Raw genomic sequence first — 286,289 nt, 5'->3', positions numbered from 1 at the left:
CCTGCTGGGCTGCAGAGTCATGCAACTTGCAGAATTCTTTTGTTTCCTGTATCTTTTTTTTTTTTTTTTTTTTTTTGAGACAGAGTCTCACTCTGTCGCCCAGGCTGGAGTGCAGTGGCACAATCTCAGCTCACTGCAAGCGCCAGTCCTGGGTTCACACCATTCTCCTGCCTCAGCCTCCTGAGTAGCTGGTACTACAGGTGCCCGCCACCACGCCCAGCGAATTTTTTGTATTTTTAGTAGAGACAGGGTTTCACCATGTTAGCCAGAATGGTCTCGATCTCCTGACCTCATGATCCTCCTGCCTCGGCCTCCCAAAGTGTTGGGATTACAGGCATGAGCCACCGTGCCTGGCCTGTTTCCTGTATCTTTTTTCCTCTCCTGCCAGGGTTACAAAACAGGCAGTGCAGTAATCATTATCTCCATTTGACAAGTGAAGTGAGCACATGGAGTAAGCATTCCCTTGCCCAAAAGATTTAGCTGAGGTGTGCTTGTTTCTGATTACCATCAAGTGTGAGGACCAGGATTTTCCATCTCCCTAGTTTCTAAGGCCACAGCTTTTCTCTAGGGTCTTGCTGTGGAATGCCATATTAGAATGAGGTTTTCATGTCTTCAAGGAAAGGAAACCTATGATTCTGTATTAGTCCGTTTTCACACTGCTATAAAGAACTACCTGAAACTGAGTAATTAAGAAGAAAAGAGGTTTAATTGGCCCACAATTTCACAGGCTTAACAGGAAGCATGACTGGGAGGTCTCAGGAAACTTACAATCATGGCAGAAGGCAAAGAGGAAGCAAGGACCTTCTTCACATTGTGGCAGAAGAGAATGCAGGGGGAAGTGACACATACTTTTAAATGATCAGATCTTATGAGAACCCACAAGAACAGCAAGGGGAAATCCACCCCATGATCCAGTCATCTCCCACCAGGCCCCTCCTCCAATTCGTTGTGAGATTTGGGTGGGAACACAAATCTAAACCACTATTATTCTGCCCCTGGCCCCTCCCAAATCTCATGTTCTTCTCACATTGCAAAACACAATTATCCCTTCTCAACAGTCCCCTGGACTTAACTCATTTCAGCATTAACTCAAAAGTTCACAGTCCAAAGTCTCATCTGAGACAAGGTAAGTCCCTTCCACCTATGAGCCTGTAAAATCAAAAACTAGTTAGTTACTTCCAAGATACAATGGGGATATAGGCATTGGGTAAATACTCCCATTCCAAATGGGAGAAATTGGCCAAAACAAAGGGGCTACATGTCCCATGCAAGTCCAAAACCAAGCAGGGCAGTCATTAAGTCTTAAAGCTCCAAAATAATCTCCTTTGACTCCATGTCTCACATCCAGGGCATGCTGATGCAAGAGATCAGTTCCCAAGGCCTTGGGCATCCTGGCCCCTGTGGCTCTGCAGGGTATAGCCCCCATGGCTGCATTTACCAACTGACATTGAGTGCTTGTGCCTTTTCCAGGCACGTGGTGCAAGCTGTTTGTGGATTTACCATTCTGGGGTCTGGAGGATGGTGGCCCTCTTCTCACAGCTCCACTAGGGAATGCCTCAGCAGGACTGTGTGGGGGCTCCAACCTTGCATTTCCCCTTCACACTGCCTTAGTAGAGGTTTTTCCATGACAGTTCCACCCCTGCAGCAGACTTCTGCCTGGACATCCAGGTGTTTCCATACCTCCTCTGAAATCTAGGAGGAGGTTCCCAAACCTCAACTCTTGCCTTCTGCACACCCGCAGGCCCAATAGCATGTGAAAGCTGCCAAGGCTTGAGGCTTGCACCCTCTGAAGCCACAGCCTGAGCTATACCTTGGCCTCTTTTAGCCACAGCTGGAGCTGGAGTGGCTGGGACACAGGGGACCATGTCCTGAGGCTGCACAGAGCAGCTAGACTCTGGGCCTGGCCCATGAAACCATTGTTTTCTCCTAGGCCTCCAGGCCTGTGATGGGAGGGGCTGCCATGAATGTCTTTAAAATGCCCTGGAGACATTTTCCCCATTGTGTTGGCCATTAAAATTTGGCTCCTCTTTATTTATTCAAATTTCTGCAGCAGGCTTGAATTTCTCCCCAGAAAACGGGTTTTTCTTTTCTACCACATGGCCGGGCTGCAAATTTTCCAAATTTTTATGCTCTGCTTCCCTTTTAAATATAAGTTCCAGTTTCAGATCTCTTTGTTCACAAATATGAGTGGACACTTTTAGAAACAGCCAGGTCACTTCTTGAATGCTTTGCTGCTTAGAAATTTCTTCTGCTGGAGGGCTGGGTGCAGTGGCTCACGCCTGTAATCTCAGCACTTTGGGAGGCCAAGGCAGGTGGATCATGAGGTCAGGAGATCGAGACCATGGTGAAACCCCATCTCTACTAAAAATACAAAAAATTAGCCGGATGTGGCGGCGGGTGCCTGTAGTCCCAGCTACTCAGGAGGCTGAGGCAGGAGAATGGCATGAACCCGGGAGGCGGAGCTTGCAGTGAGCTGAGATTGTGCCACTGCACTCCAGCCTGGGCGACAGAGTGAGACTCTGTCTCAAAAAAAAAAAAAATTTCTTCTGCTAGATACCCTGAATCATCTCACTCAAGTTCAAAGTTCCACAGATCTCTAGAGCAGGGGCAAAATGCTGCCGGTCTCTTTGCTAAAGCATAGCAAAAATGACCTTTGCTCCAGTTCCCAATATGTTTCTCATCTCCATCTGAGACCACCTCAGCCTGGACTTCATCATCCATATCACTATCAGCATTTTAGTCAAAACCATTCAACAAGTGTCTAGGAAGTGTCAAACTTTCCCACATCTTCCTGTCTTCAGCCCTCCAAACTGTTTCAACCTCTGCCTGTTACCCAGTTCCAAAGTTGCTTCCACATTTTCAGGTATCTTTATAGCAGTGCCCCACTTTCTGGTACCAATTTTCTGTATTAGTCCATTTTCACACTGCTGTAAAGAACTACCTGAGATTAGGTAGTTTATGAAGAAAAGAGGTTTAATCGACTCACAGTTCTGCAGGCTTTACAGAAAGCATGACTGGGAGGCCTCAGGAAACTTAAAATCATAGTGGAAGGTGAAGGGGAAGCAAGGACCCTCTTCACATTGTGGCAGGAAAGAGAGAGCACACAGAGGAAAGTGCCACACACTTTTAAACAATCAGATCTCATGAGAACTCACTATTACAAGAAGAGCAAGGGGGAATTCGCCCCCCCCACCCCCTGCCATGATCCAGTCACCTCCCACTGGGCCCCTCCTCCAATTCAACATGAGATTTGGGCGGGGACACAAATCCAAACCATATCAAAGTCCTAGATAATGAACAGGAACTTTACCAGGATTAAATTATTAGTGAATTACAAAGTTGAATTATCACAGTGCAGTAAGTTCTATCTTCTGCCAGTACCCAAAGCTCCTGTATTGAAGAGCTGTGACTTCCATTTTAGAGAGTCTTTCAGTTTCAAAGAACCTTTCAGTAGGAGAGCTTGGGAACTACAGAATCCAGGGACCCTGCTGGTCCTACCACTACACTGGTGAAATATATATTAAAGGAGAGAGTCCCTTAACATCTCAGCAGATGTAGCCTAATAGGGCGAATCCTGTGTGGTTTATTGAAGGAGAAGTTATTTTTACCTCATGCTGTGCTATGTACATACCAGAGCAAGTGAACTTTAAAATGTGCCTTATTTAGATAATATTTTAGGTTTTCTGCCCTACATGCTGGTAAAAGGAGCAACCACGAGATTGTGAGGAGCTGGTTTGATGACAATAAGCAAGGGTTAGAAATAAAATGTCTATGTTCTGAGGTATTCTCAAGGTCTCTACAGGTTAGTGTGTCTGATCTTATTTGGCTTTTAAAATATAAATTATTGGGGAGAAGTAGTACATATTGAAAACTGAGTTTGCAGATAACCTTAAAGTCTTTTAGCAAAATATCAACAGGAAGTCTGTCAGCAGATATTAATTGAACACCATTGTAGGGCTATATGTTGTTTTGGAACTAGTGATCAAGGCAAAAGTTCTTACCCTCAAAAAACTCACAATCTGTTGGGGAAACATAGACAATAAAGATGTCAGTAAGATTACTTAAAGATTAATACATGCAATCTAGAAATTATAATTGGTTAATTGAGTCTGACTATCCCTGCTTTGTCAGTGTGCTCAGAGAAAGCTTCTCTGAAGAGGAGACACTTTTGCTCAGAGAAATTGGAAAAGCTCTCCTGGTGTGCCAGCCACTGTTCTGGGTATTGCTTCAGCTGTTAATGTCAGTAGCATTATTTGTGCACATGCACATACCCACACTTATCTTTTTTTACATGCTTTATACTTCTTTTTTTGTTTGGTTGGTTTTTGTTTTTGTTTTCTTGTTGAGACGGAGTCTCGCTCCCAGGCTAGAGTGCAGAGGCGTGATCTCGGCTCACTGCAAACTCTGCCTCCCAGGTTCAAGTGATTCTCCTGCCTCAGCCTCCCAAGTAGCTGGGACTACAGCTGTGTGCCACCACGCGTGGCTAATTTTTTTGTACTTTTAATAGAGACAGGATTTCACCATGTTGGCTAGGCTGGTCTCCAACTCCTGACCTCAGGTGATCCACCCACCTCGGCCTCCAAAATTGCTGGGATTACAGATGTGAGCCACTGCACCCGGCCTATCCTTTGTACTTCTGATTGTTCGTTTCTGTCAGCTAATGGTTCTTCATAAGAAAATATGTGTCTGAAGACCTGACACCGAGTAGAAATGGTTATAGAATCTGGTCCTCAAGCCCCTACCAAGAGGGTCAACAGAGGGATAGCAGGTAGAATTGCAAGCTTTAGATTCTGCTTTCACAGTTGTTTTCCCCCAGTAGGCTGTAGTGGTGGGGCTGGAAGGACACTCTGGCTCTTCTTTTCCCTGGCTTTCTTTCTGGAGGGGGCTGCTTAGAGGTTTTGGGTTCAGTACCTTCAAGGATGCTCTTTTGAACCCAATTGTATTTCCCTATCTCTAGGTTTCAGCCCCAGCACAGAAACAGGAAATGCATTTGGAGGAGACAACAGCTCTGGGTGCAACAAAGGAATCTCCTCCTACATCGCCCCTCAGTGGGGGCTCAGCCCCTGGAGCTGACCTGGAGCCTCCTTATGACCCAGGGACGCACCACCTCCCCAATGGGGACTTCGGTACTTACCTCCCCAGCTTTGGCCTTAAGTCATGCCTCCCTTCTCTCCTCTGGAGTCTCCTTTCCTTTATCTGCCCATCTCCTACTCCATGGAATCCCTCATTGCTCTGCTGTCTGTCCTCCTTCCCTGGTGACCCTGTTTGTTCCTTTTGCTTATTCTCTAATCATTCATGTAGTTAGTAAGTTTTCATCAAGGACATGTCATAGGAAAGGCACTGCCAGAGACCAGAGAGATGTAGTACATCTATTGTCACTGATTTCAAAGAGCTTGTTTTCTAGGTGGTAGGATGAGTTAGTCATGTGTAAGAAGAGGCAACCTCATAAAATGCACATAAATGATATCTGTCCTCACGCATTTGATCCTGTCACAAATGAGCAATGTGGGCATTGGAAAAAGTGATCATTGGGTAAAAAGCAAGATCATTGTGGGCTGGAACTGGTAAGGGATGCTTCATGAAGGAGGTAGCAGAGTATTGGGCGTAAAAATGTGGAAGAATTTTGAAGGGGAGAAAAAAGTAGTAGGCATGCCATTAGAAGATACAACAAAGACCCTAAGCTGGAGATTCTTTGAGCCCTGATTGAGGTGGAGTCAGGGAAGACTTTGGGAGCCTGGGCCTTGTTTTTACAGGACCTTGAGATTGAGGAGGAAGATTTTGGGAGTCAGAGGATAATGTGTTAGAAATAGTATTTCAGGAGGATTACTCTGGCACAGGTGAGCATTATGGATTGAAGGGGAAGGAGCCTTAGTTAAAGGCTGGTGCAGTAGAATAGATGTGATTAATGCCTGAAGTACAAACAGAGGAACAGGCAAGGATAAAATTGAAAAATGTTATCATGGAAACATCCATGGGACTTCAGTTTGAAAGGAGAGGCAGGGGAATTAGAATGTTTTGGCCAATGATGGAATCATTGAGGGAAATTGAGAAATCTGAAAGAAAGGTGATAAGAACATTTTATTTATTTATTTAATGTTATTTATTTATTTTTTTTTTAAGAGAGATAGGGTCTCACTCTGTCACCCAGGCTGGAGTGCAATGGCACAATTATAATAGCTCACTGTAGCCTTGAATTCCTGGGCTCAAGAAATCCTCCCACCATGGCCTCTTAGAACTACAGGCATGCCACCATGATCAGCTTTTTTTTTTTTTTTTAACTTTTTATAGAAATGGGGTCTCCTACTAGGAGCAGTGGCACACACACCTGAAATCCCAGCACTTTGGGAGGCTAAAGCAGGTGGATCACTTGAGGTCAGGAGTTTGAGACCAGCCTGGCCAACATGATGAATCCCTTCCTACTAAAATACAAAAATTAGCCAGGCGTGGTGGCAGGTACTTGTAATCTCAGCTACTCCAGAGGCTGAGGCATGAGAATTGCTTGAGCCTGGGAGGCAGAGGTTTCAGTGAGCCATGATCATGCCACTGCACTCCATCAGAGTGAGACTGTGTCTCAAAAAAAAAAAAAGAGAGAGAGAAAGAAACAGAAAGAAAAAGAAAGAAAGAAAGAAAGAAAAAGGAAAGGAGGGAGGGAGTGAAAGAAAGGAAAGGAAAAGAGGAGGGAAAGGGAAGGGAGAGGGAAGGGAAAAGTGAAGGAAGGGAAGGGAGAAAAAGAAGTCTCCTTATGTTGTCCATGCTGGTCTTGAACTCCTAGCCTCAAGCCAGCCTCCCACCTTAGCCTAGAATATCCATCCATTCTAGAGACTGAACTTAAGGTGTTGCAGGACACCCAAGTGAAATGTCCCATAGGCAACAGGATGCATGTGGTAGCGGTCTAGGAGAGAAGTAAGAACTGTGAGAGCAGTATTAAAGCAATGAGAGTTGGTCAGATTGCTGACGGAAAAAACAAGGAAGCACTAGGGCCTGAGTTTTAAGGGGTCCATAATGAGAGGGCAGGAGCAGGAAGAGGAACCAAGGCATGAGGAACCACAACTGTGAGGGGAAAATCAGGGCTGCCTGGTGCTAGGGAAGCCATGGGAGAGAGAGTGTGGCCAGAATAGTTTCCTTGAAAAAGGTTGAAGAGAGTGAGGGCTCGGAGGAACACCCAGTTCTCAGCTTGATCCGGGACCTTGTACTGTGCCCTCCAGGGAAAATTCACAGCACTCTTGGGATAATGCTTTATAGAAGAGGTTAAGAGTCAGTGTGTGTGTAGGTGCCTGGGCTCTCTTGAATCCACTTATTGGGAATATAGGGCTTATGGGAGCCGGAAGCAGGGCTTGTCCCACTCATAGCTTTCTTTCCTCCCTCAGCTCAATGTGCTTCTCCAGTTCCTACCCTTCCTCAAGTGGGGAACTCAGGAGAGCAAGCAGGGGCAACTGTACTTCGGATGGTCAGGCCCCAGGTGAGCTTGGTTCTTTGTGTTTTTACCATGTCCCCATGAGTCTGGTCCAGGAATGGCTAGAGGTCTCACCCCCAGGACTCTGCCCCATCTAAGACTATTCCTGTGGCTCTCCTGCCTCATTGCTTCCCCTGGAGGTAATGGACTCTATCTTGTCCTGGACTTGTCCTCTCTATGAGCTCCTCTCTCCCATACTTTTGCCCACGAAGAGCCCATACCCTGTGCCCTTTTTACCCCTGATGACTCTGCCCTTCAGGCTGTGAATGTTCCTGAGCGATCGGAGCTTGTCATTCCAGGATGCTGTGGCGTATGAGGACCTATCTGTAGACTATACTCAGAAGAAATGGAAAGGTCTCCCACCCAGTCAGAGAGCCCTGCAGTGGAACATGATGCCGGAAAATGACTGTAGCATGGCCTCCTTGGGTAATGATTCTGTTTCCTAGTCACTTAGAGTCTGCATGCTGCACATTCTCTTCTTTTCCATATTCCTTGTCTCTTTAAACTTTTTACCCTGAAAATTTCCAAACATAGTTAAACTAGAGTGAATAATATAGGGACCCTTTCTGCATTCATCACTGAGATTCAACAGTGATCAGCATACTCTGCACCTCATTATGAATTGATATAGTGTGGTTTAGATAGGGCTTCTTAGTTGTAAGGAATAGAGAGCCACTCAAGTTATTGTAAGTAAGGAGCTGTGTGTCATAGGCTTAAAGGAATGAGAACCTGGAAGAAACTGATGAGCTAGACCAGACTGTGGGAAGCAGGGCCTTGACCCGGGAGCCTGAGCAGCAAAAGCAAATGCATGTTGATGCCTGTGTTCCGGTGTGAATGTAATGCAGCTGCTCGCAGTGTATTTGTTTTCTCTCTGCTTGTCCTCCTCCTGCTGCCCATTTTCTTCACTGTGAATCTTTTGTGCTTTTCATAGCTCTTTCCTAATTGTACTTTCTGTTCTTTTATACTTGTTGCTTGCTGTGTCTCCTAATGGCTTGCCTTCTCTCCTTGCGCCACTTCAGCTTCCACTGCTACTCATAAGTGCCTTAATTTTGCCCTACCACCAGTTCCAAATTTCCGCAGAGATGGACTTCTATTGCTATAGCCATTACCCATCATCTCATTTGGGCACAGGGCTTTGGCCCAGGCCACAGCAGAGGCTGAAGCCTAACCTACAGATAAGCTGCCCTTGAGTCTAGTACCTGGTGCCGGTCCAATCACCTTTGGCCCATCATGGGATGCTCAGGGTCACTTGGCACCAAGCATGGTTGCCTAAGCATCCCTCTCTGCAAACACTGGGGCAGAGCAGTTTCCTGAAAGGGCTTCTTGGAAGGGCAGATCCTGTGGTTGACGAGTTTAGGGCAGTCTTTTTACTGTCCTATCATGTAAGATCTGTTCTTTTTGTACACTTTCCTTATCATACCTCTATAATACAAATTTCCAGTCAATTCACTCTCATTTTTTTCCCTGTCTCTTTCTTATGTTTGGCTTGAGGTATTTGCCAGCCTTCTCTCTCCCAACATGTTTTCTGAGAACAATGGAACCATGCAATGTTATGGTTGGAAGGGATTTTAGAGTTCATCACTTTATTAAGGAGACATAGCACGAGAGTAACTTCTGTAAGATCGCAGCATGCTTTGCAATCCAGTTTTTTGTTTTCCAGTGGCCCTTCTGACTTGGTTGTGCTGGCTTAGTATCTTTTTTCCACCTGTCTTCACTGACCACCCTCCCCTTCCTTGTTTTTCTGTCCCTAGGGAAAAAAATTGAGCTATTAATATTTCCCATTTTGCTCTTGTTCTCAATGTGTCATCTCATTTCTTAACCATAATGTGACTTTTTTTTCAGGTGTGTTAGCTCTTAATGATCCTCTTTCTTAAACAGAATAAGAAATGGGTAAAAGTTGTTGTCTTCTTTCTTTGGGCAGCAGGTGAGAACATGATGAAGGGTTCAGAGTTGACTCCAAAGCAGGAAATTTTTAAAGGATCAGAGTCATCTAACAGGACATCAGGGGGACTCTTTGGGGTGGTTCCTGGGGCAGCAGAGACTGGAGATGTTTGTGAAGATACTTTCAAGGAGTTAGAAGGACAAACCTCAGATGAAGAAGGGAGCAGACTAGAAAATGATTTCTTGGAAATAACAGATGAAGATAAGAAAAAATCCACAAAAGACAGATACGACAAATATAAGGAAGTTGGGGAACATCCACATCTGTCTTCCAGTCCTGTTGAACATGAAGGAGTTTTAAAGGGACAGAAATCCTATCGATGTGATGAATGTGGCAAAGCTTTCAATCGGAGTTCTCACCTTATTGGCCATCAGAGAATCCACACTGGAGAGAAACCCTATGAGTGTAATGAGTGTGGGAAGACCTTCAGGCAAACCTCCCAGCTCATTGTTCATCTCAGAACCCACACAGGGGAAAAGCCCTATGAATGCAGTGAGTTTGGAAAGGCCTATAGGCACAGCTCCCATCTCATTCAACACCAGAGACTCCATAATGGGGAGAAACCCTATAAATGTAATGAATGTGCAAAAGCCTTTACTCAGAGTTCCCGACTCATTGACCACCAGAGAACCCATACTGGGGAGAAACCTTATGAATGCAATGAGTGTGGAGAGGCATTCATTCGAAGCAAAAGTCTTGCTCGACATCAGGTCCTGCACACTGGTAAGAAACCTTACAAATGTAACGAGTGTGGGAGAGCATTCTGTTCCAATAGAAATCTCATTGACCATCAGCGAATCCACACTGGGGAGAAGCCTTATGAGTGTAGTGAATGTGGCAAAGCCTTCAGTCGGAGTAAATGTCTTATTCGACATCAGAGCCTCCACACTGGGGAAAAGCCATACAAATGTAGTGAATGTGGGAAAGCCTTCAATCAGAATTCTCAACTCATTGAGCATGAGCGAATTCATACTGGAGAAAAGCCTTTTGAATGTAGCGAGTGTGGTAAGGCATTTGGTCTGAGTAAATGTCTTATTCGGCACCAGAGACTTCACACAGGTGAAAAGCCCTATAAATGCAATGAGTGTGGAAAATCCTTCAATCAAAACTCACACCTTATTATACACCAGAGAATTCACACTGGTGAGAAACCCTATGAATGTAATGAGTGTGGGAAGGTATTCAGTTATAGCTCCAGCCTTATGGTACATCAGAGAACCCATACTGGGGAAAAACCCTATAAATGCAATGATTGTGGGAAAGCTTTTAGTGACAGCTCACAGCTTATTGTACACCAGAGAGTCCACACCGGAGAGAAACCTTATGAATGTAGTGAATGTGGGAAAGCCTTTAGTCAGCGTTCCACTTTTAATCACCACCAGCGAACTCACACTGGAGAGAAGTCCTCAGGTCTGGCTTGGTCAGTTTCTTAAGGTATGGTTCTCTGAGACAGAGAGCAAGGACCTTTGAGTTAAACTGTCTTTATAAGCAGGATGCTCGTAGTGATTTCCCAGAGCCAGTAGTCACAGTGGACCATTCCCTACTTGCTTTTCCTTGGATCACTAAGAGGGGACAGTAGGAGTAACTTATTCCAGTTCTTACCCATTATTAGGAAGGTAAGGACTGCACATGTCATTTAATTGTAGGTTTCCTTTTTTTTCGTTACTTTTAAATTTTAACTTTTAAAATCTATTTCATTTCTTAGTTATGCATCTCATAATCAGACTCCATGCTTTTCAAAGACAGAGATAATATCTTCTCTATTCTATTCTACTTCCTCCATTTCACCATTTATACAAAGTCATTCAACAAGGCTGATTCATGCCTTCCTGCCTCTTGGCTATGGCCCTCCCTATCTACTCTTTAAACTTTACTCTATAGCCTTTCATCAGTTTTGTTCCCTATCTAGAAAACATTTTCTTCTGTTTGCTAATCTTTGTCCCTCACAATTTTTGAAATCCATCTCATCACTGAAATACTTTCTTCTTTAAGTACTTTTTTATTTTTCTTCAGCTTCTCTTGATTTGACCTCATTGCTTTGAATTCACTGGTGCTACAATATGTAACTGTTGTTAAATTGCCTTGTAAATTTTGCGTGTCTATATACTTTTATACCAACTTATTGTAGGCTCTTTGAGGTCAGGTATGTATTTCTTTCCCATATACATAGTATTTTGTGCATACCAGTTGTTAAATAAATAATTTTTAAAATCTCAACTCTCACATTGAATTATCCTTAAAGTATGCACAATCTTTCTCTCCTCCCCAGCTGGACCAGCTGCTTCTAAAGATGGAAGTCCATCTCATCATAGAATATCACATACAGAGATCTTACTGATATCTTTTACATATACTCCTGGAAGTCTTACTACTGTTACTTCAGCCTCAAAATGCGAATGGATTCTTTTTTTGTGTATGTGTGTATGTATGCAAAAGAGAGAAAGAGAGAGAGTGTGTGTGAATGTGTGTGTATCTAGGTATTGGGTTGGGCAGTCATATCCCACTGATACGGACTTTCCCCTACATGCTGATTCTAGTTCTGAATTTGCTAACTGTACCCTGCTTCCTAAATCAACAGATTAAGAACTGTGTCAGCTGGGTGCAGTGGCTCACGCCTGTAATCCCAGCACTTTGGGAGGCTGAGGCAGGCAGATCACGAGGTCAGGAGGTTGAGACCATCCTTGCTAACACGGTGAAACTCCATCTCTACTAAAAAATACAAAAAATTAGCCAGGTGTGGTGCAGGGCACCTGCAGTCCCAGCTATTCGGGAGGCTGAGGCAGGAGAATGGCATGATCCTGGGAGGCAGAGCTTGCAGTGAGCCGAGATCACGCCACTCTACTCCAGCCTGGGCAACAGAGCGAGACTCTGTCTCAAAAAAAAAAAAAAAAAAAGAACCGTATCAAAATTTGCTGCACAGAAGACTTTCATAGCAGTGGTACAGATTATTGAAAATCCAGCTAGCAGCATCCCCTGATGCTTGGAATTCACTATGACAAGGCTTGTGGCAAGATAATAGATTCACAGTAATCTGTTTTCCTTATCAACTAGTCCTATCTACCTACAACTGCCATCTTAATTTAAAGAGCTGTACCCTTAATTATAGTAATTGTGTTCTGGACCATCTTTCATTCCCCGAAGACGTAAGAAAAGAAATCTCAGAAGATTTTCTCTCCTTCTGCCATCACATTTCAGTCCATGAGCTTGAACAAGTTTTCCCTTCCACCCTTGCAATATGGCCCAGATCTGGGGGACCTTTGCCTCTGTTGTCCACCCCTTTCTCTTTCCATCCCCTAAACTTAACAGGTTTAGAGGATCTGCAGTATGACAGAGTAGAGGAGGAGGCCGGAGGAGGCTAGAGGAGCCATGTGAGTTACATAATCTGGAGGGGAGATTTTTTGAGGTGTGGTGTATGTTTTAACATAGAAGAAAGGGTGGAGTTGAGGCATAAGAAAATAAGATTAGATGTGATTCTAGGGACATATCTCAGGCAAGTTTAGAAAGAATAATAGGAATCCTGAAAACATTGAACCCAGGACAGAACTGAAAATTTGCCACTTATGAATATATATTTTAAATTTGTTTTCAACTTTATATTTAGTATGTGTTTCCATTTTCCTTTAGAAGATATGCAGATAGGACTTTTTCATTGTTTTAGTTTGGAAGCTCCCAGATCCCAGAGACAAGCCCAACCCTATATGAGCACATGGGTCCAGCCCTCTACCCTGAGCTGGACATTTCTGGTTAAGTCTTCAGTAGAACGATCCTGCTAATTGGATGTTGCAGTTTTACCTTCTGGTTCTTGTCTGCTCATCGCCTACCACACTTAACCCTCTAGAGGTTGGGAACCTGCACTATTCATAACTAAGGTGGGAATAGTAGGGAAAAAAAGAGTAGATGTAGGGAATTCTACACCAGTGTGTGCCTTGACATCCTTAAAAGCCTCAGGCTTTTGAATGGAGGAAAATTGGCTGCATTTGAAAGCCATACCTCAAATTCTATTGGTTATTGCTAGTATAAACCTTTAAAAAATTTAAATCTGGATTGTTATGTTGCTGAATTATTTTTAGTTTTAACGGTTTTTTAGTTTCATTTTCTAGGTATATAATTAATTAATGGCTCCTTTAGCTTTAAATTTTCTTTTTTTTCTTGGAGACAGGGTCTCACTTTCTTGCCCAGGCTGGAGTACAGTGATGTGATCATGGCTCACTGCAGCCTCAACTTTCCAGGCTCAGGTGATTCTCCCACTTCAGCCTCCCAAGTAGCCGGGACTACAAGCATATGCCACCATGCCCAGCTAATTTTTTGGTATTTCTTATAGAGATGGGTTTTCACCATGTTGCCCAGGCTGGCCTTGAACTCCTGGGCTCAAGCGATCCGCCTGTCTTGGCCTACCAAAGTGCTGAGATTACAGGTGTGAGCTGGTCTTATTTTCAATCTTATGCCACTTATGTTGTGCATTAGCAAGAACTTCCAAAAATGTTGAGTAGTAGATAACAGGTCTTCTGTGTCTTGTTCTTAAATCTCAGGAGGGATGTTTTTAGTATTTCACATTTTCATTTGCATTCGTTGTTGGATATTGATAAATATTCTGTTGCATTTAGGAAGTTTCCTTCTAATCTTTTTTTAAAATTATTATTATACTTTAGGTTTTAGGGTACATGTGCACAATGTGCAGGTTTGTTACATATGTATCGATGTGCCATGTTGATTTCCTGCACCCATTAACTCGTCATTTAGCGTCTAATCTTATTTCTAGAGGAAGCAGGGTAATATAGTGGGTAACAACACAGGTTTGGGCTGGGCACGGTGGCATGTGCCTGTAATCCCAGCACTTTGGGAGGCTGTGGCGGGTGGATCACTTGAGGTCAGGAGTTCAAGACCAGCCTGGCCAACATGGCAAAACCCCGTCTCTATTAAACATATAAAAATTAGTTGGGTGTGGTGGCAGGTACCTGTAATCCCAGCTACTTGGGAGGCTGAGGCAGGAGAATTGCTTGAGCCTGGGAGGTGGAGACTGCAGTGAGCCAAGATCGCACCATTATACTCCAGCCTGGGTGACAGGAGCAAGACTTCATCTCAAAAGAAAAACAACAAAACAAAACAAACAAACAAAAAAACACATGTTTGTGCCTAGCAACCTAGGTTCAAATTCTGGGTCCAGTCAGGTGTGGTGGCTCATACCTGTAATCCCAGTGCTTTGGGAGGTGAAGGCAGGAGGATCACTTGAGGTCAGGAGTTCGAGACCAGCCTGGGCAACACGTCAAGACCCTGTCCCTAAATAAATAAATAAAAAAAATAGTTGAGTGTATTGGTGCATGCCTTTAGACTTAGGTACTCAGGAGACTGAGGCAGGAGGATTGCCCGAGCCTGGGAGGTCGTGGCTCCAGTGAGCTATCATTGCACCACTGCAATCCAGCCTAGGCAATAGAGTGAGACCCTGTCTTAAAAAAATAATCTGCATGTCCACCACTTCGTTAGGTGTGTAACTGTGGGAAAATCACCTAGCTTTCCTGTGTCTCAGCTCTTCCGTCTCTAAAGTGGAGCTACTTCATAGGGTTGCGAGGATTGAATTAGTCAGTATGTGTAAGGTACTTAAAACAGTGATCGACACACAGTATACACTATAATAAATGTTAAAGTTTTATTAGGAATAGTTGCAAAGTTCTATCAAGTTATAAAAAATCTAAAAGTTCCCAAATAATTGAAATTTTCTTGTATTCCTGGGATAAATCTATTTTATTTATTTATTTAGAGACAGAGTTTCACTCTTGTTGCCCAGGCTGGAGTGCAATGGTGTGATTTCAGCTCACTGCAACCTCCGCCTCCCAGGTTCAAGTGATTCTCCTGCCTCAGCCTCCTGAGTAGCTGGAATTACAGGCATGTGCCACCATACCAGGCTAATTTTGTATTTTTAGTAGAGACAGGGTTTCTCCATGTTGGTCGGGCTAGTCTCGAATTCCCGACCTCAGGTGATCCGCCTGCCTCGGCCTCCCAAAGTGCTGGGATTACAGGCATGAGCCACTGCGCCTGGCCTTATTATTATTATTATTTTTTAAAGTTCAGAAGTAGATTCAATTTGCCAATATTTTGCTGGCTGTGCAAAATGAATTTGGAAGATTTTTTTTCTTTTATTACTCTGGAACAGTGTGCATAATATAGCAGTTATTCCTTGAAGGCTAGCTAGAAATGATGCATTCTGATATATATATATAAATTTTTTTTCCTGGTGTTTGGATGTGGCAGGGTAAAGGGACTTATTTTAGCATCCTTGCAGTTTTTTTCAATGGTTTTGTTCTTCAGGTTTTCTACTTCTGTGTAAATTTTTCAAATATGTATCTGGAAATAATATTTACTATTCTGTCAAACATTGGCATAAAGTTACACCTAATATTCTGTAAGATTCTTTTCCTCTGTTTTGTATATGTAATTGAGCTCCTTTTCCATATATAGTCATATCCACAGGGAATTGGTCCCAGGATGCCCCTACCTCGGATATTGAAGCCCTCAGATGCTCCCTTACAGTCAGTCAGCCCTCCATATCCTCGGAATATGTGAATGCAGAACCCAAGAATACAGGGGGCCAACTGTATGATGTTTTACATTTTGGTTTCCTTTCAGTTTTTTTTACTTTCAGGATTACCAAAGGCAGTGTATTTTTGTTTCTCTTTTTAAATTTCATTTTTCTTGAATATTCTTTTTCATATGTTCTTTTACTGTCCCATGTTGGGAGACAGTGCTGTCAAGGTGTTGACCTTTTTCTGGAGTACTACAGAGCATGCATTCCTGAAAACCTCTAGGGGTTAGGGACAGATTGTGAATTTGTCAATTGTGAATATGCACATGGTGGCACTATAAAAAAAATTGGAAGTAAATCCCCTATCCCTAACATCAGGTCATGTTCTGCCCTGATGGGGACCAGTAGAATTTGCCACAGCTGGATACAGGGAAGGTGTTATCATTACAGCTGGCTCCACAAGCACCTAGTGGTGCTAGTACTTGATCCAGGATAGGACATTTTAGATTTATTATTCACCAAACCATAACAGTCCTCCACTAATATATGCACAGGGTCACTTTACCCAGGTGGATGCCAAGTAGGGAGAGATGCAGACTCCCTTTTAAGGCATGTGAGTGCTTTACATGAAAACACAATAGGAGAGCAATGTATGACGGCCCACCTTTCTGGCCTATGGGTATTCCTGAAATGATACCTGGTTAAGAATTGTCAACTGACTAAAATTACAATATTTTTTCCCCTTAGATGGCCTAGTCCACAAACTTATAAAGACCTGACCAACTAGATGTTGATTTCATTTACCCAAATGAGTTAGAATTTCTTTGGCAGATAGATGTCATAATAAAGATTGGAATTGCTGAGTATTTAGGCAATTATGACACACAAAAAACACCCTGATTTCTGAGCAGTGACATTATACTTGACTGAATCAATAGATTTTTGTAGGAAAAAGTATGCTTGTGGATAAGGGCAATAGAAGCTGGATACAGGCAGGCTGGAATCTATTTTTAACATACATTGTAGTGACCCTTACGTTCTCTAAAATTTGAGAATTACTGGACTAGAATATTAAGGAGTAATCATTCCTCCCTGGGACCAGATGTGGGGTTAGCAGCTTGAATCAGAATGAATGGCCCCACCCACCCAAATGAAAGAGTAGGTGAAAGGGAAGACTAAGTAAGTTGAAGATCACAGCCCCCCTAATGTACATGAATATTCGTGTGTGTGTGTGTGTGTGTGTGTGTGTGTGTGTGTGTGACTGAGTTTCACTCTTGTCTTCCAGGCTGGAGTACAATGGCGTGATCTTGGCTTACTTCAATCTCCGGCTCCCGAGTTCAAGCGATTCTCCTGCCTCAGGCTCCCAAGTAGCTGGGATTACAGGTGCCTGCCACCACACCCAGCTAATTTTTGTATTTTTTAGTAGAGACGGGGTTTCACCATGTTGGCCAGGCTTATCTCGAACTCCTGACCTCAGGTGATCCACCCGCCTCAGCCTCCCAAAGCAGTGGGATTACAGGCGTGAGCCACCACACCCAGCCTATTCTTTTTAAGTTTCTTGATGTAGTGGCAATAGTCTTGTGCTCTTCAGCAGTGTCCCGAGTTCTATGTCCCACATCAACTGAGGGTGTAAACTTGTGGGGGACTTATGTCCGAATCTCTTTTTCAGTCTCTATACAATGTGGCGGAGTTGTGCCACCTACATGAGCCAATGGAGAAGAAAGCTCCTGGTATACTTTAAGTATTCAACAATATTAAATATTGAATATTTGTCAATTGATGAAGTACTTCAAAAGCTTGATTCTCAGACTCCTTCTTAGATAAATCATTCCCTAGATTGTCTCATCCTGTCCTGACAACTTCCAAATTTACATCTTTAGCTGTGATCTCTTCACGGAACTCCAGACTCCTATTCCAACTGCCTGTTTGGCATTTCCTCTTGAATGTTTAATTTAACTTAACACATCCAAAACAAAACTATTAATCCCTCTCCCTAAACCTGTTCCTTTCAAGCTACTCCATTTCTAAAAGACCATCCCATGCTAGTTGCTCAGATCAATAACCATGGAGTCGTCAGTAACCAACATTCAATTCATTAGCAAATCATGCAGGCCATGCCTTCAAAATATATGCAGAACCATTTCTCACTACCTCCATCACTTCTAAGCCTGTCCAAGCCACTGTCATTCCTCATCTGGAATATTGTAATGGCCTCTTAATCTCCCTGATTCTACTCTTACCCACCTTCAGACCATTCTCAACAGGACAGCCCATGCAAACTAAAAATAGAAGTCAAAGAGCAAAACTCATGCAAGGTTTATGTTAGAATGGCTAAGGACAGGCAGCAAAGAATTCACAGAATTTATAGTCACAGGCTTCTTGGCTTCTTTCATGTCTCATAGCTAACAAGTCTTTGAATATGTGGTAAGGGAAAAAAGTGAGATCATGTCGTTCTTCTGTCCCCAAGCCCTCCAACTGTTACGCAGAGCAAATCCAAAGCCCTTATCGTAGCCTACAAGGTCCTAAATGTGCACCTCTCCACCCCACTCCTGATTAAAGAATTTTGCTCCTAATGGCCCACTATGGGAATACTCTTTCCCCAGATAGCCACATGCTTCAATTGCCCACTTCCTGTCTCTGCCCTCCCTGTCATCTATAAAATAGTCCCACCGCTATCTCCCTCTCCCCTTACTCCCTCTCTCCCCTTACTACTACGTTCTGCATATTTATTTATCGTCTCCCTTGACTTGAATGTAAACCCAATGGGGCAGAGAGTTCATTTTCTTCACTACTGTATCCGCAGCGCCTGGAACAGTGAGTGACACAGTAGGCACCCGAAACGTCTTTTCATATGCTGCCAATAAACCATAGCTGATCCTGGCTTTGAGGCTGAATGACCCAGATCTGTAGAAGGAAAGATGACCTCTGCTCAGCAACCGGAGCTGGGGGTGTAACTTCAGGGAGTCTCAGCCTGAGGCTGGCAGCCTGGCCACCCAGTTGCTCGGTTTCTTTCCGCCCTAACCAAGCCCCCTGCCCAGCTTCCACCACTTCCGGGGCCCTACTCACATTGGCTGAAGTCGCCAAGCCCTTCCCTCCAATGATAGGGCAAAGCCCGGAAGGGAGGCAGGGCCAGAGCGTCTGCGGACCGCGCGGGGCTTCTGAGGGGCGGAGGGACTCCAGCCCGAGGGCACAGAGATGTGGAAACCTCACGAAGCCTAGAAGGGCCGGAGGGACAGGCTGGGAGTTAGGTGGGAGTTGCTGACGCAGTTCCTTCTGCGCTTTGTTCAAGATGTGGGCCTGGCGCTTTCGGTGAGAGGTGCTCTACAGTCTGGCGTGGGGGTTCGGGCCGGGTTCTGGGAGCGTGTGGGAGACGCAGGTCGGGAGGCCAGGGCTCCTCTGCGGCTGCCCGCTGCTGAGATGGGCGCGGCAGCCAAGGGGTCGTTGTGGGCCTCCCCTTTCTCTCGTTCAGTGTTGCCCCTTTGTCCTGGGTCTAGTCTCCGACTCCTCGTAGCTGCTCGCTTGGACCAGGCTGGCCGTGGTGACAGCACTGTGTCGTCCCCGCTCCTAGGCAGTGGGCCGTCCGGGTAATAGCAGTCGAGTCCGGCCCAGGCTGTCAGAGGACTCCACAGCCCCTGAGTATTTGACTCAGATCACCAGTCCAATATCCCTCCCGTTACCAGTGAGGAACCTGGGGCCCAGAGAGGAGGGCGGAGTCTTGCCCAAGTTTACCCATTCATTCATTCATTCATTCATTCATTCATTCAACAAATATTATTGAGCACTAACCCAGTAGTGTGCTAGGTCCTGGGGTTTTGGTTGTGTACAGGGCAGAACTAAATTCTAGTAGGGGAGAAATGAAACAAACTTGAAGGGTTAGAGGCAGAGCCTGGGGATCTGGAGGGGGAAACACAAAACATATTTGAGGCTTAGTAATCCTAAGAAATGGGTAAACGGAAAAAAGGAACATTCTTTTTCTAGTGCTCTTTTAAAGCCTTGTTTCTTTCTGTCTTCCTAAAGACACTTGACTCAGCAAAGTTCCTCTCATCCCCCTTGTGCAGACTTTCTGTGGAAAGCTGGATTGCAAAGAAGTTCTCCACTGCATTGTATTTTGCAGTTAGATGAGAATATGGAAGCTTTTAAATATCAATGGATCGGGTGAAAAGGGGAGGCTGTGGTGTGATGGAATTAGGATTTCCTGAAGACACAGAAGGCTTTTTAATCACTTACTAGCTATAGGGCCTTGGGCAAGTCACTCAATCCCTGGGAGCTTCATTCCCTCATCTTTACACTGGAAATGATCCTTCTTACTGCCCACAGTTCTATAGGAAGGGAAGTTACCCAAAGATGGGACACTGCCCTGAGTGTCCACTTGGAGTTCCGGGCACAGCGAACTCAGTCATTTATATCTGTTTACAGTGACTCAAGACCCTCTTAGGAACTTCTTCACTGAACTCAAGGAGGAGATCAGGCAAGATCTGTGCTGGGCAGATCCTTTGGATTGAGGCTGCTGTGCATAGGAATATGGGTGAGTCATTCCATTCTCTCCTGGGCAGATGAGGCCTAGATTGTGAAGTTGGTCTGGGCACAGGAATCCTGCTTGTGGGCACCAGGGTTGAAAAGGAGCTTTTCTCAGTGGTATTTATCAAACAGGAGAAAAGCACTGAAGTGGGCAGGGGGCCTCTGGACCTGGAGGAATAGAGTTTTGTTTCAGATGGGAATAAGGGTGATGTAGTAGAACTCAAAATTGGGTATCATAGGACTTGGATTTGAGTCCCAGCCCTCCTCTGAGTTCCAGGTTTTCCTTCTGTATATTTGGATATAAGACTGGATAGACTGGGAGGTTCCTTCCAGCTCTGACATACTGAGAGTCTCTGAATAGTGGGACCAGGTCAATCTCTTAGGGAATTTAGTCCCTGAGAGACAGAATTGCCAAGAATGCAAATACACCATTATGGTGTTTCCCAGATAATATGAAGCACAAAAAGGACAAACATGTAGAGGAGGGATGGTAGTAGTGATGTGTGGATTTGGCTCTCAGCATCCCTATGTGCACTCCAGGTGTTAGAATCTTAAACTTGTTTAATTTACCATTTCAAATCAAACAACACTGACTGAGCCCTCTCTGTGTCAGACAGTGTGGTATCTACAGGCAAATTTATGGGATCTGCTCTCTGAGGGCACAGAGCTTAATGTATACATGTGAGGAGGGACACAGACGTACAAGCAATTCCAGTATAAGGCAAACTCTATTTTATAGATTTGTTATGGCATTTTTTGGAATACAGAAATTTTTATGTGTCAGATATATCAGCTTTTTTACATGGTGTTAGCCTTTGTTTTATGCTTGAGGCTTAGGCCTTTCCCTGAGATCAAGTAGTCCCTTGATATTTTCTTCTAATTCTTCCTTTTCTTTCGATGTTTACATTTCACTTGTGCATCCCTTGAATTTATTTTCAGGTATTTCCTCTTATTCCTTACTCCATTGCACCTAATCAATAACCAAGAACCATGTAACCATTGCTTAGAGGGACTTGAACAGGCAGATGATGCTGGTGAATTAAAGGAAGACAGCCTCCAAGTAAAGCCTCTCTCTCTCTCTTTCAATAGGATTCTACCCTTTATGTATTTTTCACAGCCTGAAATGGATAGTGGTCCTAGGATTAGAACACTTACCTACCAGTCTCAGAGATTTGTGGGTTAGAGATCTGCAGGGCCTTATCAGTCCTCATACATTCACTGGCTGCCTGAGATTTTGCTTTTCTGTACAGTTGCCTAGATACCCCTAGTGTCCTACTGGCCCATGGCCTCATGTTTCCCTCCAAACTTCTCCAGCCAAGACCCTACTTCCTTAGTACCTAGGAATTCTTCCAGGATTTCTGAGGGAATTTCCTATCCAATCAGGCAGAAGGGAGCAAATAGGTTTCTTTTTGATCAAACTCTCCTCATTTGGCTCTCTTTGATCTCCTGTCTGGTCCTGCTTCCTCCTCAGCTCCTCCATCACCACCCTGGGCTTTCTTACAGTGCATCGCTGTGCATTTCTCTTTCTCTCTACCTGCCCCTTTGTGTTAGGCTGTTCTTGTGTTGCTATAAAGAAATACCAGCTGGGCGCAGTAGCTCACACCTGCAATCCCAGCACTTTGGGATGCTGAGGTGGGTGGATCACCTGAGGTTGGGAGTTTGAGACCAGCCTGACCAACATGGAGAAACGCCGTCTCTACTAAAAATACAAAAAATTAGCTGGGCGTGGTGGCGCATGCCTATAATCCCAGCTACTCGGGAGGCTGAGGCAGGAGAATCACTTGAACCTGGGAGGTGGAGGTTGTGGTGAGCTGAGATCACGCCATTGCACTCCAGCCTAGGCAACAAGAGCGAAACCTTGTCTCAGAAAAAAAAAAAAAAAAAAAAAAAAAAAGAAAGAAATACCTGCAACTGGGTAAATTGTAAAGAAAAGAGTTTAAATTGACTCACTGTTCTGCAGGCTGTACAGGAAGCATGGTGCCAGCATCTGTTCAGTTTCTGGGGAGGCCTCAGGAAGCTTTTACTCATGGTGGAAAGTGAAGTAGGAGGAGGCAGAGCATGGTGAGAGTAGGAGCAAGAGCAAGGCGGAGGGATATCACACACTTTTAAACAACATGATCTCACGAGAACTCAACTATCACAAGGAAAGAACCAAGAGGATGGCGATAAGCCATTCATGAGAAATCTACCCCCATGATCCAGTCACCTCCCAACAGGCCCACCTCCAACATAGAAGATTACATTTCAATGTGAAATTTGGAAGGAACATCTAAATGATATCACTCTTCTAACCCAAATCCCTTTCTCAGTAAGCTTATCTGTTTTTTATTTTTAAAATGTGTTTATTTATTTTGAGACAAGTTCTCACTGTCTCCTAGGCTGGAGTGTGGTGGCGTGATCATAGCTCACTGCAGCCTCGACCTCCCTCAGCCTCCCAAGTAGCTGGGACCACAGGCATGTGCCACCACACCTGGCTCACTTTTTAAAATTTTTTTTTACCCAGGCTGATCAAACACCTGGGCTCAGGCAGTCCTCCCACCTCACCCTACCAAAATGCTGGGATTATAGGAGTGAGCCACCGTGCCCAACCCTCAGTAAGTTTATACATTTTCATGACTCCCTCTGTCTTTTCATTCTCAAATTTGCCTTCATGATATATTCCTCTTCCCCTTGTCTAAAATGTTTCTGCATGTCCCCATCTTGCTTAGTGACGCTACCATTCTTGGTATTCAGACATGGATCTGATGACCTTGGATTGTTTCCTTCAGTCCATCCTCTGTATTCAAAGGAACATGGATGTGTGCGTTATACATCTGGATGCGTTCCTGAAAATAGCTAGACTTCATTGTTCTCTGTTCTCTCATCTTGGATTAGGGTCTTGCTATCTTATTCATTTGTTCATTCATTCAACAGACATTTAATGGGTACCTACGATGTGCCAGACCCTCCAGTATTCACCCGTACTGCATTACTAGTGTTGTCTCCTAATTCATTTCCCTTCCTCTTTTCTTTTTAACCCCCTCTAATCCATCTGGGCTAATCTTCCTAAAGAGTTCTTATCCTAATTTCACTATTGGGTAGGGTAATGCAAAATTTATTGTCCAAACAGGGATACTGTTGTGAGTTAAGGGGGCCACTATTAAATATGATGCTGGGATAGTAGGCTTAAACTAGCACTATTCTGGGAAAACCAGGATATATGATTGCCCTACTTGACATCTCTTGGATTCTTTACTTTCTGTTTCCCTCAATTTACTCCCCATGGGTTATCCCAGCTGCCTCTCTCCTCTGTTTTCCATTTCATTAAGCTGAGAAAAACGTGAATGTTCTGGGAGGTGGTAGAGGAGAAACTATGGGAACTAGGGGAAGTGCATGGTAATGCTTGAAAAACTGTATTGTTAAGTGAGAAAAAAAGGAAAATAACAAGAGTGGAAAATAGCAAGGTACAAAAAAGAATATAGAATGTAGAAAGAAAATTAAGGATAGATTTCACTCTTCTGTTTAGAACTGGTTTCCCTTTGACCATCAGTTTATATCCATATTTTTCATCTTGTAATTTCAGTATTCTGGTTGGAATCACTTCAGGCAGCTTCTTTCTTCATTTGTTCATTCCAACAACAAAAAATGTTGAGCGCTTACCATGTGCCTGGGACTGTGGTAGTGCTAGGAATACAGGGTAAGCAGGATGGACAAAATCTCTGCCTACATGAAGTTTATATAATATTATGATCTCCCATTTATTTTCATGTATACCAACCCTGTGCCTTTTTTTTTTTTTTTTTTTTTTTGAGAAAACACTGCTTATTCTCCAGGGCTCAGCCTAAATTCTGCCTTTTTAAAATGCTTTTCTCCATCATTCCACGCCTTAGTAATTGCTCCCTCCCTTCCCTAGTCCCCTTCATCTTCTTCTTGGGTAAATTGTAAATTTGAATTTGCTCTCTTATTGTTTTGCCATACTACTCCATCATAAGCTCTTTAAGGGAAGTATGATATTTCATGCTTGTATTAATCTGCTTGGGTTACCGTAACAAAATGCCATAAACTGAGTGGCTTAAATAACAGAAACTTATTTTCTCACAGTTCTGGAGCCTAGAAGTGTGAGATCCATGTGCCTTGCCATTTTGGTTTCTGGTAGGGGGCTCTCATCCTGTCTTGTAGCTGGCCATCTTCTTGCTATGTATTCTCATGGCCTTTGTGTGTATGTGTGTGGAGAGAGGGAGAGCATGTAAGAGAACTTTCTTGTGTTTCTTTTTATAAGGACACTAATTCTGTTGAATCAGGGCCCACCTTTATGACCTCGTTTAACCTTAATTATCTCCTTAGAGGCCCCATCTCCAAATACAGTCACATTGGGGGTTAGAGCTTTAACACACAAATGTTAGGGGGACACAAACATTCAGTCCATAACAATGCTTCTTTAAATTTTCCCTGTGTTAGACCCAGAACAGGGATATATACAGAGTAGGGTGCTCATTAGTTAAGAGTTTAAGAAATGTATGAAGAAAAGAGAAGTTCCAGAGAAGATTAGAAATTGAAAAGAAATTCAGAAAAAACTATCAACTTTCTCACAGAACTTTGAAGGTGAGTTCACTTGCTCTACTGCTCTACATTGCAGTCCCCTGGCTTTGCACTGTTTTCTCCACCTGCTTCATCCTTTATGATTAGGAGAGGTAGCAGCAGCTGGATGTGAGTGAGGCCAGGATCCTGGCAAGAATCCACCCTCCCTCACCATTCTCTCTTCCTACCCTTCATATCTTGGGCATGAGTTTGTATGTGCCTGTGTATGGAATCAGTGGTCACCCGCACTTCTGAGATGTGAACTCGAATATGTGCAGTTATCTTTTTGCCAGTCTCGAGTACCACCATTTGCTATCTCCCGTCTCCAGAAAGTGTGGCTCCATTTATCAGAAAGCTATGGGACATGGAAATTGGTCAAACTTTTTTTTTTTTTTGAGACAAAGTCTTGCTTTGTTGCCCAGGCTGAAGTGCAGTGGCATAATCAGGGCTCACTGCAGCCTGGACCTCCTGGGCTCAAGCAATCCTCTCACCTCAGCCTCCTGAGTAATTGGGACTACAGGTGCACACCACCATGCCTAGCTAATTTTTAAATTTTTTGTAGAGATGTAGTCTCCCTGTCTTACCCTGGCTGGTCTCAAACTTTTGGGCCCAAGTGATCCTCCCGCCTCAGCGCAAAGTGCTGAGATTACAGACATGTGCCACCGTGCTCAGCCCATCAAACTTTTTTGAATAGCAACAAGCAGTACTGCACAACAGTTGCACTCCTTCTGACCCAATTAACTCATTTGTGGAACTTTTGTCCTGGGAATATATTTTAATAGGAAGAAAATTTTATGTGTATAAGGAGATTATTATAGCATTATTGATAGTAGTTAACTTCAAGGAACAACAGAAATGTCCAACGCTGGCAAAATGGTACGTAAATTACAAAGAATTCAATGATCATATGAAGATTAAATAGCAATGTGGAAAAACATGCATTAAAAAATTAAGTGGAGTCTGGGTGCAGTGGTTCACCCCTGTAATCCCGCAGTTTGGGAGGCCAAGGCAGGCGGATCACCTGAAGTCAGGAGTTCAAGGCCAGCCTGGCCAACATGGCAAAATCCCATTTCTACTTAAAAAATACAAAAACTAGCTGGGTGTGGTGGCAGATGCCTGTAATCCCAGCTACTCAGGAGGCTGAGGCAGGGAGAATTGCTTGAACCCAGGAGGCGGAGGTTGTAGTGAGCAGAGATTGTGCCACTGCACTCTAGCCTGGGTGACAGAGCGAGCCTCTGTCTCAAAAAAAAAAAAAAAAAAGTGAGGCAGGGATTAGGGAGATGTTGGTCAAAGGATACAAAAATTCTGATAGGAGGAATAATTTCAGGAAATCTATTGTATAACATGGTAATTATAGTTAATATCAACATATTTAGACTTGAAAAGTGCTAAGAGAGATTTTAAATGTTCTTACCGTGAAAAAATAATAAGTATGTGAAGTAATGGATATGTTAATTAGCTTGATTTACCTGTTCCATGTGTAAACATTTATCAAAACGTGTTGTATGCCATAAATATATATACTTTTTTATCAACTAAAAAATAAATGAAATGAACTGCAAGAAGTAGGATGCAAAATAATATCTACCATATATTTAATTGTCTAACAATATACATATGGGCAAGTCTATAAAGGAGGATAGTCATGTGTTAGTATCATGTAGTTATCTTTTTGCTTTCTTTTACATCCCAACTCCCTTGAAGGTTTGCCATGGTTACCTGTATGAACAGAGTTTCACGTCAAACCAGTTGGGAAATTCCTGCTTATTCTGATGTTTGGTTTTGTGTATTGGCACCCTTGGTTATGCTGCCCCTACTCTGACACTTTTGCCATCGTTAGATACTTTACTATTATGCCATGCAAGGTGAGAGTTTCGTCTGCCATGATTTAACTAACCTTATTTCCCAATTTAGCCTCTCAGACTCACCCCTTAAGTAGTCTCAGTCTGTCAGAGTGACAGCATGGTGAAAAGCAGACAGACTAAACTTGCATATAAAACTGGATCCAACTGGCCGGGTGCGGTGGCTCACGCCTGTAATCCCAGCACTTTGGGAGGCCGAGGCGGGTGGATCATGAGGTCAGGAGATCGAGACCATCCTGGCTAACACAGTGAAACCCCATCTCTACTAAAAATATGAAAAATTAGCCGGGTGTGGTGGCGGGTGCCTGTAGTCCCAGCTACTCGGGAGGCTGAAGCAGGAGAATGGCATGAACCCGGGAGGCAGAGCTTGCAGTGAGCCGAGATCGCACCAATGCACTCCAGCCTGGGCGACAGAGCAAGACTCTGTCTCAAAAAAAAAAAAAGAAAAAAAACTGGATCCAACTACAGGCCAGCCCCTATGAAGTAGGCTATGATGTGACTAGGCTCAATAGTGGAAGAATTGTGTCACCACTTAACAAGATAGGGTTTACATGCAAGGATGTAGACTGGGGTCTAGTACCTGGACCTTGAGCAAAAGATGAAATCCTACTCACAACCTAAGACAGAATCCTAGTTGCTATTCTATAATACCATTTTGAGCACCTTTTACATACTGGCCACAATATCACTAGTACTAGGGGAATAGGTTAGCAAGAACTAAAAGCCAAACTGAACTAAAGTTTAGTCATCTTTCAGTTCACTTTTTCTAGGACCAGATTATAGTTGAGCCTGCCATTAGGAGTTAGATGGCTCTGAGCTGGGTGCGGTGGCTCATGCCTGTAATCCCAGCACTTTGGGAGGCTGAGGCGGGTGGATCACCTGAGGTCAGGAGTTCAAGACCACCCTGGCCAACATAGTGAAACCCCATCTCTGCTAAAAATACACAAAAATTAGCTGGGCGTGGTGGCAGGCACTTGTAATCCCAGCTACTAGGGAGGCTGAGGCAGGAGAATCACTTGAACCTGGGAAGCGGAGGTTGCAGTGAGCCGAGATCGTGCCATTGCACTCCAGCTGGGGCAACAAGAGTGAAACTCCATCTCAAAAAAAAAAAAAAAAAAAAAAAAGGAGTTAGATGGCTCCAATTCAGGGAGTAGAGGGTGAGGCAGGAAGGAACTAGGGTAGATTTTATATGATTCATTGCTTATTCTGATGCTGGACCTGCTGGGCTCCCCTCAGCCCCTGGCTTTCCATAAGCCTTTACATTGGCCTCTATATTTAACTACATTTTTGTCATCTTTTTGATCTGTTCCCCTGCCCTTGAACACTTACCACATCTTGTCCGTGGATAGTTCTCCTTCCTCTGGTACAGAGAATAGGTGACATGTGCAATTTCTGTTTCTCCTGTCAGATGGTGAAACTGGGACTGAGGAGGAGTTAATTCCAAAGCATCATTCCTGAAAAATCAGAATCATACATACTTTCAAGAGAATTCCACAGAGACGTTGCCCAGGAAGTCAAAATTTAGAAGGCTCCTCTGAAGGGAAAGAGAAGACTAGAGAGGACACTGGTATGTTCCAAGCAGGAGAAAATGAGGAGAAAGACAAGAAATTTCAAATATAAGACAGTTAATAAAGTACTCACAGAAGGGAGTGACCAAGAATCTGAAAAAGACAATAGTCAGTGCTATGACCTTGCAACAAATGAGAGAGTTCAGGCTGAAAAGAGACAGTATGTATGTACTGAGTGTGGGAAAGCCTTTAGTCAGAGTGCAAACCTCACAGTACATGAGCGAATCCACACGGGAGAGAAACCCTATAAGTGTAAGGAGTGTGGAAAAGCTTTCAGTCATAGTTCTAACCTTGTTGTTCATCGGAGAATCCACACTGGACTGAAGCCCTATACATGCAGTGAATGTGGGAAATCTTTCAGTGGAAAGTCACATCTTATTCGGCACCAGGGAATCCACAGTGGGGAGAAAACTTATGAATGTAAAGAGTGTGGGAAAGCCTTTAGTCGGAGTTCGGGCCTTATATCACATCACAGAGTTCACACTGGAGAGAAGCCCTATACTTGTATTGAATGTGGGAAAGCCTTTAGCCGTAGTTCAAACCTTACTCAACATCAGCGAATGCACAGAGGAAAAAAAGTTTACAAATGTAAGGAGTGTGGGAAAACATGTGGTTCAAATACAAAGATTATGGACCATCAGAGAATTCACACTGGAGAGAAGCCTTATGAATGTGATGAGTGTGGAAAAGCTTTCATCTTAAGGAAAACCCTTAATGAACACCAGAGACTTCATCGTAGAGAGAAACCTTACAAATGTAATGAGTGTGGGAAGGCTTTTACTTCTAATCGAAACCTTGCTGATCATCAGAGAGTTCATACTGGGGAGAAACCCTATAAATGTAACGAATGTGGGAAAACCTTCAGGCAGACTTCTCAAGTTATTCTACACTTGAGAACCCACACTAAGGAGAAACCCTATAAATGTAGTGAGTGTGGGAGAGCCTATCGGTATAGCTCACAGCTTATTCAACACCAGAGGAAACATAATGAGGAGAAAGAAACCTCATAAATAACAAATATTGTGGGTAGTAGGGCTGACTGCTGCTTTTCTAAAAAGTAGTTCTTTAGTATCAACCAACTCTACTTCTAAGAAAATAATTAGAAGTAGACAGAGATTAATGAAAGGGATGTTCATGGCAGCATCATATATGACTGAAAGAAGGAAACTAGATTTTCAACATTACAGGGTTGAAATGAATGATGAGCTATCCATGTGATGGTTCTGCAGCCATTGTAAACATTTTTAAAGACAATTTAATGCCATGGGGAAATGAATTGGATAAGACGGAAGATAATGACATACAATCCAAAATTAAAAAAAATATTTATGCATAGGAAAAATTGAGAAGGAAGTAAACCAAAATGTTAACAGTGATCATCTCTGGGCGATAGGATTATAGGTGATTTCTATTTTCTTCTGTATACTTTTCTATGCTTTCTAGATTTTCTACATGAGAATATACTAATTTTATATGCAAGAAAAAAACCACAGTATTTTTTAAATGCAATGAAGACATGCTCATTTTCACTCAGCAGTGTTATGAAAGGCACATAGTATATAGAGCCCAAAGCCCTGGGATTGCACCCTGACACTGGCATTTAGCAGCAGTGGAACCGCGAGCAAGTCCCTTCCTTTTAGAGCATATTCCCTCTTTAGTAAAATCATAAACACTGATCCATTGTCTTTTTTAGTTTTAAGACAAGCTGACTTTAGAGTTGTCAACAAAATATATAATAACACTGTTAGGTTAAAAGAACACAGCAAAAATTCACTGAACCCTCCTTTCCCACAGTTCTGGAAGGATCTGCAGATGATGGAGAACTACCTAGGCTTCGTCTTTTCAATATATGTCTACACAACCAGAAAAAAATGAAATTGAAACAATTGTAGACTCAAAAACTTCAGATACAGTCACCAATTAATATAAAACTAGTGGGAGACTCTGCCTTCACATGGTATATAGAGCTTAAAGGCTAAAAGTACAAACTTTGGGGTTGGAGAGATCCATGTTCTAACCCCAGTTCTACCATGAACTAGCTTGTCAGTTTTGGACAAGTCACTTAACTGCTCTGAGCCTCAGACCTGTGTGTAAAAAAGGAATAATTACCTACCTTACAAGGTTGTTGTGAGGATTAAGTGAGTAATGCATGAAATATATGATAAGCCAGACACATGGTAAATGATAAAATCTTAAGTATAGGACATTGGAGCAGTGTTTCTAAACACTTTAGGGAGAGTGATTAAAGAGAATTTTTGTGTAAGGTAGTACTTAGGATATATTCAGATATATTGAACAGAATACCAAGTACTAGCAGCCTAGACCTTAAGAACATTGATGGATTGCTTAAGGGGAAATCTAGAGGTAAGCAGTGCTATGTTTGGTTTGGCAACTCAGCACTTCATCAAACTTCTCTCAACTCCATAATTTTCAGCATATTGACTTTCATTTTTCATAACCTCATGGTGGCAAGACAGTGGCCACAGCTGCATCTTGCCTTCACACAACTCCTTCAAATTGGGAAGTGGAAAAGGAGCTGAGGCTTTCTCATCTGGTTTTTTCCTTTTGTCACTGAGAAAAATCTTTCCCTGAAGAAGGGAGGGAGGGGTGTTGAGCAATCAATACAACAGATGTTTTCTATCTTCCTCTGCCTTTCTTTACGACCAGCCCTCCTTGAGGGTCTTAGCCCATCTTCCACCAATATTTAAAACATTTTAAGTGCTTAGCTCAGAGTCAATCTGGAACACTTAGAATCTCCCTATTTTTAACTCAGCCATTCCTCTGTGTATACAGTGAATCCCTAAGCCCACTGCTATCTGTCTTATGCACATAGTGAATTAGTGTTTGGGGAATTTTTGATAATATGTTATTTAGTCCTCCCACTATTATACAAGGAAATTGAGTGTCATTGAGGTTAGGTGACTGGCTAGTAAGTTGTCGGAGCCAGGATTTGAGCTCAGATCTGACTTTGAAATTCATGCTTTCTTCATTATACCAAAGTGTCTCTGCCCACCATGGTGGTTCTGTATGTGAGTGGGAGACCAGCTGGCGTTTTCCCGGGTAGCTGCCTGTATGAAAGGTGATTGTATCACAATTATTTGATATTTGACCATGGTTTTATAGGGAAGATGCTGTCAGTGTTCTGTGAATGAGGTTTATGGCCTATCTCTGTACCTCGTAATTTAGTTTTAAGGCATATATATTTCTTTCTTGCTGTTACTGGAAAGAAAGAAGTGAAGGGTGAAGGTTGTATATTTGTGTGAAAAAAATTTACTGATTTTGTCCTATTTTGATAGGATAGTGGTTTGCACATAATTTGTGATATAACAGTCCTTTGCGTGGTCATTCCAAGCAGGGTTTGGAGGGCCTGGAACAGATTTGCAGCATTCATGGGACAAGCCTGGTATATCATTCCTGAGTGGAATTGTTGATGCTTTATATATTGCTGAGCAGATATTCTCTGACCAAAACATTTTTTCATCACCATGTCATAGTGCCTAAAACTCTTTCTTTAGATAGGCTTTCTTTTTTGTCTTAGAAGACTATGATCTTCAAGAGTATATATCTTCAAGGAAGGATATGATGCCATCTCATACCCAGAGATCTGAATATAGGAGAGCTTCATATTTCTTGCCCCAGGCAAGTGAGGATTATAGTCCCTTGAGGAGGCCATCACCCATCTTTTAGGCTAATACCTGCCTTGAGCTGTAGGAATAAACATTTCACAACAGGTCCCTGCATCCTTTCAGATAAACATTCAGCTATAATTTGAACTGATCACCCACCTTTCTCCAGGAGTCTCCCAGGGTTACCAACTTTTACCTCAGTCAGAGTTTAGGCATGCAGCTCTTACCATCCTTTCAAGCCCTTTAATAATACCCTCTGGAAACCAGGAACTGTCTCTTTGAATGTGTTTTCTTTTTCTTTCTTTCTTTCTTTTTTTTTTTTTTTTTTTTTGAGACGGAATCTCGCACTGTTGCCCATGCTGGAGTGCAGTGGCGTGATCTCAGCTCTCAGCTCACCGCAACGTCCAGCTCCCAGGTTCAAGCAATTCTCCTGCCTCAGCCTCCTGAGTAGCTGAGATTACAGGCACCTGCCACCACGCCCGGCTAATTTTTGTATTTTTAATAGAGATAGGGTTTCACCGTGTTAGCCAGGCTGATCTCAAACTCCTGACCTCAGGAGATCCAGCTGCCTCGGCCTCCCAAAGTGCTGGGATTATAGGCATGAGCCACCGCGCCTGGCTTTATTTATGTATTTATTTATTTATTTATGAGATGGAGTTTTGCTGTTGCCGCCCAGGCTGGAGTGCAATGGCACGATATTGGCTCACTGCAACCTCTGCCTCCTGGGTTCAAGCTATTCTCCTGCCTCGGCCTCCCAAGTAGCTGGGATTACAGGTACCTGCCACCACACCCAGCTAATTTTTTGTATTTTTAGTAGAGACGGGGTTTTGGTCAGGCTGGTCTTGAATGAATGTGTTTTCTTCACATTCTTGTCCCAATGGAAACTTGGCTGTTCCCCAAGGGCAGTGCTTACTCTGCATTCCTAAATTGCTAGTTTATGTGTCTCTCAACTCATGTACCTCTCTGTACTGCCATTTCTTCTCTCTTCTCCATCAGAAACTCAGCTCTATCAGTCATGGTTGCATACACATGTAGTCCTAGGTACTCAGGAGGCTGAGGTGGGAGGATCACTTGAGCCCAGGAGTTCACTGTTACAGTGAGCTATGATCACAACTTTGCACTGCAGCCTAGGCCACGGAGCAAGACCCTGTCTCAAAAACAAAACAGAACAAAACCAAAAACCCACAAAAACCCAACCCAGTGCTTTTGCAATATACATCACTAAACTACTGTGTATTGCTCATTCTTGTTATTTGGTTTCTTGTCTACTCACATTTATTCACTTACAGTTTTAGTACCCTGAATATTCCTGAGGAATATAAAGAGGCAATAATTTTAGCCACAGACATCCTGGTTATATAGAATTGCTCCTGTGTAGAATAAAAATATATATGCTCTTTTTAGTTGAGAGGAAAATACGAAAATCTCATTTTATATAGCCTTGAGAAGAGGGCAATATGTAAGACAAAAAATTCTGCTTAGAGAGGAAAGTGTCGCCCTGGACTTAGAAATCTTTTTTCGTAGATGGTGTGTCCTGTGTTAGGTCTTACCTGGAAGAAAATTGAAGTAAAAAACAGCTGTAAGTAACTGAGTAATTAGGATTAATTAGTAGCTGTTGAATCTAAATCCCTTAAGACTAAATTTCATTGCAGCTCTGTACCCTCAGCAAGACTTCCTTTCTTGTTTTTTCCATTTAATATAAAATTTAAAAGATCCCCATATCGTCAGGTTGTTTTTAGTCGCCAGACTGTCTTTAATAGCCTCTGATGTTATAAAACTGGAGTCATGAAATTGTTTCGCAGGAAATAGTGATAATTCCTTCAATAAACATCTGCTATTCTTATAAATATCACTTTTTTTCTTTTTGCTTACTTTCTTTGTTCAGAGTGGGAAAAAAATAGTTCAATCTGCTTTGCTTTAAGTAGCTATATTAGGGTTCTTTCTCCAGAGGGATGGAATAGGATGTATGTATATATAAAAGGGATTTTACTAGGGAGAATTGGCTTAAGGCAAAGTCCCACCATAGGCCATCTGCAAGCTGGCAAAAAAGAAGCTGGTAGAGTGTGGCTCAGTCCAAGTTGAAAGCCTCAAAACCAAAGAAACTAAAGTGTAGCCTCAGGCTGAGGCCAGAGGCCCTAGAACTCCAGGAGGCTGCTGGTGCAAGTCCCAGAGTCCAAAGACTGAAGAACCTAGAATGTTTAAGGGTAGGAAGAGAGGAAGCAAAGCACCTGGCATGGGAAGAGACAGGAGACCCAGCAAGCTTCTTATCCCCCTTCTTGTGGCTGCTTTCTTCTAGCTATGCTGGCAGCTGATTAGGTATGCCCACTGACATTTAGGGTGAGTCTTCCTCTCCCAGTCCACTGACTCAAATGTCATCCTCTTCTGTCATCACCCGCACAGACACAGAAACAGTGCTTCCCCAGCCATCTAGACATCTCTGAATCCAGTCAAGTTGACACCTAGTATTAACCATAATAGTGGCTGTTTTTAGAATAAAGAAGTGATTCTGGCTGGTTTCTCATTCAAACACTAAAAGAAGTTTGTAATTTTCACACTAGTAATACATAAGTAAGCACTCTCTAGCCATTAGAAATTTTCTTTCTGTTATTTCTTGAGAGGGCTATGTGCCATACCCTCTCTCTGGCCACACACGTGCTTCATACCCCTACTACTATGCAGACCTCAGATGGCTGTATAAAAACCAGCCATGTTCTCTGAAGTCCCTCTCTGCTCCAGAAGGTAGGTTTGAGAGGGTAAAAAAGAGATGGCAGACTCCTTTCTGTGCAGCATAGTTACAGGACCTGACTAGTTCCCATTCCTCTCTCTGATTATTTCAAATCCAGATGGCACAATTTGACTATATGGATTACAGACATACAGAAGCTGTAACCAGTCTCTGAAACCAAGGCTAGTGGACTCCAAGTTTGGGATTCACAAGAGGTAATTTTATACCTACAGATAAATTTCCCAGGCGCACCAAATCAGCATATCTATAGTGGAGCCTTGGAATAAAACAAAACTTTGCAATGGGGATCAGAGAAAATTTTCCATTAGGAGCCTTAAGGTTTTTTTTCTTTTTTCCTTTTTCTTTTTTTTTTTGTTGAGAAGGAATCTCACTATGTTGCCTTGCCCAGGCTGATCTTGAGCTCCTGGCCTCAAGCAATCCTCCCACCTTGGTCTCCCAAAGTACTGAGATTACAGGTATGAGCCACTGTGTCCAGCCCAGGAGCCTTGACTCTTTACATGACTGTTGACTGTTTTTATACTGATTATCCATTTTCCTTTGGAAGAACAGAAGACTCTTCCCACAGAAGATTTATGACAAATTACAAAATTATTGAGACTTATACCAAAGCTTGTACAATCATATGACAAATTAGCAGTTAACTGAGTCAGAAAGAAAGTGCTGTCACATTTGCAGTTAGTTTAACCACAGAATTTAGCATGTTTTTAAAAAGTAGAATAGGCCAGACGTGGTGGCTCATGCCTGTAATCCCTGCACTTTGGGAGGCCAAGGCGGGCGGATCACTTGAGATCAGGAGTTTGAGACCAGCCTGGCTAACATGGTGAAACCCCATGTACTAAAAAAAATAAAAAAATTAGCCGGGCATGGTGGTGCATGCCTGTAATCCCAGCTACTTGGGAGCCTGAGGCAGGAGAATCGCTTGGACCCAAGAGGCAGAGGTTGCAGTGAGCAGAGATTGCGCCACTGCACTCCAGCCTGGGTGATAGTGTGAGACTCCATCTCAAAAAAAAAAAAAAAAAAAAAGAATAAAACAACATGGCAAGCTGGGTATTCATAGAGCCCTTTGGCTACAAACACACAGAAATGCTGAATAAAATTTAAATATCCTTTTAAAGTATTTTCAAGAAAGTGAAATAAATCCTTAGAGCCAAAAATGAAGATGAAATGGAAGTTAGAAAGGTAAGTGTGTGGATAGTGTCTTTGGTTACCAAGAGGCAGTTTGGTGATTTGGTATCCAATGGACTTGAATTTTATCAGCCATGCAAGAAGAGGATTTGAGTCCTTGGGCTTGCAAGAGGTGGAAAGTTGGAACTGAGGTCTCCACAAGAAGCCCAGATGCTTACAGGGCTACACCCTCAGTGAAAGTATGCATTAGAAAAAAGTCAGCCAGCAGCAATGGAAGACAGCAAGGAAGATTGTGGGATTTGTCCTGTGCTTTAAGTGGGTGAGGTAGATTAAAGCTGAGGATAGTTCCTGGAGAAGGCTGACATTTGAGGGCTTTTGGCCTGCCCCTCTAGTGAGGTGGTTGCCGGGAGAAAATCTGAAGAGGAATCCAGACAGTGCAGCACAATGCCCTCTGCACAGAACATGACGTAATTAAGATAGAAGTCAAATTAAAATACATTTGGAAATTAATGCATTTCTAAAGAATTCCTAGGTTAAGAAGAAAACTTAATTTAAAAAAGGAAAAATACTTAGACATGAAGAAAACTGGAGGACAGTCTTCTATTTCTGGTCATAGAAGAGTTACAGGAACCAGAACTACACTCCTGCTTGAAATAATCTCAAATAAAATAGATGAAATAATGGCTTTTAAGACATTGGGCATCAACAACAAAATATGATGATCTCTGATAGATGGGAAACAAATGAGATGAGCCCTACAAATGTCCTAACTTATTGTCCTGAGAGAGTTACCAGACAGCTGCACAGGGATGGGAGACCCAGGTGTAGCTGTCTGAGTTGAAGAGACAACTGAGAATCTAAGGAGACCAAGGCAGATAGAGTTCACAAGACAGAATTCTGGAGGAGAGGGACCTGCACAGAGAATTCTGGGGATCTTTGAAGGGTCCCTTAGGATACTCCACAGAGTACTGGTTGGCATATGAGGAAAACTTATCTGAGGCCAAAGAACCATCCCAAAGGATTAGAGGGAATGGTGCCAGGCATAGAAATACGGCCAGGAATAGTGACTGTTCTCACAAGCTGGACTGAAAACACTGCATTGCTTTGTGCATTAGGTAGAGTACTCAGAAGGGACTGTCTCAGTAGGGAAGAACACTAAGCCACAAAATAAATCTGAAGAAAACTACTCTATAATTAAATTGCTCAAAACATTCAAAAATAAAATGACCAGAGGACAAAGACATTATGTATGGAGAAGAAGACAGGGATCACAACAGATTTCTCACTGGATACAATGCAACCATGAAGAGAGTGGAGCAGCATGTTTAAAGTACTGAAAGAAAAAAAAAACTAGTAATCTCAGCTACTCCGGTGGCTGAGGTGGGATGATCACTTGAATGGGGGAACTCAAGGCTGCAGTGAGCCATGATCACACCACTGCACTCCAGCCTGGACAACAGAGTAAGCCAAACTAGAATTCCAGACCAGTGAAAATATTGTTCAAGAACAAAGGCAAAACATATTTGCAGACATTAAAAAGCTAAAATAATGGATCACTCACAGACCTGCACTACAAGAAATGTTAAAGTAAGTCTTTTAGGCAAAAGAAAAATGACACCTGATAGAAATATGGATTTTTCCCAACCTTGGCCTTATTGACATTTTGGACCATATAATTTTTGTGGCGGGGGCTGTCCTAGCATTCTAGGATGTTTAGCAGCATCAATGGCTTTTACCCCTAGTCATGACAATTAAAAATATCTCTCAATATTGCCCCCAAATGAGAACCATTGCTATATGCCACTGCTGTACAGGAAGTAGTATAATACCACTTGAAGGTAGACGAATAACCTAAAGACATACACTGTAAATCCTAAAGCGATCATTAAAAAATAATAATTATAGCTGATCAAAAAAGTTATTGGCCAGGCACAGTGTCTCACGCCTGTAATCCCAGCACTTTGGGAGGCTGAGGCAGGCAAATCACTTGAGCTCAGGAGTTCGAGACCAGCCTGGGCAACATGGCAAAACCCCGTCTCTACAAAAAAATACTATACATATATATGTATATATCTGGGCATGGTGACACATGCCTGTAGTCCCAGCTACTCCGGAGGCTGAGGTGGGATGATCACCTGAGCCCGGGAAGTTGAGGCTGTAGTGAGCCATAATCACACCACTGCACTCCAGCCTGGGCAACAGAACAAAATTCTGTCTCAGTATAATACAAAGAAGAAAGAAAGAAAAGAAAAAAATGTTATGGTCAGGTATAGTGGCTAACACCTATAATTCCAGCACTTTGGGAGGCCAAGGTAAGAAGATTGCTTGAGGCCAGGAGTTCAAGATTCACCTGGGTAACATAGTGAGACCCTGTTTCTACAAAAAAAAAAAAAAAAAAAGATAATTTAGCTAGACATGGGGGGCATGCCTGTAGTCCTAGCTACTTGGGAGGCTGGCATGAAAAGATCACTGAGCCCAGGAGTTCAAGGCTATAGTGAGCTATAATCACACCACTGCACTCCAACCTGGGTGACAGAGCAAGTCTCCATCTCAAAAAAAATTATGGAATGTTGTTAAAACATTAGTTGAGGGAAATTATAGCACTAACTATCTACATTAGAAAATTGTATCATAGACTGTATCTACACACACACACACACACACACACACACACAAACAAAAGTAGCCAGGTGTGGTGGTGCATGCCTACAATCCCAGCTACTTGGGAGGCTGAGGTGGGAGAATTACTTGAGCCCAGGAGTTCAAATGCAGCCCGAGCAAAATAGTGAAACCCTATCTCAGTGTTAAAAAAAAATAATAAAGGAAAAGAGTAAAGTTTAAGAAACTAGAATAAAAACAGCAAAGTAATGCCAAAGTAAACAGAACAAAAGAAATAATAAAGATCAAAATGGGAACCTATAAAATGGAAAACAAGAAAACAATAGAGAAAATCAAGCCAAAAGTGGTTTTTAAAAAATAAATAAAATGCATAAACTTCTAGTAGGACTGATCAGGAAAAAAAGGAAAAGAGACACAAAGTATCAACATTGGGATTAAAAGAGGTGACATCACTATGGATTCTACACCAATTAAAGGATAATGGGGGAATGCTATAAACAACTTTATGCCAATAACTTTGATAATTTAGATCAAATGGCCAGTTCCCTGACAGACAAACTACCAATACTCACTTCAGAAAAAAAATAGTGCTGAATAGTGCTATAACCATAAAAAATAATTAAACACTTCCCCACGGACACAGAAATCTAGGGCCAAGATCACATCAAGTTAAAAAGCTTCTGCATAGCAAAGAAAACCAGCAACAAAGTGAAGAAACAACCCACAGATTGGGAGAAAATATTTGCAAATTACCCATCTGACAAGGGATTAATCACCAGAATATATAACGAGCTCAAACAACTCTATAGAAAACAAATCTGATAATTCGATTTTAAAATAAGCAAAAGATTTGAGTAGACATTTCTCAAAAAAAGTAATACAAACGGCAAAAAGGCATATGAAAAGGTGCCCAACATAATTGATCATCAGAGAAATGCAGATCAAAACTACAATGAGATATCATCTCAGCCCAGTTAAAATGGCCTTTTTCCAAAAGATAGGTGATAACAAATGTTGGTGAGGATGTGGAGAAAAGGGAACCCTTATACAGTGTTGGTGGGAATGTGAATTAGTACAACCACTATGGAGAACAGTTTAGAGGTTCTGACAAAAACTAAAAATAAAGCTACCATATGATCTAGCAATCCCACTGTTGGGCATATACCCAAAACAAGGGAAATCGGTACATTGAAGAGATATCTATACTACTGTGTTTGTTGCAGCACTGTTCACAAAGCCAAGATTTGGAAGCAACCTGAGTGTCCATCAGCAGATGAATGGATAAAGAATATGTGGTACTTATACCCAATGGAATATTATTCAGCTATAAAAAACAATGAGATCCTGTTATTTGCAACAACATGGATGGAACCAGAGGTCATTGTGTTAAGTGAAATAAGCGAGGCAAAGAAAGACAAACATCGTATGTTCTTATTTGTGGGATCCAAAAATCAAAGCAATTGAACTCATGGGGATAGAGAGTAAAAGAATGGTTACCAGAAGCTGGGGAGGGTAGTGGGGGGTGGGGGTAGTGGGGATGGTTAATGGGTATTTAAAAAATAGAAAGAATGAATAACACCTAGTATTTGATAACAGGGTGACTACAGTCAATAATAATTTAATTGCTTTTTTTTTTTTGACGGAGTCTCACTCTGTCGCCAAGGCTGGAGTACAGTGGCGTCATCTCAGCTCACTGCAAGCTCCGCCTCCCGGGTTCATGCCATTCTCCTGCCTCAGCCTCCCGAGTAGCTGGGACTACAGGCGCCCGCCACCATGCCCGGCTGATTTTTTGTATTTTTTTTTAGTAGAGACGGGGTTTCACCTGCCAGGATGGTCTCGATCTCCTGACCTCGTGATCTGCCCGCCTCAGCCTCCCAAAGTGCTGAGATTACAGGCGTGAGCCACTGCGCCCAGCCTGCATATTTTAAAATGACTAGAAGAGTGTAATTGGATTGTTTATAACACAAAGAATAAATACTTGAGGGGATGGATACCCCATTTTCCACAATGTGATTATTACACATTGCATGCTTGTATCAAAGTATCTCCTGTACCTCATAAATATACACACTTACTATGTACCCACAAAAATTAAAAATTCAAAAAAATCTAGACCTAGGTGGCTTCACTGGTAAATTTTATCAGATGTTTAAGGAAGAAATAGTACTAACTTTATACAAGCTCCTGCAGAAAATTGAATATGAGGAAATATTTTCCAACTTAGTCTGTGAGGCCATTAACCAGATCCAATACAATAAAAGTGTTACAATAAAAGTACAGAGCAATAGCCTTCACAGACTTAAATGCAAAAATCCTAAATGAAATTTTAGCAAATTAAAGCCAACAATATGAAATTTTAGTAAATCACTATCCAATAATTGGTTAATACATCAGGACTAAAGGAATTTTTTCAAAAAATGCAAGGTTGGCTTTATATTTGAAAATTGATCAGTGTAATTCACCATATTAACAAGCTAAAAATGAAAAATCATGGTCACTATAATGGTATAGAATAAGCTTTTGACAAAATCCAACATCCATCCTTGATTTTGAAATTTTAAACCCCTCAGCCAATTAGGGGTAAACGAGATCCTAAATCTGATTTAAAAGTATCTACAAAAATTTTATAGTTGATATCACACTTAATGGTGAAAGACTGAGCTTTCCTCCTGAGATCAGGAACAAGATAAAGTGCTTTCACCACTTCGTCTACTCAACAGTGTACTGCAGGTTCTAGCCAGGGCAGTTAAACAAAATAAGTAAATAAATAAATAAATGGCATACAGGTTGGAAAGAACAAAGTAAAATTGTCCTTCTTTGTAGACAACACAATTCGCTATGTATAAAATCCAATTAAATCTCTTTTAAAAGCTACTAGAACTAGTAAGTGCGTTTAGGAAGGTTGCAGGACACATAACTTTATAAAAATCAATTTGATTTTAATATACTAACAATGAACAATTTGAAATCAAAATTTAAATAATGATATCATTTATAATAGCATTAAAATATGAAATACAGTAATTAATGTGACAAAAATGCAAAATATCTGTATATTAAGTACTGTAAAACTTTGGTGAGAGAAATTAAAGAAGACCTAACTAAATGGAAATCTACTTTGTTCATGGATCAGAGTATGCAGTATGGTTAATATATCAATTGTCCACAAACTGAACTATAGACTCAAATCCATCTCAATCAAAATCCTAGTAGTTGTGTGTGTGTTTTGTAAAAATTAAAAAGTTGTCTCTAAATTCTATATGAAAATGCAAAGAGCTTAGAGTAGCCAAAACAAATCAGAAAAATATTTTAAAAATTTGGAGGGCTAACCTGATTTTAAAACGTATGTAGAACTACAGCAGTCAAGACAGTGTAGTTTTGGCATAGTGATAGAAAAATAGATAAATAGAAGAGAATAAAAATTCAGAAATAGATCCACACATATATGAGCAACTGATTTTCAACAAATGTTCAAAGGCAATCAGTGGATAAATGGTATCTTTCCAACAAATCATATCGGAATAATTGGATATCCCTATGTAAAAATATTAACTTTGATCAATATCTCCCAATATATTAAAAATTACTAATGAATAGTATACCTCAGTAGGAAACCTAAAACAATGAAAATTCTACAATAAATCAGGAGAAATTGTGTCATCTTGCATTAGACAAACATTTCTTACATATGATGCCAAAGGTATGATTCACAAAAGAACAATTTGATAAATGGATGTCATCAAAAGTAAAAGATCTGTTTTTTGAAAAGTACTGTTAGGAAAATTACAAAACAAGCCATGATCTGGGAAAAATATGAATACAGCATATATCTGATAAAGGATTTGTATCCAAAAGTATCAAAATCCAACAATAAGGAAACAACCCAGTAAAATAATGTGCAAAGATCTGAACGGATACATCACTGACGAAGACATTCAGATGGCAAATAGGTACTGGAAAAGATGTTCAATATCACTGGTTTTTAGGGTAATGCAAATTACAACCACAGGGAGATACCACTACACCCCAATTAGAATGATGAAAATTAATAAGATAGTTCACATCACATGTTGGCAAGTATGTGGAGGAACTGGAACTTTCAAACATTGTAGGCAGAAATGTAAAGTAGTGTAACAGCTGTGGAAAACAGGTTGGCTGTTGTTTAGAAAGTTAAATATGGATTTGACAATGAATTATTGGCTATGACGCCAAAAGCACAGGCAATAAAAGTAAAGCCAGGTGCGGTGGCTCACACCTGTAATCCCAGCACTTTGGGAGGCCTAGGAGGTTGGATCACTTGAGGTCAGGAGTTTGAGACCACCTGGCCAATGTGGCAAAACCTCATCTCCACTAAAAACACAAAAATTAGCTGGGCATGGTGGCGTGTGCCTGTACTCCCAGCTACTCAGGAGGCTGAGGGAGGACAATCCCTTGAACCTGGGAGGCGGAGGTTGCAGTGAACTGAGATTGTGCGACTGCACTCCAGCCTGGGCAACAGAGCGAGCCTCCATCTTGAAAAAAAAAAAAAGTAAAAATAGATAAAGTATACTCATCAACATTTAAAACTTCTGTGCACTAAAGGGCATAATCAGACTGAAAAGACAACCTATGGAATGGGAGAAAATATTTGCAATTAAACATTTGATGAGTAGTTGATATCCAGAATATATAAATAACTCCTACAATTCAATAACAAAAAAGTTAAAAAATGAGCAAAAGACTTAAATAGACATTTCTCCAATGATATGCAAATGGCCAACAAGCATATGAAAAAATGCTCAATATCATTAATCATTAGAGAAGTAAAAATCAAAACCACAATGAGAGGTCATCTCACAGCATTATGATAGCAATTATCAAAACCATATTAACAACAACAGAAAAGAAAATAATAAGCGTTGATGAGAATGTGCAGAATTGGTACCTTTGTGCACTGTTGGTGCGGATGTAAAATGGCACAGCTGCTACATAAAACAGAATAGCAATTTCTCAAAAAATTAAAAACAGGTTGGGTACGGAGGCTCATGCCTGTAATCTCAGGACTTTGGGAGGCCGAGGCAGTTGGACTGCTTGAGCCCAGGAGTTCAAGACCAGCCTGGGCAACATGGCAAGACCCTGTCTCTATAAAAAACACAAAAATTAGCTGGGCATGGTAGCGCATATGTGTAGTCCCAGCTAGTCAGGAGGCTGAGGGAGATGTATTGATTGAGCCTGGAAGGTCGAGGCTGCAGTGAGCCGGGATCACACCACTATACTTCAGCCTGGGTGACAGAGTGGGACCCTGCCTCAATAAAAAATTAATTAATTAATCAAAAATTAAAATAGAATTACCATACAATCCAGCAACCCCACTTCTAGGTATATATTCATAAGAATTGAAAATAGGATCTCTAAGAGATATTTGCACATTCACTTTTATAGTAGCATTATTAACAATAGCAAGAGGTGGAAGAAATCCAAATGTCCATCAATAGATGCATGGATAAACAAAATGTCATATATACATGCAATGCAATATTATTCAGCCTTAAAAAAGAAGGCAATTCGGCCGGGCACAGTGGCTCACGCCTGTAACCCCAGCACTTTGGGATGCCAAGGCGGGCGGATCATGAGGTCAAGAGATTGAGACCATCCTGGCGAACATGGTGAAACCCCGTCTCTACTAAAAATACAAAAATTAGCTGGGCATGGTGGCACACACCCAGCTACTCAGGAGGCTGAGGCAGGAGAATCGCTTGAACCCAGGAGGTGGAGGCTGCAGTGAGCTGATATCCTGCCACTGCGCTCCAGCTTGGCGATAGAGCGAGACTCCGTCTCAAAAAAACAACAAAAAAAGAAGGCAATTCTATCATACACTACAACATGGATGAATCTTAAGACGTTATGCTAAGTGAAATAAACCAGTCACACAGAAACAAAGACTGTGATTCCACTTCTAAGACATATCTAAAGTAGTGAAACTCATGAAAACAGAAAGTAGAATGGTGATTGCCAGGGGCTTGGGGAATGGGGAAATAGTGAGTTGTTTAATGGGTATAGAGTTTCAGTTTCGCAAGATGAAAACGTTCTGGAGATTGAATAGCACTGTGAATGTACTTAATACCACTTAACTGTAGGTTTAAAAATAATTAATATGGTAAATTTTATGTTTTGCATTTTTTACCACAATTAAAATTTAAAGTCTTTAAAAAAAACTATTCTTGCAAAGGAACCCCAAATTAATTAGATCAGTCTGTGGAGCAATTTTAGCCTCAGGATATTGTAGAAAACAACCGAACAATCATCTGGCAATTGGTGGTGCTTAATAGCTGGGTTTGATAAGGGAAAGAGACAATGTGAATTTTGATAAATCCACTCTCTTTTTGGGGTGACAATGTGTATGCCCAAGGCTGAGCCCTCTAAGGAGCAATGTTGAGGCTTCACATTTGGTAGTGTTGGGGATAGACTTCACTAAATTAATCTAGCCAGTCACTAAATAAATAAACAAGCAAATGAAAATACAAAGCCCAGGAAAGAGGGGAGCAGTACCTAGAGTTGCTATAATGTTATCTAAAATGTTCTATTTCCAATAAAAAATGATGAGACATGCAAAGACACAGGAAAAAGTCTGACCCTGTGCAGTTAAAATAGTGAAGTTAGTATGCCTGCGACTGTTATCCTTAGAAAGGTCTACTCTCAAGGTTGGTCAGCATCTGGGAACCTGGATGTTGAGAGATTTTCCACCATTCCCTGATAAGAATGGATCACTATACCTAAATTGTTTGTGCAAACAATATGGTTTATGCTGAATACCTACTTTTTTCTGGGAGTTTAGAATTTTAGTACATGCCAGGCAGAGTGTGCATGTGTGCCCAGCCCACACTAAAAATTCTCACATTGAATCTCTAGTCCGTTTCCTAGTACACAACATTTTACACTTGTAGCAATTTGTTCCTGGAGGAATTAAGCATGTCTTTCGTAATTCCACTGGGAAAGGAATCTTGGAACTTACACCTGGTACTCTCTGGAATTCACCCTATAAGCCTTTTCTCTGTGCTGATTTTACTTTGAATTCTTTTGATGTAGCAAATCATGGCTATGAGTATGAATCTATGCTGAATCTTGTGAATCATTGAACCAAAAGGTGATCTGGATATCGTTAGCTAGACTAAACAAAGAAATGAGAGAAGACTCAAATAAAATAAAAAATGAAAAAGAAGCCATTAGTCTTCATTCAGACTAAGAAATGGGTGTTCACAAAATTGGGCGTTGTCAAATCCCCCAACCTTGTTTAAATTTAAAAGATTGATTATAAGTTTAGGTTTTTCCAACAGCAGAGCCTGAGACAAGGATGTAGGTGGAGTAGATTATTTTGAAGGTGATCTTAAGGAGCAAGAGGGAGTGAGCAGGAAGGGTAAGACACGGAAAGTCAAAAGCCAACAAAGAATGAGTTATTGAGCTGGATCCACTGTGGGCAACTGAGGCTCATTTTCACTAGGGGCCCTCTAAGGGCCCATGTAGAACATAGCTCAGACTTTTCTTGTCAAAGGACAGGACATTGGGGCATTTGTGTACCAATTCTTATTTATCATTCTTTCAGGTTCGCCTGAGGGGATGTTATTCTCATCCACTTCTTCCAGTTTGTGCCTAAGACCTGGCTGAACAGGCTTCTGAACTTCCAGAGGAAGCCTTCAACAAAATAGCCTAAGATGTTATGGTGTGTGCTTGAGACAGGACTCTGTCAGGATGGCTACATCCATTCTCCCACAGCTGCACGAAAATCAGAGGTGGGCAGAGGTGACTGTGGTAGAGAATACAAAGAACATCTGTTTTAGGTAATAAGCAGATGCTTCTTTTACTATGCTTTTAGCATCAAAGAATTTTAGTGTTTTAAAATATGCCCTTTACCTGTGTAGTAACTACTTCCCTTGTTTTCCAATACCCAAAAGTAAAGTATCTGCAGAATACCTTGGACTGGGAAGGGCCTCAGTTACATTTGTTCTACTCCCCAGACACCCAGACACCTCTAAGGCTAGGAGATACTAGACTGACTTTAGAATTACCACTTTTGGGCCTCTCTAGAGCAGAATGTATTCAAGAGTCATGACTTCCTATAAAAAAGTCCACGTGGGTATAAGCCAAGATAGCAGGCCTCCCTGCCTCCCACCCCTAACGATTATCAAAGCCTTAGATGCATTCCCAGTGAACACAACATATTAATGCTTCTTTGCATTCAAATTAGCGTGAGATGTCCAAGGCCCGACCACAGCTAAAGTATTCAGGAGGCTGAAGACACTCTTCATGCTAGCTGTCCTGACTTTTCTCCCCCTTTTCCCTACCTGTGTCTTGCCTCAGTCTCCTGAATGATTTTCTTGCTTCTGGGTGTACAAAAGCCTAAATATAGTGGTGGAAACAGCATTTGCCTTGGATTTCAAAGCCTCACTGGTTATTAGGAAGGTATTTTAACAAATTACTTAAACTTACTCACCCTTAGTTTCAGTATCATCAAAACTGTCACAATATTATCTGTCTCAAAGGGTTCGTGTAAGGGAGTAAATGAAATTAACCATGTGAAAGAGGCTGACACATAGCAAGTAATTTTTATATGCTTTATTTTGTTTTCTAATATTTTAGCTTTGCCTCACTGTCTGGTTTGAACTCTAGCTTAATTCAACTGAAATGTTCTGTGATTGCCAATTATATACTGTTGAAAATTGAGTCTGTGTGTGTGTGTGCATGTATGTGTGTGTGTGTGTGTGTTGGCGGTGGGATGCAGAAAGTGCAGCTGGGTGGATTTTGGCACTAGTAAAGACCTCTATCAGGGGTCAATGATCTTTTGATTCATTGTAGCATCATCAGCCTAGTAATACAGGGCTGGCCTAGAAACCAATTCAGAACAACCTGAGATTTTCATTTTCATCTAGCCCTTGAGAAAGGCTACAGAAAGACCAAAGCAGATCCCCCAGTATCCCACTTCCTTTCCTTTCCTGCTAGGGCCATAACAGCCCCTTTAGCCTTTCAGATTCTAAAGCTCCCATCAAAGCCATAGGCACTCCAAGCTCAGGTCCTCTGATTTTGTGATCCCTCTACTCCTACCAATGACTATGTGCCTTTTACAGCCTCTCCAGGTAGGCCTCTGATGAGGGTAAAAGGATAGGCAATGGGATTTCTACCTCCCTCCAAATCGCAAAGGATATGGCTGTTCTGTCTTCCCTCAAGCTTTCCAGTCTGGACTGGATTTACCGCTCTCTGCTCCCAGCATGGTTGGCCTTTCACAGGTGGCCTGTCCCCTTCTCCAACTTTCTGTTCGCTGTTACTCCCTCATTTCTACAAGATCCCTCTCTGAGGATGTAAAGATAAGGGGGTGAGGTTGTCCAAGACAGACATTCGGATCTGAAATGGATCCTTTTAAGTGACACTGGCCTAATCTAACCACTGTGGATGCCCTTCAGCACCTAGAAAATCTTTAAGTAACAAATGCCCTGAACTGTATTTGGAAGAATCCATATGTGATTGTTCATTTTACATGTTAACTTGAATGGGCCATAGTGTGCCCAGACATTTGGCTAAACATTATTCTGAGTGTCTGTGGGGGTATTTCTGGATGAGATTAACATCTGAATCTGTAGACTTATTGCCCTCCTTAACATGAGTGAGCCTCATCCAAGCCATTGGAGATGTGAGTAGAAGGAAAAGACTGAGAAAGAGAGAATTTGCTCTTTCTGCCTGTCTTCTGGCTGGGACATTGGTCTTCTCCCACCTTTGGTGATATGGTTTAGATCTCTGTCCCCGCCCAAATCTCATGTCAAACTGTAATTCCCAATGTTGGAGGTGGGGCCTGATGGGAGGTGATTGGATCATAGGGATGGCTTTACCCCTTGGCTCTGTGTTGAGATAGTGAGACCTGGTTGTTTAAAAGTGTGTAGCACCTCCCTCCTCCCCAGACCCTTGGTCCTTCTGCTGCCACATAAGACATCTGCTCCCACTTTGCCTTCCCCCAGGAGCTCCCTGAGGCCTCCCCAGGGGCAGATGCTACCATGATTCCCGTACAGCCTGCAGAACTGTGAGCCAATTAAACCTCTTTTCTTTATAAAGTGCCCAATCTCAGGCATTTCTTTACAGCAGTGTGAGAACAGACTAACGCATTTGGATTGAGACTAGGACTCAGACTGGAAGTTACACCAGCAGCTTTTCTGCTTCTCAGGCCTATAGTTCTTGGACTACAACTATACCTTCTGCTCTCCTGGGTCTTCAGATTGCATGTCTTGAGATTTCTTAGCCATATATATTATATACATATAATCCTTGGTCATAGGTCAATCGCATTCCAATTTGCATTAAAAACAACTCTGGCAAAGTAGGGTTTTATAGAAAGATGAGAAATACAAACTTTCCATTCAGACTGGGATTTCCATTTTAGTTGATCAATGGTCTAAGATCTTAGCCCATCTTGAAATGTCAGTCCTCTGCTTCCAGCCTCTTCTCATATGCCTAGCTCAAACCCATTTATTTCTTGTTTGCTTAGTTTTTTTCACCTGTACATTTGGGAATTTTAAATACCAGGAATGTGTGTGTATGTAAAACAAAGGCTGTGTGTTGTATTATACCACTGTCCCAGAGCTCTGGCCCACTTTAAACAGGTTTTGTATAGTTACACCTTGGTCAAAGATACAGTGTTCCTTTCCTACCACCATCATTCCACAAGGTTACCAAGTCTTTCATCTTGGGGCAGTGGGGAAGGTGCTTCAAGTTCTTTGTCAGATGGGCAGAATCTCAGGGCACAAACTGAGTGACAAAACTGAGGTTCTGGGCTGGCCACTGGCAACTGGTGGTCCTTACCAGCTGACAACTCTTTGGTTACATGCTTCCAGGCCATTGCTTAGTAGGAGTGTGAATGATTACAGGCTCACTGGTCAGTGGTCCATAGTCTAGTTGGTCATTTTGGCTCCTCCCATTCCTTTCTTCTTTCCCAGCAAGGCAAGAATGTTTTTCACCTTACTAAAGGCTTCTATTGGCCTAACTCACTATACTTTTTGTCCCTTTTGTTTCCAGTCCCATAGTGTCTAACTCCTGTCTACCTAGGTAGGGCAGGGAAGGAGAAAGGAGCCTTGGTTTACAAGTAAAATTATAATTTAGTGTAGGGGGAACAGCAATCACGTTGATCAATATTTCAAAATCTACTCATTCATGCTTTGAGACCCATAAAGTACTATTTCCTTCTTCTCTTCCTACTTGATTGGCTGCTGCTTCTTAGTCTCCTTTGTTGGGTCCTCCTTACCCTTTTTTATGTCATCCAAAGGACCACCAGGATGGCTAGATAGTAGAAAAGAAAGTTGGCCGGCGCAGTGGCTCACACCTGTAATCCTAGCACTTTGGAAGGCCGAGGAGGGTGGATTGTCTGAGCTCAGGAGTTTGAGACCAGCCTGAGCAACACAGTGAAACCCCATCTCTACTAAAATACAAAAAATCAGCCAGGCGTGGCGGCGTGCGCCTGTAATCCCAGCTACTCAGGAATCTGAGACAGGAGAATCACTTGAACCCGGGAGGCGGAGGTTGCAGTGAGCTGAGATCGTGCCACTGCACTCCAGCTTGGGCAACAGAGTGAGACTCCATCTCAAAAAATAAAAGAAAGAAAGAAAAGAAAGTTTTATTCACAACATCAGTTTACAAACTCGGAGAGATAGTCTCTGGCTTGAACTGAAAATGGTGCTCTCTCTGAAGAACAAAGAGAAGGTTAGAGGTTTTACAAAAAGGAGGAATGTTACATATTGCTCTTTGAGAAAGTTCATTGGCACTAGTAAGGGTGTGGGGAGCTGGCAAGCTCCAGTTGGTGAGCAACTGCAGTGGGCAAAGTTAGTCCTAGAGTTGCAGCAGCTTATCTCAGAAGCTATAGATAAAACTGGTTTTGGCTTATAATAAGCAGTTTCAGCAGTCAAGCTTACAGAGAATAACATTCCTGGAGCAATGTTTTGTACCCTGAGTGCTTCCCCCAGCTAATTTCTCAACTTCATTTTATTAGATATGACAAGAATGACCCAATTCTTATGATCAGCTTTCACATTTCTTAGCATTTACCACCACCTGACACATTTTTATATTTGTTTTCTGTTTATCCCACTAGAAATGTAAGCTCCATGAGAACAGAGACTTTACCTCTTTATTTATGTCCCTAGTGCCCAGAACAGTATTTGGCATATGGTAAGTACTCAGTAGTTGAATGAATGAATGAATCAAGGCTGAAGTTTAAGTATGTTGTTTAATGAATGCCAGGAGAGAACATAAAGAAATAAACAGAATAAGCCTGGCACGGTGGCTCACGCCTGTAATTCCAACACTTTAGAAGGCCGAGGTGGGTGGATCATCTGAGGTCAGGAGTTCGAGACCAGCCTGGCCAACATGGTGAAACCCCGTCTCTACTAAAAATACAAAAAAACATAGCCAGGCATGGTGGCACGTGCCTGTAATCCCAGCTACTCGGGAGGCTGAGGCAGGAGAATCGCTTGAACCCGGGAGGTGGAGGTTGCAGTGAGCCAAGATTGCGCCACTACACTCCAGCCTGGGCAACAAGAGTGAAACTCCATCTCAAAAAAAAAAAAAAAAAAAAAGACAAACAGAATAACATGAACCTTGCTCATTGAATAAACATTCATCTACAACATATATGGCTTCGGCTTTGTACTAGGTGCTAAATACATGGGATCCATGCAGACATGGCCTTTGCCCTTTCGGAGACTTGTTCCAGCCATAGTCCCATATAAGGGTGTCAATTCCAGAAGTCCAAACTTACGAGACTGAAGACCAAAGAGAGGATCAGAGTTACAGTTTCCTTTATATACACCTGACTTTACCCAGGGTGATGGACAGCTAGAATAACCTCTTCTTTGAGGGGAGAGATGTCCCTACCATTTGCACATTACCTTGCACCTTCAACTTGATTACTATTTAATATCATAGCACCAATATGTCATCATGTGGGCAAGAGATACACCACAGTAAGCGAATTCACAAGAGGGTGATTTATAAGCCATGTTATTATTTATAGTGAGAATTGCATAAGTTCAAGAAGAGACCAGAAAAGTCACCTACCAGGTCATTCAGACGTGAAGGTTACTCCCTATCAACCTCGGTTGAAATGCAAATCAAAACAGAAATGTCCAACTCTCTTAGGAGGCAACAAGCATCCTGAGACCCTGGGTCCTGTCTTTCATCTCTGCACCCTTCCGGTCTGAAACAGCGGCCAGTTCTTGTTTGATGTAAGGAACACTAGTACCCAAGGGCTCAGGAGTTCCTCCTCTCTTCCCCAGCTCTGGGAAAAGAAACGAACCATAGAGATGTGGCTTCCTAGAGATCCGGGATGAGGGGCAGGGTGCAACCGGAAGTGGCAATATCCTCGGCTCGGCCATTATTGTGTGCCTCGGCTGCCGCAAGGGCTCGTTCCTGTGTCATCTCCTAGCGGCCTGGCGCCGAGGCGGCGGTACCCAAGGCTGGAGCCGCAGCGGGAGCCCCCGGTGAGCGGGGTGGGCTCGGAGGCGGGTGGGCGTGCAGGGAAGGCGGCCCGGGACGCGGGCCTGAGCTTGCTGGGACTGCACAGCCCTCGGCAGCCCCTCCCGGGCCCTGACCCCCGGCATGGTCCGTCCCCAACTCCGTGTTGGGGTTGGACGTCGTGGTCTCGGCTGGGCACGCAGCCGGCCCGGGGGGGGTACTGAGGACAGCAGCTCCGAGTCTGTGTATGTTTGTGGACCGGTGCTCCCGTCTAACGGACTCCGCTGGCGCTTTGAGGAAGAGCTGCCTCAGTAGCCTGCTCCCCCAGCTCAGGCCTTTCTGCTTTTCCTCAGTCTTCTCTGAGGCTAATCCACAGAAACATTCTGAGGTTTCCTTATACCGGTGGCGCCCAGACTCTTGAGGACGGATTTTTTTGTTTGTTTTAAGGAGTGGGACGATTTTAGCTTTTTTAGTCTTTTAGTTTTGTAATATAATGGTATTTAAAAATCAAACTTGAAAAACTCAAACTTGAAACCACCCATACCAACATTACTTCAGGCAATACATTTTAACACAAAGTACTAAGACCGTAAACTCAGAATAAATGCTGGCCTTTGCACACACACACGCACACACACTCATTGCCAACCTGTCAGGGACGATTGTTACTGGTTTTCTCTTTTTGCAGCTTACCAGATTAAAGCTTTGTCGTGGACTGGTGTTTGGAAACTGTTGTTTTAGAACAGTTTGGGTTGTTTGGGTTTCATAAGTTTCTTCGTAGATGGAATTGTTTTGGACTTCTGGAATTAGAATCCCTGAATTCAGAATTTGCTCCCATGTCTCAGTTAGCTAAGTGGCCTTGAGTGGATTCGCTCCTCTGATCCTTTTGTTCTTTTTAACTTTTGCTTTGAAAACCTTTTGTGAGAAGCAAATAAAATGTATGTTTAAGAATTTGTTATTTTTATGTTATTTGAAAATTATTCAAAATTCTTTTTAAAAATTCCTTTCCATCACCCCCAGATCAGTTACCAAGGACTGCCAAGTTTTTCTCAATTGCCTTATCCCTACTGGGGGATAAGTAAGTTCCTACTTCGTTTAGAACTTAAGTCATGTGTTTAGACTATTACAAAAACCTAACTGACCTTTCTTGATACCCAGCCCTCCCACCCCCACCATTTCTCACTAATAGAGTCCTGACACCACTTAAGACTCTCTTCATGCTCAGAGTGAAAAAGGTCTTTCTAATTGTGGTACAGTACACAGAAGTCGTAAAAGATTGACTGCATGGCAAAAAACACTTTAAGCAAAGTCACATGGCATATATAGTCACAAAGACACTTGACAAACTGAGAAAAATTTGCAGCTGCCATTGTAAACAAAGGACTAGTTTTCCTGTGATAAAAGTGTGTACAAATTAACAAGACCCAGTACCTCAATAGGAACATGGGCAAAATATATTAATAGTTACTTTAAAAAATATACAAATGACTCTATATTAATTCATTCAAAATGCAAGTTAAAAATTTGGCAAAGAGCACCAACTTTGAGAACCATATTGGTGAAAGTGAGGAAAGGCACTCCCATACAGCTGTTTCTGATGGGAGTATAAATTTTAAATTGGTTCAATCCTAATGAGGTCAAATTGGCAATATCAAAATTATACATGCATATACCTTTTAACTCAGCAATTCTGTTTCAAGGAATTTTTCTTATATATGCCTACACACATCCAAACTGATGTATGCCCAAGATTATTCATGATTATATTGTTGGTAATAAGAAATGATTGAAAAACTACCCAAACATTCCGTCAGTGCTGGCATGAATAAATTATGATATATCTATGCATCCATAAAAATGCAGAGAGGGGCTGTGTATTGACAGGAAAGATCTCTAAGACATATTATTATTGAGAAGAGGAAAATGCAGCACGTCATTCATGGTGTCCTACCGTTTGTGAAAAAAAGGGAACTAGAAAACAATATGTGTACACACACATATGCGGAAATAACTGGAAAGATAGAAAAGAAGCTAACGGAGAAGGAAACTTTACACAGTATGCATTTTATAATTTTAAATTTTGAACCAAGTGAATATATTACTATTTTTAAAAATAAGGAAAAATGTAAAGTAAAACCTCTTTAATGCTGAAATGTAAGTAAAATCACTTCACTTACAGGACAGGATCATCTCCTCAGAATACTGCCTCAAGAGCAGTAGTTAGAATTTAACTTCTGTTCGCCTCTCTGCTCTACTCCTCCACTCTTGCCTCTGAAGTTTATTTTACTTTCCTTCTCTGGTCTTCCTTCACAGAGTTATGTGCCCTTCCTTGCTTTTGAAAATAGTTTCTTTCTTCCTGGAATGGCTTTCTTCATAGTCCAATGATCCTTTTATTTTTCCTTAAAAGCCCAATCCAAAAGTACCTTTCATGGCTGGGTACGGTGGCTCACGCCTGTAATCCCAGCACTTTGGGAGGCCGAGGCAGGCAGATCACGAGGTCAAGAGATTGAGACCATCCTGGCCAACATTGCGAAACCCCGTCTCTACCAAAAATACAAAAATTACCTGGGCATGGTGGCACAAGCCTGTAGTACCAGCTGCCTGGGAGGCTGAGACCGGAAAATTGCTTGAACCCATCAAGCAGAGGTTGCGTTGAGCCGAGATCACGCCACTGCACTCCAGCCTGGGTGACAGAGCGAGACTCCATCTTAAAAAAAAAAAAAAAAAAAAATTTTCCCTTCATGAATCCTTTCTGTAGTTTTATGTTCTCTATTACTTGTACTTAAACATTATATTGAAATTATGTTTATATTTCTGGCTCCCCTGTTTGTTATAAGCAAGCTCTCTTTAAGGGTCTATGTGTTCAAATAAAGAGGATGTTTTCATATGTCACTGATGGTGATATAACTGTTATACCCTTAAAAGCTTAAAAATGTTTTTATCCTTCAGCCCAACAATTTTTTCCTAGGAGTTTATCCTGAAGAAATAAGCAGAGATGTAACTAAACATTTGTTATCAAGGACAGCCGTTGTGACCTTATTAATAATAGCGGAAAGTTAGAATTGATCTATGGTAATTAAACTATGGTAAGGACATAGTTCACAATAATAGCAGTGATTGTTTTCTGGTTTTGCGTGTTTTCTGGTTTTATAAATTTTTGGTTTTATAATTAGAAAAACGTTATTTCTAAAGAACAGATGATTTCTAGAGAGCAAGTCTAAGTTCTGTATAATAAAACCCTATTCATATTTATCCACTGGTGGGACTAGATATGAAAGGAAAAGAAGAAAAGGCAAATTTATCCAAATATTTTGATTAACAGAAAGAACAATTTTCAGAGAATTAAAGGCATGTAGAGCAAAACTACACAGAACTTAATTCATCCTTTCTTTGTTAATTGAGGAGGTGGTTAGGATTTTCTCTCATATGTATCATGATTAATGATCACTTGTTAACTCTGGAGAACATAGGAAAGAGTGCTAGTTACAGAAGGGTAATAAGTAACATTTAAACCCATATACCAGGCACTGTTCAAAAACTTGAAATGTATTATACATCAAATTCTCATGACAACCCCATAAGGTAGGAACTGTTACTATCCCTATTTTACAGGTTAAGAAACTAAGGCTCAGAAGTGAGGTATGTGTTCCAGGTTACACAGGAGTAGTCAGGATGCTCATTGTTAGAGTGGTAAAGAGTCTATTGTAATTAGCTGAAGGGATCCTGTGAACAAAGACCAAAGGAAGTTCATGTGTTTGGTTTCAGCAGTCTCGTGGGTAACGTGAGTGTTTGTGTCCCAGAGCCTTAGGCAGAGGGTTTCTGTCAGAGGAGGCACTCTAGAGCCTGGAACCTTGCACTCACAAAGGTTCTCTTTATTACTGGGAGCTGACTGGGGCCTGGAAAGCTCAGTTGTTTCTCTGGGCTAACTTTAACAATGATTTCTTGAGGTCTTGTAGATGATACTCTCCAAGCTGTAAGGAAGAAGTCAAGGATTAAGGAGACCTGGACTGGAGAGGAGCCTTTTTCAAAAAACAACAATGACAAGAGAAAATTGGGCCCACAATGCTCTGAGACAGGAGGGCCTTGTGAAGGGGAAGGATGATACCTGGAAGTGGGGAACCAGCTTCCAAGGAAGTAGCTCCTCTGTTTGGGAGACCTCCCACCTACACTTTAGACAATTACGTTACCATGAGACATCTGGACCCCGGGAAGCCCTGGGCCGGCTCAGGGAACTCTGTCGCCGATGGCTGAGACCAGAAGCACGCACCAAGGCACAGATCCTGGAGCTGCTGGTGCTGGAGCAGTTTCTGAGCATCCTGCCTGGGGAGATTCGGACCTGGGTACAGCTCCATCGCCCTGGAAGTGGCGAGGAGGCTGTGGCCCTGGTAGAGGAGCTGCAGAAAGACCTTGATGGACCAGCAATACAAGTGAGAAAGACGGGGGGGGGGGGGCGGTGGGTGTTGGGATGAAAGGAAGGAAAGAATTGAGGCTACGCTAGAGGGTGATCTTGTGATTCTCATTAAAAATTAATAGCACACTAGCAACTTTAATGATAATTAAAGCAGGTCCATGAGTATTCAGACCATAGAATATGTCTGTAGAGAAATGGATTTATGTTGAGGTCTTCGGGTCCAACTCAGAAGCAGCATAAAAACATTGACTCTGTTTTGTCCCTTGGGTAATGTTTGCTAATGCTGAGTTTGGACCAAGAACCTGAAGAAGAAATGTTGATAAGTTTTTCCCTAAACAGAAGCGTATGTATTGTTTCTATAATTCTGTTTGGAATGGTGATGTAAGCCTAGAGTATAAAAGGCAATAGCAGGCCAGGCACAGTGGCTCATGCCTGTAATCCCAGCATTTTGGGAGGCTGAGGTGGGAGGATCACTTGAGGCCAGGAGTTCAAGACCAACCTGGACAACATGGGAAGACCCCATCTCTACAAAAAATTTAAAAATTAGCCAGATGTAGTGGCGAGTGCCTATAGTCCCAGCTACTTAGAAGGCTGAGGTGGGAGGATCACTTGAACCCAGGAGGTTGAGGCAGCAGTGAGCTATGATTACACCATTGCACTCCAGCCTGGGTGATGGAGTGAGATCCTGTCTTTAAATAAATAAATAAAATGGCAGTAGCATAACAAGAATGAAGCTTTCCAAATCTTGGTAAGATCTCCTCTTGTGTGCCCTACTAGGGATCTGCAAGCCAAGGGACTGGGTTAAGATATTTGCTTCTGATAAGATTTGTATCCTTGACCATTAGATTGGGACCTTAATGTAGCCTCTCATGTGTGTGAGATTTCTTTTTGTACATCTGTAGCTCACTAGAAACATTTCTGTATAAGACGTCTGAATCATAACTCAAACTTGGGTGTGGCATTAAGGATGGGCTTGTTTGTTTTAATCATAACGTGAACAATCTTAGAGCTATATATTTCATTACAAATTACTAATACATCCTCATTTGAGAGACAAGGAAACTGAGGCAGACGTCTAGCTGGCCGCAAAACCAAGTATCTTGGTGCCAATTTTAGTGTTAGTTGTATTTGAGCACAAAGGGCTAGGTAAAGGGATCAATAAGTAGATGGTAAATAAGTAGAAGAGATGTGACTGAAGTCCAATCTAAAACTAAGTCTGAAGCTAAAATCCATGCTCTTAATTACTGCTTATTCCCATTCCCTCCTTAACCCACACCCAGGTCTGGCTTCTGTTCCCACCGTTGTGTACAGTCTCCTCTGGGAGAGGTCACCAGTGCCATGAGTGGGGCTCGAGGGCAGCTCCATTGTTCTCAATGCAAAGCTTTACTGCTGTTTTGATGCTCCATACTTGAGGTGGGTCTCTCTGATCTCACAGTTCTAAATTGTGGGCAGAAAGAGGTCCACAGTGCTTAGGTGAGTCCATTTTCTTAAGGAACAAGAAGAGCTAGCTTATTTTACTTGTTTCCAGGTTCCAGTCCTTGTCCAGGATCAGGACACTCTCCAGAAGGCGGTGAGTGCCCCAGGAACAACACTTCCTCCTGTACTTCCTGGCAGCCACATAGCAGCTGAAATTTGCCTGCATCCTCCTACTGACCTAGTGGCATTCAACCTCCAGGATCCTCAGCATGGTATTTACTCAGTGCTCTGGGTTTTGGGCTGTTCCAGGACCCTTTCTGTGGCTCATCCCCCTACTTCCAGGGAGTTGCTTCCTCTGCTACCCTGTCTAGGAGTCTCTTACAGTGCCAGTTTCTTTCCGCTGTTCTGTTGTTCTCTCCTTCTTTCTTGGGCCCGTCTGACCTTGTATACATTCTTTTTTTTTTTTTTTTTTTTTTTGAGACGGAGTCTTGCACTGTCGCCCAGGCTGGAGTGCAGTGGCACGATCTCAGCTCACTGCAACCTCCGCCTCCCGGGTTTACGCCATTCTCCTGCCTCAGCCTCCTGAGTAGCAGGGACTACAGGCACCCGCCACCATGCCCAGCTAGTTTTTTAATATTTTTTTTAGTAGAAACAGGGTTTCACCATGTTGGCAAAGATGGTCTCGATCTGACCTCGTGATCCGCCCGCCTTGGTCTCCCAAAGTGCTGGGATTACAGGCGTAAGCCACTGCACCTGGCCTTTTTTTTTTGAGACAGAGTCTTGCTCTGTTGCCAGGCTGGAGTGCAATGGCGCAATCTCGGCTCACTGCAACCTCCACCTCCCGGGTTCAAGCCACTCTCCTGCCTCAGCCTCCTGAGTAGCTGGGACTACAGGCATGTGCCACCACGCCCGGCTAATTTTTTTGTATTTTTAGTAGAAACAGGGTTTCACCATGTTGGCCAGGGTGGTCTTAATCTCTTGACCTTGCGATCCACCCGCCTCAGCTTCCCAAAGCGCTAGGATTACAGGTGTGAGCCACCGTGCCCTGCCTTGTATCATTCTTATTGCTACTCTTTGTCTTATTCCAGCTCTGCAAGTGGGGTCACTCAGAAAAGGTTTGTAGGTCCCATATGCAGCTTTTTCTCCTTCCTCAGATTCTCCTGCTCCTGAAGCTTCTGCCCTTTCCCAGGAAGAGAACCCAAGAAATCAATTAATGGCACTTATGCTCCTAACAGCCCAGCCCCAGGTAAGGTTTGCATCCTCTTTCCTTCCCATCTGCACAGCGTAACTGTGGCTGAAGTGCCCTCTCTCATCCTTGTGCTTCGATGTCCAGTCAGTTCCCATTTCTAAATCAAGGTCTATGCTATTGGAAGACAGACTTTACATGTGATCTCCTTATGTCTCCCTGATCTCTGTTATGCACTCATGGCCTCACAGCGTATCCCTTCCCCAGAAGTGAAGGGAACCTGTTGACAGGCAAGTTCCTGGGCATTGGTAATCTCACACACACTTGTTATTTCAGGAGTTGGTGATGTTCGAGGAGGTGTCAGTATGCTTCACTTCAGAGGAATGGGCATGTCTGGGCCCAATCCAGAGGGCCTTGTACTGGGATGTGATGCTGGAGAATTATGGAAATGTGACCTCCCTAGGTAAGGATTCTTCTTTCTATGATGCTTACCTTTATTTCACCAGCCTTTATTTGTTTTCTGATTATAAAAGTAGCGTATACATATTTTGGAAAACACCGAATATTACAAAGAAGAAAAAAAGCTTTCCTTAACATCGCTATTTCCAGATAACTATTATCATTTTGATATATTACCATTCTGTTTGTTCTGTATGTTTGAGGGGTTTTTTACATTGTTCAAATGTGTGTATGTGTGTGTCTGCACAGTTTTATAGCTTGCTTTCCTTGTGTGTGTTCTCACATGTTACAAACTATTTGCAGTTATTATCCATATTGGCTATGTGATTTGTACCATAATTCAGTCAGCCATTTCTTATTTTGGATAATTGCTGTAATAATCATCTGTCTCTGTGCCTAAGGCCTTCTAAAATGTTTTATTATTTTTAGAGGTACAATTACTGGGCATAAGTGTTTGAATGGCTTTAAGGCTCTTGCTTCATATTGCCAAATTACTTTCTGTAGCAATCCCTGTCCTCTCAGTTCTTAGAAGTGGTGTATAAGAACACTCCTTTTGCTCTGCCTTCATTTGTACTGAGTAATCCCACAATTCTAAATTGTTGCTAATATATTTTTAAAGTTATAATATATATTCTAAAATAGATTTCTTTGATAAATAATGAAAGAATATTTCAAAAAAATTTTTAGCCATTTTTGCTTCCAGCAAACATTAAATACCTATCATGGTACAGCTGTGAAAATGATGTGATTCTGCCCTTAAATAGCTTACGATGGTTTAGGAGATGATTACAGAAATATTAAATATACAAGGCAGAGTAAAATAATTGGTACAAGAGTGGCATAAACCTCGTGTGACGAAAATGCAGAAAACGGGGCAATCAGTTTCATTCCTAGGGATTAGCAAAGGCCATAAAGGAGGTAGCATTTATACTGGAACTTGAAGAGAAGAGTAGAATTCTCTTTGGAGAAATCAACGTTCAGAACTGGATAATCAGCCACAGGAACTAACTTTGACTGAAATACAGATTTACAGTATCAGTTTAAATGGCCGCAGAGTATTGCATGGTCTGTGTATCATGCTTTACATTGACAGCTTTATGATTCTGAATGTTTCTATTCAAGAACATTACATAACATTCCATTTTTTCTGTACTGCCTTTGTATGCATCAGGCATGTTTTAAAATTGCCTAGATCTTGCATATTTCTGGTAATAATTATTCTTCGGAATTGGAGTCTTTTCTTTATTTTCTAATTGACTGTCATCTGCATGTATGAAAGTACTTTTTGTGTGTGTTAATTTTGTACCTAGCAACTTTATTTTATTGTCTTTAATAATTTAAACTGTACATTTTCACACTTTTGAGACTGTATCCTTTAGTATCTCAGTAGTGGCAGTGGTGGGTGAAACAGTCTGTAGATTTTATACTTTGATACATATTAGCAAATTATTTTCTACCAATGATACTTGAATTAAACTCCCACAGAAAGAGCACACAGGAGAGCCAATTTCCCCTGGATATGCTCATGATTTGGTCAGTCTTTTAATTAAATCTTTGCTAGGTAGATGAAGAATACCATCTTTTGTTTGTTTGTTTTTCATGTTTTCATTATTAGTGTAATTGAAATCTCTTCATATGTTTATTGGTCATTTTACTCCTATTCGTATACTTCCTATATATAGAACTACTGCTAATGCTTTGTCAGTTGTTGCATATGTTTTTCCCATTTGTTTGCCTTTCAGTATTATTTATTAATTTTTTTTAAGCCTTAGAAAATCTTTTATGTTGTCAAACTTAGCAGTATTTTCCTTTATGGTCTTAGTGGTCTTTTTCCTCATAAAATTATTTTGTAAATCCACCTGTATTTTCCTTTTTTTTTTTTTTTTTTTGAGACGGCGTTTCCACTTGTCGGCCAGGCTGTAGTGCAGTGGCGCAATCTCAGCTCACTGCAACCTCTGCCTCCTGGGTTCAAGCAATTCTTCTGCTGCAGCCTCCTGAGTAGCTGGGACTACAGGCATGCACCACCACGCCCAGCTAATTTTTGTATTTTTAGTAGAGACGGGGTTTCGCCATGTTGGCCAGGCTGGTCTTGAACTCCTGACCTTAGGTGATCCACCCGCCTCGGCCTCCCAAAGTGCTGGGATTATAGGCGTGAGCCACCATACCCAGCTGTATTTTCTTATTTATCATTTTATTTTGACATTTAAGCTTTAATCCATCTTGATATTTATCAATTTATCTTGATACATAGAATGACATAGACGTCTTGTGGAGGGGTTTTATTGTTTTTTGAGATGGCAGTCTCACTATGCTGCCCAGGCTGGCCTCAAACTCCTGGCCTCAAGCAAACCTTCCACCCCAGCCTCCCAAGTAGCTGGGACTCTAGGCATGCACCACCCTCCAAGCTTGTTTTTTAACCCAAGTAGCTTTCAGTAGTTCCAAAGCTATTTACTCAATAATCAATCTTTCCTAAAAATTTTAAAATAGACTATATGGATTAATTGGCGAATTTTATGAAGAACACTCACCATGGACCCATACCTCACGCTGTACACTAAAATAAATTCCAGATAGGTCTAAGAGTTAAACTAAAAAAAAAAAAAAACAATAAAATAATGTAATTGCTTGATTATTCTAGCTCTTTGAAGAAAAAGAAACTTGAACCTACTTTAATAAATTTAAAAAAAAAATGTGCACTCCAATGTTGTTGGGGCTTTGGGCAAGCAGATGCCCAATGTTTATTCCCATTGACTTAGTAACTCTGATTTGAGATACATTAAAGAAATGGTTCAGAAAGAGAAAATAAAAGTTATATGTCTAACAATAGTCCCAGGTAACTATGATGGTTAAAAGTTGGGCAAAACAAATTCTCCAAGATAAAGTACTAAGCAGAGCATGGTGTTTTGACCTAACAGTATATTATGACACTATCAAATATTATGACAACTCTGTGTACTCAATTGTCATGCATCGATAAACTGTGGTAGAAAAGCAGACTCCCAGATAACTTGTACATACTACTTCAGTATGTAAAATATTTATATATGTTTATTTAGGAGATTGGACTAAAACTTGAAGGAAAGTATTAAAAAATATTCAGTACCTCCCATGTCAGGCTTAGCCCCTGCCTTAAAGTACATTCAAATTGGAGAGATAGACATTTCCACTTATAATTAGAATACAATTTGGCACATTCTGTATAATAAAAGGGTGCGTAAGTTTGTGTGAGCCCATAGGAGCCTGGGAATGATGGAAGGATTGGGACAGTGGGAGGAGGAGGTGGATGGTTCCCAGTTCCTCCACCAGGAGGGAAAGATTTATAACAGTTTTATTGAGGTATATTTAACATACCATAAAATTCACCATTTAAAGTGTACAGTTCAGTGGTTATTGTGTATTCACAGAGTTGTGCAACCATCACCACAATAATTTTAAAACATTTGCGGCCGGCGTGGTGGCTCATGCCTGTAATCCCAGCACTTTGGGAGGCCAAGGCGGGTGGACATGAGGTCAGGAGATCAAGACCATCCTGGCTAACACGGGGAAACCCTGTCTCTACTAAAAATACAAAAAAATTAGCCAGGTGTGGTGGCGGTTGCCTGTAGTCCCAGCTAGTTGGGAGGCTGAGGCAGGAGAATGGCTTGAACCTGGGAGGCGGGGCTTGAACCTGGGAGGCGGGGCTTGAACCTGGGAGGCGGAGCTTGCAGTGAGCCAAGATCATGCCATTGCACTCCAGCCTGGGCGACAGAGCAAGACTCTGTCTCAAAGTAAAAAAAAAAAGAATTTCATCAACCCCAAAAGGAACCTTGAACCCTTCAGCAGTCCACCTTCATTTCACCTAACTCATTCCTCCAATGCAGCCCTAGCAGGCACCAATCTACTTTCTAGCTCTGTAGATTTGTGTATTTGAAACATTTCGTATAAATGGAATCATGCAATATGTGGTCATTTATGATTGGCTTCTTTTACTTAGCGTAGTGTTTTTAAGGCTCATCCATGTTGTATCAGCTATCAGTTCTTTATTCCTTTTTATTGCCAAATATTCCATTGAATGGATATATCTCCCATTTATCAGTTGATAAACACTTAGGTACTTCCACTTTTGGTCCATTATGAATAATGCTGCTATGAACATTTGTGTACAATTTTTTGTGTGGATATATGTTTTCATTTCTACCTAGGAGTAGAATTGCTAGGTCTTATGATAACTCTGTATTTAATCATTTGAGGAACTTCCAGACTGTTTTCCAAAGCAACTGCACCATTTTACACTCCTACCAGCAGTGTATAAGGGTTCCTGTTTCTCTACATCATCCGTAACACTTGTTATTATCTTTTTTATTTTAACTATCCTAGTGGGTCTGAAATGATATCTCACTGTGGTTTTGATGTACATTTCCCTGATGGTTAATGATGTCGAGCAACTGTTTATGTTCTTATTGACTATATGTATGTCTTCGGAGAAAACTGTCTATTCAGATTCTTTGTCTATATTTTAACTAAGTTATTTGTCTTTTTATTACTAAGTTGTAAGAGTTCTTTATATATTCTATATATAAGTCCCGTAACAGATATATGACTTACAAATATTTTCTCCCATTCTGTGGGGTCTTGCCCTGTTGCCCAGGCTGGAGTGTAGTGGTGTGATCATAGCTTACTGCAGCCTTGAACTCCTGGGCTCAAGCGATCCTCTCACCTCAGCCTCCCAAGTGGCTGAGATTACAAATGCACCCCACCAGCCTGGCTAATTTTAAAATTTTTTGTAGAGATAGAGTCTTACTGTGTTGCCCAAGCTGGTCTTGAACTCCTGGCCTCAAGCGATCTTCCTGCCTCAGCCTCCGCAAGTGCTGGCATTACAGGCATGAGCCACTGGGCCTGGTGACTTTTTCTTTACTTGATGGTATCCTTTGAAGGACAAAAGTCATTAATTTTGATGAGTTCCAGTTATTTTTTTCTTTTGTTGCTTCTGCTTTTGGTGTCATGTCTAAGAAACTATCACTAATCTAGGGCTGGGAAGATTTATGTCTATGTTTTCTTTTAAGTTTTAGCTCTTACATTTCGGTCTTTTATCCATTTTGAGTTAATTTTTGTATATAGTATAGATAAGGATCCATCTTCATTCTTTTGCATATGGCAGCATTTATCCCAGGCACCATTTGTCGAAAAGACCGTGCTTTCCCCCATTGCATTGTTTTGGCACCCTTTTAAAAAAGCAGTTGATTATAAATATCAGGGTTTATTTCTAAAGTCTCAATTCTAGTCCTTTGATCTATATGTCTATCTACCCTTATGTCAGTATCACCCTCTCTTACTATTTTGGCTTCATAGTACATTTTGAAATAAAAAGGTGTGAGTCCTCCAACTGTTCTTTTTCAAGATTGTTTTAGCTACTCTAGGTCTCTTCACTTTCCATCTAATTTTAGTATCAGCTGGTCAATATCTTTGAAGAAGCAAGCTGAGATTTTAGTAGGGATTGCAATGAATCTGTAGATCAGTCTGAGGAGTACTGCCATTTATCAATGTTAAATCTTTTAATCTTTGAACATGAGGTTTCTTTCCATTTATTTAGGCCTTCAGCTTCTTTCAATAATGTTTTGTAGTTTTCAGAATATAAGTTTTTCACTTCTTTTGTTAAATTTATCCTAATCTTATTGTTTCCGAGACTATTATAAATGTTTTATTAATTTTCTTTGTGGATTATTTCATACTAATGCATAGAAATACCACTTTTTTTTTTTTTTTTTTTGAGACGGAGTCTTGCTCTGTCGCCCAGGCTGGAGTGCAGTGGCGCAGTCTCGGCTCACTGCAAGCTCCGCCTCCCGGGTTCACGCCATTCTCCTGCCTCAGCCTCTCCGAGTAGCTGGGACTACAGGCGCCCGCCACTACGCCCGGCTAATTTTTTTGTATTTTTAGTAGAGACGGGGTTTCACCGTGGTCTCGATCTCCTGACCTCGTGATCCGCCCGCCTCGGCCTCCCAAAGTGCTGGGATTACAAGCGTGAGCCACCGCGCCCGGCCCCACTTTTTTTTTTTTTTAATGAGATGGGGTTTTATATGTTTCTCAGGCTGACCTTGAGCTCCTGGGCTCAAGCAGTCCTCAGCCTAAACCTACTGAATAGCTGGGACTACAGGTGTGTGCCACTATGTCAGGCTGATTTTTATATGTTGAGCTTGTATCCTGCAATCTTGCTCTACTTATTTATTAGTTTTAATAGTTTTTTAGTGATTTCTAAGGATTATCTGTATGCAAGATTTTGTCATCTGCAAAGAGAGATAATTTTACTTCTTCCTTTACAATCTGGATGCCTTTTATTTCTTTCTCTTGCCTAATTGCTCTAGCTAGAACCTCCAGTACATGTTGACTAGAAGTGGCAAGAGCAGACAGCCTTTTCTTGTTCTTGTCCTTAGAGAGAACACATTCAGTCTTTCACCACGAAATATAATTTATTTTAATTTTTTTGAACACTGTCTTACTCTGTTGCCCAGGCTAGAGTGCAGTGGCGCGATCACGGCTCACTATATCCTCAACTTCCTAGGCTGAAGTAATCCTCCTAATCCTCTTATCTCAGCCTCCCACATATCTAGGACCACAGGCACACACCAAGCTAATTATTTGTTTGTTTGTTTTTCTGTAGAGACAGTGTCTCACCATGTTCCCCAAGCTGGTCTCAAACTCTCAGCCTCAAGCAGTCCACCTACCTTGGCTTGCCAAAGCACTGGGATTACAGGCATGAGCCACTGTGCTTGGCCAGAAATTCTATTTCTACTTTGTTGAGTGTTTTTATCACCATGGAGTGTTTTATCTATTGTCATGATGATGTGGTTTTTGTTTTTCATTTTGTTGATATGGTGTATTACATTAATTGGTTTCCTAGTGTTATACCAACATTATTTTCCTGTGATAAATCTCACCTGGTCATGGTGTATAATTCTTTTTACGTCCTGCTAGATTTGGTTAGTTAGCATTTTGTTGAGGATTTTTATGTTTGTATTCATAAGCTATATTTATCTATAGTTTTCTTTTTTGTGATGGTTATGTCTGGTTTTGCTATCAGGGCAACACTGGCTTCATAGAATTAGTTGGGAAATGTTTCTGTTTATTGGAAGAATTTGTGAAGAAATGGTATTCTTTTAAGGTTTGGTAGAATTTGCCAGTGAAGCAACCTGGGCCTGGGCTTTTTGTGTGCAGGCAGGTGGTGGGGGTAATTTTTTTTTTTAATTACTGATTCAATTTCTTTCCCTGTTGTAGACCTACTCAGATTTTCCATTTTTTTCTTGAGTCAGTTTTAGTAATTTGTGGCTTTCTAGGAATTTGCCTATTTCTTCCAAGTTGTCTTAATTTATTGGCACAGTATCATTGATAGTATCATTTATACTCCTTTTTATTTTTTTAAGATCAATGTTAATGTCCAGAGAGTGACTTTAGAGCTTAGTTTTAAAGGGTGTAGGTACGGGCTTGGGTAGTGAGTTGGAAAGAGGAAGAGCAATTCAGGAAGAGGAAAGGACGCGGGCAGTGATAGAGAGGCAAGAAATGACACGTTTGGGCAGCTGCATGTAGTTCACTGTGGCTAGAGTCTAGGGGCATAAGAGATACTGACAATAGTTGATACCAGAAAAACAGGCAGTGGGTGAAGATATCTCTTTGACTCCAGTGGTTATTTCTGCTTTGTCCTGTAGGCAATGAAGAGTTAGGTATTTTGTGCAGGTAAGTGACAGGATCAAATTTACCTATTGGAAAGGTCATTGACAGAAGGTACGCATAGATTAGGGCAGATGAAAGGCGGGGGGTGTTAGTGGTAGGAAAGCCTGTGTCTCTTTCTTGCAGGCTTCATTCACCAAAAGTTGTAGAAAGTAACCAGCTCCCTCTATCATTCTGACATTTTTCAGACTATATATGGGCCTCTTGAGCTTTTTAAGACTTTGTAGACTACAAAGTCTTAAAAAGCTCAAGAGGCCCATATATAGTCTGATTCCTAAGCTAAAAATATTAAATAGTTTAACCAGCTAATTAGCTACTGATACAAGAGTTGCTAATTTCTTAACTATTTTCCATCTCAGTTTAACTACTTGTAACACTTCATTTCCTTAAAGTTTGTTTCATTATATAGAAGCAGACCCCCTCCATCAGCATTCTCTTTGTCTTTGTTTTTTGTTTGTTTTGTTCTTGTTTTGTTTTGTTTTGTTTTGAGATGGAGTCTTGCTCTGTCACCCAGGCTGGAATGCAGTGGTGTGATCTCGGCTCACTGCAACCTCTACCTCCCCGGTTCAAGTGATTCTCCTGCCTCAGCCTCCTGAGTAGCTGGGATTGCAGGTGTGCACCACCATGCCCAGCTAAGTTTTGTATTTTTGGTAGAGACAGGGTTTCACCATGTTGGCCAGGCTGATCTCAAACTCCTGACCTCAAGTGATCCGCCCTCCTCAGCCTCCCAGAGTGCTGGAATTACAGGTGTGAGCCACCGTGCCCGGCCTCTCCTTATGTTTGAAACCTCACTGTGAATAGGGAAACTGAAGTACCAGCATTAGATAGGCTTAAGACACATACCCATCCCTGCAGCCAGGTGGTTGGGTAGTGTGATTGGCAGTCCTGCCTGAGTCCTAGAGAGAAGGGCAGTTGAGATGAGATATGAGGGCCTGACCTAAGAATGTCTGTAGTTCAAGTTAATATTTGTTGGATCTTTGCCATCCTCATCCTCTCATAATCTTAAAGAAATGTGTAATGAAATAAAATGGCTGCACTCTTCTCTTCTCTCTCTGTTTAGATAGAAGAAAAGTATTGTTATATTCAAAGAGAAGATGATGTTACTGTTATTCACATGACTTTACTTATTAGACAGTTTGCGGGAACTGGCTCATAATTTCTCTCACACTTGGGTAGTTTGAAAGTAAACTTCCAAAACATTTTCATACTGTTCATATTTTTAAATAGTTGAGAATATTGGAGTAGATAGGAACCTTGGAGATTAGTTCAGCCTCATCATTTTACAGATGTTTTCATACTTTTATTCTATTTTCCCTTTTCTTTCTGTGTTTCTTCTCTTACCTTTTATGTGTAATTAAGGGAGTTCATAACAGACCTGGCTTTTTAAAATGAATTTTAAAATTTCCATTTCTTAATTTTAAACAGAGTAGGAGTTATATATGAATTCTAAGAATTAAGTTGCTTTTCAAGGGATTTCTTTTCTGTTGGTTAATTGCTTTCAACCAGTTAAAAAGTATTCATGCCTTTGACTTTTCAAAAATTAAAAATTGCCTTTGAGAGCCCTTACATATATTTTCCTTCCCTTAAAGTTTCCATCTTTCTAACATGAAGAAAATAATAAAGAAAGTTACTTCTAATCCAATGGTTCTTGCTCTTCTATCCAAGTTCCTTAGATATGAACCACCTCCATAAGATCCTATGTTTTCTCTCTGGTTTTCCCTGCTTCTGTTTTCTCAGCATTATTTGTATTTTTCTATCTGCTTCCTGAAGACAAAGCACTTAAAAATGTCTCAACCTGAGTTGTATGTTAATCCATTTACAGCATCTTGTCAGTGTAGCATTATTCTTTGTACCTTCATTTAATGAAAAGTTTCTCCTTTTTGTATGCATATCAAAGTGTGCCTTCCTAGAATGTTTTAAAGTCATTTGAAGATCCTGTTCTTCCAAACACAGGGACGTGGTAACATTTGCATTTTTAATTCCTTTTACCAGAATGGGAGACCATGACCGAGAATGAGGAGGTGACATCAAAGCCAAGTAGTTCTCAAAGAGCAGACTCTCATAAAGGAACATCAAAAAGACTTCAAGGAAGTGTTCCCCAGGTCCTTGATTTTGAAGAAGAGTGTGAATGGCAAGTTTTGGCAAGTCAGTGGGGAAATGAAACAGATGAAAGGGCAGATACAGTGAAGAAAGGTTCCCTTTGTGAACGAGACAAGAAGAAAAGGACTCCACCAGAGAAACAAGGCCAAAAGTGGAAGGAATTAGGAGACAACTTGACTTTCAGTTCAGCTATTTCTGAAAGTTTAATAGGTACTGAAGGAAAGAAGTTTTATAAATGTGATATATGTTGTAAACATTTTAATAAAATCTCCCATCTTATAAACCATCGGAGAATCCACACTGGTGAGAAACCTCATAAATGTAAGGAATGTGGAAAAGGCTTTATTCAGCGTTCGAGCCTTCTAATGCATTTACGGAACCATTCAGGGGAGAAACCTTATAAATGTAATGAATGTGGGAAAGCATTTTCTCAAAGTGCTTACCTTCTAAACCATCAGAGGATCCACACTGGGGAGAAACCTTATAAGTGTAAGGAGTGTGGAAAGGGCTTCTATAGGCACTCAGGCCTAATTATACATCTAAGGCGCCATTCAGGGGAGAGACCTTATAAGTGTAATGAATGTGGGAAAGTTTTCTCTCAGAATGCTTACCTCATTGACCATCAGAGGCTCCACAAAGGGGAAGAACCTTATAAATGTAATAAGTGTCAGAAAGCTTTCATTCTGAAGAAGAGCCTCATTCTGCACCAGAGAATCCACTCTGGGGAAAAACCCTATAAATGTGATGAATGTGGAAAGACCTTTGCTCAGACCACTTATCTTATTGACCATCAGCGACTCCACAGTGCAGAGAACCCTTACAAGTGTAAAGAATGTGGAAAAGTTTTCATTCGAAGCAAAAGCCTCCTCTTACATCAGAGAGTCCACACAGAAAAGAAAACCTTTGGTTGTAAAAAGTGTGGGAAGATTTTCAGTTCTAAGTCAAACTTCATTGACCATAAGAGGATGCACAGCAGAGAGAAACCTTATAAATGCACTGAATGTGGGAAAGCCTTTACTCAGAGTGCTTACCTTTTTGACCACCAGAGACTCCACAATGGGGAGAAGCCCTATGAATGTAACGAATGTGGGAAAGTTTTTATTCTGAAGAAGAGCCTCATTTTACATCAAAGGTTCCACACTGGAGAGAATCTCTATGAATGTAAAGATTGTGGTAAGGTCTTCGGTTCAAACAGAAACCTCATTGACCATGAGAGACTCCACAATGGGGAGAAGCCATATGAATGTCGAGAGTGTGGGAAAACCTTTATTATGAGCAAAAGTTTTATGGTCCATCAGAAACTCCATACACAAGAGAAAGCCTACAAATGTGAGGACTGTGGGAAGGCTTTCAGTTACAATTCAAGCCTGCTTGTACATCGGAGAATCCACACCGGAGAAAAACCTTTTGAATGTAGTGAGTGTGGAAGAGCTTTCAGTTCAAACAGAAACCTCATTGAGCATAAGAGAATCCACAGTGGTGAGAAACCCTATGAGTGTGATGAGTGTGGCAAATGCTTCATTCTGAAGAAAAGCCTCATTGGACATCAGAGAATTCACACGAGGGAAAAATCTTATAAATGCAATGACTGTGGGAAAGTCTTCAGTTACCGCTCAAACCTTATAGCCCATCAGAGGATCCACACTGGCGAGAAGCCCTATGCATGTAATGAGTGTGGAAAAGGTTTTACCTACAACAGAAACCTGATTGAACATCAAAGAATTCACAGTGGAGAAAAAACCTACGAATGTCATATATGTAGGAAAGTCCTTACCTCTAGTAGAAATCTTATGGTACATCAAAGAATCCATACTGGAGAGAAACCTTATAAATGTAATGAGTGTGGAAAAGACTTTAGTCAGAATAAAAACCTTGTTGTACATCAGAGAATGCACACTGGGGAAAAACCTTATGAGTGTGAGAAGTGTAGGAAATCCTTTACTTCTAAGAGGAATTTAGTTGGCCACCAGAGAATTCACACAGGGGAGAAACCCTATGGGTGTAATGATTGTAGTAAAGTCTTTAGGCAAAGAAAAAACCTTACTGTACATCAGAAAATCCACACAGATGAAAAACCTTGTGAATGTCATGTGTCTGAAAAAGAATTCTCTCAGACTTCCAACCTTCATCTTCAACAGAAAATCCATACCATTGGGGAATTCTCTTGGCTACAAAACACCAATGAGTCCAAGATTGAGATTCAGAAAATCTAGTGTCATATGTAAAATGGAATAGAATCCCTGCCTACTTAAGTAACTGTTGGACAAATGATACATATTTCTTCTAAGGAAAAAGTTTATTATTTACTCTTTACTAGACAAATGAGTAGCATATAGAAGAAAGTTAATAGGCCGGGCTTGGTGGCTCATGCCTGTAATCCCAGCACTTTGAGAGGCTGAAGCAAGTGGATCACCTGAGGTCAGGATTTCGAGACCAGCCTGACCAACATGGTGAAACCCTGTCTCTACTAAAATACAAAAATTATCCGGGCATGGGGGCACACACCTGTAATCCCAGCTACTCAGGAGGCTGAGACAGGAGAGTCGCTTGAACCCGGCAGGGTGGAGGTTGCAGTGAACCAGGATCGTGCCAATGCACTCCAGCCTGGGCAACAAGAGCGAAACTCTGTCTGAAAAAATAAAGTTCATCTCAACTTTCAAGTCTACAAAAACATAATCCAAATCTAATAACATAGTTGTAAATGAGAGCAACAATATCTTTGTATTAAAAAGTAGACATGGGCTGGGTGCAGTGGCTCACTCCTGTAGTCCCAGGACTTTGGGAGGCCGAGGTAGGAAGATCACTTGAGCCCAGGAGTTCGAGACAAGCCTGGGTAACACAGGGAGACCCATCTTTAGTAAATAAAAATAAATTTATTAATAAAATTAAAAATTTAATAATAAAAAGTGGACATTGTTTTTTAAAATGTGTATAGTATGCATTTTAAAGATAGTGTCACTGCTATAGAAAACCTGAACAGACAATATGATCCAGAATGTCAGGTGTGGAGTTGGGTGGACAAGAGTCTGCTGATGAGGACAACCTAAGAAGAGCACTGGATCTGGAAATCAGAAGACCTACCTTTGATTCCTGGCTTTCCCTTAATGGCCATGCGATGTTATTAGGTCAGCCTCTAAAGCCTCAGTTTCCTGTCAGTCAAGTGTTGACATGATACCTACCTCACAGGGTTGTCGTGAGGGTTAAGTGAAAGGATCTTTGTGAAAGTACTTTTTGAAGTCATTCAGTTGTCAATAAATTTGGATAAAAGAGGTTATGGTAAAAGTTTAGAACATGGGATCATGTAAGTTTGTGTATTAAGTCAATATTAGAATGGGGGATTCCACGAACCTAAAAGATACTCATTTTTATAAGAGGAAGTATGGTGAATAGCTAACTGGAATTTAGTGCTGTAAGAATAATTTTTTAAATTTACCTTTAAAAATATCTAAAGGAGTTAATAGATTATATATCTAGTTTATGTGTATGGAAAAAAATGTTATGGCCAGCCATTAACAGTGATGCCAAGGAAAACAATTTATTTCCCAGCTTTTGAATTTGAAACTTAACAGACGAAGAGTGTCAAAATGGAAGGGGAGTGGTACCCTGCTTTCCCTATTCAGAGGGGAAAAAATCCTTGACCCAGCAGTTGAGCTGATGATCCCTGCCACAGTCATTGTGAATTCTAATCAATATTTCATCATTGCTGCCAAATGATAGCCTGTTACTCATGAAACAATGTTCTGTCCCAGCATTAAATTTACTGGGACATAAATTTTTCACATGGAGCCAAGCTCTTCACTGATTAAGCCAATGGAGAATCCACTTTTGGGCAATCAGTGCCCATTACCCCCTGTGAACCATTCTGTGCCCTTGAGTACATTTGTGGGTTTAACTCAGTCTATATTCTTGAGTTGGTAATTTTTATGTTGTAATTCTCAAAGTTCTGTTTATGTAGCTGGACTATGAGTTTTTTAATAATGTTAAAGTGGTGTTTTGATTATCATAAATGTTATTAATTCAACCCCACAGTTTATTGGGGGCTGGTTCCTCATTAGAGTGAAAGGTAGCCAAGAGTGCAAACTGGAAGGGGCCTAAGGCTTAAAGTCTTAAGACCTGGATGGGGGTCAGGTTTTGCCGTCTGCCTCAGAAAAAATCTCTTCAGCTCTTGGAGCCTTGAATTCCTCATCTGTTAAACAGGAGGAAGAATATCTACCTCACAAAGTTCTTATGAGATAATGAATATAAAAATGCTTCATCCATGTTGTTGAAGAATCACTCCAGCTTATATAATAATTACAAAGGACATATATACTTTAACAATGGAGAATGCTGTCATTTACCTCTTCACCGAGTAACAAAATGGCACGTTGCTTAGATTGAGACAGCCCACATAACGTGCCATCTTCTGTGATGTAATAAGCTGAAAAATGTTCAACCTGAATTTAATCAAGCTTCTTGGACCTCATTGCCAGGTTACAGGAAATACAGGAGGCAGAGGAACAAATAAAAGACACCACGAGATACAGACACATCCAGAACATGGAATATTGTATAAGAAAGCTGCCCTGGATTCTTCTTCAAAATATTATTATGATGAAAAAGAGAGGGGAGTGAAAATTGTTCAAGCTGTCTTGAGTCTGCTGTGAGTTTATTATACCATTCTCTGCTTTTGTGTATGTATGAAAATTTCGATATGAAAGGTCTAAAACATGGATGAGGAGGCTTGTTTTTAAAAGATAATACTAAAGAGCCGTTAGATACTAAGAACCAGAAATAGACTCACATAAATGGCCAATTGATTTTTGACAGGAGCAAAAGCAATTCGATGGAGGAGGGATAGCATTTTCAGTAAATACTGTTGGAGCAGTTGGATATCCATAGGCAGTAAACCAACAACTTCAGGACCTAGGACTGAGCTAAGAAGGCTCAGATGACTCAAAAGCATGCTCCTTAGAAGGAAAAAAAATTTTAAATTGGACTTCCTCAAAATTAAGATAATTTACCCTGTAAGAGACCTTTTTACAAAGATGAAAAGATATTACAGGTTGGGAAAAAATATTTGCAAATCGTATCCAACAAAGGATTTGTATGTAAACTACATACAGAACTTTCAAAATTTAACAGTAATAAGTAAATACAATTAGAAAATAAGCAAAAAACAGACATTTCACTGAAGTATAGATAGCAAATAAGCAAATGAAAAGATGTTCAACATCATTAGGCATGAGGGAAATGCAAAGTGAAATCGTGAGATATCACCTATCAGAATAGCTTGACTTTTTTTCTTTTTTTTTTTTTTAATGGTGGTAACTGCTGGCAAGGATGAAGAGAAACAGGATTTCATACATTGCTGGGACTGTAAAATGGTACAGCCACTCTGGAATATAATTTGGCAGTTTCTTGTAAAACCAAACATGTATATGTCATGCCTCAGGAATTGCACTGCTGAGCATTTATCCCAGAGAAATGAAAACGCGTTCACACAAAAACCTGTATACGAATGTTCATAGCAGCTTTATTTGTAATGGTCAAAACCTGTAGGCAACCCATATATCCTTCCTTAGGTGGTTAAAACAAATTGTGGTTTATGTATTACCATGGAATACTTGTTACTCTGCAATAAAATTGACTGACTTATTGATATCCATAACTCAAATAAATTTCAAGGGAATTAATGCTGAGTGAAAATAATCACAGAAGGCCATATTCTGTATGAAAATATTCATATAACATTCTCAAAATGATAAAACTATAGAGATGAAAAATGGATTAATGGTTGCCAAAGGTTAGGGATGGTGGGAGGAAAAATGAGGAGAGGGTTGGATGTAACTATAAAGGGGTAGCACCAGAAAGGTCTTTGTGGTGATGGAACACTTGCGTCTTTTGATTGTAGTGGTTGTTACACAAATCTATAGGTGCTATACCTATACACACATACTGTACCAATGTTGATTTCCTTTTTCATATTATGTAAGATGTAACCATGAGGGGAAAGTGGGTGAAGGGTGCTATCTTTGCAACTTCCTGTGATTCTCTCATTTCAAAATAAAAAGTAAAAACCAACAATGACAACGAAAACCCATAACTAAAGAGCCATAACCAACTAAAGTGTGTGAAACTGATTTGAAAAAAAGTTATAAAATACACGTTTTAGGACAGTTGGGAAATTTGAATATGACTGGTTATTAGATGATATTAGGGAATTTTTGTTAATTTTTTTACCTGTGACGGTGGTGGTAGTTTGAAGAATATTCTTAATCTTAAGGGATGCATGTTGAAGTATTTGGAATGAAGTGTTCTGATGTTTACAACTTTCAAAAAAATGATTTTAAGTATGTATTGAGAGATCAGGCAAACATAGCAAAATGTTCATTGTTGAGTCCAGATGGAAAATACGGGTATTCAATGTGCCATACTTTCAACTTTTCTGTACTCTGATATTTTCAAAATAAAACATTTGAGGGGAAATTATCAGGGCTTTCTACAGATTAATGCTGTGTAGCTTCAGGCTCTTGGGTGCGCGCCTCGCCTGAGTGTCCCATCCTTGCTTGGGATGCGCCCCTCCCTGAGGCTCACTTAGAGCTTCCAACCGCACAATCCTCCTAAGCGCTTCTGCCCCATACCTGGTCTGGGGCGACATTGGACACCCATCGAGAGGAAAGCACCTCCGAGATTCCTAGAGAGGCCGGCTTGGCGACTTGGGGAGCCGGAAGCCCATCCCGAGGCACTTCCTGTCCGGTCATTGTTCTCGTGCCGGTAGAAGCTGAGGTCCCGGTCAGCCAGCCTCCTGCTGCAGAGCCAGTGAACTCTGGTCGGGCTTCTCAGCTGCGCACAGTGAGTGGGGTCGGAGGGGGTGGGCACGAACGTCGAGGGAGAAAAAGGGGCTCTCCCAGGGGCCATGGCCCTAGGAGCGGCCCCTGCGTCCTTACCCCGGGGATACCAGCCTTGTCTGTCGGAGTGGGGGGGCTGTGAGTTCCCCACCGCCTCGGAATCCCGGCTGCCGCCCACCTGGGGCCTGGCCCGGGAGAGGATGGACACAGACTGGCCAAGGGGCCAGATAGGTCCCAGGGACAGGGCCGCGAGGAGCCTATACGTGGAGAGAATGGATTGCCACGTTTGGAAATAGAGAAAGGACATTGAAAGGGAGCCTTTGATAGAGGGCCCTGTGCCGTCTGGGACCGGCGGTCCGTCAGAATCTGATCAGAAGTCTGATGAGAGTACTCACAGTAGGCAGTCTTGCACATACACAAGGTGGAACTAGTCTTAAGGACCTTCATACCAGATTGAATTCGGATAGTGATGGAAAGAATAGTCCTCCAGAATTAAGGTTTGTCAGAGGAATGAAAGTATTGCATTACTTAATAAATTCAGTGTATACAGTAAGTGGCCAGTAAGTTGACATGGGGAAAAGAATATGATCACTTTAATAGCTGCAACAGGGGATTGAGTAAGATTTCGCACCCTTTTCCAGTAAAACATTCAAAGGGGGATAGAAAGAAAAATTTCAATCTCTTCATAAGCAATCAAACTAGTAAGGTTATTTTGCTCACAGGTTAAAAACAAAAACCCTGCTGGCTTAGCTGTGATAAAGGGTTACTGTTAATTAGTGGGGGTGTGAATTGGCATGATGCTTTTGGAAAGCAATTTGACAGTACATATCAACCAGCAAATCCTGGAACCAGTAATTATCTGATTATTCTAAAGGAATAATTCAGCAAAAAAAAAAAAATTATTTACAAAGAAAAACTTTTTAAATATTAATAAAATGAAATATAAACTTTTACTAAATACATGGTTCATAAATAGAATATGATTAAGTAAATGATAATATAGCCACAGTTTAGAATACTATGCCAGAATGAGGTAGTTCTATATGTATTGTATTGAAAGATTGTTAAGACTATTGTGAAGTACAGAAATTGAGTTAAAAAACAATGCAGGTTGCTGAACAGTATATAACTGTGATGATCTAAAGTATGTTTTTGAAAAATAAGCAATATGTGTGAAGGTGTACATATAAATATGTAAATGCAGAGAAAATGGGTTAGGACTCCCATCTAAACTGATAAGTACTTTGTGTATGTGTGTGTAGTGTGTGTAGGTTATATATTTAATTCTATATATTTCTGTATTGATCTTTTTCAATGAGAGTGAAGATTTATCAACACCATAAGTTATTGTGTAGCATTTAAAATAAGCATGAAGAATGGCAGCATGAAAGTAATCATTTTTTAAATCTTAGGTGCAATATTTTATCTCACAGGACATTTGGAAGCTATGGAAAATGTAAAAATCAAACAAAAAAATGAAAAGAACCTTAAAACTACCTGTAATTACACCATCCAGAGTTAACTAACCACTGCTAACACGTTGGTATGAAGACTCCCAGTCTTTTTCTTGGGATCCTTTGTTCACATTATTTTGTATCCTTGGCAATAAAAAATCTTTTGGTTGTAAAATCCCTTTTAAAACAATGTTATGATGATAATTGTGAAAATATGTATCCCCATAGTCAAAAACAAGAATTTATAAAATCATAATTATTAGTAGTATGGTTGGAGATTTTCCTTTGAAAGAAATATCTTAAATCTCAAAATGTATAGTGGTTATCTCTTTGGAGGTAGACTGAGATGATTTTTCTTAATAATTTGCTGCTTTTAAGTTTTTACAATAAAAGTATGTTAACTTTTAATCAGGAAAAAATCAATAAACATTATATAAAGCTGTTTGCAATGTGGTTATTATGGGAAGACATTACATATTTACAGTCCAACCTCTTCATCCTATGAGGGAGGAATAGAGGATTCCATGTCCTACAGTGGCCCCTGGCCAGGCTCTGGTGAAATTTGCCGGTGTGGCATCTGGCAAATTTGCTAAGTGGCATCCAGCAAATCTCTCCTTGGTGTTAACAGTGTTTTCTGATTTCTCAGTAGGCAGTACTCATCTTGGCCCTGGGAAGAAACTCAAGAAGAAGCTTTTGAAACATAAAGCTTAGATGGGGTTTGACCTCTGCTGGGCAGCTCCCGGCTATAGGAGTTCCCCTGCTGAGCAGAGAAGATGACTGCAGAATTGAGAGAAGCCATGGCCCTAGCCCCATGGGGCCCAGTGAAGGTGAAAAAGGAAGAGGAAGAAGAAGAAAACTTCCCGGGTCAGGCATTCAGCCAACAAGTGCAGTCTGAGAACATCAAAGTCTGGGCCCCAGTGCAGGGTCTTCAGACAGGCCTTGATGGATCAGAAGAGGAAGAAAAGGTAAATGGGGGCCTGAGACGAAGAGGGGAGGAGATACTTGAAGACCTCAAGTAGTTTGAGAGGGGACTCTGCCCCTCTACTTCCACACCTGGAGTCTTATTTCTTGGGTACGATTCTAGCTTCCAGTCTCTTGTAATAGGATAGAAACATTCCCTTCTGACTGATGTGACTTTCAGTACTTTCTATAAACCAGTGGTTCTCAAATTTTGCTACACAGAACCTGGAGAGCTTTTTATAAAATCTTGATGTCCATGCTGTATTCTATTAAATCAGAATCCGTGGTCCAAGCACAATGGCTCACACCTGTAATCCCAGCACTTTGGGAGGCCAAGGCAGGAGGATCACTTGAGGTCAGGAGCTCAAGACCAGCCTGGGCAACATTGCACACCTCGTGTTTTGCAATGCAGAAATACAAAAAATTAGCTTGGCATGGTGGCACGTGCCTGTAGTCTCAGCTACTTGGGAGGCTGAGGTGGGAGGATTGATTGAGCCTGGGAGGCATAGGTTGCAGTGAGCCGAATTCATGCCACTGCACTCTAGCCTGTGCAATAGAGTGAGACCCTGTCTCAAAAAAAAAAAAAAAAAAGAATCTAAGGGTGGGACCTGGGTATCCATGTTTTTTAAAACTCTTCAGGTGATTTCAGTCAGGTTTTGACAATGCTAACCAGAGCTTCTAAAGCTTTAATGTGCATAGGAATCACCTAGGGGTTCTTGTTAAAACAGTTAACGTTCAGATTCTGATTGAGGATGTCTGGGGGTGGTCTTGAGATTCTGTGTTTTTTGTTTGTTTGTTTGTTTGTTTTGCAAGCTTCCAGGTGATGCAGATACTGCTGCTGATCTTTGCACCACACTTTGATTCATGAGGCTGTACACTGTGCTGTCCTTAATGTTTCAAACACACCCCTTACCATTACTAGTCAAATGAGGGCAGAGGGTCCCCCAGAGCCTTTCTGTAATAATGTCATCAAAACCTTGCTGCTTTGATCTTTAGATCCCACAAAAGTTCACTCTGAAAATTCTTCCCATATGCTCTCTCCTCTTATCATGTACTCACTGGTAAGCTAGGTTTAGATTCTGGAGTGAGCAGTGAGGTGCAATCAAAGTAATAAGGAAGAAAGTAGCTGGCTTGTTTCTCTGCCCAACTCACCCTGGGGGTTGGAGGAGACTCTGGCTTCCTTTTCTGTTTTTAAAAATTGTTTTATGGCCTCCAGGAATAGATAATTATGTTCTCATTCTCAAAATTGTAACCACACTACCCCCTACCACCAGTTCCCTCTTAAACATGTGCCTGCTTGTCTCTAGGGTCAGAACATATCCTGGGACATGGCGGTAGTCCTGAAAACAACTCAGGAGGCACCTGCTGCTTCACCCCTTGGCAGCTACTCGTTACCAGGGACTCTGGCCAAGAGTGAGATACTGGAGACTCATGGGACCATGAACTTTCTAGGTATGGTTCGGTTCCCTGATTCTGAATCTGACCATTGGAGTTTCTCAAAATCTTTTCAGAGACTGTGGTGGGCATCCAGTCTCCTAGGTTGACCAACAGAGTACTGAGGTATTGAAAGTGTCAAGGAAAGCTGGAAAGAGGAATGCTGAAATGCCTGTGCATTTGTCATGTGAAGTGGCTTATTTTGCACACAGGCTGAAGACACTAGACAAACATAGGTGTTGTGCTGAAACCTGATCAACACCAATATGGTACCAGGTTCAAGAGCCAGCAAACGACATAGAATTTTACTAGATGTTTATGTACAGGGTAGACAGTCTAGAGGCAGTGGACTGGGCACAGGAGAACCACATGGCCCAGCGGCATAGGCTGGACAGGGGAGCTGCAACCGCTTGCAAAAGGCATGCAGTTTATGTCGCATTTTCACTTAACACCCTCCCCCTAATGACCTCCACCTGGCAGCCTTAATTTAACGCAAAACACGGGGCCTCAATCCCCTTTAGGGCCCACATTCCACTAAACGGGGTGGGGAATGGATAAGGAATGGATCTCCAGGTTGGTCACTTCTGGATTCCTTTGCTTGGAACTCCAAACTATATTCAGGTGTGTCTGCCATACAGGATCATTCTCGGGGTATGCATAAGTTGTTGCCATCAGGTGTATTTACTATACAATAGGCGAATTCCAAACTCACTTTTTAGTGATATTTATTGTTCAGTGAGTTTCATCTCTGTGCACACATGTAGGCACATGTCCTCTTTATATGCTTTGTAGTTAGCATAGGTTGGTGAGCCTGTAAGAGACGCTAGCCGAGGCAGGAACAGTCAACTTTTGTGGTGATTTTGAGCAAATGCCCTGGAGATGTTCTGTTTTCATAGATCTTTGTGCAAATTATAGAGGATTTTGAGCAGCTATGTCAACCATAATGATGTTCAAAACTAGGTCTTCATGGAGGATACTGATGGCTTATCAACTTGTTCTCTCTAAGCTAGGACTAGAGAAAGGGTAGTATGTTCTAAAGATCTCACTGGCAGTGGCAGAAGCTTGCCTGTGGAGGAGTGACATATAAGTAAGGGTCAAGAATGCAGTAGCCATGAGTCCTGTGTTTCAAAGCACTTACTGGCTGATTGCCAAGCCCTATTCTTTTTATGAGTCTGCCAGATATTGAATACTTTGAACCCACTCTCCTCCCTAACCAGTTCCTCAGGCATCTGGGGACCAAGTCACTTTCTTAAACCAGTGCTATGGGGAAGACAAGGATCTCCACCTAGATTTTCTTGTCTCATATTTAATTATTCCCAAACCCTTAGCAGCTTCTGTACCCCACTTTCTGCTTTCTGTTCCATTCTCTCTGGTGCATTCCCCTGCATGTCACTTATTTTCTGTCTCTTAGCTTTATCAGCCATTCATAGTCTTAACCCCAACAGTTGCACCTCATCAGGAATGGGCTCCCTTTTCCTACTTTGCCTCTTACCTCAAGACCATGTTCATACCCAAGACTTGCCATTTTGCGCTGCCAGCTATTTCCATGGCGATGGCAGGAACGCTGCCAACACTATTTCCATGGCGATGTCAGTAGGCGATGGTGGGAACACTGAGCTGTACTTGTGAGAGATAGTTGAGTGGGGTTGCTGCCCTGCCTGTAATAACTTTGTGACCTTGAGTAAGTCCCTTCTCTCTCTGGACCTTCATTTCCTGTTCTACAAATTGGGTGTGTTCATTCATTAAGTACAGGATTTGTTGGCGGCCTCCTTCCTGTGTGTCAGGCAGTGTGATAGGTGCTGGAGATACAGAAATGAATAAGACACAACCTTGCTCTTTTTTTAGCTGAAGGAGAACAGTTTCATCTTCATGATGAAATTGTATAATATACATGAAAGTGCTTTGGAAATTGTGATGTGTTATTAGGTTTTTAATGTCAGAGCAAGTTTTAACTGTAGTTTTCATATTTTAATTAATGTTGAATTTATTAAAGTTTATTCATTTAAAAACCAATTTTTAAGCCATTAAGCATAACTTTTTACTTCATACATCTAGACATATTTGTATAAAAGTGAGAACATTTGTATTTTTTCTTTAACTTATGTTCGGTTAAGCTTCAAATTTTACAGATTAAATTTTTTAAACATTTTGGCGGGGCGCAGTGGCTCAAGCCTGTAATCCTAGCACTTTGGGAGGCGGAGGCGGGTGAATCACCTGATATCAGGAGTTCGAAACCAGCCTGGCCAAAATGGTGAAACCCTGTCTCTACTAAAAATTCAAAAATTAGCCAGGCATGGTGGTGCGTGCCTATAGTACCAGCTACTCGGGAAGTTGAAGCAGGAGAATCGCTTGAACCCGGGGACAGAGGTTGTAGTGAGCCAAGATTGCACCACTGCACTGCAGCCTGGGCAACAGAGCAAGACTCTGTCTAAAAAAATAAATTAATTAAAATTTTTAAACATTTAATTCTACCTGCTTATCAAATTTCTTTATATAAAACATAATTGCAAATTTAATATCTTTAGTTCTTTAAAACATTCCAAACACCTAACTGGGCAGATTTACAAATCTTGTAAATAAAATCTTGATAAACACAGCTGTTATAAATCTAATGAATTGGACTTATAAATTTAGAAAATCAAATTACCCTTCTTATCTCAGAATATAGTCACCAGCTAAGACGGCAGGCTCATGTAGCATTTTAGGTATCTTTAAAAAAAAAAAAGAGTGAAAGAAGAGTATTGATTTCAAAACTATGGCTATGCCTGTGTTCTAGTTGGTCACAAGTTAGTTTTTGGTTTAGTTTTTCATTATTTCTGTACTTAATTTAATTTCTCTAGAGCTACAGTAATCCTACATGTGTTTTAAAAAAAGGAAAAATACTGTTTCAAATAAGCCAGGGTTTTACGCCCGGATTATTTGCTGATTAATCTTTTTACCCAAAGAAATTTGAACTTGACTACACCAGATGGACCCTAATTCTCTTTTCTTAGGCACTTGCCAAGACCCCAGGTCTTACTTTACTCAGTGATGAATCACTTGCATGAAAACCTTCTAGGCTACAGTTGAACCTGGTTTTGTAATGGTTTTGACATGAGACATTATTCAGATAGAAGGAATTGTTTCCGTTATTGGCTGTAATCAGTTTAGTAGTTCCCATTGATCTTCATTTTTCATGCCCAACATTCTAAATCTCCCAGTAAGGAGGGTAGGAGTGAAGGTCAGGGAGACAGTGCAGCTATTAACTAAAGTTTTCATGGGCTCTGTTTCTGTTGGAGAGATGCCCAGCTGGGGGATGGGAGGCCCAGGTGTCAGTGATGGGGAGTTAAAGTAAAAGAGGAGGTGAAAAGAACCAAGGGAGGAGACGTTGGATGGGAGAAGAATAAAGTGGGATGTAGGTGATAAAGTAACAGTAGAGAACATAACGAGAAGAAAGCAGTCAGCAAAAGAAAAACAGAAGAGGCATGAAACTGTATATGGAAAAATTCAAAATATTTCACAGAAAAAAAAAAACAGGAGAGAAGAGAGATGAAGAGTCAGTAAGGGGTCAAGATAGCAGGAAAAAATAAGCAGCAGAAGAAAAGATATAAAAGCAAGTAAACTACAGAGAGAAAAACAGTACATTTTTAAAAAGAGAGAGATAGCAGAACAGTAGGAATAGAAATAACCAGAAAAAGTTTAGCATTTCAGATTTTTTTTTTTTTTTTGAGAGGAGTTTCGCTCTGCTGCCCAGGCTGGAGTGCAGTGGCACGATTTCGGCTAACTGCAACCTCTGCCTCCTGGGTTCAATTGATTCTCATGCCTCAGCCTCCAGAGCAGCTGAGATTACAGGTGCCTGCCACAACACCCAGCTAATTTTTTTGTATAAGACGGGGTTTCACCATGTTGGCCAGGCTGATCTCAAACTCCTGACCTCAGGTGATCCACCCGCTTCGGCCTCCGAAAGTGCTGGGATTACATGAGCCACTGCACCTGGCTTTTTTTTTTTTTCTTTGAGATAGAGTCTTGCTTTGTCTGCCCCAGGCTGGAGTGCAAGTGCAGTGGTGCAGTCTCAGCTCCCTACAGCCTCCACCTCCCAAGTTCAAGCGATTCTCCTGTCTCAGCCTCCCAAGTAGCTGGGACTACAGGCATGTGCCACCACACCTGGCTAATTTTGTATTTTTAGTAGAGACAGGGTTTCACCATGTTGGCCAGGCTGTTCTCAAACTCCTGACCTGTGCTGGGATTATGGGCGTCAGCCACTGTGCCTGGCCAGCATTTCAGATATTTATTGTTTGTCATATCTGGGGCTCTACTGTATCCAGCACTTGGGCATTTCTTTCCTCTGACACTGCTCATCTTGTCTGAATGATTGTGATAGAATTTCAGATTACCATAGTCTTAACCAGGCATTCAAACCAGGCTGTTTTCCTGCCCCCAGTATTGCTTTGTACCACCCCAACATCCTTGTCCCACCCACTCATATCATTGGTTGGATGGTCATCCTGTACGATGTTTCCCTCTGATGGGTGCTAGTCTCTCCCCTGTGCAGTAGCAGCAGTTATAACCTGAAGCTCACAGCACCACTGCTTATTTCTGAGCCGACATCACCAGTGGGAATACCTCGCTCCTCTACAGGCTTGCCACCCATTCCTGATACCCTTTATTTCACTTGCCTGATTTCTTGAGCTTGGTTTAATTGACAAACACTTCTTAAGGGTTCACTGTGCCAAAACTGGGTTACATGGGTGCACATTTCAAGGTCAAGGAAAGTGAGGGTGCAGAGGAGGCAAACATAAAGAACTGTGATGTTACTGATAGCAGGACCCCTTTTTGATGCCATTAGGTTCTGAAGCAATGTAAAGCATCCAGAGACTAATCAGTGTCATAAAGCTTCAGGGTGTTTTGATGTTCTCATGATATTTTCTGGCATTGTGGAGCAGGCTATGCCATAACTCAACAAGGTCAGCTTTCCTTGACACAATGCTAAGCTGTTCCCCTGACACAAGGGTAAGAGTTTGCCATGTACAGTTTCTTTTTTAATTCTCCCAGTGTAGCTGTCTATCACCATAGCAACTCCCCTCCCCTAAGGGTTCATCTGTCCTTCTGGCCCCTCACAACATCATCAGTCAGCCTGAAAGTTGCTGCACACATTCAGAGCACTGACTGTATTCCAGGCAATATCTGAGTAGTTGACATAGAGTAACTCCATTAATCTACTCACGACCTTATGAGGTAGATACTATTAGTATCCTTGTTTTAGAGATTGGGAAACTGAGGCACACAGGAGTTAAGTAGCCCAAAGTCATGGAGCTAGTTAGTGTCAGAGCAGAGATTTGAAACCAGGCAGCCTGGCTCTAGAATCCATGTTCTTAATCTGTATGCTGCAGGACCTCGCAGTGTTTCATATGCTTTTGGCTGCTGTGGCTGTCTTGGCAGCCAGTGTTACCCTTTCTGTCCATGCTTATCCTTTGATATCCAGCATCCTCAGACACAGAAACCTCAGTTGCTAGATCTTTGTTTACAGGTAGCAAATCACCCTAATTAACTGGTGGGTTGCAAGCAAATCCACACTAAGTAGCTAAGGTAAGAAGGCAAGCCTAGGGAGAGGCTTGTGTCCTTCATAACTGGTCTTCATTGCAAGGGCAGTCATCATACAGCCAGGAGGAGCACTGTCTGGAGATTGGGCCTCCCTGGCATGAGGCAGCGGGGTTAAGTGTCTAATGGAGGCAAGTGGAAGTGCTAGAAAGACCATGAGTCAGTGGATTCTGCTGTAGGTAGAGGGGAGGGCAAAGCCCCAGCTGAAGAACCTAGAGAGGAGAGGTAACATGTCATGGGATTCTCTTCTTTGATGAAGCCATTTTGTGGAGGTGCTGAAATCACATACTTCCTTTTATGACTTGATGATCCTATTCTTTTTCTAGGCCAGAGAAAGCTAACATTTGTATTTTCTGTTTCTTGGTTCAGGTGCTGAAACCAAGAACCTACAGTTACTGGTTCCCAAAACTGAGATATGTGAGGAGGCTGAAAAACCCCTCATCATATCAGAAAGAATCCAGAAAGCTGATCCTCAAGGACCTGAGTTAGGAGAAGCTTGTGAAAAAGGAAACATGTTAAAGAGGCAGAGAATAAAGAGGGAAAAGAAAGATTTCAGACAAGTGATAGTGAATGACTGTCACTTACCTGAAAGCTTCAAAGAAGAGGAAAACCAGAAATGTAAGAAATCTGGGGGAAAATACAGCCTTAATTCTGGCACTGTTAAAAATCCAAAAACCCAGCTTGGGCAAAAGCCTTTTACATGTAGCGTGTGTGGGAAAGGATTTAGTCAGAGTGCAAACCTCGTTGTGCATCAGCGAATCCACACTGGAGAGAAACCCTTTGAATGTCATGAGTGTGGGAAGGCCTTCATTCAGAGTGCAAACCTCGTTGTGCATCAGAGAATCCACACTGGACAGAAACCTTATGTTTGCTCAAAATGTGGGAAAGCCTTCACTCAGAGTTCAAATCTGACTGTACATCAAAAAATCCACTCCTTAGAAAAAACTTTTAAGTGCAATGAATGTGAGAAAGCCTTTAGTTACAGCTCACAACTTGCTCGGCACCAGAAAGTCCACATTACAGAAAAATGCTATGAATGTAATGAATGTGGGAAAACATTTACTAGGAGCTCAAACCTCATTGTCCACCAGAGGATCCACACTGGGGAGAAGCCCTTTGCCTGTAACGACTGTGGCAAAGCCTTTACCCAGAGTGCAAATCTTATTGTACATCAGCGAAGCCATACTGGTGAGAAGCCATATGAGTGTAAAGAGTGTGGAAAAGCCTTTAGTTGTTTTTCACACCTTATTGTGCACCAGAGAATTCACACTGCAGAGAAACCTTATGACTGCAGCGAATGTGGGAAAGCCTTCAGTCAGCTCTCTTGCCTTATTGTCCACCAGAGAATTCACAGTGGAGATCTTCCTTACGTGTGTAATGAATGTGGGAAGGCCTTCACATGTAGCTCATACCTACTTATTCATCAGAGAATTCATAATGGAGAAAAACCTTACACATGTAATGAGTGCGGGAAGGCCTTCAGACAGAGGTCGAGCCTCACTGTGCACCAGAGAACCCACACTGGGGAGAAGCCCTATGAATGTGAGAAGTGTGGTGCAGCTTTCATTTCCAACTCACACCTCATGCGACACCATAGAACCCATCTTGTTGAATAACAAGGAAGAGGAAGACCTCCAGCATTGGTCATAACCTTCCACCTCCCTAATAAGACACCTCTTTGCTGTTTTCTTCCTCCTCTATAAAAGTGAGGGCTATGTCCTTAAAAGTTAGAGTTTTCAGGAATGCAGCACAAGACACAAGAAAAGCATTTCAGAGGCTAATTTAAAGAAAACAAAAAGTAAGCACCTAAAGGCAAGGACTTTGTTTTAACTGTACCTTAAGCAGTCATGTTCTCTGAAGTGGAATGTGGCTTTCCTAGGAATGGGTCATACAAAGCCAAGTGGTAATGATGCTATTTGGGGAAAGGTCTTTTTTGCTTAATTTTGTTTTTTAAAACTCTGATGATTGCATGAGCAACAGGCAGGTTATCTGCCTGGTTGAATTCCGGTTGAACCGTGTAGTCTAATATTTCTGGTTAAGTGGTGGCTAGGTAAGGAAACCACTTGGGGTAGCAGTTCAACAATTCACTTACAAACGTTTATAAGCTTTCCATTTCCTAGGTAATTTTTTAAAAGCCAGTCAAAACAAAAAAAAACTTTACTGAAAATGGACAGAAATAGGAAATGCACTTTTTCCTTACTGTCTATACCTCCTGAACCTTGGTATTGTAAAGATCTGGGGACCTCTGAGTCTGTTCTGACCATTCCCTAGTCTGCATGGCCAAGCACGCAAGGATTGATGGACACCACACACCAGCTATATTCATTTGCCAAGATCGACAGCTCCTTCTCCAAACAACTCAAGCCCCCTATTCCCATCGCATTCCACTTGGGTGAGATGCAACTAACAGCCCCTTCCTGGATAAAGGAGTCAAAGAATAAAGCTTGCCTAGAGGCATGCCCCAGTTGTCTCTGCTGTCATTCTGCTCAAGTCCAGCCAGGGGTCTCAGTTCGGGTTTCATTCTCACATTCTGGATGGTGTTTAGAAGAAATAGTGGAGCTCTTCTCATTCTGAGAAGACCAAAGAGGGAAAGTGAAGGGAGAGGGGAGGTGGAAGTAAGATTCCTGAGGTCTTAATTTGATTTTTTGAGAAATTCAGAGGTATTGGAATACGAAAACTTTTAGAAGGATGAAGAAACTGGCTAAGGTAAGATATCTTTGTTACCATTCAGCCTTTACTCCTGGAGAAATGATTTATAAAACTATGCAATAGGTAGAGTTATGTAATAATATTGCCTGTATTTATATAGAACTTTTATTCTTTGTTGTGTACCTTTATGTATTGATCATGATACCTGGCACATATATCACGCTTTCACATAGATCACCTACCTTAGTCCTTAGAACACTGAAACAGGTGGTTGCCCATTTACCTGAGAATGGTCATTTAGTGCAAGGCCAAGTAACAAGTGACAGCTTATATCCAAGTCCAGGACCTGAATCTAGATTCTCTGTTCTGCCATGCCACTTGCCAAACACCTGTAATCCCCATGCAGACCTGTGGGGGAGACAAAGAAAGGGTATGTAGTCCCATTTTTCAGGTGAGGAAGCTGATGTGACAGATTTTTGGAGTGTGCCTTAGGCACTGTGACCAGCAATCAGCAAACCTAAGACTAGAATTTGGGTCTCCTGATTTCTGGCTCTGTCCTTCCACGCTGTTCCAATGCCTCAGGGCATGTGAGAGCATTTATCATAAATGCTGAGCCTGATGCAGCTCTCATGCAGAAGTCCCATGCATTTATCATCACATTTCTGCAAGACTAAATATTAATCACGTAGTGTTTTCTAGTTTACAGAGCACTTTTGTTTTTGTTTTTGAGATGGAGTCTTGCTCTGTTGCTTAGGCTGGAGTGCAGTGGCACAATCTTGGCTCACTGCAACCTCTGCCTCCCAGGTTCAAGTAATTCTCTTACCTCAGTCTCCCGAGTAGCTGGGACTACAGGTGCGTGCCACCACGCTTGGCCAATTTTTTTTTTTTTTTTTTTTTTTTGAGACAGAGTCTTGCTCTGTCGCCCAGGCTGGAGTGCAGTGGCACGATCTTGGCTCACTGCAACCTCCGCCTCCCAGGTTCAAGCGATTCTCCTGCCTCAGCCTCCTGAGTAGCTGAGATTACAGGTGCGCACCACCACCCCCAGCTAATTTTTGTATTCTTAGTAGTGATGGGGTTGGTCAGGCTGCTCTTGCACTCCTGACCTCGTGATCCACCTGCCTTGGCCTCCCCAAAGTTCTGGGATTACAGGAGTAAGCCACTGCGCCCATCCTTTTTTGCATTTTTAGTAGAGACGAAGTTGCACTATGTTGGCCAGGCTGGTCTCAAACTTCTGACCTCAGGTGATCCACCTGCCTCGGCTTCCCAGAGTGTCAGGAATACAGGCACGAGCCACCATGCCTGGCCTACAGTGCACTTTTACATACAAAAGGCATACACAAGAAAGCTTATTAATTTCCTTTTTCCTCCCTCCTCTAGTTTTTTTTTCAAAACATATGCAACTTATTTTCCCAGTTTCACTCTAAATCATAGAGACACAAATAAAAGAAATCAAAAGTATTCAAAAGTAGGATCAAATACTCATGCCCTCACCAATCCTAACAGTGACTGTTCCAGTCTCCCTGACGGAATGGAGAGACCCAAATAAACCACTCCCTGTCTCTGCTGAGAGTAGGAACAAGTTAGTTTTTTTCCCCTGCCTTACTAGGAAGCTGAGAATATCAGGAGAGCAGGTCTGAAGATTTGAGATAACTCTGTGACCTTGACCCACCAAGAGACCGAAACTACTTTGCTTAAAGAATACCGCTGGGATTTATGACCATTAAGACAGTTATACCATTCTACTATCACATATGTTTATCCTCATAATTGAATATTCAGTTATGGATGATTGTGATTTTTCACTCATAGGTAGTTCAGAAAAGCTACGCAGGGGATTAAGATGCAAAACTAGGTTTGAGATTCACTGACCCAACCTTGCAGTAAAGCAGTGGTTTTAAACCTTGGCTTCATGTTAGAATCACCTTGGGCACTTTTTTAAAATTTCCGTTTCTAGACCTCAGTGTTTTGTAAAACTCTGGAGGGGATTACAATGACAAGCAAAGGTTATGAGCCACTGTAGCAAAAAGTAAAGGCTGCAGGCCAAGAATGTGAGTGATTAAAGGTGGAGGGGGTGGGGGTGCTCCATTATAAGGATCTGTATGTGCAAAGCATTCTATGTATTTTTAGCAGAACAGGACACTTACTTTACACTAGCTGAACTAGATGTCCATCAGTGCCTCTGCCAACCATTGGATGTTAGAGGATTCTGCCACCTAACTTATTTTATTTGTATTTAAGTGAATATACCAACCATTTATATGAGCAAGTTTTACATAACATACTTTTGGTATGTATTATGACTTTTTACATTTCTACTTGGATTTCATCTTCAGATCTCAGTTTCCACAAACCTGCATCCAGGTTCAGGGCCTCTGATTCTGCACAGATCATGTGAGCCAAGTGGATTGATTACTAGACAGATCAGATCCTTCCCCAGCTAATAACTCTGCCTGCTGATTCCAGTCCTCAAAATAAATTGCAGCCTGCCATTTTCTTTACGGTTTATAAGGGAGGAGTGACCACCTTTTGTCAGTTTGCTTAGTTTCCTATTCTTTGGGCTCATCTCCCATCTTTTTTGGGTAGTCTTGCTAGGAGTGGTTGGGAACTCTGAAGCCCCATTTTCCCAAGTTGCTGAGAGCTATCAGACTTTTAGCTGTCAGGGTAAGAGCTCTGTTGCAGGCCTAGTGATTGGCATTAAGAGTAGGGCCAGGAAATCTGTCCTCATCCTCAAATGAGACCAACAGATAGGCATTAAATGGAGCACAGTGATGCAAAACTGATGGTGAAATCATGTACAGTAATCTGGGAGCACAGGAGAAAGACTTCAATCCCTAACACGAAGTTACACACTCAAACACAGCTATAAATTCCTCCAGGCTTAGGAAGAGGTGTCTTTGGACAAAGCTAATTGTTCATCTGCTCTGTATCCCCTCCCTGTCTCAGGTAGTTAGTTGTCCCTCTCCCACATCTGTCACCTCTCCACTTGCTCATCCATTGTAGGCACTGCAACCTTGCTGGGGTTGCAGCCCCTTTGGGAATCCTGGGGAGATTGTGGATCCTCTTCCCCTAAGAAATGTACGTTACAGATTAAATCTTGTGCTTACTTGAAGGTTATGCAGGCTTCCTGAAGACAATACATAAATCTAGGGCCTAAAGTCTGATCTGGGGATGTATTACATAATCACCAGTGACTTTTTTTTTTTTAAATGAGGTTAGGTTACAGAATCACTAAGAATGTTGCCCAGACATTCTTTAAACCTTTAAAATTTGTTTTTCTCCTAGATTCCTTCCCTTATCAAATGACATTATCCCCACCACCTGGGGCACCCAGGTTGAATGTCCAGAAGCTATTTCTGCCTACCTAAGCATCATTCATTACAAAAACATTTTGTGTTCCCTTGTGGTGAACGTCGTGCTAGATTCTGTAGTGCCAAAGCAAACCTGGTCCACTATCCCTGTTGTCATGTCTGTTATGGGAAAAAAATATCAGGATCCCTAACATGATTTATTGAGCTCTTCATAATCTCTTTCCAGCCTCATCTCTTCACTCTCAGGCACCTTTTACTGCAGCCTAGAGGCACGTGCTTGCTCTCCTCTGTGCCTTTGCTCACACTTTTCTCAGTGCCTATAATACCTCATCACTACTTCCCACTCAGTCCCCTTTTACTTTTGCAAGCTTAGTTTCTTTGAATATTTGGTTCAAGTTCCATCTCTGGGAAACCCCTGAATGCGTTATGGCCAAAGGCATATTCAGAAGTATATTTATTAATACGCATATACAAGTGCATGATATGCTATGTATTCAGAGATTTACCTTTTTGCTTTAAAGTGAAAAAGTCTGGATTAAAAATTGTGTATATAATACAGTTCCCATATACTGTTGCTTTTGTATGTTCTATATACTATTTAAAAGTATATAGATAAACTACCTGAAGGAAAAAAGAAAATATTATAAGTGGTTAAATGACTTACAGCCATACGGACGGTTAATTCCAGGCTTACATTCAAACCCATATACTCTGGATAATAGGATTATGGGTTACTAAGAGGGATTTTGTTTGTTTTAGCAATTTCTGTATTTCTATAAGGAGCAAGAATTTTATAAAAATAATAAATTATATTTACATATCTAGTTTATTATATTAACCATAAACCATATCTCAATTCTCCATTTTGTGGTATGTTGGAGGGACCCTTCCCTTCCTTTCGCTTTACCTTTTCCACATCATTGTCTCTTACATTGTCAAGTCTGATAATTCTTAAATTCTATTCTGTAACCAGTTAGGATTTTATGGTTTGTTTATTGATTGATTTCAAAAGCTGAAAATAAACAGCATGAACATTATTATGGCCATGTGAATATTGTTGACTGCAGATCTTGGCTTACTGTGTTTATATTTCCTTTTGGGATCAGCTTTTTGTTTTTACTGAAGTTTCTAGTTGCCTTTCTTTTTACCTTGTACTGGTTGCTTTCCACACACTTGCAGTTATTTTCAAATTCTCCATTCAATTAAATACTCTGTTGAATGCACTTCTTTTCTCTCTGTATATTCCCCTTTCAGCCTCCTGCTCTAGTCTGTTTTTGATGCCCTTTCTGCTTATTATTCTGTTGTTACACTGGACTCAACAGTTTCTGAATTCTGTGTCTTCCTTTTTCTTTATTTACTTCATCATTTTATTATAGTACATGTCAAGTCTCCTGTCAGGAAAGAGTACGTGGGAGGCAAAGTTGTTGAGTGTTTATATGTCTTTCTCTGACCTCTCACTTGATGGTAGTGTGGCTCCCTCTGGAATTCTAGGTTGAAAAATTTCCCTAGAAGTTTGTAGCCATCGCTTCACTGACTTACTGCATCCACTGCTGCTAATGAGATGCCTGATTCCAATCTGATACTTATTTATTTGACAATCAGTAAATAGTATTTACATTACAGTGATCTGTTTTCCCACCCCTATGCCTGGAAGCTTTTAAAGTCTCTTCTTTATCTTTGATGTATTCAGTTCCCTAATGCTCAGTGGAATTTTTCAATCTACAGACTCAGGTACTCCTACTCTTGGAAATTTTCTCATTATTTATATGACTATTCCCCGTTTCCATGTTTTTTTTCCCTTCTGTTTTTACTCTTTATAGAGTTCCTGCTAATGTTGGACCTTGTGGATTGATCCTTAGCTGCATTCGTTATTTCCATTTCTTTGTATCGTGCCACTATGAGAAGAGTACCTTGATTATTTTCTAATGAATAATATTTTTAACCATAATAATTTTAACAATAACTAGTTTAGTTTCTGAGAGCCTTTTCTTAAAAGTGTCTTCTGTCACATGAATTATCTCATTCCCTTCATGCCCCTGCCACTGGGTCCTTTTTTCCCTCTGTTTACCTTGTTTACTCTCATTAGACTTTCCTCAAATGTGTTGTGATTCTTACACCCATATACGTGTGTGTGTGCGCGTGTGTCTGTGAATTAAAAGCCTAATTGAGACCTCTGTGTGTAGGAGTGAGATTTGCCCACTATTTCCCTGGAGAACCCTAAATGCCAGAATACAGAATATTTTGCCTTGGGCTCTTACATTTAATTAGCAAAAATCCTCTGATATTTTTGTCTGGGGTTTAGATGCTGTTAAGTGCTTTTGTAGAAGTGGAGGGAAGGAAGCCAAGTGTTATTACAGACTTGCAGTTAATGCCCTTATTTTTAGATCCACTTCTGCCTCCCAGCCTTCATTGTACCTGGGGTTTCAAAATTCCAAGTCTCCGGGGTTGGGCAGGGTAGATCAGCTACCTCCTTCCATTGGATAGCCCTCAGCAAGAGTTCCAAGCTGTTACTCCCTCCACCCAGCTGTCTTAGTTACCACATCATTCATTTTCCATCTTCTAGAAATTTGTTCCTTTTATCTCATTGTTTTACCTTTTTTTTTTTTTTTTTTTTTTTTTTTGAGGTGGAGTTTCGCTCTTGTTGCCCAGGCTGGAGTGCAATGGGGCAATCTTGGCTCACTGCACCCTCTGCCTCTTGGTTTCAAGCAGTTCTCCTGCCTCAGCCTCCTGAGTAGCTGGGATTACAGGTGCATGCCACCACTCCAAGCTAATTGTTTTTTGTATTTTGTAGTAGAGACGGGATTTCACCATGTTGGCCAGGCTGGTCTCCAACTCCTGACCTCAGGTAATCCGCCCACCTTGGCCTCCCAAAGCGCTGGGATTACAAGCGTGAGCCACCGCGCCCAGCCTCATCGTTACACATTTTAACCATTTTTATTCATTGTTATTTTAGGGGAAGTTAAACCATTTTTAAAAGAATGTTGATATCCTTTGATACAGCAGTACCACTTTTAGAAAGCTATCTTAAGAATGAATGTTTGTACAATGATTTATATACATGTCGATGTTACTCATTTCACAAAAAAGTGACTAACCTAAGTAACAATAGGGGAATGATTAAATAAGTTATAATACTATGGAATATTGTGCAACCACTAAAGGTCATAATTAAAAGAACAGTGATATGATAATAGCACACAGTAATATTAAATAAATGATGCAAAGTTCAAAATAAGACACTGTACAGACAGCCGAGTTTTCTAAGATGCACATGCATAGGAAAGAACTTGGGGGTTAACTGTGGTTAAATTTTCAGCATTGTCTACATTTTCTACAATGAGCCTGTATTTTATGATCAGGAGGGGAAGGTTAATAAAAGAGAAAGATCATGGCTTGTTCAGAGTGGTGAGACTTTCTTGTGAAGTGTGAAATGAGTAGTGGGGAATAATAGAATAAGGGTCTGGAGAAATAAGATCCCTATTTTTATCCATTGTTAGCATTTTATGGTTACCAAGAACCTAATACCAGGTGAAGGAGTTCAGCAGAGGAATATATATTTGTGACATTGTTCTGGCTGGACAGGGGAGGCTGAGCTGGTGAGACCATATTGGCAGTTTTTTTCAGAGCCCAAGAGAGACAGTGGGATTCTGACGCAGCCACTAGAAGGGGGCCGGAGGAGAAGGAATAGATGTGATGTTTTGAAGATAAAATGAGCAGACCTTAAGGGACACAGAAGATCAAGCAGCAAATTCCCAAGCCAGAAGTCTGGGCCTCTACATCCTGGTGAGACCTACGACATGACAAATGAGGCCAGGCCCAGGTCCGAGAGGCACTGCTTTCCTTGCAGCTCTCTGGAGCTACCCTGTCTTCACAGTGGCTAATGCCTCTCTGATGTTGGGAAGGGCTGGAGACAAGGGAGGAGACAACCCAACTCCTAGCATGCTACCTGGCTATCGTAGGCTACCTTGACACTGACTAGGTTCCCTACTTGTACCATGTGTGGTTTTCCAGGATTCCTGTGATCTCTGGTATTTTCCCTCCAAGGACTGGGGTTCCCTCAAGGCAAGTCCCCCTACTGAACCAATAGCAAGGTTGTAATCATCACTACGTAGTTGAGGGGTTCCCGTGTGCCAGGCACCATACTAAATGCCAAATGTGTTTTATCTCATTTAATCCTCACCCGAGGAGGGAAGTTCTCTTACGCCATTTGCAAAGCCAGTAGTCCCAGTCAGGATTAGAACAACTCTGATGTACAAGTCTGTGCCCCTGTCTCCCAGGTGAACTTCTCAGTGCACCCCCAAGGACTCCTCTCCACATGTAAGAGTTTTTTGTTAAATTGAAAGAGCAGTTCTTGCCTGTAGTAAAAAGGTCAGTGGTGCAAAAGCATACAAAGAGATGTGAGACTCCCTCCCAGTGTACACAACCAGTCTCCTACCCCAGCGGTAGCTATTTTTAAATTTCTTGATCTTTCCTCAAGATAGTCCCAGCATTTACAAACTTATGTATCCCCCTTAAAGAAACACAAATAAATGAAAGCTTAGGATACACAGTCTACACCTTACTTTTTTCAGTGTCTTGGAGATAGCTTTCTATTAGCCTGTAAGATCTACCTCATTTTTTTCACTGCTTTGTGATATCCATTGTATGAATGTACCATAATTCATACAGTCCCCCTGTTGATGGGCCTCTAGGTTCTTTTCTGCCTTTTGCTGTTACAAACAGTACTGTGCCAAATATTCCCGCACACCGTCCTTGGATAAATTGATGAAATTAAATGGTAGGTGCATTTGTTATTTTGATAGAAATTGGAAATGTAGTTCCCAGTGTGTGTATGAAAATGCCCATTCCCCTGAATCCTCTGAAACGATTGTGCTGTTTCTGATCTCATAAATGAAAAATGCTCTCATATTTTAATTTGCATTCAACTATTAGTGAAACTGGGTACCACAGCCCATGTTTAAAAGCCATGTGTATTTATTTTCTTTGACTTGCTTACTTGCGTTCTTTAGCAGTTTTTCTGTTCATCCTTTTAATAATCAATTTGTACAAACTATAAAGAAATTATCCTTATCTGCTATATGTGTTGCAAATATTTTCCCAGGTTTATTGTTTGTCTTACTTAATTTTGCTGTTTGGATATTTAAAATTTAATATCAAATCCAGGACTTCCCCTCTTCAAGATGGTATGTTCTCCCATGATTTCTAGTCCTTTGAGATCGGTCCCTTTGAAATTCTTTGTGGATAAGGACTGAGTCAGGTCTTGGCCCTGCCTCCCGCCCTTTTCCTCTGGCATCCAGGTGGAGGAACCAAACGGGAAAAACATATAGACAAGACATCTCCCAACTTCCTAGAGCAGCCAGGCAAGAAGCTCGCACCAGGGCCTTCTGCCCTCGCCAGACTCATTGAGCCAGTCAAAAGCTGGGTGTTCGGGGAGCCCGGCGGGGAGCCCAGCGAAGAGTGGAGCAAGCTGAGGGAGGAATGGGCAGTCCGAGAAAGGGAGAACAGAAAGGCCTGTACCCTCCCATGGGGTGGGGTTGGGGCTGGTGGAGACCTGCAGCCTGGAGACTAGGGACAGGCCCAAATCTGGGGTGGGTGGCGTGTTGGGGGAAGGAAAGAGGAGGGGCTAGAGCTTGAGATGTGGGAGGCGAAGGAGGAGGCTGCAGCTACGGGGGTGGGGGAAGAATCGGGAATGTGCAAGGAGAAGAGCAGCGACATGCAGATGGGCAGCAAGGGTGGGAGTCAGGATCAGATGTGGTGGCCTGGAGGAGGAGCCCAGTTCAGGGAAGAGCCAGGGAGGAAAAGGGCGGCGTCCTCCAGGACCCTGGGACCCTCGTGCTGCCCACTGCTTTCTCTGGCCTTAGGTGGGCAGGGCAGAAACCAGACCATACTCCTGAGGGCAGGTGGGGAAGAGGGCATTCTAGGTTGGCCCTGTTTCTTACCTCCCAACCCAGGACAGATCCCTAAGCTCTCTAACGTAAGTCCTCTCTTGCCATTGTGAGGCTGGGGTGAAATGAGGGGTAGGAAATGGCTTTGTAACGATTAAAAGGCTGCCTGGTTGCACAGGCCTGCTGTGGCCTTTTGGAGGACAGGGTAGGCATGGATAAAAGAAAACCAAGCCTTACCTGATTGGAAAACATTTTACTTTCATAGTGCAACGCGGGGCGCCTGCCCCTGACTGCCTTACACGTAGGCCTCAGCCGTGCTTCCAGAGCCTTGTTCTGTGGTGGATGCTTAGCGAATGGTAAGCAGAGGCCTTGTCTGAGGGAGGCGAGATGTGAAGTCACCACTCAGGTCCCAAGGGGGAGAATCTGTTTAGAATAGAGCCTAAGGGGCCATGGTGTTGAAGAAGGAGCCACATAGTTCTGTGACCCCTTGGGCCAGAAGAAGCAATGGGGAGTTTTCTCTGGAAATAAGAGTCTCTGGTAGGGTCTGGACCACTCCTGTTCCCCCAACACAAGCCCTGCGAGGAAGGAGCAGGATGGATGGTCTCTGGTCCCTGACAGCTGTGGAGGCCAGAGTGGCTTCCAGAGGCTGGGGTGGGCTGGAGCACCTTTCCTTCTTCCACCCTGGTGGGCAAAGCTAGGCCTTTGAAACAACAGGTGCCCACAGTCATGAACTGCATTCACAGGGGCCTGGTCCCAAGATGCCCCTGCCTCCTTAAGGAGCTGATAATCCTCCTGGGATGGGCCAGGTCTCTGGCGAACAGTATTTACTGTCCCTTTAGGTGACACCTGATGATCCTAAAGAACCAAAGGGTTTTCTCTCTTCCATCACGGGTTCAAATGAGAGTGAGGTGCACACAGATGAGGATGAGTCCTGTAAGCCTGAAGGAGGAGCAGCCCCGGGCCAGTGGCTCTTGCCTTGGGAACATCCCCACCAGGGCTAAGGGCTGGCATTTCCCATCTTAACTTGGTGGGCCACAACCAAAGGTGAGAGGTGGGAATATGGCTGGCCCTAGAAGAGTGTGGTGAAAGGACCAGGGGTTGCCAGGGTAGGGCTGCAACTCATAAGCCACTTTTCTCATAAGCCATTCTTTATTCCCAGGTAAGGCATGGCCCTTGGTTGTGAGAGATGCAGCAGGCTAATTTCATTCTCTCTTATTCACTCAGTGTCCAGCTGCCCAGCTGCTACCAAATGCCAAGCACCAGGCAGCCAAGAGGGGCCTTTCAGGACCTGTTCTGCTTCTGACTGGTTAGGTCACCTCAGAGAAGTCAATGTCCTTGCCCGTCAAATGAAGCAGCATTTCCTGCCCTGCCAGCTTCACTGGGTGGTATGCATTAAAGGAGACTGGGACAGGACAGGGCTGTAAACAGTTCAGTCATTTGACATCGCTGTGGTTATTAACCAGGGTGGGGTCATTGTCCAAGAAGAGAAGGGATGCTCTTTGGGAGGGATGCTTCTGTGGGCTGCATGGGGCCAGGGTCCCCTCCTGGAGATGACGACTCAGTCTTTTTTGCCTTTAAACACCAGACCCTCCCTGAAAGTTTACCTTTGCTTATGGGTTCTTGCCACTGCCCACCAGCAAAAGGAGCAGGAGAAGGTAGGGTCAGCACTGTGACCTTCTTTAGCTTCCCCTCCCAAGGCCATCAGTGGACTTTTCTCCAGAATTTTTTTCCAGGTCTCAGTACTAGCCTGGTGACAACAGCATGAGCTCTGGAAGAAAGGCACCCTGAAAGTAGGGCCGGAGCTTCTTCTGACTTCAGCCCTCTAAGGCTACCTGCTACCTGGGACCCATCTGTTCCTGCCTCAAGGGCCACTGTTGGAGAAGTGCTGCTAGGGCTGAATTGAGAGGCCTCAGCCAGCCTGGGTAAGGCCGCTTTCCACTGGGCCTTCACCACCACACCTCAGAAATGTGGGCCTCTGATACTCTCAGCAGAGCGCACCTCTCAGAACCCAGGCTTCAGGGCCTAGCCATCCCCAGGGCTGCCAAACAGGTTTTGTATGTCTTGGGAAAAGCCATTTCCCTCCTGGTCAGTTAGCAGACATCTCTTTGTGAATTACTCCAAGGTGCTGAGCTGTCCGTGGAGGAAAGCACCAGAGAGAATGTGTCCCCCAGCTCTGTAAGCAGACCTGGCTGCAGATGCCAGGCCAGGCTGGAAGCCACAAGGGTTCTGTCTACCAAACACCCATTGCCAGCCCATCATGGCACCACAATTTCACATTGATTAGACAAAGAACTTGCCTAGGTTGTTTTCCTGGGTCATGATCCCAAATTCTTTGTAATAACTCCCCCAAAGAGCCAAACCCCCCAAAATTCTTTCCCCTTGGTTAGCTGTGGCTGTCTGGCAAGCATAGTGGTCCTCAGGGTGACCTTCATGCCAAAACCAGTCATTCAGAGCCATCCTGAGCATTTTGCCAGATGTGCACTAGTGCTAATTCTGGGTCCCAAGGGAGGAAGGATAAACATATTTTATTTGTTGGCAGATGTGAGGGCAGGGACTGTGCCGACCAGAATGGTGCCTTCACAGATACTAGCACAAGTGCACCAGATTAAAGTGCTACAGGCCATAATAGGATTCAGATGTTGCCCTGGAGAAACACACAGCCTAGTTGTGAAGATAAGATGGATACATAGGAAAGAGAAATCTAATTCACCAAAACATGTAAGGTCATTGCCAAAGAAATGGGGAAGGATGGCAGAGGTAGTCAAGGATAGAGGAGGGAGCAGTCACTGGGAGCTGTGGGAAGGATGGGAGAAGGCTTCCTAAAGGAGAGGTGACTTGTGCCAGGCCTGATGGGTGGGTGGGTGGGTGGATGGATGGATGGATGAATGGGTGGGTGGATGGATGAGCAGTTTTAGAGGACAAGGATTGGGTATTCCAAGCCATGCAGAAGGTGAGAGGAAAGATACAGAGATAGGAAATCTTTGTTGAAGAGCATGAGTACAACCAGAAAGCTCAAGGAAGCCAAGAAGAGGGTTGGGGAATAGGAGAAAAGATCTGTGTTAGTTCATTTTCATGCTGCTGATAAAGACATACCCAAGACTGGGAAGAAAAGGAGGTTTAGGCTGGGCTCGGTGGCTCACGCCTGTAATCCCAGCACTTTGGGAGGCCGAGGTGGGTGGATCACGAGGTCAGGAGATCGACCTGGCTAACATGGTGAAACCCCATCTCTACTAAAAATACAAAAAATTAGCCAGGTGTGGTGGCAGGCGCCTGTAGTCCCCGCTACTTGGGAGGCTGAGGCAGGAGAATGGCATGAACCTGGGAGGTGGAGCTTGCAGTAAGCTGAGATTGCACCACTGCACTCCAGCCTGGGCGATGGGTGAGACTCCGTCTCAAAAAAAAAAAACAACAGAAAAGGAGGTTTAATGGACTTCCCCACATGGCTGGGGAAGCCTCACAATCATGGCGGAAGGCAAGGAGAAGCAAGTAACATCTTACATGGGTGGTGGCAGGCAAAGAGAGAGCTTGTGCAGGGAAACTCCCGTTTTTAAAACTGCCAGATCTCATGAGACTTATTCACTATTACAAGAACAGCACGGGAAAGACCTGCCCCCATGATTCAATTACCTCCCACCGGGTTCCTCTCATGTCATGTGGAAATTGTGGGAGTTACAATTCAAGATGAGATTTGGGTGGAGACACAGCCAAATCATATCAAGATCTAACTGGAGGGCTAGGGCCTAGAGTGGACCATGGCCATCTCTGCCCTTGGGACAGTGCTCTGCTATTTAGCATTTCCACACTCCTCTGCTTCTTCAGGCCTCCTGGAAGCAAAAGCCTGAGCTCCTCCTCCTGGACCTCCTAGAACAGGGTCCTTCTTTCCTGCTGTATTTCCTGTAGCTTAGCGGGAGGAAAGGGCCCTGCATGTGTCCCTCCCCACACTTCAGAGGGTTGACTTGCCCTGCTTCTTTGTGCTTTCTCTTCCTGCCTGGACTGAGCTCGTGGATTGTGAGGCTAAGGAGTCACATCTCTCTGCCTCTCCAAACCTGGCAGCCCTCAACACCCTTCCCTCTGTGCAATACCCTTTTTCTCCCTTTCCCCACTTTATCTGATAGATCCCTGAATTCTCTCGAGTCACAAGTTCTCATCCTGCCTCTCTCCAGCCAGGAAGGTGACTTGGTCAAGCTCTGTGACTCCCAGGATGCCATGTCCACAGCCCAGCCCATCTCTGACCACCACTTGCTGCCTTGGCCAGTTTCCAAGGTGCCTCTGTCTCCCCCTCTCAGCTTGGCAGTCTTCATGCGTGCAGGCATTGCCCTCACCAGACAAATGTTTGGTGACAGTGCCATCCCTGGCTCTTTCCCAGAATGCATGTTTTTTTTTGTTGTTTTGTTTTGTTTTGACTACTCTTTCTTTTCTTTTTCTCTACCCATGCTCTGAAACCATAGTATACTACAGGACAATTATGATTGTAAGTACTCTGCTTCTTACCCCTGATGTTTCAGGAAGCTTACTGGTGTAACACTTGGGGCCTTACTCTGATCCTCACGCACTCTTGCCACACTGCAAAAAGGGATTTTATTTGACTGGTGAATGTTGGAAAGCCAGTCCTCCTCCCACCTCTCCCTTGGGGTCTGGCATCTTCACAGAAACCATGCATTCCACCCTGGCCCTTTGTGCTGCAGGTGTTTTAGGAGCAAACCCATGGCAGCCAGCACTATGTTCTTGGGTGGCTAATGCTGCCTAATCCTGGGATTCATAACCCCACTTGCCTGCAGATACAGCCACATTCACCAATATCAGGCTTTCACTAACAAAAGCGATATGTTGGTCTCCCCATATTATTTCTCAGTTGGTTCGAATATTGAGTATAAAATTATAATAATAGATAATACCTAGCTAAACACTTCATGTACATTGTATTTGACTCACGTACATTGTACATGTACATTGACTTATTTAATTCTTACATCACTATGACATAGGTACTAGTATTAACCCATTTTACAGGTAGGAAACTGAGGCACAGAAAGGTCACATAACTGTTGATGGCAAAGACAGGATTTGGTCTCAGACAGTCTGGCCCCAGAGACCACACCCCTGGTCTCAATGCTATATTGCCTCTGAAGAGAAGGGTGTTACTTATTGAATTCCCTCAAATCCCACTATAGTCTCATGTTTCCCGTCTAGAATATAAAGCTGATTCTATTTTTATTTGCTTTTGTTATATCTGTTATCTTCTATGTCTTGTTTAGATATCAAGACCAAAGTTGAAAAGGAAGATTTGATTCCAGAAAAAACAAATGTGAAAGGAGAATTCTCTGGAAGACTGGAAGCTTGAAAAGTGGGGAGTAGGGGAACAGGGCATTCAGAACAGCCTGCAGACAAGCAAGTGAGGAGAGACAAGCCAGACACCAGGCAGGCCCCAACAAAAGAAAAGATGTCTCCCAGGAGAGAGGGACCGGAACTGTAAGGAACTCAAGAAAGAGGTGTGTCGCAACTCCAGCCTGGCTGCCCCTAGCAGGAATCTCTAAGCATGTACTGTGTATGGCAAGGCCTTCAGCCAGAGCTCCACTCCATCATGCATCAGATAATCCACACCAGGGAGAAGCCGTGTGGGTGTGGGTAGTGTGGCAAGGCCTTCATGCAGAGTTCCCACCTGACCTAGCACCAGAGGGTACACATGGGGAAGAAGCCCTTTGTCTGTGGCACATGTGGCAAGGCCTTGAGTCAGGGACCAAGCCTAGTCGTGCACACAGGGTGGAAGCCACACATGTGCCCAGAGGGTGGCAAGACCTTCAGCTGCAGCTCATGCTTCCTGGTTCACTGGTAGAGCAACATGGGGGAGAAGCCCTATTGCTGCACCCAGTATGGAAAGGCCTTCGGCCAGGGCCCCCACCTTTCCAGGGTGAGGAAATCAACTCAGAATTTTGCAAATTATCTGAGATGACCCAACCAGTCAGAGGCAGAGCATGTCCTGAAGGGTCCCTCATGGTTGCCTAGTGCCTGGTACCTGGGAGCATGCCTGGAAGAAACACCAGCCAACTTCCCCGGTGACAGCCCAGTGCTGATGGGTCAGGGCTTCAGGTCCAGCACTGAATCCACATGAGAGCAAGCTGAGCCCTTGTCATCAACCTAGCTCTCAGGCTAAGGTAGGCTCCTGTAAGGGCCTCCCAGTGTCTTTGGAGAGACAAGATACATACACAGTAAACACACAAATGAGTAAAGGACAGTGGGTGACAAGCTGAGATTAAAGTGCTGAAGTGTGTGCAGAGATAGCAAGATCAGCAGGGAGGGGAAATGAGTGAAGCTTTAGTGGGCCAGCTCTGGGAGAATGGGTTGGCAGTGGGTGGATGAGGGACAGCCTAGGGAGGGGACTAAGCAAACAAGGAATGCCTCCAGGTGGGCCCCAGTGAGGAGAGAGACTGGCTGTGCAGTCACTAGGAGTGGCAGGCTTGACATGCACATGGGGAGGTGAGAAGTTTCAGGACAAAAGCCCCGGTGTGTGGGTGGTACCAACAAAGGCCAAGCCCTGCCCACAGTACTGGGCTTCGTGTACCAGGTTAACCCTGGGCAAGCCACTGAGCATCATTTTCCACACCTGTGCAGGACAGGAGTTGGACATGAGGGACTTTGAGCTCTCTTCTCTGCCACTTGTGATTTCAGAGCTTTGAATCCATTGTTAGAAAGAGGACTAATAGACGGAGGAGGGAAGTGTTAAGAGAATGAAGCCGATGGGAGAAGAAGTTGGGAGAACTCAGGGTAGATGGGCAAAGAGGAAGAAAAGGAGACAAGGGAGACCACGTGGGAGGCAGGTGGGGAAATCCAGTTGGTTCTTCTCAGACTTTGGTACCTACAACAGGTGACCTTGCTCAGCTGAAGTAGGTCAAAGACGCTCTTTAGTCATTGTCCATTCATTCAGCAATTTACTGAGCACCTTTTATGTAAAAGGCACCTTGCTAGGTGAACTAAGGGGCCCACAGGGAATGAGACCTGGTCCTTCTCTTAACACAATCCAGCAGGGGAAGTAAGACCACCACAAGGCAGAACATGCTGAGCAGGAGGACAGCTGAGGATAATTGCAGGGAAGTTCAGATGAGGGTGGATGCTGCTTTGATTTGGGGTGGATCAAGAAAAAAGTGGCATTCAAGCCAACCTCAAAGAGTGAGTAGGAGTCCCAAAACCTGATGGGAGAGGAGTTGTGTCTAGGAGAAGGACTTGTCTGGAAAGCATGAAGCATGTTGGGAACAGTGTACTGTCTTGGCTTGATAGATGGAAGGCATGCCAGTGACACTCTGGGTGCTTGCCAATGTTCATGCTGTGTGAGATGTAAGGTACAGCTAGTCTGAAACCCTTACTAGCACTGGCTCCTTTTGTAGTGTGGATGTTTTGTTAATAAAGAACAGGTTTGTGCTTCCCCCATCACTAAGCAGTGCTTAGCTTAAAATGTCGTGCAGCCTGGTCTAGTAAATAAAATATACAGTGCAGCTCTCCAGATCCCCTAGTTGCCAGCAATTATCAGTCTGCTGAGACCTGGCAGGAAGGAGAGAGTTTAATGAAAGGGTGATTTACAGAGGTTTGGGGAGGGGATGGGGAGACACCAGATACCAGCAAGAACTAGAGCCTCTGCCACTCCTAGCTTGAAAGGGCACGGAAGGAAATTGTGTAGCTGGAGCCATGCAGCTGTGGTTAGAGGGACACAGCCACTGCCAGAACCATGGTAGCAGACAGAAGTACCCCATCCCATTCTCATGCCTCCCTCTGACATACCAGTGTATCCCGCTGGGAAGCCAGAAGTAAGGGACCCAGGGTGATGCCACCCACAGGGACATCTGCCCCAGGGCAAAGAGGTAGATGATGGATCTGGGGTGCAGACAAGAATAACCAGTATGCAGGCCGAGGAGTGGAGAGTCAAAGAATAACTCTGTGGGGCAGAGACCAGTCTCTACCCAGAGCTGTTTGGTCTCTGGTAGGACATGGATCTCTCTACTGTATAATTTCTACCTCTGCCACTTCCCTGAATGGCACAGCTCCTCTAAAATGAGTGGGAGAGTAAACCCTTGGCCCTTCCCACCTCCCAGCAGACATTAACTTCATCCAGTCCCTGGACTCCCCCAACACCCACCCCCAGAGAAACCTGGTAATTTCAGTTTACCTGGTTGTACAGGTTATCCCCTGCTGCCCTGCCCTAGAGATAAGGCACTGTTAGGCCATGTCTCAGAGCAGGAAAGCAAATTAATAATAGTTTTATTTTATATAGTAGTTACTAAGCACTTACTCTGTGCAGTGCTTTTCTTAATGTGTTTTACTCAATCCTCACTGCATCCCTTAGATAGATTGTTAATATCACCATTTTATAGACAGGGACAGTGAGGCACAGAGAGGTTAAGAAGTTTGCCCATAGGTATGCAGTAAGTGGAGAAGGGACTGGGCTGTAGGCATTAAGTGGCTGCTGAGTCTGGACACCACAGCCCACACCAGGGGTGGACATCGCTCCATTCAATTTAGTCTCCCTGATACTCCACCTGTAGCCCACACCGAGCCATGCACAGCTGCAGTGGTCACTTTCCTGGCCACCGTCTCCATCCAGGCAGAGGTGTTTTGGTCCTTTCACCACTTAGTTCTGCTTTGCCCTTATGTCCAAAGCAAAACGCTTTTTACTCTACTTTTGTTCTAGTAAAAAATTAACTTCCCTTCATTTTCAGGCCTGCAATCCTTAGGTGTCTGCCCAAGACAACTAGCAGTTTCACACAGATGCTAAGTCTCATGCAAACCAAAACCAAGGAGTCACACAGCTCGTTTCAGATGCTTATTGTGTAAACACACAAGATTAGCAGTTGCTTTCATGAATGTCTGGGTTTCTGTGCACACCCTACACCTTGCCTTTGTTAAAATAGGCTGTTTTAACAAGGGAAAGGGTCCTGGTGTTTGCCAAAAGAAGGGTAATTTGGCAAGAAATAAGGATTTTCTTATACTTTGGATGGACGTTTTTTATTCTTATACTTAAAAAATTATTATACTTTGAAATTTCAACTCCCTGTGACGGACGCCATGCAGCTTGAGCTGCCAGATTTGCAACTGTAATTCACCTCAGGCTTTCCTTGTTGCCAGAAGTCAAGCCAGTGACTGATTCCTAGCACCCCTTTTTTGCCTACTAGTGATTGAAAGATAAAGTATATCTCATCCTGGAATTGACCTGGAAGTAACTGGAGACATTTTGAAAGTTAACCTTCCAGTTTGTTAAAAATCTCTAAAATTGACCCTCTAGTGTTCGGGACTATAGATCCATACCCAAGAGAGGGCCAGTTCCTGACTTAACTGGAGGGCTAAACTCATAGCAGTGGGCAGCAACCAGCCTTACAATACAGTCCTGTGCTGCTTAACAATGGAGAGTTCTGAAAAAGGCATTGTTAGGTGATTTCATTGTTGCGTGAATATCATAGAGTGTACTCAAACAAACCTAGATGGCATGTCTAAGTACATCCTAGGCTCTGTGGTATAGTCCTAGGCTATATGATATACACCCTACTACACCCTAACTATGTGGTACAGCCCACTGCTCTTAGACTACAAACTTGTACAGTGTATTATTGTACTGAATACTGTAGGCAATTGTAACAAAATGGTATCTGTATATCTAAAAATAACTTAGAAAAGGTACAGTAAAAATATGGTATGAAAGATAAAAACTAGTATGCTTATATAGGGTATTTACCATGAACGGAGTTTGCAGGACTGGAAGTTGTTCTGGATGAGTCAGTGAGTGAGTGGTGAGTGAATGTGAAGGCCTAGGATACTACTGTACACTTCTGTAGACTTTACAAATACTGTACACTTAAAGTACACTAAATTTACTTAAAAATTTCTTTCTTCAATAAGTTAACCTAATGTAACTTTTTACTATATAAACTTTTAAAATTTTCTGACTTTTGTAATAACACTTAGATTAAAACACAAATGCACTGTAATGCTATACAAAAATATTTTATTTTTATAAGCATTTTTCTCTTTTTAAATTATTTACTTCAACTTTTTGTTAAAAACTAAGACACAAGCATGTTAGCCTAGGCATACACAGGGTCAGGATCATCAATATCATTATCTTCCACCTTCGTTCACATCTTGTCCCACTGGAAGGTCTTCAGGGGCAGTAACATGCACGGAGCTGTCATCTCCTATGATAGCAATGCTCTCTTCTGAAATACCCATGAAGGACCTGCCTGGGACTCTTCTTAAGGAGGTGTCCCTCTTTTCAGAAATATGTCCATGGTGGTTTGCTTGGTATTTCCTTTTTTCATCATAGATTTGCCAGTAAACAGATAATGCACCATGAACATTCCTCTCTATTAATGAAAACCTTTTGATGTTGGGGTCCATGTTTTCAATTTTTTTTTTTTTTTTGAGATGAGTCTTGCTCTGTTGCCCAGGCTGGAGTGCAGTGGCATGATTTCGGCTCACTGCAACCTCTGCCTCCCAGGTTCAAGTGATTCTCCTGCCTCAGCCTCCCTAGTAGCTGGGATTATAGGTGCGTGCCACCACACCCAGCCTTTTTTTTTTTTTTTGTATTTTTAGTAGAGATGGGGTTTCACTATGTCGGTCTGGCTGGTCTTGAACTCTTGACCTCGTGATCTTCCCACCATGGCCTCCCAAAGTGCTGGGATTACAGGCGTGAGCCACCGCGCCCGGCCCAAACTTTTAAAGGAGTTTCTTGAGGTCTGCAAAAGCTTCTGCTAAACTCCCTACTGCTAATTTTCTTGATGGTGGTTTTCTGCAGTTTCGTTTTCTCTTGCCTCTTCTTCAGCTGTGTCCCTGTTCCATTTCCAACAACTCATTAGTGAACCACCTCTAGGAGCTCATCAATGTCGTCCTCATTCACACCCAGGTTAAAGCTGTTTGCCATCTCAACCACAGCCTTGTGGATTTTTGCAACCTGGTCATCTGTGGCAAATCCTTTGAAGTCATGAACAAACCTCGAGTGTCTCCTTCCAGATGCCATTCATACACTCATTGGTGACATCACCCTAAGCCCAAGCAAGGTTCTTGATGCAGTCTTAGATGCTGTAATCCTCCCAGAATTGCATTAGTGTCTTCTCAGTGTCTCCCTCAGGTAATAGCAGAAATAGCCTGGGGAAACGTCCTCCTTAAGTACTGAGCCTTAAAAACTGCTCTAACTCCTTGATCCACTGGTTGGATCAAAGAGTTGATGTTTAGAGGAAGAAACACCAGTTTGATATTAAGATAAAGATCACCAATAAAAGGATGTACAGGAGCATTATCAACAATAAGCAAAATCTTGAAAGGTATGTTATTCTCCAAACAGTACTTCTCCATTTCACTGGCATAGCAATTCAGGAGGGCATATTGGAAGAGAAGCTGGGTCATCCATGACTTGTTATTGCTCCTGTAGTAAACTGGCAGTGTGTGCTTGATATGCTTGAAGGCCCTGGGGTTCTCACTGTGTCAAATCACAAAGGGTTTTAATTTGTGGCCAGCAACATTGCCCCCAAACATTGTTATCCAGTCCTTCAAAGCCTTGAAACCTGCCATTGACTTGGCCTCTTTATGGATGAAAGTCCCTTCAGGCATCTTTTTCCAGAATAGGGAGGCTTGATGCATATTAAAGATTTGCTCTGGCAAGTAATTTTCCTCCACAATCAGCTTATCTAGAGTTTCCAAAAATTCTTCAGCTGCCTTCACGTCAGCACTCATAGACTTAGCACTCACTTTCACAATTGTGTAATGAATAACAATTCTTGAATCGTTTAAACCACCCAGAGCTAGCAATAAATTCAACAATATAGTCAGGTCCAGTCTTTTCTATCTACGTAACAAACAAGCTTTTTGCTTTAGCTGTGATTGTCATGGTGCTGAGGGAAATGCTTGTGTGTCTGGTCTTCAATCTAGGTCAGTATCAGATATTATCCATATCTGATATTGGCCCTTCTCAAATTTTTGTTAGTCTCATTGCCTTCAATGAAGCAGATCCTTTAACAGCTTCTATCACTTTGCTCTTGTTCTTTAGGATGGAAGCTATGGTAAAATGGGACATGCCTGACTGGTGAGCAATAATCATCCCTGATTTTCCACCTTCACAGTCCTTAATCACTTTTAATTTTGTTTCCAGGTCAATTACTCAACATGGCCTCTTACTGGCAAAATTAGCCATGGATTTTGAATGCTTAGGGGACGTGATGAACAAAACATGAGATTAAATCAAGCACAAGAGGAAATGATGCAGTCGAGATGTGGTAAACATGAGATAGATGAGGCTGCTGCTGGTCAAACACAGCATTCTGTTTTACAGTAAACTTTGAAAAAATAAGTGGAAGGAGCACACTTTGAAATAACAATGAAAAGTACAGTAAAATACATAAACCAGTAGCACAGTCATTTATATTTATCAAGTATGCACCGTACAAAACTACATGTGCTATCCTTTTATATAACAGGCAACATGGTCAGCTTATTTACACCAGCATCACCACAAACATGTGAGTAATGCATTGTGCTACCACATTATGACAGCTGCAGAGTCACTAGGCCATAGGAATTTCTCAGCTCCATTACAACCTTATGAGACTACCATCAAATATGTGGTCTGTTGTTGACCAAAACATCATTATGTGGCACATGACTGCACATACTGAGACATATTGCATTCCTATTATATTTTTCCTTTAGTCTAAAGGTAATCTCTTTTTGTGGAAGTGGCAGATGATTAGGATATTACTTTTTAAGTTTATACACACACGATCTGTTTTATTTCCTTGTAAGGAAAAGTCAAGCTGTATGGTCTAGAGAGAAGAGAACAGGCCCTAAGACTAGGATCTCATCCCTGAGCAGCTAGCAACTGAAGATGAGAGAGAAGGATATTTTTAGACACCCCTCTAGCATGTCTAATGGTCAAGGATTGCAACGTTTCTGACAGAACACTTCTGTTCTGAGAGGCTCAGACTCCTTAGCCCTATGGACAGGGTTTAATACTTCATCTTGTTAACTTTGGTCTGCAGTTCTGGTCTGGTAGGGTTCCTTTGATTCATGATTCTATCATCCTATGTATCCTTTGCTGTTTTGGCCATTCCTAAAGGCAGCCTACATTTGAATGAGGATGTGACATTCTAAATTTTAGTACTGCTCACAGTGGGCCTTCTAAGCTTCCCAACTCTAGCACATTAAAGCTTTGAAATAACAATGAAAAGTACAGTAAGCTTTAATGTGCTGGAGTTACATTGGAAAAATTACAAAGCTTCAAAGCAGGCGGGATCTTGCAAGATTATCAGATTAAGAGTTTCTTGATACGAGGAATTTCTCAATGAATTAAAATTTAATCAGCTTTGTAGAAATGAAGAGCTCCTCAGTTTCCTGTCAATCACACTGGAAGACAGGACCTGGCATCTACCTCTTGGAATTCCAAATCTGACTGGAGGCACACGTACAAAAATAAAGCAAGTGAATAAAACACCATACAAGCAGAGTGAGTTTGTGGACCCAGATTTCCAGCAGTGAACAGTCCATGACCTCTCACATACTTCCTAGTATTTATGAGATGCTGGCCTGGCTGAAGGCAAGCATATAACATGACCATTCAACTCTGCCCCATTAACAGTGGGCCCTAACCCAAGTAGCCAGCTGAGGTTTCTTCTGGGCATGAGTTGCCTGATGGAGAATAAGATGGGAGCTCTGGCCAAAGGCTCCTCCACACTCATTACACTGATAGGGTTTCTCCCCTGTGTGAATTCTCTGATGCACAATAAGGTATGAACTACAACTGAAAGCTCTGCCGCATTCATTACACTCAAATGGCTTCTCCCTCATGTGGATCCTCTGATGGACGGTGAGGCCTGAACTCTGGCTGAAGGCTTTCCCACACTTACCACATTCAAAAGATTTCTCTCCAGTGTGGATGCCCTGATGAACTATGAGATTTGAGCTCTGGCTGAAGGTCTTCCCACATTCCTGGTATTCATAGGGTTTCTCACCAGTGTGGATCCTCTGATGTCGTATGAGGTGTGATCTCTGTCTGAAACCTTTTCCACATTCATTACATAGGAAAGGTTTCTCCCCTGTGTGAATTCTTTGGTGCACGATAAGGTTTGCACTCTGACTAAAGGCTTTTCCACACTCCTTACAGATAAAGCGTTTCTCTCCTGGGTAGTTTTGTTGCCCTCTTTCCTTGTCAAGAGCACTCCTGTCTCTGAAGGCAACACCTCTGGAAACTCTCTTCCTTCTCCTTGCTCTGGGTCCTGCCTGGCTTCCCTGATGCCTCTTTGCACTTCCCTTCCCCGCTAGGGCTTCTCTAAACCTGGCTGCCAGAGGGGCTACACTCTGAAGCCTTTCATAAGTTGTGACTTGTATTTTGACTTATGAAACTGGCCCCTTGTTCTTCTCCCTGTGAATTCTCGAATGTGAAATACTTTTTTTAGCCTAGATTAAAGAAGTTATCAAATTCTTTACCTTTCTGGCTTTCCTTCTCTAGGGAGATTTTTATATCCTTGATTTCTGCTGGCCTTATATTTCTAGTCCTCGTCCTCAGCATCTCCCTGGAAGGATCTCTCTGATGAATATTCAAACTGTCTTCCCAATTTTTGAATGCTCCAATCTTGCATTCTTGGGAATCATTATTCCAGAGTGCTCTGGAGGTGGCTCAGTGTATCTCTGTTTCTTCTGATACTTCCTGCTTTGGAACCAACTCCTTGATATCTGATTTGGTTTCATAATCTAACAAAAGATACAGAAAATAGAAACATCACCTGTTTCCTATGGTGGAGACAAAACATCTTTAAGTGATACTAATGTATACTCTAGACATTTGTGATGCTTACATATCAACAGCACATGTACACTCCCAGTGTGAATGCAAAAGGTCAGCAAATAGCCAGGAAGGGCAGAGGAGAGAGGCAGCAGTGTCTGGCATTCACAGATACTGCAAAGGATGAAAATGTTCCTTTTCCTCAGCGTGAGGCTCTGGTGGGTTATAAAGACCTCTCAATTTGGGACAGGGAATGGCCTGATTCCATGGACTGCTCAAACTTTTCCTTATCCATGTTCTTGTGTTTCTGAGCCAAGCTGCACCTCAAAGTGCTGCACAACCTTTGGGAGTGCTGCTTGGTTCTCAGCCAGGTGGAGCTCAGGAGGCTGTCCTGTATTATGGGGAACTCAAGATGTACAGACCTGAGGGAAAGTTTTCATATTTCTGCTGAAAGTGAGCTTGGAAAGAGCCTTCTGGGCTTTTTTTCCCATTCCTTCCCCTTTTTCCTTTTCCCATTTCTTATGCATTATTTCCTTCCCCTCACTTCTCCTGTTCCCTTCTGCTTTCCTCCTCTTTTCTCCCTTTTTCTTCCTCAACTCCTGTCATCCTTTCCACTCCTCCTCTAATCTCTATTTTTACTTTAAAACTCTTCTCTTGGCTCATGCCAGTAATCCTAGCATTTTGGGAGGCCAAGGCAGGAGGATCACTCGAAGCCAGTAATTCAAGATCTGCCTGGGCAACATAGCGAGACTCCGTCTCTACACAAAATAATAAAAATTAACCAGGCATGGTGGTGTGCACCTGTGGTCCCAGCTACTTGGGAAGCTGAGGTGGGAGGATCACTTGAGCCTAGGAGTTCAAGGCTGCAATGAGCTATGATTGTACCACTGCATTCCAGCCTGAGCAATAGAGCAAGATTTGTCTCTACAAGAAAAATAAAAAATAAATTAAAATAAACTCTTTTCTCATTCCTGTTTGGAATAAACTCTCATAACCTCTAATTCTCTGTGCCATCATCACTGAGGTCAGCCTTACACTTGTTGAAGAGAGCCACTCACCCACTCAACAATTTGTTCAGGCTTGGTAAGCCTCAGAATTTGGGGAGACTCCCAAATATAGTATATCCTCCTGAGTTCTCAGGGCTGTGAAGATGTACTTTGCAACTGTGTCCAGAGCTGACTGAAAAGTATCTTATACCGAAGTGTAAAGACCCTCAGGGCTCTCCATGCTGTAAAATCCCTGAAGCTGCAGACCCTCCCCAGCACTGAGAGCCAGCAGAGACCCCACTGCCTCTGCAGAGAAGGCAACCCTGAGTGGCAAGGGTGACAGGGGCTGTACTCAGGTCATCCCCACCAAATTCTAGCTTCCAGTTCCAGTTTCAGAGCAGGTGCCAAATGGGGCCTCGGTAAGGAGCTGCTGCCACCAGATAGAGACAGAAATTCCAGGCTCAATTCTGAGGCTGTTGCCTCTGACTTCTCTCCAGCAGCCCTGACCCAGGTTCTCTTTTTTTCTTGAGACGGAGTCTCGCTCTGTCACCCACGCTGGAGTGCAGTGGTGCAATCTCGGCTCACTGCAAGCTCTGCCTCCTGGGTTCACGCCATTCTCCTGCCTCAGCCTCCTGAGTAGCTGGGACTACGGGCGCCTGCCACCACGCCGGCTAATTTTTTGTATTTTTTAGTAGAGATGGGGTTTCACCGTGTTAGCCAGGATGGTCTTGATCTCTTGACCTCATGGTCTGCCCGCCTCGGCTCCCAGAGTGCTGGGATTACAGGCATGAGCCACCGCGCCCAGCTGCCCTGACCCAGGTTCTCTAAGGGTGTCCTATGGGAACTAAGCGAACCCCCAGAGGAGAGATGCTACTTCCTCTGGGTCAGAAGACAAGAAGTGGGTACCAAATCACCTTCAACTCCCATGTTTAAGAGCCTGGGACAAAGAGGAGGGTTGATGTTCTCCCTTCATTTCAGATTAGCCACTGGATGTGGTGCAGTGAAGCAACCTGCCCACATTCCATGGCAGGCAGGCAGGGAGCAGAGCTGGGCCCAGATTCCAAGTCTCCTCCTTCCTGGGGATCTTCATAATAACACCCTCAAATCTCCATCATGTGACTGTCCCACTTAGCAAGACCCTAAGGCATCCTGGCACCCCACCCCTTTGCCCATGTCTGCTCCTTGCCTCAATGTTAGTAGGGGCCATATCAGCCAACAAGCCTCAAAAAAATCCTCAGGGAGAATGAGGTTTGAGGAAAAAAATTCCAAGAGCAGCCCTATCTCAAGCTGTGGAGGACTGTGAAATAAAGGAAGAGGAAGAGAAAAACTGGAGACTAAACTTCATTACAGGGAAAGGAGTCCCTGTCCTCTTTCCCCAGGGAATGGTGAGGATGGGAAGGAGGTCAAGACATCTCTCTCAAGTTTTCATCCAGGTTAACAAAAAGTATTAGCTAGCCAAGACTTGCCTGTCTCCCAGGAACTAAAAGTCCAGTGGGGTGACAGTTATGTAAAGAGATAATTAAAGTACAAGTCGAATTGAGTTAAGAGAAGGCTGGTGAGGAAAAGACAACTTATAGCTCAAGAGGGCATGACAGCAATTGACTAAGACTTCCTGGGAGGTGGCAATTGAGCTGGGTCTTGAAAGGAGCTAGGATTTGAAAGGGTATAAAGCTTGGAGGTTGGGCATGGAGGTTTTCTTTCAGGTAAAGAAAACAAGATGGGCAAAGGCAGAATAATGGAAAAGCAGAAGTCTGTCAGTGTCATTTGGAGTGTAGTGGGAAACAAAGCTGGAAAGGGAAACCAAAGTCAAATCAGGTAGGGCCTGGAATGCCACACTAAAACCTTCACACTTTATTTAAAAGGTCTAGAATTTGCACAGGGATGTTCTCTCTGGTGTCTCAACATTCTATTGTTCACCTCCTGCAAGTCAAGTGTTCCCTAGCCTATTGACAACAGGCCTGTCTGGAGGTAACTCCCACCCCCTGTTACCCTGGCCTGGGTCTTCACCTAGCTCCAGGCATCCCTGTAGTCCTTCTTCTCCTTTACTGTCCCTGGTCCTGCCACTAGGAAAAAGGTTTCCGTTATTGTGATGATTGTAAATATTACCCTCACTCTGGTGAGGGCCTGCCCTGGGACACCTCCTGAACTTCTGTGGCTCCTGGACAGGGAAAGGGTGGTCAACTAAGGAGGAAGACATCAGAAACCACTGTTGACAAAGAGAAATGGCCAGCTGGGGGCCCCCAGCATAATTGGCCCAGCTATCCAAGACCAGGCCTTGACTCTCAAGTTCTAAGAAGAGAGTCTGAGGCCAAAACTGCTGGGATGTCTGCCAAAACCTTGCTTAGCAGAAGACCTCTTTTCTTTTTAATGAATCTGGTAATCTTTTATAAATTCTAGGATATAAAATCCAGAGCTGCTCTGGTGAACACATAAGCAGGCCCCAGATCTACCTGCTTAGCTGCCTGACAGTCCTGCCAGTGGGTCCCAAAAGCATCATTGCTGGACAAGATGATGGCTCACGTCTCTTCTAGCCCTACTTACTACTAAAAATTCTAAAAACAAAAAAACCTGACTCTAGGAAGACAGAACCCTTTGCATATCTTCTTTAATGATATGCACTGGGCCTGACAGGCAGGAAGTCCCAGAGTACAGCAGACAGGGAGTTTCTTTTCTTCATCTCCACTGATGGAGCTTGTTTTGGTTCCTACTCCCATTGGGTATAAGGAGCCAAGGGACAGGTGACTGTGGGAAGCTGGCACTGTCACTACCACCAGAGATGAGGAGAATGGGGAGGGCTGAGGGAAAAACCCAGAACATTTAGGGGAGGAAATCATACTGGCTCTAAAATTTCTGAATATTTAGGCAAATTTTAGAAAAAACAAGAAAAAAATAGGATCAGTTCTCCCACTTTTGCTTTTCAAGTTCCTACCAGCAGTGGCTTTTTCTATGTCCAGTGTCTATTTGGTTAGAAATGTTATTGTTCGCCAGGTGCGGTGGCTCATGCCTGTAATCTCAGCACTTTGGGAGGTCAAGGCGGGTGGATCACGAGGTCAGGAGATCGAGACCATCCTGGCTAACACAGTGAAACTCTGTCTCTACTAAAAATACAAAAAATTAGCTGGGCGCGGTGGCGGGCGTCTGTAGTCCCAGCTACTCGGGAAGCTAAGGCAGGAGAATGGCGTGAACCCGGGAGGCGGAGCTTGCAGTGAGCCGAGATCGCGCCACTGCACTCCAGCCTGGGTGACAGAGAGAGACTCAGTCTCAGAAAAAAAAAAAGAATTAACTGCACTGAAATTCTATAAATTATATTTAAGCAATTCAGCTATGAGAGTTTACAAAAAAAGATAAATACTGCCATCCAAATTATTAATTACAGTTCAACAATAACCTCAACATCAGCAACCATTGTAGTTACTATTATCTGATTTATTTGGGCATCTTCTAGTCTCATGTACTTCATAGTTCACAAAATCATCCTGGAAGTAGGAAAGATCCAACTTTTATGAAACAATTAGACTGCACATCAACTGAAAAAAAATCACACGCAAGACTACATTGCAGCAGGTATTTCAAATGCCTATTTTAAGTTAAAGCACTCATTAAAAAAAAAAACCTAAGGCCTTTCAATAAAATTCTACTACTAGCTTTGTAAGTCTGAAATTTTAAGAATGATTATTTAGAAAATCTGGTTTACTTAACAGTACCTTTTGCAGAAGAGAAAAGGCATCTGATTATAAACTACATCAACACTTAAGTGAACTGCACTATGCCCTTGTGGCCAGAAAATTGCATTTTTTTCTAAAATGAAGGCAGTCTTTTATTTATTTATTTATTTGACTTCCAAAGCTTGATTCATAGTAAATATAAACATCATTACGTTTGGAAGATTATAGAAAAACTCTTAGAAAAAATAATTCCAAAATTAGTCACACTGTTGAAATACTCATCCAATATTAATAATTTGTTCTTCAGTAAGAAATAGAATTCTTCATAACAAATGCCCCAGTGTTGCCTCACTCAAATACTACAGCCATTAAAAACCAAATCGTTGGTGAAATCCGCAAAATGTGTTTGTAGTCTTACTGAACACCTGTAGCTTTATCCTCTGTTGTTCCAATAGGCACCATGTTTATCTGAATAAATAACAGCAGGTCGCATCTGACAGACACTAACACTAAGCTTACATACTGTATGAAAAAGCCTAACACTGCTACGTGTGTTTGCTGTAGGTGTACTGTCTGATGCACATGAAAGCGGACCTAGTTAACACCCTTTGGGGACAGGACTGGTTCTCGTTCTAACCAGTGAACTCTAACTTTGTGTTTATAATGATACTTTTTTTTAATTTTTTTGAGACGGAGCCTCGCTCTGTTGCCCAGGCTGGAGTGCAGTGGCGCGATCTTGGCTCACTACAAGCTCTGCCTCCCGGGTTCACACCATTCTCCTGCTTCAGCCTCCCAAGTAGCTGGGACTACAGGCCCCCGCCACCATGCCCGGCTAAATTTTTTTTTTTTGTATTTTTAGTAGGGTTTCACTGTGTTAGCCAGGACGGTCTCGATCTCCTTCCCTTGTGATCCGCCCGCCTCGGCTTCCCAAAGTGCTGGGATTACAGGCGTGAGCCACCGTGCCCGGTCTATAATGATACTTTTTAAAAAAGTCTTGTAACATTGAGGGTAGAGGGAACCCATCAATTCCATCATATGTAGTGCATCTGCAGATTACTGCGCGACAGATATACCGCAGGCTGAAAGGAAAAGTCCTATTTAGTGATATAGCAAGCAATGGTTCAAAAAAACATGCACTAACTGAGATCTTTATAATGTTCTAAAAGTCCAGTTACAGTGGAGGAATGAAATACACACAGGTCATGGCATCGAAACTAAAGTTGTGATTCCACTGCTCAACTCGGGCATGCAGGGATCTATTGTAGAGGTGGAAACTCACAGAGTTTCCCGTAGTCCTCTTGCGCAGAGTCCCTGAGCAAAAACCTGCCTTCAGGTTTCCCTTCAAGAAGGGCTTCTGCTTCATAACGGTCCACCACTCCCCAGTAACAGGGATTCCCTGTAATTTGAAGTAAATCAGGCACAAGACCTATACGAAATCAATCTGTGTGTGGACTTTCCAAGCTCCTTGCCTGCTAACATGGGTATGGCTGTCTCCAGATATCTGACGCTGCTTCTACCTCCGTGACTGCAAACACAGGGTGGTTGTATCCTCTTCCGAGTCACAATTAACCTGCGGAATTGCAGAACTGTCCCCACTTATTTCAGTCGTTCCGGGAGCTAACTTTGCTCCCAGTTTATATAATGGATTAACCTGTGCAGTAGCTTCAAATGTATGTACTTGTGCACTGGGAGGAGGATCAACCCCTTCTTCAATGCTAAGCCGTCTTGTCTCTCTAAGCCTATCTTCTTCGTCTTCTGTAGAAACCAAAGATGGATCAAACGTATCAAAAAATGTTGAATGTGGGCTCACAGGAGCTGTATGCTATTTAATCAAATGCCATTTTTAGGCTAAATCTGAGCCAGCAGGAAAAGGGCATTTCTCAAGCATTAATTCAGAAAGATGGATTTTTCTCTTATTGGAAGAGAGAGGCTTTGACTGCTTGCTGTAAGTTCTCATGGGAAAACACTAGCCCACAGTATCCTGCAACCTCTTTCTCAGACAGCGACTTCCTACAGTTCTGCTGGACACACTGTCCATGTCGTGTACAGAACTTACACCATAGCGCCTCTCTCTCCTTTGAAGTCCACTTCGAGTTCTACCAAACTTTTGATCAGTATCCAATGAAGTCTAGGTCTTAGTAGAACAGGAATGTTTTTTCCTCGCACCCCATGGAGCATGTCGAGAGTAGGAATCTCTTCGTGCAAGTCTTGTTCCTGTGGTAACACAAGAATCATTATCCTTTTCGATGCTTATTTCAACAATTTGAGGAATTTCGGTGGCACAATTTTGATTTCTCTTTGAAGAATTATTTGAAGGGCTTAATCCCAGTTGTAAGGCAACATCTTAAGGGACTGCTTTGTTGCTGAGGAGTTGAGTCTCCTATGCTGATGTTTTTCTCTTTGACAGACAGACATTTGTCGGAGTTCATGTTAACATTTTCACTACAGCTTCCTCCCTCATGACCGAAGAGATTCTGACACCTGTATTTGAAGTTATTCCACATTTTTCCCATTTTATCCATTGATTATAAAATCATCGGGGGCGCACGGGGCGGCCTCATCCAGGACACCTAAGGCCAGGCAGGACGGGCCTGGACGGCACAGTCACCGACAGGGCGAGTCCACCCACCCTCTGGTGTGTCCCGTCCCCTCCGACTGCCCAGTGAGCGCAGCCTCGCTTCCTCCGGACGGAGCCTGGGGACCCCAGCTCCACCGGATGCCCGCACCAGGCCCCTACCACCTTCCCTGCTGCCTCCCCCTCTGCACCCGTTTCCCCTCCCCTCTCCTCTTAACCCGTCCCCCCCCCTGCCCAGAATGGAAAATACCTTCATATAATCTCTTTTTTGGGGGCGTCAGGTAAATATGATTTAGAAAGAGTTTCTATTTCTCACAGGGAAGCAACATTCATCTCTGGAATGTACACTTTAGGTAATCTGGGGGAAGAAAGACAGTTTTCCAGCAGTTTTAGCTCTCAAACAAGCAATATACATCTATGTGGAGTAACTATTTCCTGTAACTTGTTGGAAGTTGATGGTGACCTAGTCATTCATCAAATATTGATTGAATGCCTAGTATGTCAGCCATGCTCTAGGTGCTAGGGATATAGTATGAACAAAACAGAAAAGGCCCCTGCCTTCATACAGCTTACATTCTACCAAGGGAGATAACAATTGGATAGAGTGAGCCAAAGAAATGGGAATATGCCAGCTAGGTGGTACATCCTTTCAGATGTGCAGAAAGCTTGCCTTCAGGATTTAAAATATGGCATCCTCATTTTTCAATTTATCAAAAATGCAAATAATCTAAATTTCACCTGTTTCTGATTAATGAATTCAACAAGTATTTATTGAATGCCTTCTCTACCAATCATTGTGCTAAACATTGAGATATAATGATAAATAATAGCTCCATATAGCTGAGTAGAGTTGTATAAAAATGAACTAATTGGGTCTTTCACAGTTGTCCTTGGGTGGGATGCTACTTGTGTGTATCTTCCTAACAATACCTACGAAAGAAGTACAAGTGTATGCATTTAGGGAGGCACTGAATAGAAGGTTAGCTAGAGCTAGAATAACTAATAGTGATATGTGAGTGTAAAGACCCATAACGGCAACAGTCTAGGTGGTCAAGTGAGAATTGGCACTGGGATTTGAAGAACCAGGATAAATTAGATAGCTGAGGTTAGGGAGAGCAGGTAGAAGGAAGGGAGAGTATTCCAAAGGGAGAATCCTGGGAAAAAGATCTAGAGTCAGGAACAGGCAAGGGATTTCAGGGGGCCAATGGGAATTCAGTAACTTTAGAGCAGAATGTATATGATAGCCAAATAAGAGATGTTGATATTGAGGTCAGTTTGTGTGGGCCTAGATTGGGAGTTTGTCCTTTATTCTAACATAACAGGGGATCACTCAAGGTTCTTAATAGAGACTATTTTAAGCAGATAGAATATACTAGTTTCTTGTTGAGATGGCCCATTCTGGCTCCTACCCAGCATCCTTTCCATCCCCAACGTCTCCCTCTACGGTTTTCCTGAGGGTTGAGGTAGCCACTGTGTTTCAGGCCAAGATAGTTGTTAATGGGATATCAGGAACGCGACTGGGTTTAATGGGAAACAAGGCTGGAGTTACAGGCTGGGCTTGGCGGGAAACAAAGCTGGAGTTACAGGCTGGGCTTGGAGGGAACGCCTTCTTCTAGGGTCCCATAGAGATGTTCCTCCTGCTTCCTAGAGAATCAGAGAAAGGATGCGCGAGTCCGCTGCTGACGCACTACCGGCCGCGCCACCACTCTTCCGGTTTCAGAAGTTAAGGCCGGTGTGCTGGCTCCGGTCCATCTTTGGGAGCGCCTGCGCCGCTCCGCGGAGAGTCCCTGGATCTCACAGTGAGCGAGTTGGGACCCAGGGAAGGGAAAAGAGCGGACCCCGGCGAGCCACGGCTGGGGCGACGGGCTGGAGGGTCATCTGGGAAGTCAGCCCCGGCCTCAGTCCTCCCCAAGTTGCTGCCTACGCGTGCTGCCTGGACCTAGGGCACTCCTAGCGGCTCGGCCCGCCCAGCCTGCAGCCTCAGCACTGCAGACCCCAAGGCCCAGCACGGTGCCCGGCACAGAGGAGATGCCTAGGAAAATGGCGGAGTGAATGAATGACATTGAGTGAGTGAATGATGGATAGATGATCAAGACAGACCTAGGACCCATGTCAGGAAACGAGGTCCTGGGGATCAGAATTCTCGATTCCGATACCAGTTTCTTCCCCTGGCTGATCCTGTAGCTCCGAAACTTGTTTAGAGCCTGTTTTTATAGGAGACGGCAAATAGTGTAAAGCGCACTCGTTGGGAGTCTTGAGACCTGAGTTACAATTCTGGAGGATACAGAAATCTCTAAAGTACTGTCTAAAAGTCTGTTCCTTGCTTCTTCAGAAAGCTCAGTTGACAGCTTGTATGTGATAGCATGTATGCAAACCTTAATGCCTCCCAATGAAGGGTTACTATCCATTACATGCCAAACATTACCCCGAATTTAGTGGCTAGGCTACAAAAGAGTGACGTCGGAGACTGCTGAATGTAAAGATGCTTCCAGTCTTATGTAGGACGATAAGTGCAGAAGCAGATTTTGGTGGTAATATTTTAAATATGTAGCACTTACTGTATACCAGGCACTATTTGAAGCATTTGTGCTAATTGACTTAATCTTCACAACAGCGTATTGTGTGTAGGGTTTTGTTTTTTGGTTTTTGGTTTTTTTTTTTTTTTTTTTTTTTGAGAGGGGGTTTCACTCTTGTTGCTCAGGCTGGAGTGCAACGGCGTGATCTCGGCTCACCACAACCTCTGCCTCCTGGGTTCAAGCGATTCTCCTGCCTCAGCCTCCCGAGTAGCTGGGATTACAGGCATGCGCCACCACTCCCAGCTAATTTTGTATTTTTAGTAGAGACGGGGTTTCACCGTGTTGGTCAGGCTGGTCGCGAACTCCCAACCTCAGGTGATCCGCCCGCCTTGGCCTCCCAAAGTGCTGGGATTATAGGTGTGAAACACCGTGCCAGGCCTATGTGTAGTTTTTAAGTGAGGGAACTGAGGTACAGAGAGAATAGAAAACTTGTCCTAGATCACATTGCTAAGTGACCCAAGGCTGCATAATGTACTGCCACAGCTTGGGTGAGTGCACTGTTTGGTGCCAAAATGCAGACCAAGAAGGGCTGCAGAGGGGAGTACATTTCAATGTGGTCTCATTGGAGGGATTGTTAAAAATTCTTGAAAAACTTCATCTAGCTTGCCTAGATTCCTTTAGCTAATTATTGAGGGGTAAGGAGGTGGCATCTGGGAAAAAGCTTACAAGGTAGAGGGAGGAAGCCAGCTCTCTAGTAGGTTAGCAGGATAGGGCTATTAAGAGCCTGTTTCCTTTTACCTTTCATAATACTCAGCTTTCCCCAGATCTGCAGAGGCATCTTTTTAGCATCTTAAAATCACTAACAGCCAGATTATTCCACAATAGGCATTTGTAGAAGCACCTGTATATTATTTTCTGGGCAACTTATAGACCTAGGAGTCAGCAAATACGGACCAAATTTGGTCTGCCACTTTTTTTGGTAAAACTGTTTTATTAAAACACAGGCAAGCTCATTCAGTACATATTGTCTATTTCTGTTTTCAGACTACAAAGGCAAAGTTGAATAGTTGAGACAGAGACTATATTTCCCATTTAACCCATTAAACCTAAAAAAATTTGCTTTCTGGCCTGTTACAGAAAATGTTTGCTGACCCTTGACATTGACAAGCTGCTGACAGCTCAGATGACCCATGATTGGAAGGATGTGGTCATTACCAAGATGTCTTTCCTTCTCCATAGGTTTTAGTATCAACCATAATAGCATCTAACCCCTGTTGAGTGCCTGCCATCGAGTAGATATCTTTTTGAATGCTTTATGTGAATTAACTCATCAAGGATTCACGGATTATCAGAGCTGGAATGACCCATAAATATTGTCTAATTTGTCACCCTTTTCAGATAAATAGCCTGTCATGTAGGCCCACTCACATGTGCTATTGGCATAGCAAACTTTCCTGACTCCCAGTCCAGTCTACTATCATCTTGTGAATGGGAGGCCAATACCATAGCCATTGGATCTGGCATTTTGTTTTTGTTTTTATTTCTGGGTTTTTAAAAAGTAACTTTTTCTAACTATAAAAGTAATATATGTTTATTGAAGGAAAAGTAAAAACATATAGAAGAGTATAACGGACAAACTAAAGTGACCCATTAACTGACCTAGAGATAAGTGTGTTAATATTTTGGTGGGTTTTCTTTATGTCTTTTTTAAATGTGTGTGTTTTATCTGTTTATTAACAATAGTTTCTGTTTATTGAGTGCTTACTTAATCCCAGTATATGTGTGCATATTTCTTGTTTTTGTTTTAGTGTTTTGTATCTTCCTGTTTTAACATATTATATTTTCTCTTGAATATTTGAAATTATGATTTTTGATACTTTCATAATCTATCTTTGCTAGTCTATCAATGTTTATTTGCCTGTTTATTTAACAATTGTAGTAATAGTGTGATCTTTGTACATAAATCTCTGTGCCATCTCTGATTATGCTTTTTCACTTTTTCTTTGATTACAGAAGTTAGTTATTCCTATGGGAAAATTTTCAAACATTATAAAAAGATAGGCCTTAAGGCAAAAGTTTACCATAATTTTATTCTTCAGAAATGATCACAATAAATAATTTGTTATATATTCTTATAGATTTGTTAGTTTTTTTTTTTTAAGTAGAGCAAAATATAGATAATAGAGGACATTTGGGAAAATTATTCACAATTCATTATTTTACCACAGTGATGATTATTTTTCCTTCTTGATCATATTCAGATGTATTTTTAATTTTTAATTTTTGAGAGGGGTCTCACTCTGTCACCCAAGTTGGAGTGCAATGGTGCTATCACAGCTCACTGCAACCTCTACCTTCCAGGTTCAAGTGATCCTTCCACCTCAGCCTCTTGAGTAGCTGGAACCACAAGCATGACACATGTATATTTTAACAAACATATATTTTACATTATATTAATACTTGAAATTTTACTATACTGAGTTGTTTCAACATGTGACATAAATATTTTTTCCCAATAAACACATATTTTCATTTTTAATTATCTTTATGTCTAAATAATTTTCACCAACTAGAAGTACCATAATTTGCTAATCCTCAGTGTCCACCAGTAGAAAAACTTTTATTTCCATGTACATTTCAGGGGATATTTTTACAAGTAACAGAAAAATTCTGTTTCTCTTCTCTCTGGAAAGTTACTTCTTTCTGAGAAAATTCTGTTAGTAGAATTACTAGGTCAAAGAATATAGTCTTTTTTTTTGAGATAGAGTTTCACTCTTGTCACCCAAGCTAGAGTGCAGTGGCGTGATCTCGGCTCACTGTAGCCTCTGTCCCCCGGGTTCAAGCAATTCTCCTGCCTCAGCCTCCTGAGTAGCTGAGATTACAGGTGACTGCCACTGTGTCTGGCTAATTTTTTTGTATTTTTTAGTAGCGACGTGGTTTCACCATGTTGGGCAGGCTGGTCTTGAACTCCTGGCCTCAGGTGATCCACCCACCTTGGTGGGTGGATCCTCCCAAAGTGCTGGGATTACAGGTGTAAGCCACTGCGCCCAGCCGAATATAGTCATTTTTTTGGCATACTGATGACTCTGAGGTACACTACAAGTCGTGTATATACAAAATGAGCATTCTGTTCTGAATTCCTGTATCCACAAAATGTTGATCACAACATCCTAACTATAACTGAAGCTACAACTTTCACACCTGATGTATGTTGCCAGATTAGCTCCAGAAAGATGGTACCAACTTACATTCACACTGGTGTGTGAGAAACTCCCTGCACCTTTGTGAATCTTGAGTGTAGCATTAAAAATAGATTTTCCAGTTTGATATAAAAATTGATTCTTCATTCTTTCAGTTTCCATTTCCTTGTTTACCATAAAGATGGAACACTGTTTTGATATGTTTATTGGCCTTTTGTAATTCTTGGTGTATTTTTTGTATTTTCCATTTTTCTCTCAGTTCATCTTTTTTTCTTACTCATTTGTAAGAAGCCTTTATTAGGTCTGTCTATCCCTTGATATATAACTGAAAAATACTTTTTTAAAGCTTGTCTTCATTTTCTTTGTATTTTGGATATACAGAGTATTGTTTTTATGTGGTCAGATTTATCAATTTTTGTCCTATCCATTTTGCATCATGCTTGAAAGTGCTAACCCTAGAACGAATTATTGGTCATATTTTATTTTGTGGTTTTATTTTTTATATTTAACCCTTTAATTGGTTTGGGTTTATTTTGGTGTGTGGCGTGATATAGTAATCGCACTTTTTTTTCCAGGTAGTTAGCAATGGTGCCAACTTGATTTATGAATTATCTATCTTTTTGTGATTAGAAATGCTGCTTTTATCATATATTAAATTATTTTTATTTACATCTCTTAGAGGATTAGAGATATTTTATTTAATTATTTTTGAGACGGGATCTTGTTTTGTTGCCCAGGCTGGAGTGAAGTGATGCAATCTTTTTTTTTTTTTTGAGACACAGTTTTGCTCTTGTCGCCCAGGCTGGAGTGCAATGACACAATCCATCCTCACCACAACCTCCACCTCCCAGGTACAAGGGATTCTTCCACCTCAGCCTCCCGAGTAGCTGGGATTACAGGCATGTGCCACCATGCCTGGCTAATTTTGTATTTTTAGTAGAGACAGGGTTTCTCCATGTTGGTCAGGCTGGTCTCGAACTTCCGACTTCAGGTAATCCACCTGCCTCAGCCTCCCAAAGTGCTGGGATTACAGGTGTGAGCCACCACACCTGGCCAAGGCAATCATATTAATAGCTCACTGCAGCCTCAAACTCCTGGGCTCAAGTGATCCTCCCGCCTTAGTAGCTATGACTGTAGGTACACACCACTACACCCTACTAATTTTTGTGTTTTTTGTAGAGATGAAGTTTTCTATGTTGCCTAGGCTGGTCTCAAACTTCTGGCCTAAAGTGATCTTCCCACCTTGGCCTCCTAAAGTGCTAGGATTACAAGTGTGAGCTACCTCACCTTGCTGGGATTAGAGATCTTTTAAGTGTTTAGACTCACTGTTGGAGTTTTCCTAGCCACATTGCTTTAAGGATTTTATCTGTTACTCCTGTGATTTCAAGTACTTTTTTTATGTCTAAAACTCTTCAGGCCACACCTCTCTCCTCTCTTTCAGCTATGTATGCCCTGTTCTACTTTCTGTTTAGATATTTGAGACTAAAGATAACTTACTCCTTTCCAGACCAGTGTAACCACTGTCATTAAAGGTCACTGTCATCACCCAAAACTGGCTAATTATCCTTGACATCTCCATCTCTCACCCCTCCCACCAATATTCATTCATTCTGGTTGATCCTTTCTCTTAATCCAGTCCCCATACTGGACTACTGAAATAGCCTCACAAGGGATCTTCAAGCCTTCACCTTGCCCTCCCACTCCCCACCACTATGCATATTATCTGTTGCTGTAGACAGAGGAATGTGTTTCCTTAAAACAGTGGATCTAACCATGTCATGTATTCTATCAAACTTTTTCAAATCCTTATTGTGGCTTTCTCTTCACTTTAGGGTAAAGTCATTAAAATGTTTTTTAGGGTTCTGTTTGAACTGGCTTGCCTCAGGCTTTATGTCTCATTTCTGGTGTTTAATACTTGGGCATTACTATGTCTTCTTTATTCCTCCAAAGTACTGAGCTTGATTCCTTTTGTATGTTCATTTTGTCTCTCTTTTCCCTTTCACACGTCTAAAGGGGACCCAGACTATATTAGGTCCCCTCTGCTTTACATTCTTTAGCACCCCATACTTGCAGTTTTGTAACTCCCATATTTGAAATGATTCATTTAATGTCTTTGTCCAGCTATGACACAAGTTGGAGCCAGATAGGGTCTGGCTGCTTTTTCCAGCGTCTAGCACTGATTAGTCACCCAAATGCCACTCTGCTTGCATGAGTCTCTGAGTCTCTGTAGGATTGTATAGTAGCTTACTGGTCCCTTTATGTTCTTCCCGTGAATGAGAATCAGGAAAACCAGGTAGGATCATCTTTTTTTTTTTTTTTTTTTTTTTTTTTTTTTGAGATGGAGTCTTGCTCTGTTGCCCAGGCTGGAGTGCGATGGCGCAATCTCGGCTTACTGCAGTGTCTGCTTCCTGGGTTCAAGTGATTCTCCCGCTTCATTCTCCTGAGTAGCTGGGATTACAGGCACCTGCCATCATGCCCACCTAATTTTTGTATTCTTATAGAGACAGGGTTTTGCCATGTTGGCCAGGCTGGTCTCAAACTCCTGACCTCAGGTGATCTGCCTGCCTCGGCCTCCCAAAGTGCTGGGATTACAGGCGTAAGCCACTGCTCCCGGCCAAGGATCTTCTTAAACCTTTAAAACTCAATGCAGAGAAGCACAGACTTCACTGAGAAGTCCACAAGACCAAGCTTTTTATGTACTTGAGCAGACTTATTTTATTCCTTCATGTCTTCCAAGTTCTTGACTCTGGTAAAATCATATCTGGATCTTCCCTTTTTCCTTGAATAATGCTGCCAGTTCTGCTTCTCACTTCAAGGTTAAATGGAGAGAGATTTTTGAATGAACAGTTTTGGTATTGACATTTTTAAAAAGCAGCATTTACAGAAACTGGTATTTCTGCAACTTCTTTGTAAGTCAAAACTTATTTCACAGTTAAATTTATTTCTGTTTCTTTTTAACTGCAGCCTGTCCTCTGACACTGAGCTATACCTGAAGAAAAACTGTTTAATTGATATGACATCTTGAAGAAGGGACAATCAGTGTGTCTCTAGTTTGTATCAAGTAGATAGCATTCCCTAACACTATCTCAGCTCTTTGGCATCTGGTAGAAGTGGGTAAATCAGACTTACTGCACAAGCTTTGCTATGAGGACATTTTGCTATACAACTTTTAACTATATTAACTGCCTTTTCATATAGATTATTGTATGATGGCCAGAGTGTACTAATTGATGTGCATATTCCTATTCATTTAATCTTTATCATTATAAAAAGGTAATGAATAACATTCTGATTTACTTATCAAGTGCTTAAATATTTGATAGTATGTTAGTCTGATGTTACCACTTCTTGAACAGCTAACAAATGGGGTGTGAACCTAGGAGGCTACAAGCCAATGCTGATTTTTGTGGATGCTTCCACATTGTTATCCTGAGAGTTATTGTGTGTGTTATTAGATAGTGTCCCTAGGCAACAGATCTTTGTTTTTGTTCTGTTTACTGGGACAGTAATATTCCCTCCCTCCCTGCACATTTTTTCCCCATGAGCAGGGCTCCCAGTTTTCCAGACCTGAAGTGTTTTCCAATCAAAGCGAAGAGACGATCTGTGGATGTTGAATATGCAAGGAGCTGAAGAGAGAGACATTAGAAGAGAGACTTGTCCGGGTGAGTGTGCAAGGGACAAGCAGTGGGAGAAATAGCCAGCCAACAGGAAGCCTTTGGAAATTTTAGAGGAGAAGCTGGATGAGGCTCAGGAGATAAAATAACTGTCTCTTATAGGGATGTTGGGGACAGGGGTGGGTGAACATATCCGGGGCCAACTTTTCCCCAGTACTAATTTTATCATTCTCATTTCTAGCATTTTCCTGTTTACATTCTCCCACTCTTCACTCTGGATACAAACCATTCATGTTTCCTGTCTTGCCTAGTCTCAGCCTGTGTGTTGGTTGTTGTTTTTCATTTATCTCCATTGTCTCATTCTCTTGCTCCTTGGGTGTCTGTAGCTACTTACTCCCGTGGGAGTTCCTCGTTAATGGTGATAACATTACCCTAATGCATATCTCTTCCACCAGTTGCAACTCTAACTTACTTGCCACACTTGCTGTTACTGGCCCTTCGTCATAGGCCATTACTGAGGTCTGCCAAAAGTTAAGGTCTTACAGTTTCAGGGGTCTTCACTCTGCCCTGTACAGGAGATATTCATTCTGCTGTTTTCTTTCAGGCTGGGTAAACAAGAACAAGCCTGCTCCAGAGCAGGATGTCTGTAAAATTGACTCATCAGGGATAGCAGGAAAGAGGTTCCAAGAGGATGAATACCAAGATTCTACATTTGAAGAAAAATATGCATGTGAGGGCATGAAGGAAAACTCTCCTAGGGAGATTGCTGAATCATGCCTTTTCCAGGAAGGTGGTTTTGGGGGAATAACTTTCATCCACAAAGAAGCACCCCCTGAAATTATTAGTCAAGGATATAATTTTGAGAAAAGCTTGCTTTTGACCTCAAGCCTTGTTACACGTCTCAGGGTTTCTACAGAAGAGAGTCTGCATCAGTGGGAAACAAGTAATATACAAACCAATGATATTTCAGACCAAAGTAAATGTCCAACTCTCTGCACACAGAAAAAATCTTGGAAGTGTAATGAATGTGGAAAAACCTTTACTCAGAGCTCATCCCTTACCCAACATCAGAGAACTCATACTGGAGAGAGACCCTACGCATGTGAGGAATGTGGGAAAGCCTTTAGTCGTAGTTCATTCCTTGTTCAACATCAAAGAATTCACACTGGATTGAAACCATATGGATGTGAGCAGTGTGGGAAAACATTTCGATGTCGATCGTTTCTTACTCAGCATCAAAGAATTCACACTGGAGAGAAACCTTATAAATGCAATGAATGTGGGAATTCCTTCCGCAATCACTCACATCTCATTGAACACCAGAGAATTCACACTGGAGAGAAACCTTATAAATGTAATAGATGTGGGAAGGCATTCAATCAGAATACACACCTTATTCATCATCAGAGAATTCACACTGGTGAGAAGCCTTACATATGCAGTGAATGTGGCTCTTCTTTTCGAAAACACTCAAATCTTACACAACATCAGAGAATTCACACTGGGGAAAAACCCCATAAATGTGATGAATGTGGGAAAACTTTCCAAACAAAGGCAAACCTCTCTCAGCATCAGAGAATTCATACTGGAGAGAAACCCTACAAATGTAAAGAATGTGGCAAAGCCTTTTGTCAGAGCCCGTCTCTTATTAAACACCAGCGAATTCATACTGGAGAAAAACCATATAAGTGTAAGGAATGTGGCAAAGCGTTTACTCAGAGCACCCCACTCACTAAACATCAGAGAATACACACAGGGGAGAGACCCTACAAATGCAGTGAATGTGGTAAAGCCTTCATTCAGAGCATTTGCCTTATTCGGCATCAGAGAAGTCACACTGGAGAAAAACCCTATAAATGCAATGAATGTGGAAAGGGCTTTAATCAGAACACCTGCCTCACTCAGCATATGAGAATTCATACTGGAGAGAAGCCCTATAAATGTAAAGAATGTGGGAAAGCCTTTGCTCATAGCTCATCTCTTACTGAACATCATAGAACTCACACTGGTGAGAAGCTCTATAAATGTAGTGAGTGTGAGAAAACCTTCCGCAAGTATGCACACCTTAGTGAACATTACAGAATTCACACTGGTGAGAAGCCTTATGAGTGCATTGAGTGTGGAAAGTTCTTCAGACATAGTTCAGTCCTTTTCAGACATCAGAAACTTCACAGTGGTGACTAATGCTGCCATTTAGGTTATGACAGTTTCTCTAGCGAGGATGACTACGAATCTGACTGGGAGTAGAGGGGCAGGTAGAGTTCCTGGAGGGAAGGATGAAGGAGCCTTGGCTACTGTACTCTGAGAGGAATGTTTCCAGAAATGGAGGTGGGAGCTTAGGGAATGCAGAGCCTACCTGAGGTGGGCATCTGGGAATACAGGGTAGAAAGAAATTCCTGCTTTTCAGATAAAGCCTACACATTGCCACTGTCTCCCCGTGTGACTCTTACAGCTTGAGGAGGCATTTGTTAAGTTAGCACTTCTGTTCACTTTACTACACCCTGTCCCATCTTCTGACTTGTCACCCATTTTCGTTGGCTGGCAGATTGAGATGTTTGTCTTAAACCACTGCCTGTCAGTGTGAAGTGGCACAGTTCCGATGTAGTGCTAAGTCTAAGTAGCCTCCAGATTTGAGGCAGCCCTGACCATGCTACCATGGGGGAGGCTCCCAACCTGTGGAAGTCGTCCTGTGAAAAGGAGACAGAAATAAGAGCCAAAAAAAAAAAAAAAATCCATACCCATTCATTAAAAAAATAAGGAGATATAAAGCAACAACTGGGCTGACCTCTATAGATCTGCCAGTAAAGAAGGCTTTCTTTCATTATCAGGGTGAAGGTCTTTCCTGATTCTTCCAAGCTTTGAGGTGACTCAGAGCTAAGAATGAAACGGGAGACCAAGTTAGAATTCATGATGTTGGTTTATGGGAAGGCAGTCATACCTGTTCAGAGAACCAGGAAGACTCAATATCTATCTCAGAGGAATAATGGTTACCTAGGAAAGAAATGGTCTGCTAGAGTGATAAGACTCAGAACAGGAAGTCTGCATGTGACTGAGCAAGTCACCTACATAACCCTGCCTGTACTAAGGTGTACACCTGTCTATTGGAAGTTTGCCTAGTCTGTTGGTGTATAGAGACCAGAGGAGAGAGACCCACTAGGACTAACAGTGTCCTAACAAAATGATACTTAGTTTGTTGGTCTTTAGGAGAAAGCATTAGTGATGAAAGAAGAAAGAATTTTCAGTTGGTTGGACATTGGGGCCACTTAAAGTATTGACATTTGTCATGGAATGACTTTGGAAAGACTTCTAAAAGAATCTTTTTCAAATCCCTGAAAATCAGGATAGCATATTTTGCTACTGACTTTGACAGTATTTTATTCTTTTGACAGAAATGACATAGTTTTCCCTTTATTTCCCAAATTCCTTTCATGTTCTTAACTGCTACCCAGAAATTGAGCTCCAGAAGATTGAGGATAGCCTTTGATTTGTATTTAAAATAATTTCTAAGCTGTGAAGCTTATAGCATTTTTAAAGTATGGCTATTAAAAACACTAAATTAAGTTGATTCTGGAATACTTTGTTATTTGGAACTCATCTTTTTTTTTTTTTTTTCTAGAGCAGTTGCCTTGTAGGGATAGGTTTGGGCCATGAATTACCATTAATGGGAATATGGTATAAATATATATCTTTTTCACTTTCTATGAAGATTATATTCTTAAAACCTACCACCAGTGAAGTCATAATTGAGAAAATTAATACATTATGGGTAAAAATAATGCTGTAAAAGTTTTCTAAATATGTTTGTGAAAATATTATTTTACCAAAAGCAAAAATGTATTTATACCTCCTAGATAAAAACTGCATAATTACTGGCACATAATACACGTTTGGTAAATATTTATTTCATGAATTATATCAACCATTGCCCAACAGAACCTTTCTTGGAACTTCCTGATGAATAGTTATTTATAGCAATATTTGTACACCATCTTGAGAATTATGAGTGGAGATTAGGGAGAGTTTTCTTAAGAAAGAAACAAGAAAACTTTAAAGATATCTCAGGAGGCTGAGGCACAAGGATCACTTGAACCCAGGAGGTGGAGGCTGCAGTCAGCCGAGATTGTGCCTGTGCACTCCAGCCTGGGAGACAGAGTGAGACTTTTTCTCAAAACAAACAAACAAGCAAAAAAAACATGATATCTATAAGTTCTTGTGGGAAAGATTTTCTCTAGTGGAACAGACTTGATCCTGAATTTTTCTCAGGCTGAGAAAACATGGCATGTTTTTACCTTCTGGGGAAACAGAAAGGTAAATTACCGTTCTTTCCACTACCCTGACCCCATATTCTCACACTTGCACTTACGTGCTCCCAATTTTCTCTCAGTTGCTGGCCCATGATGAGCCTAGTCACTCCAGCCTGGCCCCAAACCTAGGCATTGCCCTCACCCTCAGTTTTCCCTCTTATTCGATCTTCATATCCATTCAACCACTATGTCTTGTTGAAGTTATCTCCTATCTCTGGAAGCCATCTCTGCTGCAGTTATTGTAGTCCAGTCCCCTACTCCGTAGTTTATTTTCTAGACTATTTTATTTTTAATTTTAATTTTTTTTTGAGACAGGATCTCACTCTGTTGTCCAGGCTGGAATGCAATGGCATGGTCTCTGCTTACTGCAAACCCCACCTCCCAGGCTCAAGCGATCCTCCCATTTCAGCCTCCCAGGTAGCTGGGACTACAGGCATGTGCCACTATCTTTGGCTAATTTTTGTATTTTTTTGTAGAGATGGGTTTCACCATGTTGCTTAGGCTGGTCTTGGACTCCTGGGCTCAAGCAATCTGCCTGCCTCAGCCACCCAAAGTGCTGGGATTATAGGCAAGAGCCACTGTGCCTGGACTTCCTATTTTAAAATTTATCTACCAGTCTTCCAGTTTCTTGCCCCACTAGGCCATCTTTCATATTTCTTCTTGATCTTTGTAAGCATAACTGGCTGCTTATTGTTTTCAGAATAAAGCACTAGTTCTTTAAAGAGGCAGGTGAGGCCCCTCATCTTGCCCATGCCTGAATTGCCATCCTCAGCTGCCATTCCTTGCCTGGCATGTTCTATTCCATAGTTCAAATTCCTGTGATTCTGGAATATCACCTCTGGACTCTATTTTGGCACTTCTGCACATAGTGTTCCTATTGCCTCAGTTCCTTTTCCCTGCTTCTGCTTGCCTGCAAAACTCCCATTTTTCACTTAGGAATGTGCTCAGGCAATATCTCAAAGCTGTCTCTAACCTCATGTATTTTTTATTCTGTCTTGTATTTTTCATCATTTTATTATGTTACATTATAATGGTATGTTCACACATCTTTCCCTTTGTCAGCTTTGCTAGGGAAGGAACAATGTGAAATTTGTTTACCTTTGTATCAACAGTGCCTGGTACTTAGGAGGTGCTTAATAAGCATTTGTTGAACTCAACTGAAGAGTCAGACATTTCTCTGTGCCAGTCTGCAGGTTGTGACTTAGGTCCCCAGTTGTCAGCAGGAAGGAGGCATGGTGAGTATGCATGTCCATGAAGTGTCTGCCAGGAGCAACAGTTCTGAAACTTTCCCTAAGATTGTATTAAACAGAAGATACCATAAGAAACAGTATTTTTCAATTAGAGATTTAAAAGTCCTATCACAATTTAACAAAATGCTTTCAATTATATTGATGTCAGGGTCAACAGGAGGAGGAAAATGCATGCAACTGCAGAGACTTACCTGTGTCAACTGGAATGCCTATGAAGTAGCAGGAACTGAAGAGTAATGCTGGCCTAGCAGGAGGGCATTTGCAGTTTACAAATCCCAAACTGGGCCAGGCATGGTGGCTTGCACCTATACTCCCAACTACTCAGGAGTCGGAGGTGGGAGGATTGATTCAGGCCAGGAGTTCGAGAGCATCCTGTGGAACATAGCAAGAAATTGTCTCTAAAAAAAAAAAAAAAAAAAAAGATATGGTGGTGCATGCCTGTAGTCCTAGCTATTCTGGATGCTGAGCCTGAGGTGGAAGGATTGCTTGAGCCCAGGTGTTGAGAGCTGCAGTGAGCTAGCATCATGCCACTGCACTCCAGCCTATGTGTCAGACTGAGACCCTCTCTTTAAAAAAAAAAAAAAAAAAAGTACCAAAATGGAAGCGCTTCCTGAGATTTTGGGCCCTGGGATGATAAAGAATTTGAGTATCTTGCTTATTGTGCACTGAAATTTAATTCATGACTTCAGAAGGACACGGATGGAGCCACATCAGATCCTCAAAACAAAAGAGAAAAGATGTGGTTGGGGTTGCTCAAGACCACACAACCAGTGTCAGATGAGGTTTAAACTGCAGTGTCCTTGCATTTCATTTACTTTTCCCTGTATTGGTCATACCTCTATTCCATATGCCTCTTTATTTTTTATAGAACTGACTACTTTTTTTTGTTGTTCCTGAGATGGTTTCGGTCTGTTGCCCAGGCTGGAGTGCAGTAGTGTGATCCTAGCTCACTGTAGCCTAGACTTCCCAGGCTCAAGCGATTCTCTCACCTCAGCCTCCCAAGTAGTTGGGACTACAGGCGTGAGCTACCACGCCTGGCTAATTTTTAAAAAGTTTATTTTATGGCTGGGTGCGGTGGCTCACGCCTGTAATTGCAGCACTTTGGGAGGCCAAGGCAGGCGGATCATGAGGTCAGGAGTTTGAGACCAGCCTGACCAACATGGTGAAACCCCGTCTCTACTAAAAATATGAAAATTAGCCAGGCATGGTGGCGCGTGCCTGTAATCCCAGCTACTAAGGAGACTGAGGCAGGAGAATTGCTTGAACCCGGGAGGCAGAGGTTGCAGTAAGCCAAGATCATGCCACTGCACTCCAGCCTGGGTGACAGAGTGAGAGTCTGTCTCAAAAAAAAGTTTATTTTATTTTTTGGTACAGACAGGTTCTTGCTATGTTACCCAGGCTCATCTCAAACTCCTGCCTTCAGATGGTCCTCCTAACTCGGACTCCCTTACAGGCCTGCGCCACTGCATCCAGCCTAGAATTGACCACTTAGTGCTCCAATCTTTTCCTTATCCTGAGGATGTGAGGAGCTCACTTGTATAAGATTGAGAAGCTCTTTGTTCTCAGAATCTCACACTTTCCTGAGTGTGAGGGTGACAAGTAAGTTAATTATACCTTTTGGCCCCTACTTTCTACATAAGGCAGAAACCTAATCTTGACAATACGTGGCATTAGTTTCATTTATCCAGTGGCCACATCAGGGCTAAGGTTATTTTAGTGTTTTGGAATGTTTTTGGTGTCCATCCCTACCATCCGTTTTCCACCTCATTGAAAGAAGCTCAGCCCAAACTGCTATTAAACTCCAGATTACAGTTTCTAGTAACCTGCTCTACCTCAGGTACCTCCCTCTAGACTTAATGTCCTCCACACACTACACCTTGCTGATTTGGAGATTCTTTGAAGCCTAATGTTTGGGGAATGAATAATTAGACCTAGGCTCTCTGGCCTGTGAGATGTTAGGGCTGGAGGAAAGAACTTGCTATCTGATTCCAAATAAGTGCTGAGAATGTGACACCTGGAAAGGGAAACTTAACATTATTGTTACATGGCATGTCAACTGACAATTTTACAAAGGGTCACTTTTTAGCCAAAGATAGCGATGGCCTCCGTGTGTGGCACCACCATTCCTGATTTGTGTCCAAAAGGGACTCCATTTTGGGAAAACAGCCAATCTGAAGATTGGAATGGATAATTTTTTTTTTTTTTAAGATGGAGTCTGGCTCTGTCACTCAGGCTGGAGTGCAGTGGCATGATCTCAGCTCACTGCAACTCCACCTCCCAGGTTCAAGCGATTCTCCTGCCTCACCCTCCTGAGTAGCTGGGATTACAGGGGCACACCACCACACCTGGCTAATTTTTGTATTTTTAGTAGAGACGGGGTTTCGCCATGTTGGTCAGGCTGGTCCCAAACTCCTGACCTTGTGATCCGCCCCCCCCCCCATGGCCTCCCAAAGTGCTGGGATTACAGGCGTGAGCCACCATGCCTGGCCTGGAATGGATAATTTCTCCGCTGCATCTCATTAATTTACACAGCAAGTGTTCACTACTATATGCTGCACACTAGGGATATGATGGTGTGCACACAGCCCCATTGTCCTGAGCTTGCAGATCAGTAGGAATGCTTGGAAGTGAATAAGGTACTCTCCACTCATGCCTTTATCTCTGGACTTTACCTGTCAAGATGAGCCCATGTGTGCAAATATTTCCTGAGTTAGGGCCAGCAAGATCTGAAGTTTTGTAGAAAGGGATGGGTGTGCTACCTTGAGGCCCTGAAAGGTCAGTGAAGTCAAGGCAGAGCAATAGGTACTGGAGCTGGGATTTGAGAAACAGATAATAGTCCTAACATTTACTGAAGATTTAAAAAATACTAGATGTTCTTAGTAATTCACACGTATTAACCTTACTTAATTCTCACAACAACCCTGTGGTACCATTATTATACCTGGTAAGTGAGGAAGCAGGCACAGAGAGGTAAAGTTGCAAAGTTCATACACTGAGAATCAGGGATTTGAGCCCAAACCAGTGTTTGTTTTGTTTTGTTTTTTGTTTTGTTTGTTTTTGAGACAGAGTCTCACTCTGTCACCCAAGCTGGAGTGCAGTGGCTCGGTCTCTGCTCACTGCAACCTCCCCTTCCCAGGTTCAAGTGATTCTCGCGCCTCAGCCTCCGGAGTAGCTGGAATTACAGGCGCCCACCAAGACACCCGGCTGATTTTTGTATTTTTAGTAGAGACAGGGTTTCTCCACGTTGGGCAGGCTGGTCTTGAACTCCTGACCTCAGGTGATCCGCCCGCCTCGGCCTCCCAAAGTGCTGGGATTACAGGCGTGAGCCACTGCGCCTGGCCTGCAGAGCTTTTTCTTTTGGCCACCTGAACGAAGATCCTGGGCTTCTGTGAGGAGGTCTGTTTTCTTCCAGGTGAGGATGTGTGTGAGGAAGGTGGAAGCCAGTTTTGTGAAAAGCCTTGAGAATCCCCAAAGGACAGTAACATAGGAAGCTAAATGTGGCGGACCTGCAGGATGAACTGATGCACAGTAAGAGCTCCTTGTGGTCGACCCTTCTGACTTGCATTCCGTTTCCCTGTGCTGGAAGACGCACGTCAGGTGGGTTCGCAGATTGTTTCTGGTGCGGGCTTAACCGGCGCAGCACCGAAACCCGTAGCTGCCTGCGGGGAGGAACCACCGAGAGGAAGCCGCTCCCACCTTCCTAGAGAGGAGACGGTAGTGGTTATTAGCCCAGGCGCGGACTGCTGACGTCACGCCGGCTAGGCGCGTCCGGGACTTACTCCCTTCCGCAGAGCAGCACCCGGGCACCAGAGTGTTGCAAGGTACGAGAGGGGAACGCCGCGGGAAGCGCATGGTGAGCGGTTTCTGCTGTGCCCGGCTGCCGCGGGTCGATTCCAGCGCCTCCCTCGGGACCCAGGGCGTCTTCCTTCCTGGAGGGCCCTTGGAGCGGAGGCCCGAGGCCTAGGGCAAACTTGCCATGAAGAAAGGAGAGGCTGTTCGAGAGCCCTAGGCTGGGAGTCGGAGGACCTGGGTTCGATTTATACATACTTGAGCATGTCAGTGAACTTCTGGGCACTTTAGTTTTCTGGTTTCCAGAAGTAAGTACTGTTTCCTGCCTTGCCGTTTCCCAAAGTTGTGCGGGTTGAAATAAATATATGCAAGAATTAGTGCCTTCCCTTCATTATTTATTCTTCTCTAACAACAACAAAATAGGTACTGTATGAAGACATGTAGGCAATACTTTAACAGCAGGCACTATTTATTGAATGCTTACCAGCTGGCATTCTTCTGAGTAGTTGCTATGTCGTAACCCACTTATTCATTACGACAACCCTATAAAGTAGTTACTGGTATCGTCTCCATTTAACAGTTGAAAAAACTGGAGCAAAAAAAGGTTAGGTAACTTGTTCAAAAGTCCTAGTCCCGGAGCCCATGCCATACTTGTAAGTTTGGTGGTGAAGACAGAATGTAATCAGACTAGAAAGTCCTACAGTAGAAACTTCTAAAATTATTTGAGAATGTAGACGAGGAAGGGCCTTGGAAAAGTCAAAATTTTCCCACAAGGAAGAGGTGTGAAGTTTCACATTTGAGCTAAATATTAAAGGTTGACTGCAAGCTTGAAAATAATTGCTGGCTTATTTGACCAAATGAGGAAATAAAAGAGACGTTTGAAAATAATTAACCAGTTTGTTCAGTGTCAGTTAAGAGGTGCTAGTGGATTGGGATGTATTAAACAGGAAACCAGGTTCCTGCCTTTGAATACAGTGTTCTTTGCATTAGGAGGGGTTCTTGAAACCTTTCCCTTATGAAGAGTCCTTAACATCTTACAGCAGATACTCCTTACACAAAGGCAATCTTTTGTTACTTTCGAGAAATTCCCCCAATTCTTATTGTAGGAGGATAACTGACAGGAAGTTTCCCTGCTGTTGATTCAGCCCGTTCTTAACAAGACCCACTCACCTCACTGCTAGCTCATTTAGTACTTTTCAGATAAATGAATAAACAGACTCAATCAAAGATGGACTGGAAAGGCTTGATTTGAGGTTTTTTCTCTTTTCCCATCTGTATATAGAATCAAAGCATCGTAGAATGTTGATATTAGAAGAAGCTTTAACTATTATCTAGCTTTTCAATTTCGTTTAACAAAGAAGAAATGGATGAGGCTGAGTGACCTGCGTTAGGTCATTGAACAAATTGGTGGCAGAACTGAGACTAGAATCCACACCTCTTGACTGAGTCCATTACTGGTCCTACTGCCCTCTATTGTAGCCCTGCAGCCTTTGACTTTTGACATCAATGGCTTTTCCAGTAGGCTTAGGGGAGCCATTGGGCTCCAACCTGATATCCTATAAAGAAATTTTTACCCCCAGATGCTTAGTCCTAGAAAGGACCTGTCCTCTTTCTTTGTGCATTGCTACATCTCTCTGAAGTCTGCCCCCTCACTGATTTGTGTCATTGGAGATACTCCTCTAGGATAATAACGATATTCTTTCATTTGAACTTAAAGTGGTCATTTGGTTAGAGATGGGATGTTCTTGAGTTACCCCAAATCCAGAATGTGTAGGAAGTAGGCTGGCAATTTATGAGTGGCTTTTCTTCCTCCCTCAGTGCCTCAAATTCCTGCCTTTCCTCAAGAGAAGAGCCTCCAGGAGAAAAGCCAGTATTGCTTGTGCTCCTAACAACTTGTCTCTTGGTAAGTTAACTCTAACTAGAGAGCCCAGGGTGGTGGTGGTTGTGAGACTGCCATCAGAAGTGATGGCAGACCTATAGTGGGGCCCACCAATGTCCACTAAATGTGGACCCAGCAGAAAATGCAGAACCACACAGAAATGGATACCATTTTACTCAAATCAGTGAGAGTGGCCCACTGTGAAAAAGGCTATGGGATAATTGGTTATGGGACAGGTCCAAGAGTGCACTAAGTTCTTATCAGAGTACCTGAACTGAAGACTCTACGGTCATCTGGTAGCACATCTTTAAACCACTTACTGAACTGCTCAGTATGATGCCTTAATGGTGTAGTGGTTGGATCAAGAAATATGGGTAGTAAATTATTGGAAAACCCATTACAAATGTGATTAGGTATTTCCTCAGAGAATATGGAATGGGCTTCTGGCTGTGTTTAGAACAAGAGCTTAAGTTATTGTAACTGACACTGTCACTGGCTATCAAAAGGCAACATGGAGCCTGGGTGTCTGTCAAACTCAGTAAAATAATTCTGGATAAATTGTATTCTTAGATTATGGGAACTCTGTGAAGAGAATATGACTGTGTCCTGAAGAATTTGGTCTAGTTTAATATGTATGCATAATATATGTACACTTATGTACATATCTATGTTTATATGCATCAAGAGATACCTAGAAGAAAGTCCATTAAAATACTAACTCTATTTTCTGTGGCTGGGTTTCAAGTGATTTCCTTTTTGGAGTAGCTGACCATTTAATAGAATGAGCATGCATTCTTTGTATGATAAGAAAAAAACCTTTTTATTTTGGAAAAATGAGAGTAAAGGAATTAAAAATGTGCTTAGAGTTTTGGTTTTACATCTGGTTGCTTAAACCAACTGGAGTTTGTTTTTGTATATAGCATATCCATGCTGTAAGTTAATACATCAGATAAAGATAGATTTAGGTAAGATAGTCAACATATTTAACAAACAGTATGGTACAGGCATTGCCCAAGCAGGTAGTCGTGAACAATTTGTACAGATACAGCAGTGTGTATCAGTTGACTCTCAGCCCTGGTAGATCCATATGTACCAACATGAAGTGATCTCTAAGACACATTTTTTAGTGGGAAATAAAAGCAAATTGCAGAGCAGAACCTGTAGAACAATTTCATTTATGTAAAGAGAATCAAGTGCTATATGTGTATAGAAAAATACGAAGAAAAAAGGAATGAAGGAAGATACTTCAAACATGATAATCTCTGGGAAAAGGAAGAGGTTTATTTTGTTAACAAAAATTTTCTTTTAGAGAAGGAGTCTTGCTCTGTATCCTAGGCTGGAGTGCAGTGGCATGATCATGGCATGCTCCAGCCTCAACATCCTGGGCTCAAGTGATTTTCCCACCTCAGCCTACTGAGTAGCTGGGACTACAGGTGCACATGACCTCACCCAGCTAATTTTTTATTTTTTGTAGAGACAGCATCTCACTAGGTTGCCCAGGCTGCTCTTAAACTCCTGGCCTCAAGTGATCCTCCTGCCTCAGCCTCTCAAAGTGTTGAGATTATAGGTGCGAGCCACCATGCCTGGCCTATCTTATATACTTCTATATTATCTAAATATTCTAAAGTGAGGATATATAGTTGTGTAATTTACATGATTAGAAAACTAAGACAAAAATGGGCCTCAGAGCGAAAGAATGTGTTAGTGTCTCCTGCACCACCTAGGGAAGAGATTGCTCTGATGTGCAGCACCTGAATATTCATTCTTTAATTCTGTGTGGCTTATTTAGGGCACCAGGGTTTCAAAATTTGATAATCATTCAGTTATGATCAATTAAATATTTTGTTCTTTCTCCAGTTCTTTGTTTCCCAAAGAGTGCTCTAATGACAGTGATTTGGTTCACATACAGTTTTTCTAAAGTCCAGAGAATGTGTTAACCAGCTCTATATTGAGCATAGTTTTTCATTGTAAATAAATGAAGTGAATTTTATTCTCTCATTTATTTTCTCTCTCATTCCCCTTATAAATCTGATTAGTATACTTCAGATTTCTTTGGCTACAAAGGTGAGGGCCAGCACCTGGACCATGATGCTGTAGTCAAGTTACTGTCCAATTAAACTTTCTTCTTTAAGGACCACTTCTCTAATTTTCCTGAAACAAAACAGCGATATCTTACTTTCTTTAAGGAAGCAGGACTCTTAGTTTTCAAACCTATAGGTTTCCAGTTGGGCCTAGGGAGAGAACTATAGATGGTGAATGTTTTGGAGAGAAAGAGAGATCCAATGAGGCACCTGTAAAGGTGACTGAATGAGAAAGGATTGGTGAGATGGCCTAGTGAAAGTTACAGCCTGGATCACGTTTGAAGTTTTAGACAGGGAACTCTTTATCACTAATCTGCCATGATTATAGGTAACCTAAGGAAATAGAATTATTATTCCTCTGTTTTTTGAGTAGAGACTAAGTGGACAGGAAGTTTCCATAACACTTATATGCCCAAGTCTAGGATACTTATTCCTTTTATATTTTCCAGTTATTTACCACTGTGGATGCAAATCTGGATGATCCCAAATTACCTGGGTTAGTTTTTAGTATTTGATTGTTTCAGAATCAATTGTGATATGGAATTTTATAGAATTCCTAATACCTCTCACTACTTAATCTCTTCAGAGAGGCTGATCATCAGGGGTTCACTTTCGGAGAAGCTGAGAATGCAGGCTGAACAAGGAAGAGGGAGGGGAATCCTGCAGGGATGAATGAGAGGACAATGCATGTGTGATGTATGTGAGCACACACACACAGTAACCTTTCCTAAGAGAACTGTATTACTCTAATGATAATCACCTTTAAGGAAAAAAACTTGTAAGTATGAATTTGGTGTTACAAGCAGCATTAATTCCAGCCAAATATCACTCAAAATGAAACATGGGAGAGTTAACATGCAGAAGAAACCTTCAAAGTGTAGTGAATGTGGAAAGTTCTTTACTCAGAGATCATCTCTTACCCAGCACCAGAGGATTCACAGAGGAGAGAAGCCCTATGTGTGCAGTGAATGTGGAAGTTGTTTCCGTAAACAGTCAAATCTTACTCAACATCTGAGAATTCATACCGGAGAGAAACCTTATAAATGTAATGAATGTGAGAAAGCCTTTCAAACAAAAGCAATTCTTGTTCAGCATCTGAGAATTCATACTGGAGAGAAACCCTATAAATGCAATGAATGTGGAAAAGCCTTTTGTCAGAGCCCATCCCTTATTAAACACCAGCGAATTCATACTGGAGAGAAACCGTATAAATGTACAGAATGTGGCAAAGCCTTCAGTCAGAGCATATGCCTTACTCGTCATCAGAGAAGTCATTCTGGAGATAAACCTTTTAAGTGTAATGAATGTGGGAAAGCCTTTAATCAGAGTGCATGTCTCATGCAGCATCAGAGAATTCATTCAGGAGAGAAGCCCTACACATGCACTGAATGTGGTAAAGCCTTCACTCAGAGCTCTTCCCTTGTTGAACATGAAAGGACTCACACTGGAGAGAAACTTTATAAGTGTAGTGAGTGTGAAAAAACTTTCCGCAAACAAGCACACCTTAGTGAGCATTACAGAATTCATACTGGAGAAAAACCTCATGAGTGTGTTGGATGTGGGAAATCCTTTAGGCACAGTTCAGCACTTCTTCGACATCAGAGGCTTCATGCTGGAGAATAAAATTTGGAATATAATGAGTATGGGAAGATTTGTATGGAAGCACCTTTTTTTCTCCCAAATTCCTAGGAATGTAAGACTCAGTCTGTAGCTAGTATGAATATTTTGTATTTTGAACAAGAAATGTTGTGTCCTAATGTGTCCTAGTCTGGAGTTTGATGCCTTATCTGCTGCTCAGTGGGTGTAACCTTATCCCTTCTGAGCCTCAGTTTCCCCATGCCCCCCAATAGAAAAATGGGGATATTTCCTAGGGTTGTTCTGAGAATAAAATGAGTTCTGTGTGACAGTTAACTGCCATTAATTAATTAGCCATTCTAAAAGTTTATTTACAATATCAAAATCTGACAAGTAAATCAGTATTGTTGTTTGGTTCTCATAATATATTATTTCTTAAGAACATTTTGTAATTGGGCTATGATTTTATGATTAATCTACAGACGTCTATTTAAAATATAATGTCTTCGTTTAAATAGGATAATACAATCTAAGACTGGTTTGTCCTTGGGAAATTTCAGATTTAATCAGAGAAAAATGTACTGATTGGGATTTGATTGGACGTTGTGAGGTGTATTTCTGGATACCCTCAAGATCTTCATTTAAATTTTGATACTTTCTATTACTAGATCTAATTTGACTTTAAGCTCTAAGTTTCACTTTTCCATTAAACGGAAAGCCTCCCTGATGTTAACTGAATAAAACCTCATGTTGTGGGACTTCTGTGTTTGTTTAGGGTTGGCAGCAGATGATTAGGAGAAGGCATATGACAGTAGAGAGGACTGGAATATAGAGGAGAATATAAGCATGTAGATGAGGATGTGGCTGTATTTGTTTTGAGTTCTAGGAGCACCGCACCAAATGTGGTCTCTTAAGGGAAGATGAGGGTAGAAGATGGTAAGATCCCAGGTTCCAGCAAGTGATGCCACTGACTAACAACTAGCCACTTGTCAAAGAAGGAGAGAACAGTGTCTTGGGGATGCTGATGGGTTGGAGTGCCTAATGGCTCGTTAAAAGCCATAAAAAAGCGAAGAAATCAAAGGATACTTTTGATGGAGCTTTAGGCTATGCTAAGCTCTTTAATGTAAACAAGCACCTCTAATGCTAAAAGCACCCTTGCAAGAAAGGTAGGAGTTACTATTCACATCCTAGAGTCAAGGAAAAAGAGAAGATGTTTGACTTGCTCAAACAGGTAATGTCACAATTGAATCTCAAATCTATATCTTTATAGATTTGCAGTTCTGGTTTATATAATACCAAAGTCACATACAGGTAATTTCCCACCATTGAATCTTCCTGTTGGTGTGAGATGCCAAATCTGTGAAAACCATTTTTAAAAAAGACTTATTTCTTTTTCAGCTTAATGTGTACTTATTGAAATACATTGATAAAATTAGAGAAATGAAAGAAATTAAAATTGCATGGTTTCAGCAAATAGTCACCTTAGTGTATTTATTCTAGCCTTTCTTTTCTGCATAGCTCTTTTTTCTTCCCTTTTAACAGTAATTATACTTGTACTATATTAGAGTACTATAGTCTGCTTTTTTTTTTTTTTTTTGAGACAGAGTCTCACTGTGTCACCCAGGCTGGAGTACAGTGGCACAATCTCGACTCACTGCAAGCTCCAGGACTCCCAGGTTCACGCCATTCTCCTGCCTCAGCCTCCCGAGTAGCTGGGACTACAGGCACCCACCACCACGCCCGGCTAATTTTTTTGTATTTTTAGTAGAGACGGGGTTTCACCGTGTTAGCCAGGATGGTCTCCATCTCCTGACCTTGTGATCCACCCGCCTTGGGCTCCCAAAGTGCTGAGATTACAGGTGTGAGCCACCATGCCCGGCCGCCTGCTTTTAAACATAACAATTTAGCAATATGTTACAGACTTTCTATAAACTTTATTTTAATGGTTGCCCAACATTTCATTGGTCTGTTCATAATTTTTTGACCTGTTGCCCATCTGTGTGATAGTTATATTGATATTTTTTTCTTATAAATCAGAGAATCTAGTGGTGGTGCCTGTCAGGAGCTCCTGTTAGTAATATTAATTTGGCAGTGAAATATCTTTGTATATAACATTTTTACCATCTTAAAATTATTTCCTGAGGATTTTCAGAGGGTACAATCTTTTCATTTTTAAAATTTCATTCATCTTTTTGACTCGATAATACAAGCTTATGGCTTAAAATTCTAAAAATACAAAAGGTTGAACAGTGAAAAATCTTCCACTCAGCCACCCACTTGTCCCCTCATTCTATCCTAGACAACCAATATTACCCGTTTTTTGTTTTTGTTACAAAGATAAGTATAATTAAATAAACATCTTTCTCTCTATTAAAGACTATTTTTTAGAGCAGTTTTGAATTTACAGTGAAATTGAGGAGAAAGTTCCCATATATCCCCTGCCCCAAGACATGCAAAGCCTGCCTATCCTCCACCAGAGTGGTACAACCTACTTTGACACATCATTATCACCCAAAGTCATAGTTTACATTAGGGTGCACTCTTGGTTTTGTATATTCTATGGATTTTAACAATGTATAATGATATGCAACCATCATTATAGTTTCACAAAGAGTTGTTTCACTTCTCTAAAAATTCTGTGTTCTTCCTATTCATCCCTCCCTCCATGGTAACCCTTGGCAACCACTGTTTTTTTTTTTTTTTTTTTTGAGACAGAGTCTTGCTCTCTCACCCAGACTGGAGTACAGTGGCACGGTTTCGGCTTACTGCAACCTCTGCCTCCCAGGTCAAGTGATTCTCCTGCCTCAGCCTCCCGAGTAGCTGGGACTACAGGTGCATGCCACTACAACTGGCTAATTTTTTGTATTTTTAGTAGAGATGGGGTTTCACCATGTTAGCCAGGATGGTCTCGATCTCCTGACCTCGTAATCTGCCCACCTTGGCCTCCCAGACCACTGATCTTTTTAACTGTCTCCATACTTTGGCCTTTTCCAGAATGTCATATAGTTGCAACCATTCAGTATGTAGTCTTTTCAGGTTGGCTTTTTTCACTTAGTAGTATGCATTTAAGATTCTCCCATGTCTTTTCATGGCTGGTCAGCTCATTTCTTTTTAGTGCTGAATAATATTCCATTGTATGGATGTGCTATATTTACCCATTCATCGACTGAAGAACATCTTGGTTGCTTCCATGTTTTGTCATTTATGAATAAAGCTGCTGTAAATATTTGCTTGAAGTTTTTGTGTGGACATGTGTTTTCACCTCATTTTAGTAAATTACTAAGGAGTGAAATTGCTGGATTGTATGGTAAGAGTATGTTTAGCTTTGTAAGAAACTGCCAAAATGTCTGCAAAGTGGCTGTACCATTTTACATTCCCACCAGTGATGAAGTAGAGTTCCTGTTGCTCCACATCCTTGCCAGCGTTTTGTGGTATTAGTGTTCCGGATTTTAACTTTTTTTTTTTTTTTTTTTTGAGACGGAGTCTCATTCTATTGTGCAGGCTGGAGTGTGGTGGCGTGATCTCGGCTCGCTGCAACCTCCACCTCCCGGGTTCAAGTGATTCTCGTGCCTCAGCCTCCCAAGTAGCCAGGATTACAAGCACACACCACCACACCCAGCTAATTTTTTTATTTTTTGTAGGGGTGGGGTTTCACCATGTTGGCCAGGTGGGTGTTGAACTCCTGACCTCAAGTGATCCGCCTGCCTCAGCCTCCCGAAGTGCTGGGATTACAGGTGTGAGTCACCACACCTGGTCGGATTTTAACTATTCTAATAGGTATGTAGTGGTATTCATTGTTTTAATCTGCAGTTCACCAATAATATACGATTTTAGCATCTTCATACGTTTGCCATCTGTATAGCTTTGGTGAGGTGTCTGTTAGAGGTTTTGCCCATTTTTAGTTGGATTGCTCATTTTCTTATTGTTGAATTTTGAGTGTTCCTTGTATATTTTATATAACAGACCTTTATCAGATAGGTCTTTTGCAAATATTTTCCTCCCAGGCTGTGGCTTATTTTCTCGATCCTTGATTCCTTCTCTTTACTTTTTTTTCTTTTTTCTTTTTTAAAGAAATGGTAGCATAATATACACAGTTGTCCATTTTGTTAAGACTACTCCATCTCACAGATTGTTCTGTATCAGTAAATAAAGATCTTTCCCCCACCCTTGCCCAATGTGTCATTGTCTTAATAGACCATTATTAGTTCCCTATTGGTGGACATTTAATGGCTTTTATTTTTCTGTTGTAAGCAAAACTGCATATGCAGCATCCTTGTCTTTAGGCACATGTGCAAGATATTTATAAGATAATTCCCAGGCTGGGCACAGTGGCTCATGCCTGTAATCCCAGCACTTTGGGAAGCTGAGGTGGGTGGATCATTTGAGGTCAGGAGTTCGAGACCAGCCTGGTCAACATAGTGAAACCCCACCTCTACTAAAAATACAAAAATAATTAGCCGGCATGGTGGAGGGCACCTGTAGTCCCAGCTACTCAGGAGGCTGAGGCAGGAGAAATTGTTTGAACCTGGGAGATGAAGGTTGCAATGAGCTGAGATTGCACCACTGCACTCCAGCCTGGGCGACAGAGCAAGACTATGTCTCAAAAAAAAAAAGAAGAAGAAGTATGCCTTGGTAGCTTTGATAGAGATTGTGACCTCCCAGATGTTTAGTTAATCCTCCCACTAACAATAGATGAGAGGTGTGCTCAGTAAAGCAAATAAACAATTGCTCAACAATTCTTTGGTACCAAAAAAATTTTTTTGAATTTCCAACTCACCCCACATTGTTGACAGAATTTCCACCTGTTAGCTAGGAGGCTGAGGAAGGAGGATCAACTGAGCCCAGGCATTTGAGACCAGCCTCAGCAACAAAGCAAGACCTCAAAAACAAATAAGCAACCTGTTTACCCTGATGTGATTTTAATGCATTTTATGCCTGTATCAAAATATCTCATTTATTCCATACATATATACACCTACTATGTGCCCACAAAAGTTGAAAAATGAAAATAAAAAATTTCCAACTGTTATTTGAGTAACCAGCATAACACACTTGAATCCATTTGCAATGTAGTTGTCACATTCATAGTGATTCTGCATAGGATCAAGCATTTTACTCCCTATGTGTTCTATTGCGGTCATGCCCAAGCCTGTACGTACTGAAATATATATCATTTTATTATAAATTACGTTGTTTTTAGGACTTTTTCATATTAAGCTAGGTGATTTATTGATTTTTAAAAATGTATGTATGTAGGTGGTTTGTATTTCCTGGGATTTTCATTTTAGGGTAGTAAAGGTGGTATTATAAAAATATCTGTGTAGGCTGGTGGCAGTGGTGCACACCTGTAATTCCAGTGTTTGGCTGAGGTAGGAGGATCGCTTGGGTGCAGGAGTTCGAGGTTGTAGTGAGCTGTGATCTTGCCACCACACTAGAGTCTGGGTGACAGTCAGACTCTGTCTCAAAAAAACTCTGTAGGGCATTGGGTTTGATGGTGGCTTAGTCAAAGCTTCATGGCATATATTAGAGAATGCAGAAAATGTGCTATAATGAGACTAGAGTTTGAGCCCTGGATGTATGGCCTTAGGTAAAATTCTGAACATTGCCCCCTTTTATTTGTAAAATGGAAATGAGATACTAATAATAATACTTCAGGACTTCTGTAAAAAAGAAATACACAATAACATTTGAGATGAATCCTAGATGTATACATAAAACCCAGAACCATAAAGCTCCAAATGAAATTTTAGAACATTATTTTTGCAAACATTAGGTAGGCAAAGATTTGTTGGACAGGAGAAAACATTAGCCATAAAATTAAAAATATAATTTCATACAATCAATAAATTAATGAAAATGAAGAATATTCTGTCACTAAGAGAAACCTTTAAGAGAATTAGCAGACAAACCACAGGCTGGGGAAATTTTTTTTTTTTTTTTTGAGACGGAGTCTTGCTCTGTCGCACAGGCTGGAGTGCAGTGACACGATCCTGCCTCAGCCTCCCAAGTAGCTGGGACTACAAGCGCCCACCACCACGCCCGGCTAATTTTTTGTATTTTTAGTAGAGACAGGGTTTCACTGTGGTCTCAATCTCCTGACCTCGTGATCCGCCCGCCTCGGCCTCCCAAAGTGCTGGGTTTACAGGTGTGAGCCACTGCGCCTGGCCGGGGAGAATATTTATAACAGATATATTAACAAGGGATTTGTACCCAAGATTTATAAACAGCTCCTACTAAGGAAAAATAAAAATATAAACAACCCAATTAAAAATGGGCAAAATACTTGAAGAGACATTTAAACAAAGATATACAACTAGCCATTAACACATGAATATGATGCTCAGTGTCTGTGATGGTTAATTTTATGTATCCAGTTGACTAAGCTATGGTGCCCAGATGTTTGGTCAAACATCAGTCTAGATGTTGGTTTTTAGATGTGACTAACATTTAAATCAGTAGGCTTTGAGTAAAGCAGATTACCCTGTACAATATGGATGGGCCTTAGCCAATCAGTTAAAGGCCTTAAGAGAGAAAAGACTGACGTCCCCTGAAGAAGAAAGAACTCTGTCTCCAGACTGCCTTGGGACTTGAGCTGCAACAACTCTTCCCTGGGCCTGCAGCCTGCTGGCCTGCCCTGCAGAATTTGGACTTGCCAGCCACCAGCCCACACAAGCATGTAACCAATTCCTTAAAATAAAATCAATCTGTATCATTCTCTCTCTTTCTACCCCCATCTATGGGTTCTGTTTCTGTGGAGAACCATGCATGATAATATGGCATCTTTAGTCATCAGAGATATGCAAATTAAAACAAGATACATTTCATATGTTCTTAAATCCCTAAAACAAAGACTAACAACCCCAAATATTGGTGAATTTGTGTGGCAACTGGAACTCTCAAAACATTATTTATGGGAGTTAAAATGGTATACTCATTTTGGCTGGGCATGATGGCTCATGCCTGTAATCCCAACACTTTGGGATGCCAAGGCGGGCAGATCACTTGAGGCCAGGAGTTCGAGACCAGCCTGGCCAACATGGTGAAACCCTGTTTCTACCAAAAATACAAAAATTAGCTGGGTGTGGTGGCACACAGCTGTAATCCCAGCTACTTGGGAGGCTGAGGCAGGAGAATCGCTTGAACCTGGGAGGTAGAGGCTACAGTTAGCTGAGATCGCGCCACTGCACTCCAGCCTGGGTGACAGAGTAAGACCCTGTCTCAAATAAATAAATAATAAATAAATAAATAAATAAATAAAATGGTATAATCATTTTGAAGAACTATTTGGTAGTTTCTTAAAATGGTAAACATACATTTAGCCTATGATCCAGCAGTTCGAGTCTTTATTTACCCAAGAGTAATAAAAACATGTTCACAATAAACTTTCAGAAGAATGTATATAGCAGCCTTATTCTAATAGTGAGAAACTGGAAACAACCCAAATGTCTATCAACAGGTGAATAAAGAAATTATGCATGGCCGGGCATGGTGGCTCACATGTAATCCCAGCACTTTGGGAAGCCGAGGCGGGTGGATCACCTGACGTCAGGAGTTTGAGACCAGCCTGACCAATATGGTGAAACCTCATCTCTACTAAAAATCCAAAAATTAGCCAGGTGTAGTGGTGCGTGTGCCTGTAGTTCCAGCTACTCGGGAGGCAGAGACAGGAGAATTGCTTGAACCTGGAAGGTGGAGGTTGCAGTCAGTGGAGATTGTGCTACTGCACTCCAGCCTGGGCAACAGAGTGAGACTCCATCTCAAAAAAAAAAAAAAAAAAAAAGAATTATGCTATATTCATATAATGAAGTATTACACAGCAATAAATAAATAAATTACCAATACACACTCAGCATGGGAGCTTTCTGGGATGATTGAAATGTTCTGTAGTTTCTTGTTTGTGTGGTGACTACACAGGTAAACACAACTGTACACCAAAGATACGTATGTTAATTATATCATTATAATTCACATGCAATAATTTATATTATGCCTCACCATGAACATTTTCTAAGGATTAAATGAGTTTAAATATATTCTTACAGATTTAAAAGGCTGTGATAGTAAGTATTGGAACTTGAAATCTCACAACTTATTCACAGATGGAGCCTCCACTTGGAGAGTAATAATTTTAATACACTGATGGCAGAAAGCAAAATGAATGGTACAATTCCTTTGGAAAAGACTGGCAGTTTTTCAAAAGATTATATACCTGCAATACAATCCAATATTCAACTCCTAGGCATTTACCCAAAAGAAATGAAAACATGTTCAGAAAAAGACTTGCACGTGAATGTTCATAGCAAATTTATTTGTTATAGCCAGAAAATGGAACCAATCCAAATGTCTGTCATTTGTTGTAGACCCTCTCACTGTATAGGAGCGGCTACTAAAGAAAACTAGAACTTTGGCTGATGATTCTCCAGGTCAGTAAAATAGGATGATATTTGGGAAGAGAAAGGTAGAAGTTGCAAGGCCAGACAGGGAACATGTTGAGTTGCAAAAGAGGCACAGCAGTAACTGGATACATGAGGTGACAGGGAGAAGTCAAGACACCAAGTTTATACCCCTGCAGCTGGGATTCCTTAAATCCTTTACCTGCCCCAAAGCCCAGGCCATAGTTCCCTGTTGCCTTGCCCATCACCATTTCCATTCTGCCAAGTCCAGCTTCCATTGCTCATGGGGTTACAGAGAATCTCCTCTGAGAGGCAGACAGTCCTGCTTCATGTGTGCCAGAGACTCAGGTTGACTTGATGACTCAGGGAGAAGCAAGGGCAAAGGGAAAACTGATGCCATGCCACCATCTGCACAGGGTGTGAGGGGAAAAGTGGACTGGTCCAGCTGGATTGGTGCAGAATGGAGAAGGTTGGTAAGGATTGAGAGTCTCAGAGCAACTGGGAAGATGGTTTGCATTCTAGGACCCTACACTGCAGGTTGAGAAGTATCTAGGCTCTGGAGAAAATGGAGGCTATGATCAACTGAGTAGCAAGAAAAGTTGTGGCTACACATGGGAGAATTTGGGGAAACAATGAATAAAAATACAAAGTTCAGGGTCTCATCCTGTAGCTAAAGAACCTAGTCAGCTGTCCCTCAACAGCTCCAGGGACCAGGCTTGTCCTAGCCATTGCCACTCTCTAAGACAACATTCAAATTGATGATACTAAATGGTCCCTTCTACCTCAGTTTCTAGGACCATATATGCCTAAGTCATATTAAACCTAGAGCTGCCATTAGCCTAAGAATGACTGTGGGGCCAATGGGGAGGATTCCTAACCTCAAACCTGGACAGATGCCTTCTGTCTGCTCTTTCTCCTCCCTGAAAGACTCCATGCATGATCTGGGAGAAGCCGTAGGTTGGTGAGAGTAGGTATCAGTTGAAAGATAGTTTCTATAGTAGAGTTTATTGCTTTCTAGGGGAGAGAGCAGGCCCAGGACTGGGGAAAGGGCCACAGAAACAGGAGCCTGGAAACTCAGACATGTGTCTTCCTTCCCAATGTGACTGTCTGGCCCTGGTTGTCTTGAGCCATCCAGCCAGATATGACTGTATGTTGTGCTGTTTGGTGTCAAACATCAGAACGCCTCTGACCTTTACAAAGTGGGAGGGAATCCCTTGTGGGCTGCAGGACTCCTAATAATTAAAAAAAAAAATCCCACTAATACCTAGAACTGCACTAACACAGTAGCTACTACCCATTTGTGGCTATTTAAATTTAAATTAATTAAGTAGAAGGAAAAATTCAGTTCCTTGGTTGCTCTAGCCACATTTCAAGTTCTTAATAGCCATAGGTAGCTAGGGCAGAATGTTCTATTGGACAACGCTTGGACTTGATGTTTGGAATTCCCAGACAGTAAATTTCAACATATTTTTTGGAGGCTGGTATAGATTTTTCAACCTTTTGGCAAAGTAAGTACAATAAACTACCACCTGTCAAAATCGTTATTTCATAAAATAAAGTATATTTTAACTTCAAAGAAACAAGAAAGATATAATCTCAGAATAAAGGACTCGTTCAGAAGAGAGGATAATTTGACACCTTTACACTGACCCTTTTGACCCCAGACAAGCCCTGGAGTCTGTATTGGCATTCATGTGCCATTGCCATACCCTAGGATTCTGGCCTCTTTAGTACTGGACATCAGTTGCCCTTGTGCCCTATCCTTGAAAAGGACATCAGGAAGGCCCTAGCAGGATCTTTGTGGCCTTTGGAAGTGAGGTGTCCTTCTCAGTGCGTATCTGTAGGTCATAATGTCAGTATGACTTTTTTTTTTTTTTTTTGAGACGGACTCTTGCTCTTGTTGCCCAGGCTGGAATGCAAAGGCTCATCGCAACCTCTGCTTCTCGGGTTCAAGCAATTCTCCTGCCTCAGCCTCCCAAGTAGCTGGGATTACAGGCATGTGCCGCCATGCCCGTCTAATTTTGTATTTTTAGTAGAGACAGGGTTTCTCCATGTTGGTCAGGCTGATCTCAAACTCCCGACCTCAGGTGATCCACCTGCCTCGGCCTCCCAAAGTGCTGGGATTACAGGCGTGAGTCTGGCATCAGTATGACTTATTACTGGTAATATTAACTTTGATCAGGCAGTTAAGGTGACATTTGCCTAGTTTCTCTACTGTAATGTTACTAGTTTTTCTTTTCTTTTTTTTTTTTTTTTTGAGACGGAGTCTCACTCTGTTGCCCAGGCTGGAGTGCAGTGGTGTAGTCTCGGATCACTGCAAGCTCCACCTCCCGGGTTCACGCCATTCTCCTGCCTCAGCCTCCCGAGTTGCTGGGACTACAGGTACCTGCCACCACGCCCGGCTAATTTTTTGTATTTTTAGTAGAGATGGGGTTTCACCATTCACAGGATGGTCTCGATCTCCTGACCTTGTGATCTGCCTGCCTCGGCCTCCCAAAGTGCTGGGATTACAGGTGTGAGCCATCACGTCTGGTCACTAGTTTTTCTTTTGTAATTAGTGTTTTGTGGGGAGATACTTTGAGACTGTGAAAATACTCTGGTTTTGAGCATAATTTTGGCCACTAATTTTGGCATCCTTTGATGAGTCTTGCCAACAGCACTTGTGTATTAGTTTCCTATGGCCGCTATAAAAAATTATCACAAACTTGGTGGCTTAGAACAACAGAAATTTATTCTCTCAGAATTCTGGATGCCAGAAGTTTCAAATCAGCTACTCTGCTCAAATCAAGGTGTTGGCAGGGCCATGTTCTCTCCAAAGGCTTTAGGGGAGAATCCATTGCTTGTCTCTTGCAGCTTCTGGTGCAGCCCGTATTCCTCAACTTACAGCCACATCACTCTAGTCTCTGCCTCCATTTTCACATTTCCTACTGTGCCTAATCTCCCTCTATCTGTCATTTATAAGGAAAGGTGTGAGTATAATGGCATTTAGGACCCACTTATATAATCCAGGATAATCCACTTATCTCAAGATTGTTAATTTAATCACATTTGCAAAAACTACCACATAAGTTACTATTCACAAGTTCCAGGATCAAGACCTGCTGTCTTTAGAGACCATCATTCAGCCCACTAAAATTTTTTACTGTGGAATTTGCCAAATACTGTTTCTATTTCCATAATTCTTCCTAACTTTATTAAAATTCTACTATAAGGAAGACCTAGCCCTTCTCATGTGTTAAAAAATATATATATTGTTCATATCAATAAGAATTTTATGAGTTGTTATCTACTATCATTAATTCCCTGTTCAAATTGCCCCAGATTTGGCCATTGGTAACTCCTGCTAGTTGGCTCCTGTATCCTTTTGACATGCCTTCATCATTTTTATATTTTTGAGACAGGATTTCATTCTGTCTCCCAGACTGGAGTGCAGTGTTGTGATAACGGCTCACTGCAGCCTCAATCTCCTGGGATCAAGCAATCCTCCCACCTTAGCCTCCCGAGTAGCTGGGACTACAGGTGTGTGCCACTAGATACTGCTAATTTTTGTACTTTTTGTAGAGATGGGGTTTTGCCATGTTGCCCAAGCTGGTCTTGACCCCCTGGGCTCCAGTGATCCATCTGCCTTGGCCTCCCAAATTGCTGGGATTATAGGCATAAGCCACCTTTCCCAGCCGTTCATCATTTTTTAAACACCTCCTTATTTTTTGGCACAAGATTTTCCAGGATCAGCTCTTACTATCTCCACTTTAACCCCAGAATCAACTATTTCTCCAAGGAACCCTAGTTTCTTTTTGGAGAATGATCTTTAGAAACTCTCTAAGCAATGCTGCCACCATCAGTGTTATACACTTCAGGGAGCTTGTCTCTCTCCTTTCCAATTCCAACCCTACCGTAGGACCTCGGTACTACCTTTAATTCCCAAAGACTAGCTAAATCTTGACTGTCACATTTGATAAGGTTTTACCAGTTTGGGGGCCACAAAAAAAGGGAAACACTGTACACTAACATGGCCCAGTTCTCATGGGATTTCCTAAAGTTGCCTCCCTGCCTAGCCTTTGGCTTGCCTGCCTCATGCTTAGCAAAGAGCATCTTTCCTCTTAAAAGTGAGAGTCTCCTAGGTTGTAGGGCAGTGGTTCACACCCTTGGCTGCAATTTGAAATCACTGGGAGCTTTCAGAACTACTGGTTCCACCACCAGAGTTTCCAATTTAATTAATGTAGGTGTGATTTGGGTATTAGTGGCTCTGTTTCTCATACCTAGCTATACATGAGAATCACATAAGGAGTTTTATAAAAAAGAACTGGATGTCCAACTATTAGGTTAAAGGTTGAAAAGAAACTTTATAATGAGCAGTTCAAGCTTGTCTTAATCCATTTTTTGTTACTTAGAATACCTGAAACTGGGTAATTTATTTTAAAAGAGGAATTTATTTATTTTTGAGACAGGGTTTTGCTCTGTTGCCCAGGCTGGAGTTCAGTGGTGCAAATATGGCTCACTACAGCCTTGACCTCCTGGACTCAAGTGATCCTTCCACTTCAGCCTCCCAAGCAGCTGGGACACAGGCACACATCACTGTGCCTAGCTAATGCTTTCATTTTTGTAGAGATAGGGTCTCGTCATGTTGCCCAGGCTGGTCTCAAAACTCCTGGCTCAAGCAGTTCTCCTGTCTCAGCCCCACAAAATGTTAGTATTGTAGGCGTGAGCCACCACACCTGGTCTGAGGGATTTACTTCTTACAGTTTTGGATGCTAAGAAGTCCAAGGTAGAGGGGCCACATCTGGTGAGGGTCTTCTTGCTGGTGGAGACTCTCTGGAGTCCTGATGCAGTGTATCATATGGTAAGGGGACTGATTATGCTAGTTCAGGTCTCTCTTCCTCTTCTTATAAAGCCACTAGCCCCACTCCCATGACAGCCCACTAATCCATGAACCTATTAATCCATTAGTGCATGAATGAATTAATCAATTCATGAGGGCAGGGCCCTCATGACCTCATAACCTCTTAAAGGCCACATTGGGGATTAAATTTCGACATGATTTTGGAGGGTACAAATATTCAAACCATAGCATTTCATCCCTGGCCTCCCCAAACTCACGTCTTTCTCACGTACAACCCTGTAACTCCAGAGTCTTAACAACCAGCATCAACTCAAAAGTCCAAAGTCCAGAGTCTCATCTATCAGCCTATAAAATCAAAACAAGTTATTTACTTTCAAGATACATTGGTGGTACAGGCAAAAGACAGATATTCCCATTCTAAAAGGGAGAAATAGGCAAAAAGAAAGGAGTAACAGGCCCTAAGGAAGTCTGAAACCCAGGAGGGTAGACATTAATTTTTTTTTTTGAGGCAGAGTCTCACTGTATTGCCCAGGCTGGAGTGCAGTGGTGTGATCTCAACTCACTGCAACCTCCGCTTCCAGGGCTCAAGTGATTCTGCCGCTGCTGCCTCAGACTCCGGAGTAGCTGGGACTACAGGCATGCACCAGCAACACCCAGCTAATTTTTGTATTTTTAGTAGAGATAGGGTTTCACCATGTTGGGCAGGCTGGTCTCTAACTCCTGACCTCAAGTGATCCTCCTACCTCGGCCTCCTAAAGTGCTGGGATTACAGGCATGAGACAATGCACCGGGCCAAATCTTAAAGCTGGAGAATAATCCCTTTTGCCTCCATGTGCTTCCTCCTGGACACATTGAGGCAGGGATTGGGCCACCAAAGCCTCAGGCAGCCCCACCCCTATGGCATTGCTGGGTGCAGCCCACATGGCTACTCCTACAGGATGGAGTCTGGTGCCTGCAGCTTTCCCCAGCAGGTGCTGCATACTGCCTGTGATTCTGCAGCTCTTGGTGATGGTTCTGTTCCCATGGCTCCACTATGCGTGGCCCTAGTGAGGACTCTCAGTAGTGGCCTTGCTTCCACAGCTCCACTATGCATTGCCCTGGTTGGGACTTTCTGCAGTAGCTCCAGCTCCACATCTCTGCTCGGTGTTGCTCTACTGGTGGCGCTCTCTCTGGGGGCGGCTCCACCCCTGCAACAAGTCTGCCTGGGCAGCCATCCTTTAAAATTTTGGTGGAGGCTGGCAAACATCCACAGATTTTTTTTTTTTTTTTCCTGCAAGCCTGCAGAATTAGCAGGTGGACATCACCAAAATTTATTATTTGTACTCTGGAGCTTCAAATACATGTTCAACATTGCTTAGAAGCAGCATGAGGAAACAGGCCTCGTCTTTCTTCTTTGAGCCTCTCTGACTCCAAACTCACCACTCTTAGCAAAATAGATCTTGCAGTTAACACAACCCACTGTTCTTAGGAAGCAGTTTCCTTAAGGATGCTAAGCACATCTCAGGTGCCACCACGTCTTGGTCTTTGGCTTTCATAACAAGATGTGCTTCCTGGCTGATAGCTTTTATGTCTACATTGCTAGAAATATCACCTGCAGTAAAGCCTTCACCACTATGATGTGTTTCAAGATTTAAGACCTTTTAAATGTTTTTCATATTGCTTGTTTAAATTTTTCATCTTTTTTTTTTTTGAGACAGTCTTGCCCTGTCATCCAGGCTGGAGTGCAGTGGTGTGATCTTGGCTCACTGTAACCCCTGTCTCCTGGGTTCAAGTGATTCTCTTGCCTCAGCCTCTTGAATAGCTGGAATTACGGGGCAGAGCCACTCTGCCCAGCTAATTTTTGTATTTTCAGTAGAGATGGAGTTTCAACATGTTGGCTAGGCTGGTCTCAAACTCCTGGCCTCAAGCGATTGCCCCACCTCAGCCTCCCCAAGTGCTGGGATTATAGGTGTGAGCCACTGCACCTGGCCCATTTCATTTTTTATTATAGTTCTAATAGAGTAGTCTTCCATGGTTTTTCTTCCTGTGGTTTATACCCAAGTTACAAGTACAAGATATTTTGAGAGAGTGAGCAAAACCACATTCACATAACTTTTATTATAGTATATTGTTATAATTGTTCTATTGTATTGTTAGCGAGCGAAACCACATTCACATAACTTTTATTATAGTATATTGTTATAATTGTTCTATTGTATTATTATTGTTAGTCTCTACTGTGCCTAATTTATAAACTTTACCATAGGTATGTACATATAGGAAAAAACATACTACATATAAAGTATAGTGTTGCCTGTGGTTTCAGGCATCCACTGGAGGTCTTGGAATGTATTCCCCACTGATAAGGGAGGACTACTATAGTCTTCATCAGTGGTTCTCAAACGTGAGTGAATATCAGAACCACCTGGCTGGCATGTTAGAGTGATTACTGGGCTTTACACACAGTTTCTGATACAGCAGGCAAGGACCAAGATTTTAATTTTTAGGTTTCTAAGGGGTTCTGATGCTGATGGTACAGGGTGTACACATGAGACCTACTGACCTATAAAAAGAAAATTACAGACAACACTCTCATTCATTTTAACTATGTTTATTGTGCACTTAGCAGGCCAGATACTCTTCTGATATTGAGAATACAGTGGTGAATAACACAAAGTTCCTGCTTTCAAGATTCCCACATCCAGATACTAAGATATATTACAATTTACAGTAATTAAAAGTGTAGTTTGGTACAACAACACATATAGCAATGATACAAATTAGGGGAAAAAAACCTGGCTTTATAACAAGTGAGTATACATTAAAGACAGTATTGCAGAATGGCTTCAGGATTAATTTGAGTAATTTAGAGAGAGCCTATTTCAGGTCTTCCTAGCTCACCCACATACATCACCTTTGAGTGTTCTTTATAGGTACTTAAAACTTAAAAAAAGGCCCAGGCGCGGTGGCTCATGCCTGTAATCCCAGCACTATGGGAGGCTGAGGCAGGTGGATCATGAAGTCAGGAGACTGAGGCCATCCTGGCTAACAAAGTGAAACCCCGTCTCTACTAAAAATACAAAAAAATTAGCCGGGTGTGGTGGCGGCGCCTGTAGTCCCAGCTACTTGGGAGGCTGAGGCAGGAGAATGGCGTGAACCTGGGAGGTGGAGCTTGCAGTGAGCTGAGATCGCACCACTGCACTCCAGCCTGGGCCACAGAGCGAGACTGTCTCAACAAAACAAAACAAAACAAACTTAAAAAAGATAATGTGGCACCAAATTCGTAAGATACTTTGAAATTCATAATTTCAGATGGATGTGGCTGGTGAGGATCTTAACAAGCTCCCAGTTTGGGCTTTTACTAATGAGGAAAATTGTTAGGATTAAGCAGGGTCTTGAGGAATCACCTGGAAAGGCTCAGACTTTACAGTGCTTCCCTCCCTTCCCTACCCCAACACTTGGAGAAATCTCTCACTAGATGGCCTTTCAAATAAATGAGAAACACATGGTTCTAGGACAATTGATTATTTGAGAAAAAAGTACACTCAAATAAATTCCAGATAGAATAAAGGTTAACATGAATAAACAAAAACAGAATATGGGTAATTCTTTTTATTTTTATTTTTTTTTATTTTTTTTTAGAGATAGTCTACTCTGTTGCCCAGGCTGGAATGCAATGGTGCAATCATAGCTCACTGCAGCCTTGAACTCCTACGCCCAAGCCATCCTCCTGCTTAGCCTCATGAGCAGCTGGGACTTCAGGTGTGTGTCGCCACATCTGGCTATTTTTTATTTTTTGTAGAGATAGGGGTATTGCTTTGTCACCCAGGCTGGTCTCAGGCTCCTGGCTTCAAGCAATTCTCCCACCTTGGCTTCCCAAAGTGTTGGGATTACAAGCATGAGCCATTGTGTCTGGTCTGGGTGATTCTTTATCTGACATAGAGGTTGGGAAACAGAACAACAAAAAAAATTGATAAATTACATAACTTACAAATTAGTAAGAAAGATATGACCATACTAATGGAAAAAAGTTAATTCAAAAACTTTTGACCTTTAACTAACTTTTTGGATATATTAGGCTTTCTGAAGTTCAAGAGTGACATATTAGGCTTATTTGTAATGTTTGGATTATACAGGAAACACTGTCAAGTGTGAGGTGGTGTTTAGCTTCCTTTGGGTTATACTGATAGAGATTTGTTGTTAATATGTGTTCCAGGATTGTATGAGAGTTCTAAAATTCTGATATGTCTTAATATATGTTGTAATGATTATGTTAAATTGTTGTAAGCCACAGAAATAACCAAATTTGTCAACTGTGTCTTTATGGCTGTCTTAAGACTTTTGTCATCCATAATTGATGTTCTGCTTTGATCCTTCTAAAAAAAAAGTGACTTATAATCAGCTACAGTCCAAGGCTTACTTCTTTGGAGTCCATGAAAAGAACTCTTGAATGCAGGTTTCTGGTAACTTTGGTGAGTGTGCTACTGGATTAGACAGAAAACTTCCAAGGCACGAATTGAAAGGCTGATGTGTTCATAAAGATGAATATAAAGTAGAGCAGGAGTTGATTATATGGACTGAAATGAACTAATGGAAGACTGAAATAATTTGTATGGCTTTTGTTGTTTGAAATATTGCTAATTCTTTTTGTTTTTTCAGAGTCTGAATAATCTTTTTATTTTGAGCTATTTATAGCCTTGAAATACACTTTAAGTGTATTGAGTATTCTAATTTCTCCAGAATTTGTAAACTATTAATGAATATTCTTAATTCATGGCATTTGTCTGTATAAAGTTAATAACCACGTTTTCTTTTGTAATAGGGCACAACTGAAGAAACCGGTTACTTTTTCAGGACTTTGACTGAAATGGCCTTGTGAAATGTTCCAGCAAAGTCAATCTAGGAGAGTCTATATGGACAATGATTCTTGTTGCACTTTGTGTGGGTAATCAGTCCAAGTATACGGGACTGAAGTTTATTTTGAAGTTAGGTTGGTTCTGCTGTGATTTGTCTCGGGTGGAAGTGGTAGACTGGAGACAGAAATATTGTATGTCCCGAAATTAATATAGCTCCCAATAACCAATCCCTCATTATACCTTTAACTGCAACCACCAGACACAATGGCTAGGAATAACAGCAGGGGTAGGAATGGGAGTTAGCGGGATTGCAACTTCCCTATCCTATTACCAACGCTTGTCCAAGGATTTTATGGAAAGCTTAGATAACATTGCTCGAAGTATTGTCACCTTACAAAATCAGATAGGCTCCTTGGCAGTGGTTGCTTTGCAAAATCGAAGGGGACTAGATCTCCTAACTGCTGAAACAGGTGACTTATGTCTTTTTCCTAGAAGAAGAATGCTGTTTTGATGTCAACCAATCAGGATTAGTAAGGGACACCACCTGAAAACTAGCTGACTGGGCCTCTAACATCTGACAACAGCTGGGGCACCTAAAGGGCACTAAGTTGGGTTTCATGGCTCCCTCCCTTGGCCAGCCCATTATTAATGATTATATTTGCCTTGGTTTTTGGACCATATTTGTTAAATCTTTTAACCAAATCCATTTCCTTTTGCCTAGAGACCACCAAGTTAGATGATCATGTGACAAGATTTCTAGCCAGTTTCAGGTGAAGACACCACCGACCATCAAGAAGCTACCCTGTCTCCCCTAGACAAAGCAGGGTGAGAGTTATGTGATCTCCAATAGGTAGGGACTGTGTCCCAAGTTAGCATGAAGCAGTTACAGAAGAAAGACCCTCAGTCTCTCAGCCTCCCATAAAGATTTACGAGGATCATGTCTCTCAGGGGGAAAATGAGGCAGGAGAATAGGGTCTGGAGACAGGGAACCTAAGGCTGATTCACATTGACTTCCTAGAACTGAATCAAAAGGAAAACCCCACCTCTCCATACCTAAATAACAAAAGGATCAGAGGCTACTCCCTTTGCAATCCCCTTGCCTTTTCTGCATTGCAGATGAAAAATGAAAAGTGCCTCTGATTGGTCCCCTCCTGCAACCAATCAGACTGGTCATAGGCCAAGTCTTCATTTACACAGGAGTATAACTTTGTAACTTCACTTCAGCCTCTGATTGGTCACTTTCTGCACCAATCAGAGAGGTCACGGGCCACTACTTCATTTACATAGGGTGTACACCAAGTAACCAATGGCAAACTTCTAGAGGATATTCATTGCTTTGTGCATTTTGTTCAATTATTTGTCCAAAATGCCAAGAACCTGGACACCCTGCACCAATAACGGTTTGACCAGTTATTTATTGTATTACTTAGGACTGCATTTGGCTGCATATAAGAGAAACCTGACTGAGGCCTAATTAAGCACAGTGTTTATTCTGCTCACAACCAAGAAGTCAGAGGTCAGCAATCCAAGCTGGTGTAGCAGCTCCTCCAGGCTTGTCAGCAAGGAGCCAAGCTCTCAATCTTTTTACTAACATGACCCAAAGCACATGGCTGCCTTCCTTATGCCTAAAAATGGCTCTGGTACTCAGGTTTTATCTCTGCACTCCAAGTAGGATGAAAAGATAAGAGCAAAGGCTCATGCTTGCCAAGTCTGTCCTTTTGTATCAAAAAACCCAGCAGCTTTAACAAGCAGAATTCCACCTGTATTTCTTAACTTGCCAGAGCTGAGTCTCATGGCCACCCTTAGCAGGAGTTGGGGAGGTATTTTTAACAAGGCACATTATCATCTCCCCCACCCAAAGTGGAGCAATTGCTAATGAAAAAGATACAATGAGATGTTTATGAATTATCTGTAGCTATTAATGTCAGGTTTTTGAAATTTACTGACCTGGAAGAATACGCATAATACAATGTCAAGTGAGAAGCAGGACAAGGAACATTTGCAATACAACTGTATTTATAAAATTTTGTTTACACACAAAAAAATGTATATTGCTTAAAAATATAATTTACATATATATACAACCACACAACAGAAATAACAAAATGTCAATACTAGCTAATTTCTATAGAGTTGGCATTTTAAGTCAGAGAGGTATTGATGAATAGATGTAGTTTATTAAATTTTTTTCTCTATTTCCTAAATTTTCTATAAAGAACTTGTAGTATCTTTACAATAGGAAAAAATGTTATTTTAAAAAACACTCCATATACTTTCAAAGTAGACTAAATTCAAAATATTTACACTTACTCATTTTCATCTTCGTTGTCAAAAGAAAGGAGGCTACTATTTTTAATTTGTTTTTGTGAGTTCTTTTTGACCGAGTCCTGATTTATTTCATCTTCATTTGGCTTCTTCTTTTTTGAGCTTGCTGTTAAACCTGAATATTTTTCACTTGAGGGATGCTTGACTGGTTTTCGATATATGATTCTTCCATCAGCTGGAGCTGGTTCTTCATCTGAGCAAAAACAGAATTTTAAAGAACTTTCTTCTCCTCATTATTCTGCTTTTACCTTAGAAGCAAATAACAAGAAAATCTCATATTGTATTTAAGGATATCCCTGAATCTGATTCAGTCTGGTCTTCTCCATTGTTTCTAGCTATATTGCCCTCAAGATATGCAGTTACTTAATAAAAACTCACATGCTAAAGTATTCTATAATATTGTCAGTTCCCAATTACAATCAGGTTGTATTTTTAAGTATTTTGAAAAGTGATTGTTTGGAACTACAGCATTTTCCCCTAAAGCAATGTAGTAAATGTTCAGAAATAATGAAAAATATACTACATAGCATACCAAACTTTTGGCAGTAATGAAATACACCTTTTTCGACTGGTTTATAAGTCTAACCATCTATTTAAAAAAAAAAATAGGATGCTTTTACTTAAATTCACACTTAATCCTGGTAACAACCCAATAGGTACAATTATTTCCATTTTATTGATGAGGAAATTGAGGCTGAGAGGTGTAATAACTTGCACAAGGTTACACACCTGGTAAGTGTTAAAGCTAAGGCTTGAACCTGGAACTGCCACCTTGAAATACACCACACTACTAAATAAACAATTTCATACCCCGGGCTCCTTACATTGTTAGAAAAACCAGATTACTTTCAGACCTACCTGCTTTGGCAGCCTTTATTTCTGCTTTAATTTTCATGACTTCTTCAATTGACAGGTCTCCCTTTTTTAAAACCACCACTTGAGGCTGTTCATCTTCTTTGTCACTGTGATCCCTATCTTCATCTGGGGGCTGAGGCTGAATTCTCTAGGGAAAAACACAAATACAACGTGTAGATCACTGATCTTGAGACAAACAGAACCACTGCCTCTAAGAGAAACTGTAATTATTCATGAGAAGGGTATCTTTATTGAGTAAATAAGGGCAATGAATTTTAAGGTAACTCCAAAGAGACTTAGCTTGCCACACAAGGGAACAGGTTTAACTGCCATTCACCCTGGAGTGCCTGTTCGGTGGGATTCATTTCCATCTCAGCAAGACCCAGCTTGTAGTTACTAGCGTGAGGGACCCTCTGCTTTGGGTACTGCTGTCATTCCTAGCCTACTCAGGGCAGCACTGTGCCATGTCAGTTGTTTGCTCCTCATCAGCACTTTTTGCCCGTCTCTTCTCTGAGTTAGACAAGAAATAAACACCATCAAAGTATAGAAAGCAGCAAGTAAAACGTACTCTCTCTCTCACCTCTGCTCATCTTTTCCCCCTCCTAATAGCTTCAGTTTGGTGGATATCCTATCAGCTGTTTTCCACGTCTATACAACTGTAGGTACATAAAACTTTTTGTATACCAACAACACTGTACATATTAGTGTGACTTGCTTTTTTCCTATTTATGAAATTTCTCAAACATAAAGTGCAGAGAATAACAACAGAAACCATGTACTCCCTGTATATGTGTAACAGATGGTAATATTTTGTCAGTTGATTCAGATTTTTGAAATGTCAGACACCATAACAGCCCCACTCCCACAACTCAAAAAATATCTTTGTACAGTAGTTTAAGATATAGAATTACCTGATTTTTTAAAAATCACTGCCTTACATTTAATTACATATATGGTCACCTCATGATTTATTTGACCAGCATCTTGTAAATACAAATTTTGCTTGTTTCCAGACTTTTTTGTACTATGAAAAAACCTCATGCACCTTTTTTTGCTCACTTTTGGGAACTTATATGCAAGAACTTTTAATGTTAACAGTTCACTAGAGGTGGAAATGTTGGGTTGAAAGGTATGCATACCAAAATGTGTTTTCATATGTTATTCAAACACAATCACTCATTACTCCACTTCTCATAGAGACTTCCTGGTCTCCCAAACAAGGCCACAAAGCCCTGCAAGAATTAGCCTCAGCCCATAACCACAGCTTTATCCTGTACCACTCTCTCATGGCATCTAGACTCTGGCATGGCAAGGTTTGAGTACCTGGAGATTTATAAATATATTAGCTCCTTTGCTTCCCCTGTCTCTGAACAAATTCCTACTGCTTATTAAGCCCCACAGCCCCTGACCAACTCCTACTCAAGGTGCCTTCCAGATTTAGAGCCTCTAGAAGTGCTTACCTAAATCTCACCTTCTCTTGTTTCTTACACTGTGCATAGCTTATAGGTAGCATGTATTACACTGTGGTACCAATGTTTTTCTGCTGGTTTCCACTGGGCAAGTGCCTTCTAGAGAGGCACAGAGCCTGAAAAACAGCAGGGACTTCCAGAAATATTTGTTGATCTACTCATGAATGACAAACAGAATGGAAAATGATGAACTACATGAAGCCCTGGCAAGTTGATTGTGCCATTTTGACTATAACTCAAGTTCTCAAGTCTGCTCTATCACTGGACAAGTACATTCTCTTTAATGGTATCTATGTTAGTTCACTGATTATTCATCAGTTTCTGCCAATTTTTCTCTGAAAGTCTCCAATAAATGACCACAAATAGGTAATAAGTATTTTTAGCCAAAAATATGGGAAAGTGAAATAAAATCATTCCTTTTGTTTGTTAAATTGAGAATAATTAATTCTGACTCTCTTCTTTTTTTTCTTTTTTAAATGTGACTGCCTGGAAAACAAGAGAAATAGTCTAAGGACAGTGGCAGCAGCCACTGATGACTGTTCAGAGACATTTCTGAATTAACTCTCAAGAAAGTGAATAGGGCCAGGTGCAGTGGCTCACACCTGTAATCCCAGCACTCTGGGAGGCCTAGGCAGGCAGATCACTTAAGGTCAGCAGTTCAAGACTAGCCTGGCAAACATGGTGAAACCCCCTGTCTCTACCAAAAATACAAAAATTACCTCGGCGTGGTGGTGGACACCTGTAATCCCACCTACTTGGGAGGCTGAGGCAGGAGAATTGCTTGAACCCAAAAGGCAGAGGTTGCAGTGAGCTGAGATCGAGTCACTGTATTTCAGCCTAAGCAACAGAGCAAGACTCCGCCTCAAAAAAAAATAAAAGTGAATAGGATGATTTAGCTTAATTACGGAATGATTTCCCATGAAACTCATTTCTTTTTGTTAATAGATGACTAAAATCCTGACTACAGTAGTCCCCTCCTTATCCTCAATTTCATGTTCCACAGTTTCAGTTACCTGTGGTCAACTGTAGTATGAAAGAAGGGTGAGTACAGTACAATAAAATATTTAGAGACAGCAAGCAAACAAGCAAATTCACACAACTTTTACTAGAGTATATTGTTATGATTGTTCTATTATTAGTTACTAATCTGCTGATATTCCTAATTTATAAACTTCATCATAGGTATACATGTATGGGAAAAAACATAGTATATATAGAATTCAGTATTATCCATGGTTTCAGGAATCCACTGGGGGTCTTGGAACATAATGGGGGAATACTGTATATTGCCAAACTGATTAAAAAATGAAGTGGTTCTCACACTGAAACATGGCGTAATTCTCTAAGGGAAATTCCCTTGAGTACATAAATAAGCGAAAATCACTGATATTACTTGGAAAGGATTCCCGAAGTTCTCTTAAGATAGCATTCCAAGCTATAACCTTCAAGCTGTCAACTGTGCACACAGGGTCATCACCAGGACCTCAAGCAAAGTAAAGCTGGGCCTCATCTTCTCCTCATTACTGAATCTATGTCCCTTTTCTCAAACCCTATCCTCTTTGTCATCATCCCTATTTTTAGTCATGGGGATCAATCATTCCGTGTGTTACCTCTAAGAAAAAAATGGCTCCCTGTTGCTTACTAAATAGTCCACATGACCTCACCTCCACTAGCCCCTCTAACACTTCTACATACAGTCCATGACTCTTAAATCTCTACACCTTTACCCATGCCACTCTCTTCATCTCTACCTGCTGACCTAACCATGCTCAAGAGTCTATCTAAATATCCCTCCTCCACGAAGTCTGACCTGATAACAAGCACAGTCATCAACAAATACAACTGTTACCCACTACTTAGTGCCAGGCACTGTGCTAGGTGCTGGGAAAATACGGAATGATTAAGATACTAACTTAAAAGAGTTCAATCTAGTGGTGAAGATAAACAGGAAAGATAAACAGGAAAGATAAACAGGAAAGTAGGTGGAATATAAAATGAGTGTTATAGATAAGATATGGATAAAGTAAAGAGAAAAACAGAGAAAGAGTAACTGTTTGGAGAGCTTTGAAGGGTTTCAGAGAAATGGTAAGCTGTGAAAATAGGGCAGGAATTGTTAAAGAACATGGCATTTTGGAGATCCATCTCTTCGTCCTTTCAGAGCCTGGGACAGTGCATGGGGTTAGCACATACTCATTCTACTGGCATACCTTGAAGATACCGCAGATTTGGTTCCAGACCACCACAACAACGCAAGTATCAAAATAAATTGTCACACAAATTTTCTAGTTTCCCAGTTCACATAAAAGCTATGTTCACCCTATACACTAGTATCAAGTATGCAATATCATTATGACTAAAAAAATCTAGATCCCATTAAGAACATACACGATTCATGGGAGGAGGCAAAATATCAACATTAACAGGAGTTTGGAAGATGTACCTACCTTAATTTAAAAATACTTTATTGCTAAAAATGTTAAAAATCACCTGAGCCTTCAGTGAGTCCTAATCTTTTTACCAGTGAAGGGTCTGCCCTTGATGCTGATGGATGTTGACTGATGAGGGTGGTGGTTGCTGAAAGGCGGGGTGGCTGTGGCAATTTAAAAAAATAAGACAATGATGAAGTTTGCTGCATTGAGTCTTCCTTTCACAAAAGATTTCTCTTTTGTGATGCTGCAATGCTGTTTCATAGCATTTTACCCACAGCTGAACTCCTTTCAAAATTGGAATCAGTCCTCTTAAACCTGCTGCTGCTTTACCAAGTAAGTTTATTCTAAATCCTTTATTGACATTTCAACAATGTTCACAGCATCTTCATCAGAAGTAGATTCCATCTCACTAAACCACTTTTTTGCTCATCAATAAGAAGCAACTCATCTGTTCAATTTTTATGAGACTGCAACAACTTAGTCACATTTTCAGGCTCTACTTCTAATTCTAGTTCTCTTGCTTGTTCTACCACACCTGCAATTACTTCCTCCACTGAAGGCCTGAACCTCTCAAAGTCATCCATGAAGGTTGGAATCAACCTCTTCCAAACTCCTGTTAATGTTGATATTTTGCCCTCTTCCCATGAATCATGGATGTTCTTAACGTGTCTAGAATGGTGAAGCCTTTCCATAAAGTTTTCAATTTACAATATCCAGATGCATCAGAGGAATCACTATCCATGGCAGCTGTAGCCTTACAAATGGTTTTGACTTTTTTTTTTTTTTTTTTTTGAGACAGGGTCTGGCTCTGTTACCCAGGCTCAAGTGCAGTGGTGCGATCGTGGCTGACTGCAGCCTCAACCTACCTGGGGTCAGGGGATCCTCCCACCTCAGCCTCCCAAGTAGCTGGGAGAACAGGTGCATGCCACCACACTGGGCTAAATTTTGTATTTTTTTGTAGAGATGGGGTCTCACCATGTGTTGGCCAGGCTGGTCTTGAACTCCTAGGCTCAAGCAATCCACCTGCCTTGACTTCCCAAAGTGCTGGGATTACAAGTGTGAGCCACAGCACCTGGCTGTTATTTCTTAAATAATAAGACTGAAAATAGAAATTACTCCTTAATCCATGGGCTGCAGAATGGATGTTGTGTTAGCAGGCATGAAAACCCCACATTAATCTCCTTGTAGATCTCCATCAGAGTTCTTGGGTGAGCAGGTGTATTGTCAATGAGCAATAATATATTGAAAGAATCTTTTTTTTTCTGAGCAGTAGGTCTCAACAGTGGGCTTAAAATAATTCAGTAAACCATATTATAAAGAGATGTGCTGTCATCAGGGTTTTGTTTTTCCATTTCTAGAGCACAGGCAGAGTATATTTAGCATAATTCTTAAGGACCCTAGGATTTTTGGAATGGTAAATATTAGCTTCAACTTAAAAGTCACCAGCTGCATTAGCTCCTAATGAGAGAGTTAGCCTGTCCTTTGAAATTTCGAAGCCAGGCACTGACTTCTCTCTAGCCATGAAAGTCCTAAATGGCCCAGGCATAGTGGTTTTTGAGAGGCTTTAAGAGACTAAAGTGGGAGGATTGCTTGAGTCCAGGAGTTTGAGATCAGCCTTGGCAACACAGTAGAATCCTGTCTCTACAAAAAAATACAAAAATTAGCCAGGTGCGGTGGTGCATGCCTGTAATCCCAGCTACTTGAGAGGCTGAGGCAGGAGGATCACTTGAGCCCAGGAGGTCAAGGCTGCAGTGAGCTGTGATTGCACCACTGCACTCTAGCCTGGGCGACAGAGTGAGACCCTGTCTCAAAAAAAAAGTCCTAGATGGCATCTTCTTCCAATAGAAGGCTGTTTCATCTACATTGAAAACCTGTTCAGTGTAGCCACCTTCATCAACTATCTTAGCTAGATCTGAATAATTTGCTTCTTCATCTCATATTTTTATGTTATGGAGATGGCTTCTTTCCTTAAACCTCATGAACCAACCTCTGTTAGCTTCACACTTTTCTTCTGCAGCTTTCTCACATGTCACAGACTTCACGGGATTTAAGAGTTAGGACCTTGCTCTAGATTAGGCTTTGGTTAAAGGGAATGTTGTGGCTGGTTTGCTCTTCTATCTAGACCACTAAAACTTTCTCTGTATCAGCAATGTAGCTGTTTTGCTTTCTTGTCATTCATGTGTTCAATACTGATCCCTCCAGCTCTAAACAACAATAGTCAGGTGTGGCTCTTTCCTGAAGCTCCTCTTCTTCTAATTAGACCCAGGATATTTAGGGCTTCTGCCTACTTTTGTTGATCGAGTGGCCTGTGTCCTTTTTTGAGACGGAGTCTCGCTCTGTCGCCCAGGGTGGAGTGCAGTGGTGCGATCTCGGCTCACTGCAAGCTCCTCCTTCCGGGTTCACGCCATTCTCCTGCCTCAGCCTCCCGAGTAGCTGGGACTACAGGCGCCCGCCACCACGCCCGGCTAATTTTTTGTATTTTTAGTAGAGACGGGTTTTCACCGTGTTAGCCAGGATGGTCTCGATCTCCTGACCTCGTGATCTGCCACCTCAGCCTCCCAAAGCGCTGGGATTACAGGAGTGAGCCACCAGGCCCGGCTTTTTTTTTTTCGAGACGGAGTCTCGCTCTGTTGCCCAGGCTGGAGTGCAGCTGCGCCATCTCAACTCACTGCAACGTCCACCTCCCGGGTTCGAGCGATTCTGTCTCAGCCTCCGGAGTAGCTGGGACTACAGGCGTGTGCCACCATGCCCGGCTAATTTTTGTTTTTAGCAGAGACGGGGTTTCACCATATTGGCTATTGGCTCTGCTGGTCTCGAACTCCTGACCTCAGGTGATCCGCCTACCTAGGCCTCCCAAAGTGCTGGGATTACAGGCGTGAGCCACTGTGCCCACCTTCTCTATATTATTTTTATTTATTTATTTTTAATTAACAAAGCATAGAAACAGATTGAGGACATTCCTCCGAAGACGTTCCAGACTCGAGTCCTAGGACATGGTTGGGGCGGGGGTCATTTGATCGAGTGGCCTGTGTCCTTATCTGGAATACGGGACGACGCTGTAACTCTAACTCACCCTGCGAACTCACAGCTTTTGAGGTAAACAAGTGAGAAAGAAGAGACAAGAAAGTGATCTTTCTTTACCATCTACCAAGGACCAGGGGGTTTACACGTCAGGTCATTTTCAGGAACACAGCAGCGCTCTGAAAACTACAGAGCTTCCGGGGCGTAGGGGGCTGTAGTCGCTTGAAAAGAACCAGCCTGGGGGTCCGAGTTCCACCGGAATTGGGTTCGAGCACGGGTGAAAAGAGGGACCCGACAGCACCCACCCTCCAAGTAGAGGCAAAAGATGAAAGTGGCGGGCTGGCCGCGCTTCCGAAGTAACACAACTGGCGACGGCTCACCTTAGTCTCTACGGTGGGCCCCTCCCTGTAGCCGACCCGTTCCTTGAAGCTGGCCAGAAACGCCGGCTCGGCTGGCCGCACGTAAGATACCTGATTCCGCTTGCTCATGGTAGCTCCGGGTCAAGACAGGTTCCGCGACCGATTCGCGACGATACAGAGGCGCTTAGCTGTGACGTCACTGGGCCCACGCCCCCGATACGTAGGCCGGGCAACATGGCGCCCTTCATGCGGGCGTCGACGTCGGATCCAAGCGCCAAATTCAAATTCGCGGCCATCTTGAGCGGGCGGAATTCAGTCGCGCGCGGCGCAGTCGGGAGGTGGAGGCACCGGCTGCATTGTTCTCGGGATCGAGGGGTGAGGGCGCTATGGCACCCGGCTGCAAAAGTAAGTCTGGGCCCCCGATTTCGTTACCCTATTTTTGCCCCCAAATACAGCTGTGAAAGGATGGCAGCCTCGGACCGCCCGCAAGATTCTTGCTGGGCATGAACTGCAGGAGCTGAGTGACCGGCGGGGGCGTTTGGGAATCCCGCTCTGTCGCTCAAAGACAATACGCTAGCCGAAAAGCTCATCCCTTCCTTCCGTGTCCTGTGCGCATGCCAGGAGTCTGGCGCAGTTCTAGGCGCTCGGGATGAGCAGTGGCCCTGCCGTTCTTCCCTTTCTTTCCCTTGGTTCTGCGTTTCTTCGCAGGCGTCTTCCCACATCCCGACCAGGGATACCTCTCTAGACATCCTTGTCTCAGGATCGGCTTTTGCTCCCACCAGCTTCTGCGTATTTCTACATTTCTGACCTTCCTATAGGGAAGGGTTTATTTATATTCCAAACATTTCTTTCTCCTCTTTCCTTAAATAAATGAAATGTTAAAACACAGATGTCAGCAATGTCTTTATGTTCTCACAGTCTCTATTTTCACTTAAAGGAGACCCGTCCGATTTCTTTCTCTTTTTCACGGAGGAGAGCACTGTCATTTTTGCTTATGATAAACCCTACAGTTTTCACTAACCTAGTCATTTGCTGTGCCTGTGTACGTGCGCCACTTCTCACATTGCCACATCTCTTAAGCAGTCTTGTTTTTGTAAACCTGATTATGAGCTGATTTAATGGGATCTTTGTGAGTGGTCTGAATGGTAATGAGGAGAGGCCTGGATTAGATGATTAAGAATTTGTGAACTTCTGTCATTTGAGCTTTCCAACGGCGTTAATGTTTCTAGCTTTCTGTCAGTTGTAGTTGTTTTTGATGGGTTTGTTGTTTCATTAACCTTTTAGGTCGATCACACCTTTATCGGAACACTTCTTTATGCTACCTTTTTGCATCTAAAATATTCCTTTTCGTTTCATCGTTTTCAGTATTCAAGGACTATAAGCTCACAAAATGGTACCTTATTGGAGAGAAATGTTGATCCTGCTTTCTGAACAATCATACTGTTTGTTCTTTGTTTCCACTTTATGGATCAGTCACTAAATCTGGACTCAAGCAAAAAAACTTGATGCCTGTTAAATAAGTAAAACATCTGCTTATTTAATGAGATATATGTATGTGACTAATTGCTCTTGTCTGAAAACCAAATTTGAGAACCTTTCTAAAGTGGTGGGAGCACTCTCCTTTATGATGGTGGTGATGCTGTGGGGAACTTTTCCACTCCTTTAAGTTTGTTGGTAAAATTAAGGTTGATGACTTACCAGGTAAAGTGCTTCTTGCATTCCCAGCAGCCCAGAGGCCTGGATCATGAAGTGGGAACACATGGGAGAAGAGAGCCCATGCAGTGGTCTTTGCAACTTTTACTTTGTGCCCCGAAGGCTATCTCTCTTTTTTTTTGAGACAGAGTCTTGCTCTGTCGCCGGGCTGGAGTGCAGTGGTGCGATATTGGCTCACTGCAACCTCCGCCTCCCGGGTTCAAGAGATTCTCCTGCCTGAGTTTCCCGAGTAGCTGGGATTACAGGCACGCGCCACCACGCCCAGCTAATTTTTTAATTTTTAGTAGAGCCGGGGTTTCACCGTGTTGGCCAGGATGGTCTTGATCTCCTGACCTCGTGATTTGCCCACCTTGGCCTCCCAAAGTGTTGGGATTACAGGCATGAGCCACCACACCCGGCCCCATGAAGGCTATCTCTAGTGACATCATTGACACCATGAGTTGCTGACTGTGAAATCAGAGAAATGAAAAAGTGAAATATATGATTCCCTCCCCCTCTTTTTTTTTTTTTAAAGACAGTGTTGCTCTGTCACCCAGGCTGGAGTGCAGTGGCGCAGTCTTGGCTTACTGCAATTTCCACCTCCTGGGTTCAAGCAGTACTCGTGCCTCAGCCTCCCAAGTAGCCGGGACTACAGGCGTGCACCACCATGCCCTGCTAATTTTTTGTATTTTAGTAGAGACAGGGTTTCACCATGTTGCCCAGGCTGCTCTTGAACTCCTGAACTCAAGCAATCCACCTGCCTTGGCCTCCCAAAGTGCTAGGATTACAGGCGTGAGCCACAGAACCTGGCCTAAGATTCCCTTTCTGAACCCAATCATGTTTGGGCAAATGACTGATGAGTATTTATCTAGACTGCAGAGTAAAGTGTCCAATGGTCTGTTTTAAAGCGGGAAGACTCTTTAAAAGACTTACTGTTTTGTTGAGGCATAGCTTCATGCAGTTAAGGGCACAAATCTTAATATTATTCAACAAATTTTTACATATAAATACACTCATGTAACCACCATCCAGATCAAGAAATAGAACTGTTCCTGTACTCCAGAAAGTTCCCTGTGACCCTTCCTAGTCAATAACTACCCGATCCCCAACGATTACTCTGATTATTATTATCACTGATTAGTTTTGCTTCTATTCTTGAACTTAATATAAATGGTACAGTATGTATTCTATTTTTATTCTGGTTTCTTCAACTGAACATTATGTCTGTGATCATTGTCCGTCATTGTATGTAGCAGCAGTTCTTTTTCATTGCTGTGTAGTGTTCCATTATGTGAGTATACCATGATTTGTTTATTCTCCTGTTGATTGACATTTGGGTTTTTATTATAGTTAGGGCTGTTATGAATAAAGCTACTGAGAGTAGACTTAAGCATATTTTTAGATGGACACATAGAGGACCTCAAAGTTGAAAGAGTTTTACAGTGAATGCCTATAGACTTCATTTTTTTCTTTCCTTTTTTGAGACAGTCTTGCTCTGTCACCCAGGCTGAAGTGCAGTGGTGCGATCTTGGCTCACTGCAACCTCCATCTCTGTTCAAGTGATTCTCCTGCCTCAGCCTCCTGAGTAGCTGGGACTACAAGCAACCGCCACCAAGCCTGGCTATTTTTTATATTTTTAGTAGAGGCAGGGTTTCACTGTGTTGGCCAGGCTGGTCTCAAACTCCTGACGTCAAATGATCCACCCACCTCGGTCTCCCAAAGTGTTGGGATTACAGGTGTGAGCCACTGCACCCAGCCTAGACTTCCTTTAAATGTCAAAATTTTATGACAGCTTTCACGATAAACTTTTATACTCTCTTTAACCTTTGATCAAGAGGTAGCATATTGAGGTGGTTAAGAGTAGGAGATCTGGATTTAGCATGCCTTCGTTCAAATCCTAGCACTTCTCAATGATGGTTCCTTAGATCTCAATTAGAAATAATGCCAGAACTATCTACATTTGTGTAGTTTTAAATTTCACTTTATGTCGCTATTTGCTTATTAACTTTGCTTCTTTTTTTATCAAGTAAACATTTTACTTTGGGTTCCTTTTAGATTTACCAGAAAGTTGCTCATAAGTGCAGATCAGTATCTATCTAATCAGTTTCCATCTGATCAGTTACAGAGATCTCTGCAGAGATGAAGAGCTGGCAGCCTACCTTCTGGGGCTTCTTATTGTTGTTTGCTTGTGTATTTGCTTAGCAACTGGCTGGATCAATTTAGTGAAGTCTATTTCCCTCCTATGCTGTTAAGCCTTTGATATTGCTCCTCAGGAAAGCACAGCTTTGGATATGCTCACCTTTATCTTGGGATGACAGTGGTTTTGGTAGGAATCTCTTTCTGTCTATGACTGCACACAGCTGTTAAACTCTAGTAATTGTTAGCTGATTGCTCTATTGTTTTTTAACAATGCCCTGGGGCATAAGTTGTCCTACAAACTACTTCAATTCTTGCTCCATTGAAGGAGTAGTTTCTGAGGTTGTCTTTCATATTTCTTGTGACTCCAGTGTAGCTACTCCTAGATGTCTTATATCCCCATTGTCTTCTGCAAGCGAACAGGCCTGCAATTTAGCTTGTATCTTCAATGTCTTCCTAATTACTTTCACTAAAACCTACAATGTTCCTGAGAGTGCCCTTAGGTTTGAACTTCTCTCCACCCCCCCTCCCCCAGACAGAGTCTCGCTCTGTCACCTAGGCTGTACCACAGTGGCGTGGTCTCAGCTCACTGCAACCTCCACCTCCTGAGTCCAAGCGATTCTTCTGCCTCAGCCTCCCAAGTAGCTGAGGTTACAGGCATGTGCCACCATGTGCAGCTAATTTTTGTTTTGTATTTTTAGTAGAGAGACGGGGTTTCACCATGTTGGTCAGGCCGGTCTCAAACTCCTGACCTCAAAGGATCTGCCTGCCTCGGCCTCCCAAAGTGCTGGGATTACAGGCATGAGCCACCACACCTAACCAGATTTGAACTTCTCTATGCTGTGTTGCAAATGAATTCAGCTCCTTTGGGAAGAGATTAGAAGTTATCTATTTATGGGCTGATTCTTCCTCTAGGCAAAATCTCTGAGCCTGAGCACTTGAGTTTGCGGATGGGGATAATGGCAGTCTTGTCTCTGAGTGATACCGTTTGTAGTTGCTGAGCATTTTGTGGGGAAGGTGGGGAGTGTAGCAGCCTGGGGTCTTGTAGACTTTCCTTTCCTTGTGTGGAACCACGGTAACGAGTTGGGGCAAGGGTGATCAGGGCCCCAGTGTTCTTAGCATGCAGTTGCAAGATGAGGGCTGCGTGGGAAAAGGGAGAGCCCTCACCTCTCAACCACACTTGTCTGGGACTTTATCTCAGCATCAGGTAGCTAGCTGGAGACTCAATGATGCACTGACATCCTGCTACTCTGGAAGAAACCCTTGCAATTAGGAGCTGGAGGGATCCCTGTGTTCTTCACTGCTGCAATCTACAGTGGAGTATTTGCCCTGCTGAGATGGGAGGGAGAGAGCAATCTTGGTTCAAATAACATAGGATCACCTTTCTTGATGAATTTTCATGAATGTTCTTGAACAGATGTTTCTTGGTTTGCTGTTTGTCTTTGGGAACATTTCCAGAGGCTTTAATTTTCTTTTTTTTTTTTTGAGATGGAGTCTCACTCTGTCTCCCAGGCTGGAGTGCAGTGGCGTGATCTTGGCTCACTGCAAGCTCTGCCTCCTGGATTCACGCCATTCTCCTGCCTCAGCCTCCCAAGTAGCTGGGACTACAGGCGCCTGCCACCACGCCCAGCTAATTTTTTTGTATTTTTAGTAGAGACGGGGTTTCACCGTGTTAGCCAGGATGGTCTCAATCTCCTGACATTGTGATCCGCCCGCTTCAGCCTCCCAAAGTGCTGGGATTACAGGTGTGAGCCACCGCGCCCGGCCAACTTTCTTTTTTTAAATTTCACCAGTTTCACTGGGGAGTGGGTCAGTGGAATTCCTCATAATGTCATGCAAGAAGTCAATCTCTGAACTCTTTTTTAACAGAATTATTCTGCCCGCTAGGTTGAGAAAAGATGAGAGTCGGGGAGAAAGAGAAGCAGAAAGACTGTTGTAATAACACAATAAAGAGATGTTGCTGGCTTGGTTCTACACTGTGGCAGTGGATTTGAGAAGAAGTTGTTGGATTGTGGATATATTTTGAAATTAGAGCCAAAGCTTTGCTGAGATTGGATATGAAGAGTGAGAAAGAACAGGTTCAGGGATGACTATATGGTTTTTGGCCTAAGCAACTGCAAAGATGGAGTTAACGGAGATGTAGAAACACATTTGTGGTAGAGGTGGGGTGATCAGGAGCTCAATTTTGGACACAATTAAATTTGATTCATTGCCCACTGCATATCCAGTTAGAGATATCAAATAGGTAATAAGTTGTAAGAGTGTGGAGCTCGGCCGGGCACGGTGGCTCACGCCTGTAATCCCAGCACTTTGGGAGGCCGAGGCAGGTGGATCACAGGGTCAGGAGATCGAGACCATCCTGGCTAACACGGTGAAACCCCGTCTCCCCTAAAAATACAAAAAATTCTCTGGGCACGGTGGCAGGTGCCTGTAGTTCCAGCTACTCCAGAGACTGAGGCAGGAGAATGGTGTGAGCCCAGGAGGTGGAGCTTGCAGTGAGCAGAGATTGCACCACTGCACTCCAGCCTGGGCGACAGAGCAAGACTCTGTCTCAAAAAAAAAAAAAAAAAAAAAAAAAAAGAGTGTGGAGCTCAGGAGCGCAGTCCAGGAAGAAGGTTTAAATTTGTGAATCATCAATTTGTGTCTAGTATTTGAAAACAGGCCAGGCATGGTGGCTCACTACTGTAATCCCAGCACTTTGGGAGGCCAAGGCGGGCAGATCACAAGGTCAGGAGATCAAGACCATCCTGGCCAACATGGGGAAACACCATCTCTACTAAAATACAAAAAATTAGCCAGGTGTGGTGGTGCACGCCTGTAGTCCCAGCTACTTGGGAGGCTGAGGCAGGGGAATTGCTTGAATCTGGGAGGCGGAGGTTGCAGGGAGCCAAGATCGCAACACTGCACTCCAGCCTGGTGACAAAGCAAGACTCCGTCTCAAAAAAAAAAAAAAAAGAAAAGAAAAGAAAAGAAAAAAACCACTGATGCAAGATTTTTTGCTCCTTAGCTCAGCTAAAATCCAGGTTCGTGTTGCACGACCAGGAAAAATCAGGCACGCGGACACATCGAAAGATGAGGAAAGTGGAATTTATTAAAAGGAAGCTCTCAGTGAGAAAAAGTGTGTCCTGCCAACAAGCTCCCACCTCACAGATTGAATACGAGGTCACCATACACCAGCTGAAGAGGCCAGGCTTCTCCCCCTGCAGAAGGTGCAAATTCCCAGTGGCTCCACTCCATTCTCCCAGTGCGCATGTGGGCCTTTAGTCTGAGCCACTCCACATTGATTTATTTTCCTTACTGCACAGGTGTTAAGGGACAGAATTTTTCAATGACCTGGCAGGCGTTTGGCTGTCTTCTGTCTCTATCATTCCCCACTCTAAAGAAGTACATCTAACAGCCCTTAGAATAAAGATAAGGACAAAGACCAATCTTAACTGCTTCCTGCTGACAGGGGGTGCTGTGTTGGGAAAATGGCACTGAGATCTCCCTAAAAGGCCAATCTAAAGGTTCCTGGCAAAAGGGACCATTATCTGAGGCTCCAGTTGCACGACTGGAGTTTGATGGCCTGAAGGCGAGAAGAGACAAACTGAGTTATTAGAAAAAACGTATCAAAACAAAACAAGGATGGCGTAAGGACAGCTCAAAAATCCTGAGGCCTTTTACTGGTTTGCACAGGGGGAGGGAGGCCAAAAGCCTGATTGTTAAAAGTTAAAAAACACTTTTACCCTTTTGCCATCTTGTCAGTCTTCGAGGTTCCCTTTGCCCGAGCCCAATCCTAAGCCAATCTCAAGTTTAAGGTTTGGGAAATTAACTTTCCGCAGTTTAGAGGATGGATCCAAGGGGAGTGTGCTGTAGTAAGGAGACACAATTACCTATCTGTGAAGAGAGGACACAAGGGGAAAAGGAAAAAAGAAGGTGTTTTTTTCAAAGGAGCCCCAGGGGTTCAGGATGCATTCAAAAAGGCTACAGACTGAAGATGAGTGGCAATCCATCAAAAAAGAGGGGAGCAGGTGTCCCTGGTTCCTTTCTCTTCCTAGTGAATACCCAGGGTAGGTGAGGGAGGGAGAAAGTGAGGTGCCCCTTTTTATTTCTTCTGTCCTTATATCCCCAAGACCTGGTGACCATCACAGGGTGCCACCCATGGATGTCAAAGCGGCTTTCTCCCATGTTAACAGGGGGGCCTAGGAGGTGGAAATATCCACTCTTACCCACGTATGCCCTATCTCCCCTGCTGTCAGTAGCCTTCAAGTTCTCCAGACCTCATTTATGTCATGGATACTAGCATGATGTTTATCCATGAAACAGGAGACTTGGCTTAATTGGCAGGAATTAGTCATGCTCACCTGTGCTGTGCTTTTTAACTTCTGTTACCGTCTGCCTCTGGATCCCTCAGATCCAGTTTTTTTTTCTTAGGGCTTTGACCTGGAGTTGGGAATTGAGTTTGGGACCAAAAATGTGTCTCAGGGGTTGTATGGACTCCTTATCATAAGCCGAATGCTAAGGTGAAGCTGTGAAAGGAGTCCTCCTCTAAGGGAAAGAAAAGGACGCCCTGCGACACACCCAGATAACTGGTGGCTGTAGTTACGTTTGCTAAGATTTGGGTGCATGGAGCTTGGCTTTGGTTAGCTCCCTTGGTCTTACTTTCCCAAAAAAGAAACCTCTGGATGACGGGCACTCTATTTATTCCCACCACCTAGCAGGATTTGCAGGATAATTGCTTAGAATTAGAATATTGATTCAGATTTTTACATTACCTATCCCCCTTTGTTCCTTCTGGGCTGTAGTCGGAGATCTCTGTTTGGATCACAGGAATAAGCAGGGTTAGTTTTTAAACAAACTAGGCAGAAAACTTGAAAACAACTAGTGGGTCTAGAATTTAATGATGATAAGTTTTTAAACATAATTTATCTCTCTCCAGTCCTCAGTTTTCTTAAAAACAAACCATGATAGGACTGAGTTGTTTGCAAAATAGACTTTAGTCTTATACTTGGCTTGATTATTTGCATGAAGTGCAGCAAGAATAATTATTTTTACAGAGGACTTTTAGATTGGCTTTGATGGAACTCTATTCCACAAGGAATCTCAGATAGGACTTTCTAAAGCCGAGCCCAGCTGTGGGTTTGTACCCTCAAATACCTGTGAGTTGGGTAAACTCCTCTCTTCTTGAGGTCCCAAGAGCATAGGGTTCCGGGGCCTGTTAAAAAGTGACACTTTTTACTCACCACAGATTAGGAACCCTGTACAGGGACTGTGTAGGCAAGGTATGAGGCCAGTTTTCCCAAGGAGCTTTTATCAGTTCTGCAAGTCAAGCTTGACTCCTTAAAAGGAAGCATACCCTTCCAGTCAAAGGCCTTGGTAAAACAACTAGTGTCTTCAGTTGTGTCCTGTTGCAAAGAAAATGGAATCTTATTGCACTGATGCAAACAACTATATTGTCATAAATTAAGTATACTCACAACTAGTTTCCAAATTCTGGAGAAGCCAGGCAGAGAGAGAGAGAGAAACATGCTCCAAATTTTGTTCACAGGAGTATACCTTACTCAATTATTAAAGGCTGTAAATAGTTCAAAATAAGTTTCCTTCACTCTGAAAAACAAAACGAGGATTGGCAATGGTCCAAGCAAAAGTCAAAACGATTACTTCAGTTTTGTATTCATTAAGTCCATCCAGTTAACTCTTGTTTTGCTTGATATTCATGAACATTTCAGCTCTTCATGAGTCCTGTTTTTCTTTATTCTAATGTCACAATCTCCAAAGTTATCAGAAACCTGCATTTGAGAGCACCTGTGAAAGTTCTATGGCTGATTATAAACCGTCTTTTGAAGAGGATGAAAACAAGACAACAATTATCTGTGAATAACAAAATGTCCAGGGTAGTTACAGTCAGAAACAGAATTGACAAATAAATTTGGTTATCTCTGTGGTTTATAATAACTTAACATAACAACCTTAATTGTGATTGATAGCATATACTCATGATGGGGCCCTAAGATAATTTCTGATGGTCTGGGACTCCTTGGAAAAAACAGAAAAGGCACCACAGATTCCATTTTGATGGCCAAACACTAGAATTTTAGGAATCCTATACAATTTTGGAACATATATTAATATTATTCCCTAAAATATAACCTGAAGAAGATTAAACATAATTTTGGCAATCCCGTGTACCTAAACATGTCAGGTAATCCTGTTTACCTCTCTTTTGGATGTGCCAGGGGCCCTCTGTAGCATCCAAAAGCCAAGTGTCAGGAAAGACAATTTTGGAACTGAAGTTTGATTTTGGGAAGCCTGTTGAATATGTTAGAGGTTTAAAACATTTGATTTTATGAAATAGAATTCCGGATTACCATGTTATTTATTTTGCCAAAATGATGACTCAGAAAATTTAAAAAGCGAAAACCTTTTATAACCCTTTACAGATTTAGCTAAAGAGCAGATTGGTGCCTTAAGAGAGCCTTGTGCTTTTATTTCAATGCTCAATTTATGGAAAAGCCATATAATACCCTTTTGAATTTAATCAGTATGTTCACACAAGGAATTCTTTTTTGCAAGATCAATTTTTACAATCCTTCCACTACTTGTTTAAACATTTAGCTTTATCGTATCTAATTCAAAACAGTCCTTTAACCCTAGGCAAAAATGTACATTTTGATGACATCTGCATTTTACCAATAATTTTTAAGGCTGTTTTTATTTCTCAAAGATTAAAGTCATGTGAACTAAAAGTTACCACATCTCTTCTTTCTTTTAAAAAATATTTGATCTAAGTGCTTATTTTCCTTTAGGCCAATTAATTAGAACTCTTGTTTATAGAGATCACACACACAACACATACATAACTACACAGGCAGAATAAGATCCAGTAGCTGTAAAGATTTTCTGTTCACCAATTTTGTAACTGGACAATTAGCCTCTGAGTGGGGCCCTTTAAGAGCAGGGCTAGGAAAGCATGTAGTTTCTAGGGCCTAGTAAACAGGTATAGCTAGAAGACAAAAACAGATTTTGAGAGGGATCCATCCACCTCTAATTCCTGGGGCTCCATTAGGAAAACAAAGGTCTCTCCCAAAATGGAATCTATGGAGCCTTTTCTGTTTTTCCCAGGGAGTCTCAGGCCATCAGAAATTATCTTAGGGCCCCTCATGCATGCATTAAGAGTGGCAAGACAAAATGGAGAAAAAGAATTCAGTTGACTGAGAAAAAAACCTTTTCCCAGCAAAGTAAGATCTAAGAAGAGAAGAACATAAAGGTCTTTTAAATATACTTATAACTTGGATATCCACTTTCAATTAAGCTGAGTGCTTTTAAAGAAAATCCTTTTAAGTCCCTTATTACCTGACATTAGCCATGCAAAGTGGCCAGTATTTCTGACTTCCAAACTTTACCAAAGGTAACCTCCCAGGTGCTCAGAGAAAGGAAAATTCAAGGTGGTTCATGGAGGGGAAGAGAATCAACAAATGGCTAAGGTCACACAGATATCAAACCAGAAAGGACTCATTCCTTAAGCCAGGATTGAATCCAGGCCACCACTGTAAAATGGCAGAGACTAAAACAAAGCACTGGGCACGTGGTTACAGGCCATGCTTCCAAGGACATAAAACAAGATCGAGGCCTGCAGCAAAGTTTGCCATTGACCGGTTTGCCGGGCTGGTTTTAACAGTGGACCTATGGAGTCCTAGGCCGATATCCCATCCTAAGGTACCCCTCTTTCTGACAGAGCCATACAGAAAGACATGGAAAGCACACCAGCTTGGTTACAGCTTAAGACCAACCTCACAAATTCTTTTTCATAATTGAAACCTTACAGAGAATATAAACAGTGATAGTTGGGGTCTTGGCCTAGTAAAACATCTTAAAAAAAAAAACAAAAGCCTCTCACGTAAAAGTTAATCCCTGGTGGAAAAAAGAAAAAAAAGCTTAAATGCAGGGCTTGAAAGATGCCTGAAGGAAGAACCTCTTATTCTTATGCAAATGAGTTTCTGCAACAGGGAGAGAAATCTTTAATTGCTGTTTCTTCCCTGGGGCTTGGACCTGGCTGGGCCCCTTGGCTAGGGGAGGGGAAGACTCTGGGCATGTGGTGGGGAACCCTAGCCAGCCAGCCAAGTGGGGCCCTTGGGCCATGCACCTCAGCCCCACCTGGGAGGGGAGGGATGCAAGGAACTGCCGCTCGCCCCACTTGCCTGTCCATCCTACGCATAAGCCTGCAGCCACTGGGTTGGGGGTAGAACACCCCCAATATTATAAAAGAAAAGATAGGTGCTATTACAGTCTCAAAAAAAGAAGGAAGATGCCACAGAAAAGCTGGGTTGGAATGAGGCCGACATTCCCTACCCCTGAGAGCAATGGGGGGTAGAAGGGGGCACAGTTTCCTCTACCCTCAGAAGAAGTCCGAGGACAAGAAGGCTCAGAAACGAGAGGGAAAAATATTTTTTGGTTCACATTTTACTCACCTTTACTCATGTTCTTATACGGGCCACCAAAATGTTGCAGGATTTTTTGCTCCTTAGCTCAGCTAAAATCCAGGTTCTTGTCGCATGACCAGGAAAAATTAGGCACATGGATACATTGAAAGGTGAGAAGAGCAGAATTTATTAAAAGAAAGCTCTCAATGAAAAAAGGAGGTCCTGCCAACAGGCTCCCACCTCACAGATTGAATACCAGGCCACAACACACCAGCTGAAGAGGCCAGGCTTCTCTCCCTGCATAAGGCACAAATTGCCAGTGGTTCCACCCCATTCTCCCAGTGTGCATGTGGGCCCTTAGTCTGAGCCACTCCACATTGATTTATTTCCCTTACTGTGCATGTGTTGAGGGATGGAATTTTTCACCGTGGGCATGTTTAGGCAAGCCCCCTGTGCACAATGACCTGGGCAGCATTTGGCTGTCTCCTGTCTCTGTCACCATGAGACTAGGTGTTATAACCAGTAATAGGTTGGGATAGAATGAGAATAGGATCAAGGCCTGGGCTGTGGAGCACAGCATTGTTAAAGTCAGGGATCTGAGGAGGTTGAATGTAGTAGGCAACCCAGGAGCATGTTAAGAGAAGAATAGGATTTCCATATTACAATTTAAATGACCTTTAATAACTTTTTATTTTTTTTCTAGCTGAGTTACGCAGCGTGACAAATGGTCAGTCTAACCAACCAAGGTAAGAAGAAAAATATTCTTGATGAGCTCCCAAAGGACTAGGGATGGAATATTTTTAAAATAACCATTTAGCATAGTAAAGAGTACTTATTTCAAAATTTAACTTAGTCCTCAACCAGCTGGAAATGTGGGAAAATTATATATTACCTCTGCTCTCTCACTTTGCAGGCAAAATGATAGAATCAATAGCATAATTCTCCTTGGGAATGACTTATTTATTATTGCTAGTAAGAGGGAAATGAGAGACAAGCACTACTTGGAACTCCATGAAATGAACTCACACTCCCTTTGAGTTCAAGTAAAGGGTTGTGAAGGTGCCTATTGTCAAGTAAATCAGTAAAAGGTATAGGTCATGTGAGACTCTTTAAAAAGAGATAAATTTGGCCAGGTGCAGGGGCTCACGCCAGTAATGCCAGCACTTTGGGAGGCCAAGGTGGGCAGATAACCTGAGGTCAGGAGTTCAAGACCAGCCTGGCCAATATGATGAAACCCTGTCTCTACTAAAAGTACAAAAATTAGCTGGGTGTGATGGCAGGTCCCTGTAATCCCAGCTACTTGGGAGGCTGAGGCAGGTGAATCAATTGAACCTGGGAGGTGGAGGTTGCAGTGAGCCAAGACTGCACCATTGCACTCCAGCCTGGGCAACGAGAACGAAACTTCATCTCAAAAAATAAAAGAGGTAAATTCGTATGGGATATGTCTTGGGCTTTGTTGGAGAAACTCATTATAGAAACATTACAGGCAATATGAGACTTGGATCCTTTTTCAGTTTTCTTTCTTCTTCAATAAACTGAACTGTTACTTTTTTTTTTTTTGTCTTTAGTAATGAAGGTGATGCCATCAAAGTTTTTGTGCGAATTCGTCCTCCTGCAGAAAGATCTGGGTCAGCTGATGGAGAGCAGAACTTATGCTTATCTATGCTCTCCTCCACGAGTCTCCGGCTGCACTCCAACCCTGAGCCCAAGACCTTCACGTTTGATCATGTTGCAGATGTGGATACCACTCAGGTAATGATAATTAGAAACTTAACTTTTTTTTTTTTTTTTTTGAAAAGGAGTCTCACTCTGTCACCGGGCTGGAGTGCAGTGGCATGATCTCGGCTCACTGCACCCTCCGCCTCCTGGGTTCAAGCGATTCTCCCGCCTCAGTCTCCCGAGTAGCTAGGACTACAGGTGTGTGCCACCATGCCTAGCTAATTTTTGTATTTTTAGTAGAGATGGGGTTTCACCATGTTGGCCAGGATGGTCTTGATCTCTCAACCTCGTGATCTGCCCACCTCAGCCTCCCAAAGTGCTGGGATTACAGGTGTGAGCCACCTCGCTGGAAACTTTACTTTTTACCTGGAACACGTAAGCCTTCGTTAGCTCTAAGAATTTCATTTCTTGGCCGGGTACGGTGGCTCATGCCTGTAATCCCAGCACTTTGGGAGGCTGAGGCGGGCGAATCACGAGGTCAGGAGATTGAGATCATCCTGGCTAGCACAGTGAAACCCCGTCTGTACTAAAAATACAAAAAATTAGCTGGTTGTGGTGGTGGGCACCTGTAGTCCCAGCTACTCAGGAGGCTGAGGCAAGAGAATGGCATGAACCCAGGAGGCGGAGCTTGCAGTGAGCGGAGATCGCACCACTGCACTCCAGACTGAGCAACAGAGTAAGACTCTGTCTCAAAAAGAAAAAAGAAAGAAAAAAGAATTTCTTTTCTGCGCTGGTCTCTTTTTAATTTCATCCGTCTCAAATAAGGAGACTGAAACATTCCATAAATATTTTAAATCTAATTTTATTAAATAGTATTCTCCTTTTTTCATCGAACTTTGTAGCAGAATGACAAAAGGCTCCTTTTTTTTTCTCCCACTAAGTGATAGGAAATTATGGGCATAGTGGCACATGCCTGTTATCCCAGCTACTTGGAAGGCTAAGGCAGGAGGATCACTTGAGCCCAGGAGTTTGAGGCTGCAGTGAGCTATGATGGTGCCACTGCACTCCAGCCTCGGCAACAGAGCAAGATTCTATCTCTAAAAAAAAAAAAATCTGTGATGTTCATTGTAGTAGCCATTAGTTATATGTGGCTATTTAGATTTAAATTCATTAAATAAAACTTGAAAGTCAGTTCCTCATATACACTAGTCATATTAAAAGTGTGGCTCGTGCATCTGAGGCACTGGAGGTTAGTTAAGATGCACTTTTGGGAGCCAGTGGATGATTGAGAAGTACCGTTGAACTGCCTAATCTAAGGATTTAGGATTACCATGATGTCAACAACTGCTTTTCTAATTAAGGTCAACTTAATTAAGACCTAGTTAGTGCTATCCAATGGAACTTTCTGCAGTGATGGAAATGTTCTGTATCTGTGCTGTCTGTTACAATAGCCTCTAGCCAAATGTGACTATATAAGTTTAAATTAATTAAAATTAAATCAAACTTAAAATTTAGTGCCTTAGATGCACTAGTCACATGTGGCTCTTGAGCACTTTAAAGATGGCTAGTGTGTATGAAGAACTGACTTTTAAGTTTAATTAATTTAAATCTAAATAGCTACATATAACTGATGGCTACTATACTGAACATCACAGATTTTTTTTTTTTTTTGTAAGAGATGGGGTCTTGCTTTGTTGCCAAGGCTGGAGTGCACAAGTGATCCTCCTGCTTAGCCTCCCAAGTAGCTGTGATTACAGGCATGTGCTACTATGCTTGGCTAATTTTTTTTTCATTCCAGGATAAATCTCAGTTATGCCAAGCTAAATTTTAAACTTTTTGTAGAGATGGAGTCTTACTGTGTTCCCCAGGCTGGTCTCAAACTCCTGGCCTCAAGCAGTCCTCCCATCTTGGCCTCCCTAAGTGCTAGGATTACAGGTGTGAGCCACTTCACTCAGCCCATCACAGATCTTCAGTATTCCCTTATACATATGGATGTTTTTGGGCCGACATTTAGGTCTTTGGATCTTTTTTTTATGTGGAGCATCGCTGGCCAATAGATAAGTAAAACAAGGGCTGGGTGCTGTGGCTCACGCCTGTAATCCCAGCACTTTGGGAGGTGGAGGTGAGTGGATCACGAGGTCAGGAGTTTGAGACTAGCCTGACCAACAGGGTGAAACTCCGTTTCTACTAAAAATAAAAAATTAGCCAGGCATGGTGGTGCGCACCTGTAGTCCCAACTACACAGAAGGCTGGGGCAGGAGAATTGCTTGAACCTGGGAGGTGGAAGTTTCAGTGAGCCGAGATCGCGCCATTGCACTAAAGGCAACAGAGCGAGACTCCTTCTCAAAAGTAAATAAATAAAAATAAACAGTGTAGGTTTGGGAGTTCTTGCATTCTTAATAAGACTGCACCTCCTTATAGATAAAAATGAAAATAAAATGGAGGTATTGACTGTTCAGTGCTAACTTATGAGAAAAATCACTGAAGAAGATGTACAGCCATTTATTTATGCTAGTACCAGTACAATATCTACATGCAATATGCTCTACAAAATTCTGTATAAAGTTTAGTTGTGTGCTTTAAATCTATAGTTGTATAGGAGATTAAGAGATGTAATTATGTTTAAAGTTTAATCATCTTAGATAGTTTAGCCTTTTTTCTGTGGTGGATGTTATCCATGTTATTACTAAGCAATTTTTTCTGTTACATTGTAGAATGTAATTTAGGAAAAATGTTTTCATTTTTATGATATGTTAACATGTTTGGTTACCTTTGTAGGAGTCTGTATTCTCAACTGTGGCTAAAAGCATTGTGGAGTCTTGCATGAGCGGTTATAATGGCACCATCTTTGCATAGTAAGTTGTTGACTGTGTCGTTATACATAGTACATGCTTGTATTATTTTCCTGTTGCTGTTGTAACAAATTACCACAAACGTAGTGGCTTAAAACAACACAAATGTATTATCTTACAGTTCTGTAAGTGAAAAGTTCAATATGGGTCTCTCACAGGCTAAAATCAAGGCGTCAGCAGAGATGCAATTCTTTTGGCAGCCTTGTTCCTATCTGGAAAATTTGTTTCTTTCTTTGCCTTTTTCAGCTGCTAGAGGCCACCCACATTACTTAGCTTACAGCCCTGTTTATCTTCAAAACCAACAACATGTAACTCTTTGACTCTTCTTCCTTAGTCACACCTCCCTCTGACAGCAGCTAAAAAAGGTTTTCTGATTTTAGGGACTCATCATTAGATTGGCCCCACCTGGCTATCAAGGTAGCAGGGATTACACTCCAAGGTAGAGGGGTAGTGTAGAGCAGAGTATCTGTCTGTCTATATATATATATAACATTTTTTTGTAAGAAAGTTTGTCCAGCCAGGCGTGGTGGCTCACGCCTGTAATCCTAGCACTTTGGGAGGCCGAGGCGGGCGGGTCACTGGAGTTCAGGAGTTCAAGACCAGCCAGGCCAACATGGTGAGACCCCGTCTCTACTAAAAATACAAAAAAAATACCTGGGTGCGGTAGTGCTCGCCTGTAGTCCCAGCTACTTGGGAGGCTGAGGCAGGAATCACTTGAACCCAGGAGGCGGAGGTTGCAGTGAGCTGAGATTGCACCACTGCACTCCAGCCTGGGTGACAGGGCGAGACTCGCCTGAAAAAAAAACAACAACAACAACAAAAAAGATTTGTCTGTTTTAGACATTTATTCAATTCTTTATATATTATGGATGTGCATTTATTTTATTCTTTAGGTTATAATCCAATACTAAAAATTATTTACCTTGTTGTTCCTGTTCCATCTTTGCCCAATGGGCCCTCCTTGAGGTTGGTTTTTTTGTCCCTTTGCTATAGCTCAACCTTTTGTTTTTTGAGCCCCTTCTTATTTTATTACGCTACAAGATGCTCTGGGCTTATCTTGTGTTTTCCCTGACCTACGCCTAGAATCAGCCATTTCACCAATGAACCCTAATTCCTTTTATTGGAGCATGGTATTTAGAAACCAAGATCTGGGCGCTAGGTGTGTTTGGTTTGTTGCTATTGGAATGCCATTGCTTCTAGGCCTTCTCAGCAGACAGAGCTAGGTAATACATGGCAGGGTGGGTATACTGTCTGGTTTACTGAGGACAATACCAATTGTCAAGTAATTATTAGTAGTGTCCTCTTCACTCTCAAGTGTCTGGACAATAATCTGTAGGATTACCCTGTTTGTAGGGGACTCAATAATATCCATTTCTCATTCTGAGTTACTAAAGAACTTTTTTCCCTCTTTTCTTCCAGAAGAAGGGGGTAAAAAAACTATAGCATACTGTTTTCTAGTTTTGGGGGGCATTTAATGGAAAAGTAAATCCAAAATTGTGTTTTTGCTGTGAATCTAAGCTAAAGTCTTTTGATATCCTGATTGACATCTTTAAAATACAACTTTTTTTTTTTTTTTTTTTTTTTTTTAAAGATGGAGTCTTGTTATGTTGCCCAGTCCTGGAGTGCAGTGGCTATCCACAGCTGTGATTCTAGTGCACCACAGCCTGGAGCTCCTGGGCTCAAGCCATCTTCCTACTTCAGCCTCCTCAGTAGCTGGAACTGCCTGGCTTCAACATTTTTACTTTTAGTTTTTTGTTACTCTTGTTTCTGTTAAGTGTGATAACAGGAGATATGACATTGCACAAAACCTATAGCATAAGAATTTTTTTATTGCTTTATATTTAAATGAAGAGATTTTAGTATCTTTTAAAGACAAAGAATTTAGGAAAGGAAATACTGTATTACTTAGCATACCAAAAACTGGAAACAAAAGTTCATTTGATTCTGGTTAAATAAATTATGGTGGTGCAAGATGCTACATGATCCCAAACCCATGGAGTACTGTGTAGCTATTAAAGATAATGAGGCAGACCTCTATTGCTGACCTAGAAAGAGATCTGAGGTAAAATTAAGGGAAAAATAGGTTGCAAAGCAGTATGAAGAGCATCATCCCAATTTTGGTAAATAAAAATTAAATGAAAACTCTGATGGCTATGTTTGTGTAATATAGAAGCATTTCCCAATTAACAGCAGTTAGCTCTTTGTAGGGAGATTGGAGAGAAAGGAGGCGGATCATTCACTTTTTATCTAATACAATTTAAAAATGGAAAGAAAATAAGCTAACTTTTTGTAGAGAAAACTTATACACTAGTATCATAATAGGAGGAGTAATCTTTTAATTTTATGTGTAAAAATAATATGTACACATTTTTTACAGTGGACAGACTGGCTCAGGGAAGACATTTACTATGATGGGTAAGTAAAGATTAACTTTTGTTGGCTTAATCTACTCTTTCTGTGATAACAGTAACCTATAACATTTTGGGGAAAGGCATAATGCTATATATGATGTTGATCTCTTGAAATTAGGGAGATTCCCTAGGCTTCTGCCAAGTTGTGAGTTCTTTGCTAGGAAAGTCCATGTGTTAATCATGTTTGCAGCTATGTTTCCAGCTCAATGCCTGGCACAGAGTGGTGCTGAATAAACAGTTTTTCAGTAGGATTTAATGAGTTTGTATATGTTTATATACCTGTATAACCACTAACCAGATCAAGATTCCTGGTCAGTAACTACCAAACCCTGTCCCCTGGAATGCCAATTACTCTGATTTCTGTCATCATTAATATTGCTTGTTTTTGATCCTCTACAAATAATATTTTATTGTGTATCTGTTGTTTCTGGTGTCTTTTAGTGTTAAGTTTCTGCGATTCACTCATGTTGTTGCATGTAGTAGTAGTTTATTTCTATTACTGTATAATATTGTATGAATATACTACACATATTCCAGTCTACTGTTGATAGACATTTGGAGTATTTCAACTTTTCAACCATATGAATAATGTTGCTGTGAACATCTTATGTCTTTTGAAATAATTTATGTTAGATATGTATCCAGGAGAATTGCTGGATCATAGGATATATGTATATTTAGCTTTAGTAGATTCTGCCCAACAGTTTCCCAAAGTGATTATCTCAGTAGTATATGGAAGTTCCAGTTGCTCCACTTCCTTATACGTACTTGAAATTGTCAATTTAAAAAATTTTTAGCCATTCTTGAGCATGTGTAGTATTATCTTATTGTGTTTATTTCTATTGACAACTGAATACGTTTCATAGGTTTAATTCAATATATCAATAGCCTGTCTGTTGAAATGCCCATTCAAGCTTTTTTCTCCCATTTAAAAAATTAGCTTGACTTTTTCTTACTCATTTGTGGATATTCCTTATAAAACAGAGAAGTTAGCCTTTTGTCCATGATATGGATTCCAGATTTTTCTCTAGATTTTTCATTTGTCTTTTGACTTACTCAAGGTTTTTTTTTCCTATGCTAAAGTTTTATTTTACACGGCTGAATTTGTTTCTTTTCTTTTTTTTCTTTTTATTTTTTTTGAGATGGAGCCTCCCTGTGTCGCCTAGGCTAGAGTGCAGTGGTGCAATCTTGGCTCGCTGCAACCTCCGCCTCCTGGGTTCAAGGCTATTCTCCAGCCTCAGCTTCCCAAGTAGCTGGGATTACAGGCATGCGCCACCACACCCGGCTAATTTTTGTATATTTAGTAGAGATGGGGGGCGGGTCTCACCATGTTGGCCAGGCTGGTCTCGAACTCCTGACCTCAAGTGATCCACCTGCGTCGGCCTCCCAAAGTGCTGGGGTTATAGGCAGAAGCCACTGCATCTGGCTTCTTTTTCTTCTTTAATGGCTTCTGAATTGTGAGTTGTAGTAAGAAAGGTCTTCCTCTCTCTCTGAGGTTATAACAACAACAACAACAACAAATAATTGAATACTTGTACTTGCAGTATGCCCAGCACTCTTCAAGACACTGTAGGTTTACTTGAATACAAGGCAGTGTCCTGGCTCTTGTGGACCTTTTGATTCTCAGGCAGGGGGAATACACAATTAAAAGCAAATACACCTCTAGAAATTATGTGAGAGGTAATAAGTGCTATGAATTAAAATAAAGCAATGTAAAGGGATGGAAAAAAGTAGAGGGTGCTATTTTAGGTGGTGGGTCAGGAAAGACCTCTCAGGAGGTGACCTTTGGAGTTATTAAGTGAAATGAGAGTGAACCATGAGACTGTCCAAGAGAATAATCTTACAGGCAGAGGAACAGCAGTTGCACAGGCCCTGAGGTGGGCGCACACCCAAGGATGTTTGAAGACCAGCAGAAGATCCATTGAGAGTGGAGTTTTCCAGGATAAGGGGCTGGTAGCATGGGAAGTCGGAGCTATACCCTAGGCCAGGTCATACAGGCCGTGAGGATTTTGGATTTTGTTTTGAATATGATGTGACATTATTGAAAGTGTTCTTTTTTAAAATAAACAAATAGGAAGTACATGATCTGATATATAATTAAAAGGATTACTCAGGCAGCTAAATGGAATAAAGACTATTAGGGGATAGAGCAGGATTAGGAGATACTGCAGTGGGTTAGGCAAGAGATGATGAAGGTAACTAAAGATTTGTTGAATCTTTGTCTTAGTCTATTTGTGTTGCTGTAAAGGAATACCTGAGGCTGGGTAATTTATAAAGAAAAGAGGTTTACTTGGCTCACAGTTCTGCAGGTCATAGAGGAAGCATGGCACCAGCATCTGCTCGGCTTCTGGTGAGGGCCTCATGCTGCTTCAACTCATGGCAGGAGACAAAGGGGAATGGGCATGCAGGGATTACATGGTGAGAGAGGAAAGTGAGAGAGAGAGAGAGAGAGAGAGAGAGACAAAGAGAGAGAGAGATGAGGAGGTGCCAGGCTGTCTCCAACAACTAGTTATCTTGGGAAATAAGAGAACTCACTCCCATGAGAATGGCACCAAGCCTTTCATGAGAGGTTGTGCCCCCCACACTCCATGACCCAAAAATGTCCCAGCAGGTGACACGTCCAACAGTGGGGATCAAATTTCAACATGAGAATTGGGGCCAAATATACTATATCAAATTGATCTTTGTATAATATATTCTTCAACGGGAAAATGATGTAAAATTATCTACATGTTCTATATTCATTCTCTTTATTTATTTACTTGCATTTTTCTACCTCTGTTATATATTTCTTAAGCTACAGGTTACAAGGACCATTTTAAATATTCCAGGTGTGGTACAAGGCCTTCTACCAAAGACGACTATTATATTTTAAAATTTATTCTGTATTTTTCTTGTGCATATCAGCATTTTGTTCCTTTGGTCTCTAAGACATACTTCAATATTTTGATTGTTAAATAGATCTAGATCTTTTCTAGCTATATATTTTTTCTGGTAAATATTGCTATAACTTGAATTAGAATTCCTTAGAATCCTGCTATTTACATATCCACTCTTCCTTTTCCCAGTGTAACAAAACAGAGACTCTGCATTTTTCTGTCTACGTGGAAGTCTTGTAAGATATTCTTACAGTACTTTTCTTACCAGCTTGGCTTTTATTGCCTAATTTTAAAAAAATCAACTAGCTAATCCTGATATTTAGTACTTAATGTGTTTAAAGCACTAACATGGCTCTAAGTGCTTTACCTTTACACTCTCAGTTAATTCTTTTTTTTTTTTTTTTTTTTTTTGAGATGGAGTCTCACTCTGTCGCCCAGGCTAGAGTGCAGTGGTGCCATCTCGGCTCACTGCAATCTCTGCCTCCAGGTTAACACCATTCTCCTGCCTCAGCCTCTCCGAGTAGCTGGGACTACAGGCACCCGCCACCACGCCTGGCTAATTTTTTTTTTGTATTTTTAGTAGCGATGGGATTTCACCGTGGTCTTGATCTCCTGACCTTGTGATCCGCCCGCCTCGGCCTCCCAAAGTGCTGGGATTACAAGCGTGAGCCACTGCGCCCGGCCTCTCAGTTAATTCTTTCCAATAACCCTATTTGGTATTTATTACCATTATTATCCCCATTTTATAATTGAGAACTCTGCAGCTTAAGAGGGATTTAGTAATCAGCCTATGGTCACACAGTATGGGGCCAAGGCCTGGAGCACAGGTCAGTCTATGAGACCAAATGTGCTGCAATAAAGTACAATTATTTGATATTCCTGCAGATTTTGGTACCTGGCAGTTGGAAAAATTTCAATTTCTCTCACAGACCTAAATTTAACTTGCTTGGAGCACAAGTAGGAAACTGATTATATGGTGTATCATCTAATTTCTATGTAAATTGCCATTTTGAAAGACTCTTGGAATAGAATAAAAATCTAGTGTTTATTTTTTCATTTTTTTAGGACCATCTGAATCTGATAATTTTTCTCATAACCTGAGAGGAGTAATCCCACGAAGTTTTGAGTATTTGTTTTCCTTAATTGATCGTGAAAAAGAAAAGGTAAAACAATGTAAAAATAAAGTGGTTCTATGAAATGTCTAATTTTGAATAGGTAGCTACTGATAATTAGCTCATGATACATGGTGGAGCATGGATGGTACTCTACAATATGAATAGACTAGTGTGGTATAAAAAAAGCCTTTCAATTCTGAGGATAATATTAAGGATTCTGAGTTGTTTTATCTCAATTGAGTTTTTAGTTTATAAAACATGCATTATCCTTTATCCCAAATTGCTGGTTTACAAGAAAGGGAAATAGTGCTTCTGAGGCTCTCAAAAAAAGATTTTGTAAGAGAGAAACTGTAAAGAAAATCTCAACTGAGGAAAACAGATACATTAATACACTAAGCCTAATCATCTACCTGTACCTAGGCTCACAGGTGACTGCAGGTGTCCCTAAATCCTCATGACATCCAGCAGTGATGGACTCATCCTCACCACCTTTGTAGCACCTGCTACTGCCTTCCATGATCTTTGTGCTCCACATGTGGTATGGCTCCATCACCATGGGGATTTGGTCTTTCCTCTTGCATTGGCTCCCAGGTTGGGCCTTCTCACAGTTGTGCTGATTTAGCTTGGTGAATTCGGGGCTTAGAACCATTAGTGTTTTATGTTCCATTACTTGTGTACCAAAGAAACTTATATATAACATTGGTTTACCATTTACTTCTTTGCAGAAATCACCTATCTATGACACTGAAATTAGACACACAAATTGTGTGGCAGTGAAATAATTTAGTACCATGCACTTCTATGGTTTAAAATCCTATAAAGTCTTTTAAAATAAATTATTTTCAATCGTTTGAAGAACATAACACTTGTTTCAAATAAAACTTTATGAGGACATCAAATATATAAGACAGACAAAAATGGAATTTCCCAACTGAACTGCTCAATTCTCCTCCCCCTGTATTAGCTCCCAGGCACCTGTGGAGGCCTCTAGGGTGCCTGGGACCACAGTTTGATGCAGCTGTAAAATATAATGATGTGTTAAAACTAGTTATCAGCTGAGCGCGATGGCTCACGCCTGTAATCCCAGCACTTTGGGAGGCCGAGGCGAATCACGAGGTCAGGAGATCGAGACCATCCTGGCGAACACAGTGAAACCCCGTCTCTACTAAAAATACAAAAAATTAGCTGGGCGTGGTGGCGGGTGCCTGTAGTCCCAGCTACTCAGGAGGCTGAGGCAGGAGAATGGCGTGAACCCGGGAGCCAGAGCTTGCAGTGAGCCGAGATCACGCCACTGCACTCCAGCCTGGGCAACAGAGCGAGACTCTGTCTCAAACAAAACAAAACAAAACAAAAAAACTAGTTATCTAGATATTTTTACTTTTAGGTATCTTATATTGTATTAAAGGATAATAGCATAGGAAATTTACATCTTGTGAAGCGAGTGCAAAATTAATGCTCATGAAAACTAGGTATGAACATATGAAAATAATGTATCTAAACGAGGCTTCTTTTTTACAGGCTGGAGCTGGAAAGAGTTTCCTTTGTAAGTGTTCCTTTATTGAAATCTACAACGAGCAGATATATGACCTACTGGACTCTGCATCGGCTGGACTGTACTTAAGGGAGCATATCAAGAAGGGAGTCTTTGTTGTTGGTGCAGTGGAGCAGGTGGTAACCTCAGCTGCTGAAGCCTATCAGGTACCCTGCCATGAGTACTTATTTGGTGCTTAGGCAACAAACCTGCTGTGAAATCACCCTAATCTCAAAAAAGTAACAATTGAGGTGCCAAAAATATGTCATAAAGGCATAATACAGAATGTTCATGAGAAGTAAAGAGAAAGTAATATGGCAGTATTTTCTATTCCAAGAGTCTTTCAAAATGGCAACCTCGAAAGGGCAATTTATACAGAAATAAGATGATACATTGTATAATCAGTTTCTTACTTGTCCATATGTTTTTAGTGGTTCCTCCTGGGAGATGCCTGTTTGAGGGGCTTCTGGGAACTCTGGCCTTTAAACTAGCTGGCTGTTCTTTTCTACGTTGCTTGCTTGTTAGGTGTCAAAAGCTAACTTATCTTGAGCATTCAGCTCAGGACAAGCAAACCTCTTGACAGGAATTTACAAAATATTCTAGATAAGTATTTATGAAATCTGATCTGGCCTAATGGTTTGAAAGTTTTGTATTATGAAGCATTTGACACATATGAAATATTGCCACAAGCATGTAAGTTACCAAGCATAATGTTAAAGTGAACTTTCAGGAGGCTTTTAGACAATTTAAAGACCCTAGTATCACCAGTACTATCCTATTTACTGGTGATATTTGGTTCTTTAAATATACTATAAATAGGTAAATAGGATACCTGTCCTCCCTATCCCATATCCCTGGCTCTTCCCCAAAACTAAGCACTAAGTTGAATGTCATTATCATTTTCTTCCACTTTTAAATCACATATGTATGTGGTTTTGCCTGTTTTTGAGTTTGAAAAACCACATATTTAGCGTTCTATGACTTTTAAAACTCAATGTGGTTTATGAAATCTACGTTGCATTTCATTTATTTTCACTGCTGTATGATATTTTATAATTTAGTCTCTTATCTTCAATAAGTCTCTTGATCCCAGCTGTTTAAATTGAGACTCGCCCCGGCAAGAGACAGGTTGTACATGTGACCTAGTATGTGTATACATACATACTCAAAAAATTGTGTTGGGTTTTTTATTGGAATTACATTGCAGTTATAGACCAGTCTGGAGGGATTAACAATTTTTTTTACAATGTTTTACAATATTCAGTCCATACATTAGCATGGCATGTCTCCTCTTTTATTTAGATCTTTAATGTCTTGCAATATAATTTTAATAATTTTCATCATAAAAGTCATACATACTTTTTGTTAACTTTATTCCAGTATACCTTATGTTTTTAGTTGCTCTAATAATCTTTTTTATTTTCATTTTTATTTATTTTTTATTTGTTTTTTGGAGACAGAATCTTGCTGTCGCCCAGGCTGGAGTGCAGTGGCGCGATCTCGGCTCACTGCAACCTCCGCCTCCTAGGTTCAAGCAATTCTCGTGCCTTAGCCTCCCAAGTAGGTGAGACTACAGGCGCGCACTACCATGCCTGGCTAATTTTTTGTATTTTAGGAGAGACAGGGTTTCACCATGTTGCCCAGGCTGGTCTTGAACTCCAGAGCTCAGGCAATCCACCTGCCTTGGCCTCCCAAAGTGCTAGGATTATAGGCATGAGCTACCGTGCCCGGCACATAATCTCTTTTTTAAATTACATTTAGTGTTTGGTGTGTATAGAAATGCAGTTGATTTTTATAAGATGCTTTTATAATCAGCCACCTTGCTAACTGTCTTAAAAAATCAAGAATGTGTGTTAAAGTTTTGTTTGATGCTTTTTCCACCATTGTTGAGATAATCTTGTGCTTTTTCTTCTTTAACATGTTAACACGATAAAGTACTCGATTAAGATTTGCTATTATTTTGTTTAGTATTTTTCATAAATTTAAAAGATTGAGATCAATCTGTAATTTCCTTTGTCCTATTCCTTTTTTTTTTTTTTTTTTTTTTGAGACAGGGTCTTGCTCTGTCACCCAGGCCAGAGTACAAGTGGCACAATCATGGCTCACTGCAGCCTTGACTTCCTGGGCTTAACAGATCCTCCCACCTCAACCTCCCTAGTAGCTGAGACTACAAGTGCACAGCATTATGTCTGGCTGATTTTTGAATGTTTTTGTAGAGATGAGGTTTAGCCATTTGTCCAGGCCGGTCTTTAACTCCTGGTTTCAAGCATTTCACCTTGCCTCAGACCCCCACTATAGGCGTGGGACACTGCGCCCGGCCCTATTCTCTTTGTCTTGTTTTATTATCAACGTTACTTGTTTTCTGAAAGTATTTATGCCTGGGATGACTTATTCTTAGAATATATAGTAGAACTCATCTACAAAATTATTTGGGTCTTGTGAGATTTTTAACTACAAAACAATATTTTAATAGAGCCATGCAGCCATTTTATTTCTTCTTGAGTCACTGTTAGTAAGTTATGTATTTTAGAAAAATTTCAATTTCCTCTTAGTTTTCAAGTATATTGGCATAAAGTTGTTCCTAGTATTCACATTTTTACTATCTTTGCCGTAACTGCCATTTTGTTTCCTTTTTACACAGTTGTTATTGTTTATATGGACTTGCTCTTTAATATTTTCTTTGTTTTCAGTTTATCCTGGGTTTATCATGCTGTTCTTTTTCCAACTTCTTAAGCTGGATATTTACTCATGTTGGCATTTCTTTTGTGATATAAGTATTTAATACTTATATTTTTTATAAATTTTTACTTCTTAATTCTTCTTTAACTTCACACAAGTTTTAATATTTTATCGTGTAGATCCAAATATTTTTCTACTATAATTTTTTTTGACTCATGAATTACTTAGAAATGTGATTTTAAATTCCAAAGCCTGTGGGGATTTCTAACTTATTTCTCACATTGATTCTCAATTGCATTGGGATCGGAGAATGTGGTCTTATGTGACATCTAGTCTTTGAGATTTTTTTTGAGACATAATTTATGGATTAATAACATTTTTTTTAAAGTGTGTCATGTATGCTTGAGAAGAATATGTATCCTTGGTACAAGGTTTTATATTTTTGCTAGTTTTCTTGTCCCTGTAATCTGTTGATACTTCAGATACTTATTTTCTCAAGTTAACAACAAAATAACATTGAATGAAGTGAAATGGAGGACCTGCTGTGGACTCTTTTATTAGGTGTATATACAATTAGAATATAGAATTAGTATATATCTTCCTTTTATTTTCATCTATAATTCTTTATCCTATACTTTCCTATCAACACATTTTGCTTTACAAATCTGTTTTATCTGATGTTCACATACCACTCAAAATTCTTTTGATTACCATTTGCCTGGTATATGTTTTCCCATCAGTCTTTCTGTTTCTTTTCTTGTTTTTTTTTTTTTTTTTTTTTTTTGAGTCTCACTCTGTCACCAGGCTAGAGTGCAGTGGCATGATCTCGGCCCACTGCAACCTCCGCCTCCCGGGTTCAAGCTATTCTCCTGCCTCAGCCTCCCGAGTAGCTGGGACTACAGGTGCATGCCACCACACCCAGCTAATTTTTTGTATTTTTAGCAGAGATGGGGTTTCACCATGTTAGCCAGACTGGTCTCGATCTCCTGACCTCGTGATCCACCCACGTGGGCCTCCCAAAGTGCTGGAATTACAGGCGTGAGCCACAGTGCCCTGCCAACAGCTATGATTTATTGAGTGAAGGTGCCAAGCACTGTGCTAACTTCTTTTGTATAGATTATTTTACTTAATTTTCAATATGCCCTTTGAGATAAAGATACTAATTTCTCCATTTTACCCTATATATACTGTTACCCTTCTACCCAAAATGTGGTCCTCAGAACATCAGCATCACCTGAGAGCTTGTTAGAAATGCAGAATCTCAGGCCCCACCTCACACCGAATCTGAATCTGAATTTTAACAACATCCATAGATGATTCATATGCACCTAAAACTTACATGTTCTGTTCTATGGGGTAGGTACCCATATTCCCATTTTACATATATGAAGGCTGAGCCTTGAAAAGGTTCAGCTGGCCCCAGACCTCACCTAGTACATAATGGAGCCATGGTTTGAACTCATATGCATCTGATTCCAGAGCCTGCATTCTGAACTTTCATGTATCCTGCTTGCCATAGGGAATAGAAGGGAAAAAATACTTTGTAGACCAAAAGCTGACAAAACTTTGGGCTTAAAGATAATTTACAGATTTTTCCTGTCCAACATTCTCATTTTCTAGGTAAAGAAATGGGTTCAGAGAGGTTTTGTGATTTACATTAGGTTAACACAAATAAAGGGTGGCAAAACCAGTTCTAGATCCTATGCACTCTGATTTCCTGTTTGTTCTCTTTCTGTAATGTGGAAAGGGAACACAAAGGAAAGGAAAATAACTTCAGCTTATTCCTTAATGGACCAGTAATCTTTCCCACCACCCTTTACAAATTTCCTACTGATTTTGGTGGCTCTTGTGTACCATTTGGAACTTGGGATAATATAATTTATCTTATAAAGCTAGATAACAATGGAAGGCAATAGATATTCCTCACCCCTGTTCTAAAGAGAAAATATGCTTTTTGTAAATATATTTCTTTTTCCCTATGAAAGTAGTTAGCTGTATGTTAGTATTTTTCATAATAAAATGAGTGATTCCCAAGTACTTATTTTACATTTTAAGTGTACCTACTCTTGTTCCTTTTTTTTTTTTTTTTTTTTTTTAAGATAGTATCTTGCCCTGTTGCTCAGGCTGGAGTGCAGTGGCACAATCATGGCTCACTGCAGCCTTGAATTCCTGGGCTCAAGAGATCTTCCCACCTCAGCCTCCCGAGTAGCTAGGACTACAGGTTCCTGTCACTGTACATAGCAAATTATTTTTATTTTTTTTTGTAGAGGTGAGGTCTCACTCTGTTGGTCAGGCTGGTCTTGAAGTCCTATCCACAAGTGATCCTCCAGACTTGGCCTCCCAAACTGCTAGGATTACAAGCATAAGCCACTGTAACTGGTCCTCTCATTTCTTTTAATATGTTTTCCTTTTGCATAGGTGTTGTCTGGAGGATGGAGGAACAGACGTGTGGCATCAACATCAATGAACAGAGAATCGTCTAGGTCTCATGCCGTCTTTACAATTACAATAGAGTCAATGGAGAAAAGTAATGAGATTGTGAATATACGGACCTCCCTACTCAACCTGGTGGATTTAGCAGGATCTGAAAGGCAAAAAGATACCCATGCAGAAGGGATGAGATTGAAGGTAAGAATGAAATTATGGTCTTCAACTTGTATGTGAGTTCTTAACTAGCAGTCAATACAGTCGTGATGTATAACAATGTCTCAGTCAATGAGGAACTGCATTTATGATGGGGGTCCCTTAAGAGTATAATAGCTATACCACATGGCTTAGGTATGTTGTAGGCTATACCATCTCAGTTTGCATAAGTATATTCTATGATACCCACAAAACGATCAAATTTCCTAACAGCACATTTCTTAAAATGTACCCCTGTTAGCCGGGCGCGGTGGCTCACGCCTGTAATCCCAGCACTTTGGGAAGCTGAGGCAGGTAGATCACGAGGTCAGTAGCTCGAGACCATCCTGGCCAATGTGGTGAAATCCCATCTCTACTAAAAAAATACAAAAGTCAGCTGGGCTTGGTGATGCGCGCCTGTAGTCCCAGCTACTTGGGAGACTGAGGCAGGGAATCACTTGAACCTGGGAGGCCGAGGTTGCAGTGAGCTGAGATCGCGCCAGTGCATGCCAGCCTGGGTGACAGAGAGAGACTCTGTCTCAAAAAAAAAAAAAAAAAGAAAGAAAATGTATCCTTGTTATCCTTGTTGTTAACTGATATATGAGCATACCAAGCTAAGTGTTTTGAGGGTGGCAAAGAAATAAGAAATTGTTCCTATTGAAAAGGAACAGAGATTTCTTTTGTGGAACAGTGAACATAGATGGGATAGGGCAAGTCTGTCAGTAGCAAAAATGTTTTAATTCATACCAGAGGGGATAAGGGTACAAGAGACAACAGGGGTCAGAGGAAGAAGGGTGCAACGTGGACTGCTTGTGGAACGTGTGGAAAAGAAGTAGTTCTTGACTTGCGAAGGATTTCGGTAGGGAGAGAGAAACAGGAAATGCATGCCTGGCAGGGGGCATCTCAAGGGTTATTGTGGATGCAGAATGAGTGTAGCATTTGGCATTTCAGCATGGCTCAATGGATGGGTTGGTTAGAGAGGCAAGCAGGCCCGGATTATCAAGGACCAGGAGTGCCAGGCCAAGTTTGTACTCAACTCTGTGAACACTGGGAAACACTTAACATTTCTGAGCAACTAAGTGATTCATGAAGAAAGCCTGTTTTATAGAAACTTAGTCATCTGACCCACTGCTGTTAAGATTTTAGAAGGGAGAGCCCACAGAAAAAGATGACCACTTAGGCTGTTTAATATTTCAGGTGTGAAGGGTTAAGTACCTAGTCCTAGGCTAAGGTATCAACAGTGGGACCAGAGGTTCTATGTAATATGTATTGTCAATACGTGTTTATATATATATATGAATTGTCAATAAAATATTTCTAGAGTCTATAGTTTAGAATATACATGGGCAAGGGGAGAGGAATTGGAAAGGAGGAGGGAAGAGATCTACTTTTTTCATTAAAAGTGAGGATTTGAGTCGCCTGACCTACATTTGAGGCAGTTTTAGGCAATCTAAAGCTCATATTTCTTTGTTTTGAGACAGTCTCACTCTGTCACCCAGCTGGAGTGCAGTGGCACGATCTCGGCTCACTGCAACCTCTGCCTCTCGGGTTCAAGCAGTTCTCCTGCCTCAGCCTCCCAAGTAGCTGAGATTACAGGCGCCTGCCACCACACCCGGCTAATTTTTTGTATTTTTAATAGAGATGAGGTTTCACCATGTTGGCCAGGCTGGTCTTGAACTCCTGACCTCAGGTCATCCACCCTCCTTGGCCTCCCAAAGTGTTGGGATTACAGGCGTTAGCCACCACGCCCAGCCTAAAGCTCATATTTCTATTGAGATATGAGGCTTAATAAATATAGCATATGGGCTGAGCACGGTGGCTCATGCCTGTATTCCCAGCACTTGGGAGGCTGAGGTGGGAGGATCCCTTGAACCCAGGAGGTCAAGATTGCAGTGAGCTGTGATTGTGCCACTGTGCTCCAATCTGGGTGACAGAGTGAGACTCTGTGTCAAAAAAAAGCATATGCTTATAATAGGACATATATCAAGTCTGTTCTAAAATGCTTTATATATGTTAATTCATTTAACCTTCCCAACAACTCTGGGAAGTAGGTGCTATTCTTTCTATTTTACAGTTAAAGAAACCGAAGTCACACAGCTAATAAAGGTAGAGCTGAGATTCAAACCGAGCTGCTACAGTACTCTCAACCATGCCACTAACCACCTTTCTGATTTACTGAATGATAACAGCAGTGACTCTGAATTCAGTACATCTTGCATTATAATTTTGACTTTTTCTCTTTTTTGTGTACTCCTTCCACTGCAGACCCAGTTTTCAAAATATGCTACCTACAGTAAAAATCTAATGTAACATATTTAGCTCATTTTTTCCCCCCACCAGTCGTCTGTTTTAAAGTAGTTTTTATTATCCTTTACAGAATTAAACTGAATATTCTCCTCAAATAAGTTCATCAGTGGCTTTGGGGGCTGTATGGGTGAGTTATTAGGCATTATATCCTTAAATATTTTAGCATAAAAGGATTGAAAAAAGTACCTATTAATGCACTACTCTAGCTTTTTTCCCTATTTTTTTCTGGTCTTTACCTATAGCTCGGTTTCAAACTATTACAATCATGAAGTGACATTAATATTTTTTTCTTTGCATGATTTTTGTGTTTGTCTTTTTTTGTTGTTGTTTTTGAGACAGGGTCTCACTCTGTCACCCAGGTTGTAGTGCAATGGCACAATCTCAGCTCACTGCAACCTCCACCTCTTAAGCTCAAGTGATCCTCCCACTTCAGCCTCCCAAGTAGCTGGGACTACAGGCATGTGCCACCATGCCCAGCAGTTTTTTGTATTTCTTTGTAGAGATGGGGTTTCGCCATGTTGCCCAGGCTGGTATCCAGCTCCTGAGCTCAAACAACCTGTCCATCTCGGCCTTCCAAAGTGCTGGGATGACTAGCGTGAGCCACAGTGCCAGCCTGTGTTTGTCTTCTAATACTAAAATTACAGTGTACATCAAATAGGAAAAGGGTAGGGATAGTTCAGCACTTCTTTTTTGTTTGTTGAATAGTTGTTCTTTATTAACATTGTCCCTGACTTGCCTTTTCATCCAAAATTTTCCTCTGCTAGATATATTTTCATTCAAAATACCAAAGAGTAACCAATGTACCTAAATTTTTGTTCTTTTCTGTCAACACCTTAGGAAGCAGGTAACATAAATCGATCATTGAGCTGCCTGGGCCAAGTGATTACAGCACTTGTCGACGTGGGTAATGGAAAACAGAGACATGTTTGCTACAGAGACTCCAAACTTACCTTCTTACTACGGGTAAAGTAGATCCTTGGGTTCCTGGGCTCCTTGTGGTTATGCTAAAGTTGATAGTGGGACAATCTCTCAGCCTTGGTGGCAAGAGTATACATTTTCTTTGCTTAAAAAGATCTTGTGATTTCTCACCAAAAATGTGTTCATTCCTGTCATTAAATAGGATTCCCTTGGAGGTAATGCCAAAACAGCCATAATTGCAAATGTTCATCCTGGATCCAGGTGTTTTGGAGAAACCCTATCAACACTTAACTTTGCTCAAAGAGCCAAGCTGATTAAAAACAAGGTAAAATACTGGCATATACTTCATTAAATAAAAGAGAAAAATACTAAAGCTTGCAGTATGCCATTTTTGTGATTGCTCTAATATTAACATTAACTTTTATTTATTTCTCATTGTATGCAAAATTTCTATTTTATCTTTCCTACCCTTCTATATCACACATGTAATTAGAGACCTAGGTTAGATCTTATGGTTGTTATTGCTTGACTAGTTTTTTTTCTTTTTTTTTGAGACATAGTCTTGCTGTGTCACCCAGGCTGGAGTGCAGTGGTACAAACACAGCTCACCCTAGCCTCAACTTCCTGGGCTCAAGAGATCCTTCTGCCTCAGCCTCTTGTGTAGCTGGAACTACAGGCATGCAGCACCATGCCAGGCTAATTTTTTTTATTTATTTTTATTTTTATTTTATTTATTTTTTATTTATTTATTTTTTTGAGACGGAGTCTTGCTCTGTCGCCCAGGCTAGAGTGCAGTGGCGCGATCTCGGCTCAGCTGGGACTACAGGCACCCACCACCACGCCCGGCTAATTTTTTGTATTTTTTAGTAGAGACGGAATTTCACCGTGTTAGCCAGGATGGTCTCGATCTCCTGACCTCGTGATCCGTCTGCCTCGGCCTTAATTTTTTTATTTTTTTGTACAGGCAGGGTCTCACTTTGTTGCCCAGGCTGGTCTCAAACTCTTGGGTTCAAGCAATCCTCCTGCCTCATCTTTTCAAAGTGCTGGGATTACAGGTGTGAACCACTGTACCCAGTTGACAAATTTTTTCTTAAGGGAAAGCAAATTAAGTATGTGAGTCTTTCTTCCTGCCAATAGCCAATCAATCAGTTCTGCAGCAGACATCAGCTGGGTGTCTTCTGATTCAGTTCCATTCTGACACTTTATGTCTGGAGATAGGGTGAGATCTTACAGGTTCAGGGCTCAATCCTACAAGACTGCCCCCAACTTCTGATGCCAATTGCAAGCCCCAGCTTGTCCTATCTGTGCTTTCAGACCAACTGGCTGTAAATCAGGAGGTCCATGTTGCCCCTTTCCCTGGGTAAATCAGAAGACTATGCATCTAGTCATTTATTTATTTCCTTGGACTATGGAGTACTAGTAAGATGAGGAGGAAAAATCATTAGAGCTTCCTGACCCTAAGTCTCTTAAGATTTACTAGAAGTCTTTGGAGATTATAGAACTGCAGCAATAATTAGAATTATGAAGTCACTGATGGGACAGTGATGTCAGAAGTACAGTAGTACCTTGTAATGAGGCTGGCCATAAAAATCAGAAGCAACTGGAAATGGCTGCTTAACACACAAAAGAACAAAACCAAGAGCCTTCTACTAGTCACTCTCAATGGTAAGCCCTTTGCAGCCTATCAGTGGAAAGTGCCAGAATATCTGGGACTTGTTTAAGGATGTGCTATTTAAGTTTTTCCGTGAGCAAATTGGGCTTACAGCAAGAATACAGAAGACCTTGGGGCTGTCACAGGGTGTTTTTTTTGCTTGCTGGAGTATTGGGTATTTCACAGCTGAGTCCTCTGACCTGGTTGGTACTCAGCTGTTAGCACTCGTTATCACCCTTTAGGCTTTGTGGAACTTTTTAAAGATGTATTTTTTTTAATTAATCAACTTTTTTTTTTTTTTTTTTGAGATAGAGTCTTTCTCTGTCAACAGGCTGGAGAGCAGTGGCGCAATCTTGGCTTCACTGCAACCTCCACCTCCTGGGTTCAAGTTCTCCTGCCTCAGCCTCCCGAGTAGCTGGGACTACAGGTGCATGCCACCACGCCCAGCTAATTTTTTGTATTTTTAGTACAGACAGTGTTTCACCATGTTAGCCAGGATGGTCTCAATTTCCTGACCTTGTGATCTGCCCACCTTGGCCTCCCAAAGTGCTGGGATTACAGGCGTGAGCCACCATGCCCAGCCAACTTTATTTTTATAGCAGTTTTAGGTTCACTGCAAAATTGAACAGAAAGTACAAAGAGATCTCATATATTCCCTGTCACCACACATGTGTGACCTCCCCCACTCTTGACATCCTGCCCCACAGTGGCACATTTTGTTTGTGAGTCCTTTAGCCTTTTAGAAGTTGTCCTAAATAAGACATTTCTTTCTGCTGAGCCCAAGCCAGCCCTGCAAGTCATCATGCACTTAGAGGCTAGGCTCCTTCCCCGTAGGGAGCTAGGAAAGAAGGGAAATGATACTCATTGAGGTGTTGGCTCTTCTCCATTGGGAGGGTGGGGGAAGGCTGTCGTTCTCAGGGAAAGAAGTATTAGGTGAACACACCCGGATCCTAAGAGTGACCCAGCCTAACAGCTCAGGGCTAGTCAGCTGGGGGCGCAGAGAGCGTGGCTGGGGCTGTCTCTCTCTGGCTCCAGGTCTGAAGGCACAAGAAAAGGAAGCTTCCTCCCCACTTGAGCACACTGTGATTCCTGTGTCCTTTTGACTATGAGGTGGTCGTGAAGTTTTGTTTGATGTTCATCACTAAAAATCATACCAAACAAATGTAAACACAGGACTATACTACTCAAAAAGCATTATGTTAATGCTTTTTAAAAAATTCCTGAACAGGCAGTAGTAAATGAAGACACCCAAGGAAATGTGAGCCAGCTCCAAGCTGAAGTGAAGAGGCTCAAAGAACAACTGGCAGAGCTTGCTTCAGGACAGACACCACCAGAAAGCTTCCTGACCACAGGTAGGATGAGCACGCTGTCCTCTATCTTGGGGAATACTGTGTACAAATAATAGTTTAAGAGCCCTTGGTGATAGACACAACACAATAAGGCAACCCAAATTTTTCTACAGGTATCTCTTTCTGCTTATTTCTCCTATATAGGAACATAGTGCTTTGTTTGTAATCAGATACAGATACCATAGGCAGTGAGAAGGGAATTAAAATAATTTTGAATAATATATAATAAGTGCTAAAAAGAGATTAATTTCATTTAGATCTACTTCTACGTAGCATACGTAATCTATATATGTTTACTATAGGATAAGAGAGACTTATTTTTCTTCAAAGAATAGCTAGTAGAGAATTAATTAACTGGAAATCCATAAAGGCAAGAGGGTGAATTATTAACAGATCTTAAGAGGTGCACAGCACCCTGGGACTCCTCTAATTTTTAAAAAAATCTACTTCTACTTCTGTTACACCATATGTAATCTATTGTGCATATTAACTATATAAAGAGAAACTTATTCTTTGAAGAACAACTAATAAGTGGAATGGTTAATTTGAAATCCATGATCTAGTGATGACAGTCTCATTTTTTTTTTTCTTTTTGGGATGGAGTCTCTCTTTGTCACCCAGGCTGGAGTGCAGCAGTGTGATCTCAGCTCACTGCAACCTCCACCTCCTGGGTTCAAGCGATTCTCTTGCCTCAGCCTCCTGAGTAGCTGTGACTACAGACCCACGCCACCACGCCCAGCTAATTTTTTGTATTTTTAGTAGAGATGGGGGATCTCACCATGTTGGCCAGGCTGGTCTTGAACTCCTGACCTCAAGTGATCCGTCTGCCTCAGCCACCTAAAGTGCTGGGATTATAGGCATGACCCACCGTGCCCAGCCACAGTCTCATTCTTTTAGATTAGTTGAGAGCAATCAATTAAAGGCTATCTGTTCTCTTGGTTTTGCAATGTGTTAAATATTTTTTTTCATCTTCCCTTTCTTATTGGATCAATTACAGACAAAAAGAAGACTAACTATATGGAGTATTTCCAGGAAGCAATGTTATTCTTTAAGAAATCTGAACAGGAAAAGAAGGTAGGAAATGGAATTAGTAATAAAGGAGATTCAAGATAGTTTTTTGCTGTGTGGTTTTTATTGCCTTACTGAGTGAAATAAATAATACCAAGTCAATAAAGTAATGGAAGGTTATGAAAAATCAAATTTTGCCTTTAAGATTAAATTTGAAGTTAGTATTTGTTGCTAGACTTACGAAAATTTAGGGAAGTCGAATTATTTTTCATGTTTAACCAAATTATGAATTTGTCTTTAAGTCTCTGATAGAAAAAGTTACCCAATTAGAAGACCTCACCCTCAAAAAGGAAAAATTTATTCAGTCTAATAAAATGATTGTGAAATTCCGAGAGGATCAAATAATACGCTTGGAAAAGCTCCACAAGGAATCCCGGGGAAGTTTTCTGCCTGAGGAGCAGGATCGTTTGCTCTCAGAATTAAGGGATGAGATTCAAACTCTGCGAGAACAAGTGAGTATAGGGCATCTATAATATGTCTAAAAATAAAAGAAGTTCAGAGCAAATCTAAATTTGTCAGCAAGTACTCGTTCTTTAATACAATGGAAATTGTTTTAAGTGAATTCTTCTGACAGTGTGATTGCATAATTCCTTTACCTGCCTTTTTAAAATAGTTAAAGGGAAGAGAAGGGGAAAAGGAAGAAGTTGTGACATTGCTACATAGTATGCTACTCTAGCAGGCCACGCAGAATTTCACCCAGTGGGCAGTTGTGGTTATCTGAGTCAGTAGGCTCTTTAGAGTTGTGCCTTTTAAAGTTTTTGTTGTTTTTCCTTTTCCTTAGGGAGAATGGATAGGTCATACAGGTACATTGTGGGAAAACCCAAGATCTCTTATCAGCTTCTTGTTTATCTCTCTGGAGTTTTTAATGAATATTCAAACTATTATGGGTGGATATTTTTACTTTTGTTTCTCCTGTACACTTTTTTGCACTTTGCCTTTTTCAGTTAATCTTGGTTGACAAGATTAATTTGGTCCTTGTTCTTTTCAGTGTGTTGATTTTACTAGTCTCCTTTGCATGAAAAGCCTGCCACGGTGTACACCCTTGTGCTTACCTCCTTAGGTGGGTGAACATTTCAAGGGTCTAGACTCCAACTGAGAATAGCAGAGTTACAAGACATGCATATTTTCAAACTGATCACAAATGCCAAGTTGCTTTCCACGGTCGTTGCAGAAGGAAGGGTACCACCAGTAGTGCATGTGCATACCTAGTTTTCTAATGGCTTTTTAGAGGAACTAATTCACTAAGGAAATGTTTGTAAATATATAATGCATGTAATTCTTCTATGTCACAGATAGAGCACCACCCCAGAGTTGCAAAGTATGCTATGGAAAATCATTCCCTCAGGGAGGAGAATAGAAGACTGAGATTATTAGAGCCTGTGAAAAGAGCTCAAGAAATGGATGCCCAGACCATTGCAAAACTAGAAAAAGCTTTCTCTGAAATAAGTGGCGTAGAGAAAAGTGACAAAAGTAAGAAATGATTGTTGTATATATGTGCCATATAGGAAGGGGCTGTTTTAAAGAACATTTTTAGTGCCTTGTGACTAGGGTCTTCATTTTAGCCTCCAGGCCTGCTATGCTAATGTCTTATACACATGTTCTTTTATGTTATAGAAAGGTATTTACTAAGCTTTTTTTTTCTCAAAAATCACAGAGCATAAACTATGTAAGCTAATAGATATAACAAGAAAATACTCATTGTATTTGTTTTATTGATAAAAAGATTGATTCAGGTACTACGTTAAATTTCTACTTAATTTTCCTGTTTAAAGTATTTGAAATGAAAAGTGTTTAACTAATCAAACGTGAATAAAAATAGAGTTGAAATGTTTATCAGTCTAATTAGGCCTGTGCAGTATGAGATGTAGAAAGGTCAGACTCATAGCACAGTGTTTGGGTCCTGGTGTTGTGGTTACCAATGCATGCACTCTCTAGTTACATACTACTTTCATAAGTTTGCATACTATGTGAAAAGTGGTTTAGTTAGTACTAAATCTGCCTTACAGTCTTGACAGCTGTTGGTTTCATACCCTGGGATTTGGTAACAAAGTCTGTGTTTGCCCCAGTCTTAGAGTTAATATTTTCACGGTCTTTTATCATAGACTTGGCCTTGGTTTCCTTTTAGGTTGAAATTGAGAAAGTTCTAATGTTTTTATTCTGCATTCATAAAGAAGACTGTCTCTGCTTTTTAAAATTTCATTTTTTAAGCCTTCTTCCATTCTGTTATGACTGAATAGAATAATAAGAGTCACAGTAACTGGGTTGGGGAGAGACTTAAGATGTTAGATGCAAAATTACTGTCAGGTTTTCTGTTGTTTTTTTTGAGATGGAGTCTCACTCTGTCACCCAGGCTGTAGTGCAGTGGTGCGATCTTGGCTCACTGCAACCTCCACCTCCTGGATTCAAGCGATTCTTCTGCCTCAGGCTCCCTCCTGGGATTACAGGCACACACCACCACACCGAGCCAATTTTTGTATTTTTGGTAGAGATAGGGTTTCACCATGTTGGCCAGGCTGGTCTTGAACTTCGGGCTTCAAATGATCCACCCACTTTGGCCTCCCAAAGTGCTGGGATTACAGATGTGAGCCCCCATGCCTGACTTAGGTTTTCTATTTTATTTAAACTACTTTTCCCTACAGTGCCCTTTATTTTGTTGGCCATTTTGTTTTGGCCTCCATAATACCTTGACTTACTCCCTTCAGAAGATACTAATGTCTGGATCTCATCAGTTTCTAAACACTGATCATTCTCTAAACAACTTTTACATGATCTTTTCCCACACTGAAACTCAGTGGACTCTCTTCAACATATTCAGTGTTCTAGGCATTTCCTGAAAATTAATATTTTCTACCTGGTAGATGATACCGGGTTCTTACAACTTGCTGTCCTTGCTATTTGTTTCCTTTTCTAAATAATTCCTTGGCTGTTAACATTAGCTGCTAGCACTAATTCCTACAAGATTCACTGGCTGCTGTTTCTCTGTCTAGCATTAGGCATGCCACACTTTTGCCATTGTTTGTTCTTTCTTCTAATGGGAAAGATGTTGCCTTAACTACACTTCTCAATCCTGTGGCATCTGCTTCTTAAACATGACTTCTAATCCCCATTGGCACACTGTGTCACATCCTGTGCTGAATTATAAGCTTTTGTATTTTAGGGCTCACTTTCCAACCCATTTCTCATTTTTCCTCCTTGTGGCCCAAAATTGATACCTGACAGAGAACTTAGAAAATGTGTCCTGTTATTTTTGTTTGTCAAACACTGAAGTTGTAAAGCTAGGCATGGTGGCATGCACCTGTAGTCCCAACTAGTTGGGAGGCTAAAGCAGGGAGTTCACTTGAGACCAGAATTTGGGGCTTTAGTACACTATGATCATGCTTGTGAATAGCCACTGTACTCTAGCCTGGGCAACATAGTGAGGCCCTGTCTCAAAAAAAAAAAAAAAGACTGAGATTGTTTTCTTATTAACAGATCAGCAAGGATTTTCTCCTAAAGCTCGGAAAGAGCCATGTTCATTTGCAAACACTGAGAAATTAAAAGCACAACTCCTGCAAATTCAGACAGAGCTGAATAATTCAAAGCAAGAATATGAAGAATTCAAAGAACTCACTAGGTAAAGTCTAAATACACATGTATGCACATTTATTTTCTTTTAGTGTTCATTTGCCGTAGTGTTAATATTGATAATTCAGTTGGGCATTTTACTTTAAATATTAAACTCTCATAGTAGCAACTACTTTGACATGAAGAAAAAGAGCGTGCTTCTAGCTCTTTACTAATATATTCAATGAACTAGATAATACAGGGGTTTAAGCAGTTTTTTCCTGTTGAGAGTCTATTGAACTTGCATAGTAAATTATTTAAATTTAAATTTGATAATCAGAGTTGTTAAGATTTTTAGGAAGTATAGGTTTGTTAATATTCCTACTTGATTCTCATGATGTAAAAACAAAGATAAATCACATTCATATTATAACTAAGATCAATCTTACCCTAAAATATAAACAAATGTTTGGTTCAAAAATGACATATCACATATGGTATAATCATGGACTATTTGTTTGGGCTTTTGAATTTGAGCTCTACCATTTACTAGTTGAATCCCTTAAACAGTCTCTGAGCTGTAGTTTACTGAACTAGAGAATGACGAGAATAATCTGAGAGAATAGAGAATATCTCTGATTTAGAGATAACTATAAAGTTATGTGAGAGCATAAACTGTAAAGTACTCTATAAATGTTTGACATTATTTATTACCTGAAATACTCCGTTTTACAATATCTGTTAGGAAAAGGCAGCTAGAATTGGAATCAGAGCTTCAGTCTTTGCAAAAAGCGAACCTTAATCTTGAAAACCTTTTGGAAGCAACAAAAGCCTGCAAGCGGCAAGAAGTTTCTCAGCTGAATAAAATTCATGCTGAAACACTTAAGGTAGGTCATCTGAACAATACTTCCACCTTAAATCAGTGCGATGTCATTTTATTAATAATGGAGAGAGTCTACATGGTCTATCTCCAGATGCAGATGACATCCCATGCAGGTAATTAACACCGGTGTCACACTGGTCCTTGGGTTACTGCTAGCAAGCCCACTGATGTATCCCCCCAGTGGTAGGATGGGGTAGGAAAGAATTCAGCATTTGGAGTCAAATTCGAATGTGCCGTTAACTTTAGTCAGGGTTTCCTAACTTCTGAGCCTTATCTTTCTTTTCTCTAAATTGGAAGTAAAGGTAATTTACTTGCAGAGTTTTAGAGTACTAAATGAGATAGATAAGATGCCTGGTACCTTGTAGATAGTAAAATGGCATCTGTTGCTACAATATAACATGTCCTCAAAGTTTTCAGTAGGATAGAAACCCTAATGGGCAAAGACCGCTAAGGGATCACAGGTGCCACTGGAAATAACACGGGAGGGTTTTGTCCTAAATAACCACATCCCTCATAAAAGAAAAAAAAAAAAAAATACACGAACAACTGAGAATGAGGAGAGAGAAAGGAAGTACACAAGGAGAACAAAAGGTTGAGGAGGTGATACTGATTTCAGCTTTTGTATCCAATTTTCTGAAGGTTAAAAAATTTTTTCCTTAGCTGGGTGTGGTGGTGCAGGCCTGTAGTCCCAGCTATTTGGGAGGCTGAGGGAAAAGGATTGCTTGAGCCCGGGAATTCAAGTCCAGCTTGAATTCAAGTTCTTTTATTTTCTTTTTGCTTTTTTTTTTTTTTTTTTTTTAAAAACAGAGTCTTGCTCTGTTGGCCAGGCTGGAGTACAGTGGCTTGATTTCAGCTCACTGCAACCTCCGCCTCCCAGGTTCAAGCGATTCTCCTGCCTCAGCCTCCCGAGTAGCTGGGATTAAGGCGCCTGCCACCATGCCTGGCTAATTTTTGTATTTTCAGTAGAGATGGGGTTTTGCCATGTTGGCCAGGCTGGTCTCGAACTCGTGACCTCGTGATCTGCCTGCCTCGGCCTCCCAAAGTGCTAGGATTACAGGCAAGAGCCACTGCGCCGGCCTCAAGTTCTTTTCAATAAAAGAAAGAAATAGAGAAGACAGAAAACCTTTCCTTATGTCTTAGAATATAAATAGATGTTTATTTATAATGGTTATTTTTAGTAGTGGTGCTTTTTGTGTCACTTAATGGAAGGCTACTTGTATTCATTTGAATAGGTAATTTATGTGACTAAAATTTTCCTTTCTTTTCTTTTTTTTTTGAGACAGAGTTTTGCTCTTGTTGCCCAGGCTGGAATGCAGTGGCATGATCTTGGCTCACTGCAACCTCTGCCTCCTGGGTTCAAGCGATTCTCCTGCCTCTGCCTCCCGAGTAGCTGGGATTCCAGGCGTCTGCCCCCACACCCAGCTGATTTTTGTATTTTTAGTAGAGACGAGGTTTCACCATGTTGGCCAGGCTAGTCTCGAACTCCTGACCTCAGGTGATCCGCCCATCTCGGCCTCCCAAAGTGCTGGGATTGTAAGTGTGAACCACCGTGCCCAGCCTGTGACTGAAATTTTCAAAGGTATTTAGTAGCAAATTTCTTTCCTTCTGTTGCCCTTCCAGCCAACCAAGAACTGGAGGCAATCAGTGTCACCAAGTCAGTCAATGTTACCAAGTATTTTCTTACTTTACACAAATGGTAGCATAACATACACATCATTCTACAGCTTGAGGGTGTGTGTGTGTGTGTGTGTGTGTGTGTGTGTGTGTGTGTTTTAAAGCAATATTTTAGAGTTTGTCCCATGTCTGCAGGGGAAAAAATATTCTCCCCTTTTTTGTTTCTGTTTTGGTTTTTTATTTGTTTTGGCAGCAGCTCAAGAATGTTATGTGGATATATAATGATTTATTCAACCTGGAAAATCCTGGGTTTTTTCCTATACAGGTAGAAATTTAAAAAAAAATTATTTTTGCCGGGCGCGATGGCTCACGCCTGTAATCCCAGCACTTTGGGAGGCCGAGGCGGGTGGATCAGGAGGTCAGGAGATCGAGACCATCCTGGCTAACATGGTGAAACCCCGTCTCTACTAAAAATACAGAAAAATTAGCTGGGTGTAGTGGCAGGTGCCTGTAGTCCCAGCTACTTGGGAGGCTGAGGCAGGAGAATGGCGTGAACCTGGGAGGCAGAGGTTGCAGTGAGCCGAGATTGCGCCACTGTACTCCAGCCTGGGCGACACAGTGAGACTCTCTTAAAAAAAAAAAAAAAATTATTTTTAAATTTTGATTTATTTATTTATTTTTGGTTTTGTGTTTTAGAGACAGGGTCTTGCTCTGTCACTCAGGCTGGAGTGCAGTGGCATGATCATGGCTCACTGCAGCCTTGAACTCCTGGCTTCAAGCGATCCTCTTGGAGCCTCAGCCTCCCAGAGCACTAGGATTACAGGTGTGAGCCACCATGCCTGACCAGAATTTTTTTTTACTGTTGCTTTTTAAAAAAGTGATCTTTGAAGTTTTTGCAAGAAATTATTGAAAAATACTTGCAGAATACTGCCAAATGTTTTATAATTCTGTGTCTGTAGCCCCTTAGCACAATAGAATTATAGAGCTTGAAGCACCATGGCATTCTAGTCCTACTTCTCCCTTTTATGACTGAGCAAACAGGACTCAGAGGATTAGAAGGTTTGCCAGGAGTGGCATAGCAATTCAGAGCGTTTGTTGTTATTTTAGTTGGACAACTACTATATGAATACATTCTCTTTGTTTAAAAGAAGATACATATTTCAAGTTAAAGTTAAAATTCGTTTTCAGCATCACTTCCAATCTGGATTTAATCTAATCCTTTGTCCCCCCAATCCCTGGAGGTAGTTTAATCCTTTTTCTTAGCATTTTTGTACTGTTAATATATACAGACTGAGAAAACACACAGAGTTGTTTCCTAGATTATTTATTGTTTTGCTTTTTTTTTTTTTTAAAGTCATTCTTCATATGTTATTCCACAATATGCTTTTGTTAACTCAGGGATATGCCTTAGATCTTTCCACATTAACTGGTATCTAACTGGATATGAGGCTCAAGGAATATGAGCCTCATACCAGTTAACGTGAGGCTCAAAGGATATGAGCCTCATACCAGTCATTGTGGAAAGATCCAAGGCATCTCCCTTGATGGACAGAAGAATTATAGAGCTTGAATTATAGAGCTCGAAGCACCATGAGGGATATCCCCTTGAGGGATATGCCTTGGATCTTTCCATATTAACTGGTACCTACCTCATTTTAACCCTAGGTTTCTATGGCTTAAGTAGATGGTTTCCAGTGCATGCATTCTCTGGGGGTGGATTCCATTAAAGGAGAAGTGGTCATTTTAGGATGTCTTAGCATTTGAGTGAGTCAAGCTGAAGCTCCCTTCCAGTGCCCTGTTCCTGCAGGATAGATGCATAGATGCACTCCTTTCCCAGCACTGTCTGCAGGAACTGGCATTGTCAGGCTTGTTAATGTTTGACCATCTGATGGGTAAAAAATGAGATCTTGCTGTCAAGGTTTTAATTCTCATTTCTCTAATTTCAAATATCTTTTCATATGTTCATGTCCATTTGTATATTCTATTCCCTGAAAAGAAAGAGAAAAACTATTTTTTTAATATTTTTCTTCAGATTTTGTTTTTATGTAATAAGCATTTGTTTGTTAGGTATATTGCCAATATATTCCTCCATCATGTTGCTTGTCTTTCATCTTTGCATGTGATGCTTTTGTTATATAGAAGTTTAATATTTTTGATGTAGCCAGGTTTATTGACCTTTTATCTTTATGACTTTTTTGCCCTTAATTTTGCTTTACATTGAGGTGTTTGTGTATCCACTGTTTTTCTTTTGAATGGTATGAGAAAGGGATTTAACTTAAAAAAAAAAAAATACAGCTAGGCACAGTGGCTCACACCTGTAATCTTAACACTTGGGGAGGCAGAAGCGGGAGGATTGCTTGAGTCTAGGAGTTCAAGACCAGCCTGGGCAACATAGTAAGACCCTACCTCTGCAAAAAAAAAAAAAAAAAATTAAATTAGCCAGGCATGGTGGCGTGCACCTTTGGTCTCAACTACTCCTGATACCTAAAATTTCCACAGAAAAATTATTCTATTTCTGGGCTGGGTGTGGTAGCTCACGCCTGTAATTCTAGCACTTTGGGAGGCCAAAGTGGGCAGATCACTTGAGGCCAGGAGTTGGAGACCAGCCTGGCCAACATGGTGAAACCCCATCTCTACTAAAAATACAAAAATTAGCCAGGCGTGGTGCTGTGTGCCTCTAGTCTCAGCTACTTGGGAGGCTGAGGCAGGAGAATCGCTTGAACCTGGGAGGCAGAGGTTGTGGTGAGCCAAGATTACACCACTGCACTCCAGCCTGGGCAACAGAACAAGACTCTGTCTCAAAAAATAATAGTAATTCTATTTCTGGACTTTGTATTTCCTCCCAGTGTTCTATTTGAATGTACATAAGCTAATGTACTGTTTTAATATAATGTACTGTAATGTAATGTACTATTTTAATGACCATACTCCCATACCCCTATGTATTTTTATATCAGATGGGGAAGTCTCCCTAATTTGTTCTTTTTATTTTTATTTTTTTGAGAGACAGGGTCTCAGTCTGTCACTCAGGCTGGAGTGCAATGGTGTGATAATAGCTCACTGCAACCTAGAACACCTGGGCTCTGGAGATCCTCCTGCCTCAGCTTCCCAAGTAGCTGGGACTACAGGCCCGGGACACCATGCCCAGCTAATTAAAATGATTTTTTTTTGGTAGAGACAGGATCTCACTATGTTGCCCAGCCTGGTCTTAGACTCCCGGCCTCAAGTGATCCTCCCCTTCTCAGCCTCCCACTGTGTTGGGATTATAGCCATGAACCACCATGCCTGGCTTGTTCTTTTTAATTGTCTTGTCTCTTCTTGTACATTTATTTTTTGTATGAAAATAGATACCAGCTCATTAAATTTATTTTTAAAAATTGTATTAGAATTTTGCTTGGGACTGCATTGAATTGATAAATTTATTTCCACTTGGACATTTTTGTACTGTGTCTCAAGGACACTTTTTCCTTTCTTTTCATGAATAGTATTTCAATTTTATCCTCTCTATTCACAAAATTATTAAATATGCCCTTTTTAAATATGTGCTAATGTTTTCCGTAATGATTTTTTGCTGCAGATTATAACTACACCAACCAAGGCCTACCAACTTCGTTCCCGACCAGTACCAAAATTAAGCCCTGAAATGGGAAGCTTTGGCTCTCTATACACTCAGAATTCTAGCATATTAGATAATGATATATTAAATGAGCCAGTTCCACCTGAGATGAATGAACAAGCTTTTGAGGCCATTTCTGAAGAGCTTAGAACAGTGCAGGTAATGTTTTGTTCTAGAAAAATAAATAACTGGACATCCATTTAAATACATTTGCTTTGTTATTTTAATTCCCTGTAAGTTACAGTGTTCAAAAGTGCTTAGTATTAATATCATATCTTTTTAAGTGTGGGTTTATAATCATTCCTAGATTGGAAATCAGCCCACTCTTGCTTTTTGTCTCTACAATCTTTAGCAAGTCATTCTCCATGGGCTTTGGTTCTCTAGTATATAAAATGACCAGTTGGCCGCTAGCTCCAAGTTCCAGAACTGGTTTATATAGCAAAGTGCTGTATCTGCTAAAGAAAGTTAAAAGAGGCCAGGCGCGGTGGCTCACGCCTGTAATCCCAACACTTTGGGAGGCCGAGGCAGGCATTTCATGTGAGATCAAGAGTTTGAGACTAGCCTGACCAACATGGTGAAACCTCGTCTCTACTAAATAGACAAAATTAGCCGGGTGTGGTGGTGGGCGCCTGTAATCCCAGCTACTCGGGAGGCTGAGGCAGGAGAATTGCTTGAACCCGGGAGGCAGAGGTTGCAGTGAGCCGAGATCGTGCCACTGTACCCCAGCCTGGGCAGCAAGAGCGAAACTCTGTCTCAAAAAAAAGAAAGTTAGAAGAATCTTATTATAGATCAAATTTTAGACAGCTTTTAGTATATTTGAAATAATGTGAAATTTGATTATTCCAGAATTTTTATGGTTTGTTAATTTTTTTTAAATGTCCAGTAAAACATGGAGTGGGCCAGACCACCCCAAACCCCAGTATTTTGTCCTTTCCAGGCCATGGAGGTAACCGCTTGCAGCCCTGAGGAAGCTTCTTAGAAGTCTCAAGATGGCTCTATCATTTAATCCAGGATTTTAATTTTAATCACTTCTTTCCTTTGTATTTCAAAGTGTCTACTTTAATGGACCACAAGTGTAAATCTGAAACATTAGCAATCGTTTAGTATATAACCTTTTGATGTTGTTTTCTGGCTCCAAACAGGCCTTTGATACCTTTGTTCATATGAGGTTTTGAATTCATTTTGTTTTGTTTTGTTGTCTCTTTAATGTAGAAGAAATGGTGGAATGTCTGAGAATTCCATTAAAATAAATTTTGATGACTGAAGTTTTTGTGTTGCAGGAACAAGTGAGTGCTCTTCAAGCCAAATTGGATGAAGAAGAGCATAAAAACCTAAAGCTTCAGCAGCATGTTGACAAACTGGAACATCATTCTACCCAAATGCAGGAGGTGAGACCAAGAGCACAGCCTCAGAAAATGTATGAAGTACCATCAAATGTTTCCTTGAGGAAACATCCTCAAGGATCCTCAAACATCCTTGAGTATGTATGAAACAGAAAGAAAATGTTGTCACATGGCCTTAGTGAAGGCTTATTTGAGCTGTATTCTCTACCTTGTTACTTAGCATGCTGCTCTAATAATGAGACAGGCATGCATAGTCTGTACCTGGCTGACTTAGTCAATAATGCAAATGGATCCCTTGCTATGTGTTTAGAAGAAACTAAGATGGACTGTCCATGGCTTCATAGTTGTTAATCATCTTTATTGTAGTTCATGGGGACAGCCAATTTTCTTCTTGTCAGAGACGTTAAAACTAGACTTTAAAAACAGGAACAGGTTAATGAGGCCAGGCACGGTGACTAACACCTATAATCCCAGCACTTTGGGAGGCCAAGGCAGGTTGGTCATCTGAGGTCAAGAGATCAAGACTAGCCTGGCCAACATGGTGAAAGCCCGTCGTGGGTGGCGTGGGTCTGTAGTCACAGCTACTCAGGAGGCTGAGGCAGGAGAATCACTTGAACCGAGGAGGCGGAGGTTGAAGTGAGCTGAGGTCGCGTCACTGCACTCCAGCCTGGGTGACAGAGCAAGACTCTGTCTCAAAAAAAAAAAAAAAGAAACAGGTTAATGATTTGGAGTGCGTCTTAGCATGCCAGTATTCCTTTTCCAGTAAATTTATCTTTTTTCCCAAAGCTTTTCTCATCAGAAAGAATTGATTGGACCAAACAGCAGGAAGAGCTTCTCTCACAGTTGAATGTGCTTGAAAAGCAGCTTCAAGAGACTCAAACTAAAAATGAATGTAAGTTATTCTATCAGAAGCTTTGTGACTTGAAGGAATACTGTAACTCAATATCTTTTTACTTTTATTAATAAATGCTGTTCCTATGTTTTTGGATGGTTGCTTTGTTGTTGTTGTTTGTTGTTTGATAACCAGACTGCAGTTTGCATGCAGTGGTAAGTAACAGTAATATATCATAAAAGGTAAATTTCTCTATCATTGCCCACAAACAAACGATACAAATGTTCGCTTAAAGTTTTTTGTTTGTTTGTTTTTGACACAGACTCTCGCTTTGTCACCCAGGCAGGAGTCCAGTGGCATGATCTTGGCTCACTGCAACCTCCACCTCCTGAGTTCAAGCAATTCCCCACCTCAGCCTCCTGAGTAGTAGCTGGGATTAGAGGAGTGCATTACCATGCCTGGCTAATTTTTTTTTCTCTGGTTGTTTTTTTTCTTTTCTTTTTTTTTTTGAGGTGGAGTCTTGCTCTGTCACCCAGGCTGGAGCGCAGTGGCGGGATCTCGGCGGCTCACTGCAACCTCTAGCTCCTGGGTTCAAGCAGTTCTCCTGTCTCTTCCCAAGTAGCTGGGATTATAGGCGTGTGCCACCAAGCCCGGCTAATTTTAGTAGAGACGCGGTTTCGCCACATTGGCCAGGCTGGTCACGAACTCCTGACCTCAGGTGATCCGCCCACCTCGGCCTCTCAAAGTATTACAGGCGTGAGCCACCGCGCCCAGCCTGCTTAAAGTTTTAAATAAGTTGCTTTGAAAATGAAGTGTCTTGAATTCATGAATGTTTTAATATTAACAAAGCGTAGGTTATATATTTGTATATGTTTGTAGATGTGGGAATATAATTTGATTCCCAATTTTTTCACTTTATTTTTCCCTTCATTAAAGTATTTGCAGTGGTTTGTAATAAAGCTAAAACAAAAAGAGATAGCCATTCTATTTTCTTGGAACCAAAAAGTTAACTAATACTATTTGCAGTTGTAGTTGTCTTAGAAGACCGGAAGTAGTTAACCCATGTTGGAAAGTTTAGGCAAATTTCCAAGGGATTTTCAATAACTAAGATGAGCTCACTTAAAGTATGTTACATCTTTTAATTTTTTTTATTTTAAATATTAAGAGTTTTGTTTGTTTGTTTTGAGACAGAGTCTCACTTTGTCACCCAGGCTGGAGTGCAGTGGGTGCGATCTTGGCTCACTGTAACCTCCACCTCCCAGGCTCAAGCGATCCTCCCACCTCAGCTTTCTGAGTAGCTGGGACCACAGGTGCTCACCACCACACCCAGCTAATTTTTTGTATTTTTGGTAGAGAGAGGATTTTGCTATGTTGCTCAGTCTGGTCTCGAACTCCTGACCTCAAGCATTTCGCCTGCCTCAGCCTCACAAAGTGCTGGGATTATAGGCATGAGCCACTGTGCCTGCCCTTATATTACGAGTTTTAAAGCACATTTTACAGGAGAAATCTAGCAAAGTCAAGTGACCTGTAAGTCAGGGACAGATGTTAACTCTTTCTATTTCAGTAGAAATTTACCAAAAACCATGTGCAAAGGAGAGGAAGAAAACAGAAATCTCAGTGCTGCTAGGTACCTGCCACTTAATTCTTCAACATTTTTCCTTAAAATAGTCTCTTCGACTTGATTTTGCTAATTGTGGGAATAGTACCTATCAGATTTATTTGTCTGCTTTAAGAAACCTATTGAGGGTATGTTTTCTTTGTTTTTTAGTTTTGAAAAGTGAGGTACATGACCTGCGAGTAGTCCTTCATTCAGCTGACAAGGAGCTTTCTTCAGTGAAATTGGAATATAGTTCATTCAAAACGAGTCAGGAGAAGGAATTCAACAAACTTTCCGAAAGACACATGCATGTACAGCTTCAATTAGATAATCTCAGGTAGAGTTGTTCTCTTATGGTTTCAAGTTGCCTGATTGGCTGTAACCTACAACTGTTTGAAGTTGGAAGTGTTATAAACCCAACTCAAAGCAGTTAAACAAATAAAAAAGATAATTTATTGGCTCCAATATTGGGAAGCCCCAGAGGTGATTTTGGTTTCAGGAACAAACTAGTCTGAGTCTCAAACAATATTGTCAGTGTTCTATCTCAGCTCTGCTCTGTTCTATGGGTCGCTCTTATTCCCTCCTATTATTGAGGTCCTTCTTCTATATGACAAGGAACAGATTGCCTCACACAGCTCCATATTTTGGTTCCCAGCATAAAAACCCTTGTAAAGAAATTCCCTCTCCCAACAGCCATGTATTATCCCAGAGAAAATCTGAATTGGTTTTGCTTGAGTCATCTGCTCACCTTTGGACCAGTCACTTTACTAGGTTTGAGATGGCACTGGCCCGACATAGAGTAATGTGCCTGCTCTGGAGGGAAAGGTGCGCTCTTACTAGAAGAAAGGACAGTCAGCGTAAGGTAAACCAAAACAACAGTCTTCACTGCTGTGCACACTAACTCTACAAAGGCTGGCTGATTAGTCAAGTGCTGATATCTTGAAACAAATGTAATCTCACATGTAGATAGTTTATTCTTTGTTATTTACTGTTTCTTTTTTTCTTCTTGCTAATTTCAACCTTTTGTATAACATAACACTTTTTGATAATGTCTCCTGTGTCTATAGCCATAATTTAATAATGGACATGAATGTTATACTATGAATGTGATGTGAATGTAACTGTTTGCTCTGGAAAAGCTACTAATAGGCAGCCTTGAGTTTAATTTTTGTAGATGTTACAAAGATTAAAATCTGTAGCTGTTGGGTGTTTTTTGGATATACAACCAGAAATCTAAAGAGAGGAAGAAAACTTGAGATCTGCAGGCCAGAGCCACCTATACATACATTTTTCTTGTTTTTTTTATTAAAAGATTCATTTCTATTTGTAAAATGAAAAAATGCATAATTATTACTAATGAAATACTGTGAAATACTGACAATAGTTTCATAAAAGAAAAAGTGATGACATTTGTAACCTTTCCTTGCCATATCTCTATCTCACTGAATGTTGAATAGCTTGAGTTTTAGGCAAAATCCCATATTTATCTGCTGCTTCTTCCTCCTTTTTTTAAATTTTTTTAAATTTTACTTTAAGTTCTGGGGTACATGTGCACAACGTGCAGGTTTGTTACATAGGTATACATGTGCCATGTTGCTTTGCTGCACCCATTAACTCGTCATTTACATTAGGTATTTCTCCTAATGCTATCCCTCCCTCAGCCCCCCACCCCTTGACAGGCCCCGGTGTGTGATGTTCCCCGCCCTGTGTCTAGGTGTTCTCATTGTTCAGTTCCCACCTATGAGTGAGAACATGTGGTGTTTGGTGTTCTGTCCTTGTGACAGTTTGCTGAGAATGATGGTTCCCACCTTCATCCATGTCCCTGCAAAGGACATGAACTCATCATTTTTTTATGGCTGCATAGTATTCCATGGTGTATATGTGCCACATTTTCTTAATCAGGTCTATCATTGATGGACATTTGGGTTGGTTCCAAGTCTTTGCTATTGTGAATAGTGCCACAATAAACATAGGTGTGCATGTGTCTTTATAGTAGCATGATTTATAATCCTTTGGGTATATACCCAGTAATGGGATTGGTGGGCCAAATGGTATTTCTAGTTCTAGATCCTTGAGGAATAGCCACACTGTCTTCCACGATGGTTGAACTAATTTACGCTCCCACCAACAGTGTAAAAGCATTCCTATTTCTCCACATCCTCTCCAGCATCTGTTGTTCCCTGACTTTAATGATTGCCATTCTAACTGGTCTGAGATGGTATCTCATTGTGGTTTTGATTTGCATTTATCTGATGACCAGTGATGATGAGCATTTTTTTCATGGGTCTGTTGGCTGCATAAATGTCTTTTTTTGAGAAGTGTGTGTTCGTATCCTTTGCCCACTTTTTGATGGGGTTGTTTGTTTTTTTCTTGTAAATTTGTGTAAGTTCTTTGTAGATTCTGGATATTAGCCCTTTGTCAGATGGGTAGATTGCAAAAATTTTCTCCCATTCTGTAGGTTGCCTGTTCACTCTGATGGTCATTTCTTTTCCTGTGCAGAGGCTCTTTAGTTTAATTAGATCCCATTTGTCTATTTTGGCTTTTGTTGCCATTGCTTTTGGTGTTTTAGTCATGAAGTCTTTGCCCATGCCTATGTCCTGAATGGTATTGCCTAGGTTTTCTTCTAGGGTTTTTATGGTTTTAGGTCTAACATTTAAGTCTTTAATCCATCTTGAATTAATTTTTGTATAAAGTGTAAGGAAGGGATCCAGTTTCAGCTTTCTACATATGGCTAGCCAGTTTTCCCAGCACCATTTATTAAACAGGAAACCCTTTCCCCATTTCTTGTTTTTGTCAGGTTTGTCAAAGATCAGATGGTTGTAGATGTGTGGTATTATTTCTGAGTCCTATGTTCTGTTCCATTGGTCTATCTCTCTGTTTTGGTACCAGTACAACGCTGTTTTGGTTACTGTAGCCTTGTAGTATAGTTTAAAGTCAGGTAGCTCACGTGATGCCTCCAGCTTTGTTATTTTGGCTTAGGATTGTCTTGGCAATGCGGGCTGTTTTTTGGTTACATATGAACTTTAAAGTAGTTTTTTCCAATTCTGTTAAAAAAGTCATTGGTAGCTTGATGGGGATGGCATTGAATCTATAAAATTACCTTGGGCAGTATGGCCATTTTCACGATATTGATTCTTCCTATCCATGAGCATGGAATGTTCTTCCATTTGTTTGTGTCCTCTTTTATTTTGTTGAGCAGTGGTTTGTAGTTCTCCCTGAAGAGGTCCTTCACATCCCTTGTAAGTTGGATTCCTAGGTATTTTTTTCTCTTTGTAGCAGTTGTGAATGGGAGTTCACTAATAATTTGGCTCTCTTGTTTGTCTGTTATTGGTGTATAGGAATGCTTGTGATTTTTGCACATTGATTTTGTATCCTGAGACTTTGCTGAAGTTGCTTATCAGCTTAAGGAGATTTTGGGCTGAGATGATGGGGTTTTCTAAATATACAATCATGTCATCTGCAAACAGGGACAATTTGACTTCCCCTTTTCCTAATTGAATACACTTTATTTCTTTCTCTTGCCTGATTGCCCTGGCCAGAACTTCCAACACTATATTGAAGAGGAGTGCTAAGAGAGGGCATCCCTGTCTTGTGCCAGTTTTCAGAGGGAATGCTTCCGGTTTTTGTCTATTCAGTATGATATTGGCTGTGGGTTTGTCATAAATAGCTCTTATTATTTTGAAATATGTTCCATCAATATCTAGTTTATTTAGAGTTTTTATCATGAAGGGCTGTTGAATTTCGTCAAAGGCCTTTTCTGCATCTATTGAGATAATCATGTGGTTTTTGTCATTGGTTCTGTTTATGTGATGGATTACGTTTATTGATTTGCGTATGTTGAACCAGCCTTGCACACCATAGATACAGCTGACTTGATTGTGGTGGATAAGATTTTTGATGTGCTGCTGGATTCAGTTTGCCAGTATTTTATTGAGGATTCTTGCATCGATGTTCATCAGGGATATTGGTCTAAAATTCTCTGTTTTTGTTGTGTCTCTGCCAGGCTTTGGTATCAGGATGATGCTGGCCTTATAAAATGAGTTAGGGAGGATTCCCTCTTTTTCTATTGATTGGAATAGTTTCAGAAGGAATGGTACCAGCTTCTCTTTGTACCTCTGGTAGAATTCGGCTGTGAATCCGTCTGGTCCTAGACTTTTTTTGGTTGGTAGGCTGTTAATTAATGCCTCAATTTCAGAGCCTGTTATTGGTGTATTCAGAGATTCAGCTTCTTCCTGGTTTAGTCTTGGGAGGGTGTATGTGTCCAGGAATTCATCCATTTCTTCTAGATTTTCTAGTTTATTTGCGTAGAGGTGTAGTTTGTATTTCTGTCGGATCGGTGGTGATATCCCCTTTATCATTTTTTATTGCATCTATTTGATCCTTCTCTCTTTTCTTCTTTGTCTTTCTAGCAGTCTTACCAATTTTGTTGATCTTTTCAAAAAACCAGCTCCTGGATTCATTAATTTTCTGAAGGGTTTTTTGTGTCTCTATCTCCTTCAGTTCTGCTCTGATCTTAGTTATTTCTTGCCTTCTGCTAGCTTTTGTTTGTTTGCTCTTGCTTCTCTAGTTCTTTTAATCGTGATGTTAGGGTGTCGATTTTAGATCTTTCCTGCTTTCTCTTGTGGGCATTTAGTGCTATGAATTTCCCTCTACACGCTGCTTTGAATGTGTCCCAGAGATTCTGGTACATTGTATCTTTGTTCTCATTGATTTCAAAGAACATCTTTATTTCTGCCTTCATTTCGTTATTTACCCAGTAGTCATTCAGGAGCAGGTTGTTCAGTTTCCATGTAGTGGTGCAGTTTTGAGTGAGTCTCTTAATCCTGAGATCTAATTTATTGCACTGTGGTCTGAGAGACAGTTTGTTGTGATTTCTATTCTTTCACATTTGCTGAGGAGTGCTTTACTTTTAACTATGTGGTCAATTTTGGAATAAGTGTGATGTGGTGCTGAGAAGAATGTATATTCTGTTGATTTTGGGGTAGAGAGTTCTGTAGATGTCTATTAGGTCCACTTGGTGCAGAGCTGAGTTCAAGTCCTGGATATCCTTGTTAACCTTCTGTCTCGTTGATCTGTTTAATATTGACAGTGGGGTGTTAAACTCTCCCATTATTATTGTGTGGGAGTCTAAGTCTCTTTGTAGGTCTCTAAGGACTTGCTTTATGAATCTGGGTGCTCCTGTATTGGGTGCATATATATTTAGGATAGTTAGCTCTTTTTGTTGAATTGATCCCTTTATCATTATGTAATGGCCTCCTTTGTCTCTTTTGATCTTTGTTGGTTTAAAGTCAGTATTATCAGAGACTAGGATTGCAGTCCCTGCTTTTTTTTGCTTTCCATTTGCTTGGTAGATCTTCCTCCATCCCTTTATTTTGAACCTATGTGTGTCTCTGCATGTCAGATGGGTCTCCTGAATACAGCACACCAATGGGTCTTGACTATCAAATTTGCCAGTTGGTGTCTTTTAATTGGGGCATTTAGCCCATTTACATTTAAGGTTAATATTGTTATGTGTGAATTTGATCTTGTCATTATGATGTTAGCTGGTTATTTTGCTCGTTAGTCTATGCAGTTTCTTCCTAGCATCGATGGTCTTTACAATTTGGCATGTTTTTGCAGTGGCTGGTACTGGTTGTTCCTTTCCCTTTTTAGTGCTTTCTTCAGGAGCTCTTGTAAGGCAGGCCTGATGGTGACAAAATCTCTCAGCATTTGCTTGTCTGTAAAGCATTTTATTTCTCCTTCACTTTTGAAGCTTACTTTGGCTGGATATGAAATTCTGAGTTGAAAATTCTTTCTTTAAGAATGTTGAATATTGGTCCCCCACTCTCTTCTGGCTTGTGAGTTTCTGCTGAGAGATCCGCTGTTAGTCTTTGGGCTTCCCTTTGTGGGTAACCCGACCTTTCACTCTGGCTGCCCTTAACATTTTTTCCTTCATTTCAACCTTGGTGAATCTGACAATTATGTGTCTTGGGGTTGCTCTTCTCGAGGAGTGTATTTGTGGTGTTCTCTGTATTTCCTGAATTTGAATGTTGGCCTGCCTTGCTAGGTTGGGGAAGTTCTCTTGGATAATATCCTGAAGAGTGTTTTCCAACTTGGTTCCATTCTCCCCATCACTTTCAGGTACACCAATCAAATGTAGATTTGGTCTTTTCACATAGTCCTATGTTTCTTGGAGGCTTTGTTCATTTCTTTTTACTCTTTTTTCTCTAAACTTCTCTTCTTGCTTTATTTCATTAATTTGATCTTCAATCAATGATACCCTTTCTTCCACTTGATCAAATCGACTATTGAAGCTTGTGCATGTGTCACGAAGTTCTCGTGCCATGGTTTTCAGCCCCATCAGTTCATTTAAGGTCTTCGCTACACTGTTTATTCTAGTTAGCCATTTGTCTAATCTTTTTTCGAGGTTTTTAGCTTCCTTGCAATGGGTTTGAGCATGGTCCTTTAGCTTGGAGAAGTTTGTTATTACCGACCTTCTGAAGCCTACTTCTGTCAACTCGTCAAAGTCATTCTCCATCCAGCTTTGTTCCATTCATTGCTGGCGAGGAGCTGCAATCCTTTGGATGAGAAGAGGTGCTCTGGTTTTTAGAATTTTCAGCTTCTGTGGTTTCTCCCCATCTTTGTGGTTTTATCTACCTTTGGTCTTTGATGTTGGTGACCTACAGATGGGGTTTTGGTGTGGATGCCCTTTTTGTTGATGTTGATGCTATTCCTTTCTGTTTGTTAGTTTTCCTTCTAACAGTCAGGTCCCTCAGCTACAGCTCTGTTGGCGTTTGCTGGAGGTCCACTCCAGACCCTGTTTGCCTTGGTGTCACCAGCGGAGGCTGCAGAACAGCAAATATTGCTGTCTGATCCTTCCTCTGGAAGCTTCGTCCCAGAGGGGCACCCACCTGTATGAGGTGTCAGTCGGCCCCTACTGGGAGGTGTATCCCAGTTAGGCTACACAGGGATCAGGGACCCACTTGAGGAGGCAGTCTGTCCATTCTCAGTGCTCAAACACCATGTTGGGAGAACCGCTGTACTCTTCAGAGCTGTCAGACACCGTGTTGGGAGAACCGCTGTACTCTTCAGAGCTGTCAGACAGAGACATTTAAGTCTGCAGAAGTTTCTGCTGCCTTTTGCTCAGCTATGCTCTGCCCCCAGAGGTGGAATCTATAGAGACAGCTGGCCTTGCTGAGCTGTAGTGGGCTCCACCCAGTTCAAGCTTCCAGGCCGCTTTGTTTACCTACTCAAGCCTCAGCAATGGTGGATGGCCCTCCTCCTGCCAGGCTCCTGCCTCACAGGTCGATCTCAGACTGCTGTGCTAGCAGTGAGCGAGGCTCCGTGGGCATGGGACCCACCGAGCTAGGTGCGGGATATAATCTCCTGGTGTGCCATTTGATAAGACCATTGGAAAAGCTCAGTCTTAGGGCGAGAGTGTCCCATTTTTCCAGGTACAGTCTGTCACGGCTTCCCTTGGCTAGGAAAGGGAAATTCCCCGACCCCTTGTGCTTCCTGGGTGAGGCGACGCCCGCCCTGCATCGGCTTGCCCTCCGTGGTCTGCACCCACTGTCCAACCAGTCCCAATGAGATGAACCAGGTACCTCAGTTGGAAATGTAAAAATCACCCATCTTCTGCATCGATCCCACTGGGAGCTGCAGACTGCACGTCTTCCTATTTAGCCATCTTGCCTAATTCATATACATTTTTCTTAGGCCTGCCCAGTGGCTAAAGAAAAATAAATGAACATAGCATTTTAAAAATTGAGTGTTTTCTTATAAAAATCTATATTTCAGCATTCTCTAGCAAAGTCATACTATTTGGTACCACTAGGCCCACATCCCTGCATGGCAGCCATCAGTTGCTGCAAAACTCACTCCTTTCTCTTTAGAGACAGAATGTGCTGTCTGGGTCAGCACAGCCTCCACCACCCTGTCCCATTTCCCCAGCACCAAGTCCACTTATCTAGCTGTCTGATTGGCCTGTAATCTACTTGAAGTGCAAGTGGTATAACCCAACTCAAATTAGTTAAACAAAATAGATAATTTATTGATAACTTATCACAGGTGCACTGTTGCCTTCTCTTACCCTTAGCATTTGTTTTAACTTCTGAATCACTGGATCTAATAATCTTGGCCTCACCTCAAACTATTTTGTATAATTTCTTTTGAGGTCACTAATCTCATGGGATCTTAATTTCCTAATGTTTATATGTCACAGTTGAACTACATCAAAAAATGTTAAGAATCCACTATATTTTGCTACGTACTTAAATTCTATTTTCATCATTAAATACTTCTTAGGTTTGTTTGTTTTTGAGACAGTGTCTCACTTTGTCACCCAGGCTGGAGCGCAGTGGCATAAACACGGCTTACTGCAGCCTCGATATCCCGGGCACAAGCTGTCCTCCCACCTCAGCTCCCCACATAGCTGGGACTACAGGCACATGCCAGTGCACCCAGCTAATTTTTGTATTTTTTGTAGAGACAGAGTTTCACCATGTTGCCCAGGCTGTTTTCAAACCCCTGAGCTCAAGCAGTCCACCCACCTCAGCTTCCCAAAGTGCTGGGATTAGAGGCATGAGCCACTGTGCCCAGTCTCTTCCTAGCTTTTTAAATACACTGAACACAATTTAACCTTCTCAGTGTCTCCAATTTAAGTACATCATTTACTGGGCTGCTTGTATTCCACTGTGGCCTTCAATGGTTGTTAAGGCCTGTGAATTAAACAGCATGACACTGCTATGTGTTTCTTGAATTATTTTGTCTACTTTATGTATCTATATCTATATAGTTTATGCCATAAATACGTAAATACGTTCCCCTTCCCTACCATCTATTGCCCATGTATCTATCTTTAGCAACTGATTTATACCACTTTATGATTTGCTGCTTCTGCTCTGCTTTAAGTTAGTACAGCAGATATTCCGTATAAAATAACCTTCTGTACATAAGCTAGGACATCTGCTTTGGATGATCCAGAGGTCAGATTGATTGTGTGGTAGTCCTTGGCTGAGCTCTGGATTCTTGAAGGTGCTACAGCTTACTCAGGAGGGAAATAAGAGGATGAAAACAAAAAAAAAGCAGTAATTACCTTCCAAAAACATTTTCTCTCTTGCTTAAATCAAAGTCACATTGTCATCTTAATGTTCCTAGAGCTGAGAAGATGTATGAATAGTTGGAGTTGAGCTATCAATAAAACTTGGAAATTAACAGCCAGTACCTGGCTTACGTGAGCGTTAGGTCTGGAAACCCCTAAATGAGTCTAATCACTATAAATTGCTCATCAATTAAGCATGTCTGGTTGAAGCCATGGAGAGAGAATGAGGAAGTGATGCCTGCAAGCTAATGCTCCTACTTGTCTTTTCTGTTCCTACCAAACTACTCTGTGGTCCAGTGTGTCTCACATGTTTGTGCATCATGGACATTTCACACAGGTCCATAAGGAGCCTTATATCACTCGAGGCTTATGTGAGTTGGGAATGGGCTGCAGATGGGATAAATTGAACTGCAGATGATCTGATTAATAGAAATACATTAAATGTTTATTCACCATTTTTAAAATGTTTTCCTTATAAAGGTTAGAAAACGAAAAGCTGCTTGAGAGCAAAGTCTGCCTACAGGATTCCTATGACAACTTACAAGAAATAATGAAATTTGAGATTGACCAACTTTCAAGAAACCTCCAAAACTGCAAAAAAGAAAATGAAACTCTGAAATCTGATCTGAACGTATGTTAAGAAGGGAGTTGGTAATTGGTGAATTTGTCCTCCATCTGTGACTGTCCTTTTGAGTGCAGGACAAGGACTGTCCTTTCCTCCTTCTTTGCTATACTTGCCCACAGTGCCTGCCATGTAGAAGGTACTTGACATGTTCGTTGACTATTCATTACTAGTAACAGTTACTTAAAATCTAATGTTGTCTTTTAGAATTTGATGGAGCTTCTTGAGGCAGAAAAAGAACGCAATAACAAATTATCATTACAGTTTGAAGAAGATAAAGAAAACAGTTCTAAGTGAGTGCTATTTATATTTTCTACTAGTATACTAGAATATTATTTATCACCACATTCTTAATCTTGTTTTTTTTTTATTGCCAATATCCTGTAAAGAGTTATTTTTTTAAAGCATTCCAAAAGCAACAGCAGGTTCATTTGTATAAACGGCTATGTGGAGAAACTTAATTTTTCAAAACATGTAACAACTAGCTATAGTACTTTTAAATGAATAGCAATTGGTGGTAATCAGAACTCAGGGCCTCTGTAAATAAATCACAGCAAATATATAATAAGATGACTTCTAACTCTTTATTATTGGAAGGAGGAGACAGATTTTTATTTCTGTGTCTACAAATCTTTTTCTACCAGGAATGTCCCCTAACAGGAACGCTGCCATATTTCTTCCCTCTTTCCAGGTTCCTCTCTTTGGTAATCTCAGTGAATCTTTGGGCCTCACTCACTAGGCTGAGAGTCACTCTAATGAGAAGAATTTGTTTATTCAGTAGGTACTTATGGAGTTCTTCCTATGAGGTTGATTTTCTTCTAGGCCCTGGTATACAGTGGTGAACGTAGAGCTTACATCCAGTTGAGAGACAAGCAATTGACATTTACTCATTTATTCAAACATTTATTGATATCCAACAAGCCAGGCACTGATCTGGTGAATGCCAGAACATTTAGAAGTGAAACAGTGAACAAAACATCCCTGTCCTCATGGATTTTAACTTCTAGCACAAGGAGACAGGTAATAAACAAATACTATATGATATATGTTATATTTAGGAGTACTAAACACTCTGAGGAAAAACAGTCATGGCACAAAAATGGGTTCTCATTGAATAATTGTTGAAGAAATGGGTTCAAATTTCTGATCCCCACTGGAAGGTAATGCCTGACACCAAGGGTGCGCCTAACAAAGTTCATTTGCACTTAATCTCTTCTGTACTAACAGATTCAGTTCCTGTTTTCATTGAATGAAGTCAGGGGTAAAAGATAATTATTCTCTTCCAGAGAAATCTTAAAAGTTCTTGAGGCTGTACGTCAGGAGAAACAGAAAGAGATGGCCAAGTGTGAGCAGCAGGTAAATTTCCTGTTACTCTAACTCTAGAATTTGAAGTTTATAACTTTTATTCCTGATACCTAAAAGGCTTATTATAATGATTTCAGCTTCCAGATGTTGGAAATTAGTAAGAAAGAAATGGAATTTGGGGCTGGTTCTATTATTTTTAATTTTATTATTTTCTTCTTTTTTTAAGACAGTTTCTCACTCTGTCACCCAGGCTGCAGTGCAGCGGCACAGTGATGGCTCACTGTAGCCTTGACTTCCCAAGCTCAGGTGATTTTCCCACCTCAGCCTCTCAAGTAGCTGGGACTATGGGCATGCACTACTATGCGTGGCTAAATTTTTGTACTTTTTATAGAGATGGGGTTTCACCATGTTGCCCAGGATCGAACTCCTGAGCTCAAGTGATCCACCCACCTTGGCCTCCCAAAGTGCTGGGATTACAGGCATGAGCCACCGTGCCTGGCCTATTGTTTTTCAACTCTTGTTTTTCTAACTCCCAGAGGGTTACAATAATAATTTGTTGGTAGTCTCCTGGTAGCACAAAATCACTGTCTTTCAACCTGATTTATCATTTTCAAGTATTACTCCTAGCGTAGACTCTATAATATGAAAAGCTGCTTTCAACTTGTTTATCTGTGTATGTGGTTAACTTTGTGATTTAATTATTCTTCTAAAAATATTTCTTTTTCACTATAGATGGCAAAAGTACAGAAACTAGAAGAGAGCTTGCTTGCTACTGAAAAAGTGATCAGTTTCTTGGAAAAGTCTAGAGATTCCGATAAGGTTGGTAGAGTTTGAAGCTACATCTCTCTGTGCATTTTCTTATAAATGCTAGTTTAACATTTTGTTCTCCTACCTCTTCTGGCACCTCCAGGGTGACCAATAGATAGTATGAATATTTCTGTATGCAGTTAAGCCTTGTTCATCCTCCAAGGTTGCTGGAGAATGAGGTCTTCCACTTAATTTGCCATGTAACTTCAAGTACAAACTACTGTCACTTTGGATGGCAGTGTTTCTAAAATGCATCCTACCCTTTTAACTAGGATGTTGATATTAGTGTGACCCTTTCTTGTTGACTCTAAGTCCCATGATACAAATTTTCAAATCCCTGGTGTTGACTTTAACTAGAATAATAAAAATAGTATATATGTCCAAGTTTAAAATTAGATATAAAATTCTTCTACGTCTAGCTCATATACATTCATAAAACCAAAACAAATGATTAAATGAAATATTATAGACTGGGCACAGTGGCTCATGCCTGTAATTCCAGCACTTTGGGAGGCCAAGGCAGGTGGATCACCTGAGGTCAGGAGTTCGAGACGAGCCTGACCAACATGGAGAAACCCCATCTCTACTGAAATTACAAAATTAGCCAGGTGTGGTGGCACATGCCTGTAATCCTAGCTACTCGGGAGGCTGAGGCAGGAGAATTGATTGAACCCAGGAGGCGGAGGTTGCGGTGAGCCAAGATCACACCATTGCACTCCAGTCTGGGCAACAAGAGCGAAACTCTGTCTCAAAAAAAAAAAAAAAATTATAACGCCATTAAAATATAAATTGATGCCAGGCGCAGTGGCTCATGTCTGTAATCCCAGCACTTTGGGAGGCTGTGGCGGGCAGATCACGAGGTCAGAAGATCGAGACCATCCTGGCTAACACAGTGAAACCCCGTCTCTACTAAAAATACAAAAAACTAGCTGGGCATGGTGGCAGGCGCCTGTAGTCCCAGCTACTTGGGAGGCTGAGGCAGGAGAATGGTGTGAACCTGGGAGGCGGAGCTTGCAGTGAGCCGAGATCGCGCCACTGCACTCCAGCCTGGGCGACACAGCGAGACTCCGTCTCAGAAAACAAAAATATATGTATATATATGTGTGTGTGTGTGTGTGTGTGTGTGTGTGTGTGTGTATTACATATATGTATATATATTATATATATATAAATTGATACTAATGTGACATACGATCTTTTACTAAAATAAAATTGACATATTGCCATTAGGAAAGATAAGTGATTTACCATTTAAAAATTTTCTTCTCCTTAATGTCATTGGGTATGAAGATATTATTTCTGTCCTCATCAGAAAGTTGTAGCTGACCTCATGAACCAGATCCAGGAGCTAAGAACATCGGTCTGTGAGAAAACAGAAACTATAGACACCCTGAAACAAGAACTGAAGGACATAAATGTAAGTTCGGTCACCAACAAGATGTTAAATTTGAGCATGAGACATTTCACAGACTTTTCAAGAGTTTAACAGATGCTCTACCAGAAAAAAAGATTCTGTGGTCAAATAAGTTTGGAAATTCTAGTTAACTAAAGCTCAACAGGTTTGTGTGTTTGTAGGACTTGCAGAGTCATTATTATGGAAGTGTGTAGTATGTATCTCTGGGAGATAATGTAGGCTGCAGTGTTTCTCAGGTTTCACTCATCTGGGACAATGTTCTCTGTGCACTCTTTGGGAATGCCGGTATAAACTGGATAAGAAACAGGCTGGTTGCTGGCCGTAACAGTTAAGGCAAATGTGGTGTTTTTTAGTGGCTTTGAGGAAAAAGTAACACAGTAGCACATTGTAGTTAAGTTCAGAGACATTAATAATTTAGAAAGTGAGTTTGTTTCCCCAATGTTGGACATAATATCATTTCCTAAAGTTAACTACTTATTTTGTCAGCATGTATCTGAGTTCAATGTTGATGCTTTTCTCCTCTGGGTCAAGGCGAAGGCTTTTGTCATTCCTCCTCACTCCTCTGCTCTACAGGGAGCTTGCCACACTCCATGTTTATTTCTGAAGGCAGTAGATGACAAGCCCAATGTTTTTTTCACTGATACTTAGAGGACTTTTCCATTTCTCTTCACCATTCATGCACTTATTCTTCTATTCCTTCAGTCAGCAAGTATTTATTGAATTATCTTGTGTTGTCATCACCTTGGAACCCAGACTCATTCTTGTTATTTTAATCTAGAAACAGGTAATAAAATGGCTCTTACAGCATGACTTTCTTTTCTACAGTGCAAATACAACTCTGCTTTGGTTGACAGAGAAGAGAGCAGAGTGTTGATCAAGAAGCAGGAAGTGGATATTCTGGATCTGAAAGAAACCCTTAGGCTGAGAATACTTTCTGAGGACATAGAGGTAGGTATTAAGGCATCACAGCTTCTTTGTTTGCCCTATTACTTGTCAATATCTGTATTTGTGTGTGGAAGTTATTAATGAATAAATACAGGATTTTTAAAGAAATAATTCTTATACAGCTGATGTTCCTCAAGACACTTCACTACACAGGCTCACTCTACCTCTACCTTACTGCCTGCACTTCATGCTGCCACCCTGACTGCTTGCTGTGCCTGAGATACTCCACCCACGTTCACGCTGCCAAGCTTCCTCCTCTGGCAGTCTTATACATATACTGTCTCCTTTGAGGAGATAGTATTTGTATACTACTAATGTATTATTGTATAGTGTATAATAATACAAATAATTATGTATAATAATTTCACCAAAAGTATTATATTTTATCTAGCTGATCTATTTTCCATCATTTTTGCTGACACCACGTTAACTTCCTATAACTGACCCCTATAAGGGGAGCAGAATGGAAACCGCATTTAATTGGATGCAGTGGTAGTAGCAGACAGCAGAAAAGGGCTGTTTAAACAGGCTGATTTCAGGGTTGTCTTTTGCATTTTAGCGAAGATAAGTTTTATTTTTGTTTTTGTTGATGCAAATTTATCTTTTTAAAAATTAAGCAGTACATCTTCATTCTTCCCCCTCCCTCCCTACCTCCCTCCCTACCTCCTTCCTTCCTTCCTTCCTTCCCTCTTTTCTTTTCTTTTCTTTTCTTCCCTCTGTGGCCCAGGCTGGAATCTAGTCGGCTCGCTGCAGACTCCCTGCCTCTGGCTCCCGTGATTCTCCTGCCCCGCCCTGCGGGCTGCCTGGGATTGCCGGCGCGCGCCACCACCGCTGCCTGCTTTTTCTCCTTTGGCTGGAGGCGCGGTTTCGCCATGTTGGCCAGGCTGGTCTCCAGCTCCTGACCCCGGGTGCTCTGCCCGCCTCGGCTTCCCGAGGTGCTGGGACTGCAGACAGAGTCTCGCTCACTCGGTGCTCGGTGTTGCCCGGGCTGGAGTGCGGTGGCGTGGTCTTGGCTCGCTGCAGCCTCCACCTCCCAGCCGCCTGCCTTGGCCTCCCAGGGTGCTGGGATTGCAGCCTCTGCCTGGCCGCCGCCCAGTCTGGGAGGTGGGGAGCGTCTCTGCCCGGCCGCCCTGTCTGGGAAGTGAGGAGCGCCTCTGCCTGGCCACCCATCATCTGGGAAGTGAGGAGCGCCTCTGCCCAGCCGCCCCGTCTGGGAAGTGAGGAGCGCCTCTGTCCGGCTGCCCCGTCTGGGAAGTGAGGAGTGCCTCTGCCCGGCCACCCCGTCTGGGAAGAAGTGAGGACATCTGGAATGAGGAGTGCCCTGCCCGGCCCCCACGTCTGGGGAATGAGGACCCTCTCCCGGCCCTCTGGGCCCAGCCGCCCCGTCTGGGAAGTGAGGCCCTCTGCCCGGCCACCCATCATTTGGGAAGTGAGGAGCGCCTCTGCCCGGCCGCCCTGTCTGGGAAGAAGTGAGGAGCGCCTCTGCCCGGCCGCCCCGTCTGGGAAGAAGTGAGGAGCGCCTCTGCCCGGCCGCCCCGTCTGGGAAGAAGTGAGGAGCGCCTCTGCCCGGGCGCCCTGTCTGGGAAGAAGTGAGGAGCGCCTCTGCCCGGCTGCCCCGTCTGGGAAGTGAGGAGCGCCTCTGCCCAGCCACCCATCGTCTGGGAAGTGAGGAGCGCCTCTGCCCGGCCACTCATCGTCTGGGAAGTGAGGAGCACGTCTGCCCGGGCACCCCGTCTGGGAAGAAGTGAGGAGCGCCTCTGCCCGGCCGCCCCGTCTGGGAAGAAGTGAGGAGCATCTCTGCCCGGCCGCCCCGTCTGGAAAGTGAGGAGTGCCTCTGCCCGGCTGCCCCGTCTGGGATGTGGGGAGCGCCTCTGCCCGACCGCCCCGTCTGGGAGGTCTACCATGGAGGCCAGAAGCAATGTGGGGGCTGGACGTGGTGGCTCACGCCTGTAGTCCCAGCACTCTGGGAGGCTGAGGCGGGTTGATCACTTGGGGCTAGGAGTTCGAGACCAGCCTGGCCAACATGGCGAAACATATGAAAAATACAACAGACAAACCAACCAACCAACCCAGCGACAACAAAACAGGTCTACCCTGGAGTCATACTCTAATTTTTTCTATTTTCCTCCCTTTCTGATCCTTTATCCCACTTTCTTTTTCTTCCTCTTCCTTCTCCTTCTTCTTTGTCAAATAGAGGATTGAGTTATTATCATTGATCCATATAAAGTCCCTCTCTCATTTATTTTCTTTAATTCTCACTCCCCATTTCTATTCCCCGTCATCCCATGTGCAACCTTCCTAATATGTTTGATAACACATCTTTTTGTTTGTGTGTATTTTTAGAAAATGTTTATTGTTTTGTGTGCAAAAAAAAATTAAAAAAAAAAATTAGTATATAAGCTAGGACCAATATGGATTTTCTTCCAGCCCTTCCTATTCCTCAGCTACCCCCATGTTATTAGTTTCTTGTGTAACTTTCAAGAGATATTTTAAGCAATGCTATATACTTTTAGCCTTACTTTTTTCCCACACAGATGATAACCTATTGTATAAACTGTTCTGTATTTGCTTTAGAAATAAAGGGGTTTTGGCTAACCTATGCTACCCGTGAAACAAATTCAACAAATATTGAATCCACCTACTATACAACCTGTACCCGGCCTGGCATTTGGGAATGGAAAGATGATTGAAAAACACTGTTACTTACATCAAAGCATGCATTCTAGCTTAAGAGATATGTGTAATATGATGTAATAACCTGGGGGCACAGAAAAGGGAGGGAGGGGAGTAATTCTGCCAGGGGAAATTCTAAAGACCTCCTCAGTAGAGAGAGTATTTGTACACAACTTTGCCAGAGAGGGAAGCTTGGCAGTGTGAACGTGTGTGTGGAGTGTACCAAGCACAGCAAGCAGTCAGGGTGGCCAACACAAGGTGCTGGCAGTGAAGTGGAGGCAGACTGAGCCTGTGTAGTGAAGTGTCTTGAGGAACATCATTTGTATCTTTTAGGAAACCAAAACTGCATAGACATTGAACCCAGGCAGAAGGTCATGAGGTCTGAGCCAAGAAATGCTAGTGGGGATAGAGGGTGAGATAGAGTTGGGAAGTGTTTCAGAGCTACAGGTGACAGTTGTTGGTGTCCAGCTGGATATGTACCATGAAGGGAAGAAGCAGTCAGAGTGGGCACCAAGCTTTCTAGCCTGGAGGACTGAATGGTTCTGTGCACATTTCAGATGGAAAGAATAGAGGCCCATGGAAAGTTAATGAGATGCATTTTATACATACCAGGTTTGAATTGTAAGGACCCATGGGGTAGATATCCAAGATGGCTATTCCCAGTAATTTGTATTTATATCTTGCTACATTGCAGAAAGGATTTGAAGCTACTAACACACATAAGATATAAGATTAAAATAGGCCAGATGTGGTGGCTCACACCTGTAATCCCAGCATTTTGGGAGGCCGAGGCGGGTGGATCACTTGAGGTCAGGAGTTCCAGACCAGCCTGGCCAACATGGCGAAACCCCATCCCTACTAAAACTACAAAAATTAGCCGGGTGTGGTGGTGCGTGCCTGTAATCCCAGCTATTCAGGAGGCCAAGGCAGGAAAATGGTTTGAATCCAGGAGGCAGAGGTTGCAGCAAGCTGAGATCATGCCACTGCACTCTAGCATGGGCGACAGATCGAGACTCCATCTCAAAAAAAAAAAAAAAAAAAGATTAAAGTAGACAACAAAAATTAGAATAAAAGGAAAGTAAGGGTAGAATAGTAACAAGTTATTAAGAGCACAGATTATGGAGTTGGAATTCTAGCTGTGTGACCTTGGTGAAGTTAAATTTCTCCCTGTACTTCATTTGCCATATCTGTAGAGATAACAGTACGTCCTACTGCATAAGGCAGTGGTCCTCAGCCTTTTTGGCACCAGGGACCAGTTTAGTGGAAGACAATTTTTCCTTAGACCAGGAGGGTGAGGGGGGCTGGTTTCTGGATGATTCAAGCACATTACATTTACTGTGTACTTTATTTCTATTATTATATTTACATTGTAATATATAATAAAATAATTGTACAACTCACCATAATGTGGAATCAGTGGGAGCCCTGAGCTTGTTTTCCTGCAACTAGATGGTCCTATCCAGGGGTGATGGGAAATAGTGACAGATCATCAGGCATTAGATTCTCACAAGGAGTGCCCAAACGAGATCCCTGGCACGCAGTTTGCAATAGAGTTCATGCTTCTGTGAGAATCTAATGCTGCCACTGATTTGACAGGAGGCGGAGCTCAGGCAATAATGTGAGCGATGGGGAACAGCTGTAATACAGATGAAGCCGCGCTTGCTTTCCTTCTGCTGTGCAGCCAGTTCCTAACAAGCCGCAGACTGATACCAGTCTGTGGCCTGGGGGCTGGGGGCCACTGGCATAAGGTGTTGTAAAGATGAACTGAGGTAATACATGGAAAGTGCTTAGAACTGTGTCTGGCTCCTTGTAACTGCTCAATATGTGTCAGCTGGAAATAGTTTTAGCAAGCCAATTGAAAAGTTAGTACACAGAAGCCACAACCTAGGGTCCCCTATAAAGTATAAGATGATGGGCTAAAAATTCAGTTTCATACTGACTATTGACAAAGTAAAAAGGAAATCTCGCTATTTGAGTGGGAGTAGGTAAATAATGAAAACTCATGCCTGTTTACCTAAAAGCTCTTCCTTCCTTCCTTGCTTTCTTGTTTCTTCTTAAAAATAAAATGTGACTATGAATATTATATTTAGATTTAAATATCGTATTTTAGATTCATACATTTTAGATTCAAGTGGAATTGATCCTATAAACAGCTAATTCACATTCCCTTTGTACTTATCTTCAGTCTTTATTAACTAAAATTTAGTTTTATGGCTATGGTTTGTGAATTGTTCAGTATATTCAAATTGTTCATATATCAATGTTTTTCAACAATATGAGTACTTAGCCAGTGCAGTAAAATGGAAATACTAAGTGGGATACAAATATTATAAAAACTGAGAGAAAGTGACTGTTATTTGCAGATGGTCATGAGTGTCTACATGGAAACTCCAAAATACTGTCTGAATATCTATTAGAATATTGAGTTTAGTAATCAGTTATAAATTAGTCTTAAAAATAATATTTACTATATGCCATTAATAACCATTTAACAATATTGGAACTAAAAAATTCCATTCACAAAAACAACCAAAAGTATTAAAACCTTAGGAGAGAGTTTGTACCAACTGTTAAGGACATAAAACTTCTCTAAGGGATATTAAAAGAAATTGAATATTAAAGAAAGAATAACTTTACTGGGGCCGGACACCATGGCTCACGCCTGCAATCTCAGCACTTTTTGGGAGGCCGAGGTAGGTGGATCACAAGGTCAGGAGATCGAGACCATCCTGGTTAACATGGTGAAACTCCGTCTCTACTAAAAATACAAAAAAAAAAAAAAAATTAACTGGGCGTGGTGGCACGTGCCTATAGTCCCAGCTACTCGGGAAGCTGAGGTAGGAGAATCGCTGGAACCCAGGAGGCAGAGGTTGCAGCGAGCTGAGATCGCGCCACTGCACTTCAGCTAGGGCGACAGAGCAATACTCCATCTCAAAAAATAATAATAAAGAATAGCTTTATTATAGATTATTATAATATATAATATGTTATAATTAAAATAATATATAATATTAAATAAACAGTTTAAAAACATAACAGGAGCTTTTAAAAGTTCTCTTTCACAGAAATAATATAGTGTATCAAAATCTTAGGGAGAATATTTGACAATTGTTAAGAACATAAAACTTTCCAAGCAACATGAAAAGAGACTTCAATAAAAGGATCTAAAGGGAGACTTGGACAGGAAGACCCTGTCGTTTTAGAAACAGAAATTTATGGAATTCCACTTCAAATCCCAATTTATTTATTTATTTATTTTTTGAGACAGGGTCTTGTTTTGTCACCCAGGCTGGAGTGTAGTAATGCGATCATGGCTCACTGCAGCCTTGAACTCCTGGGCTTAAGTGATCCTGCCACCTCAGCCTCCCAAGTAGCTGGGACTACAGATGTGCACCACCATGCCTGGCTAATTTTTGGTATTTTTTTGTAGAGATGAGGTTTCACTATGATGCCCACACTGGTCTCGAACTCCTAAACCCAAGTGATCCTCCCCTGCCTCAGCCTCCCAAATTGCTAGGATTACAGGTGTGAGCCACCATGCCTGGCCTCAAATCCCAATATAAAAAACTGATGATTTTAAGGTTCCTTTGAAAAAAATACACAAGATTTACCAACAAAACTTAGAAAAACAATAATGCAGAGAGATTTGTAAGCTAAATGGTGACCATATCCAGTGTTGGACTGATAATAGAGAGATCATTGCAACAACTTTGAACATCCACAAATAGACAGCAGTGCATATGAAGGAATTTAGTGTAATGGTAAAGGAAGTATTTCTCAACAGTGAAGAAAGAGTGGGTTTAGTCAATATATGTGTTGGGAAAATTGTCTGACCAATTTGAAAAGATATCAAAGCCAAAACAATTTTTACATGGATTAGGGTTCTGTGCAAATGATGACATCATAGAAGTACTAGAAAATAAAAATACAAGCCAGGCATGGTAACGCACACCTGTAGTCCCAGCTACTCAGGAGGCTGACGTGGGACGATTGCTTGAGTCCAGTAGTTCAAGTCCAGCCTGGGTAATGTTGCAAGAGCCCCCGTCTCTAAAAAAACAAAAGGAGGGATGGGCACGGTGACTCACACCTGTAATCCCAGAACTTCGGGAGGCCAAGGCAGGTGGATCACTTGAGGCCAGGAGCTCAAGACCAGCCTGCCCAACATGATGAAACCCCGTCTGTACTAAAAATACAAAAATTAGAAAAATTAGCCAGGTGTGGTGGTATACACCTGTAATCCCAACTACTCAGGAGGCTGAGGCATGATAATTGCTTGAACCTGGGAGGTGGAGGTTATAGTTGGATGAGATCACACCACTGCACCCCATCTGGGTGACAGAGCAAGACTATGTCTAAAAAAATAAATAATTTTTTTTTTAAGGAGAAGAAAAAATACAAATACATAAAAAAATCTTGAGATTATGTGACTCTTTGAAAATATCTTGATATAGAGATTAGAACTCATAAGGGAAGATTATACAATATTAAAAACAAAAATTCTAACAACAGATGGGGAAAATATTTGCAACTGATGACAAAGTATTTTACCACCTTAATTTATCCTTCAGGAGAAGGATAAAAACATGGCTGGTGGAAAATGGACATAGGTAGCTCCCCAAAGAAGGAATATAGTGGCACAAGACTTCTTTGGAATCAGAGACATGCAAATGTTCCTGAAACATCAGGAGTTCAGCCTAGGTCTGGTTGCTTACCACACAGAAAGCCAATCACTGAGTCAAGGAGTATTGCCAGTGAAGAAGACTTTAAATGAGTGCCATAGCCAAGATAGGAGATCAGTCTCAAATCCTTCTCCCTGACTGACTAAAATTGGGAGTTTATATAGCAAGAAAGGTAACCATGTGTAGAAAAGCAGGAATTAGGGAGGGGTAAGGAAAAGGAGTTGCTTAACAGGAAACAGGTTGTCAGTTAGGTAGCCATGACAGGTGAGGGGCCTGGCATCTCATTTGTCCAGTTGCCATGATCTGATAAGTTTCAGTTCCTTGATCTTGTCTGGGATGCTTCATGGTTGGTTCCCTGAGAAAGGAACTCAGATAAGACAAATATAACTTTCTTAAGTTTTAAGACTGGGAGAGCCAATTTCTATGTTTATTCAAAAGAAACCATAAACATCAGTTCTAGGGGACAGTTGGGCCAGTTTCACAAATTAAAATAAGAGCTATTTTCTAATCTTATAACTGGTAAAGCTTAAGACCCAAGGAAGATGTGCAGACAAGGATGATTACTCAAACTTCTGGAGGAGTTTATGTTCAGCCTTTGGGGAGGTAGTCTGGTAGTACGTAGCCTTATATTTTTTACATATCCTTTGAGTTTGCACTTTTAAAAATTCAGCCTAGAGAAATAATCTAGATATAAGAATGAAGTGCATAGAATAGTGAAAAATTCAAATCAACCAAAATATTTAGTGATGGATTAAATTGTGGTACATCCATAAGGTGAAATGGAGTCCACACAGGGAAAAGAGTGAGTACATGCAAAAATGTTTGTGATGTGTCAAGTTTTCTAAAAGTGTGTGTTTATATGTGTGTATATATATCTGTGTGTATATCCATGTATATGTACATGTATATGTACACACATATATGTGTGTGCGTATATATATATATATATATACACACACACACATACCTACATACATACATGTACATTTGGAAAGGAGAAGAAGGATAAGCAGTATCTGCTCTAATTTGCGAGGAATTACATATACTGTGTACATAGAAATTATGTATGCAACCTATAGGACTTCTAATTTTCTGTGCCACTTTCCACAAAGCTACTTCCTGAAACTTTGATGGTCTATGACAATGAATCACAATCTGCTGCAAACTGCCCAGCCCCTCCCCAACTGGCTGATGGAGGCTCATCTTTACAGCTGTTTACTTTCCAGTATATAAAGGACTAGAGTCAATTGGTGAGACAACAAATAACCAAGAGACCTTTGAGTCCTCCCCAGGAGAGAGAGATTGGCTTTGAGATCCTGGGGGTGAGGGGAGAGTGCAATTAAACCTCAAACCTAGAGTACAGTTAAACCTCAATTGGGATACCTGTATACGTTTACAGTAATAATGTTAATCTCTAGACCTGTTCATCTAAATATTAACTGCTTACTTTGTCTTAGAATGGATTAGCACACAAGCAAAAGAAATAGGTTTTTACATAAAACTTCCTTAGTCTGTTAAAAGTTGTACATAGTAATGATTTGGGAATCCTTATTGGAATACCACAATTAAGAAACTGTGGTGATTGTCTCCTAACAGAGGGATATGCTCTGTGAGGACCTGGCTCATGCCACTGAGCAGCTGAACATGCTCACAGAGGCCTCAAAAAAACACTCGGGGCTGCTGCAGTCTGCCCAGGAAGAACTGGCCAAGAAGGAAGCCCTGATTCAGGAACTTCAGCACAAGGTGAGATACACACAGGTGTCACTCAAGATGAGAGACAGGAGGCCAAGTGCAGTGGCTCATTCCTGTAATCCCAGCATTTTGGGAGGCCAAGGTGGGCGGCCCCCTTGAAGGAAGGAGTTCGAGAGCAGTCTGGCCAACATGGTGAACTGAAACTCTGTCTCTACTAAAAATAGAAAAGTTAGCTGGGCGTGGTGGCGCTCACCTGTAATCCCAGCTACTTGGGAGGCTGAGGCACAAGAATTGCTTGAACCTGGGAGGTGGAGGTTGCAGTGAGCCAAGATTGCACCACTGCACTCCAGCCTGGGTGACAGAGTGAGACCCTGTCTCAAAAAAAAAAAAAAAAAATGAGGGACAGGAGGAGGAATCCACAGCTGAGGTTGTCATGACATTCCTGCACTGGCCAACTTCTCCATGTAAAAGGGGAGGCTAATGGAGTGTCCTCACCTGGACTGAGACTTGCTCAGCTGCCTCCCACCCACCTTAGGTCCTTGACACATGGCAACCAGTTCTAACCACTCCAGTGAGGTTATGCCTGACTTTTATCATATTTTTGGTGGTGGTGGTTGTCATTTTATATTTTGTATTTTTGTCGGATGACTGTTTTGTTACTTGTGAAACTTGGAACATTTTTAAAAGTATAAATAAATTTGTGAGAGAAAAGGAGATGGGGTTGGGCGCGGTGGCTCACACCTGTAATCCCAGCACTTTGGGAGGCCAGGGCGGGTGGATCACGAGGTCGGGAGATCAAGACCATCCTGGCTAACACGGTGAAACCCCGTCTCTACTAAAAGTACCAAAAAAATTAGCCGGGCCTGGTGGCCGGCTCCTGTAGTCCCAGCTACTCGGGGAGGCTGAGGCAGGAGAATGGTGTGAACCCAGGAGGCGGAGCTTGCAGTGAGCCGAGATCGCGCCACTGCACTCCAGCCTGGGCGACAGAGAGAGACTCCATCTCAAAAAAAAAAAAAAAAAAAAAAAGAAAAGAAAAGGAGATGATGATTGGGTTATAGTAGCAACCAAGTTAGATTTCACAATTACTTTTAAAAATATCATAGGTTTATTTTAATATCTTACTGCTTTTCAAAGTATTAATCAAGTTCTGAAGAAATAATGTAAACACAGCATATTTCCATATGCCATGGGAAGAAACCACAATTACTTTTGCATCAACCTAATAACTGTAATCACCATGCCCTGCGGTAGATCTCCAAAAGGTATTCCTCCTGTCTGACTGAAACTATACCCTTTGACCAACGTCTCCTATTGGTGATTCATGTCTCCTCCCACCCCTCACTTCCCCCAGACTCTGGTACTCTCCATTTCTATGAGTTCAACTTTTTTTGATTCCACATATAAGTGAGATTGTGTGGTATTTGTCTTTCTGTGCTGGCTTATTTTACTTGGAACAGTGTCCTCCAGGTTCATCCATGTTGTCACAAATGACAGAATTTGCTTCCTTTTTAAGGCTAAGTAGTATTTCATTGTGTATGTATATAGCACATTTTTTTAACCCATTCTCCTGTCAATAGACAGTTAAGTTGACTCCATAGCTTGGCTATTATGAATAATGCTTCAGAGAACATGGTAGTGCCGCTGTCTCTTCAATAGACTGATTTTAATTCCTTTGGATATATATCCAGAGGTGAGACTGCTGGATCGTACAGTAGTTCTATTTTTAGTTTGTTGAGGAACTTCCATACTATTTTTCACAATGGCTGTGCTAATTTACATTCCCAACAGTATACAAGGATTCCCTTTTCTCCACAACCTCACCAACACTTATCTTTCATCTTTTTGATGATAGCCATCCCTATTAGGTGTGAAGTGATATCTCATTGTGGTTTTCATTTGCATTTCCCTGATGATTGGTGATGGGAAGTTTGTCTTTTCTATTTGGACCATGTACCCCGTATTACTTTCTAAGTTGTAACCTTGTATTTGTTCAATTTTCCCAGCTAAACCAAAAGAAAGAGGAAGTAGAACAGAAGAAGAATGAATATAACTTCAAAATGAGGCAACTAGAACATGTGATGGATTCTGCTGCTGAGGATCCCCAGGTACTTTTCAGAAAAAGAGATTATTTCAGGAGGAAGAAACAGTTTTGTAAATGATAAAAATTTGGAAATTACGAAGACCATACCTTTGTCTTTTTAAAGAAAAAGATTTTCACTAATACCCTCTGTCTGCTTTTTACTTGATGAAAGTACCAGTCTTTTATTTCCTTGGAAAAGAATTAGAATAATAAGCTAAGTAGCTGGAATTTTTTTTTTTTTTTTTTGGCACATAGAGTCTTGCTCTGTCCCCCAGACTGGAGTGCAGTGGCATGATCTCGGCTCACTGCAGCCTCCGTCTCCCAGGTTCAAGCAATTCTCCTGCCTCAGCCTCCCAAGTAGCTGGGACTACAGGCACACACTGCCACACCTGGCTAATTTTTTTTTCCGTATTTTAGTAGCGACAGGGTTTCACTGTGTTGCCCAGGCTGGTCTTGAACTTCTGAGCTTAGGCAGTCCATCCACCTCGGCCTCCCAAAGTGCTAGGATTACAGGTGTGAGCCACCATGCCCAGCCGTAGCTAGAATATTTTTTATGTGCTTGACATTTACATTTAAAAGAAATCTTTATAATATCACTTAATTGGATATTTGGATGAGATGTGATTTTATTTTAGAGCCCTAAAACACCACCTCACTTTCAAACACATTTGGCAAAACTCCTGGAAACACAAGAACAAGAGATAGAAGATGGAAGAGCCTCTAAGACTTCTTTGGAACACCTTGTAACAAAGCTAAATGAAGACAGAGAAGTCAAAAATGCTGAAATCCTCAGAATGAAGGTAACTGGTTTTTTTTTTTTTTTCTCAGTAAATTTAATTCTTTTTAAAGAGACCAAGTCTCACTGTGTTGCCCAGGCTGGGCTCAAGTGATCTATCTGCCTCAGCCACCCAGTATCTGGCACTATAGGTATATGCCACCATGCCCAGCCAGTAAATTTAATTTTTTGTTTTGTTTTGTTTTGTTTTGTTTTTTGTTTGAGACGGAGTCTCCCTCTGTCGCCCAGGGTGGAGTGCAGTGGCGCGATCTTGGCTCACTGCAAGCTCCACCTCCCAGGTTCACAGCGTTCTCCTGCCTCAACCTCCCGAGTAGCTGGGACTACAGGCACCCGCCACCATGCTCAGCTAATTTTTTGTATTTTTTAGTAGAGACGGGGTTTCACTGTGTTAGCCAGGATGGTCTCGATCTCCTGACCTCATGATCCGCCCACCTCGGCCTCCCAAAGTGCTGGGATTACAGGTGTGAGCCACTGCACCCGGCCAATTTAATTTTTTAAACTAAGCAGTATCCTGAGGATACAAAATTCAAAAAGCACAGAACTGAAAGGTAGACAGAGAAAAGTATTCCTTCTACTTTGCTGTCCCTGGAGGCTCCCAGGGTAGCCCCTTTCTTTTAGAGCTTTTTAATGCATACATAACCACATCTCTAAGCATTCTCTCCTGCCCCGTTTGGTTTTTACACAATGGTATCATATACAGGTTGCGCCAGCTATGCTGTCATCAGTAATGAAGGTGAGAGCATGTTTCCTTAAACCTCACCTCATGGTGCTATCTGAATTTCGGATCTTTGTCCATTTAATAGCTAAAGCACTAAATGATGTAATTTTAAATTTATATTTTTCTTAAGAGTAAAATTGAGCATCTTGTTTTTCTGTTTCTGTGAACAATATCCATTACCCATTTTTCTATTGTTGGAATTTTTCTTATTGATTCATAGGCATTTTTATATATTAGAGAGATTTTTTTTAGTCTCTGATAAATTTAAAATACTTTGTTTTCTATTTTTTTAAGCTTCCTCATAGTGTTTTTACCCAGTTACTTGGTGGTATGTTGTCTGAGTAGTGGGGTGTGCACATGGCTCAGGGGTGGGGCACATGGAGGAGTGTCTGGGTAGGTGTGTAGGTGCATGGGGGAGGATGTGATGCTCCACAGAAGATAGCATTTATCCTGTGAGGTCATTGCTCTGCAGGGAGTTTTTGTTTAGGAACACAAATTGTTCACTTTAACCAAGGGATGTATATAAAGACAGCACTTAATCTTGAGTTTTGTTATTCGTGGAGAGGATTATTCCCGATCTTTTTATTTAGGGCAGTTGTCAGTATGCTATCTCAGGAATTCAGCTGTTATCCAGACTGGCATGATCTTGAAACTTAGAAGGAACTGGGTCAGGTGAAAAGAAATCAGATAATAGGCAAGTAAATCCAAAAGGATATTCCTTGCAGACAAGTATTTATTTCTTCCAGATAGCTATGTTCATGATTTTCAAGTTAGGATGCAATTGAGTATTTTGAGGGATGAGCTGTGACATCAATTTTTTGTTTGTTTTAATTAGAATCTACGTAATAAATAGAATCGAATAGTTGAGAATATTTTTCAATGTAGAGATTTTTGTCGTCTTTATTCACAAAGGAATTTTAATTTTTAATGAATTCTGTGATATTGATTTTAAAAATCTGTGTTCAAGACATTGTGGATGTGATCATGAATCACCATTCTAGGCCTCCAATAGCTTGTCACAGTCTGCTTTTCATGCAGCAATACCCAGTGCAGTGTCTCTGCATAGGAACTTAAAAGAGGAATACCTGTCTCAGTGGTGGCCTTGGGGAGCTAAATGAAGCCTACTGTAATGTGTTTTTTGAAAAGATACGATTTGATATGTTATTAGGAGCAGTTGTGTGAAATGGAAAACCTACGCCTGGAAAGTCAGCAGTTAATAGAGAAAAACTGGCTCCTGCAAGGTCAGCTGGATGATATTAAAAGACAAAAGGAAAACAGGTGAGAAAGAACCACGAGAACTCTATGGGCTAGCTCTTGGCCTGGCTGTGTGGAGTTAAATGAGGTTGGAATTGGTTTCACAGGTTTCCCAAGGTGTACAAAGTTTCCCACTAATCCAGGAGATGGTCTTTTGGTTGATTTTGAATCAGGTCTGATCTGTTCACCTTTGCATTGCTCTGCAGTGTGTTTTTGGCATTGTTGCGATTGTTTTAAAGTGATTGAAATGAATTTAAAACATGTGAAATACTGAAACCGAACTACTTATATTTAAAAAAAAAATTTTTAAGGTATAAATAATATCGACAAGGTTCAAGAAGCCTTGCAGAGAAAGGGAGAATTCCCTACTAGTTGACTTTGTTTAGTAACTCATGGGCCAGGGAAAGCCCCTGGGCAGGACAAGAAGGATATCTTTAGCATTTTACAGAAGAGCATTCGCTTGGGTTTAGACATCTCTCTGAGTGTGTTTTGGCTTCAGGTAAGGCAGTTTTGTAGTTGCATTTGCCGATACATTTGCATAGTGTCGGGGCAGCCATATCCAGACTTGTATCTTGTCTTTGACTTAAAAGTCATTCGATTTTCAACATATTTTTTACCCCTTTAGGACTTCACTTTCCTTAACAATAAAATGAAGAAAATGTTAATTTTCTCACAAGGAGTTTTAAAGATTAAAAATTACGTGTATAAAGTGCCAGTTACAGTGTTTGGTAGCAGGTGTCAGTCAATGAAAAGTAGTTATTAAGTACACAAGGTAGAATTATGATTCTGCCTATTGTAACTTTCTGAGTGAGGGTTCGGAGATGATAGTGGCCTGTAAAATTATGCAAGAAGTCGAATTGAATCAAAGTGGGATCTCCGAGATAGAAGCCCTTACCGAATTCCACTGACTGCTGTCCATGCTGTTACCACATCTTTGACAAAGAAGCTTGTGCACTCCTGCAGCTCCCTGGCCCTGTCCAGAAACATCCCTGATACGAGTCGTTCAAAACCTAAATGAGGCAGGAGAGATTCGAGGATGGTAATGGCGGCTATGCTAAAATCTCTTCTTAAATGATTCTCTTCAAATTTTAGTGAGCATCAGAGATCTTATTCATTAGGGCTGGAGTGAAGCCCAGAATTCTTCACTTTAAAAAAGCACATGCCTCCCTTTATAGGTGATTCTGATGCAGGTAGTCCACAGTCTGCTCACCTAGTTTTCATATGCTCCATATGTGTCCAATTCTATTAAAGAAAAGCCTTATATTTAGTATACTGTCTTTTGTCAAGAGCTACTGTGAGCATAGAACATTTCTGGATCATTTGTAAAATGAAAATTTAAAATACCGTATTTCAGAGATACATCATGAGCTTACTACTTTTGCCCATGGATGCCACTAAGGACACATCATTCAAGTCTTTCTTCCCACTACCAACATGTCTAAGTCAGAGTCTCTTAAATAGCCCCAATATCCCGAATAGCTACAGAAGCTCTTCATCAGACGATTGAGCTTTGAAACAACCAATAAGAGTCTGGGGAGCCATTCTGAGTAGTGAGGAAAGCTCATGGATTATATAGCAATGAGAGACCCAAACACCAAGCATTCCAGGGCCTTTGGTTTGTCACAGATGGCACTGTGGAGGAGGTGGATGTAGCCATAAATCAAGGCCACACAAGGCAGATAAAAGAGTTGTGAAACCAAAAACGGATGTCAAGAAAAGATCCTCAAAGGTGCCTGGTTAACTGTAAGAAAGATCTTTGTTGGTGGCATCACAGAAGACACTGAAGAACATCACCTAAGAGATTATTGTGAAGGTATGAGAAAATAGGAGTGGTTGAAATCATGACTGACTGAGGCAATGGCAAAAAGAGGAGCTTTACTTTTTTAACCTTTGAGAACAGCCATGACTCTGTGGATAAGATTGTCTCTCAGAAATACCATAAAGTACATAGCTACTACCATGAAGTATGGAAAACCATGTTGAAGAAAGAAATGGTTAGTACTTCAGCCAGCCAGAGAGGTCAGAGTGGTTCTGGAAACTTTGGTGGTGGTCGTGGAGGTGGTTTTGGTGGGAGTAACAACTTTGGTCATGAAGGAAAAATTTCACTGGTAATGGTAGCTTTGGAGGCAGCTGTATTGGTGGATATAGGGGCAGCAGGGATGGCTATAATGGATTTAGTGCTTAAATGATGGAAGCAGTTTTGGAGATGGTGGGAACTACAATGATTTTGGTAATTACAACAACCAATCTTCAATCAATTTTGAACCCATGAAGAGAAGAAACTTTGGAGACAGAAACTCTGGCCCCTAAGAAAAAAAAAAAAAGAAAGAAACTCTGGCCCCTGTGGTGGTTGAGGCTACTCTGTTGCCAAACCATCAAAACAAGGTGGCTAAGGCATGTGAAAGTTGCCAGTACCAAAATGGAGGCACTTATGTCAGAACCCTAACAAAGTGGAGTCAGGAGGTCATAAAGAAGTTCTCACCGCACATGCCTATAATATACCTTATCACAAGAAATTCATGCAGGTCCCACATGCCCCACTTCTGCACTCACCCTGCAACAGAGCTTATCACAGGAATTTTTCAGGCCTGCAGTATTTCAGACAAGCTGCCAGCACCAGGACAGTTACTCAGCAACAGCCATCTCCACCAGTGAACAAACGCCAGCTCCTGCACTGAGCTTCTGTGACCTGTGAGCTTTATTTCAAGCTTTATTTCATGGATTTCTCTTTGTCTTTAAAAGCTTTCCCTTTCCCCAACTCCCCTGGATACACTAATGGCCCGTCATAGCTTGCATACCCTGCAATTGCAATCCCTCTGCTATTCCTAGGTAAGCTCGTTTGTTCTAAAGAGCCTGTCTTTCTGAGTTTCTTTTTAGGTTGACAGGCAGTTCCAGTAGCAGCAGTAGCTACGGCAGTGGCAGAAGGTTTTAATTAATGCCAGGAAACAAAGCTTAGCAGGAGAGGAGAGCCAGAGAAGTGACAGGGAAACTACAGGTTACAACAGATTTGTGAACTCAGCCAAGCACAGTTGGTAGCAGGGCCTAGCTGCTACAAAGAAGATATGTTTTAAACAATACTCAGGTGTATGGGTAAAAAACTCAAGGACTGTATTTGTGACTAATTGTATAACAGGTTATTTTAGTTTCTGTTCTGTGGAAAGTGTAAAGCAGTCTTAACAAAGAGTTTTAGTGTTTTTTTTTTTTCTTTGCACTCATCCTGTTGATTGCCAAATGTCATAGTCTGATCATGATGTTGAATAAATGTCTTTTAAAAAATGTTTTTCACTGGGTGTGGTGGCTCACGCCTGTAATCCCAGCACTTTGAGAGTCCGAGGCAGGCAGATATTTGAGGTCAGGAGTTTGAGACCAGCCTGGCCAACACGGTGAAACCCTGTCTCTACTAAAAATGCAAAAAATGAGTCAGGGGTAGTGGCACACACCTGTAATCCCAGCTACTCAGGAGGCTGAGGCAGGAGAATCGCTTGAAGCCGGGAGGTGGAGGTTGTAGTGAGCTGAGATCGTACCGTTGCATTCCAGCCTGGGACAGAGTAGGACTCTGTCTCAAAAAAAAAAAAAGTTTTTCATTTCATAGCCTCACATCCCTTATATATAAAAGAGCTACTCAGAACCTTCTTTGTGAAAAATTAGAGAAAGGGCAAACGATAGCTCAGGGGCCTAACTCAGCTCACAACCTGTTTTGTAAATAAAATTTTATTGAGACATAGTCACACCCTGTCATTTTAATATTGTTGTGGCTGCTTTTGCACTACAATAGCCAAGTTGAATAGCTGTGGCAGAGACCGCATGGCTCCCAAAGCCTGAAATATTTACTGTCTGGTTCTTGACAGAAGACGTTTGCCAATCCTTGGATTAGTGGACAGAAAACATATCTTTCCCTAATGATTTGGGGTATTTCTTCATTGAGGACTCATTATCATATTTGTCTAGGCTGCCAGATTTGTTAAGGGAAAGAAACCTCACTGTAGCTTCTGTTTTCCTTCAAGAAATGGTCTTTTACTCACCAGTGAGAGAGATATTCCTAGAGAAGCCTACAACATTCAGGAAGGTTTTCCAAGGAGGGAGGGAGGGATGTCTCTCTGGTCCAGGGGCTGCACACAGAAACTCAACTTATTATCCTCACCTGGTCAGGCTCACAGAGATAGATGTATTATCTAGAATGTAACTTTCTTACTTTATATATTGGAACATTCCTTTTCCATGAAGACATATCTGGTGCTTGGGACATCTGGCCCTGGTGTCCACATACATGGAAAGGCAGAGTAGTTATCAGAAAACGCCAACTGACTATGAAACCTGAGCAAAAGGGGAGTCAAGGATTCCACCAGCCTGAGGCCAGAGCGACCCTCCCTACCCAAAATGTGCCCCCTCCCAGCTGATCACATTCATACCAGGCTCTTGGCCCTTTCTTTCAGCCCCCTTTTGTTCACATTCGATCTTCAGATGTTACCACTTCTAAGTTTCTACTGTATTTTACTTTCAACCAATCCTTGATTATATTTCCCACCTCTTCTCATCTTGCTTTTTTACTGGGAGGAATCCTGAGTTCTGGGGAAGTGCCTTATTTCATCCCCATGTGTCAATCACATTTATCAACTGTATTGACTTGACCCAATCACACTAGAGTTAGCCTTTCTTTGCACACCTTGGCATTGCTGCATATAATAGATTTGAATTTGAAATTGATACTTGAATATACTTAGCTGTGTTTTCCTATGCCTCCTCCCACCCCTGTTAATCTATGCAGTGATCAGAATCATCCAGACAATCAACAGCTGAAGAATGAACAAGAAGAAAGTATCAAGGAAAGACTTGCAAAAGTAAGATTTTTTTTTATATAATAGTTTCTTCTTGTCTGAGCAATGCTTTTATAGTTAGTATTTATGGTAATATATTTTAGAAATCATTTTACTATTGAAATTCCTGTCTTTTCTGCATTTCCACTGTTTAGCATGATATTTACCATCAGTATTTAGACACGGCTGAGAATTAAGAATTTGTCTTCATGCCTAGATGGCAAGCCTACTGCTCAGCATGCACACATATAATTCTCCATTTAGAAGCAAGTACCAAGGCCTGTTTGAAGCCTTGGAGGGCATAGTGCATGAAGTCTTGGAAGTAGGTACTTCCTTTATGTACGTGTAGCTGGCACTGTGGAAAAGGATATTGGTTTGATTTTATTCACATGAAGGAGAATGGGCTGGTTCCTTTCTATCCTTTTTAAGCAATGTTATTTAAGAACCTAAGCGATCTTTTTCTTTTTTCATATCTTCTTATAGAGTAAAATAGTTGAAGAAATGCTGAAAATGAAAGCAGAGTAAGTGTACTATTTTGTAATTCAAAATCTCGATCATCTTTTCCTTATTCTCCTCTAAAGGAATGATATACCACAAGGTAGGTAACTTCTTTCCTTCTGCAGTAATAAGTGAATTTAATAGATGTTTACAAATTTTTTTTTAAATACCATTTGCTAAAGGGATTTCTCACGTGAAGCCACTTCAAAAGAAATCTTAAAGAAATAAATAGCAGGAAAAGCTTAGCTTCCCTTGAGGAATTGATGGGGCTTTTCCTCATGGACAGTGAGAACAATATAACTACCGGGTGTCCCTTTTCACTTCTGCTTCTGGTTTCCTCTGATTTAAAACCTGAGGCCCCCTGAGACCCAAAGATCAATACTCTGATTTCTTCCGGTCTAGCCCTTGGGTCTCTTTGTGTTTTCTAAAGCCATGAGTTTAATTTATTCATAAAGTTTTCATATTAATTCATGTAGCCTTATAAATGGCCTCAGTCTTTGATGAGCAAGGTGTACTATATTTTCTGTAAAATTCAAACTAAGTAAGCTGGTTGGCATTAGCACAAACCAAACAACATTAGAGAGCTATTGGGCTTTTTCTGGGTAGATACTCTTCCTTAGGGATAGAGATTGTCAAACAGTTTTGCTTATTATACTGATTTAAAGGATTTTGAAACATCATATACCCTCTTGCATATTTTTGAAGTTGACTTTATATCTAAAATTTTTCATTGTCAGTTTAAATTGTTACAAAGAATAGACATTCTGGGATATACAATATAGTGACAGTTGAAAATAAAGCTGTTGGCTGGGCTCAGTAGCTCACGCCTGTAATCCCAGCACTTTGGGAGGCCGAGGCAGGTGGATCGCTTGAGCTTAGGAGTTTGAGATCAGCCTGGGCAACATGGTGAAACCCTGTCTGTATTTCTAAAATATTTTTTTAATATATTTTTTTAAAAAGAGAAAAGAAAATAAAGCTCTTGCCATTCTTTTAAAAGTATTTAACTAATTTGCTACTTTCTGTTTAAAAAATACATGAACAAATTTCTAAGTCTAAAATTTTCTGTTTTTCCTTTTTCCTTTGTAATTGAATTTCCTTTCTACACCCTGCAGGATTTTATATTGATTTAATATATTTTCTGGAAAATTTTTTTATTGATAACCCCATCATACTACTTAACAATAAAATATATGTATGTACATACATACACACACACAAATTGAAAGTAATTTGTAAAAATTTATTTTAATCATATGGCTTTGTTATATTTATTACCAATTGAGTTCACATTACAATTATTAATCAGTGTGCCTAAATTTACTGGAAATTTTTATAAGTAAGTATTATACTTAGGGAAAATTTTAGTGGAAATGCATCTCTTAATGTATTTTAACCTAATGCTTTTTCTTCAGTCAGCTTATTTTTCTGTTGTACTTCTCAAATGAGACAGGATTCAGCATCAACTCTTTTCCTATTTTCTGCTTTTGTAGATATAAATGCTGGGAAATGTTGTTCACATAGTTAAGTAAATGGCAAATGGAAGGAGTTTTGATAGGGTACTGTCTTCCAATTATTTGAACTTTATGCAAGTAAATATGTCAAAAATTACATGGTGATTTACCATCAAAAATTCTTTTTAATGATCAGCTGACAAAGACCACCCAATTTATGAAAGGTTTGTTACCCAATCATTGATTCATTTGCTTCATAGAATCAGAGTATACATAGGAAAACAGCCTTTTCACCTGTGTATGAGCCATTCAGAGTCTGGCTCCTAGCTAATTAGTGGTAAAGCTAAGTCAGAAACCCAGATTATTTACAGGATTTTTGAGAATCCAGCTAGTTAGTTGAATTACAGCTATTTTAGAACTAGTATCTATTTGAGGTCTTCTAGCAAAAAGAGTAAAAGCTATTTAACTCGGTGTATAATTTATTTCATAGTCTAGTAACCAAGAGTCTTCATGATATGCTGTCTCTGGAACATACAGCAGGCCAAACTTCACTGCGGGCAAATGAAGCACACTTCAGCAAACGGCATGCACTGTTTTATCAATCCTAGCCTACAACAGCAATTTTAAACGTTATGTTATCCATATATTTGTGAAGATGTTTTTAAAAGTAATGGGGAAGCAATACGAAGCCAACAATGAATTAGGAGAGCATCAGTGCCCTTCTCCCCACACTGTCCTTCTGAGATCCACAGAATGTAGTCCAAAAACCACTTGCCTAGAAATTAGCTGGCCCTTAGTGTATTAAATTTTGTGTATTATATCATCTTAGCAATCAACAGCTAGAAATTAGCTGGCTTTGAGTGGTGTATTAAATTTTGTGTATTATTTCAGTAATCAACAGCTAGAAATTAGCTGGCCTTGAATGGTGTAATAATACATCAACAGTCAACATTACATTTCCTGAGCATTATAAAATAAAAAGCAGGCCTGGCACAGTGGTTCCACACCTGTAGTCCCAGGATTTTGGGAGACCAAGGAGAACAGGATTGCTTGAGGCCATGAGTTTGAGACCAGCCTGGGCAACATAGCAAGACTCCATCTCTATGGATAATTTTTAAAACATTAGCCAATCACAGTGGTGCATGCCGGTAGTCCTAGATACTCCAAAGGCTGGAGCAGGAAGATTGCTTGAGCCCAAGAGTTGGAGGCTCAGTGAGCTATGATGGTGCCAGCATACTGTAGCCTGGGCAGCAGAGTGAGACCCTGTCCCTAAAGAGGAGGGGGTAGGCATTTGTTTTGGGAAACCAACAGGATTCAGACCAATTTATAAAGTCAGTGAAATGTACATGAAGTGTATAAATTCTAAACAACACATCCTTGAAGAAATGACTGGTGTCCCACTGTCTGAGGACCAGTTTTTGAAATCAGAAATGATCAAGATAGGGGATACTGAATAAACCATGCAGATTATAATAATACTTAAATTACATTTGCCCCAAGTGGGCTGAATCTAAACAATTTTATTCTAAATTTTTTTTGTTTAGAAAATGCTTTGAGGAGTTTTCTAAAATGAAAGTCTTGGGTAAAACAAAACCAAAAACAGCATATCTGATATGTAGCACTTACTGTCTTCTTTTCCCATCAGCAGAGGAGGGCTAAAGATTAGTAATACTTTCAAATCAAAATTCTGGCCTTGAAATACACATATCTAACTTGAGCACTGTTTTATGATTATATTTCTTTCAAATACTATAAAGTGATACCTATTCTTACAGCCTAGAAGAAGTCCAAAGTGCCCTTTACAACAAAGAGATGGAATGCCTTAGAATGACTGACGAAGTCCAACGAACCAGAACTTTGGAGTCTAAAGCATTCCAGGAAAAAGAACAACTGAGATCAAAGCTGGAAGAAATGTATGAAGAAAGGGAGAGAACATCCCAGGTGTGCTAGTGTGTTGGTGTTTTCATGATACTTAGAACACTCAAATGAATAGAACTAATTAGCGTAAAACTCACTTCTGTGATTGGGTGTCCTTAGTTCAGAGTTGCTTTATTGTATGAAGAGTTGTGAGGCCATGAAAGCTGGGATTCTGGACTCTCTGACTTCCTGTGCTCCTGGAAGGCAAGAAATAATGTGACTTTAAAAGAAAATTAAGACCTACTTCTCATTTTTCCCTCCTTGGATTGATTACCTGCAGGAGATGGAAATGTTAAGGAAGCAGGTGGAGTGTCTTGCTGAGGAAAATGGAAAGTTGGTAGGTCACCAAAATTTGCATCAGAAGATTCAGTACGTAGTGCGACTAAAGAAGGAAAATGTCAGGCTTGCTGAGGTAAACCTAAAAATTATTCTGAATAAATTCTGTCTGGTTTAAAAATGATTATTTTATTAAAACCAAATTAAAAATTATTGAATCAGTTAACTGCTTACTTCAGGGAGCTTCCTGAATTTAAAAAAAAAAAAATGTTGGTCATTGCTATTCTGAGCCTAATTCAATCAGTTACATGTCATAGACAGCAGATTCTTGTTTAATGTTTAGTTTGCACATTGAAAATTCCAGTCTTAATTTGAAATATACACCTAATGAATGCAAAAAAAAAAAAAACTTCCTGTAAGAATTAGAGCCTTATTTTTTTTCCTTTTTGTTTTTTTAAAATTACTTAGGAGACAGAAAAGTTGCGTGCTGAAAATGTATTTTTAAAAGAGAAGAAAAGAAGTGAATCATGAGGATTCCAGTCAACTACCTAGGCATCACCTTGTTTGAAGATATTTCTTCTCTTTTACAAGTAAGACCTACTCTTGGCCACGTAGGAGAGCTGAATTTATGGACCTTAATTATTAAATGTTTTATAAGGTGGTGGTGGCTCAGCCTCAAGTTTCTGATGAACATTCTGCATCCATATACACCCTGTGACAGTCAGCAGTCTGCTATTAAGTGGCCTACTTCGAGGCTTTGAATCAACTTTAAGGGAAAACCTTTTGTCTTTGTAAAAATAAAAGCCTGTAGCCAAGGTTTACAGTGGACGTTAGCCAGATCCTTTTCTTCTTAGATTATGCCATAATCTCCTTTGATTCTTATGGAAGTTCTAACAATATATGGTGGTTCCAACACCTGCAGTGAGTTTAATGACTGACTTAGTAGCAGGTACAAGAAGCAAACTTGTTAATATAGATTATTTTTGTATTCTTACTTTAGGTATTTTCTTGAGCATTTTCCATGACTGTAAATAAAGCCATTTTTTAAGATAATAATTAAAGTGACTTACATTGTTCATTCTGTTGTTCATTGAACACATACTTAATGAACACCTACAATATGCCAGGCACTAATCATCAGTGAACAAAGCAAATAAATTCTTGCCCTCAAGGAACTTCTATGTATTGGGCCGTCTTTCTTTTTTATTGAGACAAATATTCCATTTTATGGGTATGCTACACTGTCCATTCACCAGCTGATGGATACTTGAATTGTTTCCAGTTTAGGACTATTATAAATAATGGAGCTATAAATGTTCATGTATAAGTCATGGTGTGGACATATATTTCATATCTCTTGAGCACATGCCTAGGAGTAGAATTACTGGGTTATCGGAAAAGCATGTCTTTACTTTTTAAGACATTGCCTGTTTTCCAAATTTACCATTTAGGTATACCATTTTACATTCCTACCAACAGTGTACTCCAATTTCTCCACATTTTCACCAACACTTGTTATTGTCAGGTTTTTTACTGCAGCCATCCTAGGTGTGTAGTTATATCACTTGCATTTTCCTAATTACTAATGCTATTGAACATTTTTCCATATTATGGAATATTACTTGGCAATAAAAAGGGAACATGCTACAACGTGATGAATCTCAAAAAAATGCTAAGTAAAAGAAAAACCAAACCCAAAAGACCACATATTATATGTTTTTATTTCTATGGCAGGTCCAGAAAAGGCAAAATTATAGAGATAGAAAGTAAATCATTGGCTGCTTGGAGCTAGGATGGGAGTGGGAATGACTGGGCACAAGGGAACTTTTTGAGGTGGTGGAAATGTTTTAAAATTGCTTTGTGATGATGGCTGCACAACTCTATGTTTACTAAAAAATGAACTATAGCGCTGGGTGTGGTGGCTCACACCTGTAATCCCAGCACTTTGGGAGGCCAAGGCAGGTGGGTCACTTGAGGCCAGGAGTTCAAGACCAGCCTGGCCAACATGGCAAAACCCCATCTCTACTAAAAATACAAAAATTAGCTGGGTGTGGTGGCGCGTGCCTGTAATCCCAGCTACTCGTGAGGCTGGGGCACAAGAATCACTTGAACCTGGGAGGCAGAGGTTTCATTGAGCTAAGATTGTACCACTACACTACAGCCTGGGCAACAGAGTGAAAAAAAAAAAAAAAAAAACTATACATTCAAAACGGGTGAATTTTCATAAAACTGCAGGAAAAAATTGTAATGCATAGTTGAACTCTCAAGGAATAATAGTAAATCCATAAGAGCCAAAAATGAAAAAGGAACTTTAATGTAGTATTAAATATAAGGTAGCGAGCAGACACTGCAACTGCCTTGGAGGTAGAAGAAGGTGGAATATTGAAGCTGATAATGAAGAGGCTTGGTTCTGATCCCCTGTATCAGCTGTAGGGCTGCTATAACAAATGACTACAAACTGGGTGGCTTAAAACAACAGAAATCTATTTTCTGACAGTTCTGGAGGCCAGTAGTCCAAAATCAAGGTGTGAGCAGGGCCACAGTCTCTCAGAGCCATAGGGGAGAATCTGTTCCATGCCTTTCTCTTAGCTTCTGGTGTTGTCAGGAATCCTTGGTGTTCTTCCTTGTGCCTCTATCTCTTCTTAGAAAGACACTAGTCATATTGGATTAGAGCCTACCCTAAGGATCTCATCTTAATTTGATTATATCTGTAATGACCCTATTTCCAAATAAAGTCATATCACAGGTACCAGGGGTTAAGACTTCAACATATCTTTTTTTTTTGTGAGACAGAATCTCGCTCTTTTGCCCAGGCCAGAGTGCAGTGGCTGTATCTCGGCTCACTGCAAGCTCTGCCTCCCGGGTTCACACCATTTTCCTGCCTCAGCCTCCCAAGTAGCTGGGACTACAGGCGCCCGCCACCATGCCCGGCTAATTTTTTGTATTTTTTTTAGTAGAGACAGGGTTTCACCGTGTTAGCCAGGATGGTCTCGATCTCCTGACCTCGTGATCCGCCCGCCTCGGCCTCCCAAAGTGCTGGGATTACAGGCATGAGCCACCGCGCCCGGCCTCAACATATCTTTTTAAGGGACACAATTCAACCCAGAACATCACTCATTGCAAGGAAAGTGTCATGTGTGTCCGTGTGAAGAGACCACCAAACAGGCTTCGTGTGAGCAACAAGGCTGTTTATTTCACCTGGGTGCAGGCGGGCTGAGTTTGAAAAGAGAGTCAGCAAAGTGTGGTGGGATTATCATTAGTTCTTATAAGTTTTGGGATAGGTGGTGGAGTTAGGAACCATGTTTTGCAGGCAGGGGTTAGATCTCACAAAGTACATTCTCAAGGGTGGGGAGAATTACAAACAACCTTCTTAAAGGTGGGGGAGATTACAAAGAACCTTCTTAAGAGTGGAGGAGATTACAAAGTACATTGATCAGTTAAGGTGGGGCAGAAACAAATCACAATGGTGGAATGTCATCAGTTAAGGCTATTTTCACTTCTTTTGTGGATCTTCAGTTGCTTCAGGCCATCTGGATGTATATGTGCAGGTCACAGGAAATATGATGGCTTAGCTTGGGCTCAGAGGCCTGACATTCCTGTCTTCTTATATTAATAAGAAAAGCAAAACAAAATAGTGATGAAGTGTTGGAGCGGCGAAAAATTTTGGGGGTAGTATGAAGAGATAATGGGCGATGTTTCTCAGGGCTGCTTCAAGTGGGATTGGGGCGGCGGGGGAACCTACAGTGGGAGAGATTGAACTGAAGAAAGATTTTGGGGTAAGGGGTGGTATTGTGGGGTTGTTAGAAGGAGGATTTGTCATATAGAATTATTGGTGATGGCCTGGATGTGGTTTTGTGTGAATTGAGAAACTAAAGACACAAGGTCCAAATAAGAGAAGGAGAAAAACAGATTAAAGGACTAAGAATTGGGAGGACCCAGGACATCCAATTAGAGAGTGCCCAAGGGGATTCAGTGTAATTGCTTGTTTGGTTGGTGAGTTTTTGGGCTCTATTTTTGAGAGTTCTTTTTTTTTAAGTTGGAGGCTGAGCTTGGTGAGGTGTATTTTTAAAAGACCATTAGTCCATTCTACCTTGCCTGAAGATTGAGGACGGTAAGGGGTATGAAGGTTTCACTGAATACCAAGAGCCTGAGAAACTGCTTGGGTGATTTGACTAATAAAGGCCAGTCCGTTATCGGACTGTATAGAGGTGGGAAGGCCAAACCGAGGAATTACGTCTGACAAAAGGGAAGAAATGACTGTGATGGCCTTCTCAGACCCTGTAGGAAAGGCCTGTACCCATCCAGTGAAAGTGTCTACCCAGACCAAGAGGTATTTTAGTTTCCTGACTCGGGGCATGTGAGTAAAGTCAGTTTGCCAGTCCTGGGCAGGGGCAAATCCCCGAGCTTGATGTGTAGCGAATGGAAGGGGCCTGAACAATCCCTGCGGAGTAGTAGAATAGCAGATGGAACACTGAGAAGTGATTTCTTTGAGGACAGATTTCCACAATGGAAAGGAAATGAGAGGTTCTAAGAGGCAGGCTAGTGGCTTGTAATCTACATGGAAGAGGTTATGAAATGATGATAGAATAGAATGGGCCTGTGAGGCTGGAAGGAGATATTTTTCTTGGTCCAAGAATCATTTGCCTTGTGTGGGAAAAGACTGATAGGTGGAAGTTTCAGTGGGAGAGTAGGTGGGAGTGACCAATGAGAAGGAGAAAAACTGGCCACGAGGGACAGAAGTTGGAATGCTAGGTGCTTCTTTAGCTACCTTATCGGCACAAGCGTTGCCCTGGGCGATGGGATCTGATGCCTTTTGGTGGCCCTTGCAGTGTATGACTCCAGCTTCTTTGGAAGTAAAGCGGCCTTGAGAAGAGTTTTTATTAAGGAGGCATTAATGATGGAGGACCCTTGCGTAGTGAGGAAACTTCTTTCTGCCCATATAACAGCATGGGCAGGATATGGAAGGCATATTTAGAGTCAGTATAAATACTGACGTGTAGTCCTTTTGCAAGAGTGAGGGCCCGAGTTAAGGCAATGAATTCGGCTTGCTGAGAGGCAGTGGAGGAGGGCAGAGCGGTAGCCTCAATGATAGATGTGGAAGATACTACAGCATAGCCTGCCTTTGCTGGTGAGTGGCGATTAGGCCTGGTGGAACTGCCATCAATAAACCAAGAACGATCAGGATGAGGAACAGGAAAGAAGGAAATATGGGGAAATGGAGTGAATGTCAGGTGATCAGAGAGATACACTCATGGGGGTCAGGTGTGGTATCCAGAATAATGTGGGAGGCCGGACTGAAGTCTGAGCCAGGAAAAATTGTAATTGTGGGAGACTCAACAAAGAGTGAGTATAGCTGAAGGAGCCGGGGAGCAGAAAGTATATGCATCAGGTGGGAGGAAGAAAATAGATTTTGGAAATTATGAGAACTGTAGAAAGTGAGTTGAGCATAGTTTGTGATTTTTAGGGCCTCTAAAAGTATTAGGGTGGCGGCAGCCACTGCACAGAGACATCATGGCCAGCCTAAAACAGTAAGGTCAAGCTGTTTGGACAAAAAAGCTATAGGGCACAGTCCTGGTCCTTGTGTAAGAATTCCGACTGCATAGCCCTGCACTTCCGCTGTGTGTAATGAAAAGGGTTGGGATGAGTCATGGAGAGCTAGTGCGGGAAGCAGTCTCTAAAGCTGTCTTCAAGGAACGGAAAGAAGAGTGGGGAAAGGATTTAGGATCTATGGGGTCAGCTAGATTTCCTTTTGTGAGTTTATATAATGGTTTTGTTAGGATGGCAAAACCAGGTATCCAAAGTCAAAAGTATCCAACCATGTCCAGGAAGGAAAGGAGTTATTGTTTTGTAGAAGGGGTTGGGGTTTGAGAGATCAGTCAGACACAATCGGCAGGGAGAGCACGTATGTTTTTATGAAGAATTATGCCGAGGTAGGTAACAGATGGAGAAGAAATTTGAGCTTTGGAGGGGGATACCCGATATCCCTTGGAGAATAAATGTTGAAGGAGCAGGAGGGTGTCTTGCTGAGAAGATTCAAAGGAGGGGCTACAAAGTAGAAGGTCATCAATATATTGAATAAGGTGAGAAGCAGAAGGGTGGAAAGAAAGTAAATCATGAGAAAGAGCTTGGCTGAAATAATGAGGGCTGTCCCTGAAGGCTTGCGGCAGCACAGCCCAGGTAAGCTGCTGGGACTGATGGGTGTCAGGGTCAGTCCAGGTGAAAGCAAAGAGAGGCTGGGATGAGGGGTGTAGGGGAATAGTGAAAAAAGCATCTTTAAGATCAAGAACAGAATAGTGAGTTGTGGAGAAGGTATTGAGGACTAAAGAGTGTACGGGTTGGGCACCACAGGGTGGATAGGCAAAATAATTTGGTTGATAAGGCACAGATCCTGAACTAACCTGTAAGACTTGTCCAGTTTTTGAACAGGTAAAATGGGAGAATTGTAAGGAGAGTTTATAGGTTTTAGAAGCCCCTGCTGTACCAGGCGAGTGATAACAGGCTTTAATCCCCTTAAAGCCTGTTGTGGGATAGGATACTGGCATTGAGTGGGGTAAGAGTGATTAGGTTTTAATGGGATAGTAATAGGCGCGTGATGGGTTGCCAGGGAGGGAGTGGAGGTGTCCCATACTTTTGGGTTAAGGTGGGGGGATATGAGAGGAAGACGCAAAGGAGGCTTTGAGTTGGGAAGAAGGGTGGCAATGAGATGTGGCTGTAGTCCAGGAATAATCAGGGAAGCAGATAATTTGGTTACAGTGTTTCAGCCTAATAAGGGAACTGGGCAGGTGGGGATAACTAAAAAGGAGTGCATTAAAGAATGTTGTCCAAGTTGGCACCAGAGTCGGGGAGTTTTAAGAGGTTTAGAAGCCTGGCCGTTAATACGCACAACAGTTATGGAGGCAAGGGAAACAGGCCCTTGAAAAGAAGGTAATGTGGAGTTGGTAGCCTCTGTATTGATTAAGAAGGGGACGGACTTACCCTCCACTGTAAGAGTTACCCAAAGCTCGGTGTCCGTGACGGTCCAGGGGGCCTCCAAGGTGACCGGGCAGCATCAGTCTTCAGCTGCTAAGCTGAGAAGATATGGGAAGGAGTCAGTCAGAGAGCCCTGGGCCAGAGTTCCAGGGAATCTGGGAGTGGCTGCCGGGCAAGTTGGACAGTCCGATTTCCAGTGGGGTCCCACACAGTTGGGACACGGTTTAGGAGGAATCCCGGGCTGTGGGCATTTCTTGGCCCAGTGGCCAGATTTATGGCACTTTAAGCAAGCTCCTGGGGGAGGCGGTCCTGGAGGAACGCCTGGCCACTGCAGTTCAGACGTTTTGAAATTCTTTTTTTTTTTTTTTAGACGGGGTCTCGCTCTTTCACCCAGCCCAGAGTGCAGTGGTGCAATCTCCGCTCACTGCAAGCTCCGCCTCCCGGGTTCACGCCATTCTCCTGCCTCAGCCCCCCGAGTAGCTGGGACTGCAGGCGCCCGCCACTGCGCCCGGCTAATTTTTTGTATTTTTAGTAGAGACGGGGTTTCACCGTGTTAACCAGGATGGTCTCGATCTCCTGACCTCGTGATCCGCCCGCCTCGGCCTCCCAAAGTGCTGGGATTACAGGCGTGAGCCACTGCTGGAGATGTGGCTGGGGTTTCTCTCACAGTGGAGGCAAGTAATTGCAACTCAGAAAAACATTGCTACTTGGCTGCCTCTATTATTGTACACCTTGAAGGCGAGGTTAATTAGGTCCTGTTGTGGGGTTTGAGGGTTGGAATCTAATTTTTGGAGCTGGCGGCTGGGTGCGGTGGCTCATGCCCGTAATCCCAGCACTTTGGGAGGCCAAGGTGGGTGGATCACTTGAGCTCAGGGGTTCAAGACCAGCTTGGGCAACATGTCAAAATCCTGTCTATACAAAAAATACAAAAATTAGCCAGGCATGATGCACCCATAGTCCCTGCTACTCAGGAAGCTGAAGTGGGAGAATCGCTTGAGCCCAGCAGGTTGAGGCTGCAGTGAGCTATGATCCACCACTGTACTCCAGCCTGGCAGACAGAGCAAGACCCTGTCTCAAAAAATACATATATATATATATATATAAAATCTGGGCTTGATGGTACGTGCCTGTAGTCTTTAGTTACTCAGGAGGCTGAGCTGAGAGGATGGCTTCAGCCTGGGAGCTCAAGGCTGAAGTGAGCCATGATTACACCATTGCACTCTAGCCTGGGTGACAGAGAGACTCTGTCTCCCTCTAAAAACAAACAAACAAAATTCAGTCTAGCTCTAGACCTAATGAGGATCTTCATCTTAGCAAGATCCCTAGGTGATGTGTGTACACAGGAGTTTCTTAGAGGCAGAAATCACTTCCCAGCAGTGTCTGAGGATGGCATCACTTCAGCCATCATCACCAGGGCTGGGGACCTGGAGATTAACAACGATGTAGTCCCTGCCCTCAAGGAGCTTGCAGGCTAGCAGAGAGACAACCAGAGGAACAACCACAGGACTGGTACAAAGGTAGGGGAGTAGCAGAGACGGCTTTACAGAGGAGGTGGCTCTGAGATGCTTAACCTTTAGTGCCAGTACAGGCATTGTTTGTTCTAAGAAAATTTGCTTTACATTCTTTAAAGTATGAAGAGTTGATCAATGCAACACCTCTTGATTTCCTGATAAGAGCTTTCAGAGGGTATCATCTTTGAGCAGCTCTTTACTCAATGGAGTGGTGCAGTGAGACCTCTGAGCCTCAATTTCCTCATCTGCAAAATGGGACAGTTTGTACCATATCGGTGTTACTGGAATTATCTGTGCTTTTTTTTTTTTTTCTGTCACCCAGGCTGGAGGGCAGTGGTGCAATTTCGGCTAACTGCAACCTCTGCCTCTGGGGTTCAAACAGTTCTCTGCCTCAGCTTCCCAAGTAGCTGGGAATACAGGTGCCCACCACCACACCCAGCTAATTTGTTTTGTATTTTTAGTAGAGATGGAGTTTCACCATCTTGACCAATCTGGTCTTGAACTCCTGACCTCGTAATCCACCCACCTTTGGCCTCCCAAAGTGCTGGGATTACAGGCGTGAGCCACCGTGCCCAGCCTTATCCATGCTTTTATTTGAGCCACAAAACTACCCTGTGAGAGAAGCAGCATGGTGTGGAAGGACTTCCACAAAAACTTGCTAAACAGAAGATACAGAAAGAATGTTGCTGAACAGTATGTTCAACTGTGAAATAATTTTTGTTTAAAAAATGCATATACATATTCTATAATTTTTTAAGCATTTTAACTATATATAACTCAACAGACATATAGAAAAATGCTCTATTAACATTGATTTTCCTGGAGAGTGGAAATAGCACTTTATACATTTCAACACTTTATTTTCAAGGACATGTACTTTTTAAATGGGAATATTTTATTTTTATTTTTATTTTTTGAGACGGAGTTCACTCTTGTTGCCCAGGCTGGAGTGCAATGGCATGATCTCAGCTCACCACAACCTCCGCCTCCCGGGTTCAAGCGCTTCTGCCTCAGCCTCCCGAGTAGCTGGGATTACAGGCATGCACCACCACGCCCGGCTAATTTTGTATTTTTAGTAGAGACGGGGTTTCTGCATGTTGTTCAGGCTGGTCTCCAACTCCTGACCTCAGGTGATCTACCCGCCTCAGCCTCCCAAAGTGCTGGGATTACAGACGTGAGCCACCACGCCCAGCCGGAAACATTTTAAACATACGAAAGTGCAATAGGAGATTAGAAGTCATGTTGATTCTGCGTGGCTTGATTATGGATGATTATCTTCCTCTCATCGCGGATCCTCATTTTTTCGGTTTTCTGTGATGCGCTTGTCCCCATATGGGGCTCTGGCGTCTTTCTGGATCTGGAGGTCCCCAGCGCCCTCTGCCGAGGCATCTCTTGGTCCGGCGGTCCTCAGGCTGGAGGGTGGAGCGGAGGAGGCCTGGTCGACGTGGATGGACTCGGTGGGCTGGCGCGGGGCCCGTTGGGCATCTTTTAAAGTTTCACCGGGAGCCGGGTGGCCGGGATGGAGACGGCTAAGCCGTGAGAAGTTTACCTTCTACCACAGCGTCCACAGTACCCGGCTCGGCCTCAGGCCTCGAGTCCCGATCTCCTCCCCAGAGCACAAACCTACTACAGGTTAGGCCGGAGGCCGCCACAGCCCAGGGTCTCTGCCACCTGGCCCGCCCCCTCCGAGGCGCTGGGGAGCGATTCCCAAAGGGCCTGCGGGAGCGTCGCGTCACGGGAGCGCCGCGTCACGTGAGGCTGCCAGCCAATCGCGGCGCGCGCTCGGCCCTGCGGGCGGCGGGCGCCAGGCGCCAGGCACAGTGGCAGCAGGCAACATGGCCGAGAGGCCGCGGCCTCCGGGCGGCGCCGTGTCCGCGACCGCCTACCCTGACACCCCCGCGGAATTCCCTCCGCACCTCCAGGCGGGTGCGATGCGGCGCCGCTTTTGGGGCGTATTCAACTGCCTGTGCGCCGGCGCGTTTGGGGCCCTGGCCGCCGCCTCCGCCAAACTGGCCTTCGGCAGCGAGGTCGAGCCCGGGGCGCTGCTGTTGCTGCTGCGGGCGGGCGGGCGGGGCGGCGCTGGGCGGAGGAGGGGCGCTGCGGGGCCCGCGGGGCTCCCGGGGTGGGGCAGGGGTGGGCGCAGGGCGCCGCCGCACCCTCGCCGGTCTGTCCGGCCGGGGCCTCGGGCCGCGCGCGGCGCTGCAGTCAGCTGGGGTGGGAGAGAGTGTTTCGCCTCTAATCAGGCCAAACCCTCGTCCAGTGTAGGCGGTAAGAGACGTCGGGGAGTGAGGCCTCCTCCCTTACCAGGGACCTAAAACCTTTTCTCCGATTGGGCTAGTTCGCTCTCGGGGAAGAACTACACCTCCTACATCCACCCTCTACCTCTCATTTTAAGTCCCTTGTGCCTGAGCATTTCTCTCCACGTGACTCTTAAGGTGAGAAGCCTGTTGCCCATCCCTTTACTCCGTAATTAACGGGTGTTGTGACCAGATGACCAGTCTGCCCCACTACCAGGAAAATTGAGAGTTTGGGATACTGTAGGCATAAGGGGATACTGACAGAGACGTTCTGGATGTTTTCCTGCCGCTGAGAACTCCTAAACTTGCCTCCTGGCGTCTGTTAAGGTGTATCTCTGCCTCTCCTGTCCCATGTCGTAGACCAGCCTCTGCTTGCTAGAGGGGTTTCATTGCATCTGCAGCCCAGGGTTAGCCTCTGACCTGGACAGTGGTCACTGATTATTTAGGGTTAAGCCTATTTAGGGCTAATCCAGTAGAAGCTGCCATGCTTGAGAAGTTAGTATCCCATTGGGTGTAGTTCATGGGGTAAGTGGTCGACAGTAAAATGAATAACTTTGTATGGGCCGTGAAGTTTGTTGTCAGGAACCAGACCTTCATAACCCTTTATGTAAGCAGGTTGCCACTGGCCTATATGCTGCTTTGTGTAAGACAAGGTTGTCCAACTCGCGGCCCAACACAAATTTGTAAACGTAAAACATGAATTTTTTTGCGATTTTTTTTTTTTTTTAAGCTCATCATGTATCATTAGTGTTAGTGTATTATATGTGTGACCCAAGACAATTCTTCCAATGTGTCCCAGGGAAGCCAAAAGATTGAACACCCTGGTGTAAGTTATAAGAAAGCACCTTTTTCTCAAGACACTATGTGTTCAGCTGCTGAGAAACCATTACAAGTAATAAGTATGATATTTAGATTCCACCCCCTCCCCACCTTGTCTCCAGGCAGGTTTCTAACTCACCACCAAGCAGGGGGGGCTGCATATCCTTTGTGTAGGAGGCTTCTAAAGATCTTCTCTTCTCTTGAGACTTTCTCCTTTAAAAAAAAAGAAAGAAAATATCTGCAAGTTCTCCAAGGGATGTCTGGGATCACTAAATAGTCTGAGGTGGTGTTTCCCCCAGGCAAGGCTGTGTCCTAGTTAACAGCATGGAGGTACACTGCCTGGTTGTGAAGCCTGGTGGCTCTCACCGCTGTAGCACTTTAGGAAGTTTACTTAATGCCCCTGGCTCTTTATCTGTAAAATGAAGTTAAGGAATAAATGAGAATGGTTAAACACAGCCCAGGACCTAACACAGAGTAAAAGCTCAAGAATGCCTAGAGGGGGTCAGCCTTAGTGGGCTGTAACTTGTATAGGATTTGGGGATGGGAATACAGAGCAGACACTGCTAATTCATGCTTTCCCTGATCTCAAGAAGTAAGAACTCCACCCCTGACTTAACTCATACTACCTACGGAGTAAGAACTACTTAGCCCTCTGGGACTGATCTTCAAGCACTGGTCATTGTGGGACCAATAAGGGGCTGGTGTTCAGTAGAAAATACTGGCTTTGGATTAGCATTTTGCTTCTTCCCAAGATCATGTGGCCAACAAGGTGGCCAAATGAGTATCTTCTCTGAATTTGCTTTATTGTAAGACGGGTCTGCTGCCCACTGAGGGTTAAGTGAAGCCCTGTGCAGGAAAGCTCTGAGGCCCTCTGAGATGTAGTGGGAGCTCAGTAGGAGCCTGGGTGCCAGCAGCCACAGCCCTGGGTGTGCTCTGAGGGGGTCTGCAGGTTGCTGCCCAGGGTGGACGTGGCTGCAGTGACACTTTCTCCTGCAGGTGAGCATGGGTTTATGCATCTTAGGCATTATTGTGATGGCAAGCACCAATTCTCTGATGTGGACCTTCTTTAGCCGGGGCCTCAGTTTCTCCATGTCTTCAGCCATTGCATCTGTCACAGTGACTTTTTCAAATATCCTCAGCTCGGTGAGTAGCCTGAGGGTGTGGTGCTCTTGTCCTCGATCTGGGTTCTGGGTGAGTTGTCTTTGGGTAACCCCTCCTTTCACAGACAGGAGAAAGGACAGGAACTGAAGCAGAGGTTGTGCTGTGGCTTGACCCCCTGGATGAGTGCTCTATTCATGGAGCAAATGTAATTCTAATCATGGAGAATTCTCAAGTTAGATATGAGTGAAGCCTCACAGTAGAAAGCCTACTTGCTTGCTGTGCCTCCAGGATGGAGCCCTCATTCTGAAGTCACTTTGCATCCTAGCTGTTTCCTAGGGTTCTGTGCACTCAAGGCTCCACGAGATTTAGAGGGTTGGGATTCCCGGAGACTTTTCTGCCCTGTGTAGTCTGAGGTTGACAAGATGGAGCTGAGCCTAGTCAATCTTGAGTTGAGAGAAACAAATACCAGGTACCAGCTGTGTCTACCTGCTGGCCTCTGCTGGGTCTTTCTTGTGTACTTTGCTGAGGTCCAGTGCAGTGAGGGAGGTAGCCTCTCCACTCGTGCAGGTGAGATTGAATAGAGTGACTTGATGAAGGTGACAGCTAGGTTTCAAGCCCAAGGCTTCTGGCTCCAGACCTTTCCTCTTGGCACCCGTAGAAGGAAGTCAGTCCCAGGAGAGTGAGGTTGTGCCCACCTGCTGAAGGTGAGTCCCTCACAGCTATCTTTGTCCCGCAGGCCTTCCTGGGCTATGTGCTGTATGGAGAGTGCCAGGAGGTCTTGTGGTGGGGAGGAGTGTTCCTTATTCTCTGCGGACTCACCCTGATCCACAGGAAGCTCCCGCCCACCTGGAAGCCCCTTCCACACAAGCAGCAGTAGCACCACTTGGCTGGACGGACCAGCTGGAAAGATCATGGTGGTGGCCCAGCCTTGGGATGTCATGTGGAACTGTGTCCTAAGGCAATCCAGTTGTGCAGCCTTCTCACCATCAGCCAAGGGAAGCAGGCCTCTGATGGAGCAGGCTCTGGCTCCGTAAGGAGAGGTGCAGCCACACAGTGTTCTACCGGAAGTGTTTTGATCATCTGTACAGTGCTTTGGATTCTTGCTCCCAGGCCGACCCCAGTGAGCCTTCGCAGATGCTGGAGATCCTGGGGTTGGTCTGCTTTGTGTATGGTACTTGAAACCACACTGTAATTATTGTCCTGTTGCCAAACAAAAGTCAGTCATTTAACTCTAGAAACAGTGACTGGTGGGGCTTTCTGACAATTCCATGCTGATGTATCAGGCCATCTGTGTCATGCTTATGTATTATGGCAAGAAGAGGAAAACTGGATTAATAAATACTTTTTTTGTAAGTTAAAACTACCAGGTACAGTATCTTAATTCTTTCCTTCCCTTTGGAGTAAGAGGGAGCCAGAGTGAGCTGAAATCCTGATGTGGAGGAGGCAGGAGGGTGAGGCAGGTACAGAAGCCTTGTGGCCTCGGTTGCTCTGACACCTGCTGGAGCTTGATCTTGTGGTTACTTCCTGAGGTCACACAGGCTAAGGCTCTCTGAACTGCACAGGGTCTGTTCATTCTCCTGGTGCTCTCAAGGAGAAAAGTTTGACCTCCCTTTGGAGGCTTTGTTTTACTTACTAGGGAAAGAAAGTGGTTCAGAGGTCCCTCCCTTCCCTGCCACTCTGTTCCTCTAGTGTTTACCTTTAGGGCTCTTCTGTCGTTTACTTTTCTTTCTCAGATCCCCCGTTGGTTTTTTTGTTTGTTTGTTTGTTTGTTTGTTTTTGAGACAGTCTTGCTCTGTCACCCAGGCTGGAGTGCAGTGGCGCAATCTTGGCTCACCTCAAGCTCCGCCTCTTGGATTTGTGCCATTCTCCTGCCTCAGCCTCCCGAGTAGCTGGGACTACAGGCGCCCACCACCACGCCCAGCTAATTTTTCATATTTTTAGTAGAGATGGGATTGTGTTATCCAGGATGGTCTGGATCTCCTGACCTTGTGATCCACCCGCCTCGGCCTCCCAAAGTGCTGGGATTACAGGCGTGAGCCACTGCACCCGGCCCCCTTGTTCTTTTTGTATCTTAGACCGTGTGAATGTAATTCCTAGTTCAAAGTGGGCTGTGTGCTGCCTGCACACTTTCCCAGCACAGAGCTTCAAGCCTGGCACTTACCTGCCTCACTTCTCCCCTGGGGTGTCCAAGGGCCCTCTCAGCTCTCCTGAGTCTGATCTCTGGCCCCAAGTCGTCTTCATAGATTTCCTGCAGTTGAGAGGGACCTGGTAGCCAGGAGGCTAGGAGAGCAAAGAGTCTTGTCCAGACCCTCCTCCTTGCCCATGTAGCACCTTCATTGCTCTCCTCCATTACTGTGGTCAGCACAATTTAACAGAATGAGCTTACTAAAACCATTCCACGGCTCCTTCTGATGGGGATCTGGCCCTAGCCCACCACTCCAACAAGAGTTCTCTTCCTGAATGACTCCTTAGTACCCATCTCCCTCACACTATCCCCACCATGCTGAGTTCCCCCAGACATCTGATGTCAGCCATTCTCAAATCCACCGTGTCCAGTCCTGCCTGCATGTTTTGTACTTGCTCTTTCCTTTGCCTTGGGTTCCCTTCACCTTCACCTCTCGCTGGCAAACTCCTGCTCTTCAAAACCCTTGAGCTCCCATGGGGGCCAGGGCAAAGCTGTAATTCACAGAATGTTAATCATTTAGCTCCACTTTGACACATTGTCTCCCAGCCATCCCGTGAGAGAGTTACTGTTGTTCCTTTATTAGAGGTGAGGAAACTAAGGCTTGGGGAAGTGGAATAATTTGCCTGACATCACACAGCTGAGGAGTGCCAGAACCACAATGTCAGCCCGATCTGACAGGGCTCAGCTCAGTCCATACATCTGTCCTGCTTCCCACACCAACACCTTAAAACCCAGAGAGGCCCTGCAGGAAGGGGCCTGTTCCATACCGTGACTCAGCATGCCCAAACCTCAGAACCTTTTGGTCACCAGCCACCTACCTTTTCTTAGGGGCCCTAGTGTTGATCTCCCTGATCTAGTCTGACCCCACCATTCTACCAGTGAAGAAGCTGAAGGATATTCAAGGTTCTCCAGGGTGTGTTCACCATGTGGGTCAGACACCCAGCCAAGGCCAGACTTGAAGGCTGCTGACAGCTGGTGGTCGGCCTCCCTGGGCAGTTAGTGAAAAGGGCAGAAAGAAGTCCATCTTGGAGCAAGCATTGTCCTGAGAGGACCTGGCCTCCCATCCAGACACTTGCTGAATGCAAAGAAATGGTTGGTGTTGATGTGGAACTCTTATCACTCAATTCAACAAATATGCCTGTATTTGTACAAGATGTACAAGATGTATTTGTAGAAGATGTACATGTATACAAGATGTAAGATGTTTTTCTAAAAGGAAGATCAGTCATTCTTCAAAAAGCAGGAAGATACAACTCTATAGTCATCTAAAAAGTTGAGGAAATGTTCACTGTATTTATTTTCCTCATTTCAGAGGTTTATTCTCTTGATAAGAATAAATTATATCAATACTATATCAATATTTGTCTTTTTGGTGTGCATCTTGGATGATGGATTGAACTTTGTTTGCTTGGAGCTGGCAATTTAACATCCAGGTTCAAAGGCCTGATAGGTCATTCCTTTTGTTTAATTTTATTTTTTATCTTACTCTTTTTAAAAGTGTGCAATTCAGTAGTATTTTAGTAGATTCACAAAGTTTTTGACCATTACCGCTAGCTAATTCCAGAACATTTTTATCACTCCAAAAGAAATTCTCATACCCATTAGCAGTCATTTTGTATTCCACCCTCCCCCAGGCCCATGACAATCAAGGATCCACTTCTGTCTATAGATTTGCCTGTTCTGGACATTTCATATAAATGAATTATACAACATCAATATATGGCCTCTTGGGTCTTTTTTCACTTAGCATAGTGTTTTCAAGGCTCATTCATGTTGTAGCATGATTCAGTTATTCCTTTTTATGACTGAATAATACTCCGTTGTGTGGATCTACCACATTATGTTTATCCATTCATCGTTTCATAGACATTTTTATTGTTTCCCTTTTCTGGCTATTAGAATAATGCTGCTTTGAACAATTGTGTACACGTTTTTGTGTGAACATGTTTTCAATTCTATTGGGTATATACCTAGGAATGGAATTGCTGATATAACTATGATACAATATGATAACTATATTTAATTTTTTGAGGAACTACCAGACTGTTTCCAGGGCAGTTGCACCATTTTACATTCTAACCATCAGAATATGAGTGTTTCAGCTTCTTCACATCCTTGCCAACACTGTTATTGTCCGTCTTTTTTATTCTTACCAGTCTAGTGGTATCTCGTGATTTTGATTTCCATTTCCATAATGATTAATGGTGTCAAGCATCTTTTCTGTGCTTGTTGGTTATTCATATATTCTTAAATAGAATTTCTTTGGAGAAATTCTATTTAAAGCATTTACCCATTTTAAAACTAGATTGTATTTTTGTTAATGAGTTATAAAGGTTCTTTTGGTATTCTGGATAAAAGTCCCTTTTCAGGTATATTATTTGCAAATATTTTCTCCCATTCTGTGGGTTGTCTTTTTATTTTCTCAGTGATGTCTCTTGAAGAACACAAGTTTTTTATTTTGATGAAATTCAATTTGTCTATTTTTCCTTTATGTTTGTTTGTTTGTTCATTTGATGCATATCATAAAATCCATTGCCAGATAATGCAGGGCCTGTTGCAGACCATTGAAAGGACTTCGACTTATACTCTGAGGGTGCAGAAGAGAACTAATCTGACTCATACTCTAAAGGGATCACTCTTGTACTGAGAACACGCTGTGGAAGGCTACAGCAGAAGCAGGAAGACCTTTTAAGGGGCCACTGCAGCCATCCAAATGAGAAGAGAGGGACACTTTGGTAGCAGTGAAGGTGACAAGAAGTAATGGACTAAATAATGCATTTTGTGTTCATAATGCATTTTGAAGGCAGAGCCAACAGGATTTGCTGATGGCTTGGATGTGGGTGCGAGAGAAAAGAGATGTCAATAATGAATCCATAGTTTTGGCCTGAGCAACTTGAAGAAAGAAGATGTCAATAATGGAGTGAAGAAGACTGGAAGAGGAGCCTGACTGAGCAGGAATATCGAGAGCTCAGTTTTGAACCTGTTAATTATGATCCTTGTAATAATATATCCAGGTGAAAGTGTTGGGTAGGCAGTAACCAGTAGGACATAGGGCTCAGAAGCTCAAGGAGATGTCTGGGAGTCATCAGCATAGAGATGGTATTTGAAGCCATGAGACTAGATGACATCTTCTAGAGAGAAGAGGTCCAAGGACTGAACTGGGCACTCCAATGTTTAGAAGTCTGGGAGATGTGAAAGAACCAGCAAGGTGGGTAAGAAGAAATAGCTGGTGAGGTCATTTGCAAGTGTGGTGTCCTGGAATCATCTCCAGAAAAAGGCAGTGATCACCCAGGCTAATGCTGCCAAAGAGTCGAGTAAATTGAAGATTGAGAAATGGCCTTTGGATTAGCATAGAGCTAACATTGATAAGAGTAACTTTGAGGAGTGACAGGGCAAGAGCCTTACTGGATTAGATTCAAGAAGGAATAGTGATCATCTCAATGCAGTAACAGCATTTGACAAAATGTAACTTCCTTTCATGAGAAAAATGATCAATAACTAGGAATAGAAGGAAATTTCCTTAAGATGATAAAGGCCATATATGAAAAACCCACACCTAACATTATAGTCAATGGTAAAAGACTGAAAGCTATTCCCTCAAGATTAGGCACAAGACAAGGATGCCTGTTTTCACCACTTCTATTCAAGATGATACTAGAAGTCGTAGCCAGAGCAATTAGGCAGGAAAAAGAAATAAAGGACTTCAGATTGGAAAGGAAGAAGTAAAATTATCACTGTTTGGCCGGGCACGGTGGCTCACGCCTGTAATCCCAGCACTTTGGGAGGCTGAGGTGGACAGATCACGAGGTCAGGAGATCGAGACCATCCTGGCTAACACGGTGAAACCCTGTCTACTAAAAATACAAAAAAAAAAAAAATTAGCCAGGTGATGTGGCGGGTGCCTGTAGTCCCAGCTACTTGGGAGACTGAGGCAGGAGAATGGCGTGAACCCAGGAGGCGGAGCTTGCAGTGAGCCGAGATTGCGCCACTGCACTCCAGCCTGGGCAACAGATCAAGATTCCATCTCAAAAAAAAAAAAAAATCACTGTTCACGAATTATGTGATCTTTTATGTAGAAAACCCTAAAGATTCCAAAAAACTGCTAGGAGTTAATAAATACAGCAAAGTTGCAGGATACAAAATCAACACACCAAAACCAATTGCATTTCTGTACACTAACAACAATCTGGAAAGGAAATTAAGAAAACAATTCTATTTACAGTGCATCAAAAAGAACAAAATACTTAGGAATAAATTTAACCAAGGAGATGAAAGACTTGTGCCCCGAAAACCGCAAAACTTTGCTTCAAGAAATTAAGGAAGTCATAAATAGAGATTCTGTGTTTATGGATTGGAAGACTTAATATCGTTAAGATGACACTACTACCCAAAGTGATCTACAGATTCAGCACAATCCCTATCAAAACCCCAATGATGTTTTTTGCAGAAATAGACCCATTCCAAAATTCTTATGGAATCTCAAGTGATCCCAAATAGCCAAAACAATCTTGAGAAAAAAAGAACAAAGTTGGAGGACTCATACTTTCTGACTTCAAAATTGTTACAAAGCTATGAATTTTTAAAATGTGGTACTGGCATAAAGAAATACATAAGGACCAAAGGCATATATAGAGAGCCCAGAAACAAATGGTTTGACGGTGCCAAGACCATTTAATGGGGAGAAAACAGTCCTTTTGACAAATGGTAATGAGAAAACTGTATATCCATATGCAAAAGAATGAAGTTGGACCCTTACATAATATACAAAAGTTAACTAAAAATGGATAAAAGACTTAAACATAAAAGCTAAAACAATAAAACTCTTAGAAGAAAATAGGAGAATGTCTTCATGAATTAGATTTGACAATGACTTATTGGTTGTGATACTGAAAATATAAGCAACAAAAGAGAAAATAAATTGAGCCTTATAAAAATTAACTTTTGTGCATCAAAGGACACCATCAAGAGAGTGACCAGACAACTCAAACAGAATGGGAGATATTTGCAAATCACATATCTGATAAGGGATTAATATCCAGAATATATAAAAAATTTCTACAATTCAACATCAACCCAAAACCTAATTTAGAAACAGGAAAAGGACTTGAATAGACAAATCTCCAAGGAAGAAATACAAATGGCCAAAAAACACATGAAAGATGCTCAATATTACTAGTCACTAGAGAAATGCAAATCAAAACCATAATGAGATACCACTTCCCACCCATTAGGATAGTGTTAATTACAAACAAAAACAAAATAACAAATGCTGATGAGTGTGGAGAAATTGGAACGCTTGTGCATTGCTGGTGGGAATGTAAAATGGTTCAGCCATTGTGAAAAACAGTTTGATGGTTCCATAAAAGTTAAACATAGAACTATTATATGATCCAGCAATTCCACTTCTGGGTATTTATATACCCTAAATAATTGAAAACAGGGACTCATAGAGATACTTGTACACCAATGTTCATAGCAGCATTATTTACAATAGCCAAAAGATGGAAATGACCCAAATGTCCATCAACAGATGAATGAATAAACATATGGTATATACTTACAATGGAATAATATTCAACCATAAAAAGGAGTGAAATTCCAACACATGTTACAATATGGATGAACTTTGAAAACATTTTGCTGAGTGAAATAAGCTTGACACAGAAGGACATGTATAATTTCACTTATATGAGGTACCTAGAATAGGCAAATTCATAGCAACAGAAAGCAAAACAATGGTTACCCCAGGCTGAGGGGAGGAGAGGATGGGCAGTTATTGTTTAAAGGGTATGATGTTTCAGTTTGAAATGATGAAACTTCTGAAATGGATAATGATGATGGTTGCACAACATTATGAATGTACTTAATGCCACTGAATTGTATACTCAAAAATTATGAAGATGATAAATTTTATGTATATTGTACCACAATTTTTTTAAAACAGAAAAAGAGAATGGTGAGAAGAGGAATTGGAGACAGCAAGTGGTGATGACTCAAGGAGTTTTTCTACAAAAGGAACAGAGCTCTGGGGCAGTGGCTGATGGAGAAGATGGGAACATGAGAGGGGCTTTGGTTTTGTTTTATTTTTGGTTCAGATAGGAAAATAGCAGCATATTTATATATGTTAATGGCATCGATTCCCATATCCATGGGAAGATTGAAAATTCAAGAAGAAGGGGATGATGAGCGCATTGAGTGCTGAGCCAGAGCAGGTGAGATAGGATCTGATGCACAAGTGGACAGTTTGGCCCCTTAGCGAGGAGCACAGACATCTCACCCCTGGTGAGGACAGGAACAGAAAGATTCAGGTAGGTAGTTGGAGGGGGCTCTTAGAAATTCTTTTCTCAAAGCTGCTCAGTTTTTATAAATCATTAAGAAAAAGACAAAATACCTCAAAAGAAAGTATGTAGGTTGATAATTCATAGAAGAGGAAACTTGAACAGCCAATAAACATATGAAAAGGCTCGACCTCACTAGTAATAAAGAAAATGCAAATTAAAACTACAGAGGAAAAGGAAAAGGCATGCCACAGACTGGGAGAAAATACTTGCAAAACATATATCTGATGAAGGACTTGTATCCAGAATATGTAAGAGTTCTTGCAATTTAAGAGGACAACCCAATAATACAAGGGCAAAAAGTTTTAACAGGCACTTCACAAGAGAAGATACATAGGTAATAGATATGCATTTGAAAATAGACACAATATCATTAGTCATTAAGGAAATGAAAATTAAAACCACAATAAGATACTACTGCACACTTACTAGGATGGCTAAAATTTAAATGACTGAAATTAACAAGTATTGGTGAAGATGTAGGCAACTGCTGATTGTGGAGCAACATGGTACAATCATTTTGTAAAACAGTTTAACAGTATCTTATAAAGTTAAACGTATACTTGCCCCTCCTAGGTGTTTATCACAGAGAAATGAAAATGTATGTCCACATAAACACTTGTAAAAGAATGTTCATAGCAGTATTATCTATAATAGCCCTGTTACAGACTGAATTATGTCCCCCGCAAGACTGATGTTGAAGCCCCAAACCCCAGTATACCTGTATTTGGAGATTGGGCTTTATGAAGATAAAGTTAACTGAGGTCATAAGGGTGGAACTCTAATCTGATAGAACAGGAGTCCTTACAAGAAGGACTCTGTCTGCACATGTACAGAGAGGTCATTTGAGGACATAGCAAGGAGAGAAGGCAAGCCAGGAAAAGGGCCCTCATCAGAAACTGAATTTGCCAGCACGCTGATCATGGACTTCCCAGCCTGCAGAACTGTGAGAAAATAAATATCTGTTGTTTAAGTCATGCAGTCTGTGGTATTTGTTATGGTGGCATGAGCTGACTGATACAACCCAAATGGCCATCCATATTCATCTATGGAACACTACTCTTCAATAAAAAGGAAGAGAGTATTGATACATGCTGTCACAAGGAGAATCATAAAATAATTACACCAAATGAAAGAAGCCAGACCCAAAAAGAATATATACCGTATGGTTCCATTTATATGTAATTTAAAAGAAAAAAGGCAAAACTCCAGTGACAGAAGGCAGATCAGTGGTTGCTTAGGGCTGGGAATCAGGGCAAGAAGGAACTTTTTAGGGTGATGGCTCTTTTCTACATCTTGACCACAGTGGTCATTACACAACTGTATAAAACTAACAATTCTACACTTAAAGTGGGTGAATTTTATTGGACATAAATTGTACCTCAATAAAGCTAGGGGGAACTCAGTAAGATGCCATTGATGCCATTTCATACAAGATTAGCGAAAGTTACAAAGTTGAACAAGCAAGGCCAATGTTGTGAAGCACTGTGAATTCCCATGTGCTACTGGTGGGAGTATAAATTAGTATAACCCTCTGGAAACATTTTACTATCATCTGACAAAATAGAAGATGTGCCTACTGTTTGAGCCAGCAGTTCCAGTCCTGGAAACTCTCACTTGTGCACAAGGAGACATGAACACACATGCTTCTTGTAGCAGTGTTTATAACTGAGAAAAATGTAAAACAATCTAATATCAATGGAAGAATAGAGAAGTTACAGCATACAGTGTATTGAATACTATACAGTGGTGACAAGCATGAATTACATGGAAAAATTACATGGAAAAAATCTCAAAATCATAATGTAGAGTGAAAAAAGTAGAAGTGCGCGTTAAGTATGATAACTTTACAAAAAAATTTAAAACCTTCAAAACAATACTACCTATTATTTTAGATATCCACATGTGTAGTAAGTACTTTTAAATATGCAAGGGAACTTAAATGCCAAACTCAGAGTGGTGGTTACTTTTGGGGAGGGAGGAAAGGAAGTTGGGGTTGGGAAAAGATATATAAGGGGCTGAGAGCTTCAGTTATAGCCTGCAAAGTTTTATTTCTTGAACTTGATGAGGGAGATGTAAGTTTTCATTACTGTTTTTTTTTTGAATTTTTGTAAGGTTTCACAAATGTTTTTAGACAACACTTCACTGACAAATGGGAATGACTACGTTGAACAATCATTAGACATACAAATCTTACTGCTGTTGTTTAGCAAGAAAACCCCAAGATTGTCTTTGCTAGCCGATGTGTGCTCTGGGCTCTTTGGGCCTGAGTAAGGAATGGCAGGGCCCAGCCCAGAGTATGGAGGTGTGGTGAATCAGAAAGGTTAGGGTGGGAGGGGAGAGAGACCGTGTTGATTCCGGTGGAATTGGCTCCAGGGCTGGACTGGCCAGAGAATTATTACTCCAAATTCCAGACCCATCCAGTTCCTTTGGGAAACAAGGGCTTGGAGGGCTCAGATTTCCCCCAAATCCACTCAACTTTTCATAGATTGAGCTCAGATGGGACCCCAGATAGCCTGGCTGAGAGCCTGTCTTATCTGTAATACTTCTGTGTTCCCTTGCTGGTCTTCAATAGGGTCCCCAAAGTTCTTGCCCGGAGGCCTGCAGCAGTGAGTCCTGACTGTCACCAGTGTGGTCCATCACGGGGCAGCCCCTCACCAGAGTTTAAAAGTCAGTCCCCTATGCAGTTAGACCTAATGCTACACCAGGGGGGAAATTCAAAAGAAAAAAATACACAATTTAGGCAACAGGGTTCCTAGCTGCATTACTGCCTGATAGTCGAGAAATGGTTAGGAAAATATGGTAGAATATCATGTGCCCACGAACAGGGATGAGCATTTGAAATAGGCGGATCCTAGACAGTATCCACAAGGCAGCCTGCCAGGTATGGCCTGAAGTGCCAGGTTTGCTCCATGCAGTATAAACACATTTATGTACAATGGCAAGTGCTAGGAATGGCTTAATGAGAGGTGACTTCAGGGTTTATTGGATTCTTTTATTTTCTCCTATAAAGTTGTTTACGTATATAATAAGAGTCAGATTAGAGATGAATTTATAGCTTCAGATACAAGAAGAAAAGATTTTGCTCACACAAATCTGTGGATGCGTATTTGCTAACTCCTCCCTGTCTCCACACAAAAAAAGGGGGCGGGGATGCATCAGGATGCCTATCTTTATGATTTAGCTCCAGCTTAGCACCATGAACAGCCGCTGTGGCGCCTAGAGTCTGACAGGGCCTCAGTTGTTCTTTCATCCTCCGAATTGGGGGGGTGGATGCAGAGGTGGGTCGGGGATTGGGCTTGAATCCCCAAAGCCAATGTATATTGGGCTTTCCTTCCAAAAGGGACTCCCAGCATGCATTGGGAGAAGAGGACACAGCCTCCCCTGACCTCTGCAGGAGGCACCTGCTCCACAGGCACAGGCATGGGGCCACTCCCAGGCTTCCACCTGAGCACCCTGTCCTGTTTGCTTACTTGTTCATTTATTCATACATTCCCTCAACTGCTGAGCACTCTGTGCCATGCTATGGGCTAGGGACACAAAATGAGAAGATTCCATTCCTGGCTAAGGTCCTCTATGAACTTCATCTTGAAACGTGTCTTCTGTTCCCCACCTTACCTGGTGGTTTTCAGGCTCTTCTTGTCTGCCTTTTCCTCTTTTCCCTCCTCTCCAGCTCCATCATCTGTGGATTAATGTGAAGTTTAGACCATGCCAACTTTTCTGGGACAGCACATTCAGAGCCTCCTGTCCCATGGTGGGCCCTGCGCTTGGTCCTCTTGGAGAGCAGAGAGCAGAGGGTCTTAGGTGGGCTGCCTCTGATTCCAATATGCCAGGGGTTGGCAACCAGGTGCTAATGCAATATGGTGGCTTCAGTTCAGTGGCTGGTGGGGGGAGGGGGGTGCTGATGGCCCCAGTGGCCTGTGACTAGACCATGGTGTCAGCTGTGGCCCCAGACAGGAAACGAGAAAAGATGATCCTTTGGGACCAGCTGACAGATAAAATGCCACATGCACAAGGAACTAAATAAGGGCCGACTCTGCTGAGGCCTGGAAGTTCTGTTGCAGGAAGAGGGAAGGGAGGCTCACGGGGATCCTCTCCTGATGCCCAGGTGGCTGTCTCTCTCTAAGCTGCACTTTTTCTATCTGTGAAATGAGGTCGTTGGGATGGGGGTGTCCTTTGTAAGGTCCCTGGTGTAGCTCATTTCTTGCAGAGAATTTTGAATGCCTTTGCCTCCTCACAGCATCCTACTTCAGACACTTGACCTGTGGCATGGGTGTTATTATTTGCCACCTCCCAGATGAAGAAACAGAGGCACAGAGAAGTAACTTCCCAAGGTCACACAGTGGATCTGTAGAGGACCCAGGATGTAAGCCCGGTTCTGTCTGACCCAAAGTCTATTCCTTTTAGACACTTTTATACTCACTCGGGTACCCTGGATTCTCTGGCCTGGAAGGCACTGGAGAAAGCTCATCTTGCACAAGCCCCTCATTTGTCAAAGATGATGCAGGAAGCCCAGAGAGGTGAAGCAACTAAAACCCGGACCCTCTCACCCCTAGGCCAGGACTTTTATTTAGAGGCTTTTTCCATTTAAGTAGTGAATTTATTCTTAAATAGGTAATTCATGCACATGGTGCTAAATTCTGATGATGTAAAAGGAAATACAGAGAAAAGCAAGCATCCTTCTCGCACTCCTGAGCCTGTAATCATAGGGCCTAGGGCTTCTCTGCAGACCGAGCCCAGCCAAGGCTTTTCGTAAATGCCATGTGCACTTCAGGGCTTAGTTTGTTCTATCATATTTAGGGATGCGGCGCTGAGATGCTTGCCTGCAGAACAGCAAAAACCTCTGACTTCATTATTGTTATTCAAAGTAACCAGGGTCATTGCTCTCTGGCTTGCCTTAAAGCCAGCAAAGGCAATTGCCCATCCCTGGGCTTTTGGTCTGGAAGAGACCATTGGCATCATTATTCAGTCCCCTCACTTTTCAGGTAAGGAGCTAATGAAGACAACATTCCCAATGACACACGGCAAGTTACTGTGGTTTGGGGTTTCAATGTCCGGAGTCTCCTCTCTTCCTCTGGCATTTCTGCTACTATGCCAGGCTGGCTCCTTTCAATAGACATAACATCATTGAAAAATACCACAAGTGTCCCTGTGGAGAGCAGAGCAGATAGCCATTAAAATTACAAAAGCTTATGCTCTTTGGCCCAACATTTCCACTTCAAGACATTCAATTCTTCCTATAGATATACTCACATGAGGGTAAAATGATCTCTATATAACTTT

The 286,289-nt window shown here is 41.9% G+C and overlaps 9 protein-coding genes, 1 long non-coding RNA gene and 1 pseudogene across 32 annotated transcripts in view; 9 read left to right on the top strand and 2 right to left on the bottom strand.

Moving 5' to 3' along the window:
• Nucleotides 1-17,947, top strand: part of ZKSCAN7 (zinc finger with KRAB and SCAN domains 7) — a 23,291-nt gene extending 5,344 nt beyond the window's left edge. For 3 of the 6 annotated variants that reach the window (XM_032161866.2, XM_032161865.2, XM_058441955.1), the window contains exons 3-6: nucleotides 4,958-5,126; nucleotides 7,368-7,459; nucleotides 7,753-7,879; nucleotides 9,375-11,612. In XM_032161866.2, the coding sequence (XP_032017757.1) occupies nucleotides 4,958-5,126; nucleotides 7,368-7,459; nucleotides 7,753-7,879; nucleotides 9,375-10,828 (1,842 nt within the window). In that variant the 3' untranslated portion in view covers nucleotides 10,829-11,612. Of the gene's footprint in view, nucleotides 1-4,957; nucleotides 5,127-7,367; nucleotides 7,460-7,752; nucleotides 7,880-9,374; nucleotides 11,613-17,197 lie in introns of those variants that run through there. The other 3 variants (XM_032161871.2, XM_032161870.2, XM_058441956.1) reach the window with 2 other exon arrangements.
• LOC131383963 (uncharacterized) overlaps nucleotides 1-51,837 on the bottom strand; it is a 54,822-nt gene extending 2,985 nt beyond the window's left edge. Inside the window, exons 1-3 of the long non-coding RNA XR_009214379.1 lie at nucleotides 51,599-51,837; nucleotides 28,179-28,303; nucleotides 14,580-14,672 (exon numbers count right to left, since the gene is read on the bottom strand). This is a non-coding gene — a long non-coding RNA (uncharacterized LOC131383963). The remainder of the gene's footprint in view (nucleotides 1-14,579; nucleotides 14,673-28,178; nucleotides 28,304-51,598) is intronic.
• Nucleotides 19,178-34,405, top strand: ZNF660 (zinc finger protein 660). Of its 2 annotated transcripts, none has more exons than XM_032161873.2 (3): nucleotides 19,178-19,221; nucleotides 20,329-20,437; nucleotides 28,258-34,405. In XM_032161873.2, the coding sequence occupies exon 3, from the start codon at nucleotides 28,438-28,440 to the stop codon at nucleotides 29,425-29,427; it is 990 nt and encodes a 329-aa protein (XP_032017764.1). In that variant the 5' UTR covers nucleotides 19,178-19,221; nucleotides 20,329-20,437; nucleotides 28,258-28,437; the 3' UTR covers nucleotides 29,428-34,405. The 2 variants fall into 2 exon arrangements, with proteins under 2 accessions (XP_032017764.1, XP_058297940.1); XM_058441957.1 differs by lacking the exon at nucleotides 19,178-19,221 and adding an exon at nucleotides 26,692-26,852 and having other exon boundaries at nucleotides 20,398-20,437.
• On the top strand, nucleotides 20,381-73,817 carry ZNF197 (zinc finger protein 197). Of its 7 annotated transcripts, none has more exons than XM_058441953.1 (7): nucleotides 20,381-20,437; nucleotides 50,634-50,710; nucleotides 55,942-56,421; nucleotides 57,934-58,093; nucleotides 58,976-59,067; nucleotides 59,344-59,470; nucleotides 69,157-71,508. In XM_058441953.1, exons 3-7 carry the CDS (start codon nucleotides 56,032-56,034, stop codon nucleotides 71,475-71,477), a joined length of 3,090 nt encoding a protein of 1,029 aa, XP_058297936.1. In that variant the 5' UTR covers nucleotides 20,381-20,437; nucleotides 50,634-50,710; nucleotides 55,942-56,031; the 3' UTR covers nucleotides 71,478-71,508. The 7 variants fall into 7 exon arrangements, with proteins under 7 accessions (XP_058297936.1, XP_032017754.1, XP_032017750.1 ...); XM_032161861.2 differs by lacking the exons at nucleotides 20,381-20,437; nucleotides 50,634-50,710 and adding exons at nucleotides 51,942-52,020; nucleotides 73,737-73,776 and having other exon boundaries at nucleotides 55,951-56,421; nucleotides 69,157-69,474; XM_032161863.2 differs by lacking the exons at nucleotides 20,381-20,437; nucleotides 50,634-50,710; nucleotides 69,157-71,508 and adding exons at nucleotides 51,913-52,020; nucleotides 73,737-73,817.
• A 4,471-nt stretch (nucleotides 73,818-78,288) lies between these two features.
• Nucleotides 78,289-106,508, top strand: ZNF35 (zinc finger protein 35). 2 transcript variants are annotated; one of them, XR_009214378.1, is made up of 4 exons: nucleotides 78,289-78,513; nucleotides 79,816-79,960; nucleotides 85,889-88,225; nucleotides 102,617-106,508. XR_009214378.1 is itself a non-coding variant. In XM_032161872.2 (3 exons), the coding sequence occupies exons 1-3, from the start codon at nucleotides 78,322-78,324 to the stop codon at nucleotides 87,133-87,135; spliced, it is 1,584 nt and encodes a 527-aa protein (XP_032017763.1). In that variant the 5' UTR covers nucleotides 78,289-78,321; the 3' UTR covers nucleotides 87,136-88,866. The 2 variants fall into 2 exon arrangements, 1 of the variants encoding a protein (XP_032017763.1); XM_032161872.2 differs by lacking the exon at nucleotides 102,617-106,508 and having other exon boundaries at nucleotides 85,889-88,866.
• A 14,539-nt stretch (nucleotides 106,509-121,047) lies between these two features.
• On the top strand, nucleotides 121,048-132,392 carry ZNF502 (zinc finger protein 502). Of its 3 annotated transcripts, none has more exons than XM_058443006.1 (3): nucleotides 121,048-121,135; nucleotides 128,601-128,714; nucleotides 129,271-132,392. In XM_058443006.1, the coding sequence occupies exons 2-3, from the start codon at nucleotides 128,660-128,662 to the stop codon at nucleotides 130,848-130,850; spliced, it is 1,635 nt and encodes a 544-aa protein (XP_058298989.1). In that variant the 5' UTR covers nucleotides 121,048-121,135; nucleotides 128,601-128,659; the 3' UTR covers nucleotides 130,851-132,392. The 3 variants fall into 3 exon arrangements, with proteins under 3 accessions (XP_058298989.1, XP_058298990.1, XP_032017744.1); XM_058443007.1 differs by having other exon boundaries at nucleotides 121,070-121,402; XM_032161853.2 differs by lacking the exon at nucleotides 121,048-121,135 and having other exon boundaries at nucleotides 127,399-128,714.
• A 5,590-nt stretch (nucleotides 132,393-137,982) lies between these two features.
• Nucleotides 137,983-144,871, top strand: ZNF501 (zinc finger protein 501). 2 transcript variants are annotated; one of them, XM_032161856.2, is made up of 3 exons: nucleotides 137,983-138,041; nucleotides 139,828-139,912; nucleotides 142,556-144,871. In XM_032161856.2, exon 3 carries the CDS (start codon nucleotides 142,804-142,806, stop codon nucleotides 143,590-143,592), a length of 789 nt encoding a protein of 262 aa, XP_032017747.1. In that variant the 5' UTR covers nucleotides 137,983-138,041; nucleotides 139,828-139,912; nucleotides 142,556-142,803; the 3' UTR covers nucleotides 143,593-144,871. The 2 variants fall into 2 exon arrangements, with proteins under 2 accessions (XP_032017747.1, XP_032017748.1); XM_032161857.2 differs by lacking the exon at nucleotides 137,983-138,041 and adding an exon at nucleotides 138,152-138,317.
• Nucleotides 144,872-159,351: 14,480 nt separating this feature from the next.
• Nucleotides 159,352-172,241, bottom strand: KIAA1143 (KIAA1143 ortholog). Of its 3 annotated transcripts, XM_032161850.2 has the most exons (4): nucleotides 172,092-172,241; nucleotides 164,796-164,940; nucleotides 163,923-164,130; nucleotides 159,352-160,689 (listed from the first exon to the last, which is right to left on the bottom strand). In XM_032161850.2, the coding sequence occupies exons 1-4, from the start codon at nucleotides 172,197-172,199 to the stop codon at nucleotides 160,686-160,688; spliced, it is 465 nt and encodes a 154-aa protein (XP_032017741.1). In that variant the 5' UTR covers nucleotides 172,200-172,241; the 3' UTR covers nucleotides 159,352-160,685. The 3 variants fall into 3 exon arrangements, with proteins under 3 accessions (XP_032017741.1, XP_032017743.1, XP_032017740.1); XM_032161852.2 differs by having other exon boundaries at nucleotides 159,352-164,185; XM_032161849.2 differs by having other exon boundaries at nucleotides 159,352-164,130.
• Nucleotides 172,242-172,384: 143 nt separating this feature from the next.
• On the top strand, nucleotides 172,385-260,612 carry KIF15 (kinesin family member 15). Of its 3 annotated transcripts, XM_032161847.2 has the most exons (36): nucleotides 172,387-172,475; nucleotides 185,001-185,043; nucleotides 185,866-186,049; nucleotides 188,735-188,811; nucleotides 191,186-191,223; nucleotides 195,164-195,261; nucleotides 196,732-196,911; nucleotides 201,842-202,051; nucleotides 205,190-205,315; nucleotides 205,473-205,595; nucleotides 208,150-208,273; nucleotides 209,268-209,344; nucleotides 209,581-209,790; nucleotides 210,631-210,808; nucleotides 212,810-212,951; nucleotides 213,627-213,768; nucleotides 218,956-219,153; nucleotides 220,275-220,382; nucleotides 221,124-221,229; nucleotides 222,938-223,103; nucleotides 232,326-232,476; nucleotides 232,675-232,760; nucleotides 233,754-233,823; nucleotides 234,505-234,591; nucleotides 235,892-235,996; nucleotides 236,819-236,941; nucleotides 245,887-246,033; nucleotides 247,986-248,087; nucleotides 248,698-248,862; nucleotides 250,745-250,854; nucleotides 253,417-253,521; nucleotides 255,596-255,668; nucleotides 256,128-256,165; nucleotides 259,369-259,534; nucleotides 259,791-259,922; nucleotides 260,255-260,612. In XM_032161847.2, the coding sequence occupies exons 1-36, from the start codon at nucleotides 172,457-172,459 to the stop codon at nucleotides 260,315-260,317; spliced, it is 4,272 nt and encodes a 1,423-aa protein (XP_032017738.1). In that variant the 5' UTR covers nucleotides 172,387-172,456; the 3' UTR covers nucleotides 260,318-260,612. The 3 variants fall into 3 exon arrangements, 2 of the variants coding, with proteins under 2 accessions (XP_032017739.1, XP_032017738.1); XM_032161848.2 differs by lacking the exon at nucleotides 253,417-253,521 and having other exon boundaries at nucleotides 172,385-172,475; XR_009214596.1 differs by lacking the exons at nucleotides 250,745-250,854; nucleotides 253,417-253,521; nucleotides 259,791-259,922; nucleotides 260,255-260,612 and having other exon boundaries at nucleotides 259,369-259,399.
• Nucleotides 260,613-270,070: 9,458 nt separating this feature from the next.
• Nucleotides 270,071-273,846, top strand: TMEM42 (transmembrane protein 42). Of its 3 annotated transcripts, XR_009214622.1 has the most exons (4): nucleotides 270,167-270,293; nucleotides 270,532-270,701; nucleotides 272,379-272,525; nucleotides 273,315-273,846. XR_009214622.1 is itself a non-coding variant. In XM_032161846.2 (3 exons), the coding sequence occupies exons 1-3, from the start codon at nucleotides 270,102-270,104 to the stop codon at nucleotides 273,438-273,440; spliced, it is 465 nt and encodes a 154-aa protein (XP_032017737.1). In that variant the 5' UTR covers nucleotides 270,071-270,101; the 3' UTR covers nucleotides 273,441-273,846. The 3 variants fall into 3 exon arrangements, 2 of the variants coding, with proteins under 2 accessions (XP_032017737.1, XP_032017736.1); XM_032161846.2 differs by lacking the exon at nucleotides 270,532-270,701 and having other exon boundaries at nucleotides 270,071-270,293; XM_032161845.2 differs by lacking the exon at nucleotides 270,532-270,701 and having other exon boundaries at nucleotides 270,071-270,293; nucleotides 273,220-273,846.
• A 7,049-nt stretch (nucleotides 273,847-280,895) lies between these two features.
• Nucleotides 280,896-286,289, top strand: part of LOC116472456 (peptidyl-prolyl cis-trans isomerase A-like) — a 6,234-nt pseudogene continuing 840 nt past the window's right edge.

Source organism: Hylobates moloch, unplaced genomic scaffold, assembly GCF_009828535.3.
Source record: "Hylobates moloch isolate HMO894 unplaced genomic scaffold, HMol_V3 SCAFFOLD_8, whole genome shotgun sequence".
Lineage (NCBI taxonomy): Eukaryota > Metazoa > Chordata > Mammalia > Primates > Hylobatidae > Hylobates > Hylobates moloch.
This window is presented reverse-complemented; position numbering and strand designations above follow the sequence as displayed.

What these genes read in the sequence shown, in the direction of transcription:
- KIF15 (XM_032161847.2), top strand. An exon ending in GACTCAAACTAAAAATGAAT is followed by an intron (nt 221,230 to 222,937) that starts GTAAGTTATTCT and finishes TTTGTTTTTTAG; the next exon opens with TTTTGAAAAGTGAGGTACAT. An exon ending in TTCAGGAACTTCAGCACAAG is followed by an intron (nt 246,034 to 247,985) that starts GTGAGATACACA and finishes CAATTTTCCCAG; the next exon opens with CTAAACCAAAAGAAAGAGGA.
- ZNF501 (XM_032161856.2), top strand. Translation starts at nt 142,804, where the DNA reads ATGAAACATGGGAGAGTTAACATGCAGAAGAAACCTTCAAAGTGTAGT.
- ZNF197 (XM_058441953.1), top strand. Translation starts at nt 56,032, where the DNA reads ATGACAAGAGAAAATTGGGCCCACAATGCTCTGAGACAGGAGGGCCTT. An exon ending in TTGATGGACCAGCAATACAA is followed by an intron (nt 56,422 to 57,933) that starts GTGAGAAAGACG and finishes ACTTGTTTCCAG; the next exon opens with GTTCCAGTCCTTGTCCAGGA. An exon ending in TCCTAACAGCCCAGCCCCAG is followed by an intron (nt 59,068 to 59,343) that starts GTAAGGTTTGCA and finishes TTGTTATTTCAG; the next exon opens with GAGTTGGTGATGTTCGAGGA.
- ZNF502 (XM_058443006.1), top strand. Translation starts at nt 128,660, where the DNA reads ATGTTGAATATGCAAGGAGCTGAAGAGAGAGACATTAGAAGAGAGACT. An exon ending in TAGAAGAGAGACTTGTCCGG is followed by an intron (nt 128,715 to 129,270) that starts GTGAGTGTGCAA and finishes GTTTTCTTTCAG; the next exon opens with GCTGGGTAAACAAGAACAAG.
- KIAA1143 (XM_032161849.2), bottom strand. Translation starts at nt 172,199, where the DNA reads ATGAGCAAGCGGAATCAGGTATCTTACGTGCGGCCAGCCGAGCCGGCG. An exon ending in GGCCCACCGTAGAGACTAAG is followed by an intron (nt 164,941 to 172,091) that starts GTGAGCCGTCGC and finishes GTTTTTCCCTAG; the next exon opens with AGAATTCAGCCTCAGCCCCC. An exon ending in AATAAAGGCTGCCAAAGCAG is followed by an intron (nt 164,131 to 164,795) that starts GTAGGTCTGAAA and finishes GTTTTTGCTCAG; the next exon opens with ATGAAGAACCAGCTCCAGCT.
- TMEM42 (XM_032161845.2), top strand. Translation starts at nt 270,102, where the DNA reads ATGGCCGAGAGGCCGCGGCCTCCGGGCGGCGCCGTGTCCGCGACCGCC. An exon ending in AACTGGCCTTCGGCAGCGAG is followed by an intron (nt 270,294 to 272,378) that starts GTCGAGCCCGGG and finishes TTTCTCCTGCAG; the next exon opens with GTGAGCATGGGTTTATGCAT. An exon ending in TTTCAAATATCCTCAGCTCG is followed by an intron (nt 272,526 to 273,219) that starts GTGAGTAGCCTG and finishes TTTGTCCCGCAG; the next exon opens with GCCTTCCTGGGCTATGTGCT.
- ZNF660 (XM_032161873.2), top strand. Translation starts at nt 28,438, where the DNA reads ATGAGGAGAAAGACAAGAAATTTCAAATATAAGACAGTTAATAAAGTA.
- ZNF35 (XM_032161872.2), top strand. Translation starts at nt 78,322, where the DNA reads ATGACTGCAGAATTGAGAGAAGCCATGGCCCTAGCCCCATGGGGCCCA. An exon ending in GATCAGAAGAGGAAGAAAAG is followed by an intron (nt 78,514 to 79,815) that starts GTAAATGGGGGC and finishes GCTTGTCTCTAG; the next exon opens with GGTCAGAACATATCCTGGGA. An exon ending in TGGGACCATGAACTTTCTAG is followed by an intron (nt 79,961 to 85,888) that starts GTATGGTTCGGT and finishes TTCTTGGTTCAG; the next exon opens with GTGCTGAAACCAAGAACCTA.